Below are 288,358 nucleotides of genomic sequence, written 5' to 3' on the forward strand. Positions count from 1 at the left end.
AGAATTCCAACATTTCCTAGATCTGGAAAGGTCCAAGTGGAATTGGAAAACTGAAAATGTAGAAAAGAGGAAGACAGAAAGCAGGAAACTGTAAGCCGGTTAGCCTAACATCTGTCATTAGGGAAATGCTGGAATACATTATTAAGTAAGTAGTAGCAGGACATTTGGAAAATCAGAATATAATCAGGCAGAGTCAACATGGTTTTGTGAAAGGGAAAACATGTTTGACAAATTTATTAGAGTTCTTTGGGGATGTAACAAGTAGAGTGGAATGAGTAAATGTGGTATTCTTGGATTTCCAAAAAGTATTTGATAAGGTGTCATATAAAAGGTTACTGCCAAGACAAAAGCACATGGTGTTGGGTGGTGATACATTAGCACGGATAGAAGATTGGCTAACTAACAGGAACAGAGAGTCAGAATAAATGGGGTCACTTTCAACTTGGAAAACTGTAACTGCGGAATGCCACAGGGATCAATGCTGGTGCCAGAACATGCTATGTACAAAGCTCTCAACCTCACAGATGCACCGCAGTGATGCCAACTGTTGTTCAAACTCAGAGCTCAAGCTGTTGCAACTGATGGCACTTCCTCCATATATGGTTATCCAGGATATGGGAAGCATCCTGGAGTTCCCACATAGCATATTATATTTGGGCCTTGCCTTTGGTCACTTTGCAAACATGTCTCTAAAGGCTATATCATACTCATTTAAATGCCATTTTCGTGTCCTGAAAAGGCATGTCATATTTAAAACTTTTAAAATACGAACTTTACTCAGTGTGGAATCTTTTGTAACTGACTTTTCTTTTAAAAATGGACAATATGTGCTGCAAAAGATGGCCACTGAGGGTCATCTGACCTAATCTGTGAATTCAAAAACTGCCACACTGTCTTGCAAGGAAAAAAGGATACAAGATGACAAAGGAGACAATGAGATGTCATCTGGCCATATCCTGAGACCATCCAAAAGACATTCCTGAATTGAATGGTTCTTTCAAACAAAGTTGGTGATAGTCTCAACCCCTCTCAGGATGAATGTCTTCAAACAATAAATCAGGTTGTGGCTACTTTACCTAATACCAAAATCATATTTGGAAAAAGGAAATGTGAGAGGACATGTGGTAGGGCAGCCATGTTGGTCTCCTTTTAATCTTTGAGTGCTGTCTGCAGAGACACAGCAGCAGCAGAAAGAGCAGTAATGTTTATGCCTTAAGAACTGGTGACTTTAACACCATAATGTTTCCAACCCTGTTGCTTTTCATGTCCACCAATACTGCCAACTGACCTCTTGGTAACGAGACTACAAGCAACTAACTTCATGATCTGCCGAAAGTTCAATTCTTCGAGAGAATCCTGAAACCACTTCAGCACATGACTCCGGTTGCTCAACTTACCTAAACTACACTTCAGGAGTGCAGATGTCTTTTCCATCAGGCCTGCAACACGTGTTTTCCAGAATAGGATAATAGTGTGAATTATGAACTATTACTTTTGTTTATAACATGTAAAAGTGCACTATTCTCTTTAACTGTAATTTCCAGTGTGTTTGTGTGTGTGACTGTATGAGTGAGTGTCATAGACTTAGATTTCGGGGTGAGCGTGTGAATGAACAGTCCTCTTTATTTGAACCCACAAAAAGCCAGCTGCTGGTTGTCAACATTGTTGACACTCAAGGGTTAAGAAATGCATACCTTCCTTTCAAAATCTTATTGATTACTGATAGTAGGGAAGGGAACACTGATTTCAGTAGTTCTCTCACCCTGTCCATAACACTATCAATTCATCCTTCTTGTTACAAATGCTTGCGCATTCAGATAAAAAGCCCTTATTTCTGTCTTTTTACCATTTTTCCCTGCCCTGACCTTATTTGCTGATGCCTTATTATGTTTTTATGCTCTGTCCCTTCCTATCACACTCTAGTTATCATTACCTGCATTGCTACCCCACACTATTGCCTTGTCCTTACTCTTTAACTTTCCAAGTCTTCCCTCAGGTGAAGCCTCCCCGCCATCCTGGACTATCGATTTAAAGCTTTCTCTATAGCCCCAGTTATAATTATACTTACCCTTGCCTTTACTACTCTCTATTACAGCCTGCTATGCCTATCAAGCTAGAAGGCCTCTGATTGGCTCTCCAGAGAACTTTGAGAGCCTGCTTGTTGTCCTTAATAGGATGGCGAACCCGTCTCCAAGAAAATTAAAAAGGCACTACCGTGACAGTAATGATGAATGATTGTTTCCTCCCTGAGGCATGTTCAGGACCCAAAAAATCCCAACATTTGTTTCCTGTGGGCCGCCCCCCCCGGAAGAGAAAATGCTGCCCCACATGACCACATGATATGGGTAAGTGTAGTATGCTTGCAAGAAAAAAATGACCTTAGGCTTATGGTTCACAAAGCTCTCCACCCCTAGGATTTTCCTCATGTTATTTCTGAGTCTGTTGTAGATTAATTTGCCGAGATTAGTCAACAACTCCGTTATCATCTGACTGCCAGGACGGTAGAAGGTGAACTGGATGAAAGTTGTTTTTTTTCCCATCTACCAATTCCAATGCTCCTTCAGTTCCACTCTTCCTTATCATGATTGATGAGAGAACTAATTCAACACTTCATGGCTGAAGAATGTTTGGACTTTTCAAACAGCTACCCTGCCATTCACTCATTAACTTCTCAAGGATCAATACACCAATCCCCAAACACAACTCGCTTACAATGTCTTCTTCTGTTGCTTTTTCACATTTTATATTTTTTATTTCTCCTTTCCATTTCTCCAATCTTTCTTAATCCACTTTCTTTCTATTTCTCTTTCTGTACCTAAATAACTCCAATCTTTTATTCTCTGGAAAGGAAGAATGTACAGGGTTATGGGGGGGAAGGCGGGCAACGGCACTAGGTGCTTTGCTCATTTGGAGAGACACAATAGGCTGAATGGCTTCCTTCATTTTTATGATCCAAATCACAACTCCGTGATTCTGAAATTTACCCGATTTCCTTCTCCATTAGTTTCTCTGTTTATTTCTCCATCCTTTCTTTTCATTGGTTAAGGGTATAGCGTTGGATGTCCCGAATGCAGCATTGTCAACACTTTGCTGTTTCAACAATTTGCAGCAGGGTAAGAAGTCCAATTCGTATCACTGGTCGTGGGATATGCTGTTGCAGCGATTCCTGGCTTATTGTCACAGAATCATAATATTAAGGAATACTAAATTACACCTGTGTAGAAAAGATTTCAAGATACAAACAATGACTGAACCGGTGTTCTTGCTAGCTGCATAGGGATGTAGAGAGGGTTCTAAACAAAATAATGGGAGCAAGGGATCGAATTTGGGAAAACATGGTAAATCAAAGAGCAGATACAAGACAAAAAGAAAAAGGTATTATTTTGGAAATGAAAAACAGACTGTGAGAGGAAGGGATAGAGAGTACAAATCTAGTGGTAAGTCAATGGATGAAACTAGGAGCAGAATCTTCTGTTCAGTGAGCAGAGGTGGGGCCCGCTCGCCGACATGTAAAATGACGCGCCATCCCAACCTCACCTGCGCCATTTAGATTTTCAGTTCAGCCGGCACGCAGCCAAATCGGCTGCACGCCCACCAAACTGTCAAAGGCCTATTAAGGCTATTAAAAAAGTAATTAACACAATTAATGGATTTGCCCACCCAACCGGGAGCCCAGGCAGGCTTCTGAAAAAACGTGAAACCTCATCCACGGGCGGGATGAGGTTTCATGAGGGTATTAAAATTTTTATAAAATGTTTAAATAAAAGACATTGACATGACCCAGCTCATGTGACAGTGGTACAAGTGGACATGTCAGTTATTTTTTCCCCCTTCTTTAATGAAATTTTCAAACCTGAGCCGATCTCCCTGAGGCAGCACTTTGCCTCAGGGAGAACTGTGTGCTCTTTCACGCATTCCTGGCTCAGGGAATTCATCCCCCCCCCCCCCCCCCCCCCCCCCACCCACACAGGGAGCGCATAGCACTTCCTGGCTGACGTCACGCTGAGCAGGCGTTAATTGGCCTGCCCACGTAAAATGGCAGCACGCCCCTGACTGGGGGTGCCAGTCAGGAACCCACCCGCTCGGGCCCACTCCCACATAACTCCTCCGTTGGGAGGAAGATCCTGCCCTAGAGTTTATAAAAAGAATAAAAGGGTAAAAATGAATGAAGCCAGACAGGTGTTTGAGGTGGTGGTGGGGGTGCATTTTAGCGATAGCGACCAGAACATGGTACAATTTAAGCTTGTTATGGACAAAGAGATAGACAAGTTGCAAAAAAATGTTGTGGATTGGGGGAGAGTGGATTTTAGTAAAATAAGGCAGGATCTGGCCAAGGTAGACTGGGAACAGCTACTTGTGGGGAAATCTACAGAAGAGCAGTGGGGGGGCGTTCAAAAATGAAATGAGGAGGGTGTAGGCTCAACATGTTCCCTATAGAGTGATAGAAGGAGTAACAAGCCCAGAGAACCATAGATGACTAGAGATATTCAGGATACAATGAGAAGGAAAAGAGAGGCTTTTAGCAGCTACAAGGGAAGCCAATCAGCAGAGGCATTAGTGGAGTACAGAAAGTGCAGGGTGGAGTTTAAGAAAGCAATTAGGAGAGCAAAGAGGGGATATGAGAAAGCTCTGGCTGGTACAAGTAGGGAAAATCCCAAGATATTCTATAAGTATATCAATGGGAATAACCAGGGAAAGAGGAGGGCCCATTAGGGACCAGGGGGGCAATCTATGGGTGGAGACAGAGGATATTGGTAGAGTGTTGAACGAATACTTCACGCCAGTCTTCACCCAAGAGACTTAGGATGAAGGTATGAAACTTGGGGAGAGGGACTGTGAGGTTCTTGAGCAAATTGATATAGGGAGTGACAAGGTATTGGAGGTGTTGGCATGTTTAAAAGTGGACAAATCTCCAGGTCTGGATGATTTGTGTCCCAGACTGCTGAGGGAGGCAAGAGAGGAGATCGCAGGGGCTCTGACCCAAATTTTTAATTCCTCTCTGGCCACGGGGGAGGTGCCAGAGGACTGGAGAACAGCTAATGTGGTTCTGCTATTTAAGAAGGGTGTAGACATAAGCCAAGCAGCTACAGGCCCGTGAGTCTCACATCATGGTAGGGAGACTATTGGAGAAAATTCTGGAGAGAATCAATCTTCGCTTGGAGAGGCATGGTTTGATCAGGGATAGTCAGCATGGCTTTGTCAGAGGGAGGTCATGCCTAACAAATTTGACTGAATGTTTTGAGGTGACAAGGTGTGTAAATGAGGGTTGTGCAGTTGATGTAGTTTATATGGATTTCAGCAAAGCCTTTGACAAGGTCCCACATGGGAGACTTATAAAGACGGGAAATACACACGGGATATTGGAGCAGAGAAGATTGAGTGGCAACCTGATCGAGGTATACAAGTTCATGAGGGGCATGGACATGGTGGATAGGGAGCAGCTGTTCCCCTTAGTTGAAGGGTCTGTCACGAGGGGACTTAAGATCAAGGTGAAGGGCAGGAGGTTTGGGGGGGTGTGAGGAAAACGTTTTTACCCAGGGGATGGTGATGGTCTGGAATGTGCTGCCTGGGAGGGTGGTGGAGGCGGGTTGCCTTTAAAAAGTACCTGGATGAGCACTTGGCATGTCATAACATTCAAGGCCAAGTGCTGGTAAGTGGGATTAGGTAGGTAGGTCAGTTGTTTTTCATGTGTCGGTGCAGACTCAATCGGCCGTAGGGCCTCTTCTGCACTATGTGATTCTGTGAAAGGTAAATGTTCTGTATCTGAATGCATGTAACATTTGAAACAAAACAGATGAACTGAGAGTGGACATAGAAGTAAATAATTATGATTTAATAGCCATTACTGAGACATGACTGAAGAAGACATGGGCTGGGGCCTAAATATTGAAGGGTCAGGATATTTAAGAAGGACAGGAAGCGAGAAAAAGGTGGAGGGGTTGCTCTGTTAGTTAATGATGGTATTAGCACAAGAGGGATGACCTTAGTTCAGCAAACTCTGATGTGTGAACAGTTTGGGTAGAGATGAGAAATGGTAAAGGTAAGAAGTCACTTGTGGGAGTCATGTACAGGCCCCCTAACTGTAACTACATAGTAGGGTTGAGCATAAAGGAAGAAATAATTGTAGCTGATCAGAAAGGTACGGTGATAATCATAGGAGATTTTAATTTACATATGGACTGGAAAAGTCAGATGGGCAAAAATAGCCTAGATGAGGCTTTTAGATGTTTGGATGTTTTCAGGATAGTTTTTTAGAACAGCATGTTCTGGAGCCAACCAGAGAGCCTGGTATTGTGTAATGGGATGGGAGTAATTAATGATCTCATAGTAAAGGCACCCATAGGTAGCTGCAACGCTAATATGATTGAATATAACATTCACTTTGAGGGTGAGAGGAATGGGTCTGAGACTAAGCTTTTAAACTTAAATAAGGGCAATCATGAGGGCATGAAAGCTGAGCTGGCTAAAGTGAGTTAGCAAATTGGGTTAAGGGATAGGTCAATGGGGATGCAGTGACTGATATTTAATAGGATATTTAAGAATGTACAGAATAGATACATTCCAATGAATAAGAAAAGTCCAAGAAATGGCCAGAAGACAGGACAGAATATAAGGAGCAGCAAAGAATGATTAAAATACTAATAAGGAGGGAAAAATTAGAGCATGAGAGAAAGCTATCCAGAAGTATAAAAAAAAATAGGAAGAGTTTCTATAAATATTTTAAAAAGAAACGAGTTAACAAAGTGAGCATTGGACCTATAGAAAGTGAGTCTGGAGAATTGATAATGCAAAACAAGGAGATGTCAGATGAATTGAACAGGTATTTTGCATCAGTTTTCACTATAGAGGATAGAAGTGACATCCCAGAAGCAGCTATGGATCAGTGCTGGGACCTCAACTGTTTACAAAATATATAAGTGACTTAGTGAAGGTATTGAAAGGATGGTTGCCAAATTTGCTGATGTCACATAGATAGGTAGGAAAGTAAGTTGTGAAGAGGACATAAGAGAGCTACAAGGGGATATGGATAGGTTAAGTGAGTTGGCAAAGATCTGGCAAATGAAGTATAATATGGGAAAATGTGAAATTGTCCATTTTGGCAGGAAGAATAAAAGGGAAACATATAATCTAAAGGCTGAGATATTGCAGAGCTCTGAGGTGCAGAGGGATCTGGGTGTTCTAACGCATGAATCACAAAAGGCTAGTATGCATGTACAGCAAGTAATTAGGAAAGCTAATTGAATGATAGCATTTGTTGCAAGGGGAATCAAATACAAAAGTAGGTCGGTTATGCTTCAGCTCTACAGGGCACGAGTGAACACATTTGGAGTACTGTGTACAGTATTAGTCAACTTATTTAAGGAAGGATCTAAATGCATTGGAAGCAGTTCAAAGATTTACCAGACTAATACCTGGAATGGGTGGGCTGTCTTATGAGGAAAGGTTGGACAGACTAGGCTTGTATCCGTTGGTGTTTAGAAGAGTAAGAGGCAACTTGATTGAAACATATAAGATCTTGTGGGGTCTTGAAAGGATGGATGTGAAGAGGATATTTCCTCTTGTGGAAGAATCTAGGACTAGGGGTCACTGTTTAAAATAAGGGGTCGCCCATTTAAAACAGAGAAGAGGCAAAACTTTTCACTCAGAGGGTCATGAGTCTTTGGAACTCTTTTCCTGAAAAGGGGGTGGAGCAGAGCCTTTGAATATTTTGAAGGTGGAGGTGGAGAGATTCTTGGTAAGCAATGAGTTATTGGCAGTAGGTGGGATGCAGGTTTCAGATCAGCCATGACGGAGCAGGCTCAAGGGGGCTTAATGGCCTACTCCTATGCCTTGTTTATATGCCTGTATAAATTTACACATGATCAACCATTTTGGACATGGTTAAAAATCAGTAATAGCAGTTTTGCTTTTTATCCTGCAAGTCCTTTATTTCCCCATCAGTATGTGACGATAATGCAGTTTGTACATTTTTATAAAATATATTGCAACATAATGTGTAATAAAAGAATTATTTGATTAGTGCAGCAGAAACAATATGAGAATTTTGTGCAGACTCATTGAGAAATAGAAACAATGAAAGAGCTAGTATTTTCTTTCTTTCGCCCCATCACTCCTGAAGACTAGGCTAACTCATGGTTCCATTAGTATTGATTACTTACCAGTCACCATTCTACATGTGAAAACTTAAGTAGTGAGTGCCGACCGGGTAGCTAGCCATAGACAGTATGGCAACTGTGTGCAGCTGGTCCTCACACACATGCTTTCAGACTATAGGTCACAATCAACACAGCTGCACAGATACATGATAAGCTGAACGTTTCTGGCACACATCACTGAAATGGAACAGTGCAGATTAATGTTTGAGTACTGAATGACATTTGAAACTTGCACGTTTATTAACTGCATGGCCACGCAAAAAAAAAAATTAAAGAGCCTGTGCACTTAAACAAATCACCCACAGACTACAAGCAAAAATTAGAGGGTATGTTGTTCACAATAATGATCGGCAGCAAAATTCCTGGATCATTTTCTTCTTTTAAATTGTAGTGACACAAAGCCAATTGCAGCAGCGTAAAAACAAAAAACTGCGGATGCTGGAAATAAATTGGGTCATGAGGACTCGAAACGTCAACTCTTTTCTTCTCCGCCGATGCTGCCAGACCTGCTGAGTTTTTCCAGGTAATTCTGTTTTTGTTTTGCAGCAGTGTAACTTTACCTCGGCTGAGAGCTGTGAACTCAGTACATGTCAAACAATGAACTGAGAAACTTCCCAGTCAGTGTGGTTTAATAGTGCCTTTTGCTTGAGCACTTAATTGCTGAGCAAGATGAGAGAGCTCATGTTAGCATTTTTAATGAACAGTGACTGTGATATTCAGAATTGAAACACCTAGAACATACATAATATGAAACAGAATAGTAGAGTTAATGTAATCCTTTTACTCATGAATAGTCAAATGTTAAGGATTAAATAATTCAATGTTATCATTTAAATTCAGCTGTGATGTACTGTATTTCAGTATATTGTGATGTACTGCATAAAGAAATATAAATGTAAAGTTTTTCTATCCTTCTGTCAATTTGAACACTTCTGAGGTAGTTGTATCAACTTAAAGCTTCCATGTGCATGAATTATATTGGCTTATAAAATATTTCAATGTAAAAAGTGTATAATCCATGAGGAGTCCATGCCAATGCTTCTAGGGCTGATAAAAAACTGAAGCCTCCAGATGCATGCTCACATTCCTATTAGGGAAGTCCGCATTACAGAAACACTATAATAATGCTGTGTCTTTTTTGACACCAAAAGATATTATAAATTCCCACCACACTCCTGATCAAGTAATAGTTTTACAAAGTCAAAAGAAGCAAGAACAGCAAGGTGCAGTGTAAAGGAAGTTCCATTACGTCTTTCCTGCTAAGTCTCATTGCTAGACTCCAGTGCTTGATCAATCTCCATCTTTCAAAATAATTAGTGCATTATCTTGAAATGGCACACTGAAGTACTCCAATGCTCATGGTTCTAAAGCACCAGATAAAATTTAGACAATGTGCAAAGTAACTCCACATACTATTTTTAATACTGTTAAGAACTATATTGTGGCCCAGGATGGAGAGAGTTGCAACCATTTTCAGATAGTATAAAAATAAGATTATTATTTCTTTCAAATCGAAACAGTAATTTTTCTTAGCAATTATATGGAAAATTGATGACAACTCCAAATTACCTGTTTAGGTCTTAAATATGATTTTTTCAGGAATTCGGCAGGAGATAGAAAGAGAAATATGAATCTTGGAAATTTTATATTAACTATAAGGAAGGTAAGTAATGTGGTATAAATGGTTAATAGATATTATGCAATAGCTCATGTTCATTGGTGATGTCAGATCACGTGTGACCAGATCCAAGAGACAGATGGTTCTGGAAGGAGCTTTATGCTTATCTATCCATGTATATAATTGTATATAGTTACTAAATGTTTGAAAGTTCTGAGAGGCCTTGTTTCCAGCAGTCTATGTTAAACACACCCTAGGGCCGTTGATGACGATAATTCAAATAAGAGTTAAATAACCTGAAAAAGTTCTTTACGCTAATCAGATGGAATGTCTTTAAATGTTACCTCGGTACCTAACAGCAACAAGCCAAATCCAGCACAACAAGTCACGACTGGTGCCAGAGATCAAATCTAGAGCCTTAAGCTAAAAATCATACCTTAGAGATAATGACCAGGATCGCAAGGAAAAAAGGAAGCCCGTGAAATGCCAAAAACTGCTAAGTCATGTGCATCACCAACAAAAACGGTCCACTGCTGGATAGCTTTCAAGTTCTCCAACAGGTAGATACACAACCATACTTGGGGGTTCATCTTAAAAACAATCTTCAATGGCGGGGGTTCCACATTCAGCAGATAACAGCCAAAGCAAACAGGGTCTTGGATTTCTGAGGATGAGTCTTCGGTGTTGCAACAAAAATATCAGAGTTATAGCTTACCAAACATTTGTTCATCCAGTCCTGGTGTACGCATGTTGTGTTTGGGATCCTTATATGGTGGGAAATATAAATAAGATTGAAGTTGTCCAAAGAGAAGCTGCATTATTCTGCACAAATCAGTAAAAGGAAATATACCCGTGTCACATCCTCGATTGAAGATTTGGAATGGGAATCACTACAGCAAAGGAGGGAGGAAAACAGACTGACCATGTTCTATAAAATATGGAATGGACTGGTGGGAATTGACAGAAACAAGAACCTGATTCTCTCCGGCAATGACAAAACCACGGGGGAGCCATCCACAAAAATCACAGACACCATTTGCTTCCAAGACAGTGTATCAATAATCTTTCTTCCCAAGGACAATCCCACAATGGAACAAGCTGACAAAAGAAATAGTCACAGTCCCATACTTGAAATCTTCAAGACCCATCATTAGATTATTTCCAATTTAAAAATTTTCATTACCAGAGCTACCTGGTATCTCGGCAGGTCACGCCTGGTTTAGCTAGTGCTACTCATATAAATCTTGGTGGAATATGGATATTGCCTGTGATGCCAACACAACTAAAGCAGAAGCATGTGTGAGGAACATGTTCAGATAGTATATTTTCTCCTCTATACAACTCTGGGAATTTTGCAGCAAACTTTGACTTCTTATTCATAAATGATCAGTCCTTGGATCAGCAGTTGAGTTGGAAACACTATTTTTGGGTATCACAACTTTATAAAAAGTGAGTAGGTGCCTTCACAAACATTATTGAATAACCTGATATAGAAGAACTGCAAAAAATGTTACCAGAGAGACCCATCAGAGTAATAAGAGAAATTAGGGTGCATGACTTTAGTGTATAAATGTTTAATATAGAGTAGAGCTTTACCTGGTTTACTATTTTCATACAGACTTTTTATTGTAAACAAGTTTAAATTCCCATGAAAATAGCAAAGAAAGGCCACAAGTACATTTGTATGAAGTACTGTGTTAGACCTAAACTTACATTCTTCTGTATAATGCAGCACACAAGAAAGTTTTTAAGCATTAAATACAGCAAATTTAATATTTAATAACTCTGGGTTTCCCCATAAGCTTTAGGCTTGAAGTTTAGTACAACCATTTAGGTTCAATGTTCATGAACAATGATCATGGAGCCCATTTTTACTCCACTTGACTGGCAGGGGAGAAGATCACTACAGATCATGAAAGCACTTCTTCAAGCAGAAGATGGCAAATTTGTGCAATAACTAGGTGTTGGAAACAGAGATCATTGTATATTTCAAGAAAGTAATGCTTACATTTTTGGCAGACCTTTCTCTACTATTCTTTCCAACCCAGTTAAAATTAGGTTAGCCATGGTTTACATGGAGAATGAATTTAGTCTGTGCCAGAAGTGTGAAATGGGCTTGCAGCAAATCGACAGCTGATTTTCCGCCATATCCAATCTTCTTTCCGGTAATCATTCGTCCACTGCTAATGATCACATTGCCATTTGTGGGAGCTTTCTGTGTACAAATTGGATGCAGCGTTGCCAACCTTACAACTGTAGCAGCACTTCAAAAGTACTTAATTGTAAAGCACTTTGGCACATCCTGTGGTCATGAAAGGTGCTATGTAAATGCAAGTTTTTTTTCTTGTTGAAGTTCACGAACTACAGTTCAACCCTTTTCTTGAGACTTGTTTTCTAGTCTCACTGTCACTTTCACTTGCTTTCAAATTAAAAATCTTGGCAATATTTTCCAAGTCAACAGGAAATAAAAATTGGCGCAGTGTATAACAGGCTGCCGATCACTACAAGCCTGTTGCACACTGATGGCACACACTAATTGTGTCTCCATGGTGTCCGACACATATTTAATCTTTCTACTGAAGATAAAATGACATATTAATTTCTAACCTTTGAGAGTAGCCCAATAGATAAAATTTATCTTTTCTGGTCCTCTAGGCAGACGTACATAACTGGAAGGAAAAATTTTGGTTCAGTATGTCTAATAATGTATCCCTGGAAAATATGATCATCAGGAACTTGTTTGTTTTAGGAAGTCGGGGAGCTTGCACAGTGTTCCCTCTAATTGGCTCCAGGCCTTTGTTTATTCCGGCTTCCTTGGGATTTGGTAATTACAAACTCTTGGGGCAGATGGTGCACGAGGCTATATTGTTTAATTGATAGGGTGGGCGTTAATTAACATGTGGTCATGAAAGGTGCTATGTAATTGCAAGTTTTTTTTCTTTTTGAAGTTCACGAACTACAGTTCAACCCTTTTTTTGAGACTTGTTTTCTAGTCTCACTGTCACTTTCACTTGCTTTCAAATTAAAAATCTTGGCAATATTTTCCAAGTCAACAGGAAATAAAAATTGGCGCAGTGTATAACAGACTGCCGATCACTACAAGCCTGTTGCACACTGATGGCACACACTAATTGTGTCTCCATGGTGTCCGACACATATTTAATCTTTCTACTGAAGATAAAATGACATATTAATCGTATCCACTAGTAAACATGCAGGGGGGCAAGGTGATAACGACAACAACATTCGGAAAATAAAAACTCACCGTCTTTCCACCTGCTGCCATTCTAGTCTGGTCTGAATGTGCACGGAAAGCCTCCTGTACACCATTTACATGACAGGCAAAACCCCAATGGCCATTTTAATCAAAACACCCGTGACACTATCCCCATTCATTGACAGTGTATAAAGCGTATAATGGGATTGCTGGAGAACACTGGCAAGACTGGAAGATTTTCTGGGGCAAAGAAAAGCATAATGTCTCTTGTCCTCCACAAAATATTAAAATATATATCTATGTATTTATATTTATGGATATTTAATTGCACACAAAACTGTTGTGTTATTGTTCCTCCCCCTCACCAACCCCTCCTACCCCTGCCCACCAGCCCCCAACCCCTAACTTGATCTGACTTTTCTTCAAGAGAGTTGTGTCAGCTTAGCTTTGTAGCCACCCCACCCCAGATCTACAAGCTATCACCGCTAGTCTAGTGCTGGAAGCTCACTGCTTTCCTACAAACAAGACCTGTCCAGATCGCTGAGTAGCTACATTGGGAAAGGTGCATTGCACTTTCTTTACCTTTCTGACATACACTCATCAATCTAGCCTCAGAGGCTTTAAAAAAAAAAATCTGTCCTGCAGAATCTACATCTACGATCTATAAAAACATATTTATTTGCTTCTAATCTGTTGGAAAGGACCCAAAGGCAGCATCAAATGAAGCTCAAATGGTTCTGGAGCAGCTCCTGATTATTGAGATGTTTTAGCCCTGAATTTCTACAAGGATTATTATGACCTCCCACCACACCTTCAGTGCAGACCCCAAGGAGGGCCCAACCAGGAGGGCCCAGTACTATCATAAGGAGCAGGAAGGAGTTAACTTATAACTAGCAGCTATGCAAAACAGGGTCTGATTAGAAAGTAAAAACAGAAAATGCTGGAAATACTCAGCAGGTATGGTAGCATCTGCGGAGAGAGAAGCAGAGTTAACAGGCAAAATTTAATGTTTAAGGCAGGGTTCCTACCCACCAGCTGGAATACTGATGGGAACCTCACATCAATCACTTTTGGGAGGCCTGAAGGAATTTTTCAACAATCGGGCATTTAACTGGGCAGTGTTGGGTCTCTAGTTGAATTAACCCCTTTGCAGGGAGGGTAGCTCACCCTCGAGAGCTGCGGGCCAATCAAAGGCTGGCAGCTTTCCAGTACCAGCAGCGCCACTAGATGTGGTGGCCACTGCTAGTACTGCACTGCGGCCTTTACCAGAGAATGATGATGGAACCCTGGTGAGAGGTACGTGTGGGAGGGATGGAGGGTCACAGGGAGGGGACAGCAATGTGGTAGACTCTTAAATGCCCCCTGAACAAGGGCAATTAGAGATGGGCAATAACTGCTGGCCTAGCCAGAGACACCCACATTCCATGAATGAATAAAAAGAAAATGCTGTCAAGGGGAGCAGAAGGATGATTTCCCACAGGACATCCCTTCCTTCCCAGTGCCAGCACCCTCAATCATGCATTGAAGTTCTGAGCAGAAGGGACTCCTCCCCCTCACTAGGCCACAAGCAAACCCGATAGGTTTTGCTGGGCGATTGTCCTGCGGCTGGTGGAATTACAGCGTGGCAGGATTAGTCTCTTCAATGGCTACTCGGCCTCAATAGCTTCCAGGTAGGAAAGTCAACTTCCACCCTGCCTGCCTGGGGCTTGATTGGAGAGGGTTGGGAAGGCAGTAGGGTTTCCATCCTGCATCCTCCCACACGATCAAATGCGCAACCCCCACCTCCTATCTCACTTCTGGGTTTGGAGGCGTGGGGAGGGAAATAAAATTCTACCCATTGTTTCAGATCAGTGACCTTTCTGGTTATGCTTGTTCGTGCAGTATAGGTAGGGGGAGACGGTGGCATTGTTGCTAGACTGGTATTCTAGTGACCCTGAGGGTCCTGGGTTCGAATCCCATCATGGTAAAATTTGAATTCAATAAAAATCTGAAACTATTGTCACAAAAACCCATCTGGCTCACTAATGTCTTTTAGGGAAGGAAGTCTGCCATCCTTACCTGGTCTAGCCTACATGTGACTCCGGACCCACAGCAATGTGGTTGACTCTTAACTGCCCTCTGAACAAGGGCAATTAGGGATGGGAGATAAATGCTGGCCCAGCCAGTGACGTCCACATCCCATGAACAAATTTTAAAAAGTAGCAGGATCATACATGGACTTTAAAGAACAAGCTTATGGTTTCATTACCGAGTGTATAAAGAAAACCTTCCTCACAATGGGTCACAGCGCTAATCTTGTATTTGATAATAAAGCTTCACTTCTACTAAGCCAACATTGTTCTCTCAGGAATATGGTGCTGCATTGGTAATGTTACTGGACTAGTAATCCAGAGGTCCAGGATAATGCTCTGGGGACACAGGTTCAAATCTCACCAATGGCAGTTGATGGAATTTAACTAATACATCTAGAATCTAAAGCTAGCCTCAGTAATGGTAGCCATGACAATTACTGTCATTAGTTGTAAAAGCCCATCTGGTTCACTAATGCCCCAAACCGTCCTAGCCCGGTCTGGCCTACCTGTGACTCCAGACCCACAGCAATGTGATTGATTCTTAACTGCCATTCAGTTCAAGGGCAATTAGGGATGGGCAACAAATATTGGCCTAGCCAACAGCATCCAAATCTATGAAAGAATAACTATAGAACTTCTTACTCCCACCATATTCTCCTCCTCCTGAAATCTACAAGTTTTTAAATCTAATTTTAGAATCTCCTTTACTATTCCCTGACCTACTCATCTTTTGCTACAATTCTTTTGATCTTTGTGATCTTCTGCACCTAAGTTTTCCAATAAATTGTGATAAGTATATGATTGCATGCTGATAATATTGAATGTATGCTGAACACAGCACAGAAAACAATTAAAGTACACCCTTGACAACACAATAATTAATTCCCACCATAACACTATGAGTTTCAAGTTAACTGTTTTTCCTGCATACTTGACCTTGACCATAATTCGCCACCTGCCTGGGGAGGGATAGAAAATGGCCAATTACCATATAGGCTGCCCAATTTTAAGAAACTGTTGACCAAAATCTGCCTAACCTAAGCAGTTGATCGATCTGTATTTGGCTACATTGACTAAGGCAGCTCACTAACTTTTAAAAACTCCCCTCTATGACCTTAGAAATGCTGGATGCTTGGCATTCCTTGTGCCCAGTGTTATTAGTGTGCAAATGATGAGAAACACAATGGAAAACCTCATCATCAGCGTGGTGTCATTAGGGTGGATATATTCGACATTTTGTTACTTCCAGTGGGAGTCAGCATTGCTCCAGTGGAAAATCCTCCTCAGTACATTCAGAATAATTATTTGTGCATTAATGCTCAGTGAACTGCAGGCAGCTAGTGAAATGGGACTGCAGGTCATTGATATCATTCTCAACAGGAACATTGATCGTTCCTATGTTGCTACGACAGAACTGAGGCCTTTGACCCCAGTCTGACATGTGTGTATATGTGGTGCTGTATTTACAGCTGTCAGAAGGAAAGGTGCAGCGCATTGCACCCATCATAGTTGAATTTGGGTTGTAGACTCCAAGGTGAGAATTATCTTGATAATGTTGGTTGTGACGGTGGTGGTAATGCTCAAATTCTGGACTATAAGCCATGCTTCGCACAGGACTGTGAGACGGGCTGTGGACTGGGCTGTGCGATGGACTATGAGGCATAGGACAGGTCACTAGGCAGCTGTTCCTCCTGATGGTGCGATGGATGTCCAGCTTTGCGATGAGCGGTTTGCCTACGTCCACCTCCTTGGCCTCTTCCACAGGTTCATCGAGTCCATGGTACTGATACCGAAGACAGGCAGTGAACACCAACCGTTCCTAAACCAGAAGAACATGAATTGAGGTCACTTATATCCCCCTCACTTTCCTTTAAGAAACTAAACATGGCAAGCAAATTATAAGCTCAAGCAGGAAACTGGATAGCATTCAAAAAATAGTAATCCAGGAAAAAAACTTCTCTTCAAATTTATTACAGAAAAGCTGCATATTCAGTTTTAAACTGGTTTATATGCTCAACAAGGCATTTATGATAAAGTATTCTGGAAGCCTAACTTTGCCTATTCGTGCAGTAATTTACAATGTTAGAGGTTCGAGGTTGTCCTGGGGTGTGTTATCAGAAACAGACAGAGATACAAACACCTGGGGCTTCTTTGGGGCTTCTCCTGCTTTCTTGCTGTAACTTCTGGGGAAGATTAACTGAAATCCCTCTTAAACATGTTATGTAAATTTGCTAATGTTATGAAACAAAAAGAATACAGGCCTCCTAATAAAGTTATTATCTGAATAGACTGTCATAAGATGGAGTGTTATTCAGATGGTGCATTATGACCTCGTGCCATGTTTTTTAACTTGAAAAAGATTAATATAGATTGTAGTTGTCACACTTTGAAGTTTAAATTCTGATTATATATAAAAATATAAGAAACAAACACCTGCAATCAAAGGGGTCTATTTGACTTTGTGCGACCGTGTAAAATAGGTGATAGAGAATCAGCAGCCAGTTTTAATCTCTCCTGATTGGTTAAGGGTAAATAGTGTTTAATTTGCTTGAGAGTTTTGATTATGTAACAGGGAAGGTTGATGAGGGTAATGCTGTTGATGTAGTGTACATGGACTTCGAAAAGGCACTTGATACATTGCTGTGCATCAGGCTTGTGAGCAAAGTTAGAGCTCATGGAGCGAAAGGGACAGTAGCAATGTGGATACAAAATTGTCTGAATGATAGGAAACAAAGAGCAATGGAGAACAGTTGCTTTTTGGACTGGATGAAGATTTATTGTGGAAATCCCCAAGGATTGGTGTCAACACCAGATATATATTAATGACCTTGCTGTACAGGGCACAATTTCAAAATTTGCAGATGATATGAAACTTGAAAGTATTGTGAACTGTGAGGAGGATAGCATAGATCTTCAAAAGGACACAGACAGGCTGGTGGATTGGGCAGACAAGTGGCACATGAAATTTAACACAGTGTAAAGTGATTCACTTTGATAGAAAGAACTCAGAGGTACAATTCTTAAGGGGGTGCAGGAGCAGGGGGACCTGGGTGTATATGTGCATAAATCATTGAAGAGGCAGGACAAGTTGGGAGAGTGCTTAATAAAGTATACAGGATACTAGGCTTTATTAATAGGGGCATAGAGTACAAAATCAAAGAAGTTATGTTAAACCTATATGAAACACAGTTTGATCTCAACTGGAGTACTGTGTCCAGTTCTGGCCACCACAGTTTGGGAAGGATGTGAAGGCATTAGAGTGAGTGCAGAAAAGATTCAAGAAGAGAATGTTCCAAGGATGAAGGACTTCAGCACCGTAGAAAGATTGGAGAAGTTGGGACTCTTCTCCTTGGTAGAGGTATTCAAAATCATGAGGGTCTGGACAGAGTAGATGAGGAGAAACTGGAAGGATTGAGAACCAGAAAGCACAGATTTAGGGCAATTGGCAAAAAAAAGTAATGGCAACACAAGGAAAAATATTCTCACACAATAGGCAAAATTTTGCTGTCGGTGAACAGGGGGTGGGGCCCGCTCGCCGATGCATAAAATGACACGGGATGACCTCGGGGGAACCCCTGATGTCATCCCACCCTATTTACATTTTCAGGAAGGCAGGGGGACAGCAAAATCAGCTGTCCGCCCGCCGACCTGTCAATGGCCAATTGAGGCCATTGACAAGATCATTAAAACAATTAAAGGATCTCGGGCAGCCCAGGAGCCCTGGTGGGTAATAGAAAAAACATGAAACCTCATCCACCGGCGGGATGAGATTTCATGTAGGGTTTTAAACAGTTTAATAAAGTTTTACTGTAATTTATGAACACGTCCCATCTCATGTGACATTGTCACATGTTGAGGACATGTTAAGGATTCTTTTTTCTATTTTTAATCTTTTTAAAAGTGTAAGCGCTCTCCCTGAGGCAGCACTTAGCCTCAGGGAGATGTGTGCTCTTTTATGCGCATGCGCGAAAGAGCGCACTCTCGCTTTTGTGGAATCCCCCCGCCTGCACAGGAAGCGCATAGCGCTTCTCCAGCAGGGATCGGCTCCCCGCCTGCCAGAGATTGGGTCAGGCCCGCCCGGTAGGCAGAAAATTCTGCCCAATGAGTGGTTAGGATCTGATATGCATTGCCTGAGATATTGGTGGAGGCAGATTCAATCAAGGCTTTCAAAAATGAATTGGATCATTATCTGATGAGGAAAAGATTGAAGGGCTATTGGGAAAAGTTAGGGGTGTAGAACTATGTGAATTGTTCCTTCTGTGTTGTAACCATTCTATGATTTTATGATTTACATTGACTTGAATAAAAATGTACAAAAAAGAACAGTTAGCGGATGCCTGCAATATACTCATTTTAATAACACTGTACACTTTACATCATCTCCAGTATTCTTACCATTACCTAGCAAATGCTGGGATGCCCTTTTCACATAGGCATAGTTATTGTCATATTTCCCATGTGTCAGAATGGTGGGAAATAGCATGCAATATTAGCATACCTCCAAATTAATATTTAAGCGAAGTGTCCACCAGTTTGAGACAGTCATTTCCACCACCCAAGACGCTGTCCCACCACAGAAGACTGCATCATGAGCAAACTGAATGAATGAATAAAGGAACAAGAGTTGGTCATTCAGCCCCTGGAGCCTGTTTGGCCATCCAATTAGATTGGGGCTGATCTATACCTCAACTCCATTTACTCACATTTGTTCCAAACCCCTTGATATTCCAGTCTGATGAAAAATCTACCCCTGAATTGTAGTTCCACAGGGCTGAGGTTGATGACAATTTGGTGCTCCTGCTGCCTCACTGATGATGCAATATTAAGCAGTGGAAAATCCTTTCCCTATACCTTTGTCTACCAGAGAAGCTTCATGCCAGGTTTACTTAGGACAGTTGAAACAATCAATGGGTTGTAGCTTTCTATCCACCTACTCCTCTATCACATATGAGTTCACTGCCCTTTGAGATTGTAGCATATGTTACTTATGTTACTTCAGTAACATAAGTAACATCTTAACCTACATAATTGCTTCTAGCCATTTGTGACTAAGCTGCACCTACTGGAAGAGCTAGACTTCAAAGCTTCTCTTACAAACATAAGTAAAATTCTGTGGGCTCAAAATTCTTAGGGTCCCACCAGATCAGCAGAAATTGTCTTAGGCCTTCTGAAGCCTTCAACATGCCTGAGATGCCAAGGCTGTCCCAATATGGGCCACAATTGCAAGGGACTGGGAGCATATGCACAAGCAGTTGCTAGGCTCTGCAGGCTCCTGAGTTTTAGTTAACTGAGGTGATTGCACCATAATGCCTTCATCCAGAATTTACAATTACAGTAAAGTCCTGTCACTCACGGGTATTGCGTTCCTGCGATACCTCGAAACGGTGAAATCGCGAAGTTTTTGAATGGGATTCAATTAGATCTGTTCCAGCCATGCAAGGGCAGTACTGGATTCTCCAGCAAAAATATGATACAATACCTGTATAGGGCAGATGGGGGAACCTCTGAGCATAGTGTCATCGCTCTTGGCAAGACATTACCAAAGCATGCAATGTGCATGGATTCCTGGAATTCCTTCTTAAGGGTTAATTAAGAACTATGGGGATGGGAAAACTAGGGGGTCAAGTTTATAAAACACAGGCATGGAGTTAGGTTAGATGCTAATGCAGATTTAAAATTGAATAGAGCCGTTATTGTAGCTCTGGACGCTCCGTCAAGGCTGCTGTCTCCCTGGGAAAAAAGAGAGAGAGAGAAGAAACCATGGATAAGCAAGCATTGCCCAAGCAATGGGTGATGCTGTCTACAAAGTAAAAAGTGTAGGTTAAATGAATTCATGGATAAGGAAGTCGCAAACGGCGGGACTTTACCGTAATTCAGGGTATTTATCAAAGCCACCTGCTACAGCTGGGATGAAACCAGTCAACCGTTACATAGGAACATAAGACATAGGACTTAACAGCAGAAGTAGGCCATTTGGCTCTTTGAGCCATTTGAAAAGATCGTGCCGCATCTGATTGTGGTTTTTTTTATTATTCTTTCATGGGGTGTGGGTGCCAGCATTTATTGCCCATTCCTAATGACTCTTGAACTGAGAGGCTTGCTAGGCCATTTCAGAGGGAACTTAAGAGTCAATCACATTGCTGTGGGTGTGGAGTCACGTGTAGGCCAGACCAGGTAAGTACAGCAGATTTCCTCTCTAAAAGACATTAGTGACCAGATGGGTTTTTAACCACCCATAACCCTTGTCTATCAAAAATCTGTCTAACTCTGCCTTGAATAAATTCAGTGACCCAGCCTCCACTGCTTTCTGGGGAAGGGAATTCGACAGACTAAAAACCCTCTAGAGAAAAAAAAACTCATCTCCATCTTAAAAGGGAGGTCTCTTATTCTTAAACTGCGTCCCCTAGTTCCAGTTCCTCCAATTCTCATCTTTGTTTTCAAATCCCTCCTTGGTCTTGCTCTCTCTCTCTCTCTCTCTTTAATCTGCTGCAGCCCACAATCTTTGGAGGTATCTATGCTCTTCCAATTCTGGCCTCTCGAGTATCCCCAGTTTTAACTGCTCCATCCCTGGTGTCCACGTTTTCAATTGCCTAGGCCCTAAGTTATGGAATTCCCTTCCAAAACCTCAGTCTCTCTTACCTCCTTTAAACTTACCACTCTGAACAAAGATGTTGGTCATTTGTCCTAATATGTGATAGGTGTCTCATTTTGCTTCATAATACTCCTGTGAAACACTTTGAGACATTTTATTACATTAAAGGTGCTATTTAATACAAGTTGTTGTTGCTGTTGACTCCAGCCACATAGTTGAATTCTATCACTAACACCTCACCTCTGAAACTCAGCTGATTTCTATATTTGAAGCTGTAATGAGGTTTGGAGCTGAGCGCTCCTGGTGAAATGCAAACTGAGCATTGGTGAACAAGTTATTGATAACTGCTGTTTGTTAGCATTTATGATGACTGAGAGAAAGCTGATAGATGTATAATCTGAGTAACAAGGATAAATGTAACCTCTTTGCCAGACTAGAAAGATTAATAGATTTTGACTGCAATAGCAACCTAGGAACACATCAGGGTGAAAAAGCTTTAGCAAAGAGTGACATGCACAGCTATATGGTGCAATAGTTCTGAATCTATAAAAAGAAAGGTCAGTTTTTATTTTTGTTTACGCCTGGTTAATGAGACATTTACAAATACCGAATTATGTTGTTGAAGAATGAGCGGAACTTTGTTTTTGCAATAGTTTAGTTTCATATGTCTCTTTGTGACCTAGTTCAAAGCATGTTTATACTGATGGAGCCAGGGTCCTTTCATCATGGATGGTACACCAGTTAACATGAATGAGAAAACCAAACAGGTGCATAGTAAGCACGTCTCTGTTTCTTTCCTCGGCATGTATGAATCCAAACTAAGAAATATTGCTCTGTTCTGTTTGAAGTACAGAATAGTTAGATAGTCCATTCACAGCTGTCATTAGGAGTAGAAATTTAGAACTCCCTCATTCCCTCCCCCAAAAGGCTCTGGATGTTGGGTCAATTAACATTTTCAAGACTGAGGTCAATAGATTTTGTTGCATAAGATATCAAGAATCATGGAGCAAAGGTGGAGAAGTGGATTTGAGATACAGATCACCAATGGCCTAACTGAATGGTGGAATAGTCTTGGCTGGTGAAGGGGCAGGAGGTACAGCAGCTAACTTTCTCTGGAATCTGTGTTTGCTCCTGGCCTGGCAATGTCTCAAATTTAAATTCTCGAATCTTGCAATACAATGTCTCCATGCCTGGGCTCTGTAAGCTCCTCCAGCTCTACAAACCTCTGAAATCAATGCATTCCTTCATTTCTGGGCGCCTATGCATTCCCACCAGTGCCAGTCATGTTTTTGATTGCCTATGGTGCAAGCTCTGGAATGCCATTGTTAAATCTCACCAACTCTCTAACTCTCTCTCCTTTAAGATACTCCTTAAAACTACCTTATATGTTCTAATGTTACTTTACATGACTTGGTGTCATATTTTGTCTGATTAAGGCATCCTAAGGTGCTTCATGGAGTCTGCTGAGTTAGAGGTGCTATATAAATGCAGGTTGCTGTTGAGTTACTTCTTTCTAACACTTCATATGAGAAATTTCATTTGGAAGCTAATTTGTGAAAATAATGGCACTGGTGGGGAAAGAATTATAATAGTTGGCACAAGGGCCCACAAGAACTGAAGTATCAACTAATACCCTCATGACATAAAGTGGATTAGCAAGCTAACTTTGAATACCAGATTGGTTTTAAATAGCATGGAATAAGGTTCAGATATCATCTGTTGCTACAGTTTAATATCTGCATTTGGAATAAGAACATCTTACCTTCAGTTTCTGTAAGGCGCTCAGTCTGGTGTATAGACACTGCTCTGGTAGATCCTTAGAGAGTAGGTAACTGCCTGTTTCTTCTGGCGTTCCTTTGTTTGTCTTTTTAGGGTCTATGTCGAGGTCCTGTTCTCATAATAATAAAAAAATTACAAATGGAAACAGTTTGCGGTTTCATATGTTCAAATTAACTGCCAATTATTCACTCGTATGGTTACTTATATGGTTTTAGGTGCTGCAAGTTAGCTTTCAATTAAAAAAAATGTTGCAAAGACATTATTTTATCTGTCTAAAGTCTGAATATGGTCTATGTTATGATTGTCTACTATTATCATTAACAAATCATTAAGAAACAAAGGAAAAGACCGCATTGTCTGCTATTTTATTACAAAACAATGAAAAGCTGGAAGTGGGTAAGATCTTTCTTGGGCTGACAGTGAAATGAGCAACAATCCAAATTTTCAGTTCGGTGGCATTGTTAAATAAAATGAAAATCTGAGAATAACATAGCGCTGGGAATGATGAAATTGTAATTTTAAATAAAAATCTCACTCATTGAGCAGGAGTCCTTAGGTCGGCAAGTGGGGCTCACTCGCCGACACGTAAAATGATGTGGGTTGACATCGGGCGGAACTCCCAACGTCACCCCGTGTCATTTCAATTTTCAGGTCAGCGGTGGGGGGGGGGGGGGGCAGCTGAATCAGCTGGGCGCCCGCCGACCTGTCAACGGCCTGTTGAGACCATTGACAAAGTAATTAACCTCATTAATGGACCTGCCCGTCCAACCTTAGGGCTGGTGGGCAGGCCGGGAGCCCTGTCGGGCTTCAGAAAAAGCATGAAACCTCATCCACGAGCGGAATGAGGTTTCATGAGGGTTTTAAAAATTTAATAAATGTTTGATTTAAACTGATGGACATGCCCCAACTCATGTGACAGTGTCACAGGAGGAGACATGTCAGGGAAATTTTGTTTTTGCACCTTTATCATTTTTAAATTTGGCGCTGATCTCCCTGAGGCAGCACTTAGCCTCAGTGAGATGAGTATGCTCTTTCGTGTGCATGAAAGAGTGCACTCTCAGCTGAGGCAAACCCAATCCCGAGTGCCGCCCCCCCCCACCCCTCCCCCACCACCCTGCACAGGGAGCGCATAGTGCTTTCTGGCAGACATCACGCTGGGCGGGCCTAAATTGGGGGTGCCGATCGGAGGCATGCCTGCCTGCACCCGCTCCTACACTTCCGCCCTGCCAACGGGGGGATAATTCTTCCCACAGTGTATGATCAGATCACACTTTGTCTGATTGGAAAATGTTTTGCTAAAACTGAAATTCTGCTTTCCAACACATTTCAGCTGATTTTTAGTTGAACACCAAAAAATTCTTTCATTGGAATTGCTACAGAACTCAAAACATTTTGGTATCAATAGCAATTCAATTCAGCAGATTCTCCCTAGACTGTTTAAGCAGCACTTTTGTGCCGGTTAAGGAATCAATCTCATTGCTCTCCACATTGTCAGCACATCATGAAATCCTTTTGAAAGACTGCACACAATGGAGGTGGCAGAATCATGGAATTTTAATAGTGCAGAAGGAGGCCATTCAGCCTATTGCATCTGCACCGGCTCTCCAAATGAGCATTATGACCCAGTGCCATTGCCCTGCCTTTTCCCCGTACCCTTGTACATTGTTTCTATTCAAATAATCATCTAATCATCTCTTGAATGCCTCAGTTGAACCTGCCTCCACCACACTTCCAGGCAGTGCATTCCAGACCCGAACCACTCGTTGTGTGACAAAGCTTTTTCTCACATCGCATATGCTTCTTTCTTTAAATCACTTTAAATCTTGTGCCCTCTTGTTCTTGATCCTTTTATGAGCGGGAACAGCTTCTCCCTATCTGCTCTGTCCAGCTCCCTCATGATTTTGAACATCCCTATCAAATCTCCTCTTAGCCTTCTCTCCAAGGAGAACAGTCCCAATCTCTTCAATCTATCTTCGTAACTAAAGTTTCTCATCCTTGGAACCATTCTTGTAAACCTCTTCTGCACTCTCTCCAATGTGTTCACACCCTTCCTATAATGTGACGCCCAGAACTGTACACAATATTCCAGCTGAGGTCTAACAAATGTCTTATATAAATTCAGCATAAGCTCCCTGCTCTTGTACTCTATGCCCCTATTAATAAAGCCCAGGATACTATATGCTTTATTAAATGCTCTCTCCACCTGTCCTGCCACCTTCTATGCACAATTGCACAGGTCTTTCTGCTCCTGCACCCCTTTCAAAATTTCACCTCTTATTTTATATTGTCTGTTCATGTTCTTCCTACCAAAATGCATCACCTCACACTTCTCTGCATTGAACTTCATCTGCCCCCTCCACTAACTGTCTATGTCCTTTTGAAGTTCTACACTGTCCTCCTCACAGTTTACAATACTCCCAAGCTTTGCATCATCTGCAAACTTTGAAATTGTCCCCTGCACACCAAGATCTAGATCAATAATATATCTCAGGAAAAGCAAGGGTCCCAATACCAACCCCTGGGGAACTGCACTACAAACCACTCTGCTTCCTATTTTTCAGCCAATTTTGTATCCAAGTTGCTACTGTCCCTTTTATTCCATGAGCAATAACTTTTTTCATAAGTCTGTTGTGTGGCACTGTATCAAATGCCTTTTGAAAGTCCATGTGCACCACATTGACCTTTTTGGTTATTTCTTCAAAATACTCCAGCAAATTAATTAAACATGATTTCCCCTTTAGAAATCCATGTTGGCTCTTCCTTATCAACTCATATCCTGAATAATTGCTTATTCTGTACAGTATGTGTATTAATAAAAAATGTGCTTACATGTGAACATACAAACATGAATTAGGACCAGTAGTAGGTCACTTGGCCCCTCAAGCCTTCTCTGCCATTCAGTAAGATCAAGGCTGATCTGACTGTGGCCTTAACTCCATATTCTGCCTACCCCAATAACCTTCGATTCCCTTGTTACTCAAGAATCTATCTTCCTCTGCCTTAAAAATATTCAATGACCCTGCCTCAGTTGCTCTCCAGGAAAGAGAATTCTGAATTCACAACCCCGTGAGAGAAAATATTTCTCCCCTCCTCTGTCTTAAATGGGAGACCCTTTATTTTTAAACTGTGTCTCCTAGTTCTAGTCTCTCCCACAACAGGAAACATCTTTTCAGCATCCACCTTGTCAAGTCCCCTCAAGATCTTACATGGACACCTCTCATTCTGCTAAACTCCAATAGATACAGGCCCAGCTTGCCCAACCTTTCCTCATAAGATTAACACCTCCATCCCAGGTATCAGCTAGGTGAACCTTCTCTGAACTGCTTCAATAGCATTTATATCCTCTCTTCAATAAGGTGACCAAAATTGTACATGCAATTGTGATTTTGCTTCCTACCACACAAAAGAAATCTTCTCCCAACATTCCGATAGTGGTTTCATAAATAATCTAAATAAATTAAAATAACTTGTTCTGGCCTATAAGGGTTTACTCAGTGATCCAGCACTCCCAGCTGGATGTTTCACTCAAGGAGTATGTGCGTCAGGTTATCAGTTCCATAGTATTGTAGCCCTATCTCCATGAGTGGTCCCATCAAGCAAGTCTTTCTGTTGAGAGTGCATTATTGATGAATTTGCCCTGTAGTGATATGGCCTAGAGATGCACCTAATTACATGATTTACCTTATTCATAACAGCTTCATTTAGACTGAATGTGGACTGACACAATTTTCTGCCTACTGAAATTAATGGGTGGTCAATCATGGACTTCTGCACACAAATTCCCAATATTCACTCGTGTTGCTTGAAGATCTATGCCAGGAGCATGATGTCATAAAATCTACCCCTATTTCAATTGAATAATCTTAGTTGTTTCATTTGAGGAAGTTACACTTGAGTTCGACGGTGCTTTGGACAGACTCCATTTAGAGGATTGTGTTCCATTTTGGACTCTGCACCCGAGGACAGTTTTTTCAGCCTTGGGAGGGGTTACAATGTAAATTCACCAGAATTGTACAAGAGCTTTAAGAGTTCAATTATGAGGAGCTTTCATAATCTTGTTTTGTGTCCCTAGAAGCCTGAGGGGTGATCTAGCCAAAGTGTTTGAAATGGTAAAGGGAATCAGTCGGGTAGATACAGAAAAATTACTTCCTCTGTTGGGGGAATCCAGAACAAGGTTCACAACCTTAAAATTGGAGCTAGACTAGAGAGAAGTCATGAAATATTTTTTCCACAGAAATTGTAGCAGTGTTTCGGATCTCACTCCCTCTCACCAAAAGGCTGTGGACACTATGTTAACAGATTTTTTCAAGACTAGAATCAATAGATTTTTGTTTGGTAAGGAATCAAGGAAAATGGAACAAAGGTGGATAAGTGGAGTTGGGGACCAGCTATGACCTAAGTAAATGGCGGAGCAGGTTCAAAGGGCTGAATGGCTTACACTTGTTCCTATTTGATCAGTAGAGCACTATATTTGGAAAATTTAAAAGAAATTCAGGATTTAGCGTAGCATTTTGCACAGCAACAAATTAGCTGCCTTACTTATTAAATAGAATTGTATAGAATATACAGCACAGAAAAAGGCCATTCAGCCTCACTAGTCCACACTGATGTTTATGTTCCACATGAACCTCCCCCCACTCCTCCTCATCTCTAACTCTATTGGCATGGCTTTCTATGCCTAACCACATATGCATTTATCTAGCTTCCTTTTAAATGAATCTGTGCTATTCACCTCAATTGTTCCATGTGATAGTAAGCTCCACGTTTTAACCATTCTTTTAGACATTTTTCCTGCATTTCCTATTGAAGTTATTAGTGACTATCTTATATTTATAACCAGTAGTTTTGGTTCCTCCCATCCCAAGTGGAAACATCGTACATATATCTAGCCTATTGAACCACTTTCATAATCTTAAAGACCAATACTAGGTTTTACATTCCCCTCAGCCTTCACTTTTCTAGATAAGAGTCCCAGCCTATTCAACCCTTCCTGATATTCTCAGTTTTAGTTTCATTCTTGTAAACCTTCTCTAATGCCTTTATTAAATCAAAGGTTCAAGAGGTGGCTCAACACCACCATCTTAAGGGCAACTCAAGATGGGCAATAAGTGCTGGCCTAGCCAGCAATGGCCACATCCCGCGATAGAATAAAAAAATTATAATACAGAAATCAGAACAGTGCACTCTACTCCAGGTTTGATGGCTTTTGTGTTCTTGAGATAAGCATCAAAAGCAAGGCAATTAGGGATGGGCAACAAATGCTGGCCTTGCCAGCGATGCCCACATCCTATGAAAGAGTTAAGAAAAAAAAATCAATAGCATGCTACATGGTTGATGAACCAATACTTTGCATCCATCTTCACCCAAGAGAATGAGGATGAAGGTATGGAACTCAGGGAGAGAGACTGCGAGGTGCTTGAGAAAATTGTTATAGGAAGTGACAAAGTATTGGAGGTGTTGGCAGGCATAAAAGTGGACAAATCTCCAGGTCCAGATGATTAGTGTCTCAGACTGCTGAGGGAGGCAAGGGAGGAGATCGCAGGGGCTCTGACCCAAAGTTTTAATTAATCTCTGTCCATGGGGGAGGTGCCAGAGGACTGGAGAACAGCTATTTAAGAAGGGTTGTAGAGATAAGCCAGGGAACAACAGACCAGTGAGTCTCAAGTCAGTGGTAGAGAAACTACTGGAGAAAATTCTGAAGGAGAGAATCTATCTCCACTTGGAGAGGCAAGGTTTGATCAGGGATACTCAGCATGGCTTTGTCAGAGGGAGGTCATGCCTAACAAATTTGATTGAACTTTTTGAGGCGGTGACTAGGTATGTAGAAGAGGGTAGTGTAGTTCATGTAGTTTATATGGATTTCAGCAAAGTCTTTGACAAGATCTCATATGGGAGACTTATAAAGAAGGCAAATGCACATGGGATGCAGGGTAATGTGATAAAGTGGATTCAAAATTGGCTTAGTTGTAGGAGATGGAGGGTGATGACAGAAGGCTGCTTTAGTGATTGGAAGCCAGTGTCCAGTGGTGTTCCACAGGGATCTGTGCTGGGTCCCCTATTATTCGTCATTTATATAAATGACATAGATGACTATGTGGGAGTTAGGATTAGTAAGTTTGCGGATGACACAAAGATTGGCCGGGTGATTAACAGTGAGGTTGAGTGTCTTGGGCTACAGGAAGATATAGATGGGATGGTCAAATGGACAGATAAATGGCAGATGGAATTTAACCCTAAAAATGTGTGAGGTGATACACTTTGGAAGGAGTAATTTGACAAGGAAGTATTCAATGAATGGCATGACACAAAGAAGTTCTGAGGAACAAAGGGACCTTGGCGTGTATGTCCATAGATCTCTGAAGGCAGAGGGGCATGTTACTGGGGTGGTGAAAAAGGCATATGGGACACTTGCCTTTATCAATCAAGGTATAGATTACAAAAGTAGGGAGGTCATGTTGGAGTTGTATAGAACCTTGCTGAGGCCACAGCTGGAGTACTGTGTGCAGTTCTGGTCACCACATTATAGGAAGGATGTGATTGCACTGGAAGGGGTGCAGAGGAGATTCACCAAGATGTTGCCTGGGATGAAACATTTAAGTAATGAAGAAAGGTTGGATAGACTAGGGTTGTTTTCATTAGAGCATAGAAGACTGAGGGGCGACCTGAGCGAGGCGTACAAGATTATGAGGGGCATGGACAGGGTGGATAGGGAGCAGCTGTTTTCCTTAGTTGAAGGGTCAGTCACGAGGGGACACAAGTTCACAGTGATTGGCAGGAGATTTAGGGGGGATGTGAGGAAAAACCTTTTTACCCAGGGTGTGGTGACGGTCTGGAATGCACTGCCTGGGAGGGTGGTGGAGGTGGATTGCCTCACATCCTTTAAAAAGTACTTGGATGAGCACTTGGCATGTCATAACATTCAAGGCTATGGGCCAAGTGCTGGTAAATGGGATTAGGTAGGTAGGTCAGGTGTTTCTCACGTGTTGGTGCAGACTCGATGGGCCAAAGGGCCTCTTCTGCACTGTGTGATTCTGTGATACATAGTGACAGTGAATATTGCACCTACTACAGATGATTCAACTCATTTTCTGAATACTGGAACAACATTTCCTGTTCTCCATCCTTAGGCAGTGTTCCTAAGAATTTGACCAAAGCCTCCACAACCTGGTCACTGGCTTTTCTTCTAAACTGTTTTTTATTTTACAGATACTTAGCCTACATTCAAATAAACATGTCGCAGTCCTTACTTTCATTTCAATTTTATTTTATTTTGCTTCCCCCCCCCCCCCACCTTCCCTACCCTGAACTTCAACTGAAAGGGGGCGGCAGGTAGACAGATGGTTTTTATATTGCAGCCAATGTCTGTGCCACTCTGTGGCCAGCTGGTGGTGTAATTTTGAACAGAAACTGGACTCATTGCCAAACCCTGCCGGCTAGGCATGCCAACTCTGCTCTGCACTTAGCCTGAGGATCTATTCAAGATTGGTAGTGCATCATCTGGAGGGATTTTGAAATGTAAGAGACCAAGATTTCTCTTCTTTACAAATTTAAATACCATCCATGCTATTTTAAGATACTGAAGATGCAAAAGCAAGTGTGCGTGATCATGTTTACAAAATATGTTCAGCTGGCTACATATTGAAATCCTTTACTGTCACACTGTGACGTTAGTTCTGTAGTTTTGAAAGATCATTCAGCCCAAGGCAGGTCAGTAAGAACACTGAATGTCTCCATCCAGTTAAACCTGCTTTACCCCTACCCACAAAATAAGCCAATCTAGTAAAAAGCAACACTGAAGTACAAGTCAGACTCGTGTGGGGCAATGTTCGGAGTCCAGACCATCAGCAGGAAGCCTCACTCACCTTGCACTACATGGTGGGAAATCACAGGCACACAGCCCACAACTACCCATGAAATATCTTGTATAATGTGCCCATGATTTCTTGACAGGGACAACAGGAAACTCAGGACAACCGAAACATCACTTCCTTGCTTTTGAAATCCAATTGCCTTATACCATGTGATAACATTTCATTTGCCTTTTTGATCATGATTTCTGCTTGTCCACTAGCTTTCAGTGGTGTGTGCACATGGTCACCTAAATCTATTTGCTCCTCCATTGCTCTTACTCTCTAACCATTAAGAAAATATTTAATATTTAATTTCTCAGATCGATAGTGGATAGCTTCATACTTCCCCATGTCGAAGTCCATCTGCCAACCGTGGGAATGTTGCTTTGTAATTTCCTGTTTCCATCTACACAACTTTCTTTGCCTTTGGATACTTTTGTTCAGCATCCTTTTTTTGATTTGTTTCTCTTCCATGTTATTACCTAATCTATGCTGTTCTATTTTCCTAACAATTTATGCTGTCCTATTTTCCTAATGATTTCCCCCTAAAAAGGTGGCTTGATTTTAACTCTGAGCAGGAGGGTGGCGAGGCAAGTTGGAAACTCACCTGTTGATATAATGACAACAACTTGTATTTATATAGCTCCTTTAATGTAGTAAAACATTCTAAGGCACTTCACAGGAGCATTACCAAATAGAATTTACTACTGAGCCATTAAGTAGATATTAGGTCAGATGAACAAAAGTTTGGTCAAAGAGTTAGGTTTAAGAAGCATCTTAAAGGAGGAAAGAGAGGTGGAAAGGTGGAGAAGTGCAGGGAGGGAATTCCAGATTTTGCAGCCTCGGCAGCTGAAAGAAAGACAACCGATGGTATAGTGATTAAAATCAGGGATATGAAAGAGGCCAGAAATGAATGAGCACAGAGATCTTGGTGGGTTGGAGGAGGTAGGGAGGGTAAAACCATGGAGGGATTTGAAAATTGAGGCTTTGTTCAATTGAGAGCCAACGTAAGTCAGCGAGCACAGAGATATGGGTGAACTGGGCCTGGTGCGAAGCTAACATATGCAGAAATTAGGCTGAGGCTATTTTAACATGTGAGTCTCACTAAAAGTTGTCTCACTTCATTTCAGCTCCATTAATATAATCAAGAATTTGTCTAAACTATCTGTCTGGCACAACATTGTAATCCATTGTCACGTAAACGATGTCAGTGTATCCAACTATGCAGTAAAGCAACGAATCTCCTCTGGAGAAAGAAAACAAATTTTACCGGTGGGAAATTGGTGACATATGCCTCGCACATTATAATTCCTTTTGGTTTCTTCACAATGCGCGTGTAAATTATCATGACATTCGAGAACTCGGCAGCAAAACCAAGTTGAATTTGGACACCACAGTCGAACTCAAGCCACATACTTTCAGGCAGCTCTGAAAACACAAATATTAGATAACAGTTAATCGCTCATTGATATATGTTTACTTTCAATTTAATAATACAAAAATTACATGAGATTACAGGTATGTGAACATCTGAAAACAAAATCAGCTCATGAAGACCCCCCTGCATCTAGACAGTAGTGCTACCGCAGACGCCATTTGTTGACTCTTTGGTTATTACCTGGGAGAGACACAAATGAAAAACAAAACAAAGCTAATTCAGGAAATATTATGGAAAATTCTTCTCCAACTCTTAAATAATCAAATTCTATCCTTTGTCAAGTTTTCCTTTTAAAGGCCTCTAACAATTTCTTACCCATCATAGTTTTCAATAGCTTATTCCAAACGGCTTTGACTTTTTGCAAAACAGAAGTACTTCCTGGTATCTGATTAAACTATCACCCAATGGATTTTATATGCCAGTTCTCCCATCCCACAGCAACAACAACTTATGTTTACATCATAGCTTTAATGATATACTACATAACAAAGTGCTTCACAGGGGATAATAAGGAGATATTAGGGCAGGTGACAAAGTTTGGTCAAAGATGTAGTTTAAAGGAAGAGAGAGTTAGAGCAGCAGTGAGGTTTAGATTGGAAATTTTAGAAGTAAGTTCTGTTATAAAGTTGATCTTCCAAACAACTTTTCTTAGTGGACACATTTAACTTTATTTACAAGGCAGCAGCAGCAACTACACGTGTGCATCAAACTCCATAACTAAAGAAAAACCCTCTCCTAGAGGTTCCCTGCACTGCTAACACATTGGTTTACACAGATCATGTGATCTTACAACAGAGGGTTATTCTTAAAGCTACAGTCCTACATTTATCCAAACTATAATTACTACATTCCTCCCCCTTTAACTTTTCTGTACATTTTGTATTTACAAAGATATTTATCTCATGACATTACAATATTTACACAGGTCATGAAATTACAAGTTCAGTCTTTCAGGGGGTTTCCTGATCCGTGAGGAATGTCGCACCTCCATGACTTCAGATTCTTTTGTAGGAAACACATTCTCTGGAACCACATTAACATCAGGTGCCTCATTAGGCACGTGCAGGTCAGTGTCTTCCACTCCGATAGAGACATCGGGCATGTCTATCCTTGGTTGAGCAACTTCAACAAGAACCACTGATTCGGTAATGGTTACATCATTTTGTTGGGATATCTCCCTTTTTCTTAAATGATCCACATGCTTATGGGTGATCCGGCCCTCCATTTCCACATGGTATGATAATGGTCCAGTCACAGAACTTACTTTACCAGGTAACCACTTCAGTCGTCCACTTAAATTCTTTACATATACTGCTTCTCCAACAGTAAATTGTCTCTCACAACTATGTAAATCATGAGTCACTTTTTTTTTTGGTTTCCTTGACTTTTCTTCATTTTTCCCTCCAAATTGGGAAGTATCAGGCTTAGTCCTGTCCGAAAATGGTGCCTCATCAGTAATTCTGCATCCTCTATGTGTCTTCTTTTTACCACAGAATTTAGTCCCGGCCTTCTTTTTCACTTCACTGTAAGCCAGGCTTCTCTCAGATGCAATCTCAACTCGTCTTAGTTCAGTAGTTGAGCTACCCATGACTTTGTTATCTACTCGCGGCTTGGAAAGTTCTACGACTTTTGCTTTTAAAACCTCTTTAGCCTCATTTAGCTGATTCTTCAGCTCTTCTGTCTCCTTGTTGTATCTGTTGGCTTCCTCCTGGAAACTTGAACATTGCTGCGTTTTCTCTGCCGACCGGTTATTCAGTTTGTTCAGTGATGTTAAATTCTTCCTGTTTCTTTTTGTAATCTTCCAGGATACAAACTTTGACCTAAGGGATCCTAGTAGTGTGTGAAGGTCTTTCAACAGGTTTTCCTTTTCTTTGAGAAACTCTCGCCCTTCAACTTGAAGTCTGTCAACCATCAGAGTTCCCCTGAGCTTCTTCTGCTGCTCTTCCATATCGTTGTTTAAGACAGTTTTCATTTCTTCAGGTTGCTGAATGGCTACACACTCCTTTTTCACCCAGTTGTGGTCCTTGGACTCTCCAGGATCTTTCTGATGTACCATTAGCACCTCCTTCAGCCAGTATCACCACCATCAACACCCCTTCAACCTTTTGTTTATGACATCTTTTGCAATCTCTCCTTTGCCTCCACCTATCACTGGTCCTCTATCCAGCTTCACCTGTCCCACCTCCCTTAAACGGTATATATTTCACCACATTTTTACTTCTCTTTAGTTCTGAAGAAGTCATATGGACTCGAAACGTTAATTCTGTCTTTCTCTCCACAGATGCTTTCAGACCTGCTGAGTTTTTCCAGAACTTGTTGTTTTTGTTTCAGATTTCCATTATCTGCAGTATTTTGCTTTTACTTTGCCTTGTTCCTTTTTCAAGACAGGAACTCTTCTTGATTCCTTTTGAAATCCCACTGGCCAATCAAGGTTAATTTCCCTCAACCAATTTTGATCTAGAAGGCATGATCCTCTGTCTTCTAATACCATCTCTGGTAGGTCTGCTGTTTGGTGTCTATGAGGAGCTCTGGTGATACCTTTGCCTGTGTATGTTTTCAACTTAGCAGAGGTTTGTTCCAAATTTAACTGTTGAGCGCTTTATTTAAATACCTGAGTGTTCTCCTGTTACAGTGGTAGAAGCACCTGTGACTACTTCCATTTTTAATGGTATCACTTGCGCTGTGACAATAATTGGCTCTGTTTTCCCAACTTTCACGTTAAATAATGAATAAATGTCAGAATTGGTTGTTTCTGGCTCTTCTACACTATAGACTTCATTGGACTTCGATTGTTGTTTGGAAGCCTGTTTAAGTTTCACTTTGCACTGTTTAATTATGTGTCTACTCCTGTGACAAAAATAACACTCTACTTTTTAAAATTGCCAATTGCTAGAAGTATGATTGTTTCTACGTCGATAAAAATTAGTTTTCAACTTTTTTGCTAAGCTGTTTCCTCTTAATTTTTGGTTAGCAGGGGCTGTTTCCTGCTTTGCGGCAGAGTCCCTGCTTTTTGCGCCACATTCAGCTGACTATTCCCACCTGAGGAGAGCGGTGCCATTTTACGCCCCTTCAGTTGCTTGAGTCCCTTACAATAATTCACTGGAAGTTTTCGAATCTGGGGCACTGGAGGCTGTTGAGCTTTGAATTAAACTGTACGTCTTGCTCCCACAAATACTCAGGAGAATCGCTCTCCTCTTTTCTTCCCCCATGATTTTGTTGGCTTGAAAGTAGAATGCAAGATGTCCTATATATTGAGACCAATCATCTGTAGGTAGCTCAAACAGATTGATTCTGCAATTGGCATTTTGGTTGAGTATATCCTCTTTTCTTCTTAATGAGTTTAAATACTCACAATCGCTGGGTGAAGTACAGTACCGTATCTGATTTATCCTTGTCGCCAGTTTCTTACAGAGCTGATCTTCCAGACAGCTTTTCTTAGTAGACACATTCAACTTTATTTACAAGACAGCAGCAGCAACTACACATGTGCATCAAATTCCATAACTAAAGAAGAACTCTCTCCTAGAGGTTCCCGCCCTGCTAACGCATTGGTTTACATATATCATGTGATATTACAAGATGTGATATTACAACACAGGATTATTCTTAAAGCTACAGTCCTACCCTTATACAAACTATAATTACTATAAGGGCCTAGGCAGCTGAAGGCACGGCCAACAATAAAAGTCAGGATTGCAGACTAGGCCAGAATTAGAGAAGTGCAGAGATTTGGAAAGCTGTAGGGCTGGAGGAGGTGACAGATATGGAGGAGGCGAGGCTATGGGAGATTCAAAAACAAGGATGAAAAATTTAAAATTGAGACATTGTTGGAATAAGATCCAATTTGGATCAGGAAGCACAGGGTTGATAGGTTCGAGTACAGCAGATTCTTCTCTAATGACTCATCAAACCAACCCAAGTGCAATCACATAACAAATTTAAAACCCCATCTCTCCAAACCAATATTTCTCCAGGGACTGTTTTTGTATGCTTCACCGCCCATGGATTTGAAGGTAGACGGTATATGGAAAATCCAGCAGGCGGTCTGTCTGCCACCTACCTGTCCACCCCTGCCCCACTGCAATTTTAGCAGCATTCTCCCTACAGCCATCACACCTAATGCACTTTCAACAAACTATTAACCATTACCCTTGAATCTCTTTTTCCTTTAACTTCACTGATATACTTGCATGAAAAAAAACAATCCTTGGATTTAGCTAACCTCAAGTGCATAACACTGCATGTGTCCACTTTAAATGTCATTGATAACATATGGGCCTATTTTCCCAATCAGTCTACAAGCTGAAGTTTATAACAGCATCAGAATTATCTTCATTCACCATTTTTCATGAAATTCAATTAGATTAGAGAGACAGGGCAAAAGTTAACAAACACCAAACTGAGAATTCTTAACTGCTGAACTTTCCACGTGATCCAAAGCATAACCCTTCCAGATGCTTTTTTCTAAACAGCATTAAACTCACATAATTAGAAGGATCTGATTTCTGACTCATCATGAATAAGACAACATGCTATATTGCAAGCTCCAGGAATCAATCCAAAACTTAATCAGCTATTAAATATATGAGCCAGTAACTCACATAAATTTCCCCTGACATTGTATGATAAATGGAATTGGACCTTGAAGTATTATCACTTTTTAACTCATTAATGTTAGCTAAAGTATCTGCAGTTTCTTCTTTTGTAGCAATTTTAGCAATATACTACTTAGACACTTAGATTGATGACAATTTTTTTGTACACTGTCACTTGTGTGTATACATGGAGAAACGGAAAACAAATTTGCGAGGGAATATTGGGGAGAGTGTGACTATGATTTGGAAGCAAAGTAATATATGTAGAAGTAACTTAAGCAAATCTCAAGGTTCAGATATGGGGTGGGGTAGAAATTAGAAAAACGGGCACAAACCTACTAACTGTGCAGGTATTGGTCAGGCTGAAGTTATTTTTCAAAAAAAATATTTCCCATGGAGCCAAAAGGGCCAGGAATGCTTACCAGACTCCAGATTTGTCACAATCAACCATCCCTCCCCCACCCACTATAACCCACCCCACCTCCCTAGAGAGACTCACCTTTAAGCTGCTGCTGGAGAGCCTAGTGGCTCACCTTCATGATCTGCAAAATGTAAGCTGCTCATCCGGAGACACTACAGATGCCAGCAGCTCACACCTGAAACTCCAGTGTTTACTACTATTCACAATTCCTCAGATAATGAAGCAGTCCATGTCCAACAAGACCTAAGCAACATTCAGGCTTGGGCTGATAAGTGACAAGTAACATTTGTGTCACACAAGTGCTAGGGATGACCATCTCCAAGGAGACAGAATCAAATCCTCTTGACATTCTATGGTATTTCCATCGCTGAATTCCCCATCCCCCTCCCCCATCAGCAAGATTACCATTGACCAGAAACTTTACATAAAATTAAGACTTGAGGCCCAATTTCAGGCTTGTCTTGGGCCACTTGGTTCAAACGAACGCTACTTTTACTATGCCAGATAAGCTCCAGAGGAAACTCTATATGTGACTTATTGAAAGTTAGACTGAGAAGCATGCCTGGAGGAATGTGAAACATTCCCACTCTCTATCTTAGCATCAACTCCAATACTAGGAATTAGTACTGAACATACAAATTAGGAGCAGGGATAGGCCATGCAGCCCCCAAACCTGCCCCACCATTCCAAACATCATGGCTGATCTGACTGTGGCCTCAATTCCACATTCTGCCTACCCCCGATAATCTTTGGCTCCCTTGTTAGTCAAGGATCTATCGACCTTTGCCTTAAAAATATTCAATGACCGTGCCTCCATCAGTCTCTGGGGAAGAGAGTTCTAAAGACTCATGGCCCTCTGAAAGAAAACATTTCTTCTCACCTCCATCCTAAATGGGAGACCCCTTCTTCTTAAACTAGTTCTAGTCTCTCCCACAAGGGGAAACATCCTTTCAGCATCCACCTTCAGGTTCTTATGTGTTTCAGTAAGATAACCTCTCATTCTTCTAAACTTGTTTAGCTTGTTTTACTCGTTTATCTTCAAAACTCATGTAATTTATTAGTAATTGTAAGGTTTCCTTAGCTGTAGAAAGATTTACAAGCAGTAGTAAAGGCTACTGGAAGTAGCAATGCTTATTAATTATAAATTGACAAAAATAAATTAATTAGCGCATAATAAAGATGGCAGGGCAGGTCATTTGTTGCGGCTGCAGCATGTGGGTGCTTCTGGATGCTGGTGCGATCCAGGGCGATCATGTTGGCAGGAAGCATGTGCAGCTTGAGGAGCTTTGGCTCAGAGTCATTGAGCTGGAGGCCAGGCTGTAGACACTGTGGTGCATCAGGGAGGGGCAAAGCTCGGCTCCAGTGCACCCGCTTTTACATTGATAAGACGGAAAATCTACAAAACTGGTTTACAAAACTGACAACAGCCTATTGCAGAGCTCTATCTGCCCAGTCCTTCATTTGAGCTCTTGAGTTCATGATATCTGGGGTAAGTTGTACACCTAAGTTCTATGTTCCTATTCCCAGTACAACTTTTATGCAGCAGGAGTGTATATCTGGAATTCAACTGCAGAGCTCAGTGTCCCTCACATGGTTCTTCATCCAAAAAAAGGAAAATTGCTTGCAACCAAATCCTTGATGCAAATTCTTACTACAAAAAGCTCTGTGCTGGGAGAGCTGACTCTTCAAATCTAATTCACCCTCACCCTGCCCAATCAGTCACGCAGATTGTCAGCATTCCTCTGTTGCCTCAGATTTCATGTTTGTTGCATACTTGAAATAACGGGACAATAACTAGAGCTGTCACAAACCAGGCCTCAATGCTGAACCATTGCCAGACAGTAGGAATATTTTACCGTGAGCCTTTGCCCACTGCAGGTTTCGTGCCAGGGATTCAGTGGAGCAGCCTGATGAATGGATTGGGTCAGTCAAGGCTCTCTTCTCACACAGGCTGCTACGAATCTCCAGAGCTTGTTTTCCTTTGGTGAGGTCACATTTTCCCATATCTGCAATTTAAAACGTCAGTATGATTTTGAGAGAAAATAAAAATGTGAAAACATTTACAATAAAATCATTAAATCTTGGAAATAAGCAGAACTTCCAGCATCTGAAAAGATCAAGTTAGGACTTTGAGCAGAAACCTTTCATCTGAGCTAGAAAGAGCATGAAGATGATTTCAATGAGTTAAAAATAATCAACAATCTTCAATAAACCAAAAACTATTACATAACAGCTTTAAACCTATTACTTTCAAAGGTCCTGTTTGTACCATCACTTTTTAAAAAGCTGGTGCTATTACCATTTTGATATATAGCTGGCATTTTAAACTTGACACCTGATGCTTCATGTCCAATAGCTTCTTTCTGTTGAAATGAAGACATGCCAGACCATCAGGACCTCATAAATGTGAAACTTTTTACCTCTTGCAATTGTCTCTTCCTCTTGCTATCTAAAACTTGGTGCCATCTGATCACAACTTCCTCACTCGTTTTCAGTTGCCACCAGAATCTGAGGTGGGGAGGAAACCTACTCGTCAAGACAGAACTTGCACCCACCCCTTCACACCAGCTCCTTCTTCCATCCACATTCCTTGGTCAAGTGCTCAGTGCATATGCTTCTGCCAGTGTAAAGGCACAGATGATTCTGCCTTTGTAGATCTCAAAAGGGCGGTAGCACCCAAAAAACTAAAGGAAAAGCTCTCACGAAGATTCTGGGTGAGAGATCTTCAGCTGTTATGTCCCTGGAGACAGCTGGAAGGAGATGTGGAGGCAGTGGATTTCACCACTTGTATTTTCCAACATTTCCCACTGCGATGCTGCTGACTTCAGCCAGATTTACAGAGGAGAATACTCTCCCTAGCTTTTATTTTACCCTCTGTATAAAACATTAAGAGGCTGATTAGCTCAGTTGGCTAGCTGACTAGAGCGTGGTTCACAATAACACTTATAGCGAGGGATCAATTCCTGTTTTGGCTGAGGTAAACTTGGGACCTGCCTTCTCACCTGTCCCTGAGAGTAGAAGGCAATGGCACACCACCACTGACAAAAAAAACTGTCAGGGAGAAACAGTTCAGGATGAAGGGTCAGCAGGCAAGGAGCCAAGGACCTGCCTTCAGGCAGAACACTCATGGAATGTAATGGAATAAAGTGTAACTTAAATGCACATCCATTGATCCATTTTGAACAATTTGGCACCATTTGCATCAGAGCATAGTCTTACCTGTGGTATGACTATAAACATGATCTTTTCAGTGCAGTCGTGAGACATGATTCTTTACTTTAGTGGTCATAATAACATTGCAACACCCGGAGCATACAGTTAAAAGCAACCTGTTCTGCTGAGATGAAAGTTTCTTCTCTGCAAATAATAAAGGTCTTGGAAAGTGTCAGTCATTGTTCTAATAAATGCCCACAAGTGAGTGCAATAGATTCAATCTTTAGGTCCCAGTGGGGGCAGGCACGAAGGCGGAAATTTCACACTACCAGCTGGCATGCCAGTTCCCCAACTTCATTGCCCCCCATTCCCGGGGTCATTTTCCCAGAGGTTGGATGGGGGTGTGGGGGTCATCAGGGCTACCCTCCCCCTCACCCCGTGCAAGCTGTGAGTGGTCAATTCACATAGTTAACGGCCATTTATGGCCTATAGTCAGAGACCAACTGGGATTTCTCAATGGGCTAGCCGTAGACCGCAGGAAGGATGGTAGCTGCCTGGAGGTGACCTCCTATTGGCAGACTGGGATCCACCACTCCATGCAGGCTTAGTGGCCCTCCCATCCCACCTGAGTTCAGCTGCAGCCAAAGGCTGCCGTGTGGAGGGGTTTGTCACCCACAATGGTAGCCCAGCTGCTAAGGCCATTTTTTAGATTTAAAAACATTGGAGAGAGGGTGCCTCCATCTCTCAGTTAACCATAAGGGCATCCTGCTGCTGCTTCCAAACTGGAAGGCCTCCAATTAGCCCTCCAGCTTCAAGAATCCACCTGCCATTCTTAATTGGATGAGTCCACCCTCAAGTCATTAATCAGCCAATTTGGGGAAATTCACAGATGAGTGGCTGCTCCCCAGGCAGTCAGATCTGACCTCCCCGTCCCCCCATTTGAGCCTGATGGTGGGGCTCTGAAGCCTGCAAAGAAAATCCTGGACAATTTGTCACGAAGTTGAAAGCTTACTGAGAAAAGCCATGAGGATTGCTATTGTGGTAAATGGAAACGTCCCCACTGATGTCGCCAAGGAACTCAGCATGATCTCACAATCAAGTTAATGGATGATTAAACAATCTGTTTTTAGTGTTGGGTGAGGGAGGAATATTGGCCAAGATACCTCACTGGCCTTTTAATACTGTCATGCCTCCACCTGGGGAGGCAGATGGAATCTATTTAAGTGTCTCATTTGAAAGATCGCTTCTGGAACAATGAATCAGACACCTTAAGTGTCAGCTTGGTTTATGTGCTGAAGTCTGGTCTGGATCTTGAACCCACAACCCTTGATTCAGAAGGCAAGAGGGGTGTTAACTCTATGGATTTTTCACCAGCTTGGTTTATAGACCCAATCGTGACAATTAGGTTCCATATATCTCAAATCCATGTGTATAAAACACGCAGTTGACAAAAAAGAAGCCACGTCATCTAGTTATCAAAATAAAGCAATTACCTTCAGCAACCCTGTCAAGTAATACTGTGATTTTTTCGTCCTCTAGCAGGCGTTCCTTCAGGAATTTCATAAATATGCCATTTGCTAATCCAAAATGCTGAATTTCAAATGCTTCTGCCCCTTGGCATCTTGAAATGTAGAAAATAAATATTTTACATTTATAATCTTTTAAATCTTTTAAAATTCTTTCTTTCCCTTTCATCACCTATGGTGGACAGTTTATAGGTCCTTATAGGTGTTTTTGTGATGGTTTCCACATTGTGGAACCAACTAGGGATAAAGCTATCTAGGATTGTGTAATGGGGCAGGGTTAAATAGTAATCCCACAGTAAAAGATCCACTGGGAACTAGTGATCATAATACAATTGAATTCCATGTTAAGTTTGAAAATGACGCACTTCAATCACAAAAAGGAACCTAAAACTTAAACAAAGCAAATTACATGTGTATGAGACAAGAACTGGTTAAGGTTGATTGGGTAAACAGTCTAAAAGGTATGGCTATAAACAGTGGGATACATTTAAAGAAACAATTCAAAATGTTCAACAAAAATACATTCCATTGAAAAAACAAGAACTCAGCAAGAACGATACGTCAGCAGGAAACTAAGGATTGTATTAGATTTTTTTAAAAAGAGGCTTATAAGTTTGCAAAGAATAGTAGCAGGTCTAAGGATTGGGAATGTTTTAGAAACCAGCAAGGAGCCACCACAAACTGATTACTAGCTGGGAATATGAAAACAGATTGTAAGAGTTTTTACAAATATATAAAAAGGAAAAGCGTAGCTAAAGTAAATGCTGGTTCCTTAGAAGCTGAGCCAGGAGAGATTATTATGGGGAATGAGGAAATGGCTGAGACATTGAATAATTATTGTCTGTCTTCACATTAGAAGTCACAGGTTGCATACCAGAAATAGAGGGTTATCTAAGGAATAAGGAAATTAAGAAAATCAATATCAGCGGAGAAAAAAGGATAACATTAAGGGACTAAGAACTGACAAATCCTCAGAACCTGATGGCCCACATTCTAGGGTTATAATAGAGAGAGTGTCAAGATACTGGATGCTCTGGTTATGTTTTACCAAAACTCCCTTGATTCATGAATGGTCCCAGCGGATTGAAATCTGCAAATGTGACACTGCTCTTCAAGAAAGGAGGGCGCAAGTTTGGAACTACAGGCCAGTTAGTCTGATGTCCATGATTGGTGAAGTTTTTTTTATTCTTTCATGGGATGTGGGCATTGCTGGTAAGGGTTGTCCATCCCTGATCGCCCTTGAGAAGAGGATAGTTAGCCACCTTCTTGAACAGCTGCAATTGATCTTGTGCAGGTACAGCCACAGTGATGTTGGGAAGGGAATTCTAGGATTTTGATCCTATTGAAGTAAAGGAAGGTGATATAGCTCCAAGTCAGGATAGTGTGTGGCATGGAGGAAAACTTGTAGCGTCTGCTGCTCTTGTCTTCCAGGTGGTAGAGGTCATAGGTTTGGAAAGTAGAAGGAGCCATGGTGAATTGCTGTAGTGCATCTTGTATATAAAACACACTGCTGCTACTATGAATCAGTGGTGGAAGAAATAAATGTTTAAGTTGGTGGATGGAGTGCCAATCAAGTGGACCACTTTGTCCTGGATTGTATTTAGCTTCTTGAGTGTTGTTAGAGCTGCACTGATCCAGGCAAGTGGAGAGTATTCCATCACACTTCTGACTTACACATTGTAGATGGTGGACAGGCTTTGGGGAGTCTGGAGTGTGTTATTTGCCTCAGAACCTCTAGCTTCTGACCTGCTCTTGTAACCACAGCATAGGCCAGTTCAATCTTTGGTCATGAGTAACCTCAAAGATGTTAATAGTGGGGGATTCAGTAATGCTAATTCCATTGAATGTTAAGGGGAGATGGTTAGATTCTCTCTTGTTGGAGATGGTCACTGCCTGGCACTTGTTACTTGCCACTTGGTAGCCCATGCCTGAATGTCGTCCAGGTCTTGTTGCATATTGGCACAGATTGTTTCAGTAACTAAGGAGTTGTGAATGGTACTGAACATTGTGCAATCATCAGTGAACATCCCCAATTCTGATCTTATGATGGAAGAAAGGTCATTGATGAAGCAGCTGAAGATGGTTGGGCCGAGGACCCTACCCTGAGGAACTCCTGCAGCAGTGCCTCTGGACTGAGATGGTTGACCTCCAGCAACCACAACCATCTTCCTTTGTGTTAGGCATGACTCTAACCAGTGCAAAGCTTCCCCCCGATTCTCAATGACTTCCCTTTTGCAGGGGCTAGTTGATGTGACGCTCGGTCAAATGCTGCCTTGATGCCAGGGGCAGTCGCTTTCACCTCACCTTGAGTTCAGCTCTTTTGTACATGTATGTACCAAGGTTGTAATGAGGTCAAGAGCCAAGATGGCCTGGCAGGCAAAATTGAGCATCAGTAAGCTGGTTATTGCTGTGTAAGTGCTGCTTGATCGAACTGTTGACGATACCTTCAATCACTTTATTGATGATCGAGAGGAGGCTGAAGAGGCAGTAATTGGCTGGGTTGGATTTGTCTTGCTTTTCGTGGATAGGACATACCAGGGCAATTTTTCACATTGCCCAGTATTGTAGCTGAAGCACAGGTCATCAGTAGTACTGCTTGAATGTTGTTAAGGCCCATAGACTTTGCAGAATTCAGTGCCTTCAGCTGTTTCTTGATATCACAGTGCTTCTGGCTGACGATATTTGCAAATGCCTCAGCCTTGTCTTTTGGACTGATCTGCTGGGCTCCACTGTCATTGAGGATGGGGTATTTGTGGAGCCTCCTCCTCCTGTTATTTGTTTAATTGCCCAGCACCATTCTCACCTGGATGTGGCAGGACTGCAGAGACTAGATCTGATCTGTTCATGTAAGATCTCTTAGTTCTGTCTACTGCATTCTGCTTCCACTGTTTGGTATGCAAGTAGTCCTGTGTTGTAGCTACAAGCAGGTTGACACCTCATTTTTAGTTACGCCTAGTGCTGCTCCTGGTCTGGCCTCCTGCACTCTTCATGGAACTAAGTTTGATCCCGTCGCTTGATGCAATGAATAGAGTGAAGGATATGTCGGGCCATGAGATCACAGATTGTGGTTGAATACAATTCTGCTGCTACTGATGGACTTCAGTGCCTCATGGATGCTCAGTTTTGAGCTGCTTGATCTGTTCACAATCTATCTTATTTGGCATGGTGGTAGCACCACACAACACGATGGAGTGTGAAAGTTGGACTTCGACTTCATGAGGACTATGCGGTGTTCACTCCTACCAATACTGTCAAGAACAGATGCATCTGTGACACGGCTGGAATCTATTATTAAGGAAGTCTTAACAATACACTTGGAAAATCATAGTATAATCTGACAATATCAACATAGCTTTATGAAAGGGAAATCATGTTTGCCAAATTTATTTCAGTTTTTTGAGGATGTAACTAGTAGGGTAGATAAAGCATAAATGTAGTATACTTTGATTTCCAAAAGTCATCTGATAAGGTGCCACACAAAAGATTAACAGGCAAGATGAATTGGAGTTGGGGATACTATATTAGCTTGGATAGAGGGTTGGTTTATGGACAGGAAATAAAGAGTAGGCATATATGGAGCATTCTTAAGTTGACAGGCAGTGAATAGTGGAGTGTCATAAGGATCAGTGCTGGGGCCTCAGCTATTTACAATCTGCATTAATAACTTAGACAAAGTGACATAGAGTAATGTATCTAAGTTTGCTCATAAGAAAAAGCTAGGTGGAAATGAAAGTTGCGAGGAGGACACAGAGAGGCTGCAAAGAAATATAGACAGGTGTGTGGGCAACAAGTTGGCAGATAAAATATAAATTGGAGACATTGGGGTTATTCACTTCAGTCATAAGAATAGAAAAAGAGAATATTTTTTAAAAAGCCTGAAACCTGTAAGTGTTGTTGTTCAGAAAGACTTGGGTATGCTTATACAAAGAACTTAAAGTTAGCATTCAGGTACAGCAAACAATTAAGAAGGTAAATGGCATGTTGGCCTTTATTGCAAGGGGACCGGAATAGAAGAATAAGGAAAAATAAAAGCAAAATACGGATGCTGGAAATCTGAAACAAAACAAAAATAGCTGGAAAAACTCCGCAGGTCTGACAGCATCTGCGGAGAGGAAGACAGTTAACGTTTTGAGTCCGTATGACTCTTCATCAGAACTAAGGAAAAATAGAAATGAGATGAAATATAAACTGTTTAAGGGGTGGGGGGGGGGGGGGGAGTTGGGACAGGTAGAGCTGGATAGGGGGCTAGTGATAGATGGGGGCAAAGAAGAGATTGCCAAAGATGTCATAGACAAAAGGACAAAGGGGTGTTGATGATGGTGATATTATCTAAGGAATATGCTAATGGTGACATTAAGGGTAGAAAGCAGGATGAGCAAGTGGCAGATCGCCCTAGTGGAGGGGGGGGTGGAGGGAAGGGATTGAAATAGGCTGAAAGGTGGAGATAAAACAAGGGATGGAAAGAATAAGGAAGATCTGCTACAATTGTACAGAGCTTTGGTGAGACCAAATCTGGAATACTGGACGGGATTTAATGCTCACTCCTCAGGTGAGTTTGGTGGGGGGGTGGCTTGGGCAGACAATTAATCAGGTGGGAGCCCAGTGGCCGGTTGGGGTCCCCACCTCATGGATGGCCTTTCCGCCCCAACAATTGAGGGGTTTAATTAGGTAATTAATGCCAACTTAAGGACCTCATTCTGTCGCTGATATTGAACCAGTGGCAGGCAGGGGAGTTGCCACATGAGACTGGTGTTGGGGGCAGGCTAGTGGCAGGGATATTTCCTTGTTCAAAGGCACTCAATGCCTGATCAAGGAACCTGGCATCAGGAAAAGCCATCCCTGCTTATGCTGCTGACCCTCCTGCTGTCCTGCACCACCCCTCCTCACAGCCCCCATCCACTGTCACTCACCTGTGGCTTGTGTCCCTCATTGACCCTAGGTCTCTCCCTGGGTGCATTATCGACAGCTGCTACCGCTGTCCAGGTGGCATTACCTGCAATGTACAGCTGCCATCAGCTCTCAGGGGGTGGAATTTATGCCCCAAGTTCCTTAATCCTGGGGAAAGCACACTGTTGGCCAATTAAGTGTCTTAGGGCACTTAATTCCAGCAGGCTTTCTCCAAAGGCGGAGCCTGCTGGCTCTCCCCATCACCTGCATTAAATATCATCCACTGTACAATTATAAGGAAGGATATATTTGCCTTCGAGACAGTAAAGCAAAGATTCAATAGATTGGTTCCTGGGGTGTGGGGATTATCCTGTGATGATTAGGTTGTGTAAATTGGGCCTCTACTCTCTGGAGTTTAAAATGATGAAAGATGATCTCATTGAAACATAGAAGATTCTTGAAGGGGCTTGACAGGGCTCAATTGAGAGGTTGTTTCCTCTGGTTTGGAAATCTAGAACATGGGACACAGACACAGGACAAGGGGCTAATCATTTATGACTGAGGTTAAGAAAGATTTCTTCACTCAGAGGATAGAGAATTGTCAGAATTGTTTACTCCAGAGTGTTGTGGATGCTCCATTGTTGAGTATATTTAAGACTTAGATAGACAAATGTTTTATCTCTCTGGGAATCAAAGAACATGGGAGTAAGTTGAAAACAAAATTACCTGGAAAAACTCAGCAGGTCTGGCAGCATCTGCAGAGAGGAGCACAGTTAACGTTTCGAGTCCAAATGACCCTTCAACAGAACTAAGTAAAAATAGAAGAGAGGTGAAATATAAGCTGGTTTAAGGGGAGGGTGGGACAAGTAGAGCTGGATAGAGGGCCAGTGATAGGTGGAGATAACCAAAAGATGTCACAGACAAAAGGACAATATCACCACTTCAACACATCTTTGTCCTTTTGTCTGTGACATCTTTTGGTTATCTCCACCTATCACTGGCCCTCCATGCAGCTCTACTTGTCCCACCCCCCTTAAACTAGCTTATATTTCACCCTTCTTCTATTTTTACTTAGTTCTGTTGAAGGGTCATTCGGACTCGAAACGTTAACTGTGCTCCTCTCCGCAGATGCTGCCAGACCTGCTGAGTTTTTCCAGGTATTTTTGTTTTTGTTTTGGATTTCCAGCATCCACAGTTTTTTGCTTTTATGGGAGTAAGTTGAGTTGAGAAGTAAGTTGAGTTGAGGCAGAATTTGAGCCATGATCATACTGAATAGCACGGCAGGCTTGAGTGTCCCTATGGTCAAATCCTGCTCCTATATCTTATGTTCTTAATCTTTACGTGGAATCTTTGGATTTTACCAACATAGAAACGTAGAAAATTTATAGCATAGAAGAAAACCATTTAACCCATCATGTCTGTGCTAACCGATAAAGAAGTCTGGTGCGCCTCCAGCTCATAATGTGTGTGCACTTCCCACTTGGAAAGTGCACACACATTATCTGCATTTGGACGCTTATTAGGACATTTAGCAGCAGAAAGATGAGTGTTGTGCAGCATAATTTCTAGGGGCAGAATTTTTCAGTTGGCAGGACTCGGCGGGAGCGATCGTGGAGCTGATCGGTGTCCACACTGTAATTTTACACAGGTGGGCCAAGTAAGGCTTGCCCAGCATAATACATGAGCGGTAGAACTCAGTACTACCTGTGCAGACGGGAGGAGGAGGGAGAGTCAGGGTCAACGCTCATTCGTGCATGTGCACAAAAGAGCGCTTCAAATTCCTCAAGGCACGGAGCTGCCTCATGGAGATTGAAGGCTTCTGAAATTATTAAATATAAGGTTTATGAATTTATTTAAACATGTCCCCTCGTGTGATTGTGACACATGAGATGGGACATTTTTCTTAACGAAAAATGTTTTATTTATTTAATAAAAGCTTTAGGAAATGCAAAGGTCGCTTGGCCTTTCCGCCTGCCTGCCAACTTTAAGGATAATGTCAGCCTGCAAGGATCCAAGAGAGAGAAAAAGGGGGAAAGAAAAAGGGGGCGAGAGAGAGTGAAAAGGAGGAGGGGCAGAGGGCAAAAAGGGGGAGGGGCAGAGGGCAAAAAGGGGGAGGGGCAGAGGGCGAAAAGGGGGAGGGGCAGAGAGCGAAAAGGGGGAGGGGCAGAGAGCGAAAAGGGGGAGGGGCAGAGAGCGAAAAGGGGGAGGGGCAGAGAGCGAAAAAGGGGGAGGGGCAGAGAGCGAAAAGGGGGAGGGGCAGAGAGCGAAAAGGGGGAGGGGCAGAGAGCGAAAAGGGGGAGGGGCAGAGAGCGAAAAGGGGGAGGGGCAGAGAGCGAAAAGGGGGAGGGGCAGAGAGCGAAAAGGGGGAGGGGCAGAGAGCGAAAAGGGGGAGGGGCAGAGAGCGAAAAGGGGGAGGGGCAGAGAGCGAAAAGGGGGAGGGGCAGAGAGCGAAAAGGGGGAGGGGCAGAGAGCGAAAAGGGGGAGGGGCAGAGAGCGAAAAGGGGGAGGGGCAGAGAGCGAAAAGGGGGAGGGGCAGAGAGCGAAAAGGGGGAGGGGCAGAGAGCGAAAAGGGGGAGGGGCAGAGAGCGAAAAGGGGGAGGGGCAGAGAGCGAAAAGGGGGAGGGGCAGAGAGCGAAAAGGGGGAGGGGCAGAGAGCGAAAAGGGGGAGGGGCAGAGAGCGAAAAGGGGGAGGGGCAGAGAGCGAAAAGGGGGAGGGGCAGAGAGCGAAAAGGGGGAGGGGCAGAGAGCGAAAAGGGGGAGGGGCAGAGAGCGAAAAGGGGGAGGGGCAGAGAGCGAAAAGGGGGAGGGGCAGAGAGCGAAAAGGGGGAGGGGCAGAGAGCGAAAAGGGGGAGGGGCAGAGAGCGAAAAGGGGGAGGGGCAGAGAGCGAAAAGGGGGAGGGGCAGAGAGCGAAAAGGGGGAGGGGCAGAGAGCGAAAAGGGGGAGGGGCAGAGAGCGAAAAGGGGGAGGGGCAGAGAGCGAAAAGGGGGAGGGGCAGAGAGCGAAAAGGGGGAGGGGCAGAGAGCGAAAAGGGGGAGGGGCAGAGAGCGAAAAGGGGGAGGGGCAGAGAGCGAAAAGGGGGAGGGGCAGAGAGCGAAAAGGGGGAGGGGCAGAGAGCGAAAAGGGGGAGGGGCAGAGAGCGAAAAGGGGGAGGGGCAGAGAGCGAAAAGGGGGAGGGGCAGAGAGCGAAAAGGGGGAGGGGCAGAGAGCGAAAAGGGGGAGGGGCAGAGAGCGAAAAGGGGGAGGGGCAGAGAGCGAAAAGGGGGAGGGGCAGAGAGCGAAAAGGGGGAGGGGCAGAGAGCGAAAAGGGGGAGGGGCAGAGAGCGAAAAGGGGGAGGGGCAGAGAGCGAAAAGGGGGAGGGGCAGAGAGCGAAAAGGGGGAGGGGCAGAGAGCGAAAAGGGGGGGGGGCAGAGAGCGAAAAGGGGGGGGGGGCAGAGAGCGAAAAGGGGGAGGGGCAGAGAGCGAAAAGGGGGAGGGGCAGAGAGCGAAAAGGGGGAGGGGCAGAGAGCGAAAAGGGGGAGGGGCAGAGAGCGAAAAGGGGGAGGGGCAGAGAGCGAAAAGGGGGAGGGGCAGAGAGCGAAAAGGGGGAGGGGCAGAGAGCGAAAAGGGGGAGGGGCAGAGAGCGAAAAGGGGGAGGGGCAGAGAGCGAAAAGGGGGAGGGGCAGAGAGCGAAAAGGGGGAGGGGCAGAGAGCGAAAAGGGGGAGGGGCAGAGAGCGAAAAGGGGGAGGGGCAGAGAGCGAAACGGGGGAGGGGCAGAGAGCGAAACGGGGGAGGGGCAGAGAGCGAAACGGGGGAGGGGCAGAGAGCGAAAAGGGGGAGGGGCAGAGAGCGAAAAGGGGGAGGGGCAGAGATTGAAAAGGGGGAGGGGCAGAGAGCGAAAAGGGGGAGGGGCAGAGAGCGAAAAGGGGGAGGGACAGAGCGAAAAGGGGGAGGGGCACAGAGCGAAAAGGGGGAGGGGCAGAGAGCAAAAAGGGGGAGGGGCAGAGAGCGAAAAGGAGGAGGGGCAGAGAGCGAAAAGGAGGAGGGGCAGAGAGCGAAAAGGAGGAGGGGCAGAGAGCGAAAAGGAAGAGGGGCAGAGAGTGAAAAGGAAGAGGGGCAGAGACCGAAAAGCAAGAGAGGCAGAGAATGAAAAGCGGGAGGGACACAAAGCGAAAAGGGGGAGGGACACAAAATGAAAAGGGGACGGGCAGCGAGCATAAAGGAGGAGGGGCAGGAAGCGAAAAGGGAAGGGGCAGAGAGCAAAAAGGGGAGGGGCAGAGAGCAAAAGGGGAAGGGCAGAGGGTGAACAGGGGGAGGGGCAGAAAGATAAAGGCAGCAAGTCTCTATGGTTCACCAGGCAAGAATATGGCTGGACGCTCACGTCGGATTGAAGAGAACAGGTTCATGAGGATTTAAATGGGACTGGAAGATTCACCTAGTTTTGGCTAGAGGAAGGAATTTCCAGAGCAATCCTCACCTAAAAAGCCAGTTCATGGTTTAGAAGTTATCTAGCTGGAAAAGAAGAAAGAGGGAAGCAAGCCCTTGGGAGCTAAGAATCACTTTGGACTGGCTAAGAGAGAATGCAGTGTGTATTTAAGGGACAGAGTCAAGTATACCATGAGGGAGATTTTCATTTGTTTTAAATGTTAAATGGGGGATCTTTCTATAGTTTAGAATATGAGATGCATACTGAAAGTATTTGGTCACTGTTGCTTTTAGTTTGTTACTGTAAAAATCTTAAAACTTGAAATCTCGTTATGTGATCTTTTCAGTCAGTCACAAGAATTCGATTTATTTTTAAAAGTTATCTGTCTCTACGGGGATCATAGCAAAATTTTACATTCAATATCACAACATTAGCAAAGTTCAAGCGTGACAGGAAGTCCATTTCCAGACTATGGCTGGTTCTAATTTGTCATGTTTTGTGATCCAAAGAAAAAACCAGACAGTTGAGACTTATCCAGAGCATGGATATTTTGACTTTAGATTTGCTAAAATTTTAGCAATTTTAAGCACTAAGTCTTTATATCATTTATGGAATGGAATCCTTCATCAGGACAGACAACAATATGCTTACGTTGCATATCCAAACACAATATTGGCTGTAACTCTTAAGGCCTCCATATTTGGAATGGTGTCATCATGCATATTCCTGCAAACACAGAATCAGACAGTTCATTCATCACAGTGCATTATATCCACATTAGCCCCTCACTGTGCATTATACCCACATTCCCTTCCTGGAGCTGAGTCTAACTGTTGTGTCTTATTGCAGGCACCAGTTAAGATCAGTTAATTCAGCACAGACCCAGAACTGAGAGACTTTCCTGGTCTTTATGATGCAAAACTAGGGAGAAGCATTTACTCACGTACCTGGAACCTGCCTTCCCTTCTTTCTGGTATCACAGAGCATCTCAGTTGAGAGGGAAGGTGTGTGATTCTCACTTAGCTGCTGCAACGTTACTCTGACACTAGCATGTGTGACTTTAAAGTTTTTTACCATGGTCTTTGCTCAACACAGCATCTCCTTGTGGAAACATAGCTGAGATTGAGGCCTCAGTGCATGGATCACTGTAAATACAAATCTATTAGCTCATGGCCCAGTGACTTTGACGGGCAGAAATGTGAAATAAAATGAGTAAAGGCATTTGTTAACAAAAAACAAGAATGGGTAGTTAAAAATAAATGTTCCTTCTACATCTTTGTGTATAGATTAGCACGTCAATAAATCTGTGAAAGGTTGCTAACCATTAAAGTAGATCCCTTTCACCCATCCCAGTTCCAACAGTGTGACCAACTCAGCATCACAGCTGTTTGATTGTCACTGCCTAGCCAACTTTGGGATGACGCCAAAGATGGAGACCAACAGATGGAAGCTTACAATAAAAGCAGTATATTTAGTCCTATTAAGTGAAATATGGGGCAAGTGTCCCTGGTCGTTACATGTACCTTTTCCTGCACATGTCCAGTAGGAAGACATTCAATCCAGTCTCCTTCTCTTGCATTAGCTTTAGGATGCTCTGCACACACAAGCAGTTTGCTGACCTATAGGGATTCGGAGCATTAATCGGCACCATAAAACTGTTTCCATAGTTTTCGTATCCGTGTCCAGCATAGTACAACAAACCTGTAATAATTAACCCAGGCATGCATTAAGTCAAACACAGCAATTACTATGACCAGACATTTATTCGCCACCAGGGCAACGGAAAAGAAAGCTTGACTTACATATTGAGGCCTTCCTAGCATTGTTGCCTGCCCTTCTCAGCCCCCTGATCTGAGGAAGCACCCAACATAAGGACTACCAGCTACTTCTATGAGCAACCCTGTAAAAAGGGTGCCTAGAGGAAAATTAGTTCAGATGCTCCAGCATCAAAGGTTATGGGGGGGCAGCCAAGAAAGTGCGTTAAGGCTACAATCAGAGCAGCAATGATCTTATTGAGTAGCGGAGTAGGCACAACGCATTGAATGGCTTATTCCTGCTCATATTTCTTATGTCCTTACCCCATTCCTGTCTCATTTTCATGGCTGACTAATACTCAAGTATGCTCCTGCTCCAAACACAAGTACTCTGCCCTCACCTCAGGAAAGCCCAGTAAAGTTCAAAGTTTGTCTCCTGAGTCATGTTGCTAGTTAATCATAGCCAGGATGGTAGTCGAGGTGCCACAATTGGCTGTATCCTCAAGGAGACCCAGACTTCTGCTTCTGATAAATTTCAGTTGTAATGACCATTGGCAAAAAGCCAACCTACTGCAACTCAAAGAGTGAGGTACCAGAGGATGAACGGTGAAAGCAGGTAACTGAATAAAAATGGAGGTACAGATGCTTTCACTTGTACTTTCATAAAAACAGAGCCAAGTACTGTACTGGAACTGGTCCAATTAAAATGTGATCTCACTTCACTTTGCTTCACCTAAATGACAATCATTCCAAAGCTGTTTGTGGGATACTCCTGTTGTACAATGACTATGTGTAGCTGCATGACAACAATCACTGTGCTCCAAAAAATAATTCATTGTGCCGAGTGCTTTGAGATGCTTCTTTGTATTCTTTGGTTGGCTAGCTGTCACACATCACACCGTCATTAAACACTTAAAAGAGTCTTTAAGGCAAACCACTGAGAAATCTCTTCAATAGAGTTTTCTTTTGTTTAATGTGGGGTCACAGTTCATTCTTTTTGGAATTCTCACCATTTATCAAACCTGGCAGAACCGAGGCTCAAGCTTGCAATGGCCAACAGTAGGAACCCTTCCAAATGTTTACAGGGTTACTGCAAGGGTTGGAGTTTGACCATCTAAAACCATGCATTTTCCAGATTGAAGCACTGGTGAACTGCCTGCTGTTTGTTTCTTTTCTATGAGGACATTATTATTAAGATATTATAGCAGGGCACTTAGTCACTGTATCAACAAAAGTCTTATTGTCATTATTAAATGAACACTGCCTTTTCTCCTGGCACTAATTTCTCCCTCCATATCTCTTCTGAAGCAAGACATTGGCTCAGAAATTCCAGACAGTTCCTTAACTGTTGTTAAGCCAATGGAAGATGAACTGTGCTGATAGCCTGGACAGGTATTTACATCAGAATTGCATACCCGTTGGAGTAGTTACTGGTGCAAAATCCTAAATATTCAAAACTCTACTTCCACTGTCTTTTGAGGAACAAAGTACCAAAGACTCCCTACCCTCAGAAAAATTTCTCCTCATCTCTGTCTTAAATGAGCAATCCCTTATTTTTAAATGCGAGCCATAGTTCTAGATTCTCTCACAAGAGGAGGTATCCTTTCCACATCCACCCTGTCAAGACCCCTCAGGATCCTAAAGGTTTCTATCAAGTCATTTCTTACTCTTCTAAATTCTAAAGCGGATACAAGCCTAGCTTGTCCAACGTTTCCTCATTAGACAACCTGCCCATTCCTGGTATTAGTCTCGTGAATCTTCTCTGAACTGCTTCTAACGCATTTACATCTTTCCTTAAATAAGGAGACCAATAGTGTACACAGTACTCCAAATGTGGTCTTGCTCGTGCCCTGTACAACTGAAGCATAGCCTCCATAATTTTGTGTTCAATTCCCCTCGTAATAAATGACAACATTCTATTAGCTTTCCTAATTACTTGCTGTACCTGCGTACTAGCCTTTTGTGATTCATGCGCTAGGACATCCAGATCCCTCTGCATCTCAGAGCTCTGCAATCTCTCACCATTAAGATAATATGCTTCATTTTTATTCTTTTTGCCAAAATGAACAATATTACATTTGCCTACATTATAGTTCATTTGCCAGATCTTTGCCATTCATTTAACCTGTATGTCCCTTTGTAGCCTCATGTCTTCTTCACAAACTTACTTTCCTACCTATTTTTTGTGTCATCAGCAAATTTAGCAACCACACCTTCGGTCCCTTCATCCAAATCATTTATGTAAATTGTAAAAAGTTGAGGCCCCAGCACTGATCCCTGAGGCACAGCATTCGTCACATCCTGCCAACCAGAAAATTACCCATTTATGCTTACTCTCTATTTCCTGTTAGCTAGCCAATCTTCTTTCCATGCCATGGTTATCCCCTACACCATAAGCTTTTATTTTCCGCAATAAACTTTGATGTGGCACATTATCAAATGCCTTCTGGAAATCTAAGTACAGTACATCCACCAGTTCCCCTTTATCCACAGCACATGTGATTCCTTCAAAGAACTCCAACAAATTGATTAAACATGATTTCCCTTTCACAAAACCATCTTGACTCTGCCTGATTGCCTTGAGCTTTTCTAAGTGCTCTGCTATTACATCTTTAATATCCGCTTCTAACATTTTCCCTACCTTAGATGCTAAGCTAACTGGCCTGTAGTTTCCTGCTTTCTGTCTCCCTCTCTTTTTGAATAAAGGAGTTAATTTGTTATTTTCCAATCTAATAGAATCTTGCCTGAATCTAGGGAAATTTGGAAAATTAAAACCAACGCATCAACTAGTTCACTCGGCACTTCTTTCAAGACCGTAGGATAAAGTCTATCAGGAACCGGGGATTTGTCAACCTGCAGCTCCAACAGTTTGCTCAATATCACATCCCTGGTGACTGTATTCTCCTGAGTCCCTCCCTCTCTTCCATTTCCCGATTTACAACTATTTCTGGGATGTTGCTTGTATCCTCTATAATGAAGACCGAAGCAAAATACCTATTCATCATCCATCTCCTTATCTTCCATTATTAATTTCCCAGGCTCACTTTCTATAGGACCAACACTCACTTTGTTAACTCATTTGTTATTTAAACATCTATAGAAAGATGTACTATGTTTCTAGCTAGTTTTCTCTCATACTCTATTTTTTCCCGCCTATTAATCTCTGTCATTCTTTGCTGTTCTTTATATTCTGTCCAATCTTCTGACCTGTCACCTGTCATGGTGCAATTATATGCTTTTTATTTAAGTTTGATACTGTCTTTAACTTTTCTAGTTAACCACAGATGGTGGATCCGCCCCTTGGAATTTTTCTCATTGGAACGTATCTATTCTGTGTATTCTGAAATATACCTATAAACATCTGTCACTGCATCTCTATTGACCTAGTCCTTAACCTCATTTTCCAGTTCACTTTAGCTAGATCTGCTACTATGCCCTCATAATTGCCATCTTCTCTCCCCAAACTGAATGTAAAATTCAATCATATTATGATCATTGCTACCTAAGGATGCCTTCACTATGAGGCTATCAACTAATCCTATCTTGTTGCACAATATCAGGTGTAGTATAACCTGATCTCTGGTTGGCTAAACAGGCTGTTCTCAGAAACTATCCCAAAAACATACTATGAACTCCTCATCTATGCTTCCTTTACCCTTCTGATTTTTCCAGTCAATAAGTAGATGAAAATACCCCATGATTATTGCTATACCTTTCTGTCAAGCTTCCATTATCTTTTCTTTTATCCTCTGTTCTACCATGTAGTTACAATTAGGGGACCTGTATACCACTCCCATAAGTGACTTCTTGCCTTTATCATTTTTCGTCTCAATCCAAACTGCTTCTACATCCATTTTTCCTGAACATAAGTCATCCCTCTCTAATGCACTAATACTGTCATTAATTAATAGAGCCTCTCCTCCACCTTTTCCTAAATTCCTGTCCTTCCTAAATGTCATGTACCCCTCAATATTCAGGTCCCAATCTACGTCATCCTGTAGCCATGTCTCTGTAATGGCTATCTGCTCATATTTATTTCTATTTGCACTATCAGTTCATCTGTTCTGTTTTGAATGCTGTGTGCATTCAGATACAGAGCTTTTAGTTTTATTGTTTTATTGTATTTCTAACATCTTAGCCTTATCTGATAATTTACTCTTAGGTTTGTACTTTCTGTCCATACCTGTCACAGTCTATCATTTCCCACTTTAGTACCTTTCACTCTTGTCTTGTCTCTATTCTTTGGTTTACCACATCTTCCCACATTTGATCCCTTGCCCCAACTATTTAATTTAAAACTCTCTCTACTTCCCTAGTTATGCGGCTCGCTAGAACACCAGCCCCAGCATGGTTCAGGTGTAGGCCGTCCCAATGGTACAGCCCTCACTTTTCACGATGCTGGTACTGGTGCCCCACAAACTGGAACACTTCTCCCACACCAGGCTTTGAGCCATACATTCATTTCTCTAATCTTATTTGCCCTTTGCCAATTTGCACATGGTTCAGGTAACAATCTAGCCCTGAGCAAATGTTTGGAACCCTGGCACTGGGCAGGCAACACACTCGCTCTTTGCTGCAGAGAACAGTGTCAATCCCCCTCACTATATTGTCCCCTACTATCACTACATTCCTTTATGTCTGCCCCCATTTGAATGCCTCCCTGTACCACAGTGCCAAGATCAGTCAGCTCATCCACCCGGTAACCCCCAATCTCATCCAAATAAGCTGAAAGAATCTCAACACTGTTGGACAATTGCAAAGGCTGACACTCCTGCCCTCTGGGTCCTCTTACCTGCTACAGCTGCAAGTCATACTTTCCTGTCCCTAATCACCTTCCAAGTCAGAAGATCCTATCCTAAGGACTGTGGCCACCTCCTGGCACAAAACATCCAGGTAACTTTCCACCTCCCTGGATTGGCAGCAGTGAAGGAACAGTGCCTAGTTCAACAAGTTGACTGTCAAATAGTGTGACTGCATATTTCACATGCCATTTTGTAGGAATGTCTAACACAGCAAGCATAGAAAATGACAAGACATCATACAGAGAAAAATAAAAAGATGCCACACTTCCACAGAGTCTGCTGTAAACCCTCCTCATTGAAACAGAACACAAAACTCTCATTGTCAAAAATCTTTTTAAAAAAAAGTTGTGGAGGAGATGAGTCTGATACTGAGTGCTAACCTCTCACCCTCCGGGACCATAGACCAGTATTACAAAGAGTTAACTGAGCTAGCCAGGACAGACTAGGTAACAGACTAGTCATATACTCTTTCCTTCTTTGGGTATCCTGGGCACTCATCATCGTTACAAGTAACAACTGTAAAACTGACCCTTCACAACATAGTCTAATATGGGGGTGTTAATAAAAGACCTTGCAGCATGGCTATCCATTTCCCCTAACAGCAATCACTAATATGTGCACCCTAAAACTCCTTCCTACATTTCCACAGCTCTTACTTCAGCTCCTTCATGTCACATGACATACATAAAATTATGGAGTTGGGTCATGGATCATGGATCCAACTGAATGGCAAAACAGGCACAAGGGGCCACATGGCCTACCCTTGTTCCTATCTTATACTCAGCTGCTAGCTTTCTACTCAATCTTGTCAGAGGAGAAATGCCCACAAGAAGCAGGCCATCGGGTATATTCTTACTTAAAGCACCACATGGCCTACAAGCTTAAGGTCATGGGAAGTAGCACTGCACTTGGTAAAGTCAGGGACACAGTTTCAGTGGCTGATTAGTGACTAAACACCTACACTGTCATTGTGGCATCCTTGTGAAGAATCACTTAGCCACAAGGTTACAGCTCATCTGTATCGCCTTAATCCCAAGAGGCATAATGCTTACCATGCATACTTACCTTGTGTTCTCTTTTCCTGCAAATCACCATAGCAAGGCTCAGGAAGAGGATGACGATGATGAGGAAGAGAAACAACAGAAACAAAGATACAATTACTTCCTTCTGAACTGTGATGATGAATTGGAACTCACACCCACCCAAATTCCTGCAGATACCTCCTCCTTCATGCTCATTTCCCCAAAAACCCCTTAAATGCACCACCCCGCACACACACACACCCCCCACCCCCCACACACATCAATTGCTTTCTCATTCCCACACACTGCTAGAGATGCTTTCACCCAGGAGGAGTTAAATACCAAGTTAGTATGGATGCAGCACTGGTGATTCATTGTATATGAGGGACCGAGAGGAATGGAGAGTGGGTGAGGATGTGCCAGTTTCCCAGCAGATGCTATGAAACTCAAAACCCATGGGAGTTTGCCTAAAAAGGATGTTTGAGATTCCTATCTATCTCTGAGGAGGTATGGAATCTGTATAAAAGAATGCCAGTCTTGGCTCAGTGCCAGCGGCAAATGTTGTGGGTTGAAGTCCCATTCCAAAGACATTGAGCACTTCATCCAGTCTGGTGTAGTGAGAGAATGCTGCACTGTTGTATACATGGTCTTTTGGGTAAAACTTGAAACTGAGGCCCCATTTCCCCTTCAGGCAGATGTGAAAGATTCCCATGGCACTATTTGGCAAAGAGCAGGGGAGTTCTCCCAATAACCTGGTCAACAGGTAGTTCTCAACAGATAGCACTAAAACAGGTTATCTGGCAATTTTCTGTCACTATTTGTGAGGTCTTTCCATGCCAAAATTACTATCCTTAGCCTACATTTGAATAGTTTTTTTTATTAAAAAAGGAACAGAATCACGTGAGAAGTAAATTGTAAGAGCTCCACACTTTACATGTATTTATATAGCACCTTTAATATAATGGAATATCCCAAGGGACTTCACAGGAGCATTAGAAAACAAAGTATGATACCAAGTCACATAAGGAGACATGGGGACAGAACTTCTGATCTCTGAGGTGGGGAGATATGCTGGGACCACGCCCCCACCTCTGAAAGTCCCTATGCAAGGACTGCACAGAAATTGCCCAGGAAGTTTAACTTTCCAATGGGCAATTACCCTGCACCTGGAACTATCCAATACTCCAATTCAAATAGGAGACTTCAGATGGTCATGACTCTCTCAGCAGAATAGTTGCCTAGGAAAAGGTAGAAGGATCAGAACCACTTCCAACTCTTGGGTAACTATACTGCCAACTCTCACCACCCCAACCCACCCACCCAACCCCATCACCACCCCCCACTGGATCCCCCCTTCCACCCCCTTGACTACCTCCCCAATCTCCCGGACCACCGTCCCCATCTCACCAACCCCTCCAACCCCCAACTATCCTCCTGAGCCCCCGACTAACCCCCAACCCCAGACCCCGTGGCTTCCTTTCCCCCAACACCGCTGCCCTGCACTTGAAGGACTCAGGAATAGTTGCACTGCACATTTTTCACCATCCCTGGTCAGAAGTCGGAACGAGAAATGTGCAGCTCCAGATTAAGGTAAGTAAAAAATGCAGAGTGGCAATCCGACTGCACTTGCCACTCCATGGAAGTTCTGGCCCATTCGGTCAGATGATTAAAATCTTGGTCAAACAGGTAGGTTTTTAGGGAACAAAAACAAAAATACCTGGAAGAACTCAGCAGGTCTGGCAGCATCTGTGGAGAGAAATACAGTTAACGTTACGAGTTCGAATGACCCTTCAACAGAACTAAGTAAAAATAGAAGAGAGGTGAAATGTAAGCTGGTTTAAGGGTTGGTGGGGGGTGGGACAAGTAGAGCTGGATAGAGGGCCAGTGATAGGCGGAGATAACCAAAAGATGTCACAGACAAAAGGACAAAGTGTTGAAGGTGGTGATATTATCTGAGGAATGTGCTAATTAAGGGTAGAAAGCTGTACAAGCAAGGTACAGATAGCCCTAGTGGGGGTGCCTAGTTGGAAGATGAGGTGCTTCACGGCACTGGATGCACGGGAGATGGGCCAGACACGGTTAAGGGCCCTGTCAACTACTGTGGGTGGAAAAACTCGGTTAAGGAAGAAGGAGGACATGTCAGAGGAACTGTTTTTGAAAGTGGCATCATCAGAACAGATGCGACGTAGGCGAAGGAACTGAGAGAATGGGATGGAGTCCTTACAGGAAGCGGGGTGTGAGGAGCTGTAGTCGAGGTAGCTGTGGGAGTCGGTAGGCTTGTAATGGATATTGGTGGACAGTTTATCACCAGAAATTGAAACAGAGAGGTCAAGGAAGGGAAGGGAAGTGTCAGAGATGGACCATGTGAAAACGATAGAGGGGTGGAAATTGGAAGCAAAATTAATAAATTTTTCCAGGTCCAGGCGAGAGCATGAAGCAGCACCGAAGTAATCATCGATGTACTGGAGAAAGAGTTGTGGGAGGGGGCTGGAGCAGGACTGGAACAAGGAATGTTCCACATAACCCATAAAGAGACAGGCTTAGCTGGGGCCCATGCGGGTACCCATAGCCACACCTTTTATTTGGAGGAAGTGAGTGGAGGCATCCACCCTAACACCTTCTTCTCCCTCCCAGAAATATGATAGGGTCCACCTTGTCCTCATTTATCACCCCACCAGCCTCCGCATTCAAAGGATCATCCTCCCCCATTTCCGCCAACTCCAGCATGATGCCACCACCAAACAAATCTTCCCTTCACCCCCTCTGGTGGCATTCCACAGGTATCATTCCCTCTGGGACACCCGGGTCCACTCCTCCAGCACCCCCTACATCTCAACCCCCTCCCAAGGCACCTTCCCATGCAACCGCAGAAGCTGCAACATCTGCCCCTTTACTTCCCCTCTCCTCACCGTCCAAGGGCCCAAACATTCCTTTCAACTGAGCAGCATTTCGCTTGCACTTCCCTCAATTTAGTCTACTGCATTCGTTGCTCCCAATTTGGTTTCCTCTACACTGGAGAGGCCAAACGCAGACTGGGTGACCGTTTTGCAGAACACCTTCGGTCTGTCCACACGTATTTCCCAGACCTCACTATCGCTTGCCATTTCAACACTCCAACCTGCTCTCATGTCCACATGCCCGTCCTTGGCTTGCTGCATTGTTCCAGTGAAGCTCAACGCAAACTGGAGGAACAGCACCTCATCTTCCGACTAGGCACTTTATAGCCTTCCGGACTGAATATTGAGTTCAACAATTTTAGATCATGAACACTCCACTCCATCTCTACCCCCTTTCTGATTCCCACCCCCCCCCCCTTTTTTTCGAATAATTTATATAGATTTTTCTTTTCCCACCTACTTCCATTATTTTTAAATGTATTTCCATCCATTGTTTTATCTCTACCTTTTAACCTTTTTCAATTCCATCACTTCACTCCACCCCACCCCACTAGGGCTATCAGTACCTTGACAAAAACAGAATTACCTGGAAAAACTCAGCAGGTCTGGCAGCATCGGCGGAGAAGAAAAGAGTTGACGTTTCAAGTCCTCATGACCCTTCGACAGAACTTGAGTTCGAGTCCAAGAAAGAGTTGAAATATAAGCTGGTTTAAGGTGTGGGGGCGAGGGGGGAGAGAGAGAGAGAGAGAGAAGTGGTGTGGTTGTAGGCAAAAGCAGTGATAGAAGCAGATCATCAAAAGATGTCACAAACAACAGGACAAAAGAACACATAGGTGTTAAAGTTGGTGATATTAACTAAACGAATGTGCTAATTAAGAATGGATGGTAGGGCACTCAAGGTATAGCTCTAGTGGGGGTGGGGAGAGCATAAAAGATTTAAAATATTTAAAAATAATGGAAATAGGTGGGAAAAGAAAATTCTATATAATTTATTGGAAAAAAACAAAAGGAAGGGGGAAACAGAAAGGGGGTGGGGATGGAGGGGGGAGCTCAAGACCTAAAGTTGTTGAATTCAATATTCAGTCCGGAAGGCTGTAAAGTACCTAGTCGGAAGATGAGGTGTTGTTCCTCCAGTTTGCGTTGGGCTTCACTGGAACAATGCAGCAAGCCAAGGACAGACATGTGGGCAAGAGAGCAGGGTGGAGTGTTAAAATGGCAAGCGACAGGGAGGTTTGGGTCAGTACCTTGCTTGTCCTACTTTCTACCCTTAATTAACACATTCCTCAGATAATATCACGATCTTCAACACCTCTTTGTCCTTTTGTCTGTGACATCTTTTGGTTATCTCCACCTATCACTGACCCTCTATCCAGCTCTACTTGTCCCACCCTCCCCTTAAACCAGCTTATATTTCACCTCTCTTCTATTTTTACTTAGTTCTGTTGAAGGGTCATTCAGACTCGAAACGTTAACTGTGCTCCTCTCCGCAGATGCTGCCAGACCTGCTGAGTTTTTCCAGGTATTTTTGTTTTTGTTTTGGATTTCCAGCTTCCGCAGTTTTTTGCTTTTATCTTAGGTTTTTAGGGAGTCTGTTAAAGGACTAGGTAGAGAGATGTAGGGAAGTACTGTAACAAAAAACACATTAGCCCAAGAGCAACTGCATTCTAATGAAAATTTTGAGGCTCCAGTTGCTTCACACGTCAATTGAAACTTGGAAATACGTACATGTAAGTCTGTCACTTGATGTGCAAGTGAATCATGCTCACTGTTGACAAGTGATTCGAGGCTGTTGCAGATGTCAATGAGTCCTGTTTGTAGGCCTAATTTTCACCTTCTTGACAGGCTATCAACATGCAGGAACAAAATGCTTTTATAGTCTGCATGCAGAGTCATTCGTTGCTATTTATACCACAGTGCTTCATCTTCGCATCTGTTCAGGTTGGAATGTGGCAATGCGAAAAGTTTAAAACTCCTTCAGCAGAAATACCAAGGTCAAGACTAGAGGCGCCATAGTCTCAGAAGTGTGCCTATAATTACCCTGATTTAAAAGGCAAAAAACTTTTCTCAGAGCTAGTTTATGTAATTTATTAGCGTGTTGGAATACTGCTTTACATTTTGCCCTTTCGTAAATGATATACATTACTCTTACACACTAGGGTGCCTGGTGAGTCAATATCAAAAGGTTTTCACACATGCCTTTAAAATAAGGGTGTTCAGCAATTCTTTTGTGAGTCATGGGTTGCTTTAGATGGATAGAAGTTGAGGCACTGGTTTGTCCTCTAACTTTCTTTTGGTTGATTAGTGTGATACCAGCCTAGATGTTCCTATTACCATTTCCCATTTAAAGTATAAAAGCAAAGAACTGCGGATGCTGGAAATCCAAAACAAAAACAGAAACAGAAATACCTGGAAAAGCTCAGCAGGTCTGGCAGCATCGGTGGAGAAGAGCACAGTTGACGTTTCGAGTCCTCATGACCCTTCAACAGAATTTAAAGTAAGTTGGTGATAAGCCATTTGAATTAAGTGGGTCACCATTTAACTAGATTTTTTGATCTGTGCTAGCTAACTTCTTGGAAATGGAAATAAGGTGTTACACCTAAATTTTAGGAAATTAACATTGTTTCCCTACCTATAATGAACCAGGTTATGTTAGCTCACCCAGATGTGCTGATTAGGCACTGAGCTTAAGGTTGAAGTGTCATTCAGCAGGAGGTCCTGGCCATGATACCAGTGTTTTTTTAGGTGTCAGATCACAGTTTATGTATCCAGATAAGCATCTTATAGATCAGTATCCTCATTGAAAAATATACTCTCACCGAGATACAGCTTCTCCTCAAAGCATTGAATCACAAGTACATGAACAGTTACTTGCCTGAATAAGGATAAAATGGAAGGTGGCCCAAAGAGATGCATTAAGGAGATATGGAGTTTGGTTTCAAAGCATGCACTGCTTCACTAATGATATGACAATGTTTTGCCAATCATATACACAAACATGAACAAAAATTGTTAGGAATTTGGACCATTCATCTCAGAAATGTATTCTTATATTTCCAGCATACACAATGTTATCAGCAACTGCTATCTCCATTGTACTCTGGTGTAGAGAGAATGTGGTCACTGAAGTGAAAACCCATTTGATCCCTGAATAACAAACACAAGAACAATGACAGCTTCTACCTCTGACCTGGGTTGTAACGTCTAACTTGTAAAGTCAGGCTAGACAATTTTGGGAGAGAAAATCTAGCACAGAAAGCGATCAAGCACATTGGTCACTGAAGGGTTAAATAGTGAATAATTTTGCCGGTTAAAACATACTAAATGCAGAGCTTTGTGTGATGCTCTCTGCAGGTTTAGATGCATGTTAGAAAGAGAGAATGTTGTAAAATGTAGACAGATTTTTATCTGCAACAGAAAAGACTTTTTAGCAACAGCCACAGGATGCGTTGGCGGGTACTTGCAGCCTCAAACTCTCATGCTCATGCGTTCAGCTATCTTGCTTCCAATCACTAATTAGTAGGGCGTTTGTGCGTACCCCCACTTAAAAGAGATCACACTGACACACAAGAAGAACTTCTGTTGCAAGATCCATACCAGTATTGTTAAGTTCAGCTTGTCCTGAGTTCATCACTTTTTAAATATGCTCTGAAACCAAGACTGACTTAATTTATCTGGTGTCGTTTCAAGGATACTCCCAGGCTATTTGCACAAAGCAAAATGAAAATGAGCAGAGAAACAGTTACTATGCATTGTTTTTCATGACACTGTAAAAATATACCATTAGGAAGTGGGAAGTGATTCCGAAGGTCATTTTGGACAGCCTGTTTATACAGAACCACTGAAAAATGATCCCACTGTGCAAAACATTTGATGCTGATTTTAAGTTAACTAATTTTTTCAATTTATACAACTAACTTGATTTTTCAAAAATAGATCCTGTAAAATGCAATGGGCTGTGTGCTGCTTCAATCAGTGACGTTTATTTTTTTCCCCCATTTTCATTCCTTTTTTCCCCTCTCCATTCTGGTATATGGTATCACAGAATAGTGGATAATAATAATAATAATAATAATAATAATAATGGTAATAATATAAAAGCAAAAAACTGCGGATGCTGGAAATCCAAAACAAAAATACCTGGAAAAACTCAGCAGGTCTGACAGCATATGCAGAGAGGAATACAGTTAATGTTTTGAGTCCGTATGACTCTTCACCAGAAATATAGTAATAATATTAACTAAGCATCATTTAGCACAAATGTTATTCATCAGTGAGGCCCCATTATTTATGGGGATGGGGCAGAATTGTGCAGATAAAGTTGAAATAAGAATAACCTATTAAGGCATTAAAGTTGGTAGAAGCTCAATTACAGTGAAAATGGGGGAATGGGACTGATTGGATTGGTCTACAGAGAACTAGCATGGACTCAATGGGCCAAAAGGTCTCCTTCTGTGCCATAATGACTCTATGGCTCGAAGTAGTGGAATCAGCAGGGGGAGACCTATCTTCAGGAGGGCTATGTAGAGGCTGGAGATTGAGGCTTGGAGATATGGGGGAGGGGACTGGAGTTCGGGCTGGTGGGGGTTGGTGGGGAACTGGAGATCAGACCCGGAGTTACCCAATTGCTCTTTATGAGACTTATTTGAAAAATATTAATTGACAGTGGATTGGGATCCCATTCCATGCAATTCACTTTTTAAACCCCCATTATGATTCACTCTTGCTCATCTTGGGGAGGGTTAATATTGAGGCTTGGGTGTGGGCAGTGGAAATGATCACATCTGGATGCAATCCTATCTGCACCTGGCATGCATTCACTTTCCAGCGGAAGCCATTACATAATTGTTAGGGGCAAATTGTTTCCCTGACCATCAGCCTAGCTGAGATCAACTAATGGAGCACAGATCATGTAACATGCATAACACTGAACATCTTCACCTGTGGCACAAACACCAGTCAACAAACAACTCTCCGTAGAATGCACTAAACGCTCAGTAGCTCCCCTCTGTGATAACAAACAAAAGCAAATTTCTCCTTAAACACCACATACTCAATGTTTTCCCATTCAATGCACACACAATGCTCATCTCTATCTGGGAGACTGTAATTACCCAGTCAGCCTCAGTCCTGAAATCACAAGTGACTTCGCTTGTTGCCCTTGTGTTGTTCTCTAGCTGGATGAGGTTCCTCTTATGCTAACAGTGACTTAGACATAGTTTTAAAAAGAACTTAATACAGACTATTTATTTACAGCTATTTACATTCAAGATTTCATGGTAAATATACATTGTTCTCTGGACCCACTATTCTGGGTCTTGTTCTTTTGGAGTCTCTGTCATCTGACCCTGGTGTCATGCTTTCATTATCATTAGCATCATTGCCTAATTAACATAACCATTAACACATTATTCTGCAACAAGCTCCATATTCTTTGTAATGCAAGACACACAGAGGAAAATGCAAGCTGATGAGCAAAAGCTTCTGCTGCTGGAGGAGGCGAGCTTGGAGGTGGGAAAGGCAGTTGATTAGGTGGGGTGGTGACATACATAAACACTGCTGCCTTCCCACCTCCGCTGGAATTAAGTTCTGAGTGCTAAGGCTTATGTTCAACCTTCCTCCCTGCCAGCAATAAGTGGCCAATTAATGACCATTTAAGGGCCTCCTCCTGCCGCTGCTGGAATTGACCCAGCTCCAGGTGGGCCTATTGACGTGTCCTGCGTCACTGGTAAAAGAGTGCAGGCCGCCTGTCATCTGGGACGGGGGAATCCCTTGATCAAAGACACTAAGTGCCTGATCGAGGGCATGGGTACTGGGGAGTGGCATACCTACTGAGAACCATATACCCCTCTTTGCTTCCGACACCCCTCACCCTCCAGCTCCCACCCTGAGAAACTCCCACCATCATTACTTAATTTTCTCCTGGGACTCCAGGTGTTGCTGTTCTGACAGCAGCTTCCTCCATGCCACAATCGATCACAGGAACTGCTGGCCTCTGATTGGCCAGCAGCTCTTCGTGGGTGGGACTTGCGCCTCTGGGGAATTGATGCTGGAGGAAGACCCGCTGGTGTCCCTGGATCTGCCTGATTAGCATAAGATATGGCAGGCCTTCGGAAGAAGACCAGCATGGATCTCTTGCTGGCTCTCCAGCCAGCAGACAAGACCCTTGCCACTAATGAAAGATTCCTCCCTGTGAGTGTAATTCTGACTTTGACCAATGGTGTAAAATGGCAACAGCAGGTGACTGATCTGATATTGTCCATATTACATTATTGGTCAAAGGCAAAATGACACCCTGGGCAGAATTTTACAGTCCCTGTTGATGGGTTTGAAGGCAGGGGGTGCTCATAAAATGCAGAGCGTGGCCTGCTCGCCACCTAATTGCCCACCCTGACCTGTCTCCCATTTAATGGTGAGTGGCCCGCCTGCTCTTGGTCCTATTAATCCAATGAATGGCCTTAAGTGCCTCATCTCACCCCTGCGGCTATTTTACCTCTGGCTTGGGAGGCCCACACCAGGTGGGTAGCTGAGCAGCTTTTACTGGGTGAGCTTGTTATTAGGCAAGGGATTAGGGGGTGAGAACCTCTCTGGAGATCCCCTGTGCCCATCGGAGGCACCCTCCCCACGTGGTCATACCCTTTGGCCTATAACACTCCCTGCCACTAGCCTCTCAAACCTGGCCTCCCATTCCCTCTCACTTTCCCTGCTGGGGCCTTACCTGAATTTGTACCTCCATTAGCTCCTCCTCTTCAAGGACTGCCTGTAAGTCCAGCAGTGGGCACTATTCGAATGTGGTGCTGCTAGGACTACAGGACTGCTGGCCAATTGGACTGGCTGGCAGCTCTCCAAGGTGGAACGTCCTCCCCCAATGGGGGTGGAAGTCTCACTTTTAGCTAATTAACACCCCGCCGAATGTTAAATGGTTGTGGGCCAGCGATATCAGTGGAGATGCAATTTCCCATCGATTCTTTGGGTGATTGGGTGGCAAACCACCCATCTGAAAAATCCTGCCCCTTTGTTGCACAACTGGTGAATGAAAATCCAAATAGCTCGAGGGCAATGACTTGAATTGAGATCAACTAACGTAGTACAAGTCAAAAATTGAATTTGGGATCTTTCTGGTCTGTGTAACACGATAAGGCACCTTTGCATTTAATATCTCAGCCACTTATACCCAAGGATATCGATTTGATTGAACTACAATCCTTCTATTCCTTGTTCAAACTCGGACTACACAGAGGCTCTTCACATGAGTGACTCATGTCATGAATCTGATCACTTAAAAGCCAATAGTACATCAAATAATTTGATCATGACTGCAATATAAACCGGTTCCCTCCCTCCAGAAACTGCCATTTTGAAGAGACATAATTCAAGTGCCAGTGCACACTGCAATATATTGAAAACAGACATACCATACACTCCCTTGTCCAGCAAGAGCAAGAACTCATACACCGCATTACGCATCTCTGACTCGGTGAGGTCCAACAGAGATACCACTTTAAAATCGAGCTGTCGCAACAAATTGGTCAGTTCATATACATCCACCATTGGTGCCTTTAGCTTGGGATGGTTGAGGTAGGACATGTTGCCAATCAGTAGAGCCACCTTGTCTGTTGCTACAAAGATAACAATTTTAGAATATCATTTCAATGACACAAAATCATCAAAAAAAATAGAATGATACAGCACAGAAGGAGGCCATTCAGTCCATCTTACCTGTACTGGCTTTTTGAAAGTCAATCCCTCTATTCTTTCCCCTTCAAATATATATCCAATTACCTTTTTGAAAATTAATATTGGATCTTCTGCCACCATCCTTTCAGACAGTGCATTCCAAACCATAACAACCCGTTGTCCAACTGTTTCTCTTCATCTCCCCATGAATATTTTTGCCAATTACCTTAAATTTGTGTTCTCTGGTTACACAGTATTACTTAGAACATACAGCACAGGGGTAAGTGTATCTTTTTAAATCATCCAGGTGAAATTTACAGTACTGAAACACATTGGGTGGAATTTCATGAAAAGAGCGTAGTTCCCAATGGGGGACCAGGGTAGGCACCACTTCAGCTCACGGGCTAGAATTTTTCTTAGCTTGGAGTGACATTCGTTTTCAATATAAGAGATAGGTATAAATGAATTACTTTTTTAAAGCTTTAATTTTGCACATTCAACTATACACTATAGGGTTCACTGGTTCCAGACAGTAAATAGTGGGTTAATAGGCATGGAATAGCTGGGAATAGGGGTCATGAGGGGCCATAGCGGGTGGGTGGAAGGACAGAGCTTGGCATAAAAGGCATGAGGACCACCTTTTGAACTTAACTTTTAAAAGGCCCCTCGTGCAGACTAGGATTCATAACTGCTCTGAGGGGCTGTGAACCATGACTCTAAAAACCTGACCCAACTTCATGAAAATTGCAGAGCAGTGGGGCATGTCTATCTCCTCAATAGTCAGCCTGGTTGGTAGTGCAAATGATGGCTTTTGACAGGAACCAGCCAGCACCCTTTAAAGGCACTCCCAAAAATCAGACAGTCTGGGAATGTGGTGGGGAATCCAGGAATCAGGACCCACCCAGCATTTTTAAAGGGCACCCAAGTCATCTCAAGTCAGTGAAAATCCAGGCCTATGTTCCTGAGCAGAACAGTGACAGTATGATTTGAGAAAAGATGAACATCAGCAAGAATGGCAGGAAATGGAAGAAGAGGGGTCACCTGAATTTGAAGAAGGGATGGAAAAGTGTTCTAGCATGAACTAAAGGTGGAGGAAAGTGCCAGAGAGAAGGAGGTGAGGAGTGTGAATGGACTGAAAGGGAAAGAAGAATATCAGCATAGAGGAAGTAACATAAATCAGTTTGAACTGGAGGTGAGGGGGAAGATTACTGCCTTCTTAACTTGGGATGGAGGGAAGATGGTGTCTCTGTGTCACCATGGCAGCCAGATGAACAATAACTTCCATGTTTAAAAATAACAAGTACTAATATAAATCCATCATAAGGGGAATCATTGAAATGCTTGTCACAATACAAACTAGGATATCGGTGCACCTGCAGCTACAGCTACAACAAGCCTATAGCCCACTGCATTTTCACTATAACTACATGTAGTAGGGGTATTTTAAAACACCTGGTCAATTTTTACTGTTTTCAGAAGTTGGCACATATAATGCCGGACCTGGCTGCTGTCCACCTATAACAATCTACTAGAAGTGTCAACAAGGAGGAGGTAACATGTTTTCTGAGTAGTGGGGCTTTTAAAACTTCAGGGAACAGGTTAGGGAGAGGGCACTTCTGTCATTGAAAGGAGAGAGTATCCTTAAAAAAGCCTTTGGAGGTAGCTTTTTGAAAATAATCATTTAGTTGGTTTGTTCAATATGAATTCACAAAAAAATAAACATTTTTCCCATCATTTCTAAGAAAAAAACAACTTTGAAGTAAAAATGAACATAATGCACTAAAATTAAAAACTTTACTAAAGCTTCCCAGATAGTTAGCTTGTGGCTCACAATAACACCAGTAGTGCAATTCGATTCAGCTGTTCCAGCTGAGGTAGACTTGGGACCGACCTCTTCACCCTGCCCCTGAGAGTGCATGGCAATGGCAAACCACTGACTAAAAATTGTCAAGAAAACAGTTCCGGGTGAAGCATCAGCAGAAAATGAGCCAGGGAGCTACCTTTGGGCAGAGCGCACATGAATGGATGAATGCTAATTTATAATGCACCTGATTAATGAGATTTGGTGATGTTGCTTTCATGATATAGCCAGAGGGAGAAAAAGACCTTACATTAACTCGATTTATTGTGTTTGCATCACATCCACACAGACAAAACAAAATAAGGAAGAAATTTTACTCACCATAATGTCTTTGGTTAAATCCTAAATCTAGCGGTCCAACTTCAACTGGATTACCTAATAGTGGAAAAAGAAAGATAATACTTCTGAATATTTAAACACAGTACTATCTTGTTCAAGGCCCTGTTTTCTATAGTGACACTGTATCAATTTTCCACAATCATAGTCAGGTCTAGGTATAACTTATAATTTTATTCTTTACATTGAAAGCTAGCTAACTTCCTTAGTCCTTTAGAAACAGTAGTAAGCTTGGATTTTTTTCCACTGAGCACAAGGCCAACTGTAGGTTGGAGAGAGCAAGATTCATGCCAGCCAATGTCATGATTACTAACCTCATCTTAACTTGAGAAATGACGTGCTAAATGTATACTTGGGAAGAATTTACACATGCAAGAGGACTCGGGCCCATGTTAATTGCCAACCAAAGATGCCCAAAATGGTACAGACCATTTTTCAGGCATCCATGGCTCCTGTTTAACACAGGTGAGAAGTCTCTTACTCATAAATTTCGATCCATCACCTGAACCACTTCAGGAGTCTCCAGAGATTGGCCCTCATTACACCCTTTTCACACCAGTAAAACCGGCCACAGCAAGGTTCAACTTCTACTCCCTGGACACTTCAGCAGCCTTCCCAATAATTTAAATCTTCCTATACCGCAGTTTGTCCTCCCCGAGACAGAATTTTCTGTTATGTCCTCGGACCTGTTACTAGGTACTTAACAGATAAAGGCATATTCAAGATCACATAAATGAGGACTCACTTGTGGAGAATAGTCTGAGATGCTGAATTGGAGATAAATACCCAGAAGCAAAATACTACTGGCTATTCCTTCCCTTCCTCCTACTCTCCTGGGAAGTATCAAAAAGATTCTCCTCAGTGATGTGTTTCAGATTGGGAACTCAGCAGACTCAGTCAAAATGTGTCTCATCATTGTACTGCACTGTACATGAGAAGTTCCAACATGTGAAAAGTGTTGTAAGGGTTTGTTCAGTTGGTCTCAAGGAGGTGCAGAGGCTTGTAAAGTTGAACAGTAGTACTTATTGGTAACACATAACTATATACATATGTCCAAAGTACAGACTTGACTATAAGCCAACTCCATGCTTACATCTGTACAGGACTCTGCATTCTCTTGGACTGACCCAGATCCCTTGTCATGTGACCCTTTACAACACATTGTGGGCGGTACTGTTCTCCAGTCCCCATTAACCCTTGCTATTCCAAACACTCTTATACTACAAAGAGGAGGAAAGAAAATGAACAGGTCCCCTTGTACCTATCCAGAAAATGCCTGTTTCAGAAATTCAGCTGAGGATGTGACAGGATGCAGCTGCAATACTTCACGGTCTATTGACAAAGCTCGGCCCAGAATTTGCTGCTGCATCATTATTGGCAAGAATTCCATTAAGTTGGACTGTTGCACTTCCCAATCTTCCAGTGACAAATTCATATTACAATTTGCTGAAAAAAATAATTAGAATATTCTACAGCGAGCAGAAGGGTTGGGAGCACTTCAACTGATGCCTGATACACATCTAAGGTATGGGAGCCTGCCTCTGAATGGAGCAACAAGTTATTCAACAGGGATCTATTCAGGAGAAATGGCTCTGATCTGATACGATGGCAATGGGTCACAGCATGCATGGACAAAATGTTCAGGTCAGGTTTAGTGTGATTGATGAGCTTATACTGGAATAGTGTACATATATAAATTGAAAAAGAATCCTGTATGCAAAAGATTGTCTCCTAAACTATGTGCAATTCTTGGCCATATTTCATTATTGATTGCACTCCATGCTTTGAGCATCAACTCATTAAATATTGTTAAGAAAAGAATACCAGTGAGTGGAATTTAGTACTTATTTTATTACTTAATAGAAGTTTATGATTTCAATGAAATTCCAGAACAAGTGCTACCATTAAGCAACTTACAGAGTGATTGAAGACTTTGTTGATTCAGAGCACTCCAATGGCATCTCTGTAATGCTCTAAGTGGCTGTAGTGATCACACTAGCAAGAATTCAAATTTTAATGAGGGCAGAGCTAAGATTATTGGCTGTCATACCTTGTTGGTGAGAATAATAGCACCACTATGAGGGTAATCTGTGGATCTAATATGCATAACATCTTCCAACATGGAAACTAAACTTTTGGTGGAATTTTGTGGCCACGGTGTGGCGGAGGAGGGGCTGTAAAATGCAGCGAGCAGTTCCAAAGACCATTGGCTTCGACAGGACCAGAAAATTCTGCCAGCAGGTGGGCTGTAAAATTCCACCTTTTATTTCTGTAGAGATATTGTTAAAAAAAAGACACTTACCTGTTTCTTCAGGATACTTCACCTCATCTGAAAGAGATTGAGCAAAGGAAAAGTTAGTAACAGTGAAAAATATAGTCCATTTTTTCACTACTTTTCAGAAATCCCGGTTAACCTGGAGGCTATACTAGTCCAAAAAAGGAAAACAACAAAAGCTAAAACAAAGTGGGCCTGCCCGTCATTAACCCTTTCCCCAAGAATCAGGTTGAAAGCAGTTGGTCATTACTAAAAAATAGCAGACACTCCAGAGTTTATTCAAATTATTTAATTTGGAAGCTATCACGTCTCCAAAATATCCTTTTTGATGATTTTAAAAAAGAAGTGTCAAGTGCTGGAAATCTGAAATAAACCAGAAAATTATAGAAATAAACTGGAGTCCAGTTCTAAAGCTGGTCAACATATGTCATGTTAAATAAAAAATGAAAGGGCTACAGACCAAGCAACATCTAACATCTGTGGGTAGTGGAATGTTTCGGGTCGATGACTTTAATCAGAGCTGATGAGTGCGGATCAGGTCCAATGAAAGATTGCCAACCTGAAACATTAATTCTGTTTCTGTCACCACAAATGCTGCCTGATCTGCTGAGCATTTCCAGTATTTTTTGTTTTTATTTCAGATTTCTAGCATCTGCAGTATTTTGATTTTGAAATGTTAACCCTTTCAGAGGCTGACTGGGGAGATAGTGGCACAGTGGTAACATCACTGGACTAGTAATCCAGAGGCTCAGGCTAATGCCCTGGCACACAGGTTCAAATCCCACAACTGCAGCTGATGGAATTTAATTCAATTAATAAAATCTAGAATCGAAAGCTAGCCTCAGTAATGGTGACCATGAAACTACCATCGGTTGTTTGTAAAAACCTATTTGGTTCACTAATGTCCTTCAGTAAGGGAATTCTGCCTTCTTACCTGGTCTGGCCTACATGTGACTTCAGATCCAGAGTGATGTGGTTGATTCTTAACTGCCCTCTGAAATAGCTTAGCAAGCCACTCAGTTCAAGGCCAATTAACGATGGGCAACAATGCTGACCTTGCCAGCGATGCCTGCATCCCATGAAAGAATAAAAAAGATTTACCTGATATGTGTGGAATCCAAATGTATTAACAAATTTCTATCTTATGGCCCAGGAATGATATAAAGATGATTGTCATTATTTTCAATCATCTCAGATTGTGGTTTGGTTTCAAAATCTAAGCCAGCTCCTGCAATGAACACACATCTGACTAACTCCCCCACAACAGAATGTTCATCCAAACAATCCCTGCCTAAAACACTCACTAACAAGCCGCTTTACATAAATTCCACTAAATTCATATTCCTTCTCCATCTTTATTTGACTGGAACAACCATTGTGCTTTGGCATGTTACTATGTTCATATCCTAGCTTTTCTATAGGATGACATGCTGTGGCAGCTCGAACATCGTTAAAAATCCTGCAATAGGGAATTCTGTGCTAAGGTTTGCTTCATTTTTCTTTTGGATAGAAGGATAGCCCATTCCCATTTCCCATTGAGCATGAAAGTAAGCAGCATGCATTCAAATTAACTGCCTCATAAGCACAAGTAACCTCTGTTACATTGCACAGTGGCTGCTGCACTGCATCGTGACCCGACAGAGTGCATTTGAATAAGAGAAAATCACAGTGAAGATCAGTATTAGTAACATATATATGTACATGTTTCTGACAAGAACCAAGATGTGAAATATACCGTCTCATCCATTTCCCGTTTATGTGAATTTGGTACTTGTTGGGGTGAAGGTGTTAACACTGGAGAATATAACAGTTTCAATTTCAAGTACTCAATGCCTGCACCTAACTATGCAACCCTTGAAACAAAAACAGAAAATGGTGGAAAAATTCACCAGGTCTAGCAACATCTGTGGAGAAAGACAGAGTTAACTTTTCAAGTCCTTATGACCCTTCTTCAGAGCTGAAGAGAGGTGGAAATGTGATGAAATTTATACCGTTTAAGAGGGGTGGAGCAGATGAAGCTGGATAGAAGGCCAGCGTTAGGCGGGGACAAAGGAGAGATTGACAAAGATGTCATGAACTAAAGGACAAAGGGAATGAATAGGAGGCAGTTAGGGCCAGGGAACTGGAAATTGTTGATATGACATAGGGCATCAGAGGAATCGCGGATGTAGGTGGGAAGAGACTGGACAAGGGGAGAGAGAACGGAGTCAAGGTAAGAAGAAATGTGTTCCGTGGGGCAGGAACAAGCTGACATAATGGGTCTACTGGGACAGTCCTATTTGTGGATTTTGAGAAGGAGGTAGAAGTGAGCTGTCGGGGGTTGAGAGGCAACAAGGCTAGAAGCTCTGGAGGGAAAATCTTCAGAAGAGATGAGGTTAGTGACAGTCCTGGAAACAATGGCTTGATGTTCGGTGATGGGGTCATGTTGTTCTTTCACACAATGCTCCCCTTGTTCTGCTATTATCACATTCTACTTTCTTACCTTTACACCACTATCAGCACCTTTTTTAACCCTTACCACTACCATTAACACTCCCTTTGTCCTTTAGTTTATGAGATCTTTGTCAATCTCTCCTTTGTCCCCACCTATTGCTGGCCTTCTATCCAGCTCCACCTGCTCCACCCCCCTTAAACAGTATACATTTCATAATATTTCACCTCTCTTCAGCTCTGAAGAAGGATCATATGGACTCGAAATGTTAACTCTGTTTCTCTCTTCACAGATGCTGCTATACCTGCCGAGTTTTTCCAGCATTTTTTGTTTCAGATTTCTAGCATCCACAGTATTTTGCTTTTATCTTAGTATGCAATGCCTGATCTGGGTAATCAATGCCTGATGGTGCCAAACAAGATACCTTAATCTCAGAAGAACATCTAAATCTTTTTACCAGTGTGTGCAGCAACAATGTGTTCTTTTTAAAACAAAAACAGAATTACCTGGAAAAACTCAGCAGGTCTGGCAGCATCGGCGGAGAAGAAAAGAGTTGACGTTTCGAGTCCTCATGACCCTTCGACAGAACTTGAGTTCGAGTCCAGGAAAGAGCTGAAATATAAGCTGGTTTCTTTTTAAGTTTGTTCTTGACATATGAGCACTGCTGGCCAGGCCAGCATAATTGTCCTTATAGTGAGTAGCAGTAGTGAGTCACTTTCTTGAACTGCTAAAGTCTATGTGGTGTTGTAGAGTGATGTTGGGGAGCAAGTTCCAAGTTTTTTACTCAGCAGCAATGAAGGAACAGCGATATCGTTCCATATCAGGATAGTGCATGACTCAGAGGAGAACTTGCTGTTAGTGGCGTTTCCATGAGTTTGTTGTCTTTGTTGCAAGTTTGGAAGGTGCTTTTGAAGGAGCTTTGCTGAGTTCTTGCAATGCATCTTGTAAACTGTACACACTGCTGCCGCTGTGTACTGGTAGTGGAGAGAGTGAATGTTTAAGGTAGTGGATGGGGTGCTGATCATGTGGGCTACTTTGTGGTGGATGGTGTAGACCTTCTTGTGTGTTATTGGAGTTGAACTCATCCAGGCAAGTGGAGAGTATTCCATCACACTCCCTGACTTGTGCATTGTGGATGGTGGGCAGGCTTTGGGGCATCAGGAGGTGAGTTACTCACTGCAGAATTCCCAGCCTTTGGCCTTCTCTTGTAGCCACAGCATTGATATGGCTAGTCCAGTTCAGTCAATGATAACTCCCCAGGATGCTGTTTATGGGGGATTCAGTGATGATAATGCCATTGAATGTCAAGGGGAGATGGTTAGATTCTCCCTTGTTGGAGATGGTCATTTCCAGGCACTTGTGTGGTGCGAATGTTACTTGAATGTTGTGCAGGTCTTGCTGCATGTGAGCACAGACTGCTTCAGTATAAAAGGACTATGGTGCTGAGTACTGTGCTATCATGAGTGCACCCCCCTACTTCTGACCTTATGTTGGAGGGAAGGTCATTACCCTGAAGAACACTTGCAATCATGTTCTGGGACTAAGAGAGTGCCCAACAACAACCACAACTGTCTTCCTTTTTTAAAAAAACTCTTCATGGGATGTGGACATCGCTGGCAAGGCCAGCATTTGTTGCCCATCCCGAATCACCCTTGAACTGAATAGATTGCTAATCCATTTCAGAGGGCTGTTAGGAGTCAATCATGTTGCTGTAGGTCTGGAGTCACATGTAGGCCAGACTGGGCAAGGAGGCAGATTTCTTTCTCTGAAGGACATTAGTAACCAGATGGGTTTTTAAAACAATTGATGATAGTTTCATGGGCACCTTACTAAGACTAGCTTTCAATTCCAGATTTATTAACTGAATTCAAATTCCACCAGCTGCTGTGGTAGGATTTCAGCCTACATCTGAGCAGCATTTGCCTGGATGTCTGGACTACTAGTTCAGTGACATCACTATGCCACCATCTCCTCCAAACAGGTGGAGAATTTTTCCTCTGATTCCCATTGACTTGTTAGAGCTCCATGATGCCACACCCAGTAAAATGTGACCTTGATGTCTAGGGCAATCACCTCTGGAATTCACCTCCTTTGTACATGTTTGTACCAAGGCTGTAATGATCTGTGGAACCAAGGAGCCCTGGCAGAACCCAAATTGAGCATCAGTGAGCAGATTGTTCCAGAGTAAGTGCCACTTGATAGCATGTCAATGACACTTTCCATTGCTTTGCTTTTGTTTGAGTGTAGACTGATGGGGTGTTAAGTGGCATGACTGGAGTTGTCCTACTTTTTGTGGACAAGATATATCTGAGCAATCTTCCACATTGTCGAGTAGATGCCAGCCTTGGAGTTGTAGTGGAACAACTTGGCTAAAGGTATGGCTAGTTCTGAAGCATAAGTCTTCAGTATTATTGTCGCAGTATTGTCAGGGCTCACATCCTTTGCAGTGTCTAGTACCTTCAGATGTTTTTTGATACCAAGTGAAATGAATTGAATTGGCTGAAGACTGGAATCTAGCATGGTGGGGGCCTCAGGTGGAGGTCGGAAGGGGTTATCCAGTCGGCACTTCTGGCTGAAGATGGTTGTGAATGCTTCAGTCTTGTCTTTTACTATAAAAGTGACACTGGTAATCTAGTGCTTAATTAGAAGCAGCCTGCACTTATCGATCCACATCCAAGTCTAATGGTTTATTCATCTGACTGATGAATGGCTGGGCAGAACTGTCTTTCTCACAGCCCTCAAATACTCTTCATGCTACAATGTTTGCCTCTACTGCTTTCAGAATGCCTCCAGACAGAACCATCTCTCCGTGCATATTGAAAAGTACAAGTCTCTCCAAATTTTTCTTCACAACTCAACTTTTGCCACAAGGGATCAACCTTGTGGCTCTTCTCTCCACTGTTTAGATTACTTGAACGTCTCAGCAACTAAAATTGGATTCAGTACTCAAGATGAAGTCTGACCAGAACAATTTGATCAGTTTAGCCTTAGGCTGTTCCACTGCTCAGAACTCTGCAACACTGCCAGTGAAATGACTGGCTAATGGATTGGCCTGGGCTATTGACTTCTGTATTTATTTCTCCAGCCAATGTCTGTTTTACAAGTACCACCAAACTCTGTGACTTACTGAGCAAACTGAATCAAACAATTCAATAAGATCCCTGGTTCAATGACCAGCCTGTACCAAGTTAGCTGACATTTGCTGGGACAGGAACAGAATATTAGCACTATTGCCCTGACTACAGTTACCTTGAAGCTGAGCCAGACCCTGTATGTCAAAGCCCACAAAGGAGCAATGGCAGCTGCCAGATAATGATCTGGAGCAGAAAAAAGTTAGTAGAGTCCTTGCTCCAGATCACTGTCCAGCAACACCTGCTGTAAATGCTCCTTTGTGGGTTTTGAAGGGCAGGGTCCAGCTCACTTTGAAGATCCTGAAGTCAAGCTGCTTAATATCACTCGCTGACAAGGCTCACATATAAATAGTGACCATTTGGGCATGGTACTGTGAAGTGACCTGCTCGAGTGGAACCCTATTTCATCCACCTTATTTCACCATCTAACTACACACATTCAGGATTAGACGGAAAAAAATTTCATTCTTTTCAAAACTTTCGGTGAACATCAAAGACTGGACTCCAGTATCTTACCTGACCCAGTTACCATGAGAACTAACAAAACTCATTAAAACTAGTGGAGCTAGAAAATGGGTGCATATTAAATGGGCAAACATAAGCTTGTGGGATCAGGGAGCGAAGCTGCAAAGAAATTAGTCCTTTGGCACTTGGGACCACATCTCGGCTGGCCCAACCGCAGAAGATTGCATAGTGGCACCCCGGCAAATCCTGAAATACAGAGTACCACCATCCACCCCCACTACTTGCTACAACAATCCTCAATGAATCCCCAAGGCCCATTGTGCCTGATTCAGTACAATCATGGGCAATCATCCACTTCAATGTCTTTTTCCCACACTATCCCCAAATCGCTTTACATCATTCGTATTTAGAAATCTGTCGATCTCTGCTTTAAACATACTCAATGAATGAGCATCCATAGCCCTCTCAGGTAGAGAATTCCAAAGATTCGCAACCCTCATCTTGGTCCTAAATCGCTTCCCTCTGATTTTGAAATTGTGTCCCCTGGTTCTAGGCTCCACAACCAGGGGAAATGTCTTACTTGCACCTACCCTGTCTATCTCTTAAATTGTTGGTTTCAATGAGATCACCTTTCATTCTTCAAAACTCTAGAGAATACAGGTCCAGTTTCCTCAATTTATCTTCATGGGACAGTCCTGCCATCCCAGGAACAAGTCTGGTGAACCTTCTTTGCACTCCTTCTATGGCAATAATACCTTTCTTAAGGTAAGGGGACCAGGACTGCACACAATACTCCAGGTGTGGTCCAACCAAGGTTCTATACAATTGAAGCAAAACTTCGCTACTCCTGTACTCAAATCCTTTTGCGATAAAGGCCAACATACCATCAGCAGCCCTAACGTTAAAAAAAAACACTCTCCTTTCTCTTTGGGAGTCCAGGCTCCAATTCCATTCAGGAGTTCCCCCAAACCGCCCCCAGCCCTGCCATAAAGCTCGTCCTAGATGACCTGGTGTATCTGGGTCCCAGTCGAGTTTACAGCCATGTCAGCAGAGCTACATTGGAATTCTACTAGAATAGCCATGTAATCTCAGCTCTGTCATTTCAAGCAGCAGGCAGCACTTTTATTTATTCTTTCACAGGATATGGGTGTCGTTGGCTTGGCCAGCATTTTTATTGTCCATCCCTAATTGCTCTGGAGAAGGTGATGTTGAGCCACTTTCTTGAACCGCTGCAGTCCATGTGGTATAGCTACATCCACAGCACTGTTAGGAAGGGAGTTCCATGGTTCTTAAAGGATTCATAAGCTTAGTTTCCAATCAAGATCAACTGGCTGAGCTACCAGATAAACCATCTAAAGCATCACACTACTCACTCCTGGCTTGCTTACAGTAAAGGTGTATGCCATTTTTGCCCAAAGAATATGTCTATGATAAGATTTTCTCTCTCACCTCTACCTTCTACAGTAAGTGCAGCATCACATTGCAATGAACAGTGGGCTCATTTTGATTATATGTATTTGTTATACAGGTGAACGCTCAACTAAATTTTTGCGTGATATTGATGAACCTCAAAAGAGTAACTTCTTACCTATAAGAACATCTGCTTCCATACTCCATTGTTCTGCCTTGTCATTGAACACATGGCAACGGTACTGTCCCTGATTGTCCCGATTTACATTGCTTATCTATTTTCAAATAAAGGTACGTTTGGATAAGTGATTTATATGCACGTTATATAATGTAATATATCAGGATAAATTTTTCACATTCACACTGCTAAAGAAGATACTTACAGAAAAGGTGTGCAAACCAGGAAATTGTGAAAGAATGGTATATGTGGTTCGCAAACATTTTTGGTTGAAGAACCCCATTTCAAACAAATTAGTAATCGTGGACTCCACCCATTCAAACTATAATAATATATAATATTCCAAATATAAAAGTGTTGCTTGCAAGGTGTTTTATTAATGCTTTTAAGAAAACTTATTTACAGTTATCAGTGGGATGGGTATGACTGCTTCTCATTGCCAAGTCATCTCTATCCATGGAGCCTGGACAGGGCAGGGGCCCGGAGGGGGCAGGGGCCTGGAAAGAGGGGCAGGACCCTAGAAGGAGCAAGATCCAAGGGACAACAGGAGCCTAGAGGGATCAGAGGCCCAAAGTGAGCAGACACAGGTGAAGAATCGGAGCGGGGGAGAGAAGGAACTTAGAAAGAGCACTACAGGGGACAAAGCATGGTTCCAGCCTGCACTCACTCGCTTACTCTTTACCATAGTGCCCACTTGCAGGCAGACCTTGTGTCATGGACTGTCTGGAAAGTCTCTGCACCCTCGGGGTCAGTGAGCCCCAGTTTGACAGCCAATTATTTCCCAATATGCATTCATGTCACGCAAATTTCCCGCTAGCAACGTGAATATGAAAAATTCATTCTAAAAATCATTTTTTTTCCATACAGAGTAAGTAAATAATACTGTACTGAACCCTCAGAAAGTAGCATCTTGAATTTAGGGAACAGTTCTTAATATTTATTCAAATGCCTTTTACAAATTCAGGATGTCCCAAACTGCTTTACAGCCAAATGTTAGAAGTGTAGTCACTACCGTAATCTAGGAAATGTTTCAGTCAATTTGCACACAGCAAGGTCCCACAAAGAAAAATGAGGTTAATGAAATGATAATCTGTTTTAGTGATATTGTCTGAGAGATAAATATTGGCCAGGACACATGGAGAACTCCCGTGATCTTCTTCAAAGACCACCTGAGCAGAAGAAGGAGCTTCAGTTGAATGCCAGGTCCAAAAAACAACACCTCCAACTGTGCAGAACTCCCTCAGTACTGCACTGAGGTGTCAGCCTGGATTATGTACTTAATTCTCTGCAGTAGCACTTGAACCCATGACCTTCTGCATCAGAGGACTGAGTGCTAATCCACTGAGCCAAGATGGACACTGGTCACAAAATATAATGGGGTGGATTTCAACTTTTGGAAGGCTGACTGGTGGAACACCCTGGTCAGCAATAAAGAGGCCTCCGCAATTTTGAGACCCTGCCATTCTTTAATCTTGGCAGGTGAGCTGCAGGACATCAAACTGGCATCCCAATTCAGCATACCAGATTGAGACATTAAGATCATATCGAAGCAGTTGCAAGAAAGGTAAGGCAAAGTAGGTTAGAGTTAGGCATCAGGCAAGTCAGAAGGTATAAAATGAAGAATCAATAGCTATTGATTCAGAGGAAAATATTCCAGGATAACTCACTGGTTTCCTTCAAATGGTGCAATGGGATTCTCCATATCTCCCCACACAAGCAAATGGGAACCAAGCATCTCTAAGAATGAAGATGCCAGTAATACACTTCAATATCTGGGTAGATTATGTCCTGATGTGAGTCTCAAGCCCACATTCTCCTGATTCAGAGGTAGCTATTTTTCATCAAGTTTCCAGAAAAATACAGTCATAATGAAACAGGCCTCCCATTTGGTCCATTGAGCCCATGCTGACTTTCTGTAAAGCAATTCTGTCAGTCCCATTCCCCAACACTATCCCTGTAACCCTACAAGTTTATTTCCTTCAAGTGCCCATGCAATTTCCTTTTGAAATCATTAATCATTTCTGCTTTCACCACCCCCGTAGGCAGCGAGTTCCAGGTCATTATATTCATTGTGTAAAAATGATCTTCCTCATATTGCCCCTGCATTCCTTGCCCAAACCTTAAATCGGTGTGCCTAATCCTTGCACCATCAATTAATGGGAATACCTTTTTTTGTCTACCTTATGTAAACCTGTCATAATCTTGTGCACATCTATCAAATCTCCCCTCAATCTCCTTTTCTCCAAGAAGAACAACCACAGCTTCTCCAACCTAACCTTGTAGATAAAATCCATCATTCCTGGAACTATTCTAGTAAATCTCTGTGCTTTCTCAAGGACCCTCACATCCTTCCTAGAGCATGGTGACAAGAACTGGACACAATACTCCAATTGTGGAGTGCTTTATAAAGCATTATTTCTCTGTTTGTACTCAAAACGTCTATTTATCAAGACCAAGTTTTTTTTATTCATTTGTGAGACGCGGGCATCGCTGGTTAGTCCAGCATTTATTGCCCATCCCTAATTGCCCTTGTTCAGAGGGTGTGGATCTGGAGTCACAAGTAGGCCAAACCAGGTAAGGATGGCAGATTTTTTTCCCTAAAGCCTCATCCCACGGGTGGGTGAGGTTTCCTAAAAAATCCAAAGGCCGCCTGTAAGTAATGTTGGATGGGCAGCAAAAAATACAGAGATAAAAACAAAAAAACTGCGGATGCTGGAAATCCAAAACAAAAACAGAATTACCTGGAAAAACTCAGCAGGTCTGGCAGCATCGGCGGAGAAGAAAAGAGTTGACGTTTCGAGTCCTCATAACCCTTCTGTCGAAGGGTCATGAGGACTCGAAACGTCAACTCTTTTCTTCTCCGCCGATGCTGCCAGACCTGCTGAGTTTTTCCAGGTAATTCTGTTTTTGTTTAGCAAAAAATACAGGTTGATTAATCGATTAATGGCCTTAATAGGCTTCTTAAATATCGGCAGGCAGGCTGCCAACTCTCACGCACACCTGCTGACCAAAATATCGTGCGGGTGTGCGATGATGTCGGGGTGCTCGCCAATATCATCGCATGCTATTTCACGCTTAGGCATGTCGGGTATGTGCACACACGCCGAGCAGAAAATCCTGCCCATTGTATTTGGGTTGGTTCTCACTTGAGGAATTTGCCTGACATGCATCATACACATTTTATTTCTTCATATTCTTTAGCTCTCTCATCATCCAAGGAGCTCTGGCTTTGGTTCCCCCTTCGCTCTTGTTGGAATGTACCTAGCATGCATCTGAAATATCTCTTTCTTAAAGATCACCTATTGTTACCCTAGCATTATTCCTGGCAGTCTTTGGTTCCATTTTACCCTGGTTAGAATTCCTCTCATCGCATCGAACTTGGCTCTCTTCCAATTTAGAAATTCTACTTTTGATTCCTAGATTTTTTTCCGTTACTAATCTAAGTCTTATGATACAATGGTCACTATTATCCAAGTGTCTCCCACAGTGTCAGGTATAATAGATATAATAATTCTCATAATGTTATTGGAACTTATTGTAAAATAGTGGTATCTGTGTCTATATGTGTGTGCATGTGTGTGTGCTTGTGTAAGTGACCTAACTGGATTAAAGGCAACTGTTCTAAAGGCTTCGATGCCAACATGGGGGAAGTTTAGGATGTAAGGTGTAAAAGGACATTTGCATTTTTAAATAAACCAGGCTAGATTGTTTTCAAAGGAGGGATGAAATGTGTCACCTAGCCAGGTGAAGTTTAGAAACAGTGTATTTATTTTTCCCAAAGATTACTGGTAAAACTTAGTGCTATGAGAGATTTTTGTTGTCAGAAAGGTAAAGCCCAAAGACTAGTGAAACAATTTGCACTCAAAGTAGAAAAAATGTATAAAGGATTGAAGGCTGTGTGTAAGGGTAGGGATTTTAAGATCTAACAATTGTGAAAAGCCTTCAGCATCTATGCCTCAAGCTGCTGTTTTCAAAGGACTGAAGTTAAGAAAACTAATTTTGAATTCAGCTGGTTCAGGGTATTGTGTGTCACCTTGCCTGGGTCTTTTAAAATCTATGTGTCTTACTGATGCCTTAATGAAAGTGTAACTGGGAGTCAGATTAAGTAGGGGATTTAGAAGTTATCATTGTAGTAATTTGTAGATCTATGTATGTGTTTAAAATCATTTCTCTTATTAATAAATGTTTAATCGAGTTTTGTAAAAACCTATAAGACTTGGTGGTCTTAGTACTACTGAATTCAAGATACGCACCTCAAAATTTATACAAATTGCAAAACAAGTTGTGGCAGTTGTTTCAAGTTTCCCTTTGGGATTTGAACGACTTTACCATCAGCTGTGCCATAACACAGATGCTTCATCCACTTGGCCCATCTCATCTCCCAGTATCAGGTCCATCAATATCTCCTTCCTAGTAAGACTTCAAACATATTGATCAAGGATGTTCTCCTGAATGTTTCAGAAATTCCTCTCCCCTCCTTAACCTTTATTATAACAATATTCCTATTCGATATTTGGATACTACAAATCCCCCAACATCACCGCTCTATAGTTCTTGCACATCTCTGTGATTCCCCTGCAAATTTGCTCCTCTATCCCTCTCTCGCTATTTGGAGGCTTGTAGAATACCTCCAGTAGCATGATCATCTCATTTTTGTCCCTCAACTATGACCAAATGGATTCTGTTCTTGCCCTCTAAAGGACATCCTCTCTTTGATCTCTCTACAATGTCTTCCCCAATCAGTACAGTCAGCCACTTCCCTTTTTTCCTTCCTGTCTTTTCTGAAAACTTTGTATCCATGAATATTAAGTTCCCAGTCCTCACATGTTTTCATTATTGCCATGATTCATATTCCCACACAACTATTTGTACTTGTAGCTTACCAACCTTATTCACCACACTTTGTGCATTTACACACATGCATTCTAAACCGGTCCTTGAATTCCTCATAGTGCTTTTTAGTCTCTTCCTACCTAATCTAGTCTAAATGGGGACAGGAGGAAGAAGGTGAAACGTTTTAACAGAGTATATTCTTCACGGGGAATGCTTAAAAGCCATATTGGCACTGGAATTTACCTTGTAATGCCTTTCGCAACCATTGCTGACTGGTAGTCCATTTCTTATCCATTGATAACGTGGCATTGGTACTCCAATTGCAGTACATTCCAATACAAGGGTGTCTCCTATCTTCAGTTTCTGGGTTTGTGGTTGGTTTATAATCTGAAGGCTCGTCTCAGTGGTATAGAATCTTCTTCCTAGAAGAAAAATAATTCTATGTTCAACAGTTGGTCACCAAATATGCCTGGACTTTCAGCTATAAAGTCATGAATGTGAGCTAAAATAAAAGCAAAATACTGCGATGCTGGAAATCTGAAATAAGAACAGAAAATGGTGGAAAAACTCAGAAGGTCTGCCATCATCTGTGAAGAGAGAAACAGAGTTAAGATTTTGAATTTCAGCTCCGAAGAAGTCATACAGACTCAAAATGTTAACTCTGTTTCTTTCTCCACAGATGCTGCCAGTATTTCCAGTATTTTCTATTTTTATTTCATGAATATGAGCTTGGTCTACTTTATCAGCATAAAGTAACACTTTTAGAATGAAGGCAATGCCCATTCCATGGATGACAAACTTTATGAGGAGGAAGAGGCAGGAAATAATAAATGAAATCTAAATTAGAGATAAGATTGCCAATGATAAGCTGAGGAAGATAAAGGAAGACAAGTCACCATGCTCAGATGGATTTCATACTTCAAGAAGTGGATTGTGAAATCAGTCAGAGCCTTGATACTTTCTGAAGTGAATTAATAGAGACATGAGCTATGTCCAAGAATTGGAAAGTAGCTAATATACAATGTTAGCTTTTCAAAAGGACATGGGGATGCCCCAAGAAATTACTGTCCAGTGAGCTTAACATTTATTTTAAATTCATCCTCAGAGTATGGGTGACACTGGCAATGCCTGCATTTATTGCCCAACACTAGCTGACAGCGAGGAGATGGTGGTAAGCCTTCTGCTTGAACCACTCCAGTCTATCTGATGAAGGTACTACAAGTTGTTAGATAGAGCATTCCAAGATTTTGACCCTACGTTAATGAAGTAATGGTAATATAACATCCAAATCGGGATGATGTTTAACTTGAATGAAAACTTGGGATGTTACCATGCATCCCATGGTGGAGGTTGTGGGTTGGGATTTGTTGTCAAAGAAGCTTTAATGAGTTGCTGCAGCACATGCTGTAGATAATACACTGTTTGCCATGGCAATAATGGAGAAAGAGGATATTTAGGGGTGGGGTGGGCTGCCAGTCAAGCATACTGTTTTGTCCTGGATAATGTAGAGCTTTGCAAGTGTGGTCACAGGTGCACTATCTACAGAACACACTGCAGCAACTCGCCAAGCCTCCTTTGACAGAACCTTCCAGGCCCACAACCTCTACCACATAGAAGGACAAGGGCAGCAGGCACATGGGAGGACCATGTCTTAGAACTATATGCCCGTTCCTTCATTATTGCTGGGTTTAAATCCTGGAACTCCCTCCCCATCAGCACTGTGGGTGTACCTACATCATGAACAACATGAACTGCAGTGGTTCAAAAAGGTGGCTCATGACCACGTCCTCAAGGATGGGCAATGAAATGTTGATCTTACCAATGATGCTCACAAGCTGTGAACGAAAAATAGCATTCCATCAGACTCTTGACTTAGGTCTAAATGACAGGGAGGCTTTGGGGAGTCAGGAGGTAAGCCAATTGTCACAAAACACTCAGGTCTGAATTTTCACTCACAAGTTGGGAGTGCAAGGTAGGGAAAATTCCGGGCTTTGCAAACCCGACTTGGGAGTAAATGCCCTGGATAATCATTTTTTCATTCTAAGATGGTGGGGGCTAAAGGGAGTTGGACCATTGAACCTGAAATTGGTGGAGAGGCAGAGGCAAGCCTAAGTGGGTTGGGCAACATGACTGTGGATAAAAGGCGGGTCAGTAACAAGGTTCTGCTGTGAGGCAGGAAGCGGAGGTGCTGTTTTCACTTGGAGGAGATGTCATTGAGCAGTAACGTAAGTGCAAACTGAATTAGTTGTCCAATTCGTTACTGACACTGGAACAGATGGCTTACCATGGGCTTTCCATAGGAAAATATAGAAAGTACAGCTGTCTATTCACATTGTAATAAACACACTCAACTAATTTAAGGCTGGAAAAGTGTCACAGGACACAGCCCAAGAGATGGCAGCATCTTGGCACCATTAACTGTTCACAATATTCTGTATTGACTCAGGTTACTACAATGCCTCAGGGGTGACTGATACACCTGATTTGCCTGATCCTTTGCCCTTCCACCTACCCTCTTTCCACCCATCTCTCAGGGTGTGCCCATTTAATTGACCCTTGACCTTGACCCTCACAGCTGTGCAATCTCATAGCACAACAGTGTGACTCAGAGGGAGCAAATCAAGTTAGTGTTCAGGAGCACAGCATGTCATCTGCAAATGACAGGAAGAAAATCCAAGCTACCCTGCATTCATCCAGACCCATTCCCCACAACCCCCACCCCTCAACATTAGTCACTGATGAGACAGAGAAGGAGTTGGGGACCTGTGCTCTGCTTCAGCAACCAGGACCGCCAGATCCTGGTGGAGGATGTCCAGACATGGAAGAAATATTATATCCATTGGCTGGCAGAACCTACACAGCAACCAAGAGGTAACCACAAGAGATTGCCACTGCCGTGAGCACAGCAGGTGATCATCGAAGAACATGGATCCAATGTCAGAAGAGGTTCAATAACCTGCTGCATTCTGGAAAGGTGAGCTGTTCGGCACAAGCACGCAGAGGCCCAAGAGATAGTCCATAGGTTCCAAGTTTTCTGATGACACAAAACTGGGTGGGGTTGTGAGGAGGATGCAAGGAGGCTTCAGGGCGACTTTAGACAAATTGTGTGTATGGGCAAACACATGGCAGATGCAGTATAACATGGATAAGTGTGAAGTTATACTCTTCGGCGTGAAAAACAGAAAGGCAGAATATTGTTTAAATGGTGATATATTGGGAAATGTGGATGTACAAAGGGATCTGGGTGTCCTTGTACACCAGTCAAACAGGTAGATGCAGCAAGCAATTAGGAAGGCAAATGGTATGTTGGCCTTCATTGCAAGTGGATTTGAGTTCAGAAGTAGGGATCTCTTACTGCAGTTATAAAAGGTCTTGGTGAGGCCACACCTGGAATACTGCGTGCAGTTTTGGTCTCCCTACCTAAGAAAGAGTATACTTGCCATAGAGGGAGTGCAGCGAAGATTCACTAGGCTGATACCAGGAATGGCAGGACTGTCGTATGAGGAGAGATTGGTTCAACTGGGCCTGTATCCACTAGAGTTTAGAAAAATAAGAGGGGATCTGATTGAAACATATAAAATTCTAACAGGGTAGACATACTAGATGCAGGGAGGATGTTTCCCCTGTTTGGGGAGTCTAGAACCAGGGGCCATAGTCTCAGGATACAGGGCAGGCCATTTAGGACTGAGATGTGGAAAGATTTCTTCACTCAGAGGGTGGTCAACCTGTGGAATTTTCTACCACAGAAGGCTGTGGAGGCCTGTTCACTGAGTATATTCAAGAAAGAAATTGATAAATTTTTGTATATCAGGGGCATCAAGGGGTATGGAGAGAAAGCGGGAATATGGCGTTGAGTCAGTGGATCAGCCATGATCATATTGAATGGTAGAGCAGGCTTGAAGGGCCGAATGGCCTACTCCTGCTCCTAGTTTCTATGTTTCTATATCTGAATGCTGCACCAATGGTGGGAGGCCTGGCACATGCCTCTCCTATAGCATGGAGGCTTGAATGTCCAAGCCACTCCTGTAGGTGCACACAATAGAGATATGAATGTCCAACATGACGCACTGTCACATTCAAGAGATTTCTCACTGGCAGGCACTAAATATTAGGCCAACATTACTCTTTATGTTGTATTTGCAGGACAAGAGGGCCCATAACACCAGGGAGATAGCCTGACTGGAGGGTGGGTCTGCGAGGTTTTGTGCGATTAGGAATGTGGAGGAGACAACCATGAAAGTAACCAGCGTGCCTGCCGAGCTGGTTTCAAGGATAGAGAATCGCCTGTAGTGGCTAAAGGCAGTGGTAAAACCACTTTTGAACGTGGTGGTAATGGTAGAGGTGATGCTGTTAGTTCAGTTACGACCAGCTGAGGAGGAGTGAACTGGCTCCCCTCTATTCAGCCTCCTCAGTTGGTCACAATAAATGTTTTTAAATTTTGTTTGCCGTGGGTGCCTTTTTCAAATCTAAGGCATTTTTTGACTATCTCTGTAGTGAAGAAGCCCTTTGCTTGTCTTGAGGCATAGATTAATAAACATTGCGGCTGACTGAGGTTATCTGGTTTCTTGGAGCAGCTAGATGTAGAAGATGTTGCAATTCTTACAAGATCTCAGTTCATTGGTAGATCCCGGGTACGCTGATTTCTTGAACCGGGTGCTGTGCTTATTCCCAGAGAGGGAGAGGAAAAAGGGAGAGAATAGAGAAAGAACGAGGGAGAGTGAGTGAGAGAGAGAGCGAGCAAGAGAGAGAGAGAGAGAGAGAGAGAGAGAGAGTGTGAAAGAGAGAGAGAGAAAGAGAGATAGAAGCTGCACCAGATTCCTCTGCCTTTGCTTACAAACCCAGTTCTTAAAGTTGTGCTCGCTCTACATTCCAAAGGAATTTAATTACCACATCTGCTGTGGTCATTGTTGAAGAACAAGTAATCACATGTTGATGTTTCATCTTGGAAATTTTAACACACAGGAGAAACCAACAGGAGGTGGGGTTCTTTCATCATTCACAGGGGTTAGAGTTGTTGGCTGTATGTCCTGGCTGGACAGCATACGAACATACGAAATAGGAGCAGAAGTAGGCCGTTCGGCCCCTCAAGCCTGCTCCACCATTCAATAAGATCATAGCTGATTTGTTTGTATTTCAAATTCCACACTCCCATCTACCACCAATAACCTTTGATTCCCTTGCCTAACAACAATCTATCTACCCACGTTTCACACGTCTCAAATTTAATGACCCCGCCTTCACCACCTTTTGAGGCAGAGAGTTCCAAAGCCGCACAACCCACAGAGGGAAAAATCCTCCTCATGTCTGTTTTAAATCAGTGCCCCCTGGTTCTGGACTCACCCACAAAAGGAAACCCCCCATGTCTTCACAGTTCCTTTTTGAGGTGGGCCTTAACACCCCCAAGTACGACATTCCATGAGAAATCATGTAGGGCATGCAGTGCAATCCAGATAGTAACCATTCAGATGCCAGACATCAGGTGACTGGTGGCAGCCATCTTTTGTCAATGTCTTTTCTTGTATTTAAAAAAAAGGTTATTTTTAAACAGTCTAGCATGCATTTTGTTAGCTGGTGAAGTAATGGGTAGATATCAGTCACAATTTCCCTTTGGTGTGACAGTTCACTGATCAGAAGGGGTTGTTGGCATAAGAGGGAGTCTGAAGGTAGTGTTGCATGATAAGGGCAGCGTGATTATGGTTAAAGGCAATGGTGTGTATCAGAGCACCCCCCACAATGTAAAGGGCTATGCTGCATTAACTCCTTTTTTGTTTCACACAGGCGCCAGCGCAGCTCGCTCACTCCCCCAGGTCACCCTATCCATCAGGCATCAGGAAGAGGAAGAAATGGTGGAGAAGGAAGAAATAGTGGAGGAGGCAGTGTCAAATCTTACTAGCCCACACTCCATCAGCACAGATGCTAACATATTGGAGGGTTGTAGCATGCGTGTAGAATTGGGTGGCACAGCATGAAGCGCACCACACCAGAATTCAGGCAGAAGTGTCTGAGTCAGAGATATGTGGTAGTAGAATCTGGTACTTAAAGGATTAATGTACGACTGCATACAATACTGCCCAAACACTGAAGAAAGAAGGCACATGACCCAGAGCCAGAGATGGACAGAGATATGTAAAGACCTAGGATGGAGTCAGCTCCAAACCTGTACTCCCTCCTGCTGTATATATGTACACAGATATGATTTGTTAATAAAGAGTTGCTGTTAACAAATTCAAGACTACGAAGCCTACTTCATGGTGTCCGAAGCAGATTCTTCATGGTGTCAGCATCGTGATTAAGATCCTCATCCTCACAAAAATGCTGTGAAATTAAGAAAAAGGACACCTTCAAAGGATTCTAAACTGAACCTATTTCCCAACTGAAGCTACAGATGCTGCAAAAATTTACCACAGAAGAAATAAATAGAAAGCTCCAGAGACAGAAATGCCTGGAAGCAAACAAGAAAGGTAGAAGTTTTACTCAAGCAAGAAACTCTACTGCATCCTCCTTGGAAATCCAGCTTCAACAAGCAGAGCTCGCAGCCTGCAAGACTGAGATAAAATTTTTCAATTCCACTCCAGCTAGCCCTGAGAAACCCCTTTTAAGGTCAGTCAGAAGCACCATTTGAAAGAAACCTGTCACTAATCCTGATCCCCAACTCAGCGTCTTGAAACGTGGCTCTTGAATCCGGCAAAAAAAAAAATCATTAATAATTAATTTTGTCCATTCAACCATCCAAGTTTGGAAACAGAAAGCCCCCCGGTTCTTTTCCAAGATTCCCGACTTGTAGCACGATACTGCTGAATGAATTAAGTCAGCAGCCAGCCGACCTGCACTGACATTGCGGTCCCTTCTTCAGACAGAAGCGCACCGCCACCATTTTGAAAATCCCGTAAAAAATCCAGCAAGTGTGAGAAGGTCTTTCTTACAGCAGTAACCAGCGATGCCATCTTGGAAGCCTGTAATCTCTTAAAGCTGTACCCAAAATTGCATTGCAATTCCACACTTTCAGCTCTATTGGGATTCACCTATGGTCCAGACCAGTCACAGAATTTGAATCTTTGGAGGAGAAGATTTTTAAGATACAGCCTTGCTCCAGACCTCGGAAAAAATTCTGGAGACCTGAAAGCTAGAGGCTGTCTTACCCTAGACAGGGCAATCCAGCTAATAATACTGTCTGAGCCACGTGACCACCCTGAGGGGAAAGAACACTTCATGAGGCAGAAACCAGCCTTCAGTCCACCAAATCAAGTCACAAAAACACAAGGACCAACCAAGTCAGGCAAAGCAAGACACGAATTTCCCAGACTGATCTTGCCAGTGCTGCGGTGTGAAGTGCCCGTACAGGAAAGATGATTACTGCCCAATACTTCCACTGCCATAGATAGGGACACTTTGGCAAAGCCCCAGCAGCCCACAGGCACCCTGAAGGTCAAGACCGAACACCCAGAAGACACACATTCTTAACGGACATCAGTGAATGTAAATCTTCATTTTGGAATGCTGACATCCTGGTAAATGGTCATCTAACAAATTTCAAATTCAGGTGCCAGCATGACAGTTCTGTCAGACGAGGAACCATGGCTCCAAGGCCGTTGAATTTGAACAACAGACAATCCACTGTATGGAGCAGGGGGAATCCAACTCTGTCATTGGCTTGATCCTTGAACCACTGAGGTATGGTGACAAACAAACTTTTGAACTGAAGTATGCCGCCCGCAATCAGCCTTTCTCTCTTCTGAGCAGAGATGGCTGTGCAGCCCTCAATCTTCTCCAGTCGGCGGAAGATGTCAAGACTACCACAGTCATTAGCCAGCCAGCGCAGCACAGTCCTGAGCCCTCAAACACCAAAGAGTAGGCAGACTCTGATTTCAAGTGTGACCTCTCTTCTCCTTTTGCAGAGCAGGTTTGTCCATCATCATTCCAAATCCTGGAAAGTTCCCAATGGTCAGACCAACCTACCACACACAAGATTACCTTTGCACCTTTGGTGGAAGTGATATCAGAGAAGGATCAACAATCTGAAGAACCTCTACCTCCAACTACAATGATGGCACAGTTGGTAGACACACCAACCACTGTGCACTTACAGCAACTTCCAGCCAATGTGCCAGAACCACAAGTGATGCTGGAACCTAGTAGCAGACTCTCACCATCACCAACAAAAAGCAGGAGGTGAGCATGCTACACAATCTTCTTCTTGCCAAAGGAAAGCTTTTCCTCAGCATCAACGAGTTTCTAGATGGCCTAAATAGAGAAGGGAGAAGAAAAGATACCACCCAGTAAACAAATATCATTTTCATCTACCCACAGGAGGAAGAGGCCCACTTCCAGGCTCATGGATCTGACATGGAGGAAGAGGTGTCAATGGCAGACTCCACGCCAACTCTCTTTAGTGCAATCCAGTTAGTCCAATTTCCCCACTCTATCCCTGTAGCTCTGCAAGTTTATTTCCCTCAAGCATCCATTCAGTATCCTATTTAAATCATTGATGATCCCTGCTTCCAACAGCCTCATGGTCTGCAAATTCCAGGTCATTACCACATAAAGAGATCTTCCTCCCACCCCCTCTGCATCTTTTGCCCAAAACTTTAAATCCATCCAGGATTTGGAATGATGATGGACAAACCTGCTCTGCAAAAGGAGAAGAGAGGTCACACTTGAAATCAGAGTCTGCCTACTCTTTGGTGTTTGAGGGCTCAGGACTGTGCTGCGCTGGCTGGGGAACAGCTTACTTCCTCAGCTCTTGAAAGCTCACAATTCACATCAGCCAATCCCTGGTGAGCAGCTTCCACATAATAAACCTTTAACATGGAGACTACACATCCTCAAGGAAATGCCCATCACCAACAAGAAAGAAAACCAATAGCTATAACTAAAATCAGTCTCATAAACACAGCTGAAAGGATGGCCTCCCTATTGTCCTCCTCCTCAGGATAGGTGCATCTATGGGCCTGGCTTCTTCCCCCTCCACCAAACCATATTGTGTAGTATGCTAAATGGTAACAGCTTACTTCATGAATTTTCATGCAGGTGGAGAGGCTGGGCCAAGAACAGGAAATCCAGCCCCTGAATCCAGCCTCCGTCATTACCACCGGTTCTAAATTGCATATCCGTGGTTCACAGAGCCAGCTGCCCATATAAATCAGCAGCTGGCTCCACTTGTATGATTTTGGTGAGGTAGGTACCCGAAATCCGAAGTATGCAGATGAGACCAGTGGGAGCAGGCCTGAACCTTGTGGATTTGTTTGGATAGCCAGGATGCCATTTTGGAAAGGTAAGGTACCCCTTTGATATGGTGCATAGTGGGTGAGTTGGCATGGTGGGAACAAGGGCAAAGGGTTAGGCCATGGGTTAGCATGAGTTGGCACTAAGTTGACATAATGACATAAAAGACCATGGGGATGATTGGGTTTCATGGGTTGACCTATGGAGTGGGTAGAGGGCATGGGATGACATAGGGAATATGAGGGGGTTATGGGGGGTAGAGGTGCATAGGGCAAATGAGGGTCTGTGGGGTTTGAATAGAGGGGCATAGGTTGGCATAAGGGGCATGGGGTCCATGGAGGGTGGGAAGGAGCATGAGGTGGCATGGGTAGGGCATAAGGAGTGTTTGTGGCGGGGGGGCGGAGTTTAGTGCTGAGGGCTGGAGGGATGTTTTTTGTTTTATTATTTCTTTCCAATCTTTCACGCAGTGCCACTAAGCAGAAACAGGCCTTCTGACCAGCCCACCTCCCCACCCGGCAGCCTACACACTGATCCAAGGGGCGGCAGGCATGGCTTCTAATCCAGCCCACCCCAACCCCCACTCTCCAGAATTAAAATCCCAACTTCCAGGCCTCTTTTCCCTGGGTCAGATTCATGGATCCAGGAAATGCCCCGACTCTACGCGGCCGACCCAGGAGTGAAAATCCAGGCCGTTGTCCACCCTATCTAAACCTGTCATACCCTCGTAAACCTCTATCTTAAATCTCCTCTCAATCTCTTCTGCTCCAGGAGAACAAGCCCAGCTTCTCTAACCTAACCTTGCAGTTAAAATCCATCATCCCTCTGGCAGATTTAATGCTGGTTCTCATTTGAATACCGCCGGCAAGCTGCTCACCAATTCTGGCTAAACATGGCTGTTGGCCGGTCGGGTGGGGGCACAATGGGCAAAATTTTGCGGGCCCTCCCGCTGGTGGGATTTTCCAGTCCCGCCGAAGTCAATGGACTTCTGAACAGCTCGCCGCAACAGGGCCTTAAAATTCTGCCCAATGATCAGATGGCAAGGAGGCTGCCTGGTGGCACCAAGTGGAGGCATCCAGCAGAAAGGAAAGTCCAAGGAAGAGGAGTGCTGCCCTAACCTCAGCTGATTTTGTGGCTTCAGAATTATTTTCATAATTTTGGCTGGTTTCCTTGCTGACCTGGTGTTGAGGTCCAGAATGTGTGTTATTACAATATCCCTGCTCTAACAAAATTTTTTTTTTTGTTGTCTATATTCATTATTCTCATTCGTAATTTGCATCACAAGAGAAAGCATAATAGCAGTTCACTCCCAGGATCATACAAAGTACCTTTCTCAATCAGGAGTCAGCAGCTCAAGCCGCAGTTTGACTGCTAGGTTTTCTTCAACATGCAAGGTCCTCATATCCACATAATGATTGTCTGAAGTGTTAATCGGTTTAACAACCCAAGACTTCACTATTTACAAAGCCCAAGCCATATTGTTTCTCAGAATTACATTCAGACATTTTGTTTTGCATAGATTTTTATCTATTTAATGTGCACACATTAAGGCTACAAGAAATCTCCTTCTTCACCAGATCATTCCAAGTAAACAGAGTAACTACAGCTCTGGGGTGATCATGAGTGATGTACTTATCCTTTGATTTTGTTTCAGGATAACTCAGGAGACAGTTACAAACTTGGACACAGATCAAAAGCATAGAGCCTAGTCTGGGGTAATGACTTCACTGACAGCTGTTTGGGATCTTTGGAGAAGGGGTTTGAATCCTGGACTGGCTAGAGATGGACAGTTTGCTGTTGGAGACTGTTCCTTAAAAAAAACAGTCCAGAGTTAGTGTCACGGTCAATCAACTTCAGTCTCAGAGACAACAGATATTGTGCTATTTCTTTTAAAGTCACCCAGCTGAGGGAGTTGGGTTAGATTAAGGGTACAGTAACTGACCTTTAGTTTAAGGTTAATGTTAAGAAAGAAGGCAACAGACATTGCTTGTATCTGTAGAATGCAGAGGAATGAACATTCCACTGTTTTGGATATGGTTCATTTACCTGCCTAATGTAAATAAAGTCCCTTGTTAATCTAGAGCCTACATTTTGATTGGTAGAAGCACATGTCTACTCTTTGATCATGCAGTGACATGTAATACCTTTCTATAGCTCATATTCTTCATTCTTTACAAGCCAGCAGGAAAAAAGGCGAGGCAACCTAACCGACTCTGCTGTCTTTATATCAAAAAGTTGATAGGATGAGTTGTTAGGATGAGCTAACTTGGGATGCTTTGTCTGATTATAATGTAATCAAATGTTCAAAAACAATTCACAGGAGTGAAGATGAACCTCAGATCAGTAGTGAAAGAGGGATTGGGAAGCTGGCAAAATGTAAGATAAAAGATATGCTCCATCGGAAGTTTGGAATCCACAATTTGGAATAACATCAGGGTTCTCGGTCAAGGGGACAATTAGTTCCTGATCTGCCTCACATTCACTGTTGGAGTGAGATCATTGTAGGTTTGCATCCGAAGACTTCAATAACTTTAGTCCTTAGACTTCAGTCATGTCAGACCTTCTGTATATTCTCCATTTCTTCTACAGCATGAGGAGCTCCTAATGTAGGGGGCATAGCTTTTTCAATATTTGGGGAGATGTGGAAGGGTTGAAACATGGATTAGAGACCTTTCATCAGAACACAGGCCTGGTGGATGTGCAATGGTCAGAGTGGAGAGGGCAGTGATACAGGGGTGGTGGAGGGTGGGTTGGCAGTAGAGGTGGTGGTGGTAGGGGGGTGACCCATGATGTTGCCCTTTTTTCCTTATTTTTTGTCAGCGGTTCAAGAAGGCAGCTCACCACCACCTTCTCAAGGGCAATTAGGGATGGGTAACAAATGCTGGCGCAGCCCACTTCCCACAAATGAATAATAAAAAAATGTTTTCAATTTTAATCTGTGACCAAAAGATCAGAGATCTTTTTGTTTTGTTTTTCAATTTCCCCCTTTTTGTGTGGGTCTCTCCTATATTTTTTCACCCTCTTAAATATTTGCTTTTTTTTGGTTCGTTTTATGTCTGTCCATCACCTCACTGATAATCACTTATATCACCTGTCACTTTTTGATTAACAGTTAACAGGCCTTTCAACTCATTAACCCCATTTCTAACTTTTCCCAGTTCTGGCGAAATGCCATTAACCTGAAATGCAAGCATGTTTCTCTCTCCACAGCTGCTGTCTTGCCCTGAGCATTTACAGCATTTTCTGTTTTTTTAACTCCCTCTCTCTCATAGGCCCTTCTGCTGATTTGTTCCTCTCTTCCCCAACATCTTTTCCTGTTATTTTTCTAACCTCACTGCTCTCACTCCTCCTTTGGTTCTCAGTCTGGTTGACTCTTAACAACCTTCTGAAATGGCCTAGCCAGTCACTCAGTTCAAGGGCAACAATTAGGGATGGGCAACAAATGCTGGCCTTGCCAATGACACCCAGATCCCATGAAATATATATTTTAAATTACCCTTTGTGTATTAATGTTTTTTCTTGGCTTCTCTTATGAACATGAAGAAAGAGCAGGAGTACACCATATGGCCCCTCAAGCCTGCTCCTTCTAATCTGCTAATCTCTAACTTGGCAACCCCTCAATATTTGAACTCTTCACCATAATAAACAATTTGTATCCATGATCATCTCTAGTTATTGTTAAAGGTTTATTGGATTACTGACTTCTAATTTAATGGTAGAAATTTAGAGAATTGATCTGTTTTATGCATCATCTCAATGAAGAAGTTTATTGTTCAAAATGTGTTTTACAGGGAAGTATTTGCAGCCTTCACTGTTCTCGCCCACAAAAATTCCTGTTCTTTATCTCATTTTCTGTCACCATTACTCAAGCAGCTGACATTCAAACAGAGATGGTCAGACAGAGATTTTTCCTTTGCATAACTGTATTAGTCATGCTCACATATCATTTCCTGTGTTTAATGGAAAAAATGGGGAATTATAATTTGAATTTCTTCCGTGTCTATGGCTCTTTGTAGCTTTGCACCATATGCTAAGATAAAATACCCTTATCTTTCTGATGGAAAGTGGCACCATCACAAAATCCACCCTGAAGTCAATCTGTGTAACTGATATATTAATAAAGTATCACAAAATAGCCTGCAATGAATAGTTTGAGAAAAAATTATGCTTCTATTTATGATTTCCTTTGCAGACCATTGCTCAAAATTTACAGATAACAAGGAAAATCCCCACGTTTTCCAAAATTTATCTGTAAGTGTGAAAGCATAGTTAACACAAGTGTGCACAGCCGTAAGATCAGAGGGCTAGCAGTGTGGGTCTGGGTATGTGTGTGTGTGTGCGTGTGCATGCTTGTCAATGTGCACAAACATAATGGGGCCTAGGAGTAAAGGACACAATTTCAAAATTTGCAGATGACATTAAATTTGTACGTGCAGTAAACAGTGAGGAAGATAGTAATTGACTTCAAGAGGACATAGGCAAGTGGATGGAATAGGGGTACACATGGCAGATGAAACTTAAGACAGAAAGGTGTGAGGTGCTCCAGTGTGATAAAAAGAATTAAGAGGGACAAGAAATGCAAATGGTACAATTTTAAAGGGGGTACAAAAAGAGAGAGGCCTGGAGTGTTTGTGCCCAAATCTTTAAAGATGACAAGACAAGTTAGCAAAGCAATTAGTAAGGCATATGGGATCCTAGGCTTTATAAATTGAAGCATTGAGAACAAAAGCCAGAAGTTATCCTAACTCACAATAAAATCACGATTTTGGCCCCAGCCAGAAAATTGGGAGGAACTTGCCCAAGCAGTTGGGGGCAGGTTTGGATGTGGGGGAGGGGGGTACCTGGAATCATGAAAACTATATCCCAACATCTGCCCGCTTCCTTCCATCTTTCCTACAGTAAATTGCGGGGCAATAGCGGGAAGGCAATAGCGGGAAGGCAAAGTATTTAAGGAGGAGTTTGAGAAAAACTTTGCACCTGCAACAGCTGTTTGGCAACAGCAGATGGGTCACATGCAGTTTCTGGAACAAGGCAGCTTTGAGGAGGCAAGTATAGAGCAGAAGTCATTGAGGCCTGCTACTGTGGGAAAATGGCAAGCCTGAGGTCAGGGCTTGCAATGACAACAGCAGGTCATTGAGGCTGATATTAATGATAGGAGCCTTGATAAGGAAATTACTGGCACTTCCTGCAGGAGACTTCTCACAACTCAATTTAATTTTCTTCAGGAGTAGCTCCTCCATGTCACCACAGACAGATCTCAATGCAGCCAGAATGAAGGTTGCCAGTGGCCCTTTAAATCCTTGGTGCTCAGTCGTGATCACGACTCGTCAATCTGCCCAACATTACTAATTGAACAGCAATCCTGGAGGCAGGTTTCTAATTAGATAACTTCACGTGGAAGACCCTCGACTTGTGTGTCTGGGCTCCTGACCTAAAAATTACCCTCCCATTTGTGCAAAAACTAAGATTCCTCCCCTTGTGTCCAATTCTGGGCACCACATTTTAGAAAAGACATGAAGACTGTGGAGTGGACACAGAGGAAATTCACTGGGATGGTTCCAGGGATGAATTATGTAGATAAACTGGAGAAGCTGAGGTTGTTCTCCTTAGAACAGACAAGGCTAAGATCGAGGTGTTTAAAATCGTGATGGGTTTAGATAGAGTAACTAATGAGAAACTGCTACCAATGGCTGAAGGGTTGATAATGAGAGGGCACAGATTTAACATGATTGGCAAAGGAAATGCTGAAAAAAAAGCAAGGCAACATAAGGCAAAACTTTTTTTTTTAAATGGAACACATGGTTAGGATTTGATATGGATTGCCTGATAGGGTGAGTGATACAGATTCAGTAGGAGTAGATTCAAAAGAAATTGGATAAATACTTGAAGAGGAAAATGATTGCAGGGTGATGGAGAAAGAGAAGTTCAATGCGATTATCTAGATTGCTATTCAAAAGAGCCAGCATAGACTTGATGGCCTGAATGGCCCCCTTCTGAGCTGTACTGTTCCATGATTCTACAAGAGAAATTGGGGTGAGGGGAAAATGTTACACATGCATATGAATATAAGGTTAGCAATGTGTGCACCTATGAAAACACAGGGTTAGGAATGTGAACAATTAGGATTGATTTTGGTGTATTTGCATGCATGTATGTGTGTTGCAGGTTTGGGAATGCATTTGTGTGCAAGTGAATAGTGTTTAGAATAGAATAAGTAAAATGGTGATTAGTAAGCAAAACCATAATTTTCAAACCCCAGCATAAAGTCCACACCCAAAGTCACAGTCTCTATTGCCCTCAAAGGCCAGCATCGTGGTCTGAACCACGTGATATGCAATTTTGGCATTCTGTTTGACCTCAAGATAGCTTCAGACTTATTCTCGCCACCAGAAAACCATGTTCATAACACTGGCCAACTCAGCCCCTGTCTCAGTCCATTGGTCACTGAAATCCTTATCCATACCTTTTTCACTTCCAATGTTCTCCTGTCAGCCTCACATCCTCCACCCTCTGTAAACTTCAGCTCATTCAAAGATTTGCTGCCCATGTTCTATCCTGCACCAAATCCCACTTACCTGCCAATCCAGCTCTCAGTGACCTACATTGGCCTCAAATTTAAAGTGGTCATCCTCATATTTAAATCCATCTGTGGCACTGCCTTTCCTATCCCTGGAAGTTTGCATCTTACAACCCACTCTCTTTGCTCCTCTGACTTTGGCCTCTTGTGCACCCCACAATTGGTGGCTGTGCATTCAGCTGGATAGGTACTGCTTTACGGAGTTCCCTTGCTAAACTCTTCCACCTCTCAAACCGCCTAACAGAATGCTGAAAGAGATATTATGAGTGTTTAATTACAAATTAAAGCAGGTCCTTTTAACCCTATGTAACTCATGGCTGAAGACACATTGAGAACAACACACTGTTTTGGACATTGTATCTTCAAAAGGGATTGTTGTGTTGGGGTGGGGCATTGGGGAAGGAGACAGATAATTCTGGGACACAGAACTTATTTTCTAAAAGAGGACAATATTGAGGGAAAATATTCAAATGCTTTAAGTTTCTAAAACCCATAGAAAATACTGATTAAAGCAAGCTATTTAACTTCAGTTATGATTGTAAAACTAGAAGTTAAGTAGAAAATTAACCAGCCTTAAGATGCATAGAGAGTGGAAGACATTTTTTATGCAGTTTCAGATGTAAAGTTAGTTCTAAGCAAAAGTAGGCAACACCATGCTGATTAAGTCACTAAAATACTAGATCTTGAAGACTTGGTGAGTGAACGTATTGCAAGGAGTAGTATTGGACCGTATAGATCAGAAAAGCTGAAATTTCAATCCCTGGTCTACGTTAGGTTAATTAACTGCAGCTCGACAGCAGCGAAGCATGGCAATTGACCTTAAAGCCTTCAGCAATTAGAGGGAAAAGGGTCAAGGTTAGTCAAGAAACAACCCTGGCTGGAATCGCAAACTTGTCTATGTCAGGGATGAACAGGATTGGGTTCTGCTGTGATGATAAACCATGACCAAATGGTCTACCAAAATGTAAGAACAGACAGTTGAGCAAGGTAACAATTAGCCATTGCCACCGATAATACTGCATCCTGGAAGTGGGTGGGGTCGGGGTGGTGGTGGAGGGGGGAGGGCGGGTGGGGTGGTCAGCAAGAGGAAATTTGCTAGGTGTAGAAAATGTAGTAAAATTTGCTTTCAAATTGATTTGAAGAATATAGGTACATGTTTATGAAAGACAATAGGCCCTGTGTTGTTAAGGTCATGGAAAAATCATGTTTACATACAACCCACTAAGCTGGAGTCATACATGTCCCAGGAACATTTACTTGAGTGGAGATTTATCTAAGAAAATCATGAAGTTCCCACAGGTCATTATTTTTTTGGAAGTTTTGCCTCTTGATAGTCATCTGTCTTAGGACTTCCTGGTCCAACTAATTATGTCTGTTCCTATGAAGGTGAAATACATGCTATAATCCAATCTAATTTCAAAAATAAGGCTTTGGCAAAGTATCCCATTAAATCAGATAGCAAAATATTTTCCAGGAACTGAAATGTCGGCATTACCTTGGGCAGGAGGAACATGCTATGTTTGCAATATGTGTATTTTTTTTATATTCATTCATGGGATGTGGGCATCACTGGCTAGGCCAGCATTTATTGCCAATCCCTAATTGCCCTTGAGCAGGTGGTAGTGAGCTGCCTTCTTGAACCACTGCAGCCCATGTGGCGTAGGCACACCCACAGTGCTGTTAAGGATGGAGTTCCAGGATTTTGACCCAGTGACAGTGAAGGAACAGCGATATATTTCCAAGCCAGGGTGGTGAGTAACTTGGAGGGGAACTTCCCCTTGGTGGTGTTCCCATGTGTCTGTTGCCCTTGTCCTTCTAGATGGTAGCTGTCCTGAATTTGGAAGGTGTTGTCTAAGGCGCCTTAGTGAGTTCCTCCTTAGTGAATTCCTGCAGTGCATCTTGTAGATGGTACACACTGCTGCCACTGTGCGTTGGTGGTGGAGGGAGTGAATGATTGATGTAAAAAAATGTAACAGCTATCCATTCAATGACAGTTTTCTAACAAGAAGGTTTCAAATCAGAATGGATGAGCCACTGAAGAACTGGAGTAGCAATTACAGTTGGCAACAGTTGGTCTCTGCGATCCTAGACTAGGGAAAGTGGGGAGAGCCGGTGTTCCTGTGTATATTATTCACACACCAACCGGATAAGGACAGGATAAACTGTCATGCCATTCATAGATGAACAGCCTAATGATACTCTGCTTAGGAAATTGAGCATGCCCATCTATCTTTTTTTTGGGGGGGGTGGTGTGGAGGTGGGAGGTGGTGGCATGCACTCCTGCTCCTACCCCTCCCAGCTACACATTCAGGGAAGTACATTTAAAAAAAAACTTCACCTTGTTGATTTCAAACTAACAGGTGGCACTTTTAATAACTGTGGTTAGACCGCAAATAGGCGTGTTTATCCTGAATGCAGCAACGTCAGCATCAACTGCCTATGAGGGAGTCAGTCCTGCAGGGACGGCTGGCACAGACAGGCATTAGCCACTTAATTGCAAAGGCCAAGGACCTAAGCCTTCATGCCAGATTTTTTTGACCTTTAACAATATGGTGGTTGCCGCACTTCTGGCCCTTCCTGAATGTTCACTTCCTGCCCCCATATTGGTGGACTAGGATCTTGTTTGGTACCTGGAAAATTAAAGTGACCAGACGTCCTGGTTTGGCCAGGAGAGTCTGGGTTTTTCAGTAAACTCCGACAATTTTCTCCAAATTACAGAAAAGTCTTGGTTTTCGGCTCCTAAGGTCCCTCCCTTTTAACCCACCTCTTGCATTCCATTTATTGTGGGCGAAACCCCCAAAAAAAGCCCTTCTCAAGCTGCACCCTGGGAGTCAGACCTCAATCTGAAGTGAAAGTGCCTGTTTTCTGTAACTGTGAGGGGTATTGGACATCCAAATAAGCTGCTCTGGAGAGGCAAGTCTGTATCATAATATTTAAACGAGACTGTTCCTCCAATTTTGGCAGCCATTTAAATTTAACCCAGCCAACATGGCAGCTAAAGAGAGGTGGAGACTGCCAACTCCAGAAGGTAAGTGTTTGTGGGCCAAGAGGACCAGCATTTCTTCGCCTGCCCTCTCAAGAAAACCTTCTGCCCTAATCTGATCTCCCCCAGACCTTTCCCTCCCTATTGGTATCCCAGCTAAGGCTTTCCACTTTTCGATTTTCCTCCCAGAAGCTGGCCAGCCTTTCAATCTGGCCAGCCGCTCAGGGAGGAAAAGTGAGTCTTGTTTTGAAAAGGAAAAGATGAGATCCTCCTGGCATTAAATTCACCAGAATAGCTGCGTTCCAGGCATTTCTGAGGTTCCCCTCTGCAAACATGTGTCCCCGCACTCTCCCCAACTCCCCTTAAATATCAGGGACACTTTGTACAGCTGAACAAGCAGATTTAATCTGTCATTTGGAAAACAGAGTGTCTCCCTCAGTACAGTACTGAAGGGTCAGCCTGAATTGCCTGTGCAGACCCTGGTCCTGGGCCTAATGTTCTGGATCATCAGTTAGTGCAGAAATTGAGCCAGACAGGCACAAAATAAAAGCAGTTTTTGATTTTAACACCTGAATTATTGCATTACTGCGAAGTACTTTGCATATTCACCTCACAACAAAATTAATTTCAATATGTACTGGAGATTTATTTTTCTCATTTATTGCCCACTCTAATTGCCCTTGAGAAGGTGGTAGTGAGCTGCCTTCTTGAACCGCTGCAGACCATGTGGTGTAGGTACATCCACAGTGCTGTTAGGGAGGAAGTTCCACGATTTTGACCCAGTGACAGTGAAGGAATGGTGATATATTTCCAAGTCACGATGGTGAGTGACTTGGAGGACAACTTCCAGATGATGGGGTTCCCACGTATCTGCTGCCCTTGTCCTTCTAGATGGTAGCCATCCTGTGATTGAAACGTGCTGCCTAAGGAGGCATCTTATAGATGGTACATATTGCTGCCACTATTCGTCAGTGGCAGAGGGGGTGAATGTTTGTGGATGGGATGCCAATTAAGCTAGCTGCTTTGTCCTGGATGGTGTCAAGCTTCTTGAGTGTTGCTGGAGCTGCACTCATCCATGGAGGTGAAGAGTATTTCATCACATTCCTGATTTGTGCCTTGTAGATGGTGGACAGGCTTTGGGGAGTCAGGAGGTGAGTAACACGCCACAGGGTTGCCAGCCCCTGACCTGCTCTTGTAGCCACGGTACTTATATGGCTAGTCCAGTTCAGTTTCTGGTCAATGGTAACCCCCAGGATGTTGATAGTGGGGGATTCAGCGATGGTAATGCCATTGAATGTCAAAGGGTGATGGTTAGATTCTCTCTTGTTGGAGATGGTCATTGCCTGGCACTTTGGTGGTGCAAATGTTACTTGCCACCTGTCAGTCCAAGCCTGGGTATTGTCCACGTGTTGCTGCATTTGGACAGGGACTGCTTCAGTATCTGAGGAGTCGCAAATGGTGCTGAACATTGCGCAATCATCAGCGAACATCCCCACTTCTGACCTTATGATGGAAGGAAGGTCATTGATGAAGCAGCTGAAGATGGTTGGGCCTGGGACACTACCCTGAAGAACTCCTGGATTATGTCCTGCAACTGAGGTGACTGACCTCCAACAATCACAACCATCTTTCTTTGTGCTAGGTATGACTGCAACCAGTAGAGAGTTTTCCCCCGATTCCCACTGAATCCAGTTACGCCAGGGCTCTTTGATGCCACATTTGCTCAAATGCTGCCTTGATGTCAAGGGCAGTCACTCTCCCTTCACCTCGGGAGTTCAGCTCTTTTGTCCATGTTCGAACCAAGACTGTAATGAGGTCAGGAGCCGAGTGGCCCTGGCTAGCAAGTGCCACTTGATAGCACTGTTGATGACCCCTTCCATTACTTTACTGATGATCGAGAGTAGACTGATTTGGCGGTAAGGCCCATAGCCTTTGCACTATTCGGTGCCTTCAGCCATTTCTTGACATCATGTGGAGTGAATCAAATTGGTTGAAGACTGGCAACTGTGATGCTGGGGTCCTCTGGAGGAGGCCGAGATGGATCATCCACTCAGCACTTCTGGCTGAAGATTGTAGCAAATGCTTCAGCTTCATCTTTGCACTGATGTGCTGGGCTCCCCCATCATTGAGGATGGGAATGTATGTGGAGCTTCCTCCTCCAGTTAGTTGTTTAATTGTCCATCACCCATTCACGACGAGATGTGGTTGGACTGCAGAGCTTAGATCTGATTCGTTGGTTGTGGGATCGCTAGCCCTGTCTATCACTTGCTGCTTATGCTGTTTGGCACACAAGTAGTCCTCTGTTATAGCGTCACCAGGTTGACACCTCATTTTTAGGTATGCCTGTTGTTGCTCCTGTCATGCCCTCCTGCACTCTTCATTGCCTGCAATGGATGTCCAGTCTTGAGTTGCTACATCTGTTCGAAAGCTATCCCATTTAGCACAGTGGTAGTGCCACACAACACAATGGAGGGTATCCTCACATGTGAAGGGGGATCTTAGGCTCCACAACGACTGTGCAGGTCTGTGCAGACCCACCTCTGCTGGGTCTGTCCTGCAGGTGGGACAGGACAGGACAGGACACGCCCAGGGCTAGTGATAGTGGTGTCTGGGACATTATCTGTAAGACATGATTCTGAGGGGATTGACTAGTCTGTGAGACAACTCTCCCAACTTTGGCACTAGCCTCCAGATGTTAGTAAGGAGGACTTTGCAGGGCCCATAGGGCTGAGTTTGCTGTTGTCATTTCCGGTTCTTAGGCTGATGCTGGTTGGTCCATCCAGTTTCATTCCTTTTTTGAGATTTTGTAGTAGTTTGGTACAACTGAATGGCTTGTTAGGCCATTTCAGAGTCACATGCAGGCCAGACCAGACCAGGTAAGGATGGCAGATTAGCAAAGGACATTAGTGATGGCCAGATGTTTAAGCAATCGACAATGGTTTCATGGTCATCATTAGACTTTTAATGTCAAATTTTTACTGAGTTCAAATTCCACCATCTGCCAAGGTGGGATTTAAACCCGTGCCCCCAGAGCATTACCCTGGGTCTCTGGATTACTAGTCCAGTGACAATACCACTTTGCCATAGCCTCCCCATTAAATGTGAAAATGGGACTTTTCTCCACAAGGACTGCATGGTGGTCACTCCTACCAATACTGTCATGGACAGATGCACCTGCGGCAGGCAGGTTGGTGAGGATGAAGTCAAGTATATTTTTCCCTCTTGTTGACTCCCTCACCACCTGTCACAGAGCCAGTCTAGCAGCTATGCCCTTTAGGACTCGGCCAGCTTGATCAGTAGTGGTGCTACTGAGCTACTCCTGGTGACGGACATTGAAGTTCCCCACCCAGAGTACATTCTGCGCCCTTTCCACCCTCAGTGCTATTCAACATGGAGGACTGCTGATTCATTGGCTATACGGGTGGAGTGGCGTGAGGGCAGTAGGTGGTAATCAGCAGGAGGTTACTTTGCCTATGTTTGCAATTGCTGATCCTGATAGTGGTCGAGAGAAGATAGTTTTAGAGCTTTGTCCTGGCAGTCAGTTGGTACCATATCAGGCCAGCACTTTTTGATTTACATTAAAAGTTTCCTCGATATTCTTCAAGTACACTATGAAACGTTGAAACTGGTGGTTTAATGTCAGATTCAGTGTTCTGAAGCAGATAATGCAGGTTTTGACTTAAATTGCAAAAATGGATAAACAAATTAGAAGAGAGGATGAAAAGGGACTAGTGGGTTCAGATCCAAAAGAGAATTTGTCTTGTTTAGCTGATAGTGGTAGAGAGAAGATAGTTTTAGAGCTTTGTCCTGGCGGTCGGTTGGTACCATATCAGGCCAGCACTTTTTGATGTCCATTCTAATAAATAAGTGGCACAACAAGTGTATCACCTCAGATTTCTCTCATCACCAGGAGCAACAGGCCTTCAATCAGCTGGACATCGGTCTTGGCAAATACAGCTCAACTTGTTCTCTCTAACCCATATTTGGAAGTGCAAAAGCAATAATTACACTGCTCAGTAATTTTCACACTTTACATGCACATGCAAACATTAATTTTACTGAGGTCCTGATGACAGTACAGGTGTATCATTTTCTAAGTCAACTATTTTCAAAGTTACGAGCCACTGATTCTTAATTGAATTACTTGATTTGAAATTAACCATTATAAGACCATGAATTGCATTTCCATTAGAATGAGTACTTATAAAGCTTTTTAACACAGGGTCAGGTATCCAGTTTGTTCTGAGTGGCTTTACAGAATTCAGGGAAAGGAAATAAGAGCATATTATTGCTCGATTATGTAATGACTGTTGTTTAAAATCCATAGTATAGCAACAGTTTGACTCATGCTGGGGTATAATTTTGGCAGCCTGGCAGCCTGCTGGTACCTCTCCATTGTGATCATTCCTCATTGTCGACATGGGACTGTGAACATTCATCCCTCTTAGGCAGCATAGCCAAATCTGTTCTTTTATTCAGTCAATGTACATGAGCATACAGTTTCCAGTGAAGAAATTAGGTAGCACTGAATCCTGGCTGAATTATTTTTTTCACCTCAGTGGACTACTACCCTAGCTAACATTAGTTACCTCTACACAAACTGAGACTTTCCTGGTCAGTATGTCTTATTTCCATGCAGGGCACTACACATACAAATTGAATCGGCAAAAGAACCTCTGGCTCGTTCCCATTATCAATGTACAGCATAGAATATCCACCACAAATCATATTCGGAATGAACCAATTTTTTTTTCAACTGTAGGGTACAGAATATGTTACAGAGCATATTTTCAAAACAGGTTGCAACTTACCGTAGGCAGCACTGAAATTATAAACTTCCAGTTGCACCCAGAGGCTAAATTCAGAAGAGCAGCCACTGTTCACTCTGCAAATGTACCACCCAGTATCATTTATAGTGACTGGATTAATCACAAGCTCCGGGGCATTGCCATTTGGAACCTAAATGTCAACAAACAGGAAAAAAAATGAAATGCATGCCCAATTCCAAAAATGTCTATCCATTTTTATAGATAATGAATTGTCTCTCATGGCACTGCTAATGGGGACAAAGTGCAGGTGTATATTTCTTCTGTGACTGTCCATTGACTCATTTCTCATTCTCTACTAGTTAAGTTGTTTGCAAGTTTCTGCATTGTTTTATTTACTTCATGTTATATATTCTTCTGGGCACATAGTGGGACGGGTGAGGATCTATCGTGCCAGGTGTATGTGGAGGAATCTTTACATTGCAATGTGACATTCAACACTGGAGGCAGTGCAGAGGAGAACCACAAGGTAGTGTCAGTGGTCTAATTCATAGAGAAATTCCTCCCTCCCACCCTCCCTGATTCGTTGGGCAACCTGGAGGTGCGATGCTAATGCCTTGGTTCTGGCAAAGTCCACTCCCTCACCATTCGGATTCTCGACCTTGCTGTCCTGGCAGGGGCTAAGCTGCTTAAATTCCACCCAATCTCTCAGGCCACTGACCTGACAAAATGTCATCAACCTGAAACATCAACTCTGTTGCCCTCTCTACAGATGCTGCCTGACTTGCTGAGGCAGAGGAATGATAAACAGCTCCTCACACCCCGCTTCCTGTAAGGACTCCATCCCATTCTCTCAGTTCCTTCGCTTCAGTCGCATCTGTTCTGATGATGCCACTTTCAAAAACAGTTCCTCTGACATGTCCTCCTTCTTCCTTAACCGAGGTTTTCCACCCATGGGGGTTGACAGGGCCCTCACCCGTGTCTGGCCCATCTCCCGCGCATCCGCCCTCACACCTTCTTCTCCCTCCCAAAAACATGATAGGGTCCCACTTGTCCTCACTTATCACCCTACCAGCCTCCGCATTCAAAGAATCATCCTCCGCCATTTCCGCCCACTCCAGCATGATGCCACCACCAAACACATCTTTTCACCCCCCCCTACCCTCCACCGGTGGCAAGCTGCAACACCTGCCCCTTTACTTCCCCTCTCCTCACCGTCCAAGGGCCCAAACACTCCTTTCACTTGCATTCCCTCAATTTAGTCTACTGCATTCGTTGCTCCCAATTTGGTTTCCTCTACATTGGAGAGGCCAAACGCAGACTGGGTGACTGCTCTGCAGAACACCTTCGGTCTGTCCGCAAGCATTACCCAGACCTCCCTGTCGCTTGCCATTTCAACACTCCACCCTGCTCTCATGCCCACATGTCCATCCTTGGCTTGCTGCATTGTTCCAGTGAAGCTCAACGCAAACTGGAGGAACAGCACCTCATCTTCCGACTAGCCACTTTACAGCCTTCCGGACTGAATTTTGAGTTCAACAATGTTAGATCATGAACTCTCTCCTCCATCCCCACCCCCTTTCTGATTTCCCCCCCCCCCCGCCCTTTTTTCCAATAATTTATATAGATTTTTCTTTTCCCACCTACTTCCATTATTTTTAAATGTATTTCCATCCATTGTTTTATCTCTACCTTTTAACCTTTTTCGATTCCATCACTTCACCCCACCCCACTCCCACTAGGGCTATCTGTACCTTGCTTGTCCTGCTTTCTACCCTTAATTAGCACATTCCTTAGATAATATCACCACCTTCAACACCTCTTTGTCCTTTTGTCTGTGACATCTTTTGGTTATCTCCACCTATCACTGGCCCTCCATCCAGCTCTACTTGTCCCACCCCGTCTTAAACCAGCTTATATTTCACCTCTCTTCTATTTTTACTTAGTTCTGTTGAAGGGTCATTCGGACTCGAAATGTTAACTGTGCTCCTCTCCACAGATGCTGCCAGACCTGCTGAGTTTTTCCAGGTATTTTTGTTTTTGTTGTGAATGATAAACAGGTATCTGCTTCAGACTTTCTTTTGCAGATTCTAAATTAATCCAACTCCATGGATTTGGAGAGCTCTGAATTTGCCCTACTAGGGGCAACCTGAGAGAGAACAAAGGCTTAAGGGCAGACAAACAATGAAATTCAGCACAGAGCAGAAGGAAAAATGGCAGTAAAACTGGGATTAGAGGCAAGGTGTTAAAACCAGTAAACTCCATTGTTAAGCCTGGAAGGCTGTAAGGTATCTAATCAAAAGATGAGGCGCTGCTCCTCGAACTTACATTCAAGCAACACAGAGTTCAACAATTTCAGACCATATTCTTTGCTCTATTTTGTTTCCCTTTTCTTTTCATCTTTCAGTTTAACTCTCGTTACTCTCTTGCTTTTGCATGGAAACTGCTCATCATTCTGCCATTCACACCTCCTCTAAACATAGCTTAGGTATCTTTACCTGTCCCATTACCATTCCCTTTGGCTTTGCAACATGAAATCTTTTGGTCTTTGACCTCTACTGTCTTCCAACCCCTCACAGACTTTCCCCTATGTTCTTTTGCGCACCTTTGTCCCTTTCACTTGCTTCAAACCTATTACATTTCTAACTTTTCCCAGTTCTGATAAAAGATCATCGACCTGAAATATTGAACTCAGTTTTTGTTCTGGGGTCAGGACCCTGATGTCAGGCACATTTCCTGGTCCCAACCCCACATCACATTGGCACCTGAGGCTCAACGTGACTTGCCATCCAAGTAAGGACAGCAGAAGGGCTGTCAAAGCTGGAGGATCATTGGGCCCTCCAGCCCTGACAGATTAACAGCCCCACCTCAGAGGTGGGAGCTGCTGATGTAGATAGAGGAGGGAAAGGGCACCTCAAGATGGAGGTGCCCTCTGAAGAGCTTTTAAGAAAGGTAATGTTTATACTGGTCACAGTTGCCAGACTGCTACTTTGGAGGGGGAGTCCCTGCACAGGGTGGCCCATCTCACAACTGCCTAACAGGCTTTTTAAGCATCTTGATTGGCTTACCAGTCACTTGCAGGCAGGCAGCCACTCCCCCAACCGCAGGCATACCAGCAAACCAGAATACCAGCTGGTGCTGGGAAATTGCAGCCCTGTTTACCTGCCTCCACAGCCAATTAAAAATTCAGCCTGTTAACGCCGTTTCTCGCTCCACGGATGTTGCTTAACCTGCTAAGTATTTTTGGCATTTTCTGTTTTTATTTAAGCTCCTTTTAAAATTTAGCTACTCCATACATTACAGCACTAATATATCCTAACATTTTGCAGCAAGTTATATGTTCAGTTCTTCACTTCACCACATTCCTGTTGTAGGTGTGTCACTGCAGAGAGTAGTTTATGAAGAACTCACCCTCCATTCACAACTACTGAACTGACAGCCTCTCCTTGGACAACCAGGAAATGATCCTGTGAACATATTTCAACAGAAACTCATCTGCACTATATTAGGAAACAATGGATTTGCTTTTTTTAAATTGAGGAATCTAGGTGCTGGTAAAAACAAAAAACTGCAGATGCTGGAAATCCAAAACAAAAACAGAATTACCTGGAAAAACTCAGCAGGTCTGGCAGCATCGGCGGAGAAGAAAAGAGTTGACGTTTCGAGTCCTCATGACCCTTCGACAGAACTAAGTAGAAATAGGAAAGGGGTGCTAGGTGCTGGTCCTATCCATAGTCAGGGCACGAGTGAAAATCTATCACCATATTCTGAATTGCTCAGCTGTAAATTTGAGTTCAAGTATGGGTGAAGAGAAAAATACACATTCCCAAGAGATGTCATTTCCAAATGCACCCAAGGTCCAGTGAAATAAAAACAATGACAAACTTCAGTGGAAATCCAAGAAGTCATTTCAAGAGTTACTAAAACCACTGAAAACTCAAGTTCATTTTCTCAGCAGCTTTCAAATGACAATGAATGTGCAAGCTCAAATTTCCATACCTCAGTTATTGGATCTCAGTTATGTGACAGAAGGGATGTTACAATTAGCCTCAAAGCCCACTGACCAGAGAAGAATTTTTTAAAATAATCAGTTTGGAGTCCTACTCCTGATCGCCATCCAGTGACCCTTTCAGGAAAGTGCAAACATTGGGCAAAGGCAGTACCTGGTTGATCTGTAACAGCCAGTAGCTAGCTGAACAGCCTGCTGTCTATCAAGGGTCACTTTTTTTTTGTTTATTCGTTCACGGGATATGGGATTCGCTGGCTAGGCCAGCATTTATTGCCCATCCCTACGTTCCCATGAGAAGGTGGTGGTGAACTGCCTTCTTGAACCACTGAGGTCCATGTGGAGTAGGTACACCCACTGTGCTGTAAGGGAGGGATTTCCAGGCTTTTGACCCAGCAACAGTGAAGGAACCGTGATATATTTCCAAGTCAGGATGGTGAATGACTTGGAGGGGAACTTCCAGGTGGTAGTGTTCCCATCTATCTGCTGCCCTTGTCCTTCCAGATGGTAGTGGTCGTGGTTTTGGAAGGTGCAGTCTAAGGAGCCTTGGCGAATTCCTGCAGTGCATCTCGTAGATGGTACACACTGTTGCTACTGTCCGTCGGTGGTGGAGGGAGTAAATGTTTGTGAGTGTGGTGCCAATCAAGCAGGCTGCTTCGTCCTGGACAGTGTCAAGCTTCTTGAGTGTTGTGGGAGCTGCACTCGTCCAGGCAAGTGGGGAGTATTCCATCACACTCCTGACTTTTGCCTTGTAGATGATGGACAGGCTTTGGGAGTCAGGAGGCGAGTTATTCATTGCACAATTCCTAGCCTCTTACCTGCTCTTGTAGCCACAGTATTTATATGGCTAGCTGAGTTCAGTTTCTGGTCAATGGTAACCCCCTAGGATGTTGATAGGGGGGGATTCAATGATGGTAATGCCATTGAACATCAAGGGGCAATGGTTGGATTCTCTCTTGTTGGAAATGGTCATTGCCTGATACTTGTGTGGCACGAATGTTACTTGCCACTTGTCAGCCCAAGCCTGGGTATTGTCCATGTGTTGCTGCATTTGGACAGGGACTGCTTCAGTATCTGAGGAGTCGTGATGGTGCTGAACATCGTGCAATCATCAGCGAACATACCCACTTCCACCTTATGATGGAAGGAAGGTCATTGATGAAGCAGCTGCAGATGATTGGGCTGAGGACACTACCCTGAGGAACTCCTGCAGTGATATCCTGGAGCTGAGATGACTGACCTCAAACAACCACAACCATCTTCCTTTGTGCTAGGTATGACTCCAACCAGCGGAGAGTTATCCCCCTGATTCCCATTGACTCCAGTTTTGCCAGGGCTCCTTGATGCCCCACTCTGTCAAATGTGGCCTTGGTGTCAAGGGCAGTCACTCTCACCTCACCTCGGGAGTTCAGCCCTTTTGTCCATATTTGAACCAAGGCTGTAATGAGGTCAGGAGCTGAGTGGCCCTGGCAGAACCTAAACTGGGCATCAGTGAGCAGGTTATTGCTCAGCAAGTGCCACTTGATAGCACTGTTGATGACCCCTTCCATTTCTTTACTAATGATGAATATGACCCCTGATGGGGTGACTATCTAGTTGAAGTAGCATAAGGCCCTGATGGAAAATTACCAACAGGAGGGGAGGATAGGGAAGAAAACTTTTTGTATTCTTTCATGGGACATGGGAGTCGCTGGCTAGGCCAGCATTTGTTGCCCATTCCTAATTGCACTTGAGAAGGTGGTGGTGAGCTGCCTTCTTGTACTGCTGCAGTCCATGTGGTGTAGGTACACCCACAGTGCTGTTAGGAAGGGAGTTTCAGGATTTTGACCCAGCAACAGTGAAAGAATGGTGATGTAGTTTCAAGTCAGGATGGTGTGTGGCTTGGAGGGGAACTTATAGATGGTGGTGTTCCCATGTATCTGCTACCCTTGTCCTTCTAGGTAGTAGTGGTCGCGGGTTTGGAAGGTGTTGCCAAACGAGCCTCGGTGAGCTGCTGCAGTGCACCTTGTAGATGATAAACACTGCTGTTACTATATATCGGTGGTGGAAGAAATGAATGTTTAAGTTGGTGGATGGATTGTTGATCAAGCGGACTGGGTGGTGTTGAGATTCTTGAGCCATACTCATCCCAGCAAGTAGAGAATGTTCCATCACGCTCTTGACTTCTACTTTGTAGATGGGAGTCAAAAAGTGCGTTATTCACCTCAGAATTCCCAGCCTCTGATCTGCTGGTGTTTCCATAGTATTTATATGGCTGGTCCAGTTCAGTTTCTAGCCAATGGTAACTCCCAGGATGTTGACAGTGGGGGATTCAGCAATGGTAATGCCATTGAATGTCAAGAGGAGGTAGCTTTTGCCTGGCACTTGTGAGGCACCAATGTTAATTGCACTTATCAGCCCAAGCCTGAATTTTGTCCAGGTCTTGCTGCATGCTTCAGTATCTGAGGAGTTGCAAGTGGTACTGAACATTGCATCAGCAAACATCCCCACTTCTGACTTTATGATGGAGGGCAAGTCATTGATGAAATTGCTGAAGATGGTTGGGCCTAGGACACTACCCTGAGGAACTGCTGCAGATATGTCCTAGGCTGAGATGGTTGATCTGACCTCCAACCAAAATAACCAAATTCTGCCTTTTTTTTCATTAATTCATGGGATGTGGGCTTTGCTGGCTGGGCCAGCATTTATTGCTCATTGCTAAATGCCTTGATGTCAAGGGCAGTCACTCTCACCTCACCTCTTAAGCTCAGCTCTTTTGAAAAAAGTATGAATTTAAAATCAGGTACGTGATACTATTTTGTATCCATTACCTCTATGTTCTTTTTAAACCACTGATATTCAACATTCGGATATCCTGCTGCTTGGCAATAGAGTCTCACTGCCTGGCCGGCCAGTACTGCTTGGGAAACTGGCTGAACGAGAATCTTCAATGAAGCTGAAATATAAAGGCATCATTACGAAAGAAAACTGATGTTCAAAATGCATTAACATACCAATCATACAAAGTGAGCTGCTTCCTAAACTAACATTCTTTACATTATTGTGAGACAAACCCATAATCAAGTGGAAAGACTTTAAATCATTTCAAAAGCAGTATTGTTCATCCTGTGGGAGCACTTTTTAATCATTCTTGTTGGTTTATTTCTGTTAGTTGAATTTAGGGAAACTTAAACATCCTAGCTAATCCAAAAGCAAAATACTGAGGATTCTGGGAATCTGCAATGGAAACACAAAATGCTGAAAATACTCAGTAGGTCTGGCAATATCTGTGGAAAAAGAAATAAGGAGTTAATATTTCAGGCTGTGACCTTTTGAGTATTCCCAATATTTTCTGTTTTATTTAAACCCTAGCTATACTGGCATACAAGGAAGATATAACTGACAATTACGGTATGGCGGTACCAACCCCACCCAATCTCGCTTGCGTGTGACTTCAGCCCACACAACATGGTAGACTTTTAATGACCTCTCAAGTGATCCAGTGAGCTTGTTAGTTGTTCAAGAAGGCCCATCACTACTTTCTCAGCACTTCAATGGATTAGCATTAATTGCCCAAGAAAAGTCTTTTTTAAATTAACGTTTTTACCACCTTTATTGTCCAACATAATTGGTCCAAATCATAGATCCTGAATTAATAAACCAGCAGCATGGATGCAAGGTTGGCAAATGGTTCATTCAATGCAGACAAGTGCCAGATTGGAAGTATAAGGAAGCCACATGCTCCTTGAAAAGTTAGGCCTGAATTCTAGAGGTCAGGGAGGGCCTCTGGCTTATCCAAAATAGTGCCAGAGCACCAACTCTGTAAATCATGTTCCCGAGCCCCACACCCAACTATTTTTGCAGGAATGGGTTGTAGTTTGCACAGCTGTGGTTCACAAAGGCAGCTGCTCATGTAAAAATGCAGCTGCCTTTGTACAGATGCAATTTTCATTAACGGCTTGTCCAAAACATGACTTGTTGGCATTACCCTTTTCAAGGGCAGATCTAAACTTATCAGAGTTCTTTGGAGAGGTAGGGAACCCTTTTAGAGAGGTGAGGTGTTTTTTTGGCAGGGACCCCTTTGGCAGAGATCAAGTGCCCTTTGGGATTGTTAAAATTAGACATGAATGTCCGCTAAAAATGGATAAACTAATTGGAACTGTCAAGCCATTTAAATTTCCTGGTCTTTGAATTTTAAAAAAAGTCCATAGTTTAAAAAAAATCAGTGCTTGCTATTTCACTCTATCTGTTGACATTATCCAGAGGGCTACCATTATAGAATTTGTACTACATTACGGATTCCTAAACCTATCATTATCACAGTGGGGTGCCTGTCAATTTACAGTTTGATTGAAGCTCCAAACAATTATAATGTCTTTGATGTGGGGCTATGAATACAAATGCTTGGTTTTATAAGGGATTAAGTAGTTGAAGGAATTTAAATGTAGTGAATGGATTTTTATTAGAGTGTTTTTTTAAACAGTGGTCATCAATAGATACTTATTAGTTTATTTTAATATAATCTCAGCATGGGTCCTCGGCATTCGGCAGCTCATGTGGCTGCCTCAACACTGGTTCTGGGTCAGCGGACTTGACTCCTGTTAGCACCCACCCCATCAGAATGGAAATCAGACCATCCAAGTCACTTTCTCCCAAGTCAGGTTTGCAGAATTGGTCATTTTCCCAGCTCTGTGTTTCCGACTCAGGAGCAAAAATTCAGGCGTAAACGTAATGATGCTGGTTAATAAGGCCATTAAACAAACATAATTTTAAAAATTATGTGTGTGATTTTTTTTCACTCCTAAACCAGGTGTGCAGACTTAGGAAATCTCCCGTCTCGCCACACCCACCTCGGGAAAAAGTGCCCGGAATGGTGGCATCTTCATTCTGGGGGCCAGGTACAGGATAGAGTGGGACCCGCCACTCCTGTCGCAGATTGGAGGCAGCCATTGGGGCTGCCGAGTGCCAAGATGGGCTGGTGAAAAAGACCACCTCAGTTCTCTAGGACATTGTCCCAGTTGTTCTGTTAAATATTAGGACTCCTAAGGCCTCACCTCACATTCCACCTCCATCTACTCCTCATGTCCATACATGCCAACTTATGCCAATCCATATCCCCACTCACTATCCTTGCCCTTACAATGCCAACCCTTGCCCCCACCCACCCCATGGTCCCTTATAGCCCCTATGCCAATTTAATGCTAACTTAGGAACCCCCACAGACCCTCATGGCCTCCATGCCAACTTTGTGCTAGTTCATGTCAACCCATGCACCCCAACTACTAGCCTTTGCACTCACTCCCTCAATGCCAACTCACCATGGGAAGACTTCAGGAACCATGCTGAGATGAAATAAAATAAACTTTTGAATATCATTTTACAACTTCACTATATAAAATAACACTCATTCAAGAAAATCCATTCAATACATTTAAATCCCCTCAAGTACTTAACCTCTTATAAAAACAAACATTGGAAGTCAAAAACAGGTAATCCTTTAATAACCTATTGGATCTGTCAGTCAGACTATGAACTTACCACCTTCCCCCCCTCCCCCTCCACTGTGATAACAATAGGTTGTGGAAGCAGTCAAACAGTAATGATGATAGAATGATAGTACTTAGGGTTATATCAAATAGCTATTGAAACTCAAAGCACCAAATTTTTTGCAACCATCAGACAGAGTTATTTAAATCATTATTTAAAGTTATTTAAATCCCCTACCCTTTAAAAATTAAAAAAAGCCTGACAGTTCCACACACTTTACAAGCTTTTGTGTCCACTTTAAAATTTTGAAACTCTCATACTGCAGGATAAGGTCCTTGCTCCAGCATAAAAGGAGTCTGCTTGAACTCTAAGCATAACAAATTACCCAGTAACCAAGCCCTGGTCCCTCCCAGCAATTTGTGCTCCCCCCACAACCACAGTAAACACCATCTCTGATCCCCTCAGCAATCATCAGAGAAGCCAGCCACCATTTGCTCTCCCCCCACCCAACCAGACCCAACCACCTGCCCCTCCCCCACCAAAACTGGTAAACTGGACCGCCCTACCCTGACCAGCAACTGCTCTCTCACCTGACCAACCAGCATCAGTAATGCCCTTATGACCACCATCAGTTCCCCTTCCATCAACCCTCCCACCAGCCACCACCGATCACCATTAAATCTCCCCCTTCAAACAGCATCAGAACCTCCTACACCGATCAGGACTATCCCCCGCAACCCACCCACAATCACCATTACATTCCAACCACCATCTGCATACACCCTCCCCGCCAATCAGAGCCCTCCCATGATCTCTCCCAACCCACTACTCAGCCTACCTGTTCTCAGACCAGCTTGACCGTGAGCTGGTTCTGTCACATTTCCCACCTGTTAACCCTCCACCCTGTCAATCCGGCTGGCTGTGACCGGGAAAACTACAGCAACATTTTTAAAGACATTCTGCAGTCAAAAACTGCTGAACATTCATGAAACCAGTACTTCTGCATTTCCCAACCTCAAACCAAAATTCCCGCATGGAACATACCCCCAAGCTAAAATCCAGGCCTATAATTTAAAGGGGCAGCAATGGACTAGAATACTTCCCATTAAAAAACCTACCCTGTGCTATTTCTTTAAGTGGCTTCAGCTCTCCCTCTAAGGATGGTTGGTTAAGCCAATCAATACTTAGTACCAATGTACTGAGCCTGTGAGGTGCACCATCCACCAACTGATATCTTAAATAGCACTGGGTTCCTCAACTTGGGTAGGAACTAGATTTGCATATTAAATGTACCCTCCTGCCCGAAACAGGTAAATGGTCTGGCTTCCCATTTTTCTCATAGGTCGGAAATTGTAGCAGGCATATCACGTATGGAAACGAGGCAGTGAGTGGTGCAGTGCCATTTCAACTCACCGTTACCCTCTTCCTGTCAATCGAAGAGCCTGAATACAGGACCATTGGGTCTATTATAAAAAAGAGCAAATGTATACACAGTAAACATACAATTGAAAAGGTTTTTCAAACTAACCTGAGGATCTCAGAAGCTGAAAGGCTTCAGTCTGTCCCAAAGCTTGAAGGAACTCCAACAGGTCTTTCACAGTCACGCCCCGGTTACCCATCACATGAAGCAAACTTCGGCTGGGGCTTCCTTCTAGATCCAGTACCTTCAGCGAACATTTATCTAGGTCCTCTGAGCTGTAAGAAAAAAAATGATATATTTGAGATCATTGGATCACTAAGAAAGTGGATCCAATAAGTTGTTAATCGTTGCAAAGTGTTTAAATAACAAAAAGTACTCATTTAGAAGCAAGGAGGGAAGCTGGGCAAAACCTGTGTGGCTTTGAAGTAATTAAGTATAAATGTGTTCAAGAGGCAAAAACATTGTTTCTTTAAAAGAACAATGGATTAATGGATATGGTAAAAAGCAGGTACCATAGGGCTCAAACCAAAGACATGCTGAATTGTTGGGCCAAATGGCCTTCTTGTGTAAACCATCATTTTAAGTTCATGCTGTTGCCCCAAGTACTGTAGCAGAGAGAGTTCAGTTACAATTCAGCCTCTCTCCCAACACTTGTACCCATGGTTGGAAGACAGTTTTCCATCAGCTGATGAAGACTTATCCGAAACAAAATCCATGTTCTTATGCGTACCTCACATGTTAGCATATCACGCCATAGAATTAACCTCCCACCTCAAAAGATCACTCATTGTAGATCACCTGGTTATCTGATGTGGAAAATAACAAGTCTGCAGATCAAAAATGTATTTACTAGTTATATAATATATCGAAGTCAAAAGATATAGCTACATTTCGAAACAGCACACAAGCTTAAAAATAGAACTGAATTAGTCCAGAATTCTTCAAATATGATAAGGAACAGTACATTTGGATAAAAACATTTCCTAGATACAATGTTGTAGTTACATTCCCAGTTCACCCATTGAGTTTGAATCTTTTACCAGAAGTAAATATTACAGATATCAAACACCCCTGGCCAAAGATACAATAGGAAGAGAATATTGCAGACGGGTAATTACAGTAAATTACATAAATGTTACAACACAAAAATAAGCCATTCAGTAAAATTAGTCCACACTGGTGTTTATTCTCCCCATTAACAGTAGTCCAATCCCATTTACTCCCCGTTTCCATTTCCCTTCTCCCTTCATTCCCATTTCCTTCAAAAAGCAATCTAAGCTTTCTTCAACATAGACATGGTCACTGCGGCAACAATCGATTCTGGTAGTGTATTCCACAGTCTCAAATCCCTCTGTATAAAAATGGTTCTCCTGTTCTCTGTCCTAATTCCTTTGCTCTTAAATATCTATATGCCTTGATCACTGGATCAGTTTGTTCCTATCTTTTCATAATTTTATACATCTCTATTAATCTTCTCTGTTCTGATGAGAAATTTATGACACATATTTCCAAATCTCAAAATAGCTACTCATGTCTTAAAATGTAGCATTTTTGCATTTAGAACAAATCCCCTTGGTCATTATTTCCAGCTCAATCAATGCTGATCTCTCATCCTTCATTTTAAACCATAAGGGAAGACAATTTGAACTTTAACATCAGATACTTCAAAAAACACGGAATTGATATGCAGACCAAGATTTCCCGACTTATCACAACTTACACAGTATCTAAAGCAGTGTATAATTTTCCCACTGGCCTTCCATTAAGACAACTCTCATACAATTCAATATGTTGCTGCCTCTAATATGGACTGACTGCTATAGTATTTGCCCAGTTATGATCTTCCAGGGTACAATCAAAAATAAAAATAACCTATTCTATTCCTGAACATTGAAAGACATTCCAACTAAGATGGCTGGTGAGATCACATTGAGCGTATAAGTTAGATGATGGTAGTTAGATGACAGTTACACCACAGGACTGTGCTATTTTTTTGTGTGAAAGACAGGCAGATGAGTGGTTTTCCTGAGTCTAGACCAAGTCTACTTCTGCTGCATATACACTCCTGCACTGACTTCTTCACTTTTCTTAACTGTAGTTAGTTTTTTTCCCTCTAACTAATTACTTTCATCCAGGCACAGTCGGTTCCTGGTTTACTTGCATTAAAAAAATTGTACTGTTTAAGCCTTTGGCTGAAAGATCGCTTGGCAGTATTTAATCATTTAATCTTTTAATTCTGAATAACTGTCCCTAACAGTAGTCATTCCAACGTAAAGTCAGTGCTCCAGCTTTGAAGCATGCTCAAAGTGAGCAGAAATTAGGGATTTGGAGCTATGGTATTGTAGCCCAACCTGTGACCAGCACTCCCTGGGAGAAGCTCACAGAATCACTCCCATTCAAATCAAAATTCTTTACTTGACTCTCATTGTTTCATAATGACATTTTATTAACAGCTTTTTTTTTAATGTTTATACACAAGAAAATTATACCACCGTGAGTTTTAGCTATATATTTTACTCATTCGTGGGATATGGGCATCATTGGCTGGGCCAGCCAATTACCCATCCTTAATTCAACTTGAGAAGTTGATATTGAGCCACCTCCTTGAACCACTTTGAACCACTGTTGTCCTTGTAGTATAGGTAACCCACGGTGCTGTTAATTTTTTTTATTCATCAGCAGGATGTGGGCTTCGCTGGCTGGGCCAGCATTTATTACCCATCCCTATTTGCCCTTGAGAAGGTGGTGGTGAGGTGCCTTCTTGAACCACTGCAGTCCATATGGTGTAGGTAAACCCACCGTGCTGTTAAGGGGGGTGGTAGGAGTTCTAGGATTTTAACCCAGTGACAGTGAAGAAATGGCGATATGTTTCCAAGTCAGGATGATGAGTGACTTGGAGGGGAACTTCCAAGAGGTGGTGCTCCCATCTATCTGCAGCCCTAGTCCTTCTAGATGGTAGTGGTTGTAGGTTTGGAAGGTGCTGTTGGAGGAGCTTTGCTGAATTCCTACAATGCATCTTGTAGAAGGTACGCACTGCTACTACTATTCATCGGTGGTGGAAGGAATGAACATTTGTGGATGGGATGCCAATCAAGCAGGCAGCTTTGTCCTGGACATGTCAATCTTCTTGAGTGTTATGGGAGCTGCACTCATCCAGGCAAGTGGGCTGTATTCCCTCACACTCCTGACTTGTGTTTTGTAGACAATGGACAGGCTTTGGGGAGTCAGGAGGTGAGTTACTTGTCGCACAATTCCTAGCCTCTGACCTAGTCTTGTAGCCGCAGTATTTATATGGTTAGTCCAGTTCAGTTTCTGATCAATGGCAACCCCCAGGAAGTTGATAGTGGGGGATTCAGAAGATGGTAATGCCATTGAATATCAAGGACTGATGGTTAGATTCTCTCCTGTTGGAGATGGTCATTGCCTGACACTTGTGTGGAGCGAACGTTACTTATCACTTGTCAGCCCAAGCCTGGATGTTGTCCAGGTCTTGCTGCATTTGGACATGGGCTGCTTCAGTATTTGAGGAGTCACAAATGGTACTGAATATTGTACAATCATCAGCGAACATCTCCACTTCTAACCTTATGATGGAAGGAAGGTCACTGATGAAGCAGTTGAAGATAGTTGGGCCGAGGACACTACCCTGAGGAACTCCTGCAGTGATGTCCAGGAGCTGAAATATCTGACCTCCAACAACCTCAACCATCTTCCTTTGTGCTAGGTATGACTACAACCAGCAGAGAGTTTTCCCCCTGATTCCGATTGACTCCATTTTTGCTAGGGCTCCTTGGAGAGAATTTTCTCCCCATTGGGGGCGGGGGGATGGACGGGAGCAGGCACAGGCGGGCATGTAGCTGATCACCACCCATGATCTGCTGTGCACCAACATTTTACGTGGGTGAGCCAATTAAGGCCCGCCTAGCATGACGCGCTGAAGAGCGTGAAGAGCTGAGTGCTCCCTGTGCGGGCAGGGGGAATAGGCTGAGTCAGGTCCTGCACTCTTTTGCACCATGTGTGCAAAAGAGCACAGAAATCTCCCTGAGGCACAGGAAGATTATGTTGACTTTTGAAAATTTGAACCGAGAAAAAAAAAATTTCGGATATGTCCCCTCATGTGACAGAGGTGGAACATGTCAATGAATTTTAATAGGAATTTTTGATAAACTTTAAAAACCTTCATGAAACCTCATCCCGCCCGTGGATGAGGTTTCATGATAAATGCGAAGCCCACCTGGGCTCTTCACCTGCCCGCTAACCTTAAGGTTGGATGGGCAGCTCAGTTAATTAGTTTAATTACTACTTAAATGGCCTTAATAGGCCTTTGACAGTTCAGCGGGCTCACAGCCAACTCTGGTGGGCTCACGATCTGAATGATGCGCAGTGACGTCGGGAGGCATGCCTGACGTCACTGCATGTCATTTTATGCATCAGCGAATGGTCCCCACGCCCACCGACCTGAAGATTCTGGCCCTTGAAGCCACTCGGTCAACTGCTGGCTTGATGCCAAGGGCCATCACTCTCACCTCACCTCAGGAGTTCAGCTCTTTTGTCCATGTTTGAAACAAGGCTGTAATGACATCAGGAGCTGAGTGACCCTGGCGGAACCCAAACTGGGCATCAGTGAGCAAGATATTGCTAAGCAAGTGCCATTTGATAGCACTGTTGACGATCACTTCCATTACTTTATCTGATCATCAAGAGTAGACTGATGGGGCAGTAATTGGCTGGGTTGGATTTTTCCTACTTTCTGTGTACAGAACATACCTGGGCAAATTTTCCACATAGCCGGGTAGATGCCAGTGTTGTAGCTGTACTGGAACAACTTGACTAGGGGTGCGGCAAGTTCTGGAGCACAAGTCCTCAGTAATTTTGCTGCAATGTTGTCAGGGCCCATAGCCTTTGCATTATCCACTGCATTCAGCCATTTCTTGATATCACAAGGAGTGAATCAAATTGGCTGAAAACTGGTAACTGTGATGCTGGGGACCTCCGGAGGAGACCAAGATGGATCATCCACTCGGCACTTCTGGCTGAAGATTGTAGCAAATGCTTCAGCTTTATCTTTTGCACTGATGTGCTGGGCTCCTCCATCATTGAGGATGGAGATATTTATGGAGCCTCCTCTTCCAGTGAGTTGTTTAATTGTTGACCACCATTCATGACTGGATGTGGCAGGACTGCAGAGCTTAGATCTGATCCGTTGGTTGTGGGATCGCTTAGCCCTGTCTATCACTTGCTGCTTATGCTGTTTGGCACACAAGTAGACTTCTGTTATAGCGTCACCAGGTTAACACCTCATTTTTAGGTATGCCTGTTGTTGCTCCTGGCATGCCTTCCTGCACTCTTCATTGAACCAGTGTTGATCCCTTGGCTTGATGGTAATGGTAGAGTGGGGGATTTGCTGGGCCATGAGGTTACAGATCGTGTTTGAGTACAATTCTGTTGCTGCTGATAGCTCACAGCACCTCACGGATGCCCAGTCTTGAGTTGCTAGATCTTTTGAAAATCTATCCCATTTAGCATGGTGGTAGCGCCACACAACACGATGGCAGGTATCCTCAATGTGGAGGTGGGTCTTCTTCTCCACAGTGACTGTGCGGTGGTCACACCTATCAATACGGTCATGGACAGATGCATCTGCGACTGGTGGGTTGGTGAGGATAAGGTCAAGTATGTTTTTCACTCTTGTTGGTTCCCTCACCACCTGCCACAGAGTCAGTCTAGCAGCTATGTCCTTTAGGACTCGGCCAGTTCAGTCAGTAGTAGTGCTATTGAGGCACTCTTGGTGATAGACATTGAGGTCCCCCACTCAGAGTACATTCTGTGCCCTTGCCAACCTCACAGCTTTCTCCAAGTAGTGTTCAACATGGAGGAATACTGATTCATCAGCTGAGAGAGGGTGATATGTGGTAATCAGCAGCAGGGTTCCTTGCCCATGTTTGACCTGATGCCATGAGGTTTCATGAGGCCAGGGGTTAATGTTGAGGATCCCCAGGGCAACTCCATCTCAACTGTATACCACTGTATTGCCATCTCTGCTGGGCTTGTCCTTCTGATGGGACAGGACATACCCAGGGATGGTGATGGCGGAGTCTGGAACATTATCTATAAGGTATGATTCCATGAGGATGACTGTCAGGCTGTTGCTTGACTAGTCTATGAGATAGCTCTCCCAATTTTGACACTAGCCCCCAAAGTAAGGAGGACTTTGCAGGGTCGACAGGGCTGCAATTGCCATTGTAATTTCTGGTGCCTAGGTCAATGCCGCGTGGTCCATCTAGTTTCATTCCTTTTTTGTTTCTTTGTAGCAGTTTGTTATAACTGAGTGACTTGCTAGGCCATTTAAGAGGGCATTTAAGAGTCAATCGCATTGCTCTGGATCTGGAATCCCATGTAGATCAGATCAGATAAGGATGACAGATTTCCTTCCCTAAAGGATATTAATGAACCAGATGGGTTTTTACAACAGTCTATGGTCATCATTAGACTTTTAATTAACGAATTTTAATGATTCAGTTCCAGAATTTTGACCCAGTGTAAGTGAAGGAATGGTGATACAGTTCCAATTCAGGATGCTATGAGACTTGAAGGGGAAATTACAGGTGGTGGTGCTTCCCTGTGCTTGCTCTCCTTGTTCTTCTAGGTGGTAGAGCTCGTGGGTTTGGAAAGTGCTCTCAATGGGGTCTTGACAAGTTGCTGCAGCACATCCTGTAGATGGTACACACTACTGGTACTCTGCGCCAATGGTGGAGAGAGTGAATATTTAATGGGTGAATGGGGTGCCAATTAAACAGTTGCTTTATGTGGATGAAGTTGAGCTTTTTGACTGTTACTGATGTAATGATGAAACCAATGTGTCACATCACAGCAAATATAGTGATAATTTCTCCTTAATGAATACACAAAGAACTCTCTTTTACACTTTAGTATTCATAACACACTACAACACCTTGGTTTGCAATCAGGTCTATAAATTACAGATTATTACAGGATAAGATTTTATCCCAAAGTAGTCACCAAAAAATTATTCTTCCTTTCTGATGAGATCACCACCTTTCCATTATTTCCAAGGCTGTGGTATTGAACATGACATTTCAGCTCTTGAGTCTCAGCCCTGACACCAATCCTGCCACTCCACTAAAGACACTGCAAGTAGGAAGGGGCAATGTGGCAATGGCTAAAGTTGAGCACCAACCTTTCAGCATCCTATTATCAGAAGGACCAAAACATGACTGCTTTAAATCAGGAGGCTCAGGGGGAATTAAAAAAAAATACTTTGAAATACATTTCAAACAGATATGACAGAGGTTGCCTTTGAACTTGTCAAAAAGTAACATTCATCACTATGCCTTGTTGTGGCATGTTCTTTAAACAGCATGTCCTTAATGCATCACTTACTAGATTATATCCTGCATTTTTTCAGCCTCCTTACTGACAACAATTTTCCCTGACATCCTCTTAAGGATGTTGTTGTTTTCATATTTTCACACTCTTCTACTTTGGAGAATCATGTGAAATAGTGGAAGGATCCACTGGCTAATTAACAGTCTGACAGGTCACAATGTGAGCAGTGAAGGTAACCTTTATACCAGCTGGTATAGAGTGGATAGGGCTACATCAAGTTAACACTACAATTAAACAGTCTGAGATACCACTTGTTTTTTGGTGGGACTTCCCCATATTTGGTCACATGTACAAATATTGCAGTAAGGACTTTCCAATGGGGGCTTTCCAGAATTTAGTCACGTGTAATTTGAGCTTCAAACCAACATTTACACTCAGGGCCCATCGATTATCTGAAATATCATGAATCATAATTAAATCATTCCATAGCCATACAAAATAAATTGCATCAGTTTTATAAAATTAGCTTTGCAATGAACACATCAGATCAATTTGGACATAAATATTTGACTTACATGTTTATAGTTTTTGTATAAATGATACATAACGAGTGTGACATAGAGCTCACTCTATGAACAATAACTCAAAGAAGTCTGCACTCATACACCTTAGCAGCAGTCGTAGGCATGCAGATTATACTGCTTCCCTTTCATATTTAACATTTTGCTGCCAAATCCTTGCAATACTCTAGAAAAGGCAAAAGTATCTTGACAAAATTAAAAGCAATTTATCTTCATTTACCTAATCTAGCCACAGAATGAAAAGTAAAACTGCTCACATTATGTAAAATAGTGTGTCACTGTTGTTACACAGACAGACACGTCAGCCAATTTGCACACAAACAACCCCATAAACAGAGAATGAAATGAATGGGTTTTCAGTTGTGTTTGCTGAGGGAAAAATGGTGGCCAGGATATCAGGGAATTGCCCCATTTGCCATTTTAACATCTGTATGCAATAATAGACTGAGTAGATAGGACTTTGCTTTCCTCTCTGAAGGGCAGCACCTCCAGAAATGCAGGATAAAGGATCAAACCAGCAATCTTGTAGGTTATAACAGCTCAGGTTCACAGTGCACTATCCTTTTTAAAACCTGAACCATCAGGACAACTCCAAAATTAAAAATTATCACACGATTTATCTGGCACATCTGCAAATCATAAATAAAGCATGTCTCACAACTCAGCTGATCTAATCACATGATGAGAAGTAAGAAAAACATAGTTGTATTTTATTATTGGGAAATAGAACAAAATGTGTAAGATAAATTTCATTTATACTTGCAAGCTTTTTGGGCACTGAAAACCATCTCCCTAGGCTATTTAAACTTCCCAAGCCTTAAGGATTAAAATAAGGAAATGCCTGATTGCTGTAGTATCACCAATAGCCTTTTTCACTAATAAGGAAGCATCCTTTGTCAATGGTATCCCCAGGATGTTGATAGTGGAGGATTCAGTGATTGGAATGCCATTGAACATCAAGGGGTGATGGTTAGATTCTCTCTTATTGAAGATGATCATTGCCTGGCACTTGTGCGTTGCGAATGTTACTTGCCACGTATCAGCACAAGCCTGGATATTGTCCAGGTCTTGCTGCATATGGTCACAGATTCTTCAGTGTCTGAGGAGTCGCGAATGGTGCTGAACATTGTGCAATCCACACAGCAAACATCCCCACTTCTGACCTTATGATGGAGGAAAGGGCATTGATAAAACAGCTGAAGATGATTGAGTCTAGGACAGTACCCTGAGGAACTCCTGCAGTAATGTCCCAGGACTGAGATAATTATCTCCTACTGCAACAACCATCTTCCTTTGAGCTAGGTATGACTCCAGCCAGTGGAGTTTTCCCTCCCAATTCCCATTGACTCCAGTTTTGCTAGGGCTCCTTGATGCCACACTTGGTTAAATGCTGCCTTGATGTCAAGGGCAGTCACTCTCACTTCACCTCAGGAGTTCAGGAGCTGAGAGGCCCTGGCAGACCTCAAACTGAGCATCAGTGAGCAGATTATTGCTGAGTAAGTGCTGCTTGATTCCACTGTTGATGACACCTTCCATCGCTTTGCTGACGATCGAGAGTAGACTGATGAGGCAGTAACTGACTGGGTTGGATTTATCCTGCTGTGTGTGTACAGGACATACCTGAGCAATTTTCCACATTGCTGGGTAGATGCCACTTTATAGCTGTGCTGGAATAGCTTGGCTAGGGGTATGGTTCATTCTGGAGCACAAAATGTCATCAGGGACCATAGCCTTTGCAGTAGCCAGTGTCTTCAGCCTTTTCTTGATAACACGTGTAGTGAATCGAATTGGCTGAAGACTGGCATCTGTGAAGTTGGGGACCTCCGGAGGAGGCCGAGATGGAGCATACATTCGGCACTTCTGGCTGAAGATTGTTGCGAATACTTCAGCCTTATCTTTTGCACTGGTGTGCTGGGCTCCCCATCATTGAGGATGGGGATATTTATGGAGCCTCCTCCTCCGGTTAGTTGTTCAATTGTCCATCACCATTCACAACTGGATTTGGCTGGACTGCAGAGCTTAGATCTGATCCATTGGTTGTGGAATTGCTTACCTCTGTCTATCGCATGCTGCTTCTGCTCTTTGGCACACAAGTAGTCCTGTGTTGTGGCTTCACCAGGTTGAAATCTCATTTTTAGGTATGCCTGGTGCTGCTCCTGGCGTGCCCTCCTCCATTCTTCACTGAACCAGGGTTGATCCCCTGGTTTGATAGTAATGGTAGAGTGGGGGATATGCTGGGCCATGAGGTTACAGATTGTGTTTGAGTACAATTCTACTGCTGCTGATGGCCCACAGCGCCTCATGGATGCTCAGTTTCAAGTTGCTAGATTTGTTCAAACTCTATTCCATCCAGCATGATGGTAGTGCCACACAACACGATGGAGGGTATCCTCAGTGTGATGATGGGGCTTTGTCTCCACGAAGACTGTGGGTACTCACTCCTACCAATACTGTCATGGGCAGATGCATCTGTGGCAGGCAGATTGGTGAGAATGAGGTCTTGTTGGTTCCCTCACCACCTGCCGCAGACCCAGTCTAGCAGCTATGTCTTTTGGGAATCAACCAGATCGGTGTGTAATAGTGCTACCAAGCCATTTTTGGTGAGGGACATTGAAGTCACCAACCCAGCATACATTCTGTGCCCTTGCCACCCACAGTGCTTTTTACTGTAAATGTTCAACATGGAGGAGTATTGAGTCATCAGTTAATGGGCAGTAGATTAAATCCATACAACTCCTTCCCAAATGTATATCACTGTGTCACTGCCTCTGATGGATCTGTCCTGCCAATGGGACATTGTAAGGTATGACTCGGTAAGCATGACTGTCAGGTTGTTCACTGTTGACTAGCCTGTGCGACAACTCTCCAAATTATGGCATAAGCCCCCAGATGTTAGTAAGGAGGATTTTGCTGGGTTGACAAGGCTGGGTGTGTCACTGTTGTTTCTGGTGCCTAGGTTGATGCCGGATGGTCCATCCAGTTTCATTCTTTTAGACTTTGTAGCTGCTTTGATGCAACTGATTGGTTTGCTAGGCCATTTCAGTGAGCAGTTAAGAGTCAACCATATTGCTTTGGGTTTGGAGTCACACACAGGCCAGACCAGGTTGGGGCAGCAAATTTCTTTCCCTAAAGACATTAGTGAACCGGATGGGATTTTACAACAATCGACAATGGTTTCGTGGTCACCATTACTGAGACTAGCTTTTAATTCCAGATTTTTATTATGTGAATTTAAATTGCAACAGCTGTGGGTAGTCACTCCTACCGATACTATCATGGGCAGATGCATCTGTGGCAGGCAGATTGGTGAGAATCTGCATTTGTGTCCCTTGAGCATTATCCTGAGTCTCTGGATTACTAGTTTGTGGTTTCAAATATTAAACAATATTGTAAGCTCTGTCTCAATGTTCATTTCTTCATAAAGCATTTCACCTCTGCAGCAACCTCTGAGCTGGGATGGTTTATCTCCCCCATTTATTCTTTTGGATAAACTTAAATTTATGCCCTTTGTCAACCAGTGCAATAAAAAATGCTCCAGCATTTTCTGCTCCCCAGATGTCTGCGATATGAGCAAGGCCCTGGCAGTAAGTCCTGACTTCTGCATGTCACACTTGTCAAGGCATGTTCTGCACCTGTGTGCAATCATGCTCAGCAGTGTGGGGGGGAATGATTCCAGCGGGCTGGCCTTATAATGATACGCAGATATATTACAATGAGGTTCCCGATGACAAATGGTGGGGAATGCGGCCCACCACCAATGGGCTGAGCTGCCGATCGCAACCTGATTTCACAACATCATGAAACTGATTTCTGGCCTTCTCACTATACTGTCCACTCACACCACCGAACACACCCAACACCAGTGGGCATGGAAAATTCCACCCCAAGTCTATTATGAGCCACTTTATCAAATACCTTTTTAAAATGCATGAATACAGCAACCATTACATCCTATTTATGTTTTGTGATTTCCTCAAAACACTCATTTAACTTAATCAGGTGCAACCTGCCCTCAGACACAAGAGGAGGCCATTTGGTCGATCGTCCATCTTTCAAGAGGAATCCACTGAGTCCCATTCCACTGCCCTTTCTCCATAGCCCTGTAAAATTTTCCCCTTCAAATAATTATCCAATTTCCTTTGGAACATTTTTTTTTTAAATGAATCCACTTCCATCACCCTTGCATCAGTGCATTCCACATCAAAAGAACTCAATACCTAAAACAAATGGCCCTCGTCTCACTCTGGTTCACCCTTGCATCAGTGCATTCCATATCAAAAGAGCTCAATACCTAAAACAAATGGTGCTCGCCTCACTCTGGTTCTTTTGTCAATTTACCTAAATCTCTTTTCAAATCCATGCTCTCTCTTACGGATTAGCCGTGTTTTTCTAACTATTCACAAATTTCATCCCATAGTATTGGCTCTCTGGGCTTTGGAACTTCCCCCAATAGGGGGCAAGACAATTGGGCGTATAATTTCTTAGCTTATCCTTTTCACTTTTCTGAACAAAGTGATAGTAGCATTTGCATACTCAAGTGCTTTCGTATCCAAATTCCAAAGATTTTTGGAAACTTATGGTTCATGCCTTTGCTATCTTATCCCAAACCCCTTAAAATCAAGGTCTGGTGTTCTTTTTTTACACTTTATTTCCATTAACTTTGATACAGTTGTCTTTCTACAGGGTGAGAAAATAAGGTGAGAAAATTAATCATATTTAGATGTATGAAATAAAACTTCTGAACATAAGATGGTGGGAAGTATGTTGAATCAAAGTTTCCTTCACCTTTAATACCAAGCATATTAATTGGGTTCTTATTAGAATTTGAATTATTTTGTACAAAAAAATTACTGAATAAGTCAGCTTTTGCACAGTCAATGCCAGACAATGTAGGGAGCATGACAGCCACTCTGTGCACAGCAAACTTCCACAAATAACAATGTGATAAAAACCAGATAATCTATCTTTGTGAGGGATTGAGGGATAAATATTGGCCAGGACACCAGGAATAACTCACCTACACTTCAAAATGATGCCACAGGATCTTTTATGTTCAATTGAGAGTGCAGATGGGGCTTCGCTTTAACATCTCATTCAAAAGACAACACTTCTGACAGTGTAACACTCCCCCAGTACAGCACTGGAGTTTCGGCTCAGATTTTTGTATGCACATTACAACCATGACTGTAAGGTAAAAGCAAAATACTGCAGGTGCTGGTAATCTGAAATAAAAACTGAAAATACTGGAAAAACTCAGCAGGTATGGCAGGATCTGTGGGGAGAAACAGTGATAACATTTTGAGTCCGTATGACTCTTCTTCAGAGCTCCGGGCTCTGGCTCTGAAGAAGAGTCATACAGACTCAGAACGTTTACTCTGTTTCTCTCTCCACCGATGCTGCCAGACCTGCTGAGTTTTTCCAGCATCTTCAATTTTAATACAACTGTGACTGTGCCTTTTTAAAGTACTTCATTGGTTGCAAAACACTTTGAGATGTCTTGTGGCTGTGAAAGTCTTTTTTCATTACTTTGTAACTTAATCTCAGCCTTTATTGCATTCACATTAATTTTTCCACTTTGCACTTTAGCTATCATGAAGGTCTGCCTGCATAAAATTCCCAATTCTTGTGCCAAATTACACAAAATTAGGAGTAATTTTGTGCTAGAATATCACTCGAGGGACTAAGACCTCACGCTGTATAACCTTTTTTATACAATATATAGTAATATCCTCATTGCTATCTCTAAAAATTTTAAGTTTGACAAAGACCTAAAATTGCTGAATCTATGTCTATCTGTGACCCTGAATAAAAGCAGCTACCTGGCAGTATTAGAGAAACTTGCATATAATTATCCCTGAAGAGCCACTAATGACCCCCTATGGGCTGCGCAGACTAAATTTAAGTGAGCTATACAATGGCCACCTGTATTTTCATAACTCAAGCTGACCAACAGGAATCTGCTTGCCTGTTAAGGCAAAAGGTCCCACAACCTTCCCTTCAATTCTTAAAGGTTGAGGCTTTTAACAAGCTCGGGGACCCAGACAAGGGATCTTTTTGTTTGTCAAAGAGAGTGTGGAGAGGTGGGAGTGATGTGACATGGGCCTCTGGCTTGTGTAACCAGTAATATTGCCTTGCTGAACTGCAAAGTCTCAGTCTACTTTTTTATCATCTGACTAGCAGGCTCACAGAAAAGTAGCTCTGGCCCAGGTTGGCAGACCCCAACTACACTGCTTCTGCTGGAAATTCTATACCACTGCCTACAAGATTGAGTCATCTCTACACACCTGTCTCATCGTGTGAAGTGCATACCACCAGAAAAGAATTATACAGCATCGGTGTTCAACCTGCTGACCTCCATGAAGAAACACCTCACGGGACTTTGACTGTACAATGTCCTACACTATAAATATTTATTTTCTCTATCATTATTTTAATATATAAATAGCAAGGAGGCAGCATTGCAGCCCTCCTTCGATGTTTTGTGTGCAAATAAACCAACCATTTGAGATCATCCTATCTTGAGTTTGCTGCAGTTTTATTAATAAAAATTGGATTACACCAAAACCAAGGAATGGGGAAATATGCCACCACTTCTAAAGGGCTAAGCAAATCAAAAACATCTTTCTGCTTACAGGCAGATGATGAGAGGAGAAAATAATGCTGTTTAAATTAACCCCTTTCTGTTCATAACAATTAGTTACCATCATTTTTCTTTGTTTAAGATTTAGAATCTCAAGCTGCTCTAGTTTCCATTTTTAGTTTAGTTATCCAGCTGTTAGGTCACTTTCTTCACTGTTGCAAATGATTTTTTCCCCCCATAGGATTTTTCGCAAGTACCTCTTCTATTTTCTTTGAAGGCAGGCATCATCCTGTTTTTGCTTTTACATATTCTATGTGAGAGAATTCTTCAGTCTGATTTCTTAACTTCCTTTCTGGCTTTACTCCTCAAACTGTTCTACTTTCGCAATCTAGTTTTTTTCCCTTTATTTACCAGCTTTTACAAACTGCCTTCTCTACTAAATGACCTTTCATCTTAGATAAAAACAAAAAAACTGCAGATGCTGGAAATCCAAAACAAAAACAGAATTACCTGGAAAAACTCAGCAGGTCTGGCAGCATCGGCGGAGAAGAAAAGAGTTGACGTTTCGAGTCCTCATGACCCTTTGACAGAACTTGAGTTCGAGTCCAAGAAAGAGTTGAAATATAAGCTGGTTTAAGGTGTGTGGGGGGGGCGGGGGGAGAAAGTGAGAGAGAAGTGGAGGGGGGTGGTGTGGTTGTAGGGACAAACAAGCAGTGATAGAAGCAGATCATCAAAAGATGTCACCAACAATAGAACAAAAGAACACATAGGTGTTAAAGTTGGTGATATTAACTAAACGAATGTGCTAATTAAGAATGGATGGTAGGGCACTCAAGGTATAGCTCTAGTGGGGGTGGGGAGAGCATAAAATATTTTAAAATACTTAAAAATAATGGAAATAGGTGGGAAAAGAAAAACCTATATAATTTATTGGAAAAAAACAAAAGGAAACAGAAAGGGGGTGGGGATGGAGGAGGGAGCTCAAGACCTAAAGTTGTTGAATTCAATATTCAGTCCGGAAGGCTGTAAAGTGCCTAGTCGGAAGATGAGGTGTTGTTCCTCCAGTTTGCATTGGGCTTCACTGGAACAATGCAGCAAGCCAAGGACAGACATGTGGGCAAGAGAGCAGGGTGGAGTGTTAAAATGGCAAGCGACAGGGAGGTTTGGGTCATTCTTGCAGACAGACCGCAGGTGTTCTGCAAAGCGGTCGCCCAGTTTACGTTTGGTCTCTCCAATGTAGAGGAGACCACATTGGGAGCAACGAATGCAGTAGACTAAGTTGGGGGAAATGCAAGTGAAATGCTGCTTCACTTGAAAGGAGTGTTTGGGCCCTTGGACGGTGAGGAGAGAGGAAGTGAAGGGGCAGGTATTGCATCTTTTGCGTGGGCAAGGGTTGGTGCCATAGGAGGGGGTTGAGGAGTAGGGGGTGATGGAGGATTGGACCAGGGAAGATGTGTTTGGTGGTGGCATCAGGCTGGAGTTGCCATTTCCACCAACTCCAGCATGATGCCACCACCAAACACATCTTCCCTTCACTCCCCCTATCGGCATTCCGTAGGGATCGCTCCCTCCGGGACACCCTGGTCCACTCCTCCATCACCCCCTACTCCTCAACCCCCTCCTATGGCACCACCCCATGCCCACGCAAAAGATGCAACACCTGCCCCTTCACTTCCTCTCTCCTCACCGTCCAAGGGCCCAAACACTCCTTTCAAGTGAAGCAGCATTTCACTTGCATTTCCCCCAACTTAGTCTACTGCATTCGTTGCTCCCAATGTGTTCTCCTCTACATTGGAGAGACCAAACGTAAACTGGGCGACTGCTTTGCAGAACACCTGCGGTCTGTCTGCAAGAATGACCCAAACCTCCCTGTCGCTTGCCATTTTAACACTCCACCCTGCTCTCATGCCCACATGTCTGTCCTTGGCTTGCTGCATTGTTCCAGTGAAGCCCAACGCAAACTGGAGGAACAACACCTCATCTTCCGACTAGGCACTTAACAGCCTTCCGGACTGAATATTGAATTCAACAACTTTAGGTCTTGAGCTCCCTCCTCCATCCCCACCCCCTTTCTGTTTCCTCCTTCCTTTTTTTTTCCAATAAATTATATAGATTTTTCTTTTCCCACCTATTTCCATTATTTTTAAGTATTTTAAAATATTTTATGCTCTCCCCACCCCCACTAGAGCTATACCTTGAGTGCCCTACCATCCATTCTTAATTAGCACATTCGTTTAGATAATATCACCAACTTTAACACCTATGTATTCTTTTGTTCTATTGTTGGTGACATCTTTTGATGATCTGCTTCTATCACTGCTTATTTGTCCCTACAACCACACCACCCCCCTCCACTTCTCTCTCTCTTTCTCCCCCCGCCCCCCCACACACCTTAAACCAGCTTATATTTCAACTCTTTCTTGGACTCGAACTCAAGTTCTGTCGAAGGGTCATGAGGACTCGAAACGTCAACTCTTTTCTTCTCCGCCGATGCTGCCAGACCTGCTGAGTTTTTCCAGGTAATTCTGTTTTTGTTTTTTGACCTTTCATCTTGCTTTCTCTCTCCCTTCATAATACTTGTCTGCTTTTCTCCGTTTCACTATAATACAGTCAGATTTCTCAGAATCTGAGTTTTGTAACCGTTTCAGTCACATCCTGATTAACCTGTGCCTCACACAACTTCTGACACTCTGCCATGTTGCTACTTACAAAGTGGACAAGGCAGAAGCACCAGTAATTGCATCGGACAAACTTTAAAGATGTCAATCGGGTAGGTTCCAATCTACAGATTTCATCACAAGGGGGAGTTCCCAACAAAATAGCAGGAAATAGGAAAATTCCCCTACCAAGCGATCGGGCAGCTATCAGCTCAAACTAATAGAAACCCACGTAGGTGGCAAGGAAAATTGATCTGCAGTACAAGCATAGCCTGAAAGACATAATAGTTTTGGATTGAGCCACATGGACTGAGAGAGTTCCAGATTCCATTCTCAGTATTTGCTGTTTTTCTTCCTGGCAACTAATCATTTGATATGGAAACACACATTACCATGATGAAAACTCTCTAAGGCAAGCTGAAAAATGTATGCATGAACAATTTCTGTTTTCCCCATACAGCAGGCACTATTTGTCTCCATTGGTGCATACCCCACTTTATCAAATCCAAAAGTTTAAGACCCACGGCACCTTCAAGAATGTGCAGAGGTACTGCTGGAGCTTAACCAATCAGAACCACACAGCTTACCGAAATAACGCCTTGGTAAGCTTCAGTTATGACCACCTTTACAACCATATTTTGCTGATTTAACTGGAACTGTGGGAGAATTCCAGTGTCAGTGACAGGTCTGCGGTTCTAGGGGAGACTGAGATAGGCTTCTGCACGCTTGCCTGTTTCAAGTATCAAAATACTAAATCTGCCACAACAAATTCATTTGGTTGCAAAAGAGGCATGCCACCTTAAACCAAAGATTCCCCTTAACGGTGACCTGCCAAGGGCAGCAGTTGATCATTAGTTGGACAGCAGGTACCAGGATTTCCTTACAAGTACCTTGGCAAGGAACAACGCCATAAAAAACCATTGCAACCAAAAGTGTGGATGTATAACATGCTACAGCTATCACTGGATCACTGACTTTACTTATCTCAATTGAGACAATATAAACATACAAAGGGAAGGAGTGAAATCAGGCTTCTTGCTCCTGGTGGCCTCCATTAACATTTGCTGGAAATTGCACTTGTGAAGACGGGATATGGTTTGGGTGTGATGCCCATTACAGTTGATTAGCGTATGAATACTCGTGTTCGTGCAATAGTAATGGATGTTTGTATCAGACGAGTACCTATGAAAGTGTGTCCTAGCGCGAGGCTGCTTCAGAAGCGCAGATAAAAGTGGCCAACTTATGTTTCTTGTGAGAAGTTAGTGATTTATAAAACAAAGCTGTTCTTGTCTATCTACCTGAGTCTGAAGCGCTTGTCAGCTCCCACAATTTCTGCCAGTTTCCTCCAGCCGCGGTTGTTTGCCTTGTCCAGCAGATCGCTTATTTTCTTCAGCGTGGGCTCCTTCAGGCTGTTGATGTTTAACGGCGTGACCTGCATGGACCCTGCCATCGCAGCAAGCCTGTGCAAAGGATTTCCTTCCAGCTCCGGCGGCGTTGCTGCTGTCACTGAAAGGCAGCAGCCGCCTACCCTTCCTCGCTGCCACCCACCGCCCGCTCAGGATCCAGGCAACACCTATTCAATTAAAACACGTCCAGTCAGCTTTCCAAAAAATACATCGATCGAACGCCTTTCTAGACAAAAGAAAGTGCAGCACTTACTGGAAATGGAGGTTTCCAACTGCTGATTCCAAAAGAATTTCAAGAAGCTATATCGAGTTCGACGAAATTTTACAAGTGTTCACTCGTGATCTTGCTGCTGTACCTAAACATTCGTGTCCCGGCCACAAAATAGGGAGCGATTTCATCTCTGTCTAATAACTGCCCTCTTTCCATTTAGCTACCACGATAAGGCGGCGGCACACACTCAAAGTGCAGTGCAGTCCAGTCAGAGTACCTACTGCATACAGGTAGACACTTCCTCATACTTTGGTGATACGAAACTGAAGCAGGAAGTAAAGGCACCCCCCCCCCCCCCCCCCCCAACCGGACCTCAAAGAGACGCAAAGCTCTCTGGGAATTGTAGTTCTTCATGGGAAATTGACATAAAAAAGAAATTCTGTTGAAGGGTCAAATGGACTCGAAACGTTAACTGTCGGATCTGCTGAGTTTTTCCAGGTATTTTTGTTTTTGTTTTGGATTTCCAGCATCCGCAGTTTTTGGCTTTTTTTTTTAAAAAGAAATTGACTTCCAAAAGAAATAAAGAAAAAAATAAATTAAAAAAAAACCCCACTAGAGCTATACCTTGAGTGCCCTACCATCCATTCTTAATTAGCACATTCATTTAGATAATATCACCAACTTTAACTTTAACACCTATGTGTTCTATTGTACTATTGTCGTTGACATCTTTTGATGATCTGCTTCTATCACTGCTTGTTTGTCCCTACAACCACACCCCCCCCTCCACCTCTCTGTCTCTCTATCTCTCCGCCCCCCACACACACACCTTAAACCAGCTTATATTTCAGCTCTTTCTTGGACTCAAACTCAAGTTCTGTCGAAGGGTCATGAGGACTCGAAACGTCAACTCTTTTCTTCTCCGCCGATGCTGCCAGACCTGCTGAGTTTTTCCAGGTAATTCTGTTTTTGTTTTGGATTTCCAGCATCCGCAGTTTTTTTGTTTTTGTAAAGAAAATCGTATTTATTTAGCAATTTCTGCAGTCTCGGGCTGTACCGAAGGCTGTGGTGAGTCGTGTTCTTGAACTGCTACTGTCCATGAGGGGTTGTTGGTGTATTCCCCAGGGCTGTGAGGGAGGGAGTTCCAGGATTTTGACCCTGCCAGGATGAAAGAACCAGATCTATTTCCAAGTCCTCATGGTGTGTGACGAGCTTTTAACTAAGTACAGAACCAAGGGGCAAGGGAGAAGAACAAGAGGGAAAATTCTGTGATGGGGTAAGAGGACAAGAGTGATTAAATGGTGAGTGATGATTGTACTCAGCAAAATGAAGTGATAATGGAACAAGGATACAAACAAAAATTGGGTCCATAAGAGATGTAAGTGATTACATTGATTTGTAGAGGGGAAGTAGGGGGAAGCCCTTTATATATGACAGCCCACCCTTTTACGTGATCTTTGGTTTCAACTGATGACATCTCAAAAGTCATCATATCTGTCATTAAATTGACCTCCTCATGAGAATGACAAAGCAAATGGTCATGTTCAGTATCAAAGCAAAGGTCCAAACACTCAAATACGCCAACTTATATGGATTTCTTGTTCAAGGTGCAAATATCTCAAAAAGTGACTGGAGAAACTGATGTTGATGTTCTGGTTCTTGGAGAAACACAGAGCAAACACATCCACCAGTTCAACACAAGAAGATATATGAAAGACTTTGACTTAATTGCTTGCAATAGCCATCCCAAGTATGGCCTGCTATATCAAACAAGACATCAAAGGTTATACTGGACTTAAGCAAAGCAGTAGTGTCAGAGTTTTCTCTACAACCATATGTGTTGGACACTAAATACCTCCATCGTCTACAAGGAAACACAGCCTGTATTCTCTAGCATTCAGGAAACTACAAGGCAATCTCATTGAAACTTACAAAATTCTCACAGAGGTGCACAGGGTAGATGCAGAAAGGATGTTTGCCCTGGCTGTGGGGTGGAGGTGTCTAGAACCAAGAGACACAGTCTCAGAATAAGAGGCAGGCCATTTAGGATTGAGATGAGGAGGAATTTCTTCACTCAGAGGGTGGTGAATCTTTGGAATTTTCTACCACAGAGGCTGTCAAAGCCTAGTCATTGAATATGTTCAAGACAGAAATTGACAGGTTTCTAGATACCAATGACATCAAAGGATAATGGAATGGCGTAGAGTTAGAAGGTCAGTCATGATCTAGTTAAATGGCGGAGCAGGTTTGAGGGACTGAATGACCTACTCCTACTCCTACATTCCAAAACACCACTGGTACAAGGGCCTGTTCCTCCTAGTAAATTCCCATCTATCCCTCTCGAAGGCGTTAACAGCCACCACATCATTTGAAGCTATGAAGGTTCTAACTGCTGGTACCGTGGGCTTCACTTGAGAATAAATTATTCCTTTTTGATGCTAAAGATTGAGGTACATTCCATTCGTTAAGGTGGCAGTGAGACTACTGACATTGATCTGGAGGGAGGCTAAAATACTCACCTTCTTGAAGCAGAGGAAGAATCATTGTGAGGTTTCCAGCTATTATCCCCCACCCTCACCGATCTCCTTCATTTGCAGTTGTTACAAAGTGCTGCAGAGGTCATTACTCCAGAAACTGGGAGGAGAGGGACCTGAGTCCAATCATCACTTGATATAGAATATTAAAGAATATTAAAGCCATCCTTGGAACAAACAGTTGGTTCTGGACTGACATTGATGGAGTCTGAGGCCTGTTTTTATCCCCTGCGCGCCTTATCTTGCCCAACTTTAGTGCGTTACTTTGGATCCATATGATTACTCCCAGAGCGCGTGTGCAGAGTGTCCATTACAAGTTCGTAGGGCTAAGGCACAAAAATAGATCAATGGACACGAGCATATCAGTGAGTGATTAAACACGACCCATAATCTTCCTTTTCATCGCTCCGAAAGTAAAATAAGGTATGTGCAGAGCCTCTGGTCAATCTTTCATTGGGTGGGGTAATAGCGCCAACTCTGCTTTATATCATCTAATGATTGTTTATGTCATGTTATGTTATGTTCATGTCAACAGACATACCCCGTCTGTTTAAACCTGTGATAAAATGACTTTTGTTATATAATATACAAATCGCGCTGATTTTTTTCCTTCAATTTTCCGATCTTTTCTTTTGCCAAAATACATAGAATATTAGATTCTCATTAGCCGGGGTTTATTTTGTAGTCTGAGGAATTAACGTGTGTGCAAAGATCCGCGGCCGTTTGTGAAAGCAAAGCTTTAAGAAAGACCAGGCATTAAGTCACTAGCATTTATTTTCGGATTATTTTTATAAAGTCATTTTAAAAATCGGGCAAGACCAACAGATGCAAAAGTAGTGGTTTCCATATTTGTGCTGCAATTGAAGTTCAGTTACTATTTGATAATAAGCAATGGCTCTAGAACGGAAGGAAGGGTGTAAATGTGTTGGAGACCGTTTAGAGGAGATTTACTAGATTAATACTTTGAATGAGTGGGTTGTTTTATGAAGAAAGGCTGGAAGAATGGCTTTGTTTCACTGGAGTTTGGGGTGACTTGATTGAAGTATATAAGATCCTGAACAGTCTTGATAAGGTCCATGTGGAAATTATGCTTCCTCTTGTGGGCAAGTCCAGAACTAGGGGGCACTGTTTTAAAATTAGGCGTCCCCTTTTAGAACAGATGAGGAGAATTTCTTTCTCTCAGATGGTTGTGCGACTTTGGGACTTTCTGCTTCCGAGGGTGGTGGAGGCGGGTTCACTGAATATTTTTAAGAGGTAGGTAGATAGATTCTTGTTAGGCAAATGAATCAAAGATTATCGGGGGTGGATAGGAACATGGAATTCAAAACGGAAACAGATCAGCCATGATCTTATTAAATGGTGGAGCAGGCTCGTAGGCTAAATTGCCTGCTCCTAATTTGTACGTTCGTATGGGCAGTCAGCACCCAGTTATACTGCTTCTATAATATTGCATTCTATAAGGGAAGGAGCAGTCCTGTCCCCCTAAATGTAAGTGTAGAACTTGGCTTATCAGCCTGAACCAATGGTGAAATTTTCAATGGGAGAAAAGAGCCGATGTTTGGTCAGCCTTTTCCTAAATAGGAAGCACAGCCTAGCAAGCAATCTGGACTCATCTTCAGTAACTATTAGCACTAAACAGAGCCAGGTCACATACAGTAGGGATGGATATAGAGCAAAGCTCCATCTAATGCTGTCTAACAATATTACTCGGGTAGGCGATTGGGAGGAGGGAGGGGGAAGTGATCAGGAGGGACTGGGATGTGATCAGAAGGGAGGAGTGAAGTGAGTGGGATGGAGAGAAGGCATGATGGGAAGGGAGAACAAGGTGATCACAAGAGAGAGAAGAACAGGAATAAGCCCTTCATCCCCTTGATCCTACTCTGCCATTCAATGAAATCATTGCTGACCTGTATCCTAACTCCTTCTGCATGTCTTGGCTCCCAATCCCTTTGTCTAACAAATATCTACTTATCTCAGACTTACATGATTTATTCAGCTAGCCTTTTTGGCAGGCAGTTCCACACTTCTACCACCATTTGCATGAAGGTGTATTATCTATCTTGCCTCCTGATTAGCCTGGCTCTGATTTTAAGGTTATGTTCCTTTGGTCCTAGACTCCCTGACCAGCAGAAAATGTTTTTCCCTGCCCTATCAATTCCTTTCAAAGTTCTAAAAACCTCAATCAAATCACTGCTTAACCATCTATATTCTAGGGAATACAAACCTAATTTATGTAATTTCTCTTCATAATCTAACCCTTGAAGTCATGGTAACATATTGGTGCATCTATGCTGAACTCATTCTCACACGCTGTAAGTGAATGATGAACCTAGTAGGCATATAGCTGTTATAAACATTAACAAGAGAGAAATGGCAGCATATTTTGCCCTTGTGATTTTCTTCTTTGCCCATAACAGCTATGACTAGCATTCACGCCACACAAGTGCCAGCCAATGACCATCTCCAACTAGAGAGATTGTAATCATCTCCCCTTGACATTCAATGGCAACTCTAACACTGAATCCCCCACTATCAACATCCTGGGGATTACCATTGGCCAGAAACTGAACTGGACCAGCCATATAAATACTGTGGCTACAAGAGCAGACCAAAGGGCTGAGAATTCTGAGGTGAGTAACTCACATTCTGACTCCTAAAGCTTGTTGACCACCCAGAACTACAAGTCAGGAATGTGATGGAATGCTCTCCACTTGCCTGGATGAGTGCAGCTCCAACAACACTCAAGAAGCTCACCACCATCTAGGACAAAGCAGCCCACTTGTTTGGTACTCCATCTGCCAAATTAAACATTCACTTGCTCCACTGCTGATGCACTGTGGCAGCAATGTGTACTATATACAAGATGCACTGCAACAACTTAACAACACCTTCCAAACCCACGACTTCTACCATCTAGAACAACAAGGGCAGCAGAATTAAAGGAGGAGAACAGTTCACAAATGAGTAAGAGCACCAAAATGCTTAGCACTAGGATGTAAAACAAAAAGGTCCTTCGTTTGATTCCCGACCTATGCAGAGGTAGCTAATCTCTGCCTGGGGAGCAAATATAAATAGATTTTAACTTAAATAATGACTTTCAGGACCGTGGGATATCCCAAATGCTTTGCAAGCAACTAAGTACTTTTGAACTGTGGTCACTGTTGTTAAATAAGAAAGGTAGCAGCTAGTTTACAACAAACAACACTGAATTAATGACCATAACGAGGCGCGAGAAGAAGAGCAGCGAGACTTCATAAACAGACGTAAGAGGGAGAGAGAGCAGCAAGACTTCCTAAAGAGCACAAGAGGGAGAGAGCAGCAAGACTTCATAAAGAGGCACCAGAAGAAGAGAGCAATGAGACTTCATAAAGGGATGCGAGAGGGAGAGAGCAACGAGACTGCATAAAGAGGCGCGAGAGTGAGAGAGCAGCAAGATTTCATAAAGAGCATGAGAGGGAGAGGGGGAGACAATTGGTGAGTGTCAGGTGAGTAAACACTTCATATAAAGCTTAACGTATATCAGTGCAGCTCGGCCATGTGGAATGTGCACCCTGCGGGATGTGGGAAGTCATGCAGGCACAAAGTGCCCTCGATGACTACATCTGCAGGAAATGTCATCAGCTGCAGAAACCTAAGCTCCAGGTTGCAGAACTTGAGCGGTGGCTGGAGTCACTGTGATTCATCCGCAAAGCTGAGGATTACGTGGATAGCACATTTAGAGGGGTGCTCACACCACAGCTAAGAAGTACACAGGCAGAGAGGGAATGCATGACCATCTGAGTATCTAAGAGAAACAGGCATGTATTGCAGGAACCCCCAAGGCTATCTTGCTCTCTAACCGCTTTTCCATTTTGGAATCTGGTGAGTGAGATGGTTCCTCAGAGAACTGTAGCAAGAAGCAAGTTCATGCTCTATGGGAGGCTCAGCTGCACTGGAGGGGAGGAGGAAGAGTGAAAGTGCTATAGTGGTAGGGGATTCTATAGTTAGAGGATCAGACAAGGGTTTCTGCAGTCGTAGATATGACTCAAAGATAGTATGTTGCCTCCCTGTGCCAGGGGCAAGGATGTCACAGAGCAGCTGCATTCTTTTTGAGGAGGGCAAGCAGCCAGAGGATTGGGACCAATGACACAGGCAGGAAAAGGGAAAAGGGATGAGATCCTGAAAGCAGATTATAGCGAGTTAGGAAGGAAATTGAAAAACAGGACCTTAAGAGCCGTAATCTGAGGATTTCTCCCAGTATCATGTGCTAGTGAGCATAAGAGTAGGAAGATTGAACAGTTCAATATGTGGCTGGACAAATGGAGTAAGATGGAGGGCTTTAAATTTTTGAGGCATTGGGATCAGTTCTGGGGCAGGTGAGATCTGTACAAGAAGGACGGGTTACACCTTAAAAGGACTGGTGCTAATGTCTTCATGGGGAGGTTTGCTGGTGCTGTTGGGGAGGCTTTAAGCTAGATTGGCAGGGGGATGGGAATCTGAGGGGAAATTCAGGGAGGAGAGGAGAAAAACTGGCAGTGGGAAGCAGAGCAGTATTAACTGATAAGGAGGATATATCAGACAGTAATATGAAGGTAAATAGAATGTTTGGAGCATTTGATAGAACTAAAGTAGGCTATAGTAAATCATTAGATGGGGTTAGAGCAAGGGTGAAAGTTACAAAGCCTAAATCAGGATTAATGTGAATGCAAAGAGTGCAGTTAATAAGATTGGTGAACTACAAGCACAGGTTGACAAGTGGAAGTTATATTATTGCTATAACAGAGACCTGGCTCAAAGAAGGGCAGGACAGGGCATTAAATATTCCTGGGTACAAGGTATTTAGGAGAGACAAGAAACCAGCGGTGGGGGGGGGGGTGGTTTGCTGTATTGATTAAAAATGGCATTACTATACTGGAGGGAGAGGGTGTTCCAGGGGGGTCAAGGACGGAATCTCTCTGGCTAGAGGTAAGGAATGAAAAAGGTGCAATAACATTGATTGGTATAGTGTATAGACCACCAACTAGCAGAAGGGGTGTAGAGAAACAAATTTGCATAGAAATTGTAGAGAGGTGCAAGAATTATAGTGTAATTATAATGGGGGACTTCAATTATCCAAATCTAGACAAGAATAGGAATAGTGCAAAGGGCCAAGAAGGCCGAGAGTCCCTGGAATGTGTTCAAGATAATTTTCTGCAGCAGTATATTTTCAGTCCAACGAGAGGGCAGGCACTGTTGGACCTGGTTCTGGGGAATGAGTTGGCACAAGTGGATCAAATAACAGTGGGAGAGCATTTAGGGGACAGTGACCATTGTATCATAAGATTTAGGTTGGCCATGGAAAAGGACAAGGAGCAATCCAGAGCCGAGATAATTAAATTGGGGGAAAGCCAACTTCAATGGGATGAGAATGCATCTGAGTCAAGTGAGTTGGATTCAATTGTTGATGGAAAAGACGGTGGCTGAACAATGGACAACTTCAAAGAGATAGTATTGCAAGCAATGTCAGGGTATATTCCCTTGAAAGGGAAAGATAGCACAAATAAATCTAGAACACCTTGGATGACGAGAAACATAGGGGTGAAGATGAAAAGGAAGAAGTACACGTATGACAGACGTCAAGTAGAAAATACAGTGGAGAATCAGGCTGAATACAGAAGGATCAGAGGGGAAGTGAAAAAACTAATCAGAAAAGCAAGGAGGAAGCATGAAAAGAGACTGGCAGCTAACATAAAAGGGAATCCCAAGGTCTTCTATAAACGTAAATAATAAGAGTGGTAAAAGAAAGGGTAGGACTAATTAGGAATAAAAGAGGAGGTTTGCATGTGGAGGCAGAAGAAGTCACGGAGATATTAAACAAATACTTTGCGTCTGTCTTTACAAAGGAAGAGGATGCTACCTAGACCGAGTTGAGAGAGGAGGTAACTGGTATACTCGAGGAATTTACAATTGAGAAGGAGGAGGTGTTTGTAAGGCTATGTTTACTTAAAATTGATAAGGTACCAGGAACGGTTGAGATGCATTCAAGGGTAATGAGGGAGGTGAGAGTGGAAATTTCAGAAGCATTGGTGTTAATCTTCCAGTTTTGCTTAGACACAGGAGTGGTGCCAGAGAGCTGGAGAATTGCGAATGTTACACCCTTGTTCAAAAAGGATAATCTAAATATAATGCTAACAAAGACTGGCTAGTCAGTTTGAATTCAGTGGTAGGGAAACTTCTGGAAGCTATAGTTCATGAGAAGATCAATAGTCACTTAGACAAGTGCAGGATAGTTAAGGAAAATTAATTAAAAATTAATAGTTAAGGATTAATTAAGGGAAAATCATGTTTAGCTAACTTGCTGGAGTTTTTTGAAGAGATAACAGAGAAGTTTGATAAGGGCAATGTTATTGATGCAGCCTACATGGATTTTCCTTTGATACAGTGCCACACAACAGACTTGTGAGCAAAATTCTAGCTCATGGGAAAAAAGGCACTTGGATAAGAAACTGGCTGAGTGACAGGAAACATAGAGTAGTGATAAATGGTTGTTTTTCAGATCGGTGGAAAGTCTGCCATAGAATTCCCCAGGGGTCAGTGTTGGGACTCTTGCTCTTCTTGATATATATATTAATGACCTAGACTGTGGTGTGCAGGGAACGATTTCAAAATTTGCGGATGGTATAAAGATTGGAAGCATTTTTTTTAAAAAAATCATTTACAGGATGTGGGCTTTGCTGGCTAGGCCAGCACTTATTGCCTATCCTTAGTTGCTCTTGAGAAGGTGGCGATGAGTGCCTTCTTGAACTGCTGCAGTCCATGTGGTGTAGGTACACACACAGTGCTGTTAGGGAGGGAGTTCCAGGATTTTGACCCAGTGACATTCAAGGACCAGTGATATATTTCCAAATCAGGATGGTGAGTGACTTGGAGGGGAACTTCCAGGTGGTGGTATTCCCATCTATCTGCTGCCCATGTCCTTCTAGATGGTAGTGGTTGTGGGTTTGGAGGTGCTGTCAAAGGAGCCTTGGTGAATTCCTGCAGTGCAACATGTAGATGGTGCACACTGCTGCTACTGTGCATCGGTGGTGGAGGGAATGAATGTTTGTAGATGTGGTGCCAATGAAGCGAGCTGCTCTGTCCTGGATAGTGTCAAGCTTCTTGAGTTGTGGGAGCTGCATTCATCCATTCAAATGGGGAGTATTTGATCACACTCCTGACTTGTGCCTTGTAGATGGTGGATAGGCTTCGGGGAGTCAGGAGGTGAGTTACTCACCACAGGATTCCTAGCCTCTACCTGCTCTTGTAGCCACAGTATTTATATGGCTAGTCTAGTTCAGTTCCTGGTCAATGGTAACCTCCAGGATGCTAATAATTGGGTTCCGGTGATGGTAATGGCATTGAACACCTAGGGGCAATGGTTGGATTCTCTTTTGTTGGAGATGGTCATTGCCTGACACTCGTGTGGCATGAATGTTACTTGCCACTTGTCTGCCCAAGCCTGGATATTGTCCAGGTCTTGCTGCATTTGGACATGGACTACATTAGTATCTGAGAAGTCATGACTGGTGCTGAACATTGTCCAATCATCAGCGAACATACCCACTTCCACCCTTATGATGGAAGGAAGGTCATGGATGAAGCAGCTGAAGATGGTTGGTCCGAGGATGCTACAGTGAGGAACTCCTGCGATGATGTCCTGGAGCTGAAATGACTGACCTCAAACAACCGCAACCATCTTCCTTTGTGCTAGGTATGACTCCAACCAACGGAGAGTTTTTCCCCTGATTCTCATTGACACCAGTTCTGCTAGGGCTCCTTGATGCCACTCTTGGCCAAATGCGGTCTTGACGTCAAGGGCAGTCACTCTCACCTCACCTCGGGAGTTCAGTTCTTTTGTCCATGTTTGAACCAAGTCTGTAATGAGGTCAGGAGATAAGTGGTCCTTGCGGAACCCAAACTGGGCATCAGTGAGCAGGTTATTGCTGTGATGAGGATAGTTTTGAACTTCAAAAGGACATAGACATATTAGTGGACTGGGCAGACAAATGGCAGATGACGTTCAATGCAGAGAAGTGTGAGGTGGTTCGTTTTGTTAGGAAGAATATGGAGAAGCAGTACAATATAAAGGGAGAAACTGTAAAGGTGGTAAAGGAACAAAGGAACATTGGTGTATATCTACATAAGCCATCCAAGGTGGCAGGGCATTTTGAGAGAGCAGTTAATAAAATATATGATATCCTCATTTTTATCAATAGAGGTATTGAGTACAAGACTAAGGAGGTCATGCCAAACTTGTATAAGACACTAGTTAGGCCTCATCTGGGCACCATACTTCAAAAAGGGTGTGAAGGCATTGGAGAGAGTACATCGGAGATTCACAAGAATAATTCCAGGGATAAACAACTATAGCTATGAGGGTAGATGGGTAGATTGGAGAGGTTGGATCTGTTTTCATTGGAGAAAAGAAGGCTAAGAGAAGACATGATAGAGGTATTCAAGATCCTGAGGGGTGTAGTCAGGGTAAATAGTGAGAAACTGTTCCCACTCAAGAGTAATTCAAGAACTAGAGGGCACAGATTCAAAATAATGGGCAAAAGAAATAGAAGTGATGTGAGGAAATATTTTTTTACCTAGTGGGTAGCTGGAGTTTGGAACAAATTTCCTGAAAGGGTGGTGGAGGCAGTTTTGACCAAAAGGGAATTGGATGGCTATCTGAAAAGAAAGAATGTACAAGGTTACAGGGATAAGGCAGGGCAGTGGGTTTAGGTAGAATGCTCTTTCAGAGAGCTCGATAGGCCGAATGGTGTCCTTCTGCACTGTGAAGGTTTTGGGATTCTGTGAAATAATTTTTTTTTACTGATGTTGATTGAGAGATAAATATTGGCCAGGACACTAATGTTTGCTTCAACAGCCCCAAAGAAAACAAGTAAATTAAAGTTTCCTCTCTTGATTGTTATACAGTGTGAATACCAGGTGAGAGCATGCTCAGGCATAGCTCTGTTACCCTCCAGAGTTCAGTAGTCTGTTAACATTCAGGTTGGCGACAGAGAGTGGCAAAAAATGGCAAGTGATATAGCTAACCCCCTCCTCACAACTCCATGACTTCCCTCCAACACCCCAACAGGAATGTACTCCTTCTCTGCTCAACACATGCAAGTAGTGATAGAATTCAGATCGTCAAAGGATTGATTACCTCCCATTCATTCCACTTATGCAGCAGACTCCACCCCATAGAAGATAAGTCTCACTGTTTGGACTTTGAATCATACATTATCAAGAATGTTCCAAGTTTCTCTGAAACCACGAAACCACTTTGATTGATAGAATAAGGTTTGCTATTTTCCTACCGGCATCATTGTTCCTGATAAAGTCATGAACTTCCCTAAAAATGGTAGCGTTATTAATGGCTGTTGAAATATTTATAAAACATAAAGCACTTGTCCTTGACTTTGAAAACGTATCCCTATCAACGCCCACTCAACTAACTAGACCTTGTTTTTAGAATAAGCTGATCAGTCTAATGAAATTAAAAACTTATTAAAGATGATGGATTCTCCCATTGCTTCAACAGATGAGTGAAAAACCAATTACAGTAGCATAGTGGTTATCACTGGACTAGTAATCCAGACAGCCAGGTGGTGGAATTTAATTCAATTAATAAATCTGTAAGTCTGAAATTAAAAGCTAATCTCAGTAATGGTAACCATGAAACAATCATCGATCGTCATAAAAACCCATCTAGTCCACTAATGTCCTTTCTGGTGCTCTTACCTGGTCTGGCTTACATGTGACCCCAGACCCACAGCAGTGTGACTCTTAACTGCCCTCTGATTGCAAGTATCAGTGGAGGGGGTGGGGTTGGGAAGAGGGGGGTGTGTGGGGGAAGAAGGGAGCATATATAAGTATCAAACTGAGAGGCAGCAGCATTATACATGCCTGGTCCAGGCTTGTACTTGATCCTGAACTCTGACTCAGCTTTTCCAACGATTTGAATGGAAGCAGACCTAAGGGCAGAAATAAACACTGCTCTGTCGCTTGCTCTAAATGATCCTTCAATGGACATTTTAGCCTGTTATATTGTAGAGCTCAAGGCCTCTTCAGCTAGAGCCTGAGGCATTCAAAAGAGATACTCTAGACTTAGGAACTCCCCCTAAGATGGTCTTGGAATTGCCATGTGCTCAATTATGGACTTTTGAATAATCAAGCATAACACAGTGGCAGTCAGCAGACTAGTCAGCATATGCCTTCACAATTTGCAGCATGGTTGGTGCATATTGACTGTCAAAATAATTGGTGCCTAGCTAGCATCCTTATTTTCAGCATGGTTCCCTTGATACTAATGCTGTATAAGGTACTATAGCTAAATTTGCAGATGACACCAAAATAGGTAGGAAAGTAAGTTGCAATGAAGAAATAAGAAATTTACAAATGGATATGGACAGGTTAGGTGAATGGGCCAAAATTTGGCAGATGGAGTTTAACGTGGATAAGTGTGAGGTTATCCATTTTGGTCGGAAGAATAAAAAGGCGACTTATTATTTAAACAGAGAGAAACTTCAGAATGCTTCGGTGCAGAGGGATCTGGGTATCCTTGTGCATGAATCGGTGAAAGCTTGTGTGCAGGAACAGCAGGGAATAAGGAAGGCAAAAGGAATTTTGGCATTTATTGCTAAAGGAATAGAGTATAAAAATAGGCAAGTGTTGTTGCAACTGTACAAGGCATTGGCGAGACGGCACCTGGAGTACTGTGCACAGTTTTGGTCCCCTTACTTGAGGAAGGATGTAGTTGCATTGGAGGTGGTTCAGAGGAGGTTCACTAGATTGATTCCAGAGATGCGGGGCTTGTCTTATGAGGAGAGATTGAGCAATTTAGGCCTATAATTGCTAGAGTTTAGAAGGATGAGAGAAGATCTAATTGAGGTATATAAGATGCTAAAGGGGATAGACAAAGTAGACATGGAGCGAATGTTTCCCCTTGTGGGGCATTCTAGAATGAGAGGCCATAGTTTTAGGCTAAGGGGTGGTAGATTTAAATCAGGGATGAGGAGGAATTACTTTTCTCAAAGGGTCTTGAATCTGTGGAATTCACGACCTCAGGGTGCAGTGGATGCTGGGACGCTGAATAAATGTAAGGAGGAGATAGACAGATTTTTAATTAATAACAGGTTGAAAGGTTATGGGCAGAGGGTGGGAAATTAGAGTTGAGGCTGAAGTGAGATCAGCCATGATCATATTGAATGGCAGGGCAAGCTCAAGGGGCTGAATTACCTACTCCTGCTCCTAGTTCTTATGTTCTTATGTTCTTATAACTGGGGAAGGGAAGAAATTGCTGAGTTAATCTCTTACACAAAGTGCTTTCAGTTATGATAAATTCTTACCCAACATGTACAACGGATTTGTGCTGATATGAGACCAAAGCTACCAAAATGCAGGACAAATAGCTGTAGTCACAGTGTCTATTGAAGACCAGTTTTTTAGTTGAGGTTTTGTTAAGCAGTAGTATTCTCTGCTCCTCCACTGCCACCATTACCATTCCTGCTCATTTGTGTTCTTTGAATCTGCCAGTGCACACTGGTATACCTCACTAACCAAATTCCATGGGCAGAATATTAGCAAAGAAATAGAAAGTGTCATCGGCAGTACTATCAAGAGGCGTCTACTGAGCAACAGTACTGCTCACTAATTATCAGTTTTGGTTCCACCAGGGCCACTCGGCTCCAAGCCTCGTTAAAGCCTTGGTCCAAACATGGATAAAATTCCAGAGGTGGGAGAAGAGCGACTGTGCTTGATATCAAGGCAGTATTTGATCAAGTATGGCATCAGGAACCCTAGCAAAATTGAAGTTAATGAGAATCAGCAGGAAAGCTCTCCACTGGTTGGAGTCATACCTAGCACAAAAGAAGATGGCTGTTTCAGGACATCACTACAGGAGCTCCTCTTAGTAATAATAATCCAATGTTCTTCATCTGCTTCATCAATGACTTTCTCTCCATAATGTCAGAAGTGGGATTATTTACTGATGATTGCACAATGTTTAGGACAATTTGTGACTCCTCAAATACTGAAAAGTCCATGCCCACATGCAGCAAGACCTGGACACAATTCAAGCTTTGGTTGGTAAGTGACAAGCATCATAAGTGCCAGGCAATGAACGCCACCAAGTGAAAATCTAACCAGCTTCCCTTGGCATTCAACAGCATACCATCGCTGAATCCCCCAGCATCAATATCCTAGGGGTTACCATTGACCAAAAACTTCACTGGACCAGCCATATAAATACTGTGATTACATCAGCAGGTCAGAGGCTGGGAATTCTGCTAAGTAACTTGATTGATCATCCTAACCCCCCAAAGCTTGTCTACCATCTGCAAGGCTCAAGTCAGGAATATGGTGGAATATTCTCTACTTGCCTGAGTGAATGTAGCTTCACACCAGCTCAACACCACCCAGGACAACACAGCCCACTTGATCAGTACCCCCATCCACCACCTTAAACATTCACTCCCTCCACGACTGGTGCACATTGGCAGCAGTGTGCATTATCTACAAGATATAGTGCACCAAGCCAGCTAATCATACCACTACAGCCACAGAGTTAAAGAGGAGTTTACATGTTAATGAGCCAGGCATTGAAGATCTGTGTATACAACAACTGAAGACAATAATTAATTCATTATTATTTCTTATGCTTCCAACGAGCACCCATACCTATTATTTTTGGGATGGACTGCCCACTTAGCTCAAAAACTTTACCACAAATCCATTCTTCTATAGGGGAAATGGCCAGATGTATTGACAGCCTCAAAGAATGGGAAACAAAGCTGAGTGACTGCTCACCCACTTCCTATGGTTAGAAGTAACAAAACGTGGCAAGTCTATGTTCAGGATTAGAGATGGATAATACATATTGGCCTATCCTGTGAATGATTTTTAAAAAGCACAAGTATGGATACTTTTGGAAGTTTCTCAAACTAAGTAAGTTTGTAAATGTGACTGGATCAGCATCACCCCATCCTAAGGACAAATATAAAACTTAATCAGACTGCTAAAATATTTTATGGCTTTGAAAGTGAAAAGTTGATGATGTGTTTGTGCAGCACCAACACTTTTTATGTCTGCGCTAAATATAGTTTCTTAACATTTTTTAAAAAAATGTATTAAACATGCTTCATGAAAATAAACCACAATGCACATTCACAGCAGCCAATATAGTGAAAGCATTCATGGGATGTGGGCTTTGCTGGCTGGGCCAGCATTTATTGCCCATCCCTAGTTGTCCTTGAGAAGGTGGTGGTGATCTGCCTTCTTGAACCGCTGCAGTCCATGTGGTGTAGGTGCACCCACAATGCTATTAGGAAAAGAGCTCCAGGATTTTGACTCAGCAACGGTGAAGGAACCAGCAATATATTTCCAAGTCAGGATTGTGAGTGGCTTGGAGGGGAACTTCCAGGTGGTGGTATTCCCATCTATCTGCTGCCCTTGCCCGTCTAGATGGTAGTGGTCATGGGTTTGGAAGGTGCTGTCAAAGGAGCCTTGGTGAATCCCTGCAGTGCACCTTGTAGATGTTACAAACTGCTGCTAATGTGCGTCGGTGGCGGAGGGGGTGAATATTTGTGGATGTGGTGCCAATCAAGTGGGCTGCTTTGTCCTGGACGGTGTCAAGCCTCTTGAGTGTTGTGGGTGCTGCACTCATCCAGGCAAGTGGGGAGTATTCCATCACAATACTGAGTTGTGCCTTGTAGATGGTGGACAGGCTTTGGGGAGTCAGGAGGTGGGTTACTCGTCGCACGATTCCTAGCCTCTGACCTGCTCTTGTAGCCACAGTATTTATATGGCTAGTCCAGTTCAGTTTCTGGTCAATGGTAACCTCCAGGATATTGAGTGGGGAATTCAATGATGGTAATGCCATTGAACATCAAGGGGTGATGGTTGGATTCTCTCTTGTTGGAGATGATCATTGCCTGACACTTGTGTGGCACAAATATTACTTGCTACTTGTCAGCCCAAGCCTGGATATTGTCCAGGTCTTGCTGCATTTGGACATGGACTGCTTTGGTATATGAGGAGTCATGAATGTTACTGAACATTGTGCAATCATCAGCGAACATCCCCACTTCTGACCTTATGATGGGAGGAAGGTCATTGATGAAGCAGCTGAAGATGGTTGGGCTGAGGCCGCTATCCTGAGGAACTCCTGCAGTGATGTCCTGGAGCTGAGATGACTGACCTCCAACAACTACAACCATCTTCCTGTTTGCTATTAGACAAGTTTGTTACCTGGATTCATAACTGAGATATTTTCTATCATTGCTGTTTGTATTATATAACACCTTTGACAATATAAAATGCTCCAAATTGTTTGAGAGGAGCATAACCAAACAAAATTTGACACCAAGCCACATAAGGAGATATTAGGATACAAAACTAAAAGTTTGGTTTAAAAGGTAGTTTTTAAGCAAAGCCTTAAAGGTGAACAGAGATGTGGAGTGGCAAAGAGGTTTAGGGAGGGGACTCCAGTGTTTAAGATCTAGATAGCTGATGGCATAGCAATCAGTAGAGGAGCAATGGAAACTGAGGATGTGCAAGAGCTCAGAGTTGCATGAATGCAGTGTTCCCAAAGGGTTGTAGGATTGGAGGAGGTTACAGAAATAGGGAAGGGAAAGACCATGGAAAGGTTTGAGCACAAATCTCAAAATTTGAGCCATTCCTGGACCTCAATCCAGTTTAGGACAATGATGGGTGAATGGAACTCGTTACAAAACAAGATAGAAGCAGCAGAGCTTTGGATGAGATTAATTTTACAGGGGCTGGAGGATGGCCAGGAGAGCATTAGAATAGTCAATAATAATAATAATGGGACACCCTGGTCCACTCCTCCATCACCCCCTACTCCTCAACCCCCTCCTATGGCACCACCCCATGCCCACGCAAAAGATGCAATACCTGCCCCTTCACTTTCTCTCTCCTCACCGTCCAAGGACCCAAACACTCCTTTCAAGTGAAGCAGCATTTCACTTGCATTTCCCCCAACTTAGTCTACTGCATTCGTTGCTCCCAATGTGGTCTCCTCTACATTGGAGAGACCAAACGTAAACTGGGCGACCGCTTTGCAGAACACCTGCGGTCTGTCCGCAAGAATGACCCAAACCTCCCTGTCGCTTGCCATTTTAACACTCCACCCTGCTGTCTTGCCCACATGTCTGACCTTGGCTTGCTGCATTGTTCCAGTGAAGCCCAACGCAAACTGGAGGAACAACACCTCATCTTCCGACTAGGCACTTTACAGCCATCCGGACTGAATATTGAATTCAACAACTTTAGGTCGTGAGCTCCCTCCTCCATCCCCACCCCCTTTCTGTTTCCCCCTTCCTTTTCTCTTTTTTTTTCCAATAAATTATATAGATTTTCCTTTTCCCACCTATTTCCATTATAATAAGAGAAAAAGAAAGAAAAAATTATTTATTTATTTATTTTATATTTTTTTTACATCTTTTATGCTCTCCCCACCCCCACTAGAGCTATACCCTGAGTGCCCTACCATCCATTCTTAATTAGCACATTCGTTTAGATAGTATAACCAACTTTAACTTTAACACCTATGTGTTCTATTGTACTATTGTCGTTGACATCTTTTGATGATCTGCTTCTATCACTGCTTGTTTGTCCCTACAACCACACCCCCACTCCACCACTCTCTCTCTCTCTCTCTCCACCCCCCACACACACACCTTAAACCAGCTTATATTTCAACTCTTTCTTGGACTCGAACTCAAGTTCTGTCGAAGGGTCATGAGGACTCGAAACGTCAACTCTTTTCTTCTCCGCCGATGCTGCCAGACCTGCTGAGTTTTTCCAGGTAATTCTGTTTTTGTTTTTGTTTTGTGATTAGAATAGTCAAGTCTGACGGTAACAAGGGTCTAATATTCTGAGATAAAGTACTTGAATTTTGAACCATTTTGCTGCAATCAAATTACAGCAGACTTGTTGTAGATTCATGTAGTAAAAGTACACATGGTCCTTAAAAGGTCGAGACATATGAGGTTCACACATGGACTGATATCTCTGTGAATTTCAGCGTTCCATCTCTAAAGAAATTTACTGTTTTTATTTATTCTATTGCTCATTTTCTAACTGTAGGTGTGTTTCCCAAGATGTCAGCAGAGTTAGTTACAGAATCATCTCCTCGCTTTATCTCAGCTTTGAAGTCTCAGAAAGTTGTCAAGGATGTTGATGCCCAACTCTCCTGCACAGTGTCTGGTAAATAATACTTACTCTTTTGATGCCATTAAACAATGTAATCAATCCATACTGTATGTTCATCACTGAAGGGGATCATGGATTATCTATTGAAACTGCAGTTTTATTAAATTCCATAATCCTGAAAGAAAATGCTTCCTATAATTTGAAATCTTAACAGCCACTTTGCAAAAGCTTGGCTGAACATTGGTGAGCAGCAGGACCCACAACACCCTACTCTTCCATAAAAAAGATTGCAAAATAAATAAAAAGGCCTATGCTTGGACAACTACAGGGGCAGACTAGAATATCATCCTTCTAACTCAACTGACAAGATTCAAATTAAGTCCAGGCAGCTAAGATAAAGGCAGTCCCTCTTGGAAATGAATGAATGTGTGCTTTTCCAATGATTCTAAGTGAATTGAATAATCGCAAAATAAACAAACTGAAAATTCAGCAGACTTGACAAATATAAAAGTCATGGAGACATGCTATATTTTATGAATTAACTTCCGAAAGTTCTCCTCTCCCGAAATACGCTAACTCTTGTTGAGGTATGGTAGTTTAATCCAGTGGCTATTCTCTACATGTAAACTATACTGGTTATCAGAAGTTGCCCATTCTAATTATCTTACTTCATGGATGTTCGTATCTTAGACATATCTTTTAAATTTGCTTCTTGTTTATATAAATAGAATATATCTCTAAACAAAGTAATAAACACATGAAGAATACATAAATAAGGAAAGATGATTGAGCCCAAGAAGCCAATCTCAACTCAGCCAGCCCACCATTTCACTCTTTCCATGAAAATACCGTCGGCAGCCTTTCATCTATGTAAAATAATGGACATGCAGAAAATCCATTGGGGAGGGGATAGCTTCATATGGTGCACTTTTGGTGCAATTTTGATGATGGCTGAAGAGACCAATCCATGAGACACAGGTTCTGCCACAATTGTCACATATGAAGTGGTTTTCAGGTGTCGTTATGGTTTGTTGTTTTCAGTGTTGGTGCCTGTTGCCAAGCTGCTGTAGCCACTGATCATCAAGGCGGCCAATGGGTAATATCATCATCTCCCTCTGTCATTGGCTAGTAAAATAGAATGTCTCCAGAAGCACATCTAGTTGTCCGTTGAAACTGATTTATACTATTCATTTGATGGCATTCTCTGTAATCTCGGTTTACCATTTTGGATGGTGGTGAAGGTGATGGTTCCTCAGGGGAGTGCAGCCTGACCCAAGTCTGTGGCACCACAGTTGGCTCAGTGGCACAGGAGTGGAGGAAGAAGGGTAGAAGAGCAATAGTGATAGGGGATTCAATAGTCAGGGATCAGACTGGCGTTTCTGCAGCAGAAAACATGACTCCAGGATGGTGTGGTGCCTCCCAGGTGCCAGGGCCAAGGATGTCAAGGAGCAGCTGCAGGATACCCTTCTGAGGGAGGGTGAACAGCCAGAGGTCGTGTTCCACACTGGTACCAATGACTTAGGTAGGAAGAGGGAGAGGTCCTGAAAGCATATTGTAGGGAGCTAGGAAATAAATTAAAAAGCAGGACCTCTAGGGCAGTAATCTGAGATTACTCTCAGCGCTAGTGAGCATAGGAATAGGAGGATTAACCAATCGAACACCTGGCTGGAGAATTGGTGTTGCAGGCGGAGGGGGGTGGGCGGCATCAGATTTCTGAGGCATTGGAACCAGTTCTGGGGCAGCTGAGACCTGTTAACTTTGGAGGGGTTACACCTTGACAGGACCGGAACTAATATCCTCGCAGGGAGATTTCTTAGTGCTGTTGGGGAGGGTTTAAAGTAGCTCGTCAGGGCGATGGGAATCAAAGGGGTAGCTCAAATTGGAAGGAAGTAAAGCTGGTAATAAGAAGTAGATAAGTAGCAAGAGAAATTAGAAGGCAGGCAAAACAAAGGTGAGCATCAATTCGGTTTAGAATGCTGAATAATGTCAAAAAGGCAAAGTTAAGGGCACTCTTCCTGAATGCATGCAGCATTCACAACGAGGTAGATTATTTAAAGGCACAAATTGAGGTAAATGGGTATGATCTAATTGCTATTATAGAAATGTGGCTACAAGGTGACCAAGACTGGGAACTGAATATTCAAGGATATTCAACATTTAGGAAGGACAGGCAAAAAGGAAAAGGAGGTGGTGTTGGCTGATAATAAGGGACAGGATCAGTACATTAATAAGGGAGGATCTCAGATCAGAAGAGCAAAATGTGGAATCAGTTTGAATCAGGTGAAACAGCAAGAGTCAGCAAACATTGGCAGGAGTTGTTTATAGGCCACTAAATGGTAGTCATAGTGTGGGGCATGATATTTAGCAGTTGATTAGAGAAGCATGTAGCATGTTGTAAAAGAACATTTAGGGATGAGTGACCATAATATGGTAGAATTTTACATTATGTTTGAAAGTGAGATAGTTCATTCCGAAGCCGGAGTGTTAAATTTGAACAAAGGAAATTATGAAGATATGAGGGGCAAATTGGCTGAGGTGATTTGGCAAATTACATTAAAAGAAATGACGGTACATCGGCAATGTATAGTCTTTAAAGAATCATTACATAGTTTACAGCAACTCTACATCCCTTCAAGGCACATACATTCAAAAAGAAAAGTCAGTCAACCATGGCTAACAAAGGAAGTTAAGGATTGTATAAGATTAAAAGAAAAGGCCTATAAAGTTGCCAGAAATAATAGTAAACTCGAGGTTTGGGAAGATTTTAGAATACAGCAAGGGAGGACCAAGAAACTGATAAAGAAAAAGAGAATAGAATATGAATGTAAACTAACAAAAAACATAAAAGCAGCTTCTATAGGTATGTAAAAAGGAAACATTTAGCTAAGACAAATGTGGGTCCATTACAGACAGTGTCAGGAGAATTCATAATGAGAAATAGAGAAATGGCAGAGAAGCTAAATGATTACTTTGTGTTTGTCTTCACTGAGGAAGACACAAGAAATCTCTCGGATTTAGAGATCCAAGGGGCTAAAGAGAATAAGGAATTGAAGAAAATTAGTATTAGTAAGAAGGCTGTATTGGAGAAATTAATGGGACTGAAGGTTGATAGATCCCTGGGACCTGATATTCTACATCCCAAAGTGTTGAAGGAGATAGCTATGGAAATAGTGGATGCATTGGTGATCATCTTCCAAAATTCTATAGATTCTGGAGTGGTTCCTGCAGATTGGAAGGTAGCAAATGTCACCCCGCTATTTAAGAAGGGAGAGAGAGAGAGAGAAAACAGGGAACTACAGACCTGTTAGCCTTACATTAGTAGCATTCTAAAGGATGTGATAAATGAACACTTGGATAATAATGACCTGATTGGGCATAGTCAACATGGATTTATCAATGGGGATTCATGTTTGACAAATCTATTGGAATTTTTTCAGGATGTTACAAACAGAATTGAAAAAGGGGAATTGGTGGACATAGTATACTTGGATTTTTCGAAGGATTTTGATAAAGTCTCCCACAGGAGGTTGGTTATCAAAATTAAAGCACATGGGATAGGAGGCAATATACTGGCATGGATTAAGGATTGGTTAACAGACAGAAAACAGAGAGTAGGAATAAACGGGTCACTCTCATGTTGGCAGGCTGTGATTTATGGGGTACCACAAGGATCAGTACGTGGGCCTCACAATATCTATCAATGATTTGGATGTAGAAACCAAATGTAACGTTTCCAAGTTCATGGATGACACAAAGCTAGTTGGAAATGTGTTGCAAGGAAGATGAAAGTGGCTTCAAGTAGATTTGTGCAGACTTTATGAGTGGGCAAGAACATGGCAGATGGAATATTATGTAGAAAAATGTGAGGTTATCCACTTTGATAGGAGGAACAGATTATGCAAGGTATTTATTAAATGGTAAGAGATTAGAAAGTGTAGATGTACAAAAGGACATGGGTGTCCTCATTAATAAGTTACTGAAAGCTAACAGGCAGGAACAGCAAGCAATTAGAAAGGCTAATGGTAATTTAGCCTTTATTGCAAGAGGATTTGAGTACAGGAGTAGAAAAGTCTTGCTTCAATTGTCTAGAACCTTGATTAGACTGCACCTGGAGTATCGTGTGCAGTTTTAGTCCCTGTTCCTTATAGAGGATATTATTTTCACAGAGGGGGTACAACGAAGATTGACCAGACTTGTTCCTGGGATGGCAGGACCGTCCAACAAGAGAGATTGGGGAAACTGGGCCTGTATTCTCTCGAGTTTCAAAAAATGAGAGGTGATTTCATTGAAACCTACAAAATACTCAAAGGAATAGACAGGGTAGATGTGGGTCAGACATTGGGCAGTCTAGAATCAGGGCACACAACTTCAAAATAAGGGGGAAGCCATTTAGGACCAAGATTAGGAGAAATATTTTTACTCAGAGGGTTGTGAATCTTTGAAATTGTCTACCTCAGAGGGCTGTGGAGGCTCAGTCATTCAGTATCTTTAAAGCAGAAATTATAGATTTCTAAATGCCAATGGCATAAAGGGTTATAGGGATAGTGTGGGGAAAAGGCATTGAAGTGGATGACCTGCCATGATCGTATTGACTGGCAGAACAGGCTTGATGAGCTGAATGGCCTACTTTTGCTGCTATGCTCCTAATCTATCCCATATGTCCATAGCCCTTTGAGTGAAAATGTTCTGCCAGACTCCTTTTTGTCCTTCAAACTGCCTCGTTTTTGAATTGTGTTTACTACTGATAACCTTCAACTATGAGCAAACAATTTGCAACAAAACAACTGTTAATATGCTTTTCTTTGTCAGATGAAAGGGAGATCCAACCAAAATTGCCACTAACGTCACAATTTTCAGTCATTTCACTAAATATCCTCTCAGGTACAATGTCATCAGTTAATCCCCTAAGTGGACCTCATGGCCCCAGAGTGCACCTTTTATTCCCCAATATCCAGAAGCAAATCTTACATACATGAAGTAGCACACTTTGCTCAGAAGAGAGAAACCCTCTCCTTACTAAAGCTGTATTGCTTAAAAGAAGAAATGCTACAGTAGAGACTGCTTGTGAAAACTGAACTGGAGAAACTGAGTGATGTAAAATGTATCATAGGATGATATAAATAGAAACTGATACAAAATAAAGTTGGAGAGAGGAGATGTAAAATATAGGTAGCTGATACGGCGTTTGATTGCTCCTCCATGCAAAAGATGGTGAATAACAACACTCTTGGGCAAAAAAGTAACCTTCAGAGTAACCCCTAAGTCTGATGAATAGGTTTCTCTGAAGCATGGATAGCCTCAGTGTGATTTATGCACCAGAACATAAGAAATAAGTAAAGTAGTAGGCTATCCATCCCACTGAATCTGCTCTGCCTTTCACAAAGATCATGGTTGATCTGATCTTGGCCTCAGCTCCACTTTCCTGCCTATTCTCCACCCCCACCCCCCCCCCCCCCCCCCACCTCGCCACCGCGACTCTCCTATAGTTCAAAAATCTGTCTAACTCAGCCTTGAATATATTCAATGACTGAGCCCCACAGCTCTCTAGGGTAATAAATTCTAAAGATTCAAGATCTTCTAAGAGAAGAAATTCTTCTCATCTCTGTCTTAAATGGGAGGCCCCTTATTTTGAAACCACACACCTGGTTCTATATTCCTCCATGAGAGAAAACATCCTCTCACCAGGCCTCCAGCTATGCCTGTCTCTTTATGGGGTATGTGGAACATTCCTTGTTGCAGTCCTACTCCGGCCCCCTTCCACAACTCTTTCTCCGGTACATCGATGATTACTTCGGTGCCACTTCATGCTCTCGTCAGGACTTGGAAAAATTTATTAATTTTGCTTCCAATCTCCACCCCTCCATCATTTTCACGTGGTCCATCTCTGACACTTTCCTTCCCTTCCTTGACCTCTCTGTCTCAATCTCTGGTGATAGACTGTCCACCAATATCCATTACAAACCCACCGACTCCCACAGCTATCTCGACTACAGCTCCTCACACCCCGCTTCCTGTAAGGACTCCATCCCATTCTCTCAGTTCCTTCGCCTCCGTCGCATCTGTTACGATGATGCTACATTCAAAAACAGTTCCTCTGACATGTCCTCCTTCTTCCTTAACCGAGGTTTTCCACCCACGGTCGTTGACAGGGCCCTCAACCGTGTCCGGCCCATCTCCCGCGCATCCGCCCTCACGCCTTCTCCTCCCTCCCAGAAACATGATAGGGTCCCCCTTGTCCTCACTTATCACCCCACCAGCCTCCGCATTCAAAGGATCATCCTCCGCCATTTCCGCCAACTCCAGCATGATGCCACCACCAAACACATCTTCCCTTCACCCCCCTTATCGGCATTCCGTAGGGATCGCTCCCTCCGGGACACCCTGGTCCACTCCTCCATCACCCCCTACTCCTCCATCACCCCCTACTCCTCAACCCCCTCCTATGGCACAACCCCATGCCCACGCAAAAGATGCAACACCTGCCCCTTCACTTCCTCTCTCCTCACCGTCCAAGGATCCAAACACTCCTTTCAAGTGAAGCAGCATTTCACTTGCATTTCCCCCAACTTAGTCTACTGCATGCGTTGCTCCCAATGTGGTCTCCTCTACATTGGAGAGACCAAACGTAAACTGGGCGACCGCTTTGCAGAACACCTGTGGTCTGTCCGCAAGAATGACCCAAACCTCCCTGTCGCTTGCCATTTTAACACTCCACCCTGCTCTCTTGCCCACATGTCTGTCCTTGGCTTGCTGCATTGTTCCAGTGAAGCCCAACGCAAACTGGAGGAACAACACCTCATCTTCCGACTAGGGACTTTACAGCCTTCCGGACTGAACGTTGAATTCAACAACTTTAGGTCGTGAGCTCCCTCCCCCATCCCCACCCCCCCTTTCTGTTTCCCCCTTCCTTTTTTTTTCCAATAAATTATAAAGATTTTCCTTTTCCCACCTATTTCCATTATAAAAAAAAATTAAAAAAAAAACCCCACTAGAGCTATACCTTGAGTGCCCTACCATCCATTCTTAATTAGCACATTCGTTTAGATAATATCACCAACTTTAACTTTAACACCTATGTGTTCCATTGTACTATTGTCGTTGACATCTTTTGATGATCTGCTTCTATCACTGCTTGTTTGTCCCTACAACCACACCCCCCCCTCCACCTCTCTGTCTCTCTATCTCTCCGCCCCCCACACACACACCTTAAACCAGCTTATATTTCAGCTCTTTCCTGGACTCGAACTCAAGTTCTGTCGAAGGGTCATGAGGACTCGAAACGTCAACTCTTTTCTTCTCCGCCGATGCTGCCAGACCTGCTGAGTTTTTCCACTGACCCCTAAGTGTTCACCTGCTGACATGTGACCCATTTGACCCATTTCCTTCCCCAGAACCAGATCCAGCAATACCTCCTTCTTCACTGGGCCAGAAACATACTGATCTAGAAAATTCTCCTGAACATACTTCAAAAACTATTCCCGCTTTCTTCCCTTTACACTATCTCAGTATATATTAAGATAATTAAACTCCCCCATTATAACTATTCTATAGTTCTTGCACCTCTGTAATTTCCTAGCCTCTATATATTTCCCACAAGTTGGTGGCCTACGGAATCCATGATATATTTGCATATTATGTTTCAATAAGATTGCTTCTCATTCTTCTAAACTCCAATGAATATAGACCCACCTACTCAATCTTTTCTCATAGGATAACACCTTTATTCCAAGAATCAACCTTGTCTGAACTGCGTCCAATTCAACTATATCCCTCCTACAGGAAGGTGACCAAAACTGTACACTGTACTCTAGGTGTGGCCTCGCCAATTTGCTGTTCAGTTGTAGCTAGACTTCCCTACTTATATACTCCATCCCCCTTGCAATAAAGACCAATGTTCCAATTGCCTTCCCAATTACTTGCTGGGCTAACCTTTTGTGTTTCATATATGAGCATACCAAGATCCCGCTGTACCACAACATTTTGTAGGCTCTCTCCATTTAAATAATATTTTCTATTCTCCCTACCAAAGTGGACAACCTCACATTTTCCTACATTATACTCTATCTGCCAATTTTTCACCCACTCGCTTAACCTATCTATATCCCTTTGCAGGCTCTTTGGGCTGGATTTTTCCTGGAGCAGTTGGGAAGGTTAAGTTCAGAAACTTCCCTACCTAGCAAATCCATCTCCTTTAAAAAGACCCATGCTCGCCATATTTTCAATCTGTGGAGGTAGGGAGCAAGATGGAGTTAGGCCCACTACCTCATAAACTCATAGTCATCCACAGAACAGAAGGAGACCATTTGGCCCATCGTGTCCACGCCAGTCAACAAAGATCTGACTCCACTAATTCTATTTTCCAGCGCTTGGCCCATAGCCCTGGATGCTATGGCAACACAAGTGAATATCTAAATACTTCTTAAATATTACGAGAGTTTCTGACTCAAGCACCCTCTTAGGCAGTGAGTTCCAGACTCCCACCACCCTCTGGGCGAAAAACTTTCTACTCAACTCCCCTCTTAGCCTTCTACCTCTTACATTAAATCTATGCCCCCTGATTATTGACCCCCCCTACTAATGGAAAAAGTGCCTTTCTATCCACCCTATCTATGCCCCTCATAATCTTATACACCTCTATCAGGTCCCCTCTCAACCTTCATTGCTCCAAGGGAAGCAACCCCAGACTATCCAACCTTTCCTCTTAGCTCAGACCCTCCAGCCCAGACAGCATCCTGGTAAATCTCCTCTGCACCCTCTCCAGTGCAATCACATCCCTTCTGTAATGTGGTGACCAGAACTGCACACAGCACTCCAGTTATGGCCTAACCAGCATTTTATACAGTTCCAGCATAACCTCCCTGCTCTTGTATTCTATGCCTCGGCTAATAAAGGCAAGAATCCCATATGTCTTCTTAACTATCTGTCCTGCTACCTTCAGGGATCTATGAATATACACACCAAGGTCCCTCTGATCTGCAGTACTTTCTGGGGTCCTACCATTCATAATGTAATCCCTAGCCTTGTTAGCCCTTCCCAAGTACATTATCTCACACTTTCCTGGGTTGAATTCCATTTGTCACTGCTTTGCCCACTTGATTAGTCCATTGATATCCTCCTGCAGTTTATGGCTATCTTCCTCACTATTTACCATCCTACCAATTTTGGTGTCATCCGTGAACATCTCGATCATACCCCCTACATGTAAGCCCAAATAATTTTTGTGCACCACAAACAGCAAGGGCCCCAGCACTGAGGCCTGCAGAACCCTACTGGAAACAGACCCAGTCATAGAAACATCCCTCTACCATCACCCTCTGCTTCCTGCCTCTTAGCCAATTTTGGATCCAACGTGCCACTTTGCCTTGGATCCCATGTGCTCTTACTTTATTGTCCAGTCTGCCATGAGGGACCTTATCAAAAAGCCTTGCTAAAGTCCGTGTTGACCACATCAAATGCATTACCCTCATCAACACTCCTGGTTACCTCCTCAAATAATTCAATCAAATTTGTCAAACACAACCTTCCTTAAACAAATCCATGCTGACTATAGAACGAGAGGCCATAGTTTTAGGCCATGGAGTGGTAGATTTAAATCAGAGATGAGGAGGAATTACTTTTCTCAAAAGGTTGTGAAACTGTGGAATTCACTACCTCAGAGTGCAGTGGCTGCTGGGACGCTGAATAAATTTAAGGAGGAGATAGACAGATTTTTAATTAGTAATGGGTTGAAAGGTTATGGGGAGAAGGCAGGAAATTGGAGTTAAGGCCGAAATGAGCTCAGCCATGATTGTAAAGAATGGTGGGGCAGGCTTGTGGGGCTGAATTGCCTACTCCTGCTCCTAGTTCTTATGTTCTTATGTTCTATTCCTGATTATTCCATGTCCCTCCAATATATTCAGATATATTCGGTTCCTCAGAATTCTTTCTAGTAACTTCCCCATCACCAAGATTAGACTGACTGGCCTGTAATTTCCTGGTCTATCCCTTCCTCCCTTTTTTTAATAATGGGTCATTGGCAGCCTTCTAGTCCTCTGGCACCTCACTTGTGGCCAGAAAAGATTTGAAAATTACTGCCAGTGCCCCTGATATCTCTTTCCTTGCCTCCCTCAACAGCCTGGGATACATCTTATCCGGGTATGTGGATTTATCCACTTTTAAGGCCACCAAATCCGCTAGTACCTCCTCTCTCTCTATGTTAATTTCCTCTAATATTTCACATTCCTGCACCCTGATGTCTATATCTGCGTCATCCTTTTCCATTGTGAAGACTGACGCAAAATATTCATTGAGGACTATACCCATGTCTTTCGGGTCCACACACAGGTTACCTCTATGGTCCTTATTGGCCCTACTCTTTCTCTAGTTATTCTCTTGCTCTTTATATATTTTAAAAAACCCATTTGGTTTTCCTTTATTCTACCCACCAATGCTTTCTCATACACTCTCTTAGCTTTCCTAATTTCCTTTTTCAGTTCCCCTCTACACTCTTAATACTCCTCTAAGGACTCTGCTGTATTGAGCCCTCGATATCTACCACAAGCTTCCTTTTTCCCTTAATTCTAACCTTTATGTCTCTTGACACCCAGGGTTCTTTGGACTTGGTCCCCCCTTTGTCTTTACGGGAACATATTTGCCCTGTTACTGTCACTATTTCCTCCTTGAATACCTCCCGCTGCTCTGACACTGTTTTATATGTAAGTTGTTGCTCCCAGTCCATTTGGGCCAAATCGCATCTCATCTTAGTAAAATTAGCCTTTCCCCAGTTTAGAACTTTTATTCCCAGCCCAACCTTATCCTTTTCCATAATTATCCTAAGTCTAACTGAGTTATGGTCAGTATCTCCAAAATACTCCCTTACTGATATGCCTTCCACCTGCCCAGGCTCATTTCTGAATATTAGGTCCGGAACGGCCCCCTCTCTGTTGGGCTTTCTACCAGAGGCAACTCCAAGGCAACAATGGAGGCAGGTGGAATTCCAGACCAGCAGGCTAGTAGGCCATGCTCCATTTACTGGGACACTGGCCTGGTTGTAATGATGAATGTCAGGCCCTCAAACTCTCAACTCTCACCTTCCCCCTCACAATAACACCAATCACACATGTCCCCTCAGGTCCTCCGTGTCCCCTCCTCGCCCCCATATCTCCATATCCTCTCATATTCCCCATTCCTGCTCCATACCCCCTTACCCATCTGCCCCCTCCTTGCCCCCCCCCCCATTGTCATTCACCCAGTGTTCATTATGGGGAGACCTCAGCAGGCACATTGAATGAAAAAAAATAAACTTCTAACAATCTAATAGAGCTCTCAGTCAAACACACTTGATACTGAAAAAAAATTCTCATTCATAAACCTATTCAAAAAATGAAATGCTCTCAAGTGGTCAATCTGTTACGAAGAAAAATTCACATCTATTTCACTAACCACATAAGAGACGGATAACCCTTTAATAACCCTTTCAAATTGTCAGTCAAAATGTGAACACAGCCCCGACTGAGATAAGAAATTTTAGAGCTTTTGAAACTCAGCCAAAAATTCATAATGGCCTCAGGCATAATTTAAAAAAAGCTCTGGGAAATGTAACAGAGTCTATTGAAACTGAAAAACCAGGTGACCTTTTTTTCTAAGATGCACCAAAAGTCTTGTGAATCAAAGCAGGCCAGGAGCAGGTGAGGCTTTTTTTTTAAATGAAAGCTGCTGAAGGCTTTTTGTTTAACTTTAAAGGGACTCTAGGCATTTAAATCACTTCAGATTATTACACTAGCAATCCCAAGCAGTGTTTTCTTATGTATTTAATGCATAAGAGCATTTTTCTCAATGGGAAAATGGACCCAACATCAAAAATACTCTAATGCATCTCAATACTTATACAATGCTGCTCAACGCAATAGGCAACTTACCTTTGAAGAACAGAGCTGTATTATCAATCACTGCAGTAAAAACACATCCAAATTACAATACAGCATCTAACGATTGAAACTGAAAGAACAGATTTATTTTTATATTTCAAAGATTGTCAATGAAAGAAATCCAGGAGCAGGTGACTGTGTTCTTTTCGGTTCCCCAGTTGGGGCTGGGGTTCCTCTGAGAGACTGTGAACCAGTCTACTTACCTAAGGGGCCCAACTCCACAATTCAATAAAAATCTGGAATTAAAATTTCAGCGTCAATTATCAAAAAAACGCATCTGATTTCCCAATGTCCTTTAGGGAAAGAAATCTTCTGTCCTTAGCTGGTCTGGCCTACATCTGACTCCAAACCCACAGTTTTGTGTTTGACTCTTAAATGCCCTCTGAATTGGCCTAGCAAGCCACTCAGTTGTAAGAAGCCGCTAAAGAGTCCAAAAGGAATGAAACCTGACATCGATCTAGGCACTGGAAACGACAACGGCAAACTTAGCCCTGTCGACCCTGCAAAGTCCTCTTTACTAACATCTGGGAGCTTGTGCCAAGATTGGGAGAGTTGTCTCACAGACTAGCCAAGCAACAGCCTGACATAGTCATCCTCATGGAATCATACTTTACAGATAATGTTCAAGGTACCACCATCACCATCCATGGGTTTGTCCTGTCTCACTGGCAGAACATACCCAGCAGAGGTAGCGGCACAATGATATACTGTCGGAAGGGAGTTTCCCTGGGAGTCCTCAACATAAGAACATAAGAACTAAGAGGAGTAGGCAATTCAGCCCCTTGAGCCTGCCCCGCCATTCATTACGATCATGGCTGATCTCATTTTGGCCTCAACTCCAATTTCCCACCCTCTCCCCATAACCTTTCAACCCATTACTAATTAAAAATCTATCTATTTCCTCCTTAAATTTATTCAGCGTCCTGGCATCCACTGCACTCTGAGGTAGTGAATTCCATAGATTCACAACCCTTTGAGAAAATTAATTCCTCCTCATCTCTGATTTAAATCTACCACCCCTTAGCCTAAAACTATGGCCTAAGCTATCAACATCGACTCTGGACCCCACGAAGTCTCATTGCATCAGGTCAAACATGGGCAAGGAAGCCTCCTGCTGATCACCACCTACCACCCCCCCCCCTCAGCTGATGAATGAGTGTGCCTCCATGTTGAACACCACTTGGAGGAAGCACTGAGGGTGGCAACGTGTACTCTGGGTCAGAGGACTTCAATGTCCATCACTAAAAATGGCATGGTAGCATCACCACTGACTGAGCTGGCCGAGTCCTAAACAACAAAGTTGCTAGACTGGGTCTGCAGCAGATGCTGAGGGAACCAAAAAGAGGGAAAAACATACTTGACCTCATCCTCACCAATCTACCTGTCACAGATGCATCTGTCCATGACAGTATCGGTAGGAGTGACTACCGCACCATCCTTGTGGAGAAAAGGTCCCATCTTCACATTGAGGATACCCTCCATCGTGTTGTGTAGCACTACCACCGTGCTAAATGGGATAAATTTTGAATAGATCTAGCATCTCAAGACTAGACAACCATGAGGTGCTGTGGGCCATCAGCAGAATTGTACTTAATTGTATACAATCTGTAACCTCATGATCCAGCATGTCCCCCACTCTACCATTACGACTAAGCCAGGGGATCAACCCTGGTTCAATGAAGAGAGTATGAGGGCATGCCAGGAGCAGCACCAGGCATTGCTAAAAATGAGTTATCAAGCTGGTGAAGCTAGAACATAGGACTACAGCATAAGCAGCAAGTGATAGACAGAGCTAAGTGATTCCACAACCAATGGATCAGATCTAAGCTCTGCAGTCCTGCCACATCCTGTCATGAATGGTGGTGGACAATTAAACAACTCACTGGAGGAGAAGGCTCCACAAATATCGTTATCTCCAGTCATGGGGAACCCCAACACATCAATGCAAAAGATAAGGCTGAAGCATTTGCAAGAATCTTCAGCCAGAACTGCCAAGTAGATTATCCATCTCGGCCTCCTCCGGAGGTCCCCAGCATCACAGATGCCAGCTGTCAGCCAATTCAATTCATTCACTTGATATCAAGAAACAGCTGAAGGCGTTGGGTACTGCAAAGGCTATGAGCCCTGACAACATTCCGGCAATAGTACTGAAGACTTGTGCTCCAGAACTTGCTGTGCCCCAAGCCAAGTTGTTCCAGTGCAGCTATGAGACTGGCTATGTGAAAAATTGCCCATGCATGTCCTGTACACAAAAAGCAGGACAAATCCAACCCAGCCAATTACCACCCCATCTGTCTACCCTCGATCATCAGTAAAGTAACGGAAGGGGTCATCATCACAGCTATCAAGCGGCACTTGCTTAGCAATAACTTGCTCACTGACACTCAGTTTAAGTTCCACCAGGGCCACTCAGCTCCTGACCTCATTACAGCCTTGATCCAAATATGGACAAAAGAGCTCAACTCCCAAGGTGAGGTGAGAGTGACTGCCCTTGACATCAAGGCAGCATTTGACCAAATGTGGCATCAAGGAGCCCTAGCAAAACTAGAGCCAATGGGAATCAGGTTGAAAGCTCTCCACTGGTTGGAGTTAAACCAGCACAAAAGAAGATGGTAGTAGCTGTTGGAAGTCAATCATCTCAGTTCCAGGACATCACTGCAGAAGTTCTACAGGGTAGTGTTCTAGGCCCGACCATCTTTAACTGCTTTATCAATGACCTTCCTTCCATCATACAGTCAGAAGTGGGGATGTTCGCTGATGATTGCACAATGTTCAGCACCATTCGCGACTCCTTAGATGCTGAAGCAGCCCATGTCCAAATGCAGCAAGACCTGGGCAATATCCAAGTTTGGGCTGACAATTGGCAAGTAACATTCGCGTCACACAAGTGCCAGGCTTGACCATCTCCAACTAGAGAGAATCTAACCATCACCCCTTGACATTCAATGGCATTAACATCGCTGAATCCCCCACTATCAACATCCTGGGGTTACCATTAACCAGAAACTGAACTGGACTAGCCATATAAATACTGTGACTACAAGAGCAAGTCAGAGTCTAGGAATCCTGCAGCAAGTATCTCACCTTACTCTGCAAAACTTATCCACCGTCTACAAGGCACAAATCAGGAGTGTGATGGAATACTTTCCACTTGCCTGGATAAGTGCAGCTCCAATGACACTCAAGAAACTTGACACCATCCAGGACAAAGCAGCCTGCTTGATTGGCACCACATCCACAAACATTCACTCCCTCCATCATCAATGCAGCGTGGCAGCAGTGTGTACCATCTACATGATGCATTGCTGGAATTCACCAAGCCTCCTTAGGCAGCATCTTCCAAACCCATGACCATTACCGTCTAGAAGGACAAGGGCAGCAGACACATGGGAACACCACCACCTAGAAGTTCCCCTCCAAGCCACTCACCAACCTGACTTGGAACTATATCGATGTTCCTTCACTGTCGTTGGGTCAAAATCTTGGAAGTCGCTTCCTAACAGCACTGTGGGCATTTCTATAGGACATGGACTGCAGCAGTTCAAGAAGGCAGCTCACCACCACCTTCTCAAGGGCAATTAGGGATGGGCAATAAATGCTGGCCTAGCCAGTGACACCCACATGAACAAATAAAAAAAGTTTCTAAAATGCTGGCAAAAATCCACAGTGTGTGAAAGCTCTGTCATGATTTGGTGATACAAACTGCCGCACACCCCTTAGGAAATACATTTTTCATCTTCAGTGCTTGGGTCCCATTTCAAATATTTCTAAAGCTGCTCCAAAAAAAAAACTTTTGCATACTTTAGCTTTTTTTGCACTAGAATTTATCATGATAAGGGATCGGTCATTTAGGACTGAGTTGAAGAGAAATTTATTCACTAAGAGAGTTGTGAATCTTTGGAATTATCTGCCCCCAAGACCTGTGGATGCTCAGTCATTGAATATATGCAAGACTGAGGTTGATGTATGTTTGCACACTGAGGGAATGAAAGGATATGTGGATAGAATGTATTTGTGGAGCTGAGGTCACCATGTCATCATGACTTTGGCTTTAGTCTTATTTATTTGAGTTGTTGGTTGCTTTTTTGTTGTCAGCTTTTTAGTGGCTATGCTTTTAGGCGTTTTATAGGTTGGTGTATGTTTATGCTTTTTCAGTGTTATATTATAATTATTTATTTGCTATGCAGGTAATCCAGAACCAGAAGTAACTTGGTACAAAGGAGACAAGCAGCTCACCAAGATTCTTGGCCTTCCTAAATATAAATTGTTAAAGGATGACATGGTTCACACACTCAGACTATACAGGTGAATGGCTGTGCTGCATGGTTATATAAAGCGCTTCATAGAATTGAAGTTTATTACAGATCTTGATAGAAGTATTGGCCTAAAAATTTGATGATGCCACACTTGATAGTCAGGCACTAATTAGTCAGCCAAGCCATCAGTATGGCAGGCAAAGACTGACCTCTCAGTTCTGGTATCCTTCTCATAAATCTTTTTTGTGCATTCTTGAGTGTACCAATCCATTTTTTATAAGATGGAGACTAGAATTGTACTCTTCAGTGTAGTATAACAAAGGTTCCACACAAGTTTAACTTTGTTTTTCAATTTTATCCTTCAACACACAGTGCTTGGTTTGCTTTTTTTATGGCCTTATTAGCCTATGTGGCTACTTTTAATTTTAATCATCCTGATAGCCTAGAGGTTATTGTCATTGAAAATAATGGAAAAATAGTTAACATATTTATTGCACATTCCTTTGCCCCTTTTTATTTTCATTATGTGTGTTAACACTACAGTAAAGAATTTTATATGAATATTCTAAGTGTTCATCCGCCACCACTAATTTATGTTCGCTGTCGATTTGGTTTTCGTTGGTCTAATTTAAACAGTGAGTTCTAATGATATATTCAAAGTGACCAGCTGAGTAGTTAATAATCTTTACAGTAAGAGAGAACTGAATTAATCAACACCTTTGAATTCAAACAGCTTGTGTATTACTGGCTATTTCTACCACAATCATAAAATTCTTCCACAAAATCAGTTCTGGTAAATCATTTCATATTGCACAGAATAAAGCCATTCTGCCCATCATGCTTCTACCAGATCTCTGAAAAGTTATCAGTTAGTTCCACCCTCCTGCTCTTTCCCCATAGCCTTGAATTTTTTTTTCTCTTTTAAGTAGAACATTACTATTGAATTTTCTTCCACCACCTTTTCAAGCAATACATTCCAGGTCATAATAGTTTGCTGAGTAAAACAATTTAATTTCACCTTCTGAGCATTTTTGTTAATTATCTTAAATTTGTGTCTTCTGGTTACTGACCTTCCTGCCACACTTTCTACACTACATTGTTTGCCTGGCTTGTGGGTGCCTGGCTTATCTCTCTCCATTTTTTGAACAGGCGTGTAACATTTATGGCCCTACAATCCTCTGGCACCACACCAAAAACCAAGAAACGTTGAAAGAGTGCGGCCAAAGCTTCTACTCTTATTTCCATCAGCAACCTTAAATGCATCCCATCTGGACTTGTCAACTTTGAGCACCATCTACCATTTAAATTCCTCCTCTTTATCTACTTGTATCCAGTCCAATTTCTCTACCCCTCTTCACTTACAATAATATTGGCAGCATCCTCTTCTTTAGTGAAGACAAATGCAAGTACTCATTAAGTGACTCACCCATGCCCTCTACAGTCATGGGAAGGTTTACTTTTAGGTCCTTAATCAGCCCCACATTACCTTTGACCTTCCTTTTACCATTTGTATGTTGAAAAAAGACTTTAGTGATTCATTTTATATTAACTGCTAATCTTTTCTCATATATTCTCTTTGCCCCTCTTATTCCCATGTTCAGTTTTCCTTGGTAGTTTCTGTATTCAGCTAGATTCTGTGACATTCATAGATTAACCTGACATTTATCATCAGCCTCCTTCTTCTCTTTCAGTTTAATTTCAATTCCTTTGGTCAGCCAGGGAGCTATAGCTTTGGATGGCTTTCCTTTCCCCCTCTAGTTTGTACCTGAACTATCTCCTCCTTGCTCCATTTACTGTTATACCTGGCCATCTTTGTTTCCAGTCCACCTGGGCCAGATCCCTTTTTATTTCATTGAAATTAGCCTATTTCCAGTTGAGTATCTTCACCTTTGCTTTTCCCTATTGCTTTTCCATAAATGTTCTAAACCTAATGATATTATGATCATCGTTTCCCAAATGCTCTCCCACTGAAACATGCTCCACCTGGCCTACTTCAATCCTTTGAACTAGATCTAGCATTGCTTCCTTCCCCAATGGACTGGCAACTTACTGATCAAGAAAGTTCTCCTGTATGCACTACAGGAATTTTTTTCTGCTCCTTGACTTTTACCCTGTTTCCACTCACCAGTCTGTAATAGGATAGTTGAAGTCCTCACTATATTGTTTTTGCATCTTTCTGAAATTTGCCTTCACATTTGCTCTTCCATCTCTTTCTTACTCTTTGAAAGCCTACAGTTTAGCTCCTCTTCTACTTTTAACTCTAACCAATAGATTCTGTCTTTGAACACTCAATCATATCATCCCTTTCCATGGTGTAACAGTATTTTTTTTATTCATTCAAGGGATGTGGACGTCGCTGGCAAAGCCAGCATTTAATGCACATCCCTAATTGTCCTTGAGAACGTGAGTCACCTTCTTGAACTGCTGCAGTCCTTGTAGTGAGGTACACACACAGTGCTGTTAGGGAGGAAGTACCAGGATTTTGACCCAGGGACAGTGAAGGAGCAGTTATATATTTATGATGGTTTATGACTTTGAGGAGATCATGTGGGTGGCTTGTGTTCCCATACATCTAATGCCCATGTTCATTAAGGTGGTAGGGATTGTGAGTTTAGAAGGTGCTGTTGAAAGAGCCTTCATGTGTCGTTGCAGTGCATCTTGTAGAGAGACACTGCAGTCAGGTACGGAGGAAGTGAACATTCAAGGTAGTAGATGGGGTGCCAATCAAGTGGGCTGCATTGTCCTGGATGATGTCAAGCTTTTTGAGTGTGTTGAAACTGTATCTAGGCAAGTGGGAAGTATTCCATCACACTACTGACTTATGCCTTGGAGAGGGTAAAAATGCTTTTAGGAGTCAAGGGGTGAGTTACTCAACATAAAATAGCCAGCCTCTGACTCGCTCTTATAGCTGCAGTATTTATGTCGATTGTCTGGTTAAGTTTTGTCAGCAGATCGCATCCCTCGATGGTGTTGATAGTGGGGTTTCAGCAATGGTAGTGCTGTTGAATGTCAAAGGAAGATCAGTAAATTCACTCTTGTTGGAGTTGGTTATTCCCTGGCACATGTTTGGTGTGAATGTTACTTCCCACTTATCAATCGAAGCCTGAGTATTGTCCAGTGTGCTGTTGGAAGTGGACATGGACTTTGATTAATGCTGCCAGCCCCATCTTTTATCCCACCCCTATTTGTCCTGAATATATTATAGCCAGGAATATTAAGTTCCATTTCCTGCTCTTGTTTGAGCCAGATTTTTGCTATTGGCAGAATATCATAACTCCAAAGGAAACTTGTAGCTGCAGCTCACCAATCTGATTTGTCACATTCCATGCAGTTATGCACATGCACTCCAAAGCAGTTTTAATATACCTTGAAATATTCACTTGTTTGATTCCTCCTATTTCTGGACCAATGATTCCTCTAATGCTGTTTGTCCCTCCTAGTTCTTTGTGAACTTTGTTTCTTCTCTCCAATGCTTCATTCTGGTTGCCTTTCGGCTTCCAAATGAGTTTAAACTTTCCCCCAAAGCAGAGGTGGTGATTTTGGAGATCACATGCTCCGTGACATTTATCAGAGGATGATGCATATTGAGAAGGATAAATGGGTAAAATTCACTCTCTTGGGCTCTGCCTAATCCTGATCATCTTCCACACAGTAACTTCTGGTAACCTTCCCTGTGGCACCTTGCAGATAGAGCCAACCAAAGTCATATTTATTGGTCAGTGATTGAACATTACATGGTCTTCTCAAAAATAAATAGAATTGATTCATAGCATTAGTATTCAGTGTGCACAGGACATTTCAAAGCCATTTCCATTTGACTCGATCAATGTATCTGCTTAAATTTGTGTAACATTAACATCAAATTAAAATAGAATATTTCTATGTGTACAACTTATCATTAGTTTTACCAAAGTAACTATCATACAATATTGCATTTAGCATCTTTAACACAGGAAACAACCCAAGGTGCTTCAAAGAGATGTAATCAGAAATAAATGGATACCAAGCCAAAGAAGGGGATAAATGGAAGATTAGCCAACAGCTTTATCAAAGAGCTGGTTTGAAAGGAATGTCATGAAGGAGAAGAGGAAGATGGAGGGACCTAGGTAAGAAATCCCAGTACATAGACCCTTGGTAGCTGAAGATACAGCTGCTAATGGTGTAGTAATTTGGGAGTGGGAGATGGATAAGATCAGAGTTGAAGTAGCGGAGAGGTGAAAGAAGTTGCACAGTGGAGCAGGCTTAGGTGATAAAGAGACAACATGGTATAAAGAGACTTTAACACAAGGATGATACTTTTAAATTGGGTGTCTTGGGGAACCAGGAGCCAGTGTAGAACAGCAAGAAGAAGGGTATGAGATGAGTAGGATTTAGCAAGGGATAAGACCAAAAAACTATAAGACGTAGAAGCAGAAGTAGGTCATTCAACTCATTTACTCTGCTCTGCCATTCAATGAGATCGTGGCTGATCAGATAATCCTCAATTCCACTTTCCCGCCTTTTCTCCATAACTCTTGATTCCCTTACTGAATAAAAATCTGTCTATCTCAGCCTTGAATATATACTTAATGACCAAGCCTCTTCAGCCCGCTGTGGTAAAGAATTCCACAGATTCACTACCCTTTGAGAGAATAAATTCCTCCTCGTCTCTGTCTTAAATGAGTGACTCCTTGCTCTGAGATTATGCCTTCTGGTCCTAGACTCTCCCACAAGGGGAAACAAATGCTCAGCATCTACCCTGTCAAGCCCCATAAGAATCTTATTTGTTTCAACAAGGGTGCCTCTCATTCTTCTAAATTCCAATGAGTACAGGCCCAACCTACTCAACCTCTCCTCATAAGAAAATCCCTCCATACCCGGTATCAATCTAGTGAACCTTCTCTGGACTGCCTCCAATGCCAATATATCTTTCCTTAGATAAGAGAACCAAAGCTGTTCACAGTATTCTAGGTATGGTCTAACTAGTGCCTTGTATAGTTTAAGCAATACTCCCTATTTCTATACTCGATTCCCTTTGAAATAAAGGCCAACATTCCATTTGCCTTCCCTATTACCAGCTGAACTTGTATGCTAGCTTTTTCTGATTCATGCACGAGGACCCAAATCCCTTTGTGCTGCAGCTTTCTGCGGTCTTTCTCCATTTAAATAATATTCAGCTCCTCTATTCTTCCTGCCAAAGTGCATAACCTCACATTTTCCCACATTATATTCCATCTGCCAAGTTTTTGTCCATTCACTTAACCTGTCTATATCCCTCTGTAGACTCTTTGTGTCATCCTCACCACTTGCCTTCCCACCTATTTTTGTGTCATCCACAAACTTGGTGATGGTACATTCACTTCCCTCATCCAAGTCATTAATATATTTGTAAATAATTGTGGCCCCAGCACTAATCCCTGTGGCACTCCACTAGTTACAAGTTGCCATCCTGAAAATGCTCCCCCGTATCCCAACTCTCTGTCTTCTATTAGTTAGCCAATCTTCTATCCATGCTAATATACTACTCCCAACACCATGGGCTCTTATCTTATTAAGTAGCCTTCTGTGCGGTACCTTATTGAACGCCTTTTGGAAATCCAAATAAATTACACCTATTGATCTATCCTGCTTGTTTCCTCCTCAAAGAATTCTAATAAATTTGTCAGACATGATTTCCCGTTCAAGAAGCCAAGCTGACTCTGCTTGTGCATTTCTAAATGCTTTGCTATTACATCCTTTTTAATAGATTCTAACATTTTCCCAATGATGGATGTTAAGCTAACAGGTCTATAGTTATGTCTTTTTTGTCTCCCTCCCTTTTTGAATAAGGGTGTTACACTGACAGTTCTCTAACCCTCCAATCCTGGGACTTTTCCAGAATCTAAGGATTCCTGGAAGATTACTACCAGTGCATCCACTATTTCTGTAGCTACTTCCTTTAATATCCTAGGATGCAACCCATAAGGTCCAAGGAACTTATCAGCCTTTTGCCCCATTATTTTCCCAAGCACTTTAACTCTAGTGATAGTTATTGTATCTATTTCCTCCCACACTTTTGTCCCTTGATTATTTAGTATTTTTGGAATGCTATTAATGTCTTCTACTGTGAAGACTGACGCAAAGTATTTATTTAACTCCTCTCCTGGTTCCCCATTATTATTTCCCCAGCCTCATTCTCTCAGGGGCTTATGTTCACTATGGCCTCTCTCTTCCTTTTTATATACAGAAGCTCTTACTGTCCATTTTTATATTGCTTGCCAGTTACCCTCAAAGTTTATTTTCTCCCTCTTTATTAATTTTTTGGTAATCTTTTGTTGGTTTTTAAAAGTTTCCCAATCCTGTGGCTTACCACTAATCTTGCCATGTTTTTTTCTTTCAATTCAATATTATCATTAACTTCCTTGGTTAACTATGGTTGGTTTAGCCCTTCCTAGAATTCTTCTTCCTCACAGGGATATATCTTTGTTGTGAGTCATGAACTATTTTCTTAAATGTCTGCCATTGTTCTTCAACTGTTTTTTCTGCTAAACTCCTTTCCCAGTCCACTCCAGCCAACTCTGCCCTCATTCCTTTGTAATTACCCTTGTTTAAGTTTAGCACAGTTGTTTCCATCCCAAGTTCCTCACTCTCAAACCGAATGCTAAATTCTACCATGTTATGGTCACTGTTTCCTAGGGGATCTTTTACTCTGAGATCATTTACTAAACCTGCCTCATTACAGATTACCAGACCCAAAATAGCCTGATCCCTGGTTGGATCCACAATATATTGTTCTAGGAAACTGTCCAGAGTAAAGTCTATGAATTCTTGCTCATGACTACCTCTGCCAATTTGATTTTCCCAATCTACATGCAGATTAAAGTCACCCATGATTAATGTAGTGCCTTCTTTACATGCCCTCATCATCTCCTGATTTATTCTCTGTCCTACAGTATAGCTACTGTTAGGGGGCCTATAGGCTACTCCCACCAGTGTCTTCTTCCCCTTGTTGTTTCTTACCTCCACCCATATGGATTCTACATCTTCCGATCCGAGATCATTTCTTCCTATCGTATTTATTCCATCTCGTACTAATAAAGCTACCCCACCACCCTTTTCTTCCTGCCTATCCTTTCAAAAAGTCACATACTCCTGAATACTTAGTTCCCAGTTTTGATCTCCTTGTAACCATGTCTCCTTAATGGCTATAAGATCATACCTTTAACCTCTATATGTGCTGCTAATTCATTTATTTTGTTCCAAATACTATGTGCATTATCGTAAAGAGCCATTAATTTTGCCTTTTTACCATTTTTTCACCCTTTGACCCTATTTGTTGTTGTTCTTTTATGTTTGTACACTCTTCCCATTCCTGTCACACTCTGAGTATCATTACCTAAATAGCTGCCCTGCAAGGCTGCCAAATCCTTTTGCTTTGTAAGCCTACGTATCCCCTTTCCAAGACCCTCCCCCATTCTATTTGGTTTAAAGCCCTCTCTACAGCCCTAGTTATTTGATTCACTAGGACATTGGTCCCAGCACAGTTCAAGTAAACTCCGTCCCACCGTAACAGCTCCCTTCTATAGGATCTAAGCCATTGGAGGATCTGCGGTGTCCCAGAGGGTCTGTGATGGGAGGCCAGCTAGGAGAGTAGTGGAATAATTGAGTTTGGAGATGACAAAGGTTTACACAAAGATTTCAGCAGCAGATAGACTGCTCTCAATTCAGAGGTGGGTGTTGTTACAGAGGTGGAAGTGGGTGGTATTGTAATGGAGAGGATTATGGAATTGAGTGGGATGCCAATGTTGCAAACAATCTGGTTCAGCCTGACAATCTTCAGAGAGCGGAATGGAATCAGTGGCAAGATTATGGAGTTGAAGTGTGAAGATAATGCCTGCAGTCTGCCCTGTGCTAAACTAGAGGAAATTGTGGCCTCATCCAAGACACCATTACCAACGTTGGCATTTCTAATTCTCTACATATTCAAAGTAAGAATTTGTCTCACACTTAACAACGAGTAGAAAAGGTTTACTAGAATGGCTGGAGAACTTTAGTTGTGAAGAGAGGCTGGGGAAGCTGGAAGTGTTTTTAGAGTAGTGAAGGAGATTTGATGGAGGTTTAAAATCATCAACAGTTTTGATACATTAAATAAACTGTCAGTAATCAGAGGACAAAGATTTAAGCTAATTGGCAAAAGAACCAGAGGTGAAGAAACATTTTTTTCACTCATCATGTCGTGATCTAAATACACTGAAAGGCTGGTGGAAGCAAATTCAGTAGAAATATTCAAAAGAAACTGAATAAAAACTTGAAAAGAAATAAAAACACAGAGCTGTGAGGAAAGGGAAATGGAGTGTAACTAAATGGATAGCTCTACCAAAGGGCTGAAAGGTCTCCTTCTCTGCTCTGTCATTCTATGACTTTGGCTTCCCTCACTTGTAAATCATCTCGCCCTGTGTCTCAACACCCTGTTATCTTTCATGATCAAATGTATGTTCTCACATTCTGTTTACACTCTAACTTGATACCCACAGGTCAGATGCTAAAATAAAGTTCAACGAATACTCAGAACTCCATGTAATTTTTTGATCGAATGTTATTCTCAGAATTTATTCCTACATCTTTCCATATGAAAAATTCCTTAGACAGCCGTAACTTCCTTTTAAAATACACTTAGTATTTTCAGTAATGGTATCTTTTTCCAATCACACACCAAGTGCTATATATAGAGCTCAAGCCGCATGTGTGTTTGATAAACCACCTGTTAACTTTCAACTTGTAAGGTATTGACTTAAAGTTGACATCAATTAATGAAAAATGCAGTGAGGGTTGAAATGCATTTTGGCCTGTTTTTGGGCCTGAAATAGGCAGCATGCTGTGAGCAGAGGCCAGAAATGTAAGCGCTCACCTGAAATTGGGCCTCAGGTCTCATTGGCTTATCATGATAAGCTGCAGATGCCAATGAGGTGACCAGAGGCAGCTTATCAGTTTCACAAGGGCTGGCCAACTCAACAGCAGCGAACCTCGAGTAAATTCTGGGAGGGGGAGGAGACAATCAGTAGGGGACTGAGTGGGGGTTGGCAATAGCCTACAGGGTGTCATGATCACAAGACAGGAAGGAATATACGTATATATCACCCTGGCTACTTTATAAACATATTACTTTTTAAAAAACGGACTAATGGCTGGACTAATAAAAAGACTACAGTTGACCACATGCTCATACTTCTGGAAGATTCTAAGCTGTTTCATCCTCCTGGAATGTGACTTGTATTGTATAAACATTCCAACCAAGCCAAGACAAAGGATTCATAGAATATACATCTACACAAAGGGAGCTGTTCGAGACTCGTTATCTCCAACATTGTGATAATGGTTACCAGTTGCCTTCTCAAAACACAATGGGTTGTAACAAGTTAGCTGAATAGCCCAGCCTGAAACCACCCTGTCACATTACCGAGACTTGAGCTGTTTGAATTTCTATAATTGTACAAGTTTTGAATTTTATCTTCAATTGTGGTTTAACCTCCGAAGAGAACCAGGCTCCAAGCTAGCAGCCTGCCTTTGACCTCCGTCTCACTCCAAGTCTTATTTCCAGAAAAACCCCTGTATTTCACTTACGGAGTGAGCTAATACCTAGGATACAAGAATAATTTGATGCATCATCAGCGGACTCAACCTGCAACTGAGTTCCTAGGATCAAGACCAGAAATTCTGCCAGATAAAACTACCTAAAAGAACTTTGCTTGGACATAGGTTCTACACTCTAGAGATGCCTGTGAAACCATAATTCTTATTTTTATTGTGGTCTTCGCCCTCTTTCTTTCCCTTATCCCTCTTTTATTGTATGAATGCAAAAAGGGGCAGACGTTGCAAAATCCCTTCACAGATTTTGTTTGCGCGTGTAAAATAAACTACCCTTCTTATTTTACCCTATCTCCAGTTTGCTGTGGGGTAATTAATTGAGGATTGGGTCACTCCAAAACTGAAGGGTTGGGGAAAATACACCATCACTTATAAGGGGGGAAAATCAAAGATCAAAAACGCATTTCTGTTTACAGACGGGGAGTGAGTGGAGAAATCAGGGCTGTTTAAATTAATCTACCCTCCCGTCTGTAACAAGGGTCTCACTAGAACAAGGAAGAAAGAAAAGTACAGCACAGGAACAGGCCCTTCGGCCCTCTAAGCCTGCACCAATCATATTGCCCGTCAGCTAAAACATTTTGCTCTTCTGGGGTCCATATCCCTCCATTCCCATCCTATTCATATAATTGTCAAGCTGCCTCTTAAACACCACTATCATACCTGCTTCCACCACCTCCTCTGGCAGCGAATTCCAGACACTCACTACCTTCTGCGTAAAAAACTTGCCCCGCATTTCTCCTTTATAGTTTTCTCCTCTCACCTTAAATCTATGTCCCCTAGTAATTGACTCTTTCACCCTGGGAAAAAGCTTCTGACTATCTACTCTGTCCATGCCACTCATAATTTTGTAACCTTCTATCAAGTCGCCCTTCAATCTCCGTCGCTGTAGTGAGAACAATCTGAGTTTCTCCAACCTCTCCTCATAGCTAATAACTTCCAGACCAGGCAGTATCCTAGTAAACCTCCTCTGCACCCTCTCCAACACCTCCATATCCTTCTAGTAATGTGGTGACCAGAATTGCACGCAATATTCCAAGTGTGGCCTAACCAAGGTTCTATACAGCTGCAGCATGACTTCCCAGCTTTTATATTCAATACCGCTGCCAATGAAGGCAAGCATGCCATATGCCTTCCTGACTACCTTATCCAACTGCGTTGCCGCCTGTGGACCTGTGCACCCAGATCCCTCTGCCCGTCGACGCACCTAAGGATTCTGCCATTTACTGTATAATTCCTGCTTGTATTAGACCTTCCAAAGTGCATTACCTTGCATTTTTCCGGATTAAACTCCATCTGCCATTTCTCTGCCCAAGTCTCCAACCGATCTATATCCCGTTGTATCCTTTGACAATCTTCTTCACTATCTGCAACTCCTCCAACCTTAGTGTCAACTGCAAACTTACTAATTAGCCCAGTTACATTTTCTTCCAAATCATTTATGTATACTACAAACAGCAAAGGTCCCAGCACTGATCCCTGCAGAACTCCACTAGTCACAGCTCTCCATTCAGAAAAGCACCCTTCCACTGCTACCCTCTGTCTTCTATGACCAAGCCAATTCTGTATCCATCTTGCCAGCTCACCTCTGATCCCGTGCGACTTTACCTTTTGTACCAGTCTGCCATGAGGGACCTTGTCAAAGGCCTTACTGAAATCTATGTATATAACATCCACTGCCCTTCCATCGTCGATTATCTTTGTCACTTCCTCAAAAAACTCGACCAAGTTAGTGAGACACGACCTCCCCTTCACAAAACCATGCTGCCTCTCACTAATACGCCCATTTGCTTCCAAATGGTAGTAAATCCTGTCATGACGAATCTTCTCCAATAATTTCCCTACCACTGACGTAAGGCTCACTGGCCTGTAATTTCCTGGATTATCTCTGCTACCTTTCTTAAACAATGGAGCAACATTGGCCATTCTCCAGTTCTCTGGGACCTCACCCGTAGCCAGTGGGGATACAAAGATTTCTGTCAAGGCCCCAGCAATCTCCTCCCTTGCTTCCCTCAGTACTCTGGGGTAGATCCCATCTGACCCTGGGGACTTATCCACCTTAGTATTCCTCAAGTCGCCTAACACCTCCTCTTTTTTGATCTCAACATGATCTAGGCTATCTACACATTCTGCCCTAGACAAATCGACCGCTAAGTCCTTCTCTTTGGTGAATACTGATGAGAAGTATTCATTTAGTATCTCTCCCATTTCTTCTGGCTCCACACACAGATTCCCACCTCTGTCCCTGAGTGGGCCTACCCTTTCCCTGGCTACCCTCTTGCTTTTTACATATGTATAAAAGGCCTTGGGATTTTCCTTAATCCTGGTCACCAATGACTTTTCATGACCCCTTTTAGTCCTCCTGACTCATTGCTTAAGTTTCTTCCTATTTTCTTTGTATTGTCTACCGGCTTCATCTGTTCCCAGCCTTCTAGCTCTTACGAGTGCTTCCCTTTTCTTTTTGACTATTCTCACAATATCCTTTGTTATCCAAGGTTCCTGAAACTTGCCATGCTTATCCTTCACCCTAGCAGGAACATGCCGGTCCTGAATTCTTATCAACTGATGTTTGAAAGCCCCCCACTTGTCAGTTGTTGATTTGCCCTCAAACATCTGCCTCCAGTCTAGATTCCTCAGTTCCTGCCTAATACTGTCATAATTAGCCTTCTCCCAAATAAGCACCTTAACCCAAGGACTCCTGTTATCCTTATCCACCAGTACCTTGAAACTTACTGAATTATGGTCACTTTTCCCGAAATGCTCTCCTACTAAAATTTCGACCACCTGGCTGTGTTCATTCCCTAATACTCGGTCCAGTATTGCCCCTTCCCTAGTTGGACTATCTACATATTGTCTCAGGAAGCCCTCCTGGATGCACCTTACAAATTCTGCACCATCCAAACCCCTAGCACTGAATGATTCCCAGTCAATATGGGGAGAGGTAAAATCACCCACCACAACAACCCTATTGCTTTTACATCTTTCCAAAATCTGCCTACATAACTGTTCCTCAATCTCCCACCAGCAATTGGGAGGCCTATAGTAAACCCCCAACATTGTGACTGCACCCTTCCTATTCCAGAGCTCTACCTTATTGCCTCACTGCATGAGCCGAACAAGGTATCCTCCTGTCGTACAGCTGTGATATTCCCCTTAACCAGCAGTACAACTCCCCCACCTCTTCTACATCCCTCTCTATCCTGCCTGAAACATCTAAATCCTGGAACGTTTATCTGCCAATCCTGTCCATCCTTCAACCAAGTCTCTGTAATAGCAATAACATCATAGTCCCAAGTACTAATCCAAGCTCTAAGCTCATCTGCCTTGCCTGTTATACTTCTCGCATTGAAACACATGCATTTCAGACCCCCAGTCCCACTGTGTTCAGTAATTTCTCCCTGCCTGCCTTTCCTCTTAGTCCTACTGGCCATATTCACTGGTTCCCAGTCCTTTATTTCACCTGCTGACCTATTGCTCTGGTTCCCACCCTCCTGCCATACTAGTTTAAACCCTCCCGAGTGACACTGGCAAACCTCGCAGCCAGGATATTGGTACCCCTCCAGTTTAGATACAACCCGTCCTTCTTGTACAGGTCCTCCTGCTCCTACAGTCAGATAAACATATTTTTTATATTGTTTTGGTGGCAGTCTCTAGCCATCCCTTTATGGACCACTGATTACGTCAGTGCTAGGTGTATTCACGGATGCCATTCCTTGGGGAGGGGGTGCTCTAACATGCATTAGGAGACTTCCTTTTTGTATAAGCAATGGGCCTAACCCTTGTTTCAGGCATGGGGCTTGGTTACCTATTCTAGACCCTCCACCAATAGGGTAGGTGACACATTCCCAGCACTGAATATGTACATGCACATTGTCCACTAATGATTGTAAAAGGGGCACAACGTTCTCCAGACCAGTTTCTTTTTCTCCAAAGAATCTCAATAGTTAATAACAATTAAAACCCAGGTATGTGACATAACGTATATAACCAGCTCTGCAGGATTTAGCCATAGAACCATGGAGGTTTACATCACAGGAGGCTATTTTCCCATCATTCCTCTATTCGCTCTTTGCTAGAGTTATCAAAAATTAATCCTAATGCACCACCCTCTTGCCTTAAACTTTTGGCTTCCGATGTTTCAAATATTTATCCAATTTTCTCTTAAACAACAGTCTCTGCCTCAAAATCTCCTTGTGGCAAAACATTTTATGCTTCCACAATCCTCATGGTAAAAAAGAACCTACCAAGCTCTTTCTTCATTCGCTTAGTGATATGTTTCAATCAATAACCATTCAATGGCATTACCATCACTAAATCCCCCACTAGCAACATTCTGGGGTTTATCACTGACCAGAAACTGAACTGGACTAGCCATATAAATACTGTGGCTACAAGAGCAGGTCAGAGGCTAGGAATCCTGCAGCAAGCAACTCACCTCCTGACTCCCCACAACCTGTCCGCCATCTACAAGGCACAGGTCAGGAGTGTGATGGAATATTCTCCACTTGCTTGGATGAGTGCACCTCCAACAATATTCAAGAAGCCAGACACCATCCAGCACAAAGCAGCCCACTTGATTGGCACCCCTGCCACAAATATTCATTCCCTCCACCACTGATGTGTGTACCCTCTACAAGATGCACTGCATGAACTCACCAAGCCGCCTTAGATACCCACGACAAACCCACGACTGCTACCACCTAGAAGGGCAAGGGCAGCAGACACATGGGAACATCACCACCTGGAATTTCCCCTCTAAGCCACTCACCATCTGGGCTTGGAAACATTCCTACACTGTCGCTGGGTAAAAATCCTAGAACCCCCTTCTTAACAGCACTGTGGGTGTATCTACACCACGTGGACTGCCAGAGGTTCAAAAAAGCAGCTCACCATCAAGTTTTCAAGGGCAATTAGGGATGGGCAATAAATGCTGACCTAGCCAGTGTGCCCACATCCCACTAATGAATAAATAACATCATCTGACATTTACTCCCCACCACAGGTGCCACAGAGACCTAAGTGAGTTTTTCTAAACAATCTACCCATCCCTTACATATTGCAGTGCATTTCTAACAGTTTCTGTGTGTGTGCACATTATACATGTTGCATTTAAAGTGTTAATTTTGTTCTTAAAATCTAATCCAGCTTGTAATCAGCAGTAACTGGAAAATACTGTCTAAGTAGACTAAATTTCTTTCTTTCTTGCAGCTTAGACAGGGTAAAGACACGATGCTGTGAGAGCTGAGTATTTAATTAGCTAACTGGTTGAAGCTGGTTTCTCTAATATTGTTCAGTTGGCTATTAATTCAGGGTTCTTTGGTTCAGCCCTGGCAAATGAGTGCAGCTTGAGGAAACTGAGTGCAAACCTGAAAGTTTGGTGAGTAGAGCAGTTTGTTTCCTTTTGCTCTTTCTACCTTTCTCACCCTGTAGGAATTGGTTCTTACTGTATTACAGAGAAAAGAGCTAGTTGTTTGGTGAGTATCTGGTAGGTGGTTAAGGTTGATTCTATTCCGAAAGTTTAAAATAGTATTCAAATTGGAGGTAACATTAATAAAGTATATAAGAAAAATAAAGTGAATAATATAATTAATTAAAACACATTAAGGATGGCAGGACAGGTGATGTGTCAAGGCTGCACCATATGGGAGCTCCTGCATACCATTGTGATCCAGGGCAAAACCATCTGCAGTGAGGGTTTGTGGCTCAAGGAACTTAGGCTCAGAGCCATTGAGCTGGAGGTTGAACCACAGACACCGCAACACATCAGGGAGGGGGAAGGTACCTAGTTGCTTTGCACCAGGAGGCAGTCACACCATTTAGGATAGGTTCTTTGATTTGGTCAGTGGTCAGGGACAGGAGGATGTGACTGCAAGTGAGGCAGGTAAGGGGACCCAGAGAGCAGGAGTATGAGCCTCTGCAATTGTCAAATAGGTTTGAGGTTCTTAGCTTGTTTGGATGAGAGTGGGGGCTGCAAGGTGGGTGAGCTAACTGACCATGGCATTGTGGTCATTCAATGGTAGTAGGGGACAGTATAGTGAGGGGGATTGTCAAAATGCATCCAGGAGAGCTACAGGACGTAGAAGGCCCTACAAGAGAGGGGGCAGTCCTGAACTTAATTTTAGGGAATAAAGCTGGGCAAGAGGTAGCAGTGGGGGAACATTTTGCAAATAGTGATCATAACTCCATTAGATTCAAGATTGTTATGGAAAAGACAAGGATGGGCCAGAAATCAGAGTTCTAAATTGGAGGAAGGCCAATTGTAATAGATCAGATGTGATTTGGCCAGAGTGGACTAAAACAGCTACTTTTAGGTAAATCTGCATCAGAGCAGTGGGACTCATTCAAGAAGGAAAAAGGGAGAGAACAGGGCCAACGTATTCCAGTAAGATAAAGGGTGGGACCAACAAATCCAAGGAACCCTGGATGTCGAAAGATATACAGGATTTGATAAAGGGAAAAAGGGAGGCTTATGACAGATACTGAGGGCTCAAAATAGCGGAAGCCCTAGAGGAGCATAGAAAGTGGAAGGAAGAACTTAAAAGGGAAATTAGGGGAGCAAAAAGGGGGCATGAAAAAAACATTGGCAGGTAAAATAAAGGAAAATCCAAAGTTATTTTACAAGTACATTAAGAGTAAGAGGATAACTAGGGAAAGAATAGGGCCCGTTAAGGACCAATGTGGTAAGTTGTGTGTGGAGCCAGAAGACATAGGTAGGGTTCTAAATGAATACTTTGTGTCTGTGTTCACAAGTGAGAGGGAAGACATGGGTATGGAAATCAGGCAGAAGGACTGTGATATAATTAGAGAAATTAGCATAGAAAGGGAGGAGGTTCTAAGTAGTCTGGCAGGCTTAAAAATAGATAAATCTGCAGGCCCAGATGAAATGTATCCCAGGCTGTTGAGTGAGACAAGGGAAGAGATAGCAGGGGCACTGGCAATAATTTTCAATACCTCTCTGGCCACAGGAGAGGCGTCAGAGGACTGGAGAACAGCCAATGTGGTACCGTTATTCAAGAAGGGAGGAAGAGATAAACCAGCGAACTACAGGTCAGTCTAAACTCAGTGGTGGGGAAATTATTGGAAGCAATTCTGAGGGACAGAATTAATCTACACTTGGAGGGGCAGGGATTAATCAAGGACAGTCAGCATGTTTTTGTTAAGGGGAGGTCATGTCTAACCAATTTGACTGAATTTTTCAAAGAGGTGACCAGGTGTGTAGATAAGGGCAATGCATTTGACGTAGTCTACTTGGACTTCAGCAAGGCTTTTTATAAGGTCCTGCATGAGAGACTGATAACGAAGGTAAGAGCCCATGGGATCCAAGGCAATTTGGCAAATTGGACCCAGAATTGGCTGAGTGGCAGGAAGCAGAGGGTGATGGTTGAGGGGTGTTTTTGTGACTGGATGCCTGTGGCCAGTGGGGTTCCACGGGGATCGGTGTTGGGTCTCTTGCTGTTTGCAGTATATATAAACGATTTAGACTTGAATGTTGGAGGGTTGATCAGTAAGTTCGTGGATGACACGAAAATTGGTGGGGTGGTAAATAGTGAGGAGGATAGCCTTAGATTACTGGAGGATATAGATGCACTGGTCAGATGAGCTGATAAGTGGCAAATGGAATTTAATCTGGATAAGTGGGAGGTGATGCACTTGGGCAGGACAAACAAGGCATGGGAATACATGATGAATTGTAGGACCCTGGGAAGTACAGAGGATCAGAGAGACCTTGGTGTTCATGTCCACTGGTCCCTTAAGGTAGCAGGACAGGTAGATAAGGTGGTTAAGAAGGCACGTGGGATACTTGCCTTTATTAGCTGAGGCATAGAACATAAGAGCAGGGAGGTTATGCTGGAACTGTATAAAAGCCTGGTTAGGCCACAGCTAGACTATTGTGTTTAGTTCTGGAATCCGCATTATAGAAAGGGTGTGATTGCACTAGAGAGAGTGCAGAGAAGATTTACCAGGATGTTGCTTGGGCTGGAGGATTTTAGTTATGAGGGGAGAGTGAATAGACTGGAGTTATTTTCTCTGGAGCAGAAGAGATTGAGCAGGGGAACATGACTGAGGTGTATAAAATTATGAGCGGCAGAGATTGGGAAGACAGGAAGGAACTTTTCCCCTTGGTGGAGGGATCAATAACTAGGAGGCATAGATTTAAGGTGAGGGGCAGAAGGTTTAGAGGGGATGTGAGGAAGAATTTTTTCACCCAGAGTGTTGTGGGAACCTGGACCTCACTGCCTGAAAGGATGGTAGAGGCAGAAACCCTCATAGCATTTCAGAAGTATTTGGATGTGCACTTGTGATGCCATGGCATACAAGGTTATGGGCCTAATGCTGGAAAATAGAATTAGAATAGTTAGGTACTTGTTTGACTGGCGCAGACTCAATGGGCCGAAGGGCCTTTTTCCGTGCTGTAGACCTCTATGACTGAGATAGAACAAGAAAAGTGGTGCTGCATGGAGAATAAGAGGAGCTAGGCACTAAATTAAAAGGTAGAACCTCAAAGGTTTAATCTTTGGATTATTACCTGAGCCATTTGCAAATTGGCATAAGGTACATTAAATTAGAGATACAAATGCATGACTCAAAGACTGGTGTGGGAGAAATGGGTTGCAGTTTGTGGGGCACTAGCACCAGTACTGGACAAAATGGGGGCTGAACTGTTGGGACAGTCTACACCTGAACCAATGTTCTTGCGAACCGTACAACTAGGAAAGTAGAGTGGATTTTAAACTAAATAGTAGGGGCAAGGGATCAAATTTGGAAAGATGTGGTATAATCAAAGAGTAGAGACAAGGTAAGAGACTAAAATGGGAAATGGCAGGAAGGGACAGAGAGAAAATTCCTAAGAATGCACCAACAATCAAGACTATATGTTAAAAAAGGCAACAAAAAGACAAAACTAAAGGCTTTGTATCTGAATGTGCATAGCATTCATACAGAGTTATCCACTGAAGTAAATAAATATGACCTAATACTCATTACGGAGGCTTGGCTGCAGGATGATAAGGATTGGACCCCGAATATGAGGGGTATATGACATACAAGAAGAATAGGAAGCTAGGTAAAGGTGGAGGGGTGGCACTGTCAATCGAGGATGGCATTTGTGCAATAGTTAGAGATGAACTTGGTTCAGGAGATTAGGATGTAGAATCGGTTTAGGTGGAGATAAGGAATATTAGGAGAAAGAAGTCGCCAGTGGGAATGGTCTACAGGTCCCCTAACAGTAACCATAATGTAGGACAAAGTATACAAGAAGAAATATTGGGTGCCTGTGATAAAGGACAGCAATAATCATGGGTGACTTTAATCTACACATAAACTGGAAAAATTAGATTGGCAGTAGTAGCCTGGATGAGGAGTTCGCAGAATGCTTTCAAATTAGTTTCTTGGAGCAGCACATTCTGGGACCAACTGGAGGGCAGGTTATATTAGACTTGGTATTTTGTAATGTGACAGGATTAATTAATTACCTCAGAGTAAAGGCACCCTTAGGTAGCCACAACCACAATATGATTGAATTTTACATCCAGTTTGGAAGGGACAAGAGTGGGTCTAAGACTAGTATTTTCAACTTTAATAAGGGAAATTATGTGGGGATGAAAGCTGAGCTAGCTGAAGTGAACCGAGATACTAGGCTAGGGGATAGATCAATAGAGAAGCAGTGACAGACATTTAAGGAGATATTTCAAAATAGTCAGAATAAGCATATTCCTACTATAAAGAAAAATTCTAAGTGAAGAATGCATCATCCGTGGTTAACTAAAGAAGTTGAGGAATGTATCAACTTGAGGAAAAAGCATATAACTGCACAAAAATGAGTGGTAGGTCAGATGATTGGTCAGAATATGAAGAATGGCAGAGATTGACTAAAAGGTTAATCAGGGAAAAAAAATTAAGAATGCAAGACGAAGCTAGCTAGAAATGTAAAAATGGATAGCAAGTGTTTTTACAGGTATTAAAAAGGAAAAGGCTAAGTTAAGTGAGTGTTGGCCATCCAGGCAGTAAGATTGGGGAGTTAATAGTAGATAATAAGGAAATGGTGGTGAATGAACAAATATTTTGCTTCTCCCTTTATGTTAGAGGATACACAAAATATTCCAGGAATAGCTGTAAATCAGGAAGCAGAAAGGAGAGGGGAACTTAGTGAAATTACAATCACTAGGGAAGTGGTACTGAGCAAATTGATGGAGCTGCAGACTGACAAGTCTCCAGGTCCTGATGGACTTCATCCTAGGGTCTTAAAAGAGGTGGCTAATGAGGTAGTCGATGTGTTAGTGTTAATTTTTGAAAATTCGCTAGATTCTAGGAAGGTTCCATCAACTGGAAAGAAGCAAATATAACCCCTCTGTTCAAGGAGGGAGGGAGGCAGAAGACAGAAAACTATCAGCCAGTTAACTTGACATCTGTCGTGGGGAGGGTGTTAGAATCAATTATTAAAGAGGTTATAGTTGTGTAATTGGAAAAACTCAAGGTAATCGGGAAGAGTTGGCTTGGTTTTGTGAAAGGGAAATCATGTATAACTAATTTAATACAGCTCTTTGAAACAGTAACATACACTATAGATAAGGGGGAGCCTGTAGAGGTAATGTACTTGGATTTCCAGGACGTATTTGATAAGGTGTCACATCAAAGGTTATTGCAGAAAATAAAAGCTGATGGTGTAGGTGGTAACATATTAACATGGATAGAAGATTGGCTGGCTGGCAGAAAACAGTATGCATAAATGTGTCTTTGTCTGAGTGGAGTCCCGCAGGTCTCTGTGCTGAGGCCTCAACTTTTTACAGTTTACATCAGTAACTTAGATGGGGGGAGTAAAGGCATGGTAGCTAGATTTGCAGAACATACAAAGATAGGTAGGAAAGTATGTTGTGAAGAGACATGAGGAGTTTGCAGACTAATATAGATACGTTAAGTAAGTGGGAAAAAATCTGGCAGATGGAGTATAATGTGGGAAAATGTGAAGTTGTTCACTTTGGCAGGAAGAATAAAAAAGCAGTATTACTTAAATGGAGAATGACTGCAGAATTCCGAGATGCAGGAGGATCTAGATGTCCTAACACATGAGTCACAGAAAGTTCGGATGCAGGTACAGCAAGTAATTAAGAAGGCTAATGGATGCTATCCTTTATTACAAGAGGAATTGAACATAAAAGAAAGGATGTTATGCTTCAATTATACAGGGCATTGGTGAGGCCGTATCTCAAATACTGTGTGTAGTTTTGGTCTCCTTATTTAAGGAAGGATGTAAATGTATTGGAGGCAGTTCAGAGGAGGTTTACTAGACTGATGCCTGGAATGTGTGGGTTGTCCTATGAGAATAGGTTGCACAGACTGGTCTTGTTTCCGCTGAAGTTTAATTGAGTGAGGGGTGACTTAATTGAAGTATATAAGAACCTGAATGGTCTCAACAAGGTGGTTACGGAAAGGATGTTTCCTCTTGTGGGTGAGTCCAGAACTAGGGGGCACTGTTTTAAAATTAGGGGTCACCCTTATAGGATGGAGATGAGGAGAATTTTTTTCTGAGAGTTGTGAGACTTTGGAATTCTCTGCCTCAGAAGGTGGTGGAGGCGGGGTCATTGAATATTTTTAAGATGGAGATAGATTGATTCCCTTGCCCAACAATAATCTAAGGTTATCAGGGGTCGATGGAAATGTGGGACTTGAAACACAAACAGATCAGCAATGATCTTATTGAATGGCGAAGAAGGTTCGAGGAGTCGAATGGCCTACTTCTGCTCCTATTTCGTATGTTCGTATAAACATGTTGAACATCTTCATGGTGGAGTCACCACAACTCGTGCAATCTTGTCTGTGGTGAATTATCTGGTCAGCCTCCACAATTAGAATACGGGTCACTTGCTAACCATTCCATTACTGTTGAGAGGATTGCAATCTCCCCCTATTTTGTTCTGGGAGTCAAACCAATCCAGCCAGACCTATATATTGTATAGCAGTTATATATCTTAATTCGAAGAGTCATTAAGGTCCCTTCGGACAGGCTTTGTAAGCCATTTTAAAAGATGTCTCTTGACACATAGTCGATTTGGCAGAAGAACTGTTTATTATCCGAGGATACCAAAATATTGATCATAACTGAGAATTGAACTTGAATAGCTGATTTGGATCTAGAAACTTACCTCTTGTATATCAAATATAAATCTGACCATGGTTTGCGGTGAATGGTTAAACGGTCCAACCTCATGTGCCACACAGAGTTTTCCCAATGATGACTCTCAGTAAGTCTTTCATTGACTTTTAGATGTACTGAAGAGGACGCCGCGGTCTACCAAGTGTCTGCGAGAAATTCAAAGGGGATGGCCATCTGCTCCTCGTTCTTGCAAGTTGGCTTGGTCACGGAAGCTCAGGTAAGACAAAACATGTTGCAGCAGCTCAAAGAAAGAGACGAAGCCAAGAAGGCGCTACAATTGGACCACGCGGTTCGTTGCAAAAGCTCAAAGGATCGCCTTTCAAATGCTGCTGCTAAAATTCACCCAACTGAAAATCGAGTGCAGCCACCGAGCCAAGAGAAAGAAGCTGCTGAGCAGACAGCAGAAAGTTTAAAGGAAATCCCATCTGGAATTCCGAGTTTTACTTCTGCGGAACAGATGGACATAGTGGTGAACTCTTCAGCTGTTCCCTGCCTCCCAAATATGGTCAAGAGGCATGGGCTGCAGAGTCTCAGAGGGACTGTGGCTGGCTCCCGGAGCTCCCTCCCTCAGGGGGATCGAAGCCGCCACTCTGGGATAGGCAGCTTACACCGGGCTGCTTCTCCAAGGGGGTACTCTGCAAGTTCAGTGAAACTTTCCCAAACGGCTGCCGGCGAGGGTTCCCTCAAAGGAGGCGTCCAGCGATGCTGGCTCGCCAGCGGTGCTGGAGACATGGGCTACCTAACCGCTCAAGACGACTATTACCTGGACTTCCTGGTGTGCTCTGATATTCTGAGTGAGCAGGAGAACGCGCTGTGGCAGCACGAGCTGGACCGCCCCCCCTGCCTTTTAATGAGGCTAAAAGACGACGGGACTGAAACTGACGAGGTGAAAGCGACCCGGTGCCGCCACCCGGACCCCCGGGCTGCCCCCGAGCAGCCAGCTGAAGCTGTGACCCTGGGCAGCTTGGAGATCCCTCGTTCCCCGGCTCCAGACACCGAGGAAAGGATGGGTTCCACAGGCAGCTTCCCACTGATGGGAAGTGGCCCCGCTTCGGAAGGGAGCAGGGTCCTTGGAAAAGGGGGAGATGAAACTCGCCTCCTCTCACCCGAGGGTTTATCCGAGTTGCCCCCACTGACCATTGGGGCGGACCCTTTCAAAGCGTGGTTAACTTCTCCCAATGCTCGTCCATGCGAAGAGAGAGAAACTTCGACAATGGGATCGGTATCAGATAGTTTAATCCGCCTGGACGTTGAGGGGGTCAGAGTAAGCGAAGTTGGAAGGGAGAAAATTTTGCAGAAGAAGTATTACCAAGAACCGCCTGTGCAGAAGGGCAGCCGAGCGCAGAGCCTGCAAGGAGCTGTCAGTATTTTGGCTGGAGTGATTCTTCCAGATGATGAATTAGGTCCTGGGGATTTGTGTACCTCCCCTCGAGCGACTAACACTGAAATCCTGCAGGGGGACACACTCAGTCCAAACAAGCCCGGGTCTGACAGCAGGCTTACACACCAGAGCCCTCACCCCGTCAAACCGCCACCAAGTCTGGAAAAGAAGCCAACTCCGCCTCGGATGGAAGGAGTCGAGAAACACGGAGAATTGGAAATGATGGGCTCTGAGGAGGACATTGACGGTTCGTCAGTCAGGGTAAGTCCAGAAACATCGAACATTTCTGTCTGCACACATCACCTCCTGAAGAGCAAATGCAGCCACATAAGAGTGCATAAAATGGTTTACCCCCAAAACAAGGCCTTCACGCGCTTCAGGATTGCTATAAAGTTCAAACCTTGCCCAACTGATCCTGCCCCTTAATACAAGTACACCCGTGAGATGAAAGTGCTGTCCAGGGACAAGCTCCCCTCTTTGAGCAGTTTGTTTGCTGCGTTATCTGAAGTGACATCCGCAGAGTGAAGGATAAAAGCAAAGAACTGCGGATGCTGGAAATCCAAAACAAAAACAGAAATAGAAATACCTGGAAAAAATCAGCAGGTCTGGCAGCACGGCGGAGAAGAGCACAGTTGACGTTTCGAGTCCTCATGACCCTTCAACAGAACTAAGTAAAAATAGGAAAGGGGTGAAATATAAGCTGGTTTAGGGGGGGTGGGGGTGGTTGTTGGGATAAGCAGCCAGTAATACGTGGAGATAACCAAAAGATGTCACAGACAAAAGGACAAAGATGTTGAAGGTGGTAATATTATCTAAAGGAATGTGCTAATTAAGAGTAGAAAGCAGGACAGACAAGGTACAGATAGCTCTAGTGGGGGGTGGGGTGAAAGGGTTAAAAGGGTTAAAAGGTAGAGATAAACAATGGGTGGAAATACATTTAAAAATAATGGAAGTAGGTGGGAAAAGAAAAATCTATATAAATTATTGGAAAAAAGAAAAAGGAGGGGGAAGAAAGGGAAAGGGGGTGGGGATGGAGGAGAGAGTTCAAGATCTAAAATTGTTGAACTCAATATTCAGTCCGGAAGACTGTAAAGTGCCTAGTCGGAAGATGAGGTGCTGTTCCTCCAGTTTGCGTTGAGCTTCACTGGAACAATGCAGCAAGCCAAGGAGACATGTGGACATGAGAGCAGGGTGGGGTGTTGAAATGGCAAGCAACAGGGAGGTCTGGGTAATGCTTGCGGACAGACCGAACGTGTTCTGCAAAGCAATCACCCAGTCTGCGTTTGGTCTCTCCAATGTAGAGGAAACCGCATTGGGAGCAACGAATGCAGTAGACTAAATTGAGGGAAGTGCAAGTGACATTAGTCGTCTCAATTTCTCTGCTCCTTTCACCCATTCTAACCTATCTCTCTCTGAACTTACTGCACTCCGTTCTCTCAGGTCCAACCCTAACATTGTCATCAAACCCGCTGACAAGGGTGGTGCTGTTGTCTGGCGCACTGACCTCTACCTCACGGAGGCTGAGCGTCAACTCGCAGTCACTTCCTCCTACCTCTCCCTGGAACATGACCCCACCACTGAACATCAAGCCATTGTTTCCAGGACTGTCACCGACCTCATCTCATCTGGAGATCTTCCTTCCACAACTTCCAACCTGATAGACGCCCAACCTTGGATGGCCCGATTCTACCTCCTATCCAAAATCCACAAACAGGACTGTCCCGGCAGACTAATCGTGTCAGCCTGTTCCTGCCCCATGAAACTAATTTCTCGCAATCTTGACTCCCTTCTCTCTCCCCTATCCAGTCCCTTCCCACCTACATCCGTGATTTCTCTGACACCTTACGTCACATCAACAATTTCCAGTTCCCTAGCCCCAACTGCCTCCTCTTCACCATGGACGTCCAATCCCTCTATACCTCCATCCCCCACCGGGATGGTCTGATTGCTCTCTGCTTTTTCCTCGAACAGAGGCCCAAACAATCCCCATCCACCTCTACACTCCTCCGTCTGGCTGAAATTGTTCTCACACTGAACAATTTCTCCTTTAACTCCTCTTACTTCCTCCAAATAAAAGGTGTGGCTGTGGATAGCCGCATGGGCCCCAGCTATGCCTGTCTCTTTATGGGGTATGTGGAACATTCCTTGTTCCAGTCCTACTCCGGCCCCCTTCCATAACTCTTTCTCCGGTACATCGATGATTACTTCGGTGCTGCTTCATGCTCTCGTCAGGACCTGGAAAAATTTATTAATTTTGCTTCCAATATCCACCCCTCCATCATTTTCACATGGTCCATCTCTGACACTTCCCTTCCCTTCCTTGACCTCTCTGTCTCAATTTCTGGTGATAGACTGTCCACCAATGTCCATAACAAGCCTACCGACTCGTACAGCTACTTCGACCACAGCTCCTCACACCCTGCTTCCTGTAAGGACTCCATCCCATTCTCTCAGTTCCTTCGCCTCCGTCACATCTGTTCTGATGATGCCACTTTCAAAAACAGTTCCTCTGACATGTCCTCCTTCTTCCTTAAACGAGGTTTTCCACCCACGGTCGTTGACAGGACTCTCAAGTGTGTCCAGCCCATCTCCCGCGCATCCGCCCTCATGCCTTCTCCTCCCTCTAAGAAACATGATAGGTTCCCCCTTGTCCTCACTTATCATCCCACCAGCCTCCGCATTCAAAGAATCATCCTCCGCCATTTCCGCCAACTCCAGCATGATGCCACCACCAAACACATCTTCCCTTCACCCCCCCGGCAGCTTCCATAGTGATAATTCCCTCCATGACACCTTGGTCCACTCCTCCATCACCCCCTACTCCTCAACCCCCTCCCACGACACCGTCCCATGCAACCGCAGAAGATGTAACACCTGCCCCTTCACTTCCTCTCTCCTCACCGTCCAAGGGCTCAAACATTCCTTTCAAGTGAACCAGCATTTCACTTGCACTTCCCTCGTTCGGTCTGTCCACAAGCATTACCCAGACCTCCCTGTCGCTCGCCATTTCAACACCCTACCCTGCTCTCATGCCCACATGTCTGTCCTTGGCTTGCTGCATTGTTCCAGTGAAGCTCAACATAAACTGGAAGAACAGTGCCTTATCTTCCGACTAGGCACTCTACAGCCTTCCGGACTGAATATTGAGTTCAACAATTTTAGATCTTGAACTCTCTCCTCCATCCCCAGCCCTTTTCTGTTTCTTCCCCCTCCTTTTTCTTTTTTCCAATAATTTATATAGATTTTTCTTTTCCCACCTTTTTCCATTATTTTTAAATGTATTTCCACCCATTGTTTATCTCTAACTTTTAGCCCTTTTCGTATTCCTTCACCCCACCCCCACTAGCTATCTGTACCTTGTCTGTCCTGCTTTCTACTCTTAATTAACACATTCCTTTACACAGTATCAGCACCTTCAACACCTCTTTGTCCTTTTGTCCGTGACATCTTTTGGTTATCTCCACCTATCACTGGCTGCTCGTCCCAACAACTCCACCCCCCCCCCCCAACCCTCGTTAAACCAGCTTATATTTCACCCCTTTCCTATTTTTTACTTAGTTCTGATGAAGGATCATGAGGACTCGAAACGTCAACTGTACTCTCCTCCGCCGATGCTGCCAGACCTGCTGAGTTTTTCCAGGTATTTCTGTTTCTGCAGAGTGAAGGTTGGAATTGAGGATTTAAATCCCTGCCAAACAAAAACTTGTCGATGATTAGAATTAAAATGAATCGAGTGCATTACAAATAAATGTATAAGTAATCTAAATACAATTCTAATCCACACACACAGTATGTGTAAAAGTCCTTCCACATGTTACACATGACCACGGACAAACGATATTATAGGGCACAGAAATAGGTCATCGGCCCAACTGGTCCATGCCGGTGTTTATGCTTCACTGGAACCTCCATTCATTATTCATCGTTTAAATCTATCAAGATAATGCTCTATTCTCTTCTTGCTCAAATGCTTGTCTTGCTTCTCTAAATGTACCCCTTACTAGTCGCTACAACCATTCTCTGTGGGAGTGAGTTCCACATTCTCACTACACTTTAGGCGAAGAAGATTCTTTGGGTGAAGAAGGTTCTTTCAAATTTCCTATTGAATTTCTTGGTGACGACCTTATATTGATGGCTTCCGTATGAGATGAAACATCCTCTCTGTATCATCTTTCATAATTTCAGTCTTTCACCCCGATACCCAGGTTGGATGACCAATTTTCACGTCAGGACTATTATGGGTGTTTGCCAGAGTTTCCTCTAGCTTCGCCCTGCCCCGGAATTATTCACCATTTTTCACTTCCTATCATTGACCCTGTTCTCCACCTCCCCAATGCAATGGGTGAGATGTGCTGGCGGTGCATCTGCCACATGGAGCAATGGGGTCCAACCTTTGTTGCTTCATGTCGACCTTCACTTTAATTACGCCGCGGGGTTTCATGACACCCTTTGACTTGTGCACATGTTACACTCCTTGGTCCATGTTTCAATAAGGTTGGGTAGGTCACCAACATCACTGCAGACATCTGGTGTCAGCTTGTGGCTCTTCCAACTCGGTGGTGAGACACAGTATGGACAGACTGAACTCCAAAGGTGATGTGAGACTGACTGCCGTTGACATCAACGTCACATTTGACCGAGTGTGGCATCAAGGAGCCCTAGCAAAACTGGAGTCAATGGGAATTAGGGAAAACCCTCCATTGATTGGAGTCATACCTAGCACATGGTTGTGGTTGTTGGAGGTCAATCATCTCTGCTGCAGGACTTCACTGCAGGAGCTCCTCAGTGTAATGTCCTAGGCCCAACCATCTTCAGCGGAGGCAGTGGCGTAGTGGTATTGTCGCTGGACTAGTAATCCAGAGACCCAGGGTAATGCTCTAGGGACCTGGGTTCAAATCTCTAGCCAGCGACACATACATCTAATGAATGATATATAAAAAAAAAAGCTGCCTCATTCATTCAAAGATCCTTCCTTCCATCATAAGGTCAGAAGTGTGGATGTTCGATGATGATTGCACAATGTTCAGCACCATTTGTGACTCCTCAGATATGAAGCCAGTCCATGTACAAATGCAGCAAGACCTCGACAATATCCAGGCCTGGGCTGATAAGTGGCAAGTAACATTGATCATCTCCAACAAGAGAGTCCAATCTTTGCCCCTTGATGTTCAATGGCATTATCATCACTGAATCCCCCACTATTGACCAGAAACTGAATTGGATTAGCCAAAATAAATACTGTGGCTACAAGAGCAGATCAGAGGCTAGGAGTCATGGGACGAGTAACTCACCTCCTGCCTGTCCACCATCTACAAGGCACAAGTCAGGAGTGCGATGGAACACTCTCCACTTGCCAGGATGAGTGCAGCTCCCACAACACTCAAGAAGCTGGACACTGACCAGGACAAAGCAGCCCGCTTGATTGGCATCACATCCACGAACATTCATTCCCTCCAGCACCGATGCACAGTAGCAGCAATGTATACCATCTACAAGATGCATTGCAGAAACTCACCAAGGTTCCTTTGATAGCACCTTCTAAACCCACGAACACTACCACCTAGAAGGACAAGACCAACAGATAGATGGGAACACCACCACCTGGAATTTCCCTCCAAGTCTTGACTTGGAAATATATTGCCGTTCCTTCACTGTCGCTGGGTCAAAATCCTGGAACTCCCTTCCTAACAGCACTGTGGGCGCAATGGTTCAAGAAGGCAGCTCACCACCACCATCTCAAGGGCAACTTGAGATAAGCAATAAATGCTGGCCCAGCCAACGAAGCCCACATCCCCCGAATAAATAAAAATAAACAGAAGACAGGTCAAAGGCTGAGAATTTTGCTCCTGACTCCCTAAAGCCTTTCTGCCATCTACAAGGCACAAATCAGGAGTGTGATGGAATACGCTCCAGTTGCCTGGATGAGTCAGCTCCAACAACACTCAAGAAGCTTGGCACCATTCAGGACATAGCAGCCTGCTTGATTGGCACTGCATCCATCACCTTAAACAATCATTCCTTCCGCCGCACAATGACAGCAGTGTGTACAATATACAAGGTGCAGCAACTCACCGAGGCTCCTTCACTAGTACCTTCCAAACCCACAACCTCTACCACCTAGAAGGATGAGGGCAGCAGAACAGATGCATGAGAACACCACTACCTGCAAGTTCCCCTCCAAGTCACACACCATCCTGACCTTGAACTATATGGCCTTCACTGTTGCTGGATGAAAGTCATGTAACTCCCTTCCTAACATCATTGTGGGTGAGCCTACACCAAATAGACTGCAGCGGTTCAAGTAGGTGGCATGCCACCATCTTCTTAAGGGTAATTAGGGGTGAGCAACAAATTTTGGTTTACATCCCATGAAAAAATAAAACAAAATTTTAAACGCCCCACTATTAGGTCACCCCTCAAACTTCTTTCTTCAAGAGAAGAGACTTATCCTAAAATGTATCCCCAAGCATTTCTGGTATCATCCTTGTAAATGTCCTTTGCACCCTCTTCAGTGCCTGTATATCCTTATTATAATATGGTGACCAGACTGCAGGCAATACTCTAGCTGTGATCTAATCGAGGTTCGATATAAGTTTAGCATAACTTCCATACTTTTCAAATCGATCCCTCTAAAAATAAAAGCTACTGCATGGTTTGCTTTTATTATGGACTTGCTAACCTGTGGCATAACTTTTAGTGATTGGTGTATTTGCACTTTGAGACCCCTACGTTCCTCTGTCCCAGCTTGACTTGCACCTCTGAAGTAATAAATGACCTCCCTATCCTTCCTACCAAAATGTAATACCTCATATATATTCATGTTGAACTTGATTTGCTAATTATCTGTCCATTCTGCAAGTTTATTCATGTCCTTCTGTAATTTGTTGCAGTCCTCCTCTATTGATTGTTTCCACACGCCCCCCCCCCAACACCCACATCCGTGTCATAAGATTATAAAGTCATAAGATTCTAAGATAAAGTCATAAGATTCTAAGAAGCAGGAGTAGGCAATTTGATCACTCGAGCCCAAAGTGTCATTCAATAAAAATATGGCTGATCTGATTGTGGCCTTAATCCCATTCTCCTGCCTGACCTTCATAACCTTTGATTCACTTGTAGATCAAAAATCTGTCTAACTCAGCTGTGAATATATTCAATGCCCCAGTCTCCACTGCTCTATGGTGAACAGAATTCCAAAGATTAACAACCCTCTGAGAGAAGAAATTCCTCCTCATCTTTGTCTTAAACGGGATTGAGAGACCCCTTTTTTTAAACTGTGCCTCCTAGTTCTAGATTCTCTGACAAGGGAAGACATCTTCTCAGCGTCTATCTTGTCAAGCCCCCCAAAGTTTTGTGTTTCAACAGAACATAGAAACTAGGAGCAGAAGTAGGCCATTTGGCCCATCATGCCTGCACCATCATTCAATATGATCATGGCTGATCCTCTGTCTCAACACTTTCTCTCCATACCCCTTGATGCCCCTAATATCCAAAAATTTATCAATTTCTTTCTTGAATATACTCAGTGACCTGGCCTCCACAGCTTTCTGTGGTAGAGAATTCCACAGGTTGACCCCCCTCTAAGTGAAGAAATTTTTCCTCATCTCAGTCCTAATTGGCCTGCCCTGTATCCTGAGACTGTGGCCCCTGGTTCTTGACTCCCCAAACAGGGGAAACATCTCCCCTGCATCCAGTCTGTCCACCCCTGTTAGAATTTTATGTTTCAATCAGACCTTCTCTCATTTTTCTAAACTCTAGTGAACAGAGGCCCTGTCAAACCAATCTCTCCTCATATGACCGTTTTGCCATCCCTGGTATCAGCCTAGTGAACCTTCGCTGCACTCCCTCTATGGCAAGTATATCCTTTCTTAAGTAGAGAGATCAAAATTGCATGCAGTACTCTGGGTGTGGTCTCACCAAGACCCTGTACAACTGCAGTAAGACATCCCTACTTTTGAACTCAAATCCTCTTGCAATGAAGACCAACATATCATTTGCCGTCCTAATTGCTTGCTGCACCTACCTGTTTACTTTCATTGATTGGTGTACAAGGACACCCAGATCCCTTTGTACTTCCACATTTCCCAATATATCACCATTTAAATAATACTCTGCCTTTCTGTTTTACACACCAAAGCATATAACTTCACATTTATCCACATTATAGGATCACCCTTCATCCTTCTAAACTCCAGTGCGCATAGGCCCAAACTGCTCAACCTTCCCTCATAAGACAACCCCTTCATCCCAAGAATCAACCTAGTGACCCTTCTCTGAACTGCTTCCCATACAAGTACATTCCTCCTTTAGAAAGGAGACCAAAACTGTACTCTCGATGCGGTCTCACCAATGGCCTGTAGAGTTGTAGCAAAACTTCCCTACTTTTATATTCCATACCCATTGCAACAAAGGCCAACATTCCATTTGCCTTCCTAATTATTAGTGATACTATATGCTAACATTTGTGATTCACGTACAAGGACACCTAGATCCCTCTGTATGCAACATTCAGCAATCTCCCTTCATTTAAATAATATTATGCTTTTCTATTCTTCTTGCCAAAGTGGACAACCTCACATTTTCCCACATGACGCTCAATCTGACAAGTTTTTGCCCACTCACTTAACCTATTTATATCGCTTTGCAGATTATTTGAATCCTGCACAGAACTTGCTTTCGTTCCAAAAATACCATTTTTGTATTGACAGCAAATCTGTGTAAAACAGTCAGTCCCTTTAGCAACTCATTAAAATGGATCATAAATAGTTGAGGCCTAAGCAATGATCCCTGTGGCACTCCACTAGTTATAGTTTGCAAATCTGAAAATGACCCATTTATCCTGACAGTTTCCTGTTAGTTAGCCAATCTTCTATCCATGCTAATATATTACCCCAACACCAAGAGTGATCACAAAGACCACCTGTTTTCTATCTATGTAATATTTCTCAACCCCAACCCGCTTCAGCTCATCTGAAACCCTCATTTTTGTCTTTTTTACTTCTAGACTTGACTCCTGCACTCCTGGCCAGCCTCCACATTCTACCCTCTGTAAACTTCAAGTCATCCAAATTCTGCTTCCCATCCTTTAAATTCCCATTGAGTCCATCTGCTCATCACCCTCTGCTCATTGACCTATATTGGCTCCCGGTTAAACATTGCCTCAATTTTAAAATTCTCATCCATGTTTTCAACTCCCTCCATTGCCTCACTCACCCCCAATCTCTGCAATCTCCTCCATCGCCTCTCCCGCTCCCAATCTCTGCAATCTCCCCCATCGCCTCACCCAACCCTAATCTCTGCAATCTCCTTCCACCCTACAACCCTCTAAGATCTCTGTGTTCCTCCAATTCTGGCCTTTTACTAATTCCCGAGCTTAATCATTCCACCATTGTTGGCCATGCCTTTAGCTGCTGTGGCCTTACTTCTGAAATGCTCTCTGTAAACTTCTTCAACTCTCTAACTCTCTGTTCTCGTATCTCTTTATGTTGCTTGGTGTCAATATTTGTTTGATAATGGTCTGTGAAGCACCTTGGGATATTTCACTTTGATCAAGGCACTATATAAATAGTAGTTGGAGTTGTTCTGTAATAGGTCTGTAAGGTATTAAAGTGATTGCTGCACCTCAAATTAATTAATATGTTTGGAGGAGTGGTTTAGTGGTAATTCCACCAGACTAGTAATCCAGAGGCCCAGGCTGTTGCTCTGGGGACACAGGTTCGAATCCCACCACGGCAGCTGGTGGAATTTAAATTCAGTTAATAAACCTGGCATTAAAAAGCTAGTCTCAGTAATAGTGACCATTGTGGATTGTTGTGAAAACCCATCTGGTTCACCAGTGTCCTATAGGGAATGAGATCTGCCACCCTTACCTGCTCTGGCCTACTTGTGACTCCAAACAAACAGACTGAACTCCCTCTGAAGTGATTGTAAAAAAACTGCTACAAAGTCTATAAGAAGGAATGAAACCATACGGATCACCCAGTATCAACCAAAGCACAGGAAATAAGAACAGAACACCCAGTCATGTTGACCCTGCAAAGTTCTCCTTACTAACTTATAGGGATTAGTGCCAAAATTGGGAGAACTGTCTCACAAACTAGTCAAGCAACAGCCTGACATAATCATCCTCAAGGAATCATACCTTATATGCAATGTCCCAGACACCACTGTCCCCATCCCTGTGTATGTCCTATCCCACCGATAGGAAAGACCCACTAAAGATGGTGGCACAATGGTGTACAATAGAGAGGGAGTTCTCAACATCGACTATGGACCCCCTGAAGTCTCCTGGCATGAGGTTAAACATGGGCAAGGAAACCTCCTGCTGATTACCACGTACCACACCCTTGCCCCCACCTCAGCTGATGAATCAATACTCCTCCATGTTGAACACCACTTGGAGGAAGCACTGAAGGTGGTAAGGACACAGAATGTACTCTGGGTGGGGTCGTCACTGTCCATCACCAAGAGTGGCCCGGTAGCACAATTGACCAAGCTGGCCGAGTCCCAAAGGACATAGCTGCTAGTCTAGACTGGGTCTGTGGCAGGTGGTGAGGGAACCAACAAGAGGGAAAAACCTACTTGACCTCCTCCTCACCAATCAGCATAACACAGATGCATCTGTCCATGACAGCATCAGTAGGAGTGACACCGCACAGTCTTTGCTCCACCTTCACACTGAGGAAACCCTCCATCGTGTTGTGTGGCACTGCCGTCGTGCTAAAAGGGAGATCTTGAACAGATCTAACGATTCAAAGCCGGGCATCCATGAGACGCTGTGGGTCATCAGCAGCAACAGAATTGTATACAAGCACAATCTGTAACCTCATGGTCCAGTATATCCCACATTCCACCATTGCAATCAAGCCAGGGGATCAATTCTGGTTCAGTGCAGAAAGGCACGCCAGGAAGCAGCACCAGGGATACCTAAAAATGAGGTGTCAGCCTGGTGAAGCTGCAACACAGGACTACTTGCATGCTAAACAACAAAAGCAGCAAGCGATGGACAGAGCTAAGTGATTCCAAAACCAAAGGATCAGGTCTAAGCTCTGCAGTCTCACCACATTCAATTGTGAATGGTAGTGGACAATTAAACAACTATCTGGAGGAGGAGGCTCCACAATTATCCCCATTCCTCAATGATCGAGGAACCCAGCACATCAATGCAAAAGATAAGGCTGAAGCATTTGCTACAATCTTCAGCCAGAAGTGCCAAGTAGATGACCCATCTCGGACTCCTCCATAAGGTCCCCAGCATCATAGATGCCAGTCTTCAGCCAATTCGATTCACTCCGGGTTAAATCAAGAAACGGCTGAAGGCAACGGATACTGCAAAGGCTATGGATCCTGACAATATTCCAGCAATAGTACTGAAGACTTGTGCTCCAGAACTTGCCACGCCCCTAGCCAAGCTGTTCCAGTACAGCTACAACATTGGCATCTGCCGGGGAATGTGGAAAACTGCCCAGATATGTCCTGTACACAAAAACAGGACAAATCCAACCCAGCCAATTACCACCCCATCAGTCTACCCTCAATCATCAATAAAGTAATGGAAGGTGTCATCAACAATCAAGCAGCACTTTCTTAGAAACAACTTGCTCACTAATGCTCAGTTTGGGTTCTGCCAGGCCCACTCAGCACCTGACCAGATAGTAGCCCTAGACCAAACACGGACAAAAGAGCTGAACTCAAGAGGTAAGGTGAGAATGACTGCCCTTGACATCAAAGTCACATTTCACTGAGTGTAGCATCAAGGAGCCCTAGCAAAACTGAAGTCAATGGGAGTTAGGGGGAAAATGCTCCATTGGATGGAGTCATGCCTAGCACGAAGGAAAATAGTTGTAGTTGTTGGAGGTCAATCATCTGGGAGAGAGATCTGGGAGAGAGCAGTGAGACTTCATATGGAACGCGAGAGGGAGAAAGCAGAAAGACTTCATAAAGAGGCACGAGAGGGAGAAAGCTGCAAGACTTCTTAAAGAGCATGAGAGGGAGTGTTGTAGGGTGGCTGAGTTGTATTATTAATGATAGAGTTGATCTGCAGACACTTCTTGGGTGGAAGCATTAAGTTTATTTACAAAATACTCAGCAGCAACTACACGTGCGCTTTCAATTCCAACTCTATCTCAGCACTGGCTCCTGAGCTAGCCTGCGCTACTCTCCTATGGGTTACTACAGATCATGTGATCTTCCTTAACAAATATCATTCTTAAAGGTACATTGCACACTAAATAAACCCATAATTACTACATTACTTCCCCTTTAACTCAGCTATACATATATATACAAGTACTTATTTTTCAAGACAATATAATATTTACACTGGGTAAGGAATTTACAAGTTCAGTCTTTTAGGTGGTTTCCTGGTACATGTGGAACACAGCAGCTCCACAACTTCAGATTCTTTGTCAGGTATCTCCTGTTCCAGAGTTGCCTGAACATCAGGTGCTTTGGTGGGCACTTGCAGTTCTGTACCCTCAGCTCTTACAGGAACATCAGGCATGTCAGTCCTGGGTTGAGTAGCCTCAACAGGAAATGCAGACCCAGTCATGATCACTGGTGGAATGAAATCTTGGTGACTTGTCTTTCTCTTCCTTAAATCGTCCACATGTTTATGGATGATCCGGCCTTTCACCTCCATGTGTTAAGATAGAGGTCTAGTCACCGCACTTATTTCACCCGGTAACCACTTTGGTCCTTCCCCACAGTTTTTCACATTAACCGGCTCTCCCACGGTAAATCTCCTCTTGTGATTATGCCAGTCGTTTCTAGTTTTCTGGCTTACCAGACTCCTTTCGACCTTCCCCTCTAGGTTCGGTATTATTAAGCTCAATCTCGTCCTGAGACGAAGTTTCAACAATAACTCCGCAGGTGCGACACCTGTTGTTGTGTGAGGGGTAGTCCTGTAATGAAAAAGAAAGTGTGCTAGCTTGGTTGTCAAGGAATCACCAGTTAGCTTTTCCATGCTTGCCTTGAACGTTTGAATCACCTTTTTGGTCAGTCCATTTCAGGAAGGGTGTTACAGTGCAGTTTTCACATGAGTGATATCGTTGAGGTTGATAAACCATGGAAATTCAGCATTTGTAATGCCTTGCCATTATCGGAAACAACTACTTCTGGTAATCCGTGAATGGCAAAACTGTGACGTTGGTGACTTCACCTCATATACGTCCAATCATTTTGAATGGGCATCGACAATGAGCAGAAACATTGTTCCCAGGAAAGGTCCAACGTAGTCAATGTGTAACCGCACCCAGGGCCTACCTGGCCACTCCCATGGGTGTAACGGAGCTGTCACTGGCAACTTTTGCAGTTGCTGATGTTGCACACAGTGCTTTACTAAACTCTCTATTTCACTATCCATCCCAGGCCACCATAGATAGCTGCGTGCTATGGTCTTCACTCGGGAAATTCCTGGATCAACAATGTGTAATTCAATTAAAAGTGGCTCCCTTCCCTTTGGAGGTACTATCACTTGTGCTCCCCACAATAAGGTGCCATCTTGGCTGGTTATTTCATGACTTCTGTTGGAGTACGGTTTCATTTCATCAGATACGGGCTCCTGTGATCAACCATGCAGCATTTGTTCTCATACTTGAGATTGGACTGGGTCCGACTTGTCCTGTCTCTGATCGGTCGAGCACGTATCAGCGAGGAATCTAAGAAATTTACCAGTAAAAAAAGTTCCTGTGGAACTGGGACGTGCTCATCATTTTGTTTTAAAGGCAAACGACTAAGAGCATTGGTGTTTGCGATTTGATTGACTGGCCTTTGTCCGAAAATGTATTCATAGGCTGCCAGAATTAAAGCCCTTCATTCTATCTCTGCTGAGGCTATGGGTGGTATAGCCTCATCCTCACTAAATAATCCTAACAATGGTTTGTGGTCTGAAACAATTGTGAAATGGCAGCCATGTACGCATTGGTGAAATTTCTTGACACCAAAGATGATTGACAGGTCTTCTTTTTCTAACTGTGAGTATCCCTTTTCCTTTGTGGTGAGCATTCCTGATGTGTAACCTATTGTCCGTCGTCCATCTGACGAGAGAGCTCTGAACCCATTCTGTAGAGAGATGCGTCACGTCAACACTTATTCTTTTGTCTGGTCGTGATGCACTAATAGATTGGACGAGTGCAACAATTATTTCACCTTTATGAAAGCTTCTTTCTGGGGTGCTGCCCAAGACCAACATCGGTTCTTTTTGAGTAGAGAATGCAGGGGGGCCAGCACTATGAACAAATTGGGTAAGAACCGCCCATGATAGCTGATCATTCCAAGGAACGATTTGAGCTCTGAGGCATTCTTTTGGTACAGGTGCCGCTCTTATGGCTCTCACTTTTTCCTCAACCGAGTAGATACCCTGTGAGTCTACCCGGTGACCCAAATAGATTACCTCCCTCACTTGGAACATGCTCTTTGCTTTATTTAAATGCACTCAAGCTTGCAAGAATCATTTTAAGACTTCTTCTAAGTTTGCCAAATGCTCTTTTTCAGTGAATCCTGTCACCAATACATCATCTAAATAGACTACAACCAGGGGCAGTCCCTGCAGTAAGCTTTCTCTGAAATATGGCACAAGCGGAGGAGACTCCGAAAGACAATCGTGTATATTGGTAAAACCCTTTATGGGTATTAATTGTGACAAATTCCTGGGAGGCATTATCCCACTCTAATTGTTGATAAGCATGTCTCTTGTCAAGCTTTGTCTACATTGTCCCTGCTGCCAGCTTGGCATACAGGTCTTCGATTTTCAGAATGGGGTGCCTGTCCAGCTTAGCTACCTTATTAACTGTCAGTTTATAGTCCCCACAAATTTGGACGCTTTGGTTGGGTTTAAGGGTGGGGACTATGGGTGTTGCCTATTCTGAGAACTGAACAGGTTGCATAACGCTCAGTTTCTCTAGTCTGCTCAGTTCAATATCAATTTTTTCTTGCAGGGCAAATGGCACCGGTCTTGCCTTTGTGAAGCGATGCGTTATTTCCGGATCCACATGAATCTTTGCCTGCAGGCCCCAGTTCATCCTTAAAGATGGTACCTTCTAAGTAGCTCTGGTAACCCACTTGCTCTCAACTGGAAAATTTCAGCCCATTCTAACTCAATCCCCTTTAACCAATTTTGCCCCAAGATGCTTGGCCCTTCACCTGCTACCACCATCAAGGGTAGCTTTGCCGATTGGCTTCCATAATGGATATTTATTCTGCTTTTGCCTTTTACTTGAACGTCTTCACCCGTGTATGTTTTTAGCTTGGCAGCTGTTTCTTTTAAACTTAATTAATGTTCACCATTATTCAAATATTTGAAGGTATGTTCCCCGATTGCTGTAGCGGAAGCTCCCATGTCCACTTCCATTCTAACAAGTTTGCCATTTACTTTTATGTGACAAATATTGGTTCTGTCTTTCCAACTTTCAGATTAAACAATGAGTAAATGTCAGAATTGTTGTTCCAGGTTTTTCTACTTTGTAGATTTCATTGGGCTTCTTCTTTTGTTTACAAGCCTACTTGAATCTTTCCTTGTGCTGCCTCATCATATGTCCATTTCTGTGACAAAGTAGCATTCAATTTTTTTTTAATTGCCAATCACTAAGAGCCTGATTGTTTCCACCTCAATTAAAATTATTCTTCAGTTTCGCTGCTGAGTTATTTTTCTTTATTCTTCAGCTAGTTGGGGCCGTTTCCCACTTCTCACCGGAGTCTCGCTTTTTCGCGCCTCTTTCGGCTGAGGTTTCCTGCCCAACGTGGAGGATGGCATCATTTTGCGCACCCTGTATCACTTTTGAATCTTTTACTGCACTTTCCATGGCCGGTGCTATCTTTAGCACTTTCTAGAAATCCAGATTCACTCAGTATGTTGTTCAGAGTCATACCGAGCTCATTAGCTGCTTCAGATTTGCCACATAGATGCTATTGTCTCACCCGGGGCTCTATTTTGCGAATTAAACCTGAACCTCTGCATCGTGTCTGAGGGCTTCGGTTGAAAGTGACCTTTCACGAGGTCCACCAATTCATCGAAATTTTTCAAATCTGCGGCACTGGGTGCCATCAAACTTCCAATTACTGTAGGTTTTGCTCCCACAAGAATTCAAGAAGATCGCTTGCTTCTTCTCTTCCCCTGTAATCTCGTTTGCTTGAAAAAGGACGTGAGGCGTTCAATGTATTGAAACTAATCATCTGTGGCAGGTGCAAAAGGATCAATTCTCCCAAATTGTGGCATTTTGAGAAGGGATAACTTCTTCAATTCTAATGGAGCTCGCTACTTACAATCACTGGCTGAGGTATAGTTATAGTGCCGATTTCTTTTTAACTTGATTTCTTTTGTTCAATCCTGTTTTATCCTCATCGTCAGTTTGTTGTAGGTGGATAGAGTTGATCTGCAGACACTTCTTTAGTGGAAACATTTATTTACAATATACTCAGCAGCAACTACATGTGTGCTTTCATTTCCAACTGTATGTCTACACTGACTCCTGAGGTAGCCCGCGCTACTCTCCTATTGATTGCTACAGATTATGTGATCCTCCTTAACAAGTGTTATTCTTAAAGGTACGTTGCACACTAAATAACACCATAATTACTGCATGGAAAGAGCAGCGAGACTTCATAAAGAGGTGCGAGAGGGAGAGAGCAGCAAGACTTCATAAAGAGACACAAGAAGGAGTCAGCAGCAGGACTTAATAAAGAGATGCAAGATGGAGAGAGCAGAAAGGCTCCATAAAGAGCAGGAGAGGGAGTGAGCTACGAAACCTCATAAAGAGCATGAGAGGGTGAGAGCAACAAGACTTCATAAAGAGGCACAAGAGAGAGAGAGAGCAGTGAGACTTCATAAAGAGGCAGAAGAGGGAGAGAGCAGCGAGATTTCATAAAGAGGCACAAGAGTGAGAGAGCGGCGAGCTTCATAAAGAGGTGCAAGAGGGAGAAAGCAGAGAGACTTCATAAAGAACGGAAGAAGGAGAAAGCAGCGAGACTTCATAAAGAGCATGAGTGGGAAAGCTTCGAGACTTCATAAAGAGCATCAGAGAGAGAGAGAAGCGAGACTTCATAAAGAGCGTGAGAGGGAGCAGCAAGACTTCCTAAAGAGCACAAGAGGGAGAGAGCAGCAAGAATTCAGAAAGAGCACGAGAGGTAGAGATGGTGACAATTGGTGAGTGACAGGTGAGTAAACACTTCATATAAAGTTTAAGTATGTCAGTGCAGCTTGGCCATGTGGAATGTGCATCCTGAGGGATGTGGGAAGTCATGCAGGCACAAAGTGCCCTCAATGACTACATCTGCAGGAAGTGTCACCAGCTGCAGAAACTTGAGCTCTGGGTTGCGGAACTCGAGCAGCAGCTAGAGTCACTGTGATGTCTCCACAAGGCTGAGGAGTACATGGATAGCACGTTAAGAGAGGTGGTCACACCGCAGCTAAGAAGTGCACAGGCAGAGAGGAAATGGGCGACTGCCAGAGTATGAGAAACAGGCAGGTAGGGCAGCAGTCCCCCGAGGCTATCTCGCTCTCTAACCACTTTTTCATTTTGGATAACGGTGAGCGAAATGGTTCCTCAGAGGACTGTAGCAAGACCAAGTTCGTGGCACCTCAGGTTGGTTCACTGCACAGGGTGGGGAGGTGGAAAAGTGCAAGTGCGATAGTCTTAGGGGATTCCATAGTTAGAGGAGCAGACAGGTTTAGATGTGACTCCAGGATGGTATGTTGCATCCCTGGTGCCAGGGTCAAGGATGTCACAGAGCAGCTGTAGGACATTCCTTTGGGAGAGGGTGAGCAGTCGGAGGTCTTGGTCCACATTGGGACCAATGATATAGGCAGGAAAAGGGATGAGGTTCTGAAGCAGATTTTAGGCAGTTAAGAAGGAAATTGAAAAGCAAGACCTGAAGAGCAGTAATCTCAGGATTACTACCAGTGCCACGTGCTGATGAGCATAAGAACAGGAAGATTGAGCAGTTCAACATGTGGCTTGAGAAATGGAGTAAGAGGGGAGAGCTTTAGATTTCTGAGGCATTGGGATTGGTTTTGAGGCAGATGGGACCTGTGCGAGAAGGACGGGTTACAGCTTAACAGGACTGGGACTAATGTCCTCATGGGGAGGTTTGTGAGCACTCTTGGGGAGGGTTGAAGCTAAATTGGAAGGGGGATGGGAATCCGAGGGGAAATTCAGAGACGAGAGGAGAAAAACGGGCAATGGGAAGTAGGGATGTATTAAGGTGGATATGCCAGAGAGTAATATCAAGGTAAATAGAATACTTGGAGAGTTTGATAGAACTAGAGTAGGATATAGTAAGTCATAAGGTGGGGTCAGAGCAAGGGAGAAAGTTAAAAAGCCTAAATCAGGATGAATGTGCATGTATGTGAATGCACGGAGTATGGCTAATAAGAGTGGTAAAAGGCTGACAAATGGAACTTTGATATTATTGCTGTAACAGAAACCTGGCTCAAAGAAGGGCAGGATTGGATGTTAAATATTCCTGGGTACAAGGTATTTAGGAGAAACAGGAAAGGAAGAAAAGTGGAGGGGGAGTGGCAGTACTGATTGAAGAGGGTATTTACTGTACTGGTGGGAGAGAATGTTCCAGAGGGGTCAAAGACTTGCTAGAGGTAAGTGATGGGAAAGGCACAATAACATTGACTGATGTCATATATAGACCACCAACTAGTGGAAGGAATGTTGAGAAACAAACTTGCAAAGAAATTATAGAGAAGTGCAAGAATAATAGAGCAATCATAATGGGGGATTTCAACCATCCAAATATAGACTGGGATAGGAATAGTGCAAAGGGACAAGAAGGGCGAGAGTTCCTGGAATGTGCTTAAGATAATTTTCTGCAGCAGTTCACCAAGAGGGCAGGCACTGTTGGACCTAGTTCTGGGGAATGAGTTGGCCCAAGTGGATCAAATAACAGTGGGAGAGCATTTGGGGGACAATGACCATTGTTTCATAAAGTTTAGGTTGGCCGTGGAAAAGGACAAGGAGCAATCCAGAGCAGGGATAATTAATTGGGGGAAAGCCAACTTCAATGGGATGAGAATGCATCTGAGTCGAGTGAGTTGGAATCAAATGTTGGCAGAAAAGACAATGGCTGAACAATGGGCTACCTTCAAAGAGATAGTATTGCAAGCAATGTTAAGTTATATTCTCTTGAAGGGGAAAGGTGCAACAAATAAATCTAGAACACCCTGGATGACAAGAGAGATAGAGGTAAAGATGAAAAGGAAGAAGTGTGCGTCGACAGATGTCAGGTAGAAAATACAATGGAGGATCAGGCTGAATATAGAAGGAAGTGGAAAAAAACTAATCAGAAAAGCAAGGAGGGGCATGAAAAGAGACTCGCAGCTAACATAAAAGGGAATCCCAAGGTCTTCTATAAGCATGTAAAAAATAAAAAGGTGATAAAAGAAAGGTCAGCTCAGATTAGGGATAAAAAAGAGACTTGCATATGTAAGCAGGAGAAGTAGCGGAGATATTAAATGAGTACTTTGCATCTGTCTTTACAAAGGAAGAGGACGCTAACCAGGTCAAGGTGAGAGAGGAGGTAACTGGTACTTTCGAGGAATTTACAGTTGAGAAGGAGGAGGTGTTAGAAAAGCTATCTTTACTTAAAATAGATAAAACACCAGGACCAGCTGAGATGCATCCAAGGATACTGAGGGAGGTGAGCTTGGAAATTTCAAAGGCACTGGTGATAATCTTCCAGTCTTCCTTAGACACAGGGGTGGAGACAGAGGACTGGAGAATTACGAATGTTACACCCCTCTTCAAAAAGGGGTGCAAGGATAATGCTGACAACTACAGACCTGTCAGTTTGACTAGAGTGGTAGGGGAAACTTCTGGAAACTATCAAGAGAATTTTCTCCCCGTTGGGGTGGCTGAGCGGGAGCGGGCGCGTGCGGGTGCGCAGCTGATCGCCACCCTGAACAGCTGCGCACCACCATTTTACATGGGGGGGCCAATTAAGGCCCGTCCAGCATGACGTACACCCGGAAGTGCTATGCACTCCCTGTGCGGGCAGGGGCAGTAGGCTGAGCCGGGGCCTGCGCTCTTTCGCACATGCACGCGAGAAAGCACAGAAACCTCCTTGAGGCATAGGGGTGCCTCAGGGAGATTAGTTTAATTATCAAAAATTTTAATAAAGAAAAGAAAACTTTTGAGACAAGTCCCCTCACGTGACACTGTCACATTAGCTGGGACATGTCAATGAACTGTAATAAAAAGTTTTATTCAATTTATAAACACTTCACGAAACCTCATCCTGCCCGTGGATGAAGTTCCATGAAAAATGCGAATGCCGCCTGGGCTCTTTGCCTGCCCGTCAACCTTAAGGTTGGACGGGCAGCTCAGTTAATTACTTTAATTAGATTTTAAATGGCCTTAACAGGCCTTTGACAATTTGGTGGACATGCAGCTGACTCCGTTGCGCGTCTGCCAAACTGAAGACCTGAACGGCGCGCGGTGATGTCGGGATGCACGCCCAACATCACCGCACATCATTTTATGCGTTGGCAAACAGGGCCCGCTCCTGCATGTCGGCCTATAGTTTGGGACAAAACCAATAGTCATTTAGACAGGTGTGGGATAATTAAGGAAAGCCAGCATGGATTCATTAAAAGAAGATCATATTTAACTAACTTGCTGGAGGTTTTTGAAGAGGTAACAGAGAAGGTTGATAGGGCAATGCTGTTGATGTGGTGTGTGGACTTTCAAAATGCATTTGATACAGTGCCACACAACAGACTTGTGAGCAAAATTCTACCTCATGTAATAAAAGGGAAAATAGGCACTTGGATAAGAAATTGGCTGAGGATAGGAAACAGGGAGTAGTGATAAATGGTTGTTTTTCAGATTCGAGGAAGGATTGCAGTGGAGTTCCGCAGGGGTCAGTGTTGGGACCCTTGCTCTTCTTGATATATATTAATGACCTAGACTGTGGCATGCACGGCACAATTTCAAAATTTGCAGATGGTGTGAAGATTGGAAGCTTTGCCAACTGTGATGAGGATAGTCTTGAACTTCAAAGCACACAGACATGTCAGTGGATTGAGTACAAGTGGCAGATGAAGTTCAATGCAAAGAAGTATGAGGTGATTCGCTTTGGCAGGAAGGCTGGAGAGACAGTATAAAATGAAGGGAGAAACTCAAGACGGTTCAGAAACAAAGGGGTATCAGTGTATATGTACATAACTCGTTGAAGGGGGCAGGGCATATTGAGAAAGCAGTTAATAAAGTATACAACTTCCTAGGTTTTATTAATAGGCATTGAGTACAAGAGTAAGGAGGTCATGTTAAACTTGTATAAGACACTCGTTAGGCCTCATCTGGAGTACTGCATCCAGTTCTGAGGACGCTACTTGAGGAAGGATATGAAGGTATTGGACAGAGTACAGAGGAGATTCACAAGAATGATTCCCGGAACGAGGAACTGCAGCTATCAGGATAGATTGGAGAGGTTGGGTCTGTTTTCCTTGGAGCAAAGAAGGCTGAGAGGAGACTTGATGTGGGTATTCAAGATCTTGATGTGCATGGACAGAGTAAATAGTGAGAACCTGTTCCCATTCAAGAGTACATCAAGAACTATAGGGCACAGATTCAAAATAATGGGCAAAAGGAGTAGAAGTGATGTGAGAAAACAGTTTTTCACCCAGAAGGATTTTGGAGTCTGGAACGATCTTCCTGAAAGGGTGGCAAGGGCAAGTTCAATTGAAGTATTCCAAAGGGAATTGGATTTCTAGGACTAGGTGGAATGCTCTTTCAGAGAGCCAGTGCAGACTCAATGGGCCAAATGGCCTCCTTCTGCACTGTAAAGATTCTGCGACTCTTTGATGTCCAAATGCAGCAAGACCTGGACAATATCCAGGCTTGGGCTGACAATTTGCAAGTAACATTCGCGCCACACCAGTGCTGGCAATGACCATCTCCACAATAGAGAATCTAACCATCGCTCCTTGATATTCAATGGCTTTACCATCACAGAATATCCCACAATCAACATCCTAGGGGTTACCATTGACCAGCAACTAAACTGGACTAGCCACATAAATACTATGGCTACAAGAACAGGTCAGAGCCTAGGAATCCTGTGGTGAGAAACTCACCTGACTCCCCAAAGCCTGTCCACCGCCTACAAGGCACAAGTCAGGAATGTGATGGAATACTCTCCACTTGCCTGGATGAGTGCAGCTCCAACAACACTCAAGAAGCTTGACACCATTTAAGACAAAGCAGCCCGCTTTTTTGGCACCACATCCACAAATATTCACTCCCTCCACCACTGATGCACAGTAGCAGCAGTGTGTACCACCTACAAGCTGCAGGAATTCACCAAGCCTCCTTAGATAGCAGCTTCTAACCCCATGACTACTACCATCCAGAAGGACAAGGGCAGCAGACACATGGGAACACCACCACCTGAAATTCCCCTCCAAGTCACTCGCCATCCTGACTTGGAAATATATTGCCGTTCCTTCACTGTCGCTGGGTCAAAGTCCTGGAACTCCCTCCCTAACAGCACTGTGGGTTTACCTACACCACATGGACTGCAGCGGTTCAAGAAGATAGCTCACCACCTCCTTTCAAAGGCAACTAGGGACGGGCAATAAATGCTGCCCACATTGTATGAATGAATAGAAAATAAATAACTCTTTTCATTTAAGCTCCCAACCTATATTCACAGCTTCCTCCTTGAACTTGTCATATCCCTCAACCTTGCTATTCCCAACATGCCAATCAAAGTCACTTTTTAAAAAATTTATTCATGGGATGTGGGTGTTGCCGGCTAGGCCAGTATTTAGTGCTCATCCCTAATTGCTCCTATTCAGAGGGCAGTTACAAGTCAACTACATTGTTGTGAGTCTGGAGTCACATGTAGCCCAGACCAGGTAAGGACAGCAGATTTGCTTCCCTAAAGGACCTTAGTGAACCAGATGTGTTTTATAGCGATCATTTCATGGTCATCATCAGACTTTTTAATTCCAGATTTTTATTGAATTCAACTTTTACCATCTGCCCTGGTGGGATTCAAACCCAGGTCCCCAGAGCATTATGCTAGGTTTTTGAAATACCAGTCCAGTGACAATACCACTCTGCCACTGCCTCCCCAACTTCCTATTGTCACTCTCCACCCACATCTCTCTTGCCCTACCTCCCACTAACAATCACCCCCCAATGATGTCTGCCCCAGAAAAAATTGTCTCCAAATTCACTTACAGTTGCACTCTTTGATAATGTAACTGTCCTTTATCCATTCACAGCAACACTTCAGCAGCCAATCTGCTTGACTACATCCTTGTCCCCATCAAAATCATTATTCTCTCTTATTCTCATCTTGGCTGCTCCACCCGTTTTGGCACTCGTGTCTGCTTCCCTTAAGTCCAAGGGATGCAAACTTTAACATATATGGTACTAACTGGTTTATCCATTCACTGTCAGAGCTGACTGAATCATGTAAAGCACTATCAGGTCCTGCTCTCATCTGCTAAAATTGTTCATTATTCCAGCATCATCCTGGAATGCAGAGATAAACCCCCAGCTTCTTATCTCTACTGCAAACATCCTTCTTGAAGCTCCCTCCCCTCTCTCCTCCACCCTCACTTCGCAAGGAGGTCATGGATTTCTGTGTCATTAAGGTTGAGACCATCTGCTCAGTTGCTTCTGCCATCTGCCTCCCTTTCACTAGCCCACCAAGCCGAACTTCCTCCAAGGTCCCACCTGCCCTTTCCCTGAACTCATATCTTTCTCTAGTTTCTCACCTATCCCCCCCATCAAGCCCTCTCCAAGTTCACCTTTTCCCTGAGACCTATCTCCTTTTCAGTGTTCCATACATGGCCACGCAAACACATTGGCCAGAAGTTTAACCTTGATGGGTGGGCGGGGCCCACTGGCTCGGCGGCGGTGGGGCGGGCAGCCGAAATCCGCCGTCGAAACGGGGCTGGCCACCATTTTACGTGGGCGGGCCAATTAAAGCCCACCCAGCCCCCTGCCCGACAGGAAGCGCTATGCATTTCCTGAGCAGGGGGTGGGGGGATTTCCCCATCTGTCAAAGTGGGCTCTTTTGCGCATGCGCGCCAAACAGCGCACTGCTCCCCGAGACTAAGTGCTGTCTCAGGGAGAGCACTGAATGTTTACAAAACTTTAAAAATAGAGAAAGAAAAACATTATTAACATGTCCCCCTCATGTAACACTGTCACACGAGATGGGACATGTTAATAAATATGAGTGAAACTCTAATAAACTTTTTAAAAACTGAGATGAAACCTCATCCAGCCAGTGGATGAGGTTTTCTCTTTTTTCAGGATCCCGCTGGGGCTCGTGGCCTGCCCACCAGCCTTAAGGTCGGACGGGCAGGTCTTTCAATGAGCTTAATAATCCTGTCAATGGCTTCAATTGGCCATTGACAGGTCGGCGGGCGAACAGCTGATTTCGCTGTCAGCCTGCCTTTGTAAAAATTTAAATGGACTGGGATGATGTCAGGGGTTCCTCCCGATGTCATCCCGCGTCATTTTCCCATCGGCGAGGAGGCCCTGCCCCCAAATCACCGATGGGAAAAATCTGGCCATTATTTATTACAGAACAAGGTCTGCTGTGCAGCTTTGCATCAGCGCAGCTTAGCAAGGACATTGCTCCTGCTGCCTCAATAATATTCCCACTAAACTACTGACTACTCAATTTGCCTTCTTGGCTCCTGTAGGGAAATTATCCCTTTGATCTCATGACCCGAGAATTACGATGAGGTTCAACACCCAACAGAACAACATGAATGTGCGATTCAAAATCAACTCTCAATCTTTATTGAACAGTTCTGACTTTACTTTCATTTACAGTAAGCTTACATTTAGATGCACGCATGATCCAGATGAGACGTCAAGCCCCTAGACTATCCCTCTCTTAGCTAGCTATTCCCAAAGTTCCTGGTATAATACTTACAATTACCCCCGGCTAGTCTTCCGATGGTGATGTGGGTCCCAGTAGTGCTGCCCAGAGTCTGGTTAAGCAATGCCTTAATTTTAAAATTCTCATAATTGTTTTCAAATCCCTCCATGGCTATGTCCCTCCCTATCACTGTAATCTCCTCCAGTCTTACAATCCTCCGAGATATATATGCGCTCTTCCAATTTTGGCCGCTTGATCATCACCGATTTTAATCACTGCACCATTGTCCACTGTGCATTCAGCTACCTAGGCCCAAAGATCTGGAATTCCCACCCAAAATCTCTCCATCTCTTTACCTCCCTCTCATCCTTTAAAGCAGAATCAGCAAAGCCAGCAATTATTGCCTTGAACTGAACATTTCAGAGGAAAGTTAAGAGGCAACAACATTGCTGTGGGGCTGGAATCACATGTAGGCCAGACCGGATAAGGATGGCAGCTTTCCTTCCTAAAGGACATTAGTGAACTAGATGGGTTTTTATGATAATCAATGATAGTTTCACGTTCACCATTACTGAGACTAGCTTTATGTGCGAAAAAGTTTGTCCTTATGTCTCCATTGCTTCTTTTGACAAATATCTTGAACCTGTGCCCTCTTGTTCTCAATCTTTCCACCAACGTGAACAGTTTCTCCCTATCTACTCTCATGATTTTGAATACCTCTATCGAATCTCCTCTTAACCTTCTCTTCGCCAAAGAAAACAGTCCCAGCTTCTCCAATCTATCTAAGTAACTGAAGTTCTTCATCCCTGGAACCATTCGCATTCTGCACTCTCTCTAATGCCTTCACATCTTTCCTACAGTGTGGCACCCACAACTGTTCATAGTACTCCATTGAGGCCAATATTCTATACAAGTTTAACACCACTTTCTCACTTTTGTCCCCTATGCCCCTATTAATAAAGCCTATGTGCTGTATGTTTTATTAACTGCTCTTTCAACCTGTTCTGCCACTTTCAATGCTTTATGCACATACACACCCAGGTCCCTCTGCTTCCTGGATCCCCTTTAGAATTGTATGCTTTAATTTATATTGCCTTTCCGCATTCTTCCCATCAAAATGAATCACTTCACACTTCTCTGCATTAAATTTAATCTTCCTCTTGTCTGCCCATTCACCAAACTGTCTATGTCCTTTTGAAGTTCGACACTCCTCATCACAGTTCACAATGCTTCCAAGTTTCATTTCATCCACAAATTTTAAAATTATGCCCTGTACACCAAAGTCTAGGTCATTAATATGTATCAGGACGAGGAAGGGTCCTAACACCAACCCCTGGGGAACTCCATGACAAACCTTCCTCCAGTCTGAAAAAAACATTTGTTAACCACTGCGCTCTGTTTCCTGTCACTCAGCCGATTTTGTATGCATGTTGTTATTCAAATGCCATTTGGAAGTCCATATACATGATATCAACAGTATTACCCTTGTCAGCCCTCTCTCTTACCTCATCAAAAAACAAGATTTGCCCGAATTAAATCCATGCCAGCTTCCTCTAAGGTAAATGAACTTGCATTTGCCCAAGTATCTATTAATTTTGTCCTAAATTATTCTTTCTAGAAAGTTCCCCATCACTGAGGTTAAACTGACTGCCTGTAGCTGCTGGGCTTATCTTTACGCCCTTATTTGAACAAGGGTGTAACATTTGCAATTCTCCAGTTCTCTGGCACCACCCCTGAGCCCAAGGAAGATTTCAAAATTATGGCCAGTGCCTCTGCAATTTCCACTCTTACTTCCCTCGGTATCCTTGGATGTATCTCATCTGGTCATGGTGCCTCCTCGACGTGAATTACAGACAGCTCCAATTATCCAATACCACCTCCTTATCAATTTTAAATACTTCTAATGTATTAATTTCCTCCTCTTTCACCAGGCCCTGGGTAGTTCCTTCTTCCTTAGTAAGGAGAGATGCAAAGTATTTGTTTAATATCTCAGCTATTCCTCCTGCCTCAATGCATAAATCCCCTGTTTTGTTCGCTAATCGGACCTCCTCCTTTTACCACCCTTTTACAATTTAAATGCCTATATAATACTTTGGGATTGCCTTTAATGCTAGCTCCAGTCTCTTTTCATACTCTCACTTTGCTTCTCTTATTTGCTATTTCACTTCCTCGCTGAGCCTTCTATATTCAGCCTGTTTCTGGGTTGTATTATCCACGTGACATCTGTCATAAGCCCATTTTCTCTTCTTCATCATAATTTCTATCTCTTATGTCATCCAAGAAGCTCTGGATTTGCTTACCCTACCATTCCCCTTCACAGAAATATACTTTGACTGTGCCCAAACTATCTTTTCTCTAAAGGCAGCCCAGTTACCATGTTGCCTACCAAACATTGATTCCAATTAACCCAGCCCACATCCATTCTTGTCCCATTGAAATTGGCTTTCCCCCCAGTTAATTATTGGGAAAATGTTGGAGTCTATTATAAAGGATGTAATAGCAGAGCATTTAGAAATACATAATCTAAACAAGCAGAGTTAGCATGGCTTTGTGAAGGGGAAATCATGCCTGACTAATTTATTAGAATTCTTTGAGGAGGTAACAAGCAAATTCTTTGAGGAGGGAGAGTCGGGGCCTATGCTCTTTCGCGCATGCGTGTGAAAGAGCGCAGAAATCTCCCTGTCGCAGCTCCATGCCTCAGGGAGCTTAAGTTCAGTGCGAAAGATGTTAAAAATAAAATAATAAAATTATTCAGACATGTCCCCTTACGGGTTTTAATAAAAATTTTAAAGTTATAAACGCTTCATGAAACCTCATCCTGCCCATGGATGAGGTTTCATGAGAAATACAAAGGCCGCCTGGGTTCTTCGCCTGCCCACCAACCTTACGGTTGGACAGGCAGCCCTAACAATTGCTCTAATCAGGTTATTAATGGCCTTAACAGGCCTTTGACAGTTCGGCAGACACGCAGCCGACTCCGGTGTTCACCCCCTGAACAGAAGATCAAAATGACGTGCAGCGACATTGGGACGTACGCCCGACATCAATGCGCTTCATTTTACGCATCGCCATGCAGGGCCCACCCCAGCACGCTGACCAGAAGATTCTGCCCCATATTTCCACATAGCAACTCATTAATCTTACTTACCATGCTCAGTGCATTCACATATGTGCACAGTAAAACAAATTTAGACTTTATTACTTTCTCCCTTATTCTGAACCCACCTATTAATTTACTACATCCTACTGTAGTGCTATCTGTCTCTCCCAGCCTGCTGTGCACCTTGGTATTCCTCTCTGATATTACCTCCTGGTTCCCACACCCCTGCCCAGTTGGTTTAAACTCTCCCCGATAGCACTAGCAAGGAAAAGCAAGGAACTCAGTTCCAGTTGAATTTAGGTACAATCAGTATGGCCTGTACAGGTCCCATCACCTCCAGAACTAGTCCCAATGTCCCAGAAATCTAAAGCCCTCCCTCCTGCACTTTGTTTCACTGATTTGATTTATCCTCCTATTTTTATACTCACCTGCGAATGCTACTGGGAGTAATCCGGAGATTACTACTTTTGAAGTTCTGCCTGCTAATTTCCTACCTGACTCTTTAAATCCTGACCTTAGGACCACATCCCTTTTTCTGCCTATGTTGTTTGTCCCAATGTGGACCATGGCTGCTGGCTGTTCACCTTTCCCTCTCATTGTAATCTGCAGCCATTCAGTGACATCCTTGACCCTGGCACCAGGGAGGCAACACATCATCCGGGATTCACATCTGCGGCTGCAGAAATGCCTGTCTCTTTCCCTAATGATCAAATTTCCTACCACTATTGCCCTTCCAGTCTTGGTTGTGCCCTCCTGCACAGCTGAGCCAAACTTACTCTTGGCTTCATTCCCCAGATGAGCTATCACTTTCATCAGGATTCAGAACTGGGTACTGGTTGGAGAGTAGGCTGAACTCGGGGAACTCCTGCACTAGCCACCTGTTTCTTCTTGACTATCTGGTGGTCACCTATTCCCTCTCTCCCTGTAGACTCCTAAGCTACAGGGCTACCACATCGATAAGCATGCTATTCATGAAGCTCTCAACCTAAGAATGAGCCACAGTGGCACTAGTTGCTGCTCAAGCTTTGAAGCCTGGGCTCAAGCTGCCTCAACTGTCAACACTTCCTGCATAAATGGTTATCCAGGACACGGGGAGCATCCTGGAGTCCCCACTAACACAGGATGTGCACTCAAGCAGTTGGAGCATCCCTGCCGTTCCTCTATCTATCAGATAATATCCTTGCTACTATTATTAAACACTGATAATAAGCCTTAATAATACTCATAATCTTTCTCTTAAAAATAAAAGTCACTTCATTTCTGTTGGCACTATTTAAATATAGGAGAAACTAAATGAATGCTTTATTTAAATTTTTAACTTTTTTAATTCCCCTAACTACTTAGACTCACTCCCTAACTTTGGAGAAAGGGAAAACAGCAGCAATACTCACCATCCAATCAGCTCACGGCTCTCCTGTGAGGCTACTGATTTTTTTGTTTTCATTTTTTTCTAACTCAAGAACACCCCCTATACGCTGGTTCTCCCAAATCTTTCTCCAAGTAAGCACTAGGCCTCATACATAGCCCTCAATTTATCTTCTTCCCTGAGCTATCAGTTTCTCCCAGGTCCACTACTACTGCTCCCGACTCTGTCTCCTGGATGCTCCTTAAAACCTACCTCTTTAACCAAGCCTTTGGTCATCTGCCCTGATGTCTCTTTATGTGGCTTGCTGTCAAATTTTGTTTGATAATGCTCCCATAAAGTGCCTTTGGATGTTTTGTTAGGTTAAGTGGGCTGTATAATTACAAGTTGTTGTTGGACAATAATGTGCAGACACTTCAGGGTCAGTGTGAAATTCCACTCTCCCTTACTTATGCAGACTTCAACCTTTTGAAAGTAAATTGCTTCGCATCTCTGCTAAAGTAGTTGGGAGCAGTATTTCAGATCTCAATTTCATTTTTTTATTATTTGTTCATGCAAGGCCAGCATTTGTTGCCCATCCCTGAAGGGCAGCTAAGAGTCAACCACATGGCTGTGGGTCTGGAGTCACATGTAGGCCACACCAGGTAAGGAAAGCAAATTTCCTTCTTGAAAGGACATTAGTGAATCAGAAGGTTTTTTATGACAACCAATGACTGTTTCATGGTGACTATTACTGAGACAGTTCCAGATTTCTTTAAATTTATTGAATTTAAATCCCACTGGCTGCCATGGTGGGAATTGAACCCATGCCCCCAGGGTATTAGCCTGGGCCTCTGGGTTACTAGTCTAGTGGCATTACCACTACGCCACCATCTTCACATATCTTCCTTCCTTACCCATTTTCTTGTTAGAAGAAATAGGAGCAGGAATAAATCATATGGCCCATCAAGCCTGCTTCACCATTCAACACAACTTGCCTGATCTTGGGCTCAACTCCACTTTTCCGTCTGCTCCCCATATCTCTTCATACCCCGAGAGACCAAAATTTGTCTATCACAACCTGCAGGCACCAACTCATTAACAGAGCACATTTCCATGGGCACGAGTTGCTCTGTAGTATTTTTCCTTAGTGCTCATGTGTGAACCATGCTAGACCCTGCTGGCAAGATCTTGAATTGTGGAGTGCATTAAGGGCAAATCCTCACTTAATATGCACAAATAAGGACTTTACAGCACTAGGTGCATTCAGGAGAGGAAGGAACCAAGTTTTATCCATATAGCTGATGCTAGTAACCTGATATCTGATCAGATTTCCACCAAGCCAAAGTATTTATCTTCAGTCAACGTCAAATGCAAATTGATACTTACTATTCCTGCTCCTATTTCTTATGTTCTTATGTGATACATAGTTTAGTGAAGTTGACTACAGTCTACAGAATGGGCTAGCCAACAGATGCCATAAGGCATTCTATCATTGGGCAAATAGCTGCACTGGTAGTAAATCCCTAGGAAATGAGTTGTTATCTCAAGCGCACTATCAAGAGAGTGGAATGAGTAAAGGTCAGCGGTGCAGGTTAAATCTGAGACCAATGGGGGGCAATTTTAACCTAACTTGCTCATTGGGAAACTAACAGGGTTGGGTGCAATGTTGGTTTTACACACCACCTGATATTACTCTCTAAAGTCAACAGAGAGTTATATTCAATCGGTGTAAAACCTGCAATCCTATGGGTTTCCCACCAGCCCACCAAGTCAGTTTAAATTCCACCCCCATTCCATATCACACAGACTTCTCTAATTTGTTTTATGTTGGAGTAATCACAGATCAGCGAAGCCCACAATCTCCCACCTAGGAGGACAAGGGCAGCAGTTCATGTGAACACCACCGCCTGTAAGTTCCCCTCCAAGTCACACATTGTCCTGACTTGAAACCATATTGCCATTTTTTCATTGTCGCTGGGTTAAATCCCAGAACTCCCTAACCAATAGCACTGTGGGTGTACCTACACTACATGAACTGCAGTGGTTCAAAAAGGCAGGTCATCCCGAATTACTTCACCGCATGGCCATGATTCATCGCAGGCTAGCCATTTGGGCAAGGTATCAGTGGGTAAATGGCACTCATGGAACCACACCATTTGAGGCAACGAAAGTAAGGCATTTGAGGCAGAATGAAAGTAAGAGGGAAAACCAAGAAAGAAGGAACAAGTGAGCATATATATGCTAGGCAGCAATTAAAATTGACAGTAAGTTGGGAGTGGCTAAATTTGCAATTTTACAGTTTAACCACTGCATTAAAAGCTGAAATAATCATTAAATGTTACAACGTTATCTTTTTCAAGATTTTTAATGCCTTAAATATGTTAACCACATAATTTTGTGATATGCATTTCTTACATAAATACAACTAGAAATTGCAATATAATTACTTAAAAGAATAATTGACACAAACTGGCTGGTAACTCTGGGACCTGAATATCTGCCCAATTTGAAAAGCCTTGGTTTGCTTTGCCCTCCATCAGTTGAGATTGTGTTTTCTTAATGGATTAGTAAACTGCATAAAACTGATGAATAATAGTATCCACCGAGGAATTTTGCAGGGATGGTAACATTCTGCATATTGCTGATAAAAGACATTTTGTCAAAGCTTTTTGTCTTGCTCTCATCAGGTTAATCACAAGAATACCAATGTCAGGGGAAACAACAAATTTATACTGTATGAGAAGATGGTGCTGATTGGTAGAGGTGTTGCCATGGAGAATGCACAAGTTAATGGTGACTGACAGTTAACTACCAAACTACAAACTATTGTTTGAAATTTAAACCATTGGTACATTCTTGATTGCATTGCCTCTACCAATCAAAGTCCACTTGCCAATCAATCAGCATTCTCTTCTCATGCAGTATAAAGTTGTTGCTTCTCCTGACATTGGTATTCTTGTGAATATCCTAATGAAAAGCTTCCGCAAAATGTTCTTTTTCAGCAATACTCAAGTTCTGTACTACAAAATGACTAATCTGCATATTGTATAATGGCACTGCAATTGTGTCAGCACAAATTAATTAAGTTTAAGGCTTTTTTCTTAGAAATTCAAGAGTTAATTTTAAAACAAATGAAAAGAGCATTTCCAATATAGACATGCAAGAGACATACATATCAGTAACAATAAAATGGGGTCTGTATGAGCAAAATTACAGGCAAAGTTATACAGTGGAAAACAAGAATAAATTAAACAAGAGCTAAGATCTTGTGACAAATAAGATTAAACACACAAGAATAAGAAAAGGCCATTCAGCCAATCCAACATTTTCCATTATTCAACAATTGTTTCAGGAATCAATTTTTTCATCTGTTTTCTACCCACATCCATTTCTTGTGGATCATCACTAAATTAAGAATAGATCTAATTCCATTTTGACACTTCATCTCAGCTGAGCTTCAAATAGATTTCCATTTAACCCATATCAACAATCTAAAATTGAGAAAAAAGATTTCAGAAGCAAAGAAATGGAAAAAAATTATTCTTTGATCATAAAAAAGAAATCCATCTATCTTTCTTTTAATAAAAGTATATATTTAAGATTGGTCGGACAAAATGACCAAAATAAATGCAGAAGAGGGAGAATCAAATTAGCATTTGTAATCTACTCAATGTATTACAGTCATCCTTAGCATAAAAAATTCACTAACATACTACAAAGCATTACTTTCTTGTTCTGTTCTGTTCTTTTCTTTGTATATTTTGTTATCCTTGGTTTACAGTTAATGTTTAATGTGAGGTTTGTTTTTGACAGGCTGAAAGACTACCTTTACTTTTAAAAGATGGAAAAACTAGTTTTATTAAAAACACTTTGAGCTTAGCAGACAATGGAGATGATCACAGAACTTGTCGTGAGAAAAAGTCTGATCTCTTGCCTTTGAATACATATGTTAAATTTTCATCACGACCAGATAATCATGACCATGAAGCTGAACGTGGAAGGCTCAACACAGACTGCAAAATCTTAAATAATGCTCTGATTGTGAAGAGTGTAGCTTCACAAAGCAGTGACTTTAAGGAGAAAAATCACATTCAGGATAAAGAACTATTGCACGAAAAAACACATTTTATCACAAAGGATGATAAGTTAATTTGTATAACTAAAGAATATCAAGAAAGTAATAGTGATGACAAGGCAAAAACTGAACATGCCAGACACCTTACTGAACCTTCGATAAGAGATTGTTGTATACAAAATAAGGATTCAGATCTCTGTGAGAACTCTTCCATTTACAATAAAGAGCCAGGAACTTTGGGACAACAATCAGAATTGTATATTCACAATGCATACCTTGTGTGTCCATCTTCAATAATTTGTAAAGGTTCTGAGTCGGACATATTCAAGAAAGAAGGCACATGTGGAAACATGGATCCATATCTGGATATTCAACCATGTTTAACTATACCTGCCCAAAGTCAGGATATTTCTGGATCATTAGATGCTAGCTCCAATATATTCCTGATTGGTGGCAAATGTTTAGATAAAGAATCAAAATCCACTTCAAATATTAACACTAATGATAATCCTGTGTCCATACACGATGAAAGCACTTTTCAAATCAGTGAATGTTATAGAAGTAAGTCCAGTCAAATGGATGGATGTGGAAATGACTTTATATATTCTGACTCAGTGGGGGTTGTTTCACCAATAGCAAAGCTTGAAAATTATAACATGTGCAAAGAACTAACAAATGAATCTGAGCAACCTGTATTGCAGAATGGAACAAGTCAAAAAGGTGTTGCCAAAAACTATCATATTCCTCCAAACACTGCAGAAGAACATGACCGGAAACAGTGTCGTTTTGATGCTTCAAAAAATAAAGTATGCAACAAAAACAGATCAACATATCAGTCAATGCAGTGTACCGAGACAGCAGAAAATGAAGCTCATAATAATAAAGTAACATTAAGCTTTCCAGAAACTAGCAGATCTGCAATTTGTCAACGAGAGGAACAATTGCCTGTTGAACAGCCTGTATTGCTTGAATGCAATTTAGAAATCCGGTCAAATCAATTGGTACCCTTCAATAATAAAACTGATGGCTCAGATTGGCCTTCACAGGGAATAGAATATAAAACAAAAAGTATTGCTACTAAATCTTTAATAGCTACTCATCAAGATGCTAGTATGTTCACATTTGTAGACCATGAGAAAATGCAAAATGATGAACCATCTCTCTTAGAAAGTCTTTGTTGGAACAGCACAGTCAACAATACAAAAAACATCAATCATGTCAAATATGTTGAAAGTAAAGTCACTTGTAAAAGAGAACATGATATAAATAATGACCACATGGGAGATGATATCAGTGACAAGAGCAATGAACAAATATGCAAACAAATCTATAATTCTACAGATATACTCATATCTCCTGTTAGTTGTCCACCAATTGAAAATGAACATTTCAATTTTCAGTCAAGAACTGGCCAAACTTCAAATTCTGAAACTGTGCTAAATTTGAAAGACTATTTTATGGCACTTCAGTGCAATGATGAACCTAAAGTTGTTAAATCAGATAGCTTGCAATCATCCATATTATGTTTGACAGAACAAAATATTTCTCCTTTAACAGAAAGGGATCAACAAGGAATGAGTAACATAGAAGCTAATAATGTACTGAACATCATGGAATATGTTAACTATCCTGATCTAAAAGAACAAAAAACATCGACAGTATGTCCACCTGGCCAATCTATCAGCCTTCAGGAAATACCCAGGCCAATTCAGCGCTCAATGGAACATGTAGCAGAGGTTGATATGAAAGATGAGTATGGGAGAGTGCAAGATGTCCAAACAATTGTGATAGACAGTTTGGAATCTTCATTAATTGATGGATCAAACCTGGATATTACTCAAGGATTTCAATCCACACTTCAAAATGAGAGCCATTTTGAATGTTTGTCACTACCAGTTGCAGAGGAAATTAAAACCATAGATAAAAACCGTAACATTGCTATTAATACAATTGCAAATTTTAAATATTCAGAAGATCCTTCAACATATTTTGATGGGACAATGGCATTTCCAGGCCCTGTTGAGAAGAACTCAGAAAATCACAATGTCACTTCTGCAGAGTGTGGCGGTGAAATAGGTCAAGGCCACATTAATGACAAAATGAGGACAACAGAAGCATTTTCAATCGGTTCAATGATGAAAGTCCCACCAGAAAGTGAACAGATTAAGGATTTAAGAACTAGATCAGCAACAATGGGTTTGAATGAAAACACTCAAAATGTGGAATACTTGGATGATTGCAAGACAAAACCGAGTGAGGTTTCAAAATGTTTTGTAACAAATGTGGACAAAATTGAAGCAATACAATCAAAAGAATGGGAACTTAGGAACTACAAGGAAAAAGAAACTGCAGTTGTCGCTGAAGAACATGATAAAACTGTTCAATATAATGATCTTTTCCAAATAACAGCTGTCGACAGCATGGGATCAAGCATAATCACTCAACCCATGGTGGGTCAAATAATGAATGCTGAGTCTAATGCACGAGAAGATTGCAGAGATTGTAGCAAAAGACCTAGAGGAAATAACCTTAACAAGGTTAACTACACAGCAACAGTGCCAGATCATCTACTGAAATGCATCAAAATGGACACCGAAGCTGAATGTAAAGGGAATATTTGCCAGGCATTTACATTGCCCAGCAAAAGTAATCAAAAATCTTCTACTGACTCGAAAAATAAAAATCCCCCACTGATTTATAAAAAGGATAAAAACCAAACGGAACCCCCAAGTGGTCACGTATCATTGAAAGTATCATTTTATGAGGGACAGAAGAAGATTGTTGATCCTAAACCAGCCATTTCCTTACAAATCAAGTCTTTAACCGAGAAGAGCATTTCACCCACATCATCACTCAGTAAACAGCAGACTACAGCAGTTAGGATTAAACAACCGTTATCAGCAGCATGGGGCAAAAAGCTGATGTCAGGTGCACAGGAAAAAACAAGCTTCCTGAAGCCATCAATTAAGGCAGCTATGGCCAGCACTGAGACTATGAGTCTGGCTCCATCTCTGAACAATCAGCAGAAGGAGGAACCAGTCAAACGTATATGCCTGTCAGCTGACAATGGGGGGAAGAGCACGTTAGAGAAACACAAACAGGCATATTCTCCAGCAGGAAAAGAGAACCTTAATAAAAATTTTGCTATGATGAAAAGAACGTATGAAAAGACAAAGGAGGAGCTAACTCATAAGATGGAGCAAGCAGAGCTGAAAAAAGTAAAGCACCCTCAGACGGACAATCACAAAGGTACATTTTGAACTAGCAAGCATGCATCACATTACAATAGCTTCCATCTCTGTTGAAATATAATTAAAACAACTGCTCAATTGACTCAAATCATGTTTTTCCCACAACAAAAGTAAAACAAATTTTAAAAGTTTGGATACCCTAATCCTCAAAATAGTTATTTTATGATAGATTGGACCATTGAAAGAATGAGCATGACTTGAGTCATTAGATATATAGCATGTTTGTGTAACTGTCAATACCTAAAATATGGCAGATGGTGCTTTTCTTGCTGACTTAGATAATGTTCTCCACTTTGTAGTGAACTTAGTGAACTTGTCAAAACTTATCATGCATGTGACTAGGTCAACGAAGCAACAGAGGAACTTAGGGGCCTAGGAAGAGTAGGCCATTCTTGCTATTCCACTATTCTATCAGATCATGCGTGGTCTCTACCTCAACCCATTTACTTCCATATAATTTGATATCTTATTAAAATTAACATTGATTTACCTCTAAATGCAATAACTCTCATCTTATCTAATTTGTCCGCTTCCTCCTCCTGCACCTTTTTGTTTCTACTACCACATTATTCTGTGCAGGGCGAGACAAAGTCAGTATCTCCAGGATGACAAGAGAGATAGAGGTAAAGATAAAAAGGAAGAAGTGCATGTATGACAGATGTCAGGTAGAAAATGCAATGGAGATTCAGGCTGAATATAGGAGGACTAGAGGGGAAGTGAAAACAACTAATAAGAAAAGCAAGGAGAGAGCATGAAAAGGGACTGGTAGCTAACATAAGAGGAAATCCCAAGGTCTTCTGTAAGCATATAAATAATAGAAGGGTCGTAAAAGACAGAGTAAGGCTGATCAGGGATAAAAAAGGGAACTTGCATGTGGAGGCAGGAGAAGTAGCGAGGGTTTTAAACAAATACTTTACATCTGTCTTTCCAAAGGAAGAAGATGTTAGCCAGGCTGAGGTGAGAGCGGAGGTGACTAGTACACTAGAAGAATTTTCATCTGAGAAGGAAGAGATTTTAGAAAGGCTATCTGTACTTAAAATTGACAAGTTACCAGGACCAGATGAGATCCATCCAAGGGTACTGAGGGAACTGAGTGTGGAAATTGCAGAGGCACTAGTGATGATCTTCCAGTCTTCCTCAGACACAGGGGAGGTGCCAGAGGACTGGAGAACTGCGAATGTTACACCCTTGTTCATAAAGGGGGCAAAGATAAAGCTGGCAACTATAGACCAGTCAGTTTGACTTCTGGAAACTATAGCTCAGAACATAATCAATAGTCACTTAGACAAATGCAGGATAATTAAGTAAAGCCAAGATGGATTCATTAAGGGAAAATCATGTTTAACTAACTTTCTGGAGTTTTTTGAGGAGGTAACAGAGAAGATTGATAAGAGCAATGTTGTTGATGTGGCGTATATGGATTTTCAAAAGGCATCTAATACCGTGCCATACAACAGACTTGTGAGCAAAATTCTAGCTCATGGAATAAAAGGGAAAATAGGCACTTGGATAAGAAATTGGCTGAGTGACAGGAAACAGAGAGCAGTAATAAATAGTTGTTTTTCAGATTCGAGGAAGGTTTGAAGTGGAGTTCCCTAAGGGTCAGTGTTGGGACCCTTGCTCTTCCTTATATACAATAATGACCTAGACTGTGGTGTTTAGGGCTTGATTTCAAAATTTGCAGATGATACGAAGATTGGAAGCATTGTCAACTCTGCTGTGGATAGCCTTGAACTTCAAAAGGACATAGTGGAGAATTTCCTCCCCGTCAGGGGGGGTAGGGCAGGAGCGGGCTTGGGTGGGCGTGCAGTCATTTTACGTGGGTGGGGCAATTAAGGTCCGCCCAGCATGACACGCTGTTGCTTGCGTTGGGGAGTGCACTCTCGGAAGAGCGCAGAAATCTCCCTGAGGCACAGAGGTGCCTTAGGGAGATTACTTTCACTTATAAAACATTGAATAAAGATTTTAAAAAATTTTGAGGACATGCCCCCCCTCATGTGAAATGGTCACATGAGCTGGGACATGTCCATTAATTTTATTTAAAAATTTTCAAACACTTTAAAAACGTCCATGAAATCTCAACACGCCTGTGGATGAGATTCCATGAAAAATGAAAAGGCTGCCTGGGCTCTTCGCCTGCCCGCCAACCTTAAGCTCAGCTATTTGCTTTATTGGCTTTTTAAATGGCCTTGAAAGGCCTTTGACAGTTCGGCGGGCGGGCAGTCGAGTTGGGCTGTGCGCCCGCTGAACTGAAAATCAAAATGACGTACGGTGATGTCGTGATGCATGCCTGAAAGTCACCACGCGTCATTTTATGCCTCGGCGAACGAGCCCCATCCCCGCACGCCGACCAGAAGATTCTACCCATAGACATGTTGGTTGATTGGGCAGATAAATGGCAGAAGAAGTTCAATGCGAGGAGTGTGAGGTGATTCATTTTCGGCAGGAGGAATATGGTGAGACAGTATAAAATAAAGGGAGGAACTCTAAGGAAGGTGCAGGAACAGAGGGACCTCAGTGTTTATGCACATAAGTCATTGAAGATGAAGGGCATGTTGAGAGACCAGTTAATTAAGCATGTAGTGTCTTAGGTTTTATTAATAGAGGCATTGAGCACAAGAGTAAGGAGGTCATGTTGAATTTATATAAGACACTAGTTAGGACTCATCTGGAGTACGGCACCCAGTTCTGGGCACCATACTTGAGGAAGGATGTGAAGGCATTGGAGAGAGTGCAGAGGAGATTCCCAGGATGAAGAACTGCAGCTGTGAGGATAGATTGGAGAGATTGGGTCTGTCTTCCTTGGAGAAAAGAAGGCTGAGAGGAGACTTGATAGAGGTATTCAAGATCCTGAGGGGTATGGACAAGGTAAATAGTGAGAAAATGTTCACAACAAGAACTAGAGGGCACAGATTCAAAGAAAATTTGGCAGAAGGAGTAGAAATGATGCGAGGTAAACTTTTTCACCCAGGTGGGTGGTTGGAGTCTGGAATGATCTTCCTGACTAGGTGGTGGAGGCAGGTTTGGTCCAGGTATTCAAAAGGGAATTGGACTGCCACCCGAAATGAGAGAATGTGCAAGGTTACGGGGATAAGGCAGGGGAGCGAGCCTAGGTAGAATGCTCTTTTAGAGAGCCAGTGCAGACTTGATGGGCCAAATGGCCTCCTTCTGCACAATAAAGATTCTGTGATTCTTGATTCATCCTCCATAAAAATTACATATTTTCATCTCCAGTGATGTTTTCTTTGACCAACTTTCTATTCATGTTGCCATGCACCCTTTATTACCATAGTTGGATAGAGGCTAAAGAGGATAACCCGAAGCTGTATTATTTTGCTGTAGCGGGGAAGCTAATGGTGTCTGCTGTTAACTAGACATGCCCCTACAACCTTCAGTTCAAAAAGGTGCTGAAAATGCGAGCTGATAATAGCACAGCAAGGAAAATTGGGCCCTTGGATCTTTATTGAACAGCGCTGCCAACAGAGTGGGCCGTGACTTCCAAGTGCCCCAGCATCGGATTTGGGGGTACCCCAAAGATGAACTGGGGAACCCCTCTCGAAATCTCAAAGGTTAGGGTTTGCGTGGCAATTGCCCAGAAGTGCAAACTTCCTCTGGGGAATTGCGCTGCCCTGGGAACCATACAAAAATGCGGTTTAAATCGCAAACTTTAAACTTACACAATTTACTCAGAAAAAGTTAAAAGAATTAAAAACTCTTCTAACTTCTGGGTAACTATTGCAAAGACACAGACTGGTGTCCCCCCCCACCCGCCACATGGTATTCCCTACACTTCCCCGCGACTTCCAATGGGATTCCTCCTGACCTGACCCAACCTGACCCGACCCAACCGCCCCCCACCCGCCGCCCCCACCGCAATACCGACCACCCCTCCACCACCATCCTAACCCCACCAGCCGACCCAACCACACATCTCTCCCCGACTATCGCGGGCCCTACCCCCTCCGCCCCAACCTCCGGCAACCCCTCCCACAATGTCATAACCCCCATCGCCAACACCTGATGTCCGACACTCCCACCTCCGCCCCTGATGGCCGACCCCTACACCCACCCTCGCCCCGATGTCCAACTAGCCCCCACCCCCGATGTCCGTTTCCTCCCCACCCTCCAATGTCCAACCCCCCTCACCGCTGATGTCTGATCCCCAGCCACCCCCGATGTTCAACTTCCCCAGTCCCCTGATGTCTGACCCCCCTCAACACCCGATGTCTCCCACCCACTGCCCCCACCCCTCCTACCTCCACCCTATCTCCGATCCCCCACACCCCCTAAATCCTATCCACTTACCTTAGAGACTTACGATCTCCCTAGCCTGTAAATCTCAATTGGATCTTTAAACTCACCTTGTTTACGGCAGCTAGTACCATAAAAAAGGCAGCGTGTCCTTCTTCAATCCGATTCTGCTGGACTGTGATGCTGGGCTTTGGAGTCAGCTGCGCTGCCTGGATCTCACTCAGCCTGAGTCAGAAGATCGGGAAAGGCAGGCGCGGAAGAAATTTCCCATAAGTAATTGGGCACAGAGTGGCAATTCGATGCTGCTTGCAACTCCCAGGAAGTTCCTTAACCAAAGAGGTTTAAGGATTGAGAAATAAGCAGCAGAAAGTCTGAAAATGAGTGTGAATTAAAGGCAGTGAATTCATTGACCAAGCAAGCACTGAAGAGAAATAGAGAGAGGGAAAGAAGGATGGATTAAAAGAGAGCGTAAAGAAATATATAAGGAAAGGTATGAAAAAAAACCCAAATGTTGACATTTTTAGAATACAATTTAAAAGACAAAAAGAAAAACTTACATTCATATAGCAGCTTTCAGAAGCTCAGGAGTCCCAAAGAGGTTTACAGCCAATGAGGTACTTTTGAAGCGTAGTCATTGTTGTACGAAAGACTGCTGCTAAGCTCCCCAAAACGGCAATATGTTAATGAACAAGTAATCTCTTCTTATGTTGTTTCAGGGAGAAATATTGGCCAGGACACTGGAATAACTCCCCTGTTCTTCTTTGAAATAGTACAATGGGATCATTTACATACACTTGAGAGGGCAGACAGGGCTTCAGTTTAACATTTTATCCAAAAGTCGCCACCTCCAACAACACAGCACTGTTTCAACATTGTATTTTTTTTATTCATTCATGGGATATGGGCTTCCCTGGCTGGACCAGCATTTATTGCCCATCCCTAGTTGCCCTTCCCAGGCAAGTGGCTGTGCCTGTACCTTGTAGATTGTGGACAGGCTTTGGGGAGTCAGGAGGTGAGTGGTGAGCTGCCTTCTTGAACCGCTGCAGTCTATGTGATATAGGTACACCCACAATGCTGTTAGGGAGGGAGTTCCAGGATTTTGATTAGCAACAGTGAGGGAACGGTGATATATTTCCAAGTCAGGATGGTGAATGACTTGGAGGGGAACTTCCAGGTGGTGGTGTTCCCATCTATCTACTGCCCTTGTCCTTCTGGATGGTAGTGGTCGTGGGTTTGGAAGGTCCTGTCGAAGGACCTTTGGTGAATTCCTGCAGTGCATCTTGTAGATGGTACACGTTGCTGCTACTGTGTGTCAGTGGTGGAGGGAGTGAATGTTTGTGGATGTGGTGCCAATCAGGCGGGCTGCTTTGTCCTGGAAAGTGTCAAGCTTCTTGAGTGTTGTGGGAGCTGCACTTACCCAGGCAAGTGGCTGTGCCTGTACCTTGTAGATTGTGGACAGGCTTTGGGGAGTCTGGAGGTGAGTACTCATCGCACTATTCCTAGCCTTTGACCTGCTCTTGTAGCCACGGTGTTTATATGGCTAGTTGAGTTCAGTTTCTGGTCAATGGTAACCCCCAGGATGTGGGCGATTCAGTGGGCGATTCAGTGATGGTAATATCATTGAACATCAAGGGGTGATGGTTGGATTCTCTCTTGTTGGAGATGGTCATTGCCTGACACTTGTCTGATGTGAATGTTACTTGCTACTTGTCAGCCCAAGCCTGGATATTGTCCAGGTCTTGCTGTATTTGGACATAGACTGGCCTCAGTATCTGAGGAGTTGTAAATGGTGCTGAATATTGTGCAAACATCAGCGAACGTCCCCACTTCTGACCTTATAATGGAAGGAAGGTCATTGATGAAGCAGCTGAAGATGGTTGGACCGAGGACACTAACTCAAAGAACTCCTGCAGTGATGTCCTGGAGCTGAGCTGACTGACCTCCAACAACCACAACCATCTTCCTATATGTTAGATATGACTCCAATCAGCCGAGAGTTTTCCCTGATTCCCATTAACTCCAGTTTTGCTAGGGCTCCTTGATGCCACACTCAGTCAAATGCTGCCTTGATGTCAAGGGCAGTCATTCTCCCCTCACTCTGGAGTTCCGCTCTTTTACCCATGTTTGAACCAAGGCTGTAATGAGTTCAGGAGCTGAGTGGCCCTGGCGGAACCCAAACTAGGCATCAGTGAGCATTGACCTGCAATCTCCTTAAACAATTATCAACTTGAAGGAATGTGACTCCACACTTATAATAGTTAATTCTTAGTGCCAAAGGGGGTGATTGACAACATTAGCACTTACCATACCATTAAAAGAATGCTTATGTTCACAATTAATAGCCCTAAATATATGTGGCAGGTTTAGTTCATATCCACCATACAAATACAGCAACTTCACTCCATTCAGTGCATTTCAATGATGAGGCAGACAGCATTTTCACTAAACTAATGATGGAACAGCACATCTGCAGCAGCAACATTTAGTTATTGACATTTAAATGTGCATGTGCTCTTTGGCTGAAGTTGCAGTACCATTTATGCAGAAAAAACAGTGAGCACCATTAGATGCACTGTTACTTTGACAGTAAAATCTGACCTATTGTAATGAAAGAACAGCAGGATGTCTGGTTAGTCAGTAGTAATATCTGAAGCCAATTATGGGAGCATAATTGGCTTTTGAAAAGCCACACAAATTTGATTAGAAATATAAAAGTTTAATGATAAGATCATTTAACAGATCTTTTAGCATTGCAACCTAGTCATTTGCCTGCTTCTCCAATCTTAAGTTAAACTCTAAATCTATCATTTAAAAATTAGTAAATAGCTACCAATCTCCCACACAGCTGTTCTAATTAAGTATTGCTGAAAAAAGAGACATGCTGTCAAAGATTTTCATCTTGCACTTCAGGATAGCTGGCAAGAAATTATAGGGGAAGTAATAGGGGAACGACAATTTATACTGCATAAGAAGAGAGTGCAAATCAATGAGAAGAGAGTGCTGATTGATTTGCACTCTCTTATGCAGTATAAATTGTTGTTCTCCTATTACAGTTGGTAATCTCTTGCCAGCTATCCAGATGAGTGCAAGATGAAAAGCTTTGGTAGCATGTCTATTTTTTCAGCAATACTCAAGTCCTGTACTACCAAATGACTAACTAAATATTGTTTTCATGTGTAACATGAGATGGTTCTCCATCAAATGGTGTTTTTTGCTAACAGATCATTTGTAACTCTTTTGGAAAATTTGCAACTATTTGTGGAAGAGCAAGGCCTATTTTGAGAACTAATTATAACTATTTTTGATAACTTGCACAAGCAAGTTTCAGAAGAAAAAAGTGCCAGACTACAATCTAGACTGAGATTATATTGTAGGAGTGCCACACTTCTGGAAATGATGCTTTTTGGATGAAATATTAAACAAAGGCTTTGCCCTCACTCTCAAATGATCCCGTGGCACTAATCGAGAAAGGACAGGGGAGATATCCTGGCCAACATTTATTACTCAGCCAATCCTGACAAAAACATATTTATTAGGTCATTTAGCTCATTGTTGTGTGGGGTCTAGCTGCCTGCAACTTGGCTGTCATGTTTCCTGCTATTACAATAATGACTCGCTTTCACAAAATACTTCATTTGCTGTGCAGTGCTGTAGGACGTATGCGATCTTTAAAAAATCTACATAAATGCAAGTTTTTTCTTTCCAACTTACCACAAAAAAATCAGTTTTTAAAAATGGAACAAAATTGCATGAAAACTAAATTAATGTCACAAAGATGTTGAGATTTTGAAAACCTCACTATACCAGCTGAAGAACTAAACTCTTTTCCAGCTCCAAAACTGACCCAAAAAATCCACGCCAAAGCATTCCCTGATATATCAGGAAATGTCAAGCTATCGTGCCTATTTTGTGACATCCATGCAGATTCCACCATTATATGGACAAAAGATGGAGATATATTGAGTAAAGTAGAAAGAAGGTAAGCTGCATGAGTGGTTAGTGTTCATTGGTTTTCCCTGAAGTGGCCATTGTGTGACTTGATCACAAGTGCTGTCATAATAGGACTAAAGGCTGGCAGTTTCCTCAGAGCTGCTCCTGCTCAGCCACAGTAGCTTTGCCAAAAGTGCAGCAGAAATCCAATTTATGCGGATGGACTGGAACAGCTCCAAGGAAATTTCCAACCTAACTTTAGGTCATTGAAATCTATTTTAAATTTTTCAAATATTTTGTCATCAGTACAAACTAAAATATTCTAGATTTGTGATAAGAAATGTTTTATTATAAAGAAATAACAAGATATATGAGTTATGGAGTATGGAAGATCAAAATACCTAATTGTAGCATTAGATTTTTGAACGTATACATTGCAGTTGTCACCTATACTCTGAGTGCAATAATGATTGTTTTCTGTTGCATGTTGTAAAGCATGCCTCAAAATTCCTTTGTACCAATGTAGTTACATGTCAAATCTATTTGTTCTGAAGAGACTTTATGTTTAGCAAAAAATTATAGTAATACAACTAATAGAATTTTCTATGGTCCGAAATCAAAGATTGGAACCTTTCCTTAGGCATGTTACTGAAGGGGGTGTTACATTATAATCAAAGTTTTTGTGGATAGAGCAAGTCCACTGTCCAAGTTTCATTTGTCCTGGATAAAAGTAGATTTGAAAAAACAATCTATCTTTGTTCTGGTACCTGCAGAATATAATAATTGATCGCTACTATTCTGGCATATATTCTGCAGGGGCCTACTGTAGATGTAATGGCCAGAATTCAACGAAAGCCTGGGAACTTCCCTGGGCATGCCACATTGATGTAAGTGTGTCTCTGCTCATTGAGCAGGGTTTAAAGGGCTAGTGCAGATAGGGCAGAACCAGCTTCCGCTCCAAATTCCTCCCACCCTGGTACAAATATTTGCTTTCTATCTTCTCTTGGCCCACTGACTCCAAGGCCTTTTTAAAATTATTTGTTTTCAACAACTCAGTGTATTTGGCCTAAACTTTGGTAAAGGATCTCCAAATGTTGAATATTATATAAATTGCATACTAAGCACGAAAGTACAATTAAAAAAAAAATCATGCCTGGGTAATCGACATCACTGCTAAGGCAAATATATTTTGCCTATCCTCACTTGTCTTGAGAAGATAGTGGCCACTAGCCACTCTTTTTTACTTCTAGGCCACTTCAGTGGGCAGTTAAGAGTCAACCATATTGGGGTGGAGTTACATATAGGCAAGGCCAGGTCAGGATGTCCAGTTTCCTTCTCTAAAAGGCATTAATGACCCGGTTGAGTTTTTACATATTCCAGCAGCTTCATGGGCATTTTAAATGGCTTTTTTATTTTCAGGTTTTTCTTAAATCTGAATTCAAATTCTCAACCACTATTGTTGGGATTTGAATTAACATTCTCTGCATTATTAGCCTAGTAACACAACTATTAGGCTGCCGTACCCAAATATTTCACAATATATATTTTAATGTCATTCCTTCCCATTTTCAAATTCAAATTACTTTGCTACTTGGGAAGCACATGCTTAATATCATAGTCATACAACTAAATCTCATTAACAGCTAATAAATGAGATGACATTTGGCTACTGTCAACAATATTTACAGTTCATTTATTTTGAGAATGCTTAGTTCTAATTTGTATAAGGTATTTTAAAATTTATCTCATATAGAAATGTACCTTTTTAAAAAATGTAGAGCTTTAATTGTCTTCATTCTGTAATATTTAACTGTAAGAGAGCACACTTTAAGAGAGCAAAAAAATTAAATCATTATACTGCTTAGTCACTGTACATCCTCTACTTTGTCACATTGTAAAGAGTAATGAGAATAATTTGATGCTCGCCAAAGCATTTCTAACGCTTTATATTTGTTCAAAAATCTAAAACTACAAATTTGAGAAATTCAGAAAAGAAACAAAATCTGTTAGTAAACAGATTTTATTTACAATTTTTAAAAATTCCATTCCATTCCATGCTTTTATAATCCATTCCTACGATCACGATGATAGTTATCTATCTTTACCGTCCCAACTGTTTTCAAATTGTAGCGCAGGAGATGACAGTCCAGTCTCCTTGGCAATAGTTCAAACTACTAAGAAAGATCGAGGGTTATATCAATGCTCCTTGAAGAATATGTATGGAAGTGTGTCCTGTGAGTTTGACTTCACCACTGAAGGTATCAGAAAAAATGCCAAATACCTGATTATAGTTTTACAATAAAATTATGCAAGACGTGCACATAGAGTGATAATCAACTTGTCTTTACTTCCCCAGTTCTGAATGAACTTCTTAGTTGTCAAGTTAATGAAGGTACTGACCTTTTTGAACTACAAATGGCATTGTGCATAGGTTATCTAAACTCTTTGGTTGGATATGATGTTGCAAATGAAAATAATTTAATACAATATATCTTAAATAAGATGTATGAGACATATAAAGTAAGATATTAAAATATCTATTTGTTTAATATATTAGAATTCAAAGCACTGACATTTTGCAGTATTTTGGATGAATATGTTTCAAAGAGTGGTGGTATGGTGTGTGAAAAATAATTACATACTTTCTTGCCACCTGAATTAATTAATTTTAAACCATTTGTTTTGAATAACTAGGGCAGAGCCTCGCTGAGTCAGTCAATCCTAGTGACCTTCATGCTTACCCTGATTCAGTGGCAGGTGAGATACTAATGTATAATGTGATGCCTGTGACACGTGATCAGACTGCAGATGAATGGATTACACAGTAATATATGCTGCAAGCCATATATACTTTGACTTGACAGAGTCCTAGTAGTAGAAACGTTAGTCTAGATTTTTGCTACCCAAATGGGTAGCTTCTGGACCCGCTGGTTAAAAGGTAGCCCGAATAATGCAATTTTCACTGGGGGAGATGGAGTTGGGATGGAGTAGGCTCTGCCGACCATTACTTATTTTAATAAAAGTTCTCAATCCGGAAGATTTTAGCAATTTGTGCAATGTAGAGGTTCCCATTTTCTCTCAGAGACCCTCCTCACGCCCAAGTTCGTGACACCAGGTGCATGTGTGAATGGCTTGAACAGAGTGACCAGAGAGACAAGTTTCTTCTGATAATTCATAATTGCTTTACTGAATCACCCACAGCCCCACAGTACAAAACCCCAAAGTTTAAAACAACCTATTCCCAGTACCCAACATGAAGTCACCACGACTCAGGCTTAAACTCACAAAAATGCTAACTTCCCACAAATCAGTTTAAACTTGCAAAAACACAAGCAAAATATTATGTCTTGTCCTAAAACCACTAGGAAAAACCCCTCAGACCAATATCACTAAGATATGGTTGAAACAAGTTACAAGAACCGGCAAAAACACCAAGGGCAGAATTTTGCCCTTGGTGGGCGGGCGGGCCCCACCGGCTCGGCAGCGGATGGACAGCCAACTCCTGCCACTGAAACGGGGCCCGCTGCCATTTTGAGTGGGTGGGCCAATTAAGGCCCACCCAGCGGCCTGCCGGGTTGGTGGGGGTGTTTGGGGGGGGGGTAATCCCCAGCTGTCAAAGTGCACTATTTCGCGCATGCACACAAAAGAGCGCACTGCTCCCTGAGGCAAAGTGATGTCTCAGGGAGATTAGTGACAGTCTGAAAAACTTAAAAAATAGAAAAATAAAAATATTATTAACATGTTCCCTCATGTGACAATGTCACACGAGATGGGACATGTTAATAAATATAACATTACATTTATTAAAGTTTTTCAAAAGGAACATGAAACCTCATCCTGCCAGTGGAAGAGGTTTCATGTATTATCAGAAGCCTGCTGGAGCTCCTGGCTTGCCTGCCAGCCTTAAGGTTGGATAGGCAGGTCTTTAATTACTTTAATTAGACTGTCAATGGCCTCAATTGGCCATTGACAGGTTGGTGGGCAGACAGCTGATTTCACTGTCCTCCCACCTTCCTGAAAATTTAAAGGGACCGCGATAACGTCGGGGGTTCCTCCCGACATCATCCTGCATCATTTTCCCATCGGCGAGCGGGCCCCACCCCCAAATTGCCGACGGGAAAATTCTGGCCCAAGTTTTCGCCTCTAAGCTTCACAAAACCCTCAGACCAATATCACTACAATTTGGCTGAAACTTACAATCTCCAACAGGCTGGTCTGTCCAGTGTTGACTGTAGGCCTGAGACAAGGTGACCAAACTCGACCCTTCTGACTGCAGCCCAAAACCTTCAGGCCAATATCACTATGTTTGGCTGAAAACGCCTACTATCCCCAACACAGCTGGTCTGTCTTGTGTAGAATGTAGGCCTGAGTCAAGGTGACCAGCTCAAACCCTCCTTCCAACTGCAGCCCAGATACACAGATGTGCTTTTCTTTTGTAATAACTTAACTCAGATATGTCAAAACATATTTCATGTTGTCTCAATGTCCATTTAGTTGTTTCCATGCCAAGTCCAGACAAATGTCATCAGCTCCTGCCAGTTGAAACAATACGGGAGTTTCCATGGAAGATGTATTCAAATGAATATTATCAGTTCTCATTGTATGAGCGATTCTCCGGCTGTTTGAGGTGACACAGTAACATCGCCCAGGCTCCAAAGTTAATGAGGGTTTGAATGACCCTATTTCCAGCAGTATTGTCTGTGATGCAGACCTTAGTTGCATAACTCCTTGAGTGTATTGTATTGATGATAAATTTTTTGCGTCATTGTATTGGGTAATCTGAATTCTTAATTGCATTAGTCAATGGCAGGTAATGGTATTTTCCTGGTACCATTATTCCCTAATAGCAGTCAATCAATGTCCAAACCCTTTTGATGAGTCATTGTTTCTTTACTATATGTCCGAATTAACCCCTTGCTGCCCAGTCCTGTACTGCTAGCTGCAGTTTGGCTTTTGTAATTATAGTTTCGATCATGAGGTCAAAACGTGTCCATGGTTTTGAAATTATATTCCATAAATTTCCTAGTTGGAGAGGATTCCGATCCTACAGCAATCACGGCTCACTCTTAGTTTCAGCTTGCTTCATCTTGCAGGATTTTAAGAATTTAATTAGGCAAATCTTCTTCTCCCCAGCCTGTCCCCATCCCCTAAATCTACCACCAAGAGATAATTCCAGCCTCTCATCAGATGTTAACAATTTGGGTTCCATATTTTCTGGTTGATCAGTTTTAACACTTGCTTCTCTCAATTAAGAACTATTGCCTTGGGTTTAAATTCTAACTCAAACTGATTAAATGAAAGCTCCTCTCTCTCCTGCTGCCATCAGTATGTCAAATGAGTATGAACGGTCCTAGACTAAGTTGTTCCCACTGGATATGGTTAACAAGTGCAACATTTGTCATAATTTGGCACTAAATTACAGCTGATGAAACTTAAATTCTAAATCATTTTCTAAATAACATGGTTAGATGCCATGGTCTTGATTTATCAATGCTTGACTTATTTTCAAGTGCTAAGGGTTTGAGCACAGCAGGTATTCTGTTCATCTGAGAATGAATGACAGTTTCAAGAAGTTGTAATAACAGACGGATGTCGTTTCTGGTCTGTTGACACAAGCTAATGGGATTATAAATATTACAAGTTTTTTTTCACAGAATGCATTTTTTCCTCAATCTCGTTGATAGTGTGTTTTAGATGTTGAAAAATTTATTTTTTCCCCCAAAGAATGTAAATAATTTTCCATGGATATTGCATGGAATCTGACGTAAATAGTGCATATTGGGTGAGTGGTGATGGAGGATACATGAGACCTGGAAGTGGCATGCATGATCTGAGGGGGCAGGAAGGATATATGAGGGCATTGAGGTAGATGAGGTGTGAAATTTAGGGAGCCTTTAAACACTTGGGAACTGGAATACTGGGCAGAATTTTACATTCCGCAGGCGGACGCATGCCTAACCCGACGTAAAATCACGCGGGATGATGTCAGGCAAGCATCCCGAGCACTTTGGAAATATATCGCTGTTCCTTCACTGTCGCTGGGTCAAAATCCTGGAACTCCCTTACTAACAGCACTGTGGGTGTATCTGCACCACATGGACTACAGCAGCTCAAGAAGGCAGCTCACCACCACCTTCTCAAGGGCAATTAGGGATGGGCAATAAATGCTGGCCCAGCCAGTGAAGCCAACATCCCATGAATGAATAATAAAGAAAAAATTCCTGCACGCGAACAATCTTCAGGTCGGCAGGCATGCAAGCGTGTCGGAGCCACACCCACCATCAATTAAAAGGCCACTTAAGGCCATTAAAAAGGCAATTCTTCATGATTTTACATTTCCCATGCGATCTCGCACTCATCGCATGGGCAAAACAGGCAGGTAAGCAGCCCATTTTTTACAGAACCTCATCCAAGAGTGGGATAAAAAGGCTCAGCAGCATTGCCATTGTGAGTAGTGAGGAGTTTAGGAGATAGTTTGCTGCTGGTTGCATATTTGAACTCGACAGCTTCATCTCCATTCTGAGCTTCATTTTTGGCATTTCCAGGCTTAATTTCAGGTCTCATTGGTGCCTCCAAGGGCCCCAGAAGATTTTGACTGTGTGGACCCTTCCAGGTATCAGACAGATTTCTGTAACCCTGGTAATGGGGATTGTGCTCTCTGCTGGGGACACCTCCTCTGAGGAGGAAGGAAGGAGCAGAAGGGAGAGCAGGCCAGGTGTCCCAGTGCAGCTTCCAGGGTAACGACCTGTGGGAGGAGAAGCACAGGCACAAGGGGCACATGACCAGCAGGTAGCCCAAGGCGTAAGGGGCTGCAGAAGACACCACTATCCTGCTGCCAGGGTTTACAGGCAGCAATGCAGCTACCTCAATATGTCCGAGCTGCAAGGCCAAAGGAGGCTCCACCTCTCTAGGGAGACAGTGACCTCCATTTGTCAGATGATTGGCCTGAGATCACCTCCAACTGTATGCGTGGACACCCCATGCCAGTGGCCCTGAAGGTCACAGTGGCCCTACGCAGAGTTAATGTTTCAAGTCCATATGACTGCCAGACCTGCTGAGTTTTTCTAGTATTTTCAGTTTTTATTTCAGACTTCCAGCGTCTACAGTATTGTACTTTTATCTTGGGCTAGGATTTTCTGGTCGTCGGGCGGGCTTAGCGGGGACAAGTGGGAGTGGCTGCGAAACAGACCTCTGCTCGCGATCAGGCCCAGGCCGCGATTTCACGCTGACTGTCCAATTAACAGCCAGCCAGCGTGAATCATGTGCTGCAGCACTCAGTGCTGCTGGGGTGGGGGCAGGAGGAGGGCGAGCACGAGCGCGCACAGTAAAAGCTCCCCGAGGCACAGAGCTGCCTCAGGGAGCTGAAGATTTTTAAAATAAAAAATAAGGAATATAAAAATGTTAAAAACATATCCCCTCATGTGACTCTGGCACATGAACAGGGACATGTTAGAAATTAGTTTGAAAAGTTTTTATTTTTTGTTAATCGCTGATTGAAACCTCATTCTGCCTGTGGATGAGGTTTTGCAAAAAATCCAAAGGCTGCCTGGCCAATTCGCTTGGCCACCAACTGTAAGATTGGCCAGGCATCAAAAAATGTCTTTTAATTATGACTTTAATGGCCTTAACAGGACGCTTAATTGTTGGCAGCCGCGCTGCCGACTCCTGCCAATCGAAATATCATGCAAATGTGCGATGACATCAGGACGCTTGTCTGACGCCATCGCACGTCATTTTACAATTGTTCAGGTCAGGTGCACACCTGCCCGATGTTCAAAATATTCTGCCCTTAGTTTGATAACATTATGTTTAAATTTAAAGATGGGAAATTATTTCCTGTCTTCCTGTCAACCAAGTTCAAATACACATTTTTGAACAAAACCGCTGAAAAATACAGACAAAAAGAAGGCTAAATTCACCAATGTTTTACCGAAAAGGGAGTTTGGGTCAGAGATAGGACTACAACCTGATTTACATTACTCCATTCTTTCAAGTGTTGGATGAGAGATTTTGTTTCTCTGATGTTGACAGTACACTCTTTGTCAGGAAGGATATCTCTACTCAACCAAAGTCCAAGGAGTTTAGGCAGCAGATTGGCAAGAGTCAAGAGACCATCCCAAGTATATGTAGAAGCACCAGTGGAGTTTGTCTAAAAGTCTGCAACTTATCAGCTCAAAGATATGGGCCAGAATTTTGACCTTGATGGGCGGGTGGGCCCCACCGGCTCAGCGGCAGGTGGGCAGCCGAACTCCGCCGCCGAAACGGGGCCGGCCGCCATTTTACGTGGATGGGCCAATTAAGGCCTGCCCAGCGGCCTGCCCGACAGGAAGCACTGTGCATTTCCTGTGCGGGGGGGTGGAGGGATTCCTCATCTGTCAAAGTGCGCTCTTTTGCGCGTGCGCGTGAAAGAGCGCACTGCTCCCTGAGACTAAGTGCTGTCTCAGGGAGAGCACTGAATGTTTAAAAATCTTTACAAATAGAGAAAGAAAAACATTATTAACATGTACCCCTCATGTGACACTGTCACACGAGATGGGACATGTTAATAAATATGAGTGAAACTTTAACAAACTTTTTAAAAACTGAGATGAAACCTCATCCCACCAGTGGGGCTCGTGGCCTGCCCGCCAGCCTTAAGGTTGGACAGGCAGGCCTTTCAATGAGCTTAATGATCCTGTCAATGGCCTCAATTGGCCATTGGTAGGTCGGTGGGCGAACAGCTGATTTCGCTGTCTGCCCGCCTTCGTAAAAATTTAAATGGACCGGGATGACGTAGGGGGTTCCTCCCGATGTCACCCCGCGTCATTTTCCTGTCGGCGAGCAGGCCCCACCCCCAAATCGCCAGTGGGAAAATTCTGACCATGGTAAGAATTTCACTGCCTGTCTAGCTAGAACCACCTTACCCATCAGGGCATTGATTGACAGGGTTACCTGAAGCTGTGTAGGGAGAATTTTGGCCCGCAGATCCTATTAATGAGCTGGAATTGGCTGGTCAAATATCAGTGCCAGGAGTGCTACAGCTTTCCTGATTCACATAATGGACTCCTGAGTTTGATATGGAGGATTCAGACCTTTGCCCCCATTGGAACTAACTCAGTCTTAAAGAGGTCCCACTTACCCCACTTTCTCGCAAAGAGGAGAGCCACTAAGTCATTAGGCAATTGACAAGCAAGGGTTTAATTCCTTGGCAGGAATCTTCTTGTTGTCAAGAGTTTCTCATGCTGAACCACATAACTTAGCCTAAAATATGCAAGCGTATTACCATTATTGTCTGGTCTTCAACTTGGCAATTGAATGATACCATTGGACAAATAGTTACTGCTGAAACTTCACTTACCTTATTGCATCAAACTCATAGTGGGCACTGAAGCTTTGATATATGTCAGGAGCTCCCATACTGATCTTCCAGCAGCTATGTGCCCAGGCCTTACACCTTCAACATAATGGGAAAGAAAATGCAAGTTTAATACAGAAAAAACCTGGCAACTTCTACACTTGAAAAAATATTGGAGTACCTCTGGATATCATCGCATTCCCCAGAACTGCACTGCAATAAGAGCAAAATCCTGAATGGCAGACAAACTCATAGTTAATTGCAGAGAAATGGTTTATCTTTGCCGGAAACAAACAGCCCTTTTTTTACTTGTTCATGGGATGTGGGCATCACTGTGTTGTAGGGTGGCCAAGTTGTACTATTAATGACAGAGTTGATATGCAGACACTTCTTGTGTGGAAAGATTAAGTTTATTTATAATATACTCAGCAGCAACTACACATGTGCTTTCAACTCCACTTCATCTCTGCACTGACTACTGAAGTGGCCCGCGCTACTGTCCTATTGGTTTTACAGATCATGTGACCTTCCTTAACAAGTATTATTCTTAAAGGTACATTACACACCAAATAAACCATAATTACTACACACTGGTAAGGCCTTTATGTATTGCCCACCCCTAATTGCCCTTGAGAAAGTGGTGACGAACTGCCTTTTTGAATAACTGTTGTCCATGTAGTGTAGCTACACTCACATTGCTGTTAGGTAGAGAGTTTCCAGATTTTGACCCAGTGATGATGAAGTAATGGTGATATTCTGGTGGTGTTCTCATATACCTTTTGCCCTCGCTCTTATAGATGGTAGCAGGTTTGGAAGGCACTGTCAAAAGAGCCTGGGTGAGTTGCTGTTGTGCATCTTGTAAATGATACACACTGGTGCCAGGATGCACTGATAGTGGTGGGTTTGAATGTATAACATGGTAGATGAGGTGTCAATCAATTGGGCTAACAGTGTGATAGTCAATACCTCAGACTGAAATAACATTATTTTCTCACTCTTTTCTTTTTAGGAGAGGCAATTGAGTTGTTACAACCCGTAATTGAAAAGGAGCTCACAAATGAGTGCAATTTTGATGCCAAGATGTGTGGCAGTATTGCAACAGAAGAATCACATTTTGGTGAAGGATTGCACCGAAAAGCATTTCGGACCAAAGTTATTTATGGCCTTGTACCTCTGTTTGATCCCGGACATAACTGTGTCTTAAAAATTCACAATGTCATTTTGCATGGGACAAAAACAAACAGCGAGCTCACAAAACAGAACTATATATTGGCAGTACAGGTAAAATATACAGATTAACAGAAGGGGGCAGCTCCTTGAAATATTTCATATCCATCATACAAATGTGCTTTAATAAAAAATTGTTTTAGCATGTACTTAAAAATGCCCTATTATAAACTCCATTGCCAAATTAAGAAAATATTAATTGCACAATGCATTATATCCATGCAATATTTTGATATCTGCTCAAGCACGCGCTGATTTTTTTCTCCCACAGAATTTACCTCAGCCATTTCTTCACAAAGTTTCTCTTCTTTAACATTTACACACATAAATAGGGGTTGATTTCCATCCCCTCCAGTGAGCAGTAATGGGGTTGTTGTGCAATGCAATAGCAATTCAATACTTACTGCCCCATTGCTGTTGACATCCAGATCAGTCAACATTTTGTTTGGAGCCCTGTATTGGGCGGCCCAGGGAACTGCCAGAGCCTTGTTGATCTGTGAAATTCAGGGAATTGTGACAATAGGACCCCATTGCAATTTTGCAATACCAATAAGCGGAGTGTGTTCTGCACACGCACTGCCCATTAGCACTTTCCCTTAAGCAGCCTAACCAGCAGGCCTTAAGAGCACTCATAATCCAAAAACGTTAAAAAGCATATTTGTAAATGATTAGCATCTGGTCAGGAAGAGCACTAATGCTCCTCAAAAACCTATGCCGGTGATGCACAAGCCTTCACTGTCCTCCTTCTGTAACTTTACTGTAATGGATTTACCAGCACTTTTGCTGATCAAGTTGCTCCAAATTGAAAACTGCTCTGGCCTCAGACTATTGCCATTGAGTGGGCAGTCAATGTGTTTGCTCCAACCTACTTTCACCAGAGGGGAGTGATCACACAAAAATCCACCCAGCATACATACCCCCATACACAGGTACAAACAGAAGTCCCAATTTAAACCTAACCCACCAAGTGGATTTGGTTCAGTTGCATGTTTTACACCCCAACCCCTACCCCATGACCTCATGTTATGCTCTATTGACATCAGGGTTATAAAAGCCAAGAGTTGATGACAAGCCTATATAGAACTTTCACAAGACCTCAGTTAGAGTTGCAGTATTGAATTCACAAGATTGGAAGGAAATTGAGGTTTTAGGGCAAGTGTAACACAGCTGAAATGTAAGAGATTTAGAACAGAGTGCAGGAAAAACTTCTTCAGACAGAGTTGCGAGGCTGTGGAATTCATTTCCAGGTTAGTGGTTGAGGTAGAAACTATATCAACATTCAAGATCAGATTGGGCAGGTGTGTGATGGAAAAGGGGTTGAAAGGATAGGATAACAGGGTGGGTAAATGTGATTAGAACTATTTTCTCATGGGGAATGTAAATGATGACAGGGACTAGGTGAGCTGAATGACCTTTTCCTGTGGTTGTAACTTTTATGAATATACTTTCATGTGACAGTGATGCTTTATTTTCAATTGATAAAATATCACCAATAGGAGTGGTGACTATGACTACACAAATATGATAAATGTTTCTTTCTAATGCAGTGGAGTAAAAAACAGTGTTGTTCATTTTTAGGAATGCCATGTACAGAACGCTGCTCGGCAATATGGCAATATGTTTTCAGCAGAGGGGACATTATTAGAAGGCTTTGGGGAAGCACCTGAGTGAGTAAATGTGTGTTTTACTTGCACTGCCTTAGCTCCCCTTATCTGTGCTATAAAGCCAGGTCCTTATTTGCATTACAGTTGACTCTGAAGTGTATTGATTCTGAAGAGCATTGTAATTGGAATGATCATACCAAAATCATGTGCCTGCCATGGAAGTGCATCTGATATGCTGAACTCCTAGACTCCTACAGGAGGCATTTTTCCATAGTTTATAACTGTCAGTGATTCCTTCATAGTATCCAACTACGTACTGTAATTGTTAAGGATTTTTTTTTCTTAAATTTGTGCTCACCAAAATGAGGAACATTAGGTCTGGAGAATGGACCACATTCCCATTTCACTAATACTGAGGCCAATTGTGCACATTCTGCCATTCTTTTGAGATCAGCTCACTTTGTACAGTCTGCGACCTTTTCACCTGTATGATTCAGTTACACATTTCAGAACAATTCCTTTAATAATCACACTGACTTCTGGATGCTTCCTCTTGTGAGAGAAACTAGAACTGGGGTACACAGTTTAAGTACTGTACATACAGTATAAATATGTTGTTTTCCTTAACATTGGTATTTTCTTGTCCTGATGAGTGCAAGACAAAGGGCTTTGACAAAATAAGTCTCTTTTTTCAGCAATACTCCAGTTTAAGAATAAGAAATCTTCATTTTAAAATGGAGATGAGGGGAATATTTTTCTCTCGAAGATCTTTAGTCTGTGGAATTCTCTTCCCCAAAAAGGAGTGGCGACAGGGTCATTTAATTTATTTCAGACTAAATTAGGGAGATTTTTGATAGAAAATAAGTCAAGCTTTATGGGGGGCAGACAGGAAAGTGGAGTTGGCCATGATGTTATCGAAGGGTGGAGCAGGCTCCTATGTTCCTATGATCTTATAGTTCATGTCATTTAGTTATTGTAATTAAATAACAAATGTTTTTGTTACCCATGCAGGAGGTACACATCCTATAACAGATGTTACACAATCATGTTTTCTTCTCTAGAGTCATTCCCATATATCTAATTCATCGCCCAGCAAACAGCATCCCTTATGCAACTATAGAAGAGGAACTGATAGGGGAGTTTATTAAGTATTCAGTGAAGGATGGCAGAGAGCTGAATGTTGGTAGAAAAGAATCTGAAGTTGGTCAGAAATGCTGTACATTCCAGCACTGGGTGTATCAGTGGACAGAAGGAAACCTCCTTGTCACAGATATGCAAGGTAAGTATGATATATTGCTTTGAAATCATTGGAAAGAATGTCTTTGTGTTCCAGAGATGAGCAGGATGGTCAGTGTCTGGCCAGTTTAAATATAATAACTGATCCATTATCAGAACCTGAATTTAAAGGAGTATCATAATTATCATTAGAATCTTGCAGCATAAAAGGAGACCATTCAAACCATCGTGCTTCTTTTGAGGTAGCTATCCAATTAGTGTTGCCTCTGCAATTTAACCATAGCCCTTCATTTTTTTTTTTATTTTTCAAGTGAAAGCCAATTCCTTTTTGATAAGCAAATTGCAGGTATTCAAATCTCATCTCAATCTATGGCACATTTGCCACTGGGGCAATACCATACGTACACACTACATTTTATACTTCACATACAGTTACTTATTAGTTACCTATTTACTCAAATAAAATTGGAAAAGCATAAAAGCACAGGAAACACCTGAAAGACAATGTGAACTTAACATTTCAGTTGGCACCCTTCACCAGCCTTCCAATGAAGGATATTACCTAAATTTCATTACCAACATTTTAGATGTCCAACATCCACAGATTTTCATTTTATTTCCACTTATGTAATAACTTTTGTGCATGTTTTACAGAATTTGTAAAAGACATACTCTTTCCAATTGTTTTTCTGTAGGTGTAGGAATGAAATTAACTGATGTTGGAATAGCAACTAGTAGAAAAGGGTAAGTGAAGAAAACGATGGGCTATACTATTACAGTAGCTCATTCTCCGTATCTTGATTGATGATGCTGCAACAGCTTATTCTCTGTTGCTAGGTTGATGACATGGTATTGGTAGTAATGTAAATGACTTTTGATGGAAGTTTCAACCTGAAATAGTAAAACAAGCAGCTGCTATGTTAAAACTGCTGAGTTGAAACCCCGTCAAGAATATTATTAATAGAATGGAAGTTTAAATTGCAATTACCTCTCATGCTCAAGTTTCCCTTTTTTTGTACATTATGGGGGCTAAATTCTATGCCCCTGATATTAACAGGCACAAGGATTGTGTTTGACAAATTTATTAGAGTTTTTTGAGGATGTAACTAGTAAAATAGGTAAAGGGGAGCCAGTGAATGTAGTATAATTGGATTTCCAAAAGGTATTTAAAAGGTGTCACACAAAAGATTAATACACAAAGGACTCGTGGAGTTGGGCATAATATATGAGCATGGATGGAGAATTCGTTAACAGACAGGAAGGAGAGAGTAGGGATGAGTGGAGCTTTTTCAGATTGGCAGGTTGTAACCAAGAGTTCCACAAGGATCAGTGCTGGAGCCTCAGCTATTTATATTCCACATTAATGACCTAGACAATGAGATTGAGAATTATGCATCCAAGTTTGCTGATGATACGAAAGTGGGAAAGTAAGCTGTGAAGAGGAATGGAATATAAAAGTAGGGAAGTTTCACTGCAGCTGTACAGGGCTTTGGCGAGACCACATCTGGAGTACTGTGTGCAGTTTTGGTCTCCTTATTTAAGAAAAGATAAAATTGCTTTAGAAACAGTTCAGAGAAGGTTCACTAGACTCATTCCTGGGATAAAGGGCTTATCTTATGAAGACAGATTGAATAGTTTAGGCCTATCCATATTGGAGTTTAAAAGAATGAGAGGTGATCTCACTGAACCATATAAGATCCTGAGGGGACTTGACAGGGTGGATTCCTGGAGAATGTTTCCTCCTGTTGGGGGAGACTAAAACTAGGAGACATTGTTTAAAAATAAGAGGTCTCCCTTTTAAGACAGAGATGAGGAGAAATTCTTTCCTCGAAAGGGTCATTGGTGTGTGGAATTATTTTCCCCAGAAAGTAATGGAGGCTGGATCTTTAATGTTATTCAAAGCAGAGTTAGATTTTTGTTAGGCAATGGAGTCAAGGGCTACGTGGGGCAGGCAGGAATTGGAGCTGCGACCACAACCAGGTCAGCCATGATCTTATTGAATGGTGGAGCAGGCTTGAAGGACTAAATGGCCGACTCCTGCTCCTATGTTCCTACGTTCCTGTTCCTATGTTTCTGTGACTCAAAGAGGATGTAAAAGGGACAGTGACAGGTTTACTGAGTGGACAACAAGACGACAGATGGAGTGTAACATGGGCAAGTGTGAGGTCATTCGCTTTAATAGTAAGGAAAGAAAAGCAGAACATTTTTAAAAGACATGGAACTTTTAAATAATGATGTTCAGAGAGACTTGGGTGTATTCCTAAAAGGAACACAGAAAGTTAGCATGCAGGTCTAGAAAGCAATTAGGAAAGCAAATGGCAAGAGGATTGGACGACAAAGACAAGGAAGTCTTGCTACAATTGAACAGGGCTTTGGTGAGACCACACCTGTGGCAGAGTTTTAAAGTTTCCCACTGGCAGGTTTGCAAACGCAGATCCCATAAAATTCCCCGGGTGGCCTTCCTGTCTCCCTCCTGCCTGACCCGACCTGTCTGCAATGTTACATGGGGTGGTGCGCCCTTGCCCCAGTTCAGAACCTTAAATGGCCAATTGTTGGACACGTAAGAGCTGCTTCCTGTCCGGCCTCAATTTTGAGGCTGGCAGGAGGAGCACAGGGGCAAGGGGAAAGCCCAGGCGGTCACCCTACTTGGGCCTCAACAGGAAAAGGGCTGCCTCCCTCAAGGGCCCCCTCTCCACATCGGGCACCCCCTCACCCCCCCAAGTCTTCCCCCCATGGAAGCTCCCTCCTGGCCCCCCTGGCGTCTCCACCAAAAGCCCCCACCACTGTCTCCCCACCCCTCTGGGGCCTCACCTTCCCTACCCGCACTTACCTGTTCCTAGATTTGGAATTTGGGCTTTGCTTCTAGTCCCAGACCTAGTCATTGCTGTCACTGGTGCTGCTGGGACTATAGAACTGCCAGCCAGTCAGAATGATTAGCAGGTCTCTGAATTGGTAGAAGTTCTGTCTGTAGCCATGAGTTAATGCTCTTCAGAGACGTGGAGAGGCGAAGGTGTAGTGGTATTGTTGCTGGACTAGTAATCCTCTAGGGACCTGGGTTCAAACCCTCTCACGGCAAATGGTGGAATTTGAATTCAATAAAAACCTGGAATTAAAAGTCTAATGATGACCATGAAGCCATTGTTGATTATTGTAAAAAACCCATCTGGTTCACTAATGTCCTTTAGGGAAGGAAATCTGTTGTCACCTGGCCTGGCCTACATGTGACTCCAGACCCACAGCAATATGGTTGACTCTGAAATGGCCCAGCAAGTCACTCAGTTGTAACAAACAGCTACAAAGTCACAAAAAAGGAATGAAACCGGACGCTCAACCTAGGCACTGTGTGTGTACCTACGCCACATGGATTGCAGCTGTTCATGGAGGCAGCTCACCACCACCTTCTCAAGGGCAAAGAGAGATGAGCAATAAATGCTGGCCCAATCAGTGAAGCCCATATCCCATGAATGAATAAAATGAATGTGAAAGGTGGGGATGTGTTCCCCGTGCAATCTTTAGGTGGCAGGACAGGTAACCCACCACCTGAAAACCCCTACCCTGGAGTACTGAAGGGGCTTGGCAGGTTGTTTCCTCTGGCTGGGGAATCTAGAACACAGGGGCAGCACAGTCTCAGGATAAGGGATTGATAAGTTAGGACTGAGAGAAGGAGAATTTTTTTTTCACTCAGAGGGTTGTGAATCTTGTCAACCAGAGAAGGTAGTAGATGCTTCATCATGAAGTATATGCAAGGCTGGGAAATAGCTTAGGGAATCAAGGAATATGGGGAGCAGGCAGCAAAATGGAGTTGAGGCAGTAGGTCAGCCATGACCATATTAGATGGAAGATCAATATTGAGGAGCCAATTTTATGCTGCCTGTTATTTTGCATGATTGTTGCATGCAGTCAGTGCTAAATGCTCTGTTCATGCCTCAGCAGGAGCCCAAATTTGTGCAAGACAAGCACCATTTAAAGTTAACCTGCACTACTTAAAGCCAACCTGCATCTCATTAAGGGGAGATGTATTCTAACGGGAAAAGGTGCTGGAACTGTTTGTGGAAGAAACAGTGAGCAGGAAGGAGAATGAATTAAGGTGCAACAAGGAAAAAGCATGCTCCAAGCTTCCCTGATATTGTGCTGGACAACTTGGTGGAGAAGAGACCAGAGAGGACCAGGATGCTCACACGGCAAACTGTGACAGCAGATAACCATAGTGGTCAATGCCAGAATGGGCTTGGATCCTGTGCCACAAGAGGTTCAATGACCTCAATATCAGTAAATGCCTCGTGAAATGCTATGTCTCACCAGGTACAGCAACTAGCCTCACATATTGCCCAATATATCACATCCCATCACTCATCTATCAAACATTTCTATCAATTATGAGTTATACATTCATATGTTTCACCCCATCCTCTCACACTTAGCACTGCTACAAGCACCACCCCCCCAACACTCAGCCAGCTGGACACAAGTGCTCTGCAGCCAGAGCAATGGACAAAGGTAGTGCAGCTCATTGGAGGGTGAAGTCACACACAGGTTCTGCTGCAGAGGACTCAAATGAACTCTTTAATGGGGCAGGTTACGGGTGATGGCAGACGGTTATACATTGGCAGGCTTGTCGTAAAGCCTGTATGCAATGTTAAGGAGCACTGAGGAATCCAGCGCCACCTACGAAGAGGACTTTGCATGGAGCTTAGAGCTGATCCTTTCCAGAAGGAAAGTGGTGGCCAACTCCATTAGCACACTTGTGGACCCAACCACATAGCAGTGTTTTATAGTCAATGTCTCTACTTCCATTGCAACACAAGCAGAAGCCATCAAACGTCAGGCTGCTGCAGCTCAAATGAGTCATCCAATTCCAGACGACTGCCATCACGGCTGCAGATATAGGTGTTCCAAAAGGCTTGCAAGGCTCTCACAGCTGTCCAATAGTCTGTTCCTCCATTGCTCAAGCACACACTGCGTGTGACATTGACTCCATGGAATATGAACACAATAACCTCTCTCTCAGGATGACGGCATTTGTTCTCCCACCACTGTTACTCTGCCAGTGTCCTTGCAGCTGCCTGTCAGCCAGCCCAGAATGCCACCAATCATATCGAGGTGGTGATATTCAAAGGTCGGGCAACAAGGCTCAAAGTTGCTCGAGGTTGCCTCCCACGGCTATCCTAAATCTGTCCCACTGAAAGTCAGCAGGCAAGAGGAGCACTCCGACAGGCATAGGCACACAGAAGACTGACCCTAAGGAAATGCACAAGTGTAATTAGTTGGCTTTTGGAAGTAATGGGGTGCGGGGGTGGGGGGGGTGGGTGTTGGTGTTGGTGGTCAGGGTGGGGAAGGAGGCAATGGCATAATGGTATTTTTATTGGAATAGTAAAGGCAGCATTTGACGAGTAATCCAGAAATCCAGGGTAATGCTCTGGAGACCTGGGTTCAAATCCCACCACAGCAGATGGTGAAATTTGAATTCAATAAAAAAAATCTGGAATTAAAAATCTGATAACAACCATGAAACAATTGTTGTAAAAACCCATCTGGTGCACTAATCCCCATTAGAGAAGGAAATCCACTGTCCTTACCTGGCCTGGACTACATGTGACTCCAGACCCACAGCAATGTGGTTGACCCTAAAATGCCCTCTGAAATGGCCGAGCAAATCAGTCAATTGTATCAAACCGCTAAAAAGTCAAAAAGGATGGACCTTCCAGCATCAACCTAGGCACTAGAAACAACAACAGCAAACTCGGCCCTGTTGACACTGCAAAGTCCTCCTTACAAACATCTGAGGGCTAGTGTCAAAATTGGAAGAGCTGTCTCACAGACTAGTCAAGCAGCGGCCTGACATAGTCATACTTATGGAATCATACCTTACAGGTAATGCCCCAGACACCACCATCACCATCACTGGGTATGTCCTGTCCCACCGTGAGGACAGACCCAGCAGGGTGGTGGCACAGTGGTATGCAGTCAGCAATAAGTTGCCCTGAAAGTCCATCAACATCAATTCCAGACCCTATGAAGTCTCATGGCATCAGGTCAAACATGGGCAAGGAAACCTCCTGCTGATTATCACATACCGCACCACCACCCCCCACCTCCCTAAGCTGATGAATCAGTGCTCCTCCATGTTGAACACCACTTGGAGGGAGCACTGAAGGTGGCAAGGGCACAAAATATACTCTGGGTGGGGGACTTCACCATCCATCAGGCGAGAGCTGGCCGAGTCCTAAAGGACATAGCTGCTAGACTGGGTCTGCAACAGGTGGTGAGGGAACCAATAAGAATGAAAAGCATACTTTACCTCATCCTCACCAACCTGCCTGCCGCAGATGTATCTGTCCATGACAGTATCTGTAGGCGTGGCCACAGCACAGTGCTTGTGGAGACTAAGTGCTGTCTTCACATTGAGGATATCGTCCATCATGTTGTGTGGCACTACCACCATGCTAAATAGAATAGATTTTAAACAGAACTAGCAACTCAAGACTGGGCAACAATGAAGCGCTGTGAGCCATCAGCAGTAGCAGAATTGTACTCAACCACAATCTGTAACCTCATGGCTCAGCATATTCCCCAATTCTACCATTACCACCAAGCCAGGGGATCAACCCTGGTTCAATGAAGAGTGCAGGCGGGCATGTGAGGTACAGCACCAGGCATAGCTGCAAATAAAGTATAAACCTGGTGAAGTTATAACACAGGACTACTTGCATGTCTAATACATTAAGCAGCAAGTGATAGTCAGAGCTAAGCAATTCCACAACCAAGAGATTAGATCTAAGCTCTGACACCCTACCATCCAGTCATGAGGGATGGTGGATGATTAAACAACTCACTAGGAGGCTCCACAAATATCCCCATCCTCAATGATGGGGGAGCCCAGCACATCAGTGCAAAAGATAAGGCTGAAGCATTTGCAACAATCTTCAGCCAGAACTGCCAAGTGGATGATTCATCTCGGCCTCCTCCGGAGGTCCCCAGCATCACAGATGCCAGTCTTCAGCCAATTCAATTCACTCCACATGATATCAAGAAATGGTTGAAGGCACTAGATACTGCAAAGATTATGGGCCCAGCAATACTACAGATATGATCAAGAACTTGCTGCACCCCTAGCAAAGCTGTTCCAGTGCAGCTACAATACTGGCATCTATGCGGCTATGTGGAAAATTGCCCAGGTATGTCCTGTACACAAAAAGCAGTAGGGGGAGGTGGTGACAGAGTGGTATTGTCACTGGACTAGTATTCCAGAGACCCAGGGTAATGCTCTGGGGACCTGGGTTTGAATCCCACTATGGCAGATGGTGAAATTTGAATTCAATAATAATCTGGAATTAAAAGGCTAATGATGACCATGAAATCATTGCTGAATGTCGTACAAACCCATCAGGTTCACTAATGTCCTTACCTGGTCTAGCCTACAAGTTTCTACAGACCCACGGCAATGTGGTTGACTCTTAAATGGCCTGGGCAATTAATACGGGCAATTAGAGATGGACAATAGATACTGGCCTGGATCATGATGCTCACATCCCACGAACGAATTTTAAAAAAACATCCAACCCAGCCAATTAACTTGGCATCAGTTCACTCTGGTAGGAGTCATAACTAGCAAAAAGGAAGATGGTTATAATTGTTGAAGGTCAGTCATCTCAGTTCCAGGTCATCACTGCAAGAGTTCCTCAGGGTTTTGTCCTAGGTCCAACCATCTTCAGATGCTTCATCAATGACCTTCCTTCCATCATAAGGTCAGAAGTGGGGATGTTCGCTGATTGTCGCACAATGTTATTACAATTCACAACTCCACAGATACTGAAGCAGTCCATGTCCAAATGCAGCAAGACCTGAACAATATCCAGGCTTGGGTTGACAACTGGTAAATAACATTTGTTTCACAAAAATGCCAGGCAATGGTTATCTCCAACAAGGGAGAATCTAACTATCACCACATGACATTCAATGTCATTACCATTGCTAGATGCCCCACTATCAACATTCTAGGGGTTACCATTGACCAGAAACTGAACTGGACCAGCCATGTAAATACTGTGGCTACAAGAACAGGTCAGAAGCTAGGAATCCTGCAGCTACTAATTTACCTCCTGACTCCCCAAAGCCTGTCCACCATCAACACAAGTCAGGAGTGCAATAAAATACTCTCCAACTGTCTGAATGAGTACAGCTCCTACAACACTCTAGAACACCATCCAGTTCAAAGCAGCCTGTTTGAAAGGCACTTCAGCCACAATCATTCACCTTCTCCACCACCAACAGACAGTGGCAGCAGATGCACTTCAGGAACTGACCAAGACTCCTGAGACAGCACCTTCCAAACCCACGACCACTACCATCCAGAAGGACAAGGACATGGGAATACCACCACCTGGAAGTTCCCCTCCAAGCTACTCACCATCTTGACTTGGAAATATATCGCCATTCCCTTCACTGTTGCTGAGTGAAAATCCTGGAGCACCCTCCCTAACAGTACTGTGGGTGTACCTACAGCACATGCAGCGGTTCAAGAAGGTAGCTCACCACCACCTTCTCAAGGACAACCAGGGATGGGCAAAAAATGCTGGCCCAGCCAGCAAAGCCTACACCCCATGAATGAGTTTTTAAAAAATTACAAATGGTATGGAGAATTGTGCAATCATCAGTGAACATCCTCACTTCTGATGAAGGGAAGGTCATTGATTAAGCAGTTGAAGATGGGTGGGCCTAGGATACCACCCTGAGGAACTCCTGCAGCACTGTTCTGGGGTTGAGATGATTGGCTTCCAACAACCACAAACATCTTCCTTTATGCTAGGCATGGCTCCCACCAGTGGAGAGTTTCCAACTGATTCCCCTTAACTTCATTTTGCTAGGACTCCTTGATGCCACACTCAATCAAATGCTGCTTTGATGTCAAGGGTGGTCACTCTCACTGCACCTCTGATAATCAGCTTTTTGTCCATGTTTTGACAAGGCTAAGATGAAGTCTGGAGCCAAGTGACCCTGGCAATATCCAAACTGACCATTGGTAAGCAGGTAATTGCCTTGCAAGTGTCGCTTGATAGTATTGTTGATGACCCCTTCCATTACTTTGCCGATCGGGTGGTAATTGGCCAGGTTGGATTTGTCCTGCTTTTTACGGACTGGACATACCTGAATAATTTCTCCCATTGTTCGGTAGATGCCAGTGTTGTAGTTCTATTGGAAAAGCTTGGCTAGAAGTGTGACTGGCTCTGGAGCACAAGTTTTCAGTACTGTTGCCAGGATGTTGTCAGGGCCACTAGCCTTTAGCAGTATCCAGAGCCTTCAGCAGTTTCTTGATATCAAGTAGAGTGAATCGAATTGGCAGAAGACTGGTATCTGTGATGCTGGAGACCTCAGGAGGAGGCAAAGATGGATCATCCACTCAGCATTTCTGGCTGAAGATGGCTGCAAGTCCTTCAATTTTGTCTTTTGCAATGATATGCTGAGCCCCCTAATCATTGAGGATGGAGACATTTGTGGAACCTCCTCCTCTAGTTAGTTGGTTAATTGTCCATCACCACTCAAGACTGGATGTGGATGGACCGCAGAGCTTTGATTGGATCTGTTAGTTGTGGGATTGCCTAACACTGTCTGTTGCATGCTCATTACACTGTTTGGCATATATATGGTCCTGTATTGTTGCTTCACTGGGTTGGCACCTCATTTTATATATGCCTACCCCTAGCATGCTCTCCTGCACTCCTTATTGAATCAGGGTTGATCCCCTGGCTTGTTGGTAATGATTGAGTGAGGGATTTGTCAGGCCATGAGGTTATAGATTGTGAAATACAATTCTACTGTTGCTGATGGCCCACAGTGCCTCGTGAGTGCTCAGTAATGAGGTGCTTGATCTGCTCTGAAAGTATCTCATTGAGCACAATCATACAGTAGAGTTCCTTCAGAGCAGTGCAGGCCATGCAAGCATTGTTTCAGTATGCTGCCCACGTGTTCATGGATTGTGCACTGGAGTCATGAGTCATCTTGTCAATGGCTAGCCCATTTAGCCCAATTGCCACTCTCTGGTTTGTTCTGGTGACTCAAATGCAGATGGCACAGCAGACACCATGTGATGAAGACATTGTGACGTTTGCAAGGGTAGTAGCATTGCCCTGCATGATACGCAGTCTATGGTCACACGCCAGTTGCGTATTGAGGGAATGGAATCCTTTTCGGTTCCCATACGTTTCAGAGTTGGCATGTGGCTCCCACAAGATGATGTGTTCCGCTTGCTTCTCCCTGGCAAATGGAGATTGAAATGTATACTGCTCTCTTAGAATAGAGAGCCTCAGTGCAAATCTCAGGCAATGATGGACTGCAAACTGGAAGATGTTGCAAATATCATCAGCTGCAGCCTGGAAGGAGCCCCACACCTAAAGATTCATGGCCATGGTCACCTTCCCAACCACTGGCAATGTCATTTCTCACACCTTATTCTGAAGTTGCAGTTGCAGCTGTAGCATTTGGCAGAGTTCAGTAAGAACACCAATACTGAAGTGCAGACATTTCGTATATTTTTCCTCACTGAGTTTCAGTAGAAGAATCATTCTGTGAAAACTTGGATGGATATGGCTGAGTGTCCTTCATCCCCTCCTCCTCCCTCTTCCAGCAGTTTGTGCCCTATGTCAGCTCGGCTCATTCTTCTTCTCATGCTGCAGTCCAGGAGAAATGCTACTGCACTCATGTCTGGGAACAAGTGATTTGTACACAATCTTTAAAGGCAGGACAAAGTCCTTCAGTATGTGCCAGACCATTCCCTGTAAACCACCAAATGTTTCTACAGTCACAGCAAGAGCCAATAGAAATCAGTCAGCAACTAACCTGAAAGTAGTTAATGATCCTTCGAAATACCACCGGTGGTAGGGTGTGGTCCTTCTTCCTGTTGAATGTGTCTTTAGTTCTTTGTGTTTAAGAAATGACAATAGCTGGTGTGTTGAATTCCAAAATGGCAGCACTAGTATCAAATCATTGTCAACGTCATGATCTGTCTACTCTGCAAACTTCTGGCAAATGCTTCCTGCACACTAAAGGTCTCATGTTTGTATACACTTCATAGACACCAGAGCTAAAACAGCACTCATGACCCTGAGAAAACAGACACCAATTAGTTGAATTTTATGAACAGTGTTTCAGGAATAAATTAATGGCATGTGTAAGATTGTCATACTTACAGATAGGTAAATATGTGTTGGATTGGATGCTGGTATGTTGCTGCTGAAGTAGCAACCTCTTTGCGTTCAAAGCCCACCATGGAAAGTTGTGAATTGAGCTCAACGGATCTCATACCAGAAATAAAAATCCTGACAGCTCCTTGATTGTTATAAAAACCCAACTGATTCACTAATGTTCTACAGGGAACGGAACTTCCCATCACTGTCTAATCTGGTTTACGTGTAACTCCAGTCATAGTCACATAGTTGACCCTTAATGCCCTCAGAAGTGACCAGCAAACCATTCAGTTGGAAAAACAACCACTTGCAAATAGCGATGGACAATTATTGCTGATCGCCAATGTTGTCTGTGTCCTAATGATAAAATTAAATAACATTGGATTTATTTAGAAAATGTGTTCTTGACCTAATGAAAGGTCAATGATTCTGTTTATTTTCATTTTATTTTGCATTATTCAGCATAGAACTTTTACAGTTATATGTAAGAACCATTCTGCTGATTCAGTTCCCACCAAACCACAACACGCAAGAAACTCAACACCATGCAGGACGAAACAGTCCATTTGATTGGCACCCCCATCTACACCTTAAACATGCATTCCTTCCACTGCTAGCACAGAGTGACAGCTGTGTGTACTATCTACAAGATGCCTGCAGCAACTCACCAAGAGTCCTTCAACAGCATCTTCCAAACCCATAACCTCTATGACAAAGAAGGGCTGTAGATGCATGGGAACACCACCAATTGCAAGTTCCCCTCCAAGTCAGACATCATCCTTACTTGGAACTATATTGCCATTCCTTCACTGTCGCTGGTCAAAATTTAATAGGAGCATAGAGTACATGAGCAGGGAGGTTATGCTGAATTTACATAAGACCCCTGTTAAACCTCAGCTGGAATATTGTGTACAGTTCTGGGAAGGATGTGAACATATTGGAGAAAGTGCAGAAGAGGTTTACAAGAATGGTCACAGGGATGAGAAACTTCAGCTATGAGGACAGATTGGAGAAGTTGGGACTGTTGTCCTTGGAGTGGAGAATGCTAAGAGGAGACTTGATAGAAGTTTTTGAAATCATGAGTGGGCTGGACAGAGTAGATAGGGAAAAGTTGTTCCCACTTGTAAAAGGATCAAGAACGAGAGGGCACAGACTTAAAGTGATTTGCAAAAGAAGTAAATGTGACGTGAGAAAAAACTCAATGAGTGGTTCGGGTCAGGAATGCACTGCCTGTAAGTATGATGGAGGCAGGTTCAGATGAGGCATTCAAGAGCTGTAAAAATAACATAAATAACAAGGAAATGTATAATATAAGGAACTATATATTGCTATGTCTCTCTTTTGTTAAAACTTAAGAGACAAATGATAGGATGATAGGATGCTTTGTACAGATACTTCGCACTTGTTAAAATCTCCGTAGGGGTAATGACTATAAAAAAATTGAACCCCCAGTTATTAGCTGAAAGAATAACACATCAGGATTTCAAGTTTTAAAGCTTTTGCTGTATCAAGTGACTAAAAAACACAATTAACTAAACACTATTTTCTTTTGTAGGCAACTTATATTTTAAACTATAGAAATGAACAATTCTTTGTAACTTATTACACATTGCACATTCCACTGAATTACAGTTCTTTTAGCAAACAGTTCAAAGTTACTCCCAGATTCCAATAGATTGCTCCCCTTTTACTTTCCCAACCAAGAAACTTCTAATCCCAGAACTGTCTTTTACTCTGAGGGTTACACTGTAAATTTCTTCTAGCTCCAAGCTAGGCAAATCATCTAGCCTGCTTAACACTTCACAAACTCAGTTTGAGTGCAAGCTTCCACCCACCATTATCATGGTGAACAATAGGGTCAGTATTTTCTCTGCTTAAGATACAGGCCTGACTAGTTCTAGCTCTTGCTCTATACGTCTCAGTTGGTTACAGATCACACAAGACAAAACTGCAACTCTACTGTCTATCTGTGATATTCATAGGTTTATAGGGAAGCCTGTAACCTGATCTCAAAATGGCTTCATCTACTCTCTTCCCCATGGCAATGAGAGACAAATTAGCTTTGTATAAAATTAGAAATGCTAATTAAGTTATCTTTGATCCCAACTCCATTTCATCTTAGAAACAAAGTGATAGTTTATAGCACATTTGTTTCCAGCTTAATATCTACAACATATTTCTGGGACTTTGGGAGACTCAGGGCTTACTCGTTGCAAACTTAGAAATAGCTGTCATTGTCCCCAATTGTAAATACTTTCTCAATAAACAATCTGAGTCTTCCTCAGATCACTAACAATTAAACCACCCAGGCTTCCTGTCAGGCAGACTCCTGCACAGGTCACAAGCTCTCTTCATCTTTCTTATATTCTAAGCTCCAGTCCCAAGCTATAATAATCCTATAAAACAAAAGACACAGTACTAAAAAATAATAATCTCATAAACATCACAATTGTACACCATATACTTTATAACAAGGAGACACAGATTCAGGTTGGTGAAAATTAAACTTAACATTGATTCAGGAAGGAGGAGCATAAAAGAAACTTCAAATAACATTTTTTTTAAACTTACCTTACTGCACCTCTTCTAGCCTTCAGGCCTAATGGACAAATCATCACTTGGCTTCCAGTGAGTATGCTTTGAGATCATAAGAAGTAGGAGCAGAAGCAGTCCATTCAGCTACTTGAGCCTTCTCTGCCATTTAATAAGATCATGGGTGAACTGACTTGTGCCTGGCCTTAACCCACTTTCCTGCCTGCCCTCCCATAACCCTTGACTCCCTTGTCAATCAAAAATCTTTCTGCATACAATTTAAAATTACAGCTGGCTAGATCAGCTCTGGAAGCAAGCAGTAAATTCCCCACTGCTCCAGTTCTACTGCCCCAACTACACCCTCCTCCATCACCAAAATTGGTTTCACTAGGCGAGGGAGATTACTGTTCCCTTGTGTTGACCTGGCACATACCACACATTGTAGGATTCCTCTCACAGTTCCTTAACCGCCAAAAGTTGAAAACAGCATGATGTGCAGCACTATGGTGCTAATTTAGGTGCAATGTCAGTAAGTGAATGTACTAGCATTTAAAAGGAGTTGAGTGATGCAGTAAATTGGAATACGTGTGTGCTGCTTTAGAGGCTTTTTACAATTTCCAATCTTTGCCACATATGTGGGGCTTGTCAGACCAAGGAGAAACATAGAGTGACAAACATTACCCCAGAGGGTAAGCTATTTGGTGGAACATGTTTACACATTTCCCAGTAACCCAGTTCAAAGCAGCAACCAGAGGACCGGTCGTATGCTTTCTTAGACTTGGGCAGAAACATAGGGATTGTTGGATTCATTATTTATGGTTAAAAGAATTCAATCTTTTTAAAATTTTTGAATATTGATGTTTTTGAAGAATGGTTAGAAATTATCAAAGGAGTTGAAGGAATCATTTTCTCAGATAATGCAAAGTGAAAAATCCATCAAAGGCTAATCTGAACTTGTAAGGCTCAGGAATGTATAGTTTTATCTTTTTTTTGATAGGGTGGTGGGGAATGTTGGGGGTGGGTGCTTGGGTGGGGTGCGGGGTGGGGGGTGGTGGCGGCAAAGGAAGAATATGATTGACTCTCCTTGTGCTGAGAAAAATACCAAGTGATACAAGTAGGTTTTGCTGGGCCACTTTAAGGCCCAACATTTAACTTACTAAAACATGAAATGACAAAGTGCAACAGCGCAATTTAGTGGCATATGTATGGTACTACAGGACTGAAATCTCAAGCAGTCACCTCTTAAAGCTACACACAAGTTGTTTGAAAGACAAAAAGCTTACTTCTGACTCATTTTAATAAAGGCAAAGTCTTTGCAGTTTAATTTGACAAGAGGTGGTTCCCTTTTTCAGCCGAACCATTGATGGAGTTACACAATTAGATTTTTCAAAGAAAGATCAAAGATAGAGCATGTCAAAGGGTAACTTACCAATAAAGAATTATCCGCTTCTTTAGTGAAGATATAAGGTGAGTTCATGGAAGCCACAGCACCAACATGTAGACCTGTTCATGGCTGCATAAGTGAGGGGACCATAGGCAAGACAGGTCTGCTGGATATCTAATCTCCTGTTTATTCTCTTCCAGATACAAAGGGTTTAAAGGGAACTGTTCCATTTCCTTTATTGATCAGTTCAAAGCTCTCCATCAGTGTAATAGGTACTGTAAAATGATGGGTTTGAAATCTCTGAAAGTCTCTCAACATAAGCCCAAGAGGAATCCTTCATTGAAGATCCAAGCGTCACAACCAATGCCACGGTCAACAAAGAAAATGCCACTGAGTCCACAAAGCACAAGAAGAAGCCTTTCTTCTCAGGCAAAGAGCATATTTGGAGATAAAACTTTACAGAAACATCTATAAGCCTTTAAAATATTAATTTCTGCTGCAATAAGAGCCTGTACCTTTTTTAGGTTGGTTATATGTCTATCATGAATTTTTCTTTATCAAACTTATCAATGCAAAGGAAAAATTACAAGGGTAAATTCATTAATTCCACACACCCAGGAGGCATTGAAACCTGAAGGAAGCACAGGTGAAAGAAACTGCACTACACCATTTTAGCTATATCTAGGATCCATGCTTTGTTCAAGTTCAAATTCCCGGGGGCATGATGTGAGTAAATGTACTCCCGCTAATTCTAAAGTGCCTCAGTGGTAGAGATATGCATTAGCAAAGTACTACAATCTGAATACAAGCATGATAAAGGTCCTTATTACCTGCATGGTATCACGTCAAGACTCCAACCCCCCTCACTTTATTGCTACCTGTCTTGCACTGTATTATGGTCTCTACTGTGGTCAGTGCTCTGCTGAGCTTTATTTTTTTGCTCCTTCAAGCTCCTAATGTGCCATACTGCATATCCCTCCTGCACCCAGCATCCTCCTTGCATTGAAGTAAAGATTCATTGTATTTTCCATTATACCCATTATATTCCATTATTTCCATTCTATTTTTCTTCAAAATGCTGGAACTTCTCTTTCCCTCAACCTTCCTGTCTTTTTATGTATTTTAAAATCTCAAGCTTGGTTTCATCTAATTATTACTTCTTGGTTTATCTTCTATCCTACTTTTATTCTGCTTTTTTGGTGCCCTGAAGTTTGGAACTTGTCGCTTCACTTAGATTTCTTAAAGTAAAAAAAATGGCAAAGCCAACTCTACCTGTGACTGCGTTTTAAATGAATGTAATCCAATTGTAAGGTTATCTGTCTATTTAAATATTGGTGTTCCCCAGAAACATATAATAAAACCTTAACCTTATGCTATGTATATGTTGTATATGATAGGGTCATTCTGTTCATTTATTCTAGTTTATTTTCATTCTGTTAGGAGAACCTCATGTTAATACCCAAGATAGAAGATAGTGTGATGCATTAATCAATAGGCATGGGGTTAATTTTCACATGGAAGCTAAAAACATCCAGCTGTATCTCACCAACACTTTACTTGACTGTTTGACATCCAGTCTTGGAGGTGCCATAACTTCCTTGGCATCAGGAAGACGAAAGCCACTATTTTCAGCCATGTTCATGAACTTTATTCCCTTGCCACTAACTTCCCCAGGCTAAACCAGATCCAACATAACTTGCCAATCCTGCAATTCCTGAGCTGACCTTTAGATGTCATTTATTTTCTATCACCAAGACTGCTTACCTTCCACCTTCATAAGATTGTCCACCTCTTCCCATACCTCAACATCTCTGCCACTGAAACACCGAGACACTCCATCGTCATCCAAGATTCGGTTATCAAATGTTTTCCTTGCTCCACAATTGAAACATGCCGAAAATTCTGCTGCAAGTTGGAGATAAGCAGAAATGCAGTTATGTAGAAAGTGAGAGACAGAAATTTGATCTTTTTACCCCTGAGTAGTGCATTGGAGATAACTCAACTGAAGAGAGAAACACTAGTTATTGCAAAGAGCATAGGAAATGGTAGTTTGAAAATTTCTCACTTACTTATCATTTCTGCTCAAGATTTTCAAAGCAACAGTCAGTGTAGGTATTTAAATATTAATAACACCTAGATTCTCCGTAACTTAGATTAAATGCTAGTTATAAATTCTATTTCCATGCATAAACATGCCATATGTTGTTATCACACAGTCAGTAGTGAGCAGGTCGTTTTATTTTGTTTTGTCCACTGGATAACTCAGTTGTAATGGGAATGTGAAATCTTCGTGGAGCTTGAAAGGTTACTACTTTGAAAAAAAGAAAAATCTACCAATCTTTAGTGGTCCTTGAGAATGTAATGATGTCACCTTCTTGAACTGCTGCAGTTTGTGTGATGAAGGTGCTCCCACAGTTCTGTTAGTGGGGGGGAGTGCCAGGATTTTCACCTAGCAACAAGTAAGGAATGGTGATATATTTCCAAGTCAGGATGATGTGTGAGGTGGAGATGTCCCTATGCACCTGCTTCCCTTGTCCTTCTGAGTGGTAGAAGCCAAAGGTTTGGGAGGTCTTATTGAAAGAACCTTGGCAAGTTGCTACAGTGAATCTTGTAGATGGCATGCATTGCCGTCACGGTGCACCAGTGGTGGCAGAAGTGAATGTTTAATGCGGTTGATGGAGTGCCAACCAAGATAGTGTCAATCTTCTTGAGTATTGTTGGAGCTTTATAGATGGTGGACATACTTTGGGGAATCAGGAAGTGAATTCATCATCACAGAATTCCTAGCTTCTGATGTGCTTTTGTAGCCACAGTATTTATGTGGCTGGTGCAGTTAAACTTCTTTTCAGTAGTGACCCCCAAGATGTTGATAGTAGGGGAATTTGATGATTTTGAATTTCAAGGTGAGATGGATATTAACTGGCGTCTCACAAATGTAACTTGCAACTTACCAACCCTAGTCTGAATGGTGTACAGGCTTTGTAACATGATAAACCGTTACAAATAGTCATTTGGTAGCGCAGGGCTTGATTATTACTGAAAAGAAAGAGACATGTCAAAGCTTTTCATCATGCTCTCATCAGGATACTTTGCAAGAATACCAATATAAGGGGGAAAACAACAATTTATACCATATGAATAGAGAGTGCCAATTGGTTGGCAAGTGGATTCTGATTGGTAGGGCTGTTGCCATGAAGAGTGCACCAATTGATGGTGACTGACAGTTAACTGCCAAGCATTGTTTGAAATTTAAACCAGGCAGCTTGACCCTGATTGGTCAAGGCATTGTCCTGAGGAATGAGTGAGCAAATGGCTGTCAATTATTTTTAATAGATTGTTGTGGAATACAATTCTGCTGCCTGTAGCACCATATTGTTGCCCAGTTGCAAACTGCTGGATCTGTTCTGAATTTATTCCATTTAGCATAGTGGTAGTGCCATACAGTGTATCCTCAGTGTGAAAACAGGCCTTTGTCTCCACAAGGAATGTGCAGTGGTCATTCCTAACAATACTGTCATAGACAGAGGCATCTGAAATACTTAGATTGGTGAGGACGAGATGGGGTAGGATTTTTCCTTACGCTGGTTCTCTCACAACCTACTGTAGAAACTCTCTAGCAGCTATATCCTTCGGGACTCGGCCAACTAGGCTAATGAGCCATTCTAGGTGGTGAAGATTAAAGTTTCCCACCCAGATTAAATTCTGTGCCTTTGCTGCTTCAATGCTTCTTCCAAGTTGCGTTCAATAGAGTGGAATACTGATTCATCAACTGAGGAAGGGGATTAGGTGGTAATTTTCCTTGAAAATTTTTGATGGGTTCCAGTGTCAACATTGAGAGGTACCAATGCCATTCCATCCCAATTTATACCACTGTGCCACCACCTCTGGTGAGTCTGTTCTGCCAGTGGAATAGAACTTATCTAGAAATGGTGAGGAAGGAGCCTGGGGCGTTGGCTATAAGGTATGAATTGGTGAGTGTGAATATTTCAAGATGTTACTTGACTAGTCTGTGAGACAGTTCTCTCAGTTTTGGCACAATTCGTCAGAGACTATTGAGGACTTTGTTCTGGTGAAAGGTCATAATCGACCTGAAACGTTAACCCTCCACAGATGCTGCCTGACCAGCTGAATATTACCAGAATTACCTGTTTTAATTAGGACTTTATAGGGTTGACTGGGCTGGGTGTGCTTTTGTCATTTCTAAGGCCTACATGGATGCAGAATGGTCATCCAGTTTTATTCTTCCTATAGTTTGTTGTAGCAGTTTGATACAACTGAGTAGCTTGCTAGGCCATTTCAAAGGCCAGCTAAGAATCAACCACATTTCTGTGGATCTAGAGTTATATATAGGCCAGGCCAGGTAAGGATGACAAATTTTCTTCCCTAAAGGACATTAGTAAACCAGACAGATTTTTATGACAATCGGTCGTTTCATAAATCATCATTACTGATACTAGCTTTTTATTACATATTAGTTTAATTAACTTAAATAACTCAGCTTGGGGCTTGAACTCATGTCTCTGGATCATTCATCCAGGCTTCTGGATTACTGAATCCAGTACCATAAGCATTATGATAATGTATCTTAATTTGCACAATCACAGCTGTAAAACCTTCCATGAACTTTGGATTTTATTGAGAAGTATTTAAGAGTGTAAGCTAGTACAGTTTTATCAATATAGCTGAAAAATGGATTTATCACAAAAAAAAACATATTTAAAGAGAATGCCTGGTCTACCACCTCTGAGTAAATTGATTTTAAATCACTGAAATGACTTTAAATAAAGCTTCATTGAACCAATTATGAGTTTAATGGTGTATAATTTTCACTTTCTTGATGAAGTGCCAGAACTTCCGAGGAGCAGTAATCACAGTCGGATTGTCACTTTCACCTTTTTATTTACACTGGAATGCAGCTGCACATTTCTCACCCAACCCTTGAGCTTGGGCCTCCTCAGAAAAAAAGTGCAATGCAGTTATTCAGGAATCCTCTGTGTGCAGTGTAGCCATTGCCCCTTCTTTTAACACTACCTTCCATAAAGCCAGGAGTGTAGTGCAGCCAGAGCTCACCAGAGCGCCGCTCCAACATCTCCAACCAGGGCCTGGGGAGAAGGTTGCCAGGAGCAGGATCTGGGACCCAGGGAGCAGAGTGCCGGGGTGTGGGGCCCGGGGCCCTGGGGAGGTGAGGCTGACTGCAAGGCCCAGTAGTGAGACTCTGCGGAGCGGAGCCTCAGGTTGGTTGGGGAGAGGTGGTAGGGGAGGAAGAGGTTGACTGCCGTATGTGTGTGTGTGTAACACATTTGTAACCAGAAAATGGGCCCACTTCTTCAGGAGTGAACCGATCCTGGTAGCCACCACCAGGGAGGCGATGCAGTTGGCTACTGGAAGTGTTCAAAGGGCAGCTGCCATCACAGTAGGAAGTGGCGTACAGGAGTATGCCACCAGCTCACTGGGAGAGAGAAACATATTCTGCAGGTAAATCACTCACCTTGGCACCGAGTCAGGGCCAAGTCAGTCCACTTCAAGCTTGTGTTCCCTCAGAAAGAACAATGTTTTCTGCTTTTCGATTAATGTCCTTTCTTCTTTTGTGTTATCACAAGCAAGAGCAATTCGGGCAATGGCCTCTATTATAGAATCTCAGTACCAGGACTGCGACCTTTTTAGGCTTCCTGACCTGATCAATATTTTATAAGGATCAAGGCTTGGGTCATGTAAAGCCAAATTCTCTCGGAATATAAGAGGTTGCTTTAAACCCCAGAAGTTTTGTCAATCATTTCATTTATCTTCTTTGAAGCACAACCAGAATACCTAAAATGAAAAGGGCTATGTATATTATGAGGCAATGATAATTGATCAGAAATTAGTGCATGTTACGTTATTCAAGGCTTGGCTTAAATAGCCAAGTGGTTATGGTACTGGGTTTGTAACCCCAAGATCAAGAGTTCAAATCTCACAATGGTAAACCATGAAACAATGTAACTTCATCCGAAACAGATGGAAACAGGTTTGTACTTGAAAGAGTTACCTCATTCAATCAAGAGGATGGCAGGGAAAAAGTAGTTGTGGGTCCAGGCAAGAATTTTTTCCTTACTCAAGGTGTTGGGAAGTAATGCATTTAATCAGTAGCAGTGCTCCTGAGATGATATCGATTTCCATGTGGGAACCGTAGAATTTCCAAGCACAGAGGAAAGCCACTCAGCCCATCATTGTAACTGCACAGCTCAGAAAGAACAATCCACTTTGTCCTATTCCCCATGCTCATCTACTTTTTTATTACAGATATGAAACATATGATGGATTCTATTCCCGCCACTGTTTCTGGTGGGAACATTTCATGTCCTAACAACCCCTCAATTCATATTAATGGTCATCGTATCATCAGATTTCATTTGGTTGTGAAAATTACTGCTGTAGACAACTTGGTACCTGCTGTAAGAATGGGTTCAATTTTCATGTATAAAGAAAGGTTTCAGAAATGGAGATCAGGATGTGCTGGTCGATGGAAATAAGTAATAGGGAGAAAAGTAAGGTTATTTAAATATATAGTCAGGACATCTTGTTATGTCCTTCCCATAAATATGGGAAGTATATGCCAAGCTGAAATCTAAAGAAGGTACATAGGGAAAGGAGCCTCAAAAATAAATTATTTCACGAAGTATAAAACAATGGTAAGATTGCATGTATAGGTATCTGTTACAGCTGAAATTAACTAAAGCCACAACTGAATGCCAAAAAGGCATTGGGAAAAAAAACAACTGATCAGGTGGCATTCCCATTGCAAAGCTTTATAAGTTCTGTTAGAGGCCGAAAAAGCCACATGGGCCCTTTGAAAGGTTTAGCACCGTGGTTAGGATTGAGGAGTTGGATATGGCTGAAATGCTAAATACATATTTTGTATTTATTTTCACTATTGAAGTTAATACAGTGGTGGGTACAAATGCATTAGATATTGACTCCTTAAATGTAAATGCAGAAATGGCTTTGGGTTGGTTTGAGGCACTGAACATTGATCAGGTTGCTGGACCTGATGGCATTGCTGGACCTTAAATGCTGTAGAAAATCAGAGAGGTTCTATGCGAGCCATCAATGTATCTGGCTAATAGTTCTTTGAGATCTGGACCAGTTTGACTTGACTGGAGCAAGAGCTTGTTGCATGACTGCTTGCACACATGCCAAGCCCCATTCACTGATATCTAGATAAGAGCAGAGGAACAAGAGTAGGCCATTCAGCCCCTTGAGCTTGCTCTGCCATTCAATTAAATTATGGCTGATCAGTATCTTAACTCTAGCCAGTTTTGTTCTATATTCTTTAAGTAAAGTTTTCTGTAGTTCATGTTTTTAATAGGTGTGAATTAAATAATTAAACTGCTGTATAATGAAATTTTAGCTGAATGGTGAGGGGGCAAGGTGGGGGTGAGGGTACGATGGATCGAGGGACGTATCAGGTGGTCAGGGGCTGGGAGACCAAAAGTCATGGGCGGAAATATTCTCAAATAAAAACTTTTAAAAATGTACTTACTAGTGTCTTTTCACGTCAAAATCAAATTCAAGTTAAAGACCCACCTCAAGTGGATGCATGCAATTGTCAGAAACTGGCCATCCTCATTAATTTAAACTGGGGTGTGGCCAATTTTGTGCACGGGCCTGGGTTCAGGCAAAATTGTAAACCTGCATCAAAGATTGGTAAAAATTGATTTACACTTGATGTAGCTTATGTTTAAAATGCCCCAAACTTCTGCACTGGCTCAGCTGCTTCTGCCAATTTGGTGTTAATACTAAATGAAATTCTAACACAAGATGACCAAAACTACATGCCATATTCCAGTATTAGCCTGGTCAAATTCAAGATCACTTAAGAACATAAGAAATAGATAGGAGTAGACCATATGGCTCATCAAGCCTGATCCATCATTCTATTTTTTATTTTTTCCTGGGATTTTGGCTTTGTTGGCAAGCTTTGTTACCCATCCCTAACTGCCCTTTCGAAGGTGGTGGTCAGCTGCCTTCCTGAACCAATGCACTCCATCTGTGGGTAGGTAGACCCACAGTACCATTAGGAGGGGAATTCCAGGATTTTGACCCAGCGACACTGAAGGAACTATAATTTAGTTCCAAGTCAGGATGGTGTGTGGCTTGGAGGGGAACTTGCAGATGAGGGTGTTCCTATGTGTCTACTGCCCTTGTCCTTCTAGGTGGTATTGGTCACAGGTTTGGATGATGCTATCATAGAAGATTTGGTGAGTTGCTGCAGTGTGTCTCGTAGATGGTGCATACATTGCTGCCACTGTGCATCAAGTGGAGGGATTAAATGGTGGCGGATGGGGTGATGATCAAGTGGGCTGCTTTGTCCTGGATAGTGTCGGGCTTCTTGAGTGTTGTTGGAGCTGCACTCATTCAGGAAAATGGAGAGCATTCCTTTACACTCCTGACTATAAATGATGGACACGTTCTAGAGAGTCAGAGGTATGTTACTCATCACAGAATTCCCAGCCTCTGACCTATTCTTGTAGCCATAGTATTTATATGGCTGGTCCAGTTCAGTTTCTGGTCAATGGCAACCTCTGTATGTTTATTGTGGGGGATTCCAATGGTAATGTCATTGTATGTCAAGGGAAATGGTCAGATTCTCTCTTGTTGGTAACGTTCATTGCCTGACACTTGTGTTGCACCAATGTTATTTGTCACTTAACAGCCCAAACCTGAATGTTGTCTGGGTCTTGCTGTATATGGACATGGATTGCTTCAATATCTGAGGAGTCATGAATGGTGCTGAACACCGTGCAATCATCAGCAAACATCCGCACTTCTGACCTTATGATGGAAGGAAGGTCATTGATGAAGCAGCTGAAGATGGTTGGGCCTAGGACAATACCCTGAGGAACTCCTGCAGCGATGTTCTGAGACTGAGATGTGGCCTTCAACAACCACAACCATCTTTCTTTGTGCTAGGTATGACTCCAACCAGTGTGGAGTTTTTCCCTGATTCCCATTGATTCAAGTTTTACTAGGCTCCTTGGTGTCACTGTCGATCAAATGCTGCATTGATGTCAAGGGAGAGTCAAGGACCCTCAGCCTTACCTCTTGAGTTCAGCTCTTTTGTCCATGCTTGGACCAAGGCTGTAATGAGGTCAGGAGCTGCATGGCCCTGGCAGAACCCAAACTGAGCATCAGTGAGCAGGTTTTTGCTTTGTAAGTGCTGCTTGGTAGCACTGTCGACATCACTTCGCTCATGATCGAGAGTAGACTGATGGGGCAGTAATTAGCCAGGTTGGATTTGTCCTGCTTTTGGTATGTAGGACATACCTGGGCAATTTTCCACATAGCCAGGTAAATGCCAGTGCTGCAGCTGTACTGGAACAGCTTGGCTCGGGGCGCGGCAAGTTCTGGAGCACAAGTCTTCAGTAATTTGCTGGGATGTTGTCAGGGCCAATAGGCTTTGAGGCATCCAATGCCTTCAGCCATTTCTTGATATTACATGGAGTGAATCAAATTGGCTGAAGACTGACATCTGTGATGCTGGAGACCTCCGGAATGGGCCTCCGAAGGATTCAATACATTCATGGGTAATCCTTGATTTCAATTTCAACTCCACTTTCTTGTCCACTCTTTATTCCCTAAAAGACCAAAAATCTGTATATCTTAGCCTTAAATATATACAACCCCCTGGGGTAGAGAGTTCCAGACATTCACAACCCTTTGAGTGAAGAAATTACTCCTCATCTCAGTCTTAACTGATCCACCCCTTGTGTTCTAAATTTCCCCCAGGGGAAACAACTTCTCAGTGTCTACCTTGTCAATCCCCTTCAGAATCTTATATGCTTTAATGAGATCACCTCTAATTCTTCTAAATTCCAGAGAATATAAGCCCATTTACTGATCCTCTCATCAAAGGTTAACCCTCTAATCCCAGAAACCAATCTAGTGAACATTTGCTGTATTGTCTCCAACGCAAGTATATCCTTCCTTAGATATGGAGACCACAATTGCATAAAATGGCTGGATTTTTACACAGAGACAATAGCCTTGGCCCCAGATAAAAAATCTGGGGTGAGCCTGCCTCCACTTGACATGGTCATCCCATAATGATTAAACGACCTTTTTGTGGTTAATTGGTTCTGGGCGAGACATTCACCCCAACCTGCATGGAAGTTCCACATCAGAGAGCTGCTGGTCAATCAAATGGCCATCAGCTCCCCTACTCTCTCATACCAACAGTGCCACTGGGAGAGGTGGTCGCTGATGGGGCTACAGGCAGTCCCCAAAGAACAGACGCCAGAACAGGTAAGTCTAGGGTTTCACCGGAGCCAAGCTGGTTTGGCAGGGCTGTGGAGTGAGGGGGGTGGTGGAGGGTGGGGTGGAGACATAGTGGGGGACTACTTTGGGAGAGCGTTCATCGGGAAAGACTGCCTGAACAGAAGGCATCCTTCCCCGACCCAGCCAGTCACAAGTCCACAGTCACAAATGGCCTTGGCACCCACTGCCACAGGCAAAATCCCAATCCCCATCACAAAAGGGGTTTAATGGGTTACCCACACTTGGTAGCATAGGGTAGACACATGCTGATCCATTCAGTGTAGTGTACAATTAAATGGCTACTTAATGGCCACAATTGGTCCAAGGGTGAGCAGGCTGTCCTCACCACAGGTTAAATACTAGCAGTGGCAGATAGGCGACAGGCACAACGCTACTACAATGGTACCCAAAATTACATCTCCTGCCTGCTATGGTTGGATTTATATGCCCACGGGGGCACATAAATCCGACCAGTACTCTAGTTGTGGTCTCACCAAAGCCCTGCACAATTGTAGCCAGACTTCCCAACATTTGCTCTCCATCCTCTTGCAATAAAGGCCCAACATGCTAATCCTAGGATGCTGGGCATCAGGTCTTCAGGATTTGTCAGATCTTAGTCACTTTAGCTTCTCCAGTACTTTTTCTCTGTTGGTCTTAAGTTCCTCACTTTTATTAGCCCCTTGGTTACCTTTTATTTCTGGTATGTAGTCTGTGTTTTCTGCTGTGAAGACAGACACAAAATACTTGTTCTATGGCATTTCTTCATTCCCCATGATAATTTATCCTGTCTCAACTTCTAAAGGACCAATATTTACTTTAGCTAGTCTCCTTTTTTATATTTGCAAAAGCTCTTAAAATGTTTTCATATTCTTGGCTATTTGTTATAGAGTTGTTCATCAGACAACTTTCCTTAGTGGAAACATTTGGCTTTATTTACAAGACAGCAGGAACAACTACACACGTCCATCAAACTCTATAATTAAGAGGTAACAAAAACAAAAATAGCTGGAAAAACTCAGCAGGCCTGACAGCATCTGTGGAGAGGAAGACAGAGTTAACGTTTCAAGTCCGTATGACTCTTTCTCTGTTCAGATTTCCAGCATCTGCAGTATTTTGCTTTTATCTTAATAATTAAGAAGTACTCTCTCTGTAGAGGTTCCCCGCGCTGCTAACACATTGGTTTACACAGATCATGTGATCTTACAGCACAGGATTATTCTTAAAGCTACAGTCCAACAGCTCCCAAAACTATAATTGCTACATTCCTCCCCCGTTGACTTTTTTGCACATTTTCTATTTACAGGGATATTTATTTCATGACATTACAATTTTTACAAGGGTCATGAAATTACAAGTTCAGTCTTTCAGGTAGTTTCCTGATCCATGTGGAATGTCGCAGCTCCACAACTTCAGATTCTTTCATAGGAAACACAGTCTCTGGAACCACATTAACATCAGGTACCTCATTTAGGCACGTGCAGTTCAATGTCTTTGACTCTTGACAGAGATGTCAAGCATGTCTCCTTGGTTCAGCTACTTCAACAGGAATCAGTTGTTCCGTAATGGTTACAGGTGGAATAATATCTTGTGGTTTCTCGCTTTCTCTTAAATGGTCCACGTGCTTACAGATGATCCAGCTCTCCACTTCCACATGGTACAACAATGGTCCGGTCACTGACTTACTTTACTAGGGAACCACTTCATCCTCCACCGAAATTCTTTATATATACTGCTTCTCTAACGGTAAATTGTCTCATACAACTATGCAAATCATGCATTGCATTTTGGTTCCCTTGACTTTTCTCCACCTTCCCCTCCAAATTGGGAAGTGTTAGGCTCAGTCTTCTCTGACAACAGCGCCTCATCAGTAATTCTGCAGGTGTTGCATCTGTTGTGTAGTGGGGGTTATTCTGTAGTGAAATAGAAAACGAGCAAGTTTGATCTCCAGTGAAGCACCTGTTAACCTTTTCATTCCTGCCTTAAAATTTTATACTGCCCTTTATGCCAGCCCGTTTGATAATGAATGGTAGGGTGCAGTCTTCATATGATTGATACCATTCAGGCTGATAAATCATTGGAACTCAGAGCTCGTAAATGCAGTGCCATTATCCGAGATGATTACCTCTGGAAATCCATAGATGGTGAAGCTCTGGTGCAATTTTTCTATTGTAGTGCCCGACGTTGGCGATTTTACCTCATAAACATCTAACCACTTGGAATGAGCATCTATAATCAGTAGAAAAATGATTCCAAGGAATGGACTGACGTAGTCAATGTGCAATCACATGGGTGTAATGGGGCTGCCACCAGCAACTTTTGTAGCTGTTGACATTGCACACAGTGTTTTACTGCATTTTCAATATCGTCGATCATCCCTGGCCATCAGAGGTAACTTCACGCTATGGTCTTCATTCGGGAGATCCCTGGCTGGGCACTGTGTACCTCTACTAAAAGTGGTTCCCTTCCCTGTGGAGGAACCACTACCCGTGCACGCCATAATAGAGTACCATCTTGACTGCTCATCTCGGGTCTTTGGTTGAAGAACGCTTTCAACTCATTGGAGACTGACTCCTGTGACCAACCATGTAGCACTTGGTCTCTCACTCGAGACAGGACTGGATCATGATTCATTTAGTTTCTTGTCTGCCTGGCACAGACTGGTGAGGAATCCAGAAAACTCATCACCAAGGTGAGTTCCTGTGGAACTGGGACATGTTCATCATTCTTTTGCAAAGACAGGCAACTCAGGACATCGGCTTTTGCTATATGAATCCCTGGTGTGTGTACAAAGGTGTACTCATCTGCTGCCAAAATTAGGGCCCATCTTTGTATTCTTGCGGAGGTTATGGGAGGTATAGCACTAATTAGACCCAAAAGTGGTTTGTGGTCTGATACTATCGTGAAATGTTGCCCATGCACGTATTGGTGGAATTTCTTTACATCAAAAACAATCGACAGACCTTCCTTTTCGATCTGAGAATATCCTTTCTCAGTGGTGGTAAGCATCCCGGATACATAGCCTATTGGTCTATCTGTGCCGTCATCCATTTTATGAGATAGTACCTCCCACTCCATAGGATGACGCACAGGTTAGCGCCAATTCCTTCATCTGGTCATAATGCACTAACTAATTTGAAGTGTGTAAGAGCTGTTTTACTTTCATGAAGGCTTCTATCTGGGGTGCCTCCCAAAATCAACACTGGCTTTTTCGTAGCAATGAATGTAGAGGGGACAGAACTGTGGATAATTTTGGTAGCAATCACCCATAATAATTTATCATCCCTAAAAATGATTTAAGTTCTGAGGTGTTCTTGGGTGCAGGTGCCTCACTTATGGCTTTAACCTTCTCTTCAACTGAGTGTAACACTTGGGCATCTACCCAGTGGCCCAAATAGACTTCATTTGCTTGAAAAGTGCATTTTTCCTTCTTCAGGCGCATTCCTGCTTGTAAAAATCATTTCAGGACTCTCTAGGTTAGCCAAGTGTTCCTTTTCTGTGAATCCAGTTATCAGTACATCGTCCAGGTAGACCACAACCTGAGATAGTCCCTGCAGTAAGGTCTCCATTGTCCTCTGAAAAATGGCACAGGCAGAGGAAACACCGAAGGGCAGGCCTGTATATTGGTATAACCCTTTGTGGGTATTTATGGTGATGAATTCCTGGGAGGCGACAATCAGCTCCAGTTACTGATATGCGTGACTCATGTCAAGATTTGTACACGTTGTCCCTCCTGCTAGTTTGGCATATAGTTCTTCAATTTTGGGAATAGGGTACCTGTCCAGTTCTGTTGACCGTTAGTTTAAAGTCCCCACAGGTCTGGACAATCTGGTCTGGTTTAAGAACAGAGACAATGGGCCCTGCCCACTCTGAGAACTGAATCGCTTTTATTTTTTTAGCAGCTCTGGTAGTCCACCTGCTCTCAACTGGAAGATTTCAGACCAGTTTAATTTAATCTCTTTTAACCAATCACACCCCAGAAGGCTTGGCCCTTCATCTTTGACCACCATCACTGGTAGCTGTGCCAATTGGTTTCTATAATGAACAGTTGCTCTGTTGATACCTTATACTTGGATTTCTTCACCTGTGTATGTTTTCAACTTGGCAGATGTTTGTTCCAAAATTAATTGCTAATCATCTTTATTTAAATATCTGGTAGTTGAAGCTCCTGTGCCTACTTCCATTTACTTCCATTCCAAGGATTTACCATTCACCTGCACTGTAACAAATATTGGTTTTGTCTTCTCAACTTTCATGTTGAATAATGAATAAATGTCAGAATTGGCTATTTCAGGCTCATTAAACTATAGACTTCATTGGACTTTGTTTGTTACTTGGGAGCCTGTTTAAATCTGGCTTTCCACTGTCTCATTATGTGTCCGCTTCTGTGACAAAAATAACATTCTACTTTTTTAAATTGCCAATCGCTAGATTGTTTCCACGTCACTGAAAGCTATTTTTTGATTTAGTTGATAAGCTGTTTCCTCTCAGTTTTCAGTTAGTGGCAGCTGTTTCGCATGGCGGAGTCCTGGCTTTTCACGTCACTTTCAGCTGACTATTCCCGCCTGATTTGGAGTACAGGCCATTTTGCGCCCCTTGAATTGCTTGTGAATCCCTTACAGTGTTTACCATCGCCAGCGCTAGTTCTAATGCTTTCTTACAATCAAGGGAAGAAATTTCCCCCCGTTGGGGTGCAAGTTCAGGAGCGGGCACGCCTCCGGTCAGCATCCCCGATTGGGGGGGCACGCCGCCATTTTACATGGGCCGGCTAATTATGGCCCAGCCAACGTGACGTCCACCAGGAAGTGCTACGTGCTCTCTGTGTGGGCGGGGGGTGGGGATTCCCTAAGCTGAGAGTGCGCTCTTTCGTGCATTCTAAGTGCTGCCTCAGGGAGATGGGCGCCAAATTCAAAAATGTGAAATATAGACAAATAAAATTTCCTCAACATGTCCCTTCATGTGACACTGTCACATGAGTTGGGACATGTCCATCACATTTAATTAAACTTTTATTAATTTTTTAAAAACCTACATGAAACCTCATCCTGCCCGTGGATAAGGTTTCATGCTTTTTCTGAAGCGCACCTGGGCTCCCAGCCTGCCCACCAACCTTAAGGTTGGACGGGCAGGTCTTTTAACTACTTCAATTAGTTTTTAAATTGCCTCAATGGCCGTCGACAGGTCGGCTGGAGCACAGCTGATTCGGCTGCGCCCCCGCCAACCTGAAAATTGAAATGATGTGGGGTGATGTCGGGAGTTCCGCCTGACATCATCCCGCGTCATTTTATGTGTCGATGAGCGGGCCTCAATATCCTGCCTCTAGATTCACTTCGGCCAGCAATCTTCGCTGAATAGTTTCTCCCTGCGTGCTACATATTAAACAATCTCTGAGCATGTCTTCAGGGTTTCACTGAAATCACAATATTCCCTTAGTTGCTTTAATTTTACCATGAAGGTAAAAATTGTCTCCCTGGGGCTCTATTCCATGAATCTAACTTGAACCTCTGCATCATGACTGAGGGCTTGGGTTGAAAATGTCCCTTAACAAGGTCTACTAATTCACTGAAAGTCTTTGAATCTGGGGCACTGGGGCCATTGAGCTTTGAATTAAACTGTAGACTTTGCTCCCACAAATACTCAGGAGAATCGGTCTCCTCTTTTCCTCCCCCGTGATTTTGTTTGTGTAAAAGAAGAACGCAAGACATTCTATATATTGAGACCAATCATCTGTGGCTGGCTCAAAGGGATCGATTCTGCCAAACTGTGGCATTTTGGATGAGTGTATCTTCCCTTATTTTTAACAAACTTAGATACTCACAATTACAGGGCGAGGTACAGCACCAAATCTGATTTATCCTCATTGCCAGTTTGTTATAGAGTTGATCTTCAAGATAACTTTTCTTAGTTGAAACATTTGGCTTTATTTACAAGACAGCAGTAGCAACCATGTGCATTCATCAAGCTCCATAACTAAAGAAATACTCTCGTCTGTAGAGGTTCACCACGCTGCTAACACATTGGTTTACACAGATAATGTGATCATACAGCACAGGATTATTCTTAAAGCTACAATCCAACATTTCCCCAAACTATAATTACTAAACTAGTTTATTCTCATTCTATTTTCCCCTTTTCATCAATTTTTTGTCGTTCTTTGCTGGTTTCTGAAACACTCCCAATCTTCAGACTGAAGATTCCTTGCAACATTAGAAGCCTCTTCTTTTAATTATCATGGACAGAATGTATGTGCTCTCTTACTGCCCATAATCAGTATGTTTAAACTGAAAGAGGTGTGTCCTTTCTTACCCTTGGAATGTATGTCCCAATTGAATAATTCAGCAGTAGGCGTTCAATCAGCAGCAGATGACTAAAAAGCTAATAAAGAGGGAGAAAATTGGTTGCGAAAGTAAATTGGCAAAAAATATAAAAACAAACAGCAAGAGCTTCTACAGGTATATGAAAAGAAAGAGAGTGGTTAAAGTGAGATTGGAGGATGTGACTGGAGAATTGATAATGAGACACAGGGAAATGGCAGATAATTTAAACCAATATTTTCCATTGGTCTTCACAATGGAGGACACTATAAACATCCCAAAGATATAAAATAAGCAAGGGGCTAATGAGAGGAAAGATCTTGTAACAGCCTCTATCATGAGGGACAAAGTATTTGACAAACTAATGGAACTAAAGGCAGACAAGTCTCCAGGAACTGATGGCTTGCATCGAAAGGTTTTAAAGGAAGTGGCTGCAGAGATAGTGGCGGCATTAGTCAAAATAT

General features: G+C 42.9%; 3 protein-coding genes across 3 annotated transcripts; 2 read left to right on the top strand and 1 right to left on the bottom strand.

The window, feature by feature from the left end:
* Nucleotides 1-11,379: 11,379 nt before the first annotated feature.
* On the bottom strand, nt 11,380-140,315 carry malt1 (MALT paracaspase 1). Its single transcript, XM_041185806.1, has 17 exons — nt 140,040-140,315; nt 139,679-139,953; nt 121,324-121,490; nt 117,140-117,264; nt 110,369-110,516; nt 87,022-87,200; nt 81,946-82,042; nt 74,358-74,384; nt 72,041-72,094; nt 69,597-69,800; nt 53,233-53,410; nt 52,361-52,435; nt 42,385-42,512; nt 39,595-39,744; nt 32,555-32,712; nt 23,418-23,543; nt 11,380-16,882 (listed from the first exon to the last, which is right to left on the bottom strand). Exons 2-17 carry the CDS (start codon nt 139,828-139,830, stop codon nt 16,376-16,378), a joined length of 2,475 nt encoding a protein of 824 aa, XP_041041740.1. The 5' UTR covers nt 139,831-139,953; nt 140,040-140,315; the 3' UTR covers nt 11,380-16,375.
* Nucleotides 140,316-142,883: 2,568 nt separating this feature from the next.
* On the top strand, nt 142,884-231,169 carry LOC121284493 (alpha-protein kinase 3-like). Its single transcript, XM_041200026.1, has 4 exons — nt 142,884-142,954; nt 158,627-158,746; nt 174,786-174,903; nt 231,100-231,169. The coding sequence occupies exons 2-4, from the start codon at nt 158,641-158,643 to the stop codon at nt 231,122-231,124; spliced, it is 249 nt and encodes an 82-aa protein (XP_041055960.1). The 5' UTR covers nt 142,884-142,954; nt 158,627-158,640; the 3' UTR covers nt 231,125-231,169.
* Nucleotides 231,170-231,172: 3 nt separating this feature from the next.
* alpk2 (alpha-kinase 2) lies at nt 231,173-272,670 on the top strand. The gene is made up of 8 exons (XM_041183473.1): nt 231,173-231,206; nt 231,257-234,610; nt 245,488-245,550; nt 253,137-253,408; nt 254,933-255,021; nt 256,020-256,237; nt 256,890-256,938; nt 271,491-272,670. Exons 1-8 carry the CDS (start codon nt 231,173-231,175, stop codon nt 271,762-271,764), a joined length of 4,353 nt encoding a protein of 1,450 aa, XP_041039407.1. The 3' UTR covers nt 271,765-272,670.
* Nucleotides 272,671-288,358: the final 15,688 nt, after the last annotated feature.

Source organism: Carcharodon carcharias, chromosome 1 (assembly GCF_017639515.1).
Source record: "Carcharodon carcharias isolate sCarCar2 chromosome 1, sCarCar2.pri, whole genome shotgun sequence".
In the NCBI taxonomy this organism is placed as follows: domain Eukaryota; kingdom Metazoa; phylum Chordata; class Chondrichthyes; order Lamniformes; family Lamnidae; genus Carcharodon; species Carcharodon carcharias.

Excerpts from the sequence above, each read along its gene's own strand:
- malt1 (XM_041185806.1), bottom strand. The coding sequence starts at position 139,830 with ATGGCAGGGTCCATGCAGGTCACGCCGTTAAACATCAACAGCCTGAAG. Across the intron at positions 69,801-72,040 it reads ATTTAACCAAAGACATTATG|CAACAGACAAGGTGGCTCTA; the intron begins GTGAGTAAAATT and ends TTATCTTTGTAG. Across the intron at positions 16,883-23,417 it reads GCGCCTTACAGAAACTGAAG|GAACGGTTGGTGTTCACTGC; the intron begins GTAAGATGTTCT and ends CTTCTGGTTTAG.
- LOC121284493 (XM_041200026.1), top strand. The coding sequence starts at position 158,641 with ATGTCAGCAGAGTTAGTTACAGAATCATCTCCTCGCTTTATCTCAGCT. Across the intron at positions 158,747-174,785 it reads ACTCTCCTGCACAGTGTCTG|GTAATCCAGAACCAGAAGTA; the intron begins GTAAATAATACT and ends TTTGCTATGCAG. Across the intron at positions 174,904-231,099 it reads CACACACTCAGACTATACAG|GCTGAAAGACTACCTTTACT; the intron begins GTGAATGGCTGT and ends TGTTTTTGACAG.
- alpk2 (XM_041183473.1), top strand. The coding sequence starts at position 231,173 with ATGGAGATGATCACAGAACTTGTCGTGAGAAAAA. Across the intron at positions 245,551-253,136 it reads TTACCCTGATTCAGTGGCAG|GAGAGGCAATTGAGTTGTTA; the intron begins GTGAGATACTAA and ends TTTTCTTTTTAG. Across the intron at positions 253,409-254,932 it reads ACTATATATTGGCAGTACAG|GAATGCCATGTACAGAACGC; the intron begins GTAAAATATACA and ends GTTCATTTTTAG.